The sequence below is a fragment of the Hyaena hyaena genome, unplaced genomic scaffold (genome assembly GCF_003009895.1).
Source record: "Hyaena hyaena isolate Hyena2069 unplaced genomic scaffold, ASM300989v1 scaffold_233, whole genome shotgun sequence".
Taxonomy (NCBI): domain Eukaryota; kingdom Metazoa; phylum Chordata; class Mammalia; order Carnivora; family Hyaenidae; genus Hyaena; species Hyaena hyaena.
The window spans coordinates 1,347,966-1,636,323 of NW_024080866.1; the positions used below are offsets into that span (position 1 = coordinate 1,347,966).

Consider the following 288,358-nt stretch of genomic DNA (forward strand, 5'->3'; position numbering starts at 1 on the left):
CCATCCTACACCTCACTACCACCAGCCGGCATTTCACACTCCTGCTGCTGCTGAGTATCTACAAATAGCAGAAAGCAAATCCTCTTAAAAAAAAAAAAAAAATGCATTCGCTTACAGAATGAACAAGGCAGCTTTTCCTGGCAATCTCAACCATTTTCCCCTGTTGTCAGCCACAGTATCTTCATCCCAAAGCTGCAGCAATTGACTTACTTGAATGAAGAGAACGCAATTTCAAAAATAAAATATATGCAGTATTTTAAATTCCTCTGAAGAGCTTTAACACAAAAAAGTACTCCCCATTGAACATATTTTATCTCAAGCTTGCTGACTCTGTAAGTCTAAGGAGTTTGTTTTCCAGTGTTTTTAAATGTTTACTTTTGAAAGACTGTACACGAAAGCAGGGCAGGGGAAGAGAGAGGTGGGCAGAGAGCGCGGGACAGAGGATCTGAAGTGGGCTCTACACTGACAGCAGAGATCCCAATGCGGGGCTTGGACCCACAAACCATGGTGAGCCGAAGTTGCTTAACCGACTGAGCTACCCAGGTGCCCCAGTAATTTAATTTTCTAATTTAAACCAGTTTTTGGTCTAGTCTGTGTTTCTTCCTACAAAGTAAGATACCTTTGTTTCATTTTATTACTAGAAGAAAGGTGGATTCGATTGCCTCATGAATCCTCTTAGGTCTCCAAATGGTCGGCTCTCCGGTTAAGCTCTTCCCAAAGCCATGTCTGGCCAGTGCCGTAGACAAGGCCTCAGAAGTCCAGGCCGAGATGAACCTCACCACATGCACTGGAGCCCAAACAGCTGAGCACACTTTCTCCCCATGAAAGGCAGCACTAGTCTGGAGTCTCCAAGTTCCTGGGATACTTGGAAAGATTTGCCAAGCAAACCTCTTCAACCCAAAAAAAAAAAAATGCTTATTAAGTGTCCGATCTTTTTTTTTTTTTTTTTTTTGAGACGGTTCTCACCAGAGGTAATCTTTGATTTGTGGGTGGGGGTATTTTGAAGTAAGTAACTTCATTTTTGGACCCGTTGCCCTCAAGTCAAATGATGTAGCAGAACTGTAGCAGAGAAGCTTGCTCAATCTAAATCTTCCTGTCCCCTGCTGGCCTACTGTGTGAGCGCTCCAGTCATGGACACCCCAGCAGTAAAAGCAGTTCCATGAAGAACTCCAGCAGCTGATTCCCCCTTACACCCTTAGGCCTCACAGTCAACCACTAGGAGAGATGGCATGCTACCAGAATGTCCTAGAGAAAGGGCCCCATAAACCATTCCTTTGTTCTGGAACATGTTGGTATGAGCTGGGAGGATATTGGAGGGAAAAGGATGAAAGTCTCAGAAAACAAGAACTTATTAGCCGTCTAATATGATTCAACCTTGTGGCTTTAATAATCATTGCTATCAAATTGAATTACTTTTAAAAAGTACAAAAGAAGTCATTCAGTTTGTACCACTTTCTCTACAAGACCCTCTGATCACTCTCTCTGCCTCAGAAGTACTAAGTTGAGAAGGGCTGGGGAAGCACAATTTGTTTTATGAGCTAGAAAGCCCAGAGCTTTCTTCATGATAATGCTTAGTAATGAACTGACTCACGGGCACCCCATGGATGCCAAGGGAAAGCTTAGGAAAATCGCCTCTACTTTCATTAGAGAATTTCCTGATTTGAGCTCAGGGCTCATCTAGACAAAGTGAGTAAAGCAGAAAAAAATAAGCAAAATAGCCAGCTGGGAGTTGCTCTTTTGGAGAGAGAATTCCTTCAACCCCCCTTACTGCTTTCTGCTCTGCTTCTAAGGAAAGCAGACAGGCTCCCAAGTAGGTAACACTTTGCTAGAATATAGTTCTACCCTGTTCTACTTTGCAGAAATTATGGGTGATGACTGGAACGGAACATCGGGATTAGGTCAGGCATGTCCCAAAGCCAGTCTTGCCAGCAGCCCTTCACAGAGCAGTCTCCGTCCACAGGGCAAGTGCAAGTAGGGGGCCAGTCACCAAAAGGCTCAATCCTCAAAGCACGATCCTCTTTGCAATGTAAAAATAGAGGCTAGGAGTGGAGGAAAAATGGATTCCAAAGAGACGTGGTCCAAGAATAAATCACAGAGGGGCTGTGAGCCTCGATGGAAGATTTGCGAGGTCTGGTTGTGTGAGTGAGGAGGATGATTAAGAAGGAACACAGAAGACTTGAAAAGCAGTGGTGACGGAAGAGGAACGTGGGCCCCAACACTGGGTTATTAGGGAAGGTGGATGCCCACTGCATCCTGAAGAGCATCTGAATGCAACTCCCGCACTCAGGCCCAAGTTTTTAACTTGAGAGTGAATCATCTGTGCAGGCTACCACCTTCCTCCTAGGCTTCACAGAGCAGAGGAGCTACAGAGCGGTTTTTATCTTCAATAGCCAGCTGCGAGGCTTGAAGGAGGCCTCTGGTCTTGCCTAAGAAAAACAGCTTGGACACTTGCCCAGCTGAACTTTGTGTGGGTTGTGACTGAGCGGCCAATGTTGGGCAATTTGAGTGGATGCCCTCAGTGTCCTTCACTAAAATGAATCAACAGGGGACAGACTATAATCTTTGCAAAGGAGAACCTCCCCACCCATTACTCCACAGTACGGAGGCCCTGTTCTGGTATCTCTCTCTTTTAACATAAGACTTTACGGTATGTGTCCAGCAGAGATGCCCTGCTGTGTTGCCATGTCGACAACCAATCCCAGCTTTCTCACCAGGACAGCCATGCTACTGGGCAGGGGACCGAGGTTGGTGTTGCATAGATGAAAGGGGAAAGAGGGAACACACATCCGCTGGAAGGGTGAACAGAAAATCATCATTTATCTAAATAGAATAATAGAAATGAACAAAAACCTTTTAAAACAATCACAAAATTTACAAATAAATTGATACAAAATAAATAGGAGAGATTGTAAATCTACAACATTTGAATTATAAAATGCATTCATTATGACAATCAGCTCATGAAACCTATACATGTCATTTGTGCTTCTTTAGGTTTATGTACACAGCTCGGAATACTGTGCTCGGAAAACTTCATTGCTGAAAAGCATGAAATGTACACTATGACACAGTAAAGGCCGAGGAGGATGAAAATCAGACACTAAGCAGGGTCTTATTTGAGGGCCAAGGCAATGCTGGCATTGGGCCTCAAAACCAAGAAAAGGCATATTAGAAGCCCAAATGGGCAGGCAGCTGCCATTGTCCAGAGAGATGGATTCTGCAATCCAAGGGGGGAAATGGCCAGTTTGCCAACCTGGCTTGGGAGGGTGGGAGTGAGGGAGGCAGCTCTGGTCTCACAGCCATGCTCTACCATTGCATACAGAATAGACCCAGTCACCAGGAGACAACCTCTGAAGTATTTCATGGAGGTACTTGGGAGCCCTGCCTCCATCCTCACCCCCAACACTAGTCCATCAGGAGCAGTGGTGGGCCTGATGAAAGGGGCCAGGGATGCTAGGGTCAGTGTAAGAGCAGCAACCTCTTTATGACAAAAACAAACCAACCCACTGCCTTCTCACCCACTTTAAGGGACAACAGAGCCCTAGGCTCCATGGATGAGGGACTCTAGGAAAGATCTCGTCTTAGTCACAGACAATGTACTAACAGTAGAGGCTTATGTACATAATAAATAATAATATAAAATAAAGCATATACATTTGTAGATTTAAAGGACTCGAGAAACAAGAGAAGTCAATGGACTGATATACTCCACCTTCACAGTAGACTCCAGACATGGAATAATGAATCAGAAGCTAGGATGGGGCTCTCTGGGGAATCAAAGTCCTGAGGCCTTATTCTCTCCCACTCCCTACTGCTCTGGGAGCCCGAGACCGGCAGTGTATACCAAGGGGGCTGGGCCTCCAATAAAAAGGGAAGGCACCCAAGGCCCACCAGGTCCAGGTAATAGTTCTCTCCAGGGTGAATCTGAAGAATTTGGCCCCAAGAGAATCACCTCCCAAGTGACTCCATGTTAGTCAGATGGGGGCAAATGCCAGAAGATACCCTGCCAATTGAGGCAAGTCATTCTTCCAGTTTATGTTTAATACCTCAGCAGGTATTCAAACTCAAAGATGTTTACTCATTCAAGTCTTTCTGATAGTAGGTGCTGGAGCTGTGTACATAAAAACCTTGGTATACAGATTTCTAGAACTTTGCTCTCTTGCTACTAGAACCTTTGTTCCCGTGGTCCTTCAAGTACAGCCTGGTATTTCCCATCAAAAGATATTTACAATGATTCTAGTGAAATTATGTCAGTGGCTCTAGCATACGTGGATAGAAAGCTTACTTAAGCTGAGCCAACCACAAAGGTCTAAGAAGCCAAGAAAGTCCCCAGCCCAAGATGGCATGAGGAAAGCTCCAAGCTCTGCAGTTGCTGTGAATCACCATGGTCTCCTTCTGTCCCTACGGCTGACCAGGGGCCCTGGAGCCTTCAGACAGGGCAGAAGGAAAACCAGCAGGTAAGCATTCACTGCAGGAAGAATGTCTGCAGGTGGTAGAGGAAAAAGGCCCACTGCCACAGCCTTGAGGGACAAGTGACATCAGCAGGCTTGGCATGGGTGCACCACTCACCCTTAAATGAGACAAATGAACCTCATCTTAGAGTTCTCTGCACTCACGTCTCTTATCAGCCCACTTGAATATAAAAGAAATACGAAAAGATCAAGATTTGTAAATGGCCCTGAGATAATAAAAATCCACTGAGTACGCTGCTCCTTGATAAATTTACACTGGAAAGTTTCTCAATCACCCTAACCCACGTTCCTACTGAGTTCCCTAAATCTCTCCTAATTCTGGATTAACCTGTAACTCACCCAGATGTCCTTCCTTGCTGGACAGAAGCACCACTAGCCCAGAGCCTAGAGTAGAACCAAACCTGACCCAGGAACTGTGTCTTCAGAAACGGAGCACTCGTACCCCAGAAGCCTCGGCACCCTGAACTGCCGGCTCAGTCAGCCTCCTGCAAAAAAAATCCGTCTTGGGTCAAAAGTAACGGGGGGAATTGTTCCCACTGCCCATGGCACCAGAGAACTCGGGTCATGCGGGGTGTGCCAAGCCATCTCTCCCTGGCGGCGGCTTGTATGGTGAGCACCCTTCCTTTGCCAGCCCAGGGGAATCTTCTGTTGAGGATCACCCCTGGAAACCATGGGAGGAATCTTGGGCTCCTGGGCCAGGAAAGGGGAAGAGGGCCACAGATCCTCCCTGGCTGTTTTTCAAATGATAGGGTTAGGGTTTGTTCTTATTTCTGACCAGTCAGGACAAAGGCTCAATCAGCCAGGGCCTACATAGGTCTGCTCCACAACCTGAGAGAATTTGAGGCCAGTTCACAGTCCCCGCCAAGCCAAAGTCCTGTTAACTTTCATTGCTACATAAAACGCAACCCTACTTGTATCTACCACTATTTTCCTAGACTTGGAAAAGCTGGTCCTTTAGTCACATGGTACTGGGGATAACACAGGTAAATATATTCACAGTTAATGTTCCACATTAGTGGGAAGTTCTGCATTCAACCTTTGCACAGAAGTTCCTTAAAGTAACATTAGATAATGGCAAGATGCCCTATTTCCTCCCAACTGGAGAAGCCAACCATGTCAGCACCGGCACTGAGCTCTCTTTTGTAAGTGAGGTGAGAAAGGAGGGAAGACCAGAGTTAAGTGGGATGCCCTCTGAAATGTAAATGATGTAAGAACCAAGGCTTAAACTAGTTGGCTAGCATCCCAATATCCACGTACGAATCTTAGCGTTCTGTTTTCCTGAAAATTTAAATATAGAATTTTGGACTTGCCTCATGAATATCGAACAGAGAGAAATGAAGGGAAAGAACCTGTAAGGCAGTAGGCGGGGGGGACCCCCCCCCCACAAACACAACCCTCCCATGTATAAAGCCAAAGCAGACGGTCCGGGGAACATCTGGATACTAGGGATCCAGTTTCAGATGGGACATGTGAGATGCTACAGTGGCTTGGTACAGGAGGAGGTCCTGTCTGGTCCCACAGAGGCAGGGCCCAAAGCAGGGGCCACGGAAAGCACTGTAGAGAGGCCCTGGGCCTGACAATGGGGGCTCCAGCAGCATTTCAGACACCAGGACCGGGGTCTGCTCCACAGCCCAGTCCTGTCCCCACTTACAGAGCCAGCAGCCCTAGGAAAGGATGAGCCGGTGGTGCTAAGGATTGACTACCGTGCGTGGGGATTTCAAGTATTTGATGGTCTTTCTCTGCCAGACTCCTGTTTACTTTATAGACATAATTGCATAGAACTTCTAAGCCCAAATCACTCTGCTGCCCAGAGAAGCAATGAGCCAGCATTTCTCCTTCAACAGCCTCAGGTTAGTTTCCAGAAGGAAAGAGGGGCCTGGAATAGGAATCTGATCACTCAAGACACTGAGTATTACTGGAAGGGTCTTGAGGTTTCCCCAAAGCAGATGGAACCGCAGCCAGGAATTATTTTGGATTCCCTGTTGTTACAGAATAATGTGAATAATGAAAGGTAAAGAGTGGCTCACAGAAAATAAATACAAACTCGGGAGGCTAAAATTTCATCCTCGAGAAGCCTCCGTTGCAAAGCCACCCCTGCCAGCACTGTCCAGAGGACTTTACAAGCAGCCACCACACTGAGCAGGGATGACGGTGGTGACTTCTGTTTCTCAAGTCAAGCAGCGGGCAGCTGGAATCCCCTCCGTGTTCCCCAGACTCTCTCAGAGCCTTAGGGTTCACACAGGAGCAGTGGGGCTCTGAAAAAGATCCAACACATTAACTCAGATTCCAGAAGCTCCTTCCAGTAGCAAGGCACCCTGAGACGGGCCACGTGTGGAAAAGCAGATCAGTTGGCAGAGACTGAGGGGGCAGCGATCCTGAAAGCCAGAAGGGCCACGGCGTGGCAGGCCAGGCTCCACCAACCACTAGGAAGGCAGGTGCTGTCTGGGCTCAGAGGATGGACGGTGTGGTTGCTGGGGGAGGGGTCACCCCCTCCCTCGCAAGACCCAGGTTTTACTGTCTTACGGGAAACTCATTTCTGCACACCCCACAGACAGTCCCAGTTTCCACACCACACCGGGGCTGTGTTCAGCCAGCTGCCTCTTAAGAAATAGAGACCTTTGAACTTGGATGGATCTGTTTATAAAAGGGGACGCAGGCAGTGCAGGGTCCCACTAACATTAAGCTGGGGTGGGGGCTCCATCCCATGGCAGCAGGTTGGGTGCCAGCAGGCCACTCAGCCCCCTTCGGGGGCCACCCCTGTGGCGTTCTGCCAGGTCAGGCCAGTACTTCCGTCACGAGGGGACATGGCACCAGCTGGGGAAGACTCTCCAGGCCTGACATCCCAGAAGAAACACTGCGGTAAATGTACCCAAGACGTCAGAGCCCCCAAACTGCTCACCAGGAGGCAAGCCCAGCAGGGTGCCGGCTGTTGCACAACCACAGCTCCCACCCTCCCCGGAGCCCACCTGGGGGACACGCTCCTACCTTGAGGAGGGAGAAGGAAACTGCCGCTTGGCCCGGGGCTTCCCTTCGTTCAGTGAGAGCCAGCGGACAAAACGCTATCTTCTCGGCTAGTGACTAGAGGCAGCACAGAGAGGCAACCCTCCATGAGCGCTGCGGTCAGTGTGGTTTCAGCTCAGCGTACGAGCGCTGCCACCAAAATGCACACATCCCTCGGGAAACACTTCAAACAGATAAGATAGTTAAGAATTCAGTCACTCCAGAAATACCCGCTGACGTTAATTTCACTACACGCGATGAATTTGGCATTAAAATAAGGCGGAGACACACATGAAATGGCCACAGCACACATTTGGTTTCCGAATCCCTGTTTGGGGCCACACTGACCCTGGCTGTACAGGCAGCCTCTCTGGTGTGGGCCGCATCTGAGGCGGGAGGCACAGAGGTCCTCGGGCAAGGGTCACAGCCACTGCCGGGCCCCAGGGGCCCAGGGACAGAGGGGGAGGAGGGGCGGGGACCGGCAGCCCCCCAGGTTGCCTCCTTTAAACACACGGGTCTAGAAGTGCCCTCTTGACCCGGCGGGAAGGCCCGACTCCTTTTCTGACCATGACACAGGTCCCGGTGGGAAGGGGAGGAGCTTGAACTCCACACCACATGTTTACTCAAAAGCCCTGTGGAAGATTTCCATTTGGCATCTGTGTAGCAGCATCTTGGGTTAACAAGAGCGAGGACGGGGAGGTGGGTGACGGCGCTCTGTGCTCTGTAAGCTGGGGGGCGCTGGGCTGGGGAGGTGGCCTGGCTGGGCCGGAGAATCCAGGCTGTAGGAAAGTCGGGATGAAGTCACCTTGCCTCTTGCCAATGATAAACCATGGGTTTAAAATTCATTAACATTCATTTTGGTGATAAAAATTCCTTAGAGTAGGAGCAAAATCACATTCCAAGCAAATGTTAAACCTTTCTGAGGGAAAGGGACACGGTTAAACATTAACTTAAAACAACACTGAGCTCACAGAGGCGGCTGCAGGCCCCCCCGTGCAGGCTCCACCCCACAGTGGGACAGACGTGGCGGGTTGGCATCGACAGTTTTCTTCATTCATCCTTCAAGTTCCACAGCGACACCCGCTGGGCGCAGGGGAAGCGCGCCCCTCCCCACGAGGGCCGAGGGGCAGGTCCATTCTGTGCGGGTCACATCATGGAGTCACAGCAGAGTTCAGACACAACAACGCAAAACTCTGCAAGAGACACTTTTTAAAAACATGATCTCTTGGGGAAAAAATAATAATAAACCGCCACAATTTTCAACTTCATGCAATCGAGGAAGGAGGAGAGTGAATAAAGATAGAAGGTACAACTGAAAAAATAAACATGGTTCTATCTGGGTGGAAGAGGTGCGTCTCCACCATTTTGAACGCCACGTCCTGGCCGTTGATCTCACACATCTGGTCTCCAGTCCTGCCCTCACCATCCTCCTCTGCTGCTTCCAGGAAGGGGGACAAAGTCTTTGGTCTCAGGATGTTGCAGGACGCAGCACGGCACACAAGCTCACGCTAATGGGATTCACGGTCCACTGGCCTGGGGGCCTCGGGAGTGGGGTGTGAGGGGCGGCGGGGGGCGCCCTAGATGGCACCTTCGCCGTGCAGGCTGTGGTTGGCCTTGTTGTGTGTCACACAGTTCTGTTCGTTGAGCAGGTTGGCTGTCTCGTCTGGCAACCCGTCGTGCAGCTCCGTAAGAGTCAATTCAATTTTAGTGTTTTCACTGTCTGAAGACTGAGGGGTTTTGTCCATCCGGGATGCCATCAAGGCATTTTGGTATTGCTGTCTGGAGATCTGGGGGCCAGAAGATGGTACAGGAAACAAACTGAAAATAAGGCTTACTTTCAGGCGCTCTGGTCTCGACACTGTATGACACGTTTAAATCTCCCGAAAGGCCCCTCATAGTTTTTCTAGGGAAATGTTATCCTTGAGTATAAACTGAGCCACTTTTAAAGCTCAAATTGATGCTGGTGAACAAGTCAGGTTTTTAACTGATAGAAGCTATTTCCAGATTTTTGTCTCAAAGTTTCACAGAGACTGGAGAACGGAGATAGGCTTCCATCAGCTAAAGCTGGCTCGTTCTTCTGAAGACATCTTTATCCCAGACTAAGAAAAGAACCCTGTCTCGGGGCAGAAGAGAAGCTGAAGGTTCTTCCTGCCCCATCCCTGCAAGTCTTCAGAGTCTCGGATTCTCAGCCTTTCTAGGGCCACCCAGAGTCACTGGGGTCAGGAGCTCACAAGGACTCCCTGGAAACGGTGGATTCTGTTTCTCACCATCTCCAGCTCTCACTCCCTGAAAAAGCCACACCTGACTTGGCAGCTCTTGTGACAGAACCAGGGAGGTTCGTGTTTCCCCAGCCTAAGTCCTGGGCACAGTAGCTGGAGGTGTAGGGACCTCAGATGACAAAAAGAGAGCTCAGAGGCAGGGCCTGGGAAGCCTAACAACTCTCTAGGGCAGTTGGCCCCCAGTGGCCCAGGCCCGGCCCAGCCACTCTCCCTTCTCTTACCTTAACAAACTGAAGGTCAGAAAGGGCTCGCACTGAGTAGTCGGGGATGTAGACTTGAAGGAACGAAGAATTGAGCTGGTTATTGCTGCTCCCCAGTGTCGGCGTTATCGCATCAATCCGGTCACTTCGGCTGAGAGAGTCTGAGTGATTCAAGCCACATGGGCGAGGAGGCGACTTGTTTTCACCTGAAAAAGGAGAGGGAAAACCCACAACCTTTTACGTGAGGTAGATATAACCAATGAAGTCAGCTCTAAAAAGGAGCATCTAAAAGACCAGCTCAATCAACTTCTACCAGACGCCAGAGCCATACCGCTCACCACCTGGGGGCTCCTACAACCCGCTTCTCATCTCCCAGCAGCGAGGGGTTGGTGCGGGTCAGCCGCTTGGCCTCACCTGTGGGCACACACAGTCCTTCCCCAGGCTCTGACCGTGAACACCCTGTGGCTACACACCTGTGTCAGGAGCGACCCTGAACGCTGTGACCCGCAAAGGCTGTGTGCCGCCGAGGCCCAAGACACGGAAGCTCTGGCTATAAAACACAGGCCGCGGGAAGGCAGCACTTCGTTAGTTTGCCAGGAGCAAAAAGCAAAGGACTTGTGGGAATGTTTGTAAATCAGTATGTGTTCACAAGGGATCCCACCAGTTCCGTCTGCTCCTCCTCCCCAACCAAACCCGTTGTCCATGTCTCAGACCCCAACAAAGTCCCCATCAGACAGTCCAAGGATGTCTCAGGGACACTAGAAGACACTCAACCCTTAAAAGATTAAAGGCATCGCAGGTGCTGTGGGATTCTTCCAGGACATGGACATTACTCATTCATGAAAACAAAGTGAAAGGAAATTCAGTGAGTCTAAGTGGTGTTGTTCTTAAAGGCAGGCTGACTGCCTTAAAAAATTTGTTTAAAAATTGGCCAGCCACAACAAAACATGGTAAGTACTCAATGAACCTCAAATGGCAAGTTCACTTTCTCCCCAAATTGTCAAGAACAACTTTCCCTACAATTTTCTTGCCAGAACCAATTTTCTGCTGTTAGTCAAAACTAAACTCAGAGTGGCCGCTCCTCCAGTTGCTTCTATTTATCTTCTAAGAGAACAAGGCAAATGAATAATTTTTCAGATGTTTTCTATTTAGCAGAAGGGATGACCCAACACTGCTAAGCCTCAGATTCCCTATCTATGTGTAAAAGGGACATAATAATAGTCCCCACCTCCTAAAGTCTGATGGGGATTCAAAATAAAATCATAGGGGCACCTGGGTGGCTCAGCTGGTTAAGTGTCTTCAGCTTCATGATTGTGAGTTCGCACCCCGCATCAGGCTCTCTGCTGTCAGCACAGAGCCCGCTTTGGAGCCTCTGTCTCCTTCTCTCTCTGTCCCTCCTTGCCCCCCCCCCCCGCTCTATCTCAAAAATAAATAAAAAGCATTTTTAAAAATGAGGGGATATATTAAGTGCTTAGCACAGCATCTGATACCTACAAGCACCCGATCTATACGCCTAGTTAACATTGTTATATTTCCTGTTTGCTTCCCAGGCCTCTCTATTACACACCTACCCTGAGGACCAAGCCTTGTGAGGATGTCACCCAGGCTGACAGATCCAACCTTTCTTTGAAACAAGGGATCCCATGGCATCCTTGGGCTCTAGCCCCACATCACCGTTGCTCTAGATAGTGTTTGATTTTGTGTGTTACAATTTCAAGGTCCAAAAACGAACACATTTAAAGGGCACTTTGCTTATTGATCAGACTGTGCCTCGGCAGGTGGGTGTCGGGGGGCTTGCGCGGTACTTCTGGGTCTCCTTTTCTCCTGAGGAGGATTACAGGGTAATTCTCTGGTTTCCCCAAGGCATCTACAGGTCTAGTCAGTTTCCTCTCAACTCATCGCCCTCTGTTTTTATGAGATGAACCCTCTCCTTTGCAGGAACCCATTGCCCAGTGTCCTGGCCTCGGTCTGGAGAAGGAGACCCTGTTTTCTGGGACCTCTTTTGTGGCAGCTTGGCTGGGACCCAGTGCGATCAGCCTTTCATCAACAGGCAGTGAGAGAGATGAATATTCACACCAAGGAGAATCAAGACTTTTAAGTGGTCACTCCCCAGTTCAGGTTATGTTTTGGTGCTACATTTATGTGCCAAATTTTTATTGTAATTATGATTTAAAAAAACCCTTTTGATCTTAATTCCCTTATGCCTTCTGAGAACTTTTTTTGTTTTTGCTTTTTTATTCATCTTGCCTAGGAATTCTTTTTATGAGTCAGCTAGAAAGATACTATAAAGTTAACAGTCCCAACCCCCTCCTTTGGAACCACAAAGCACCTTTTGGAATAGGCTAGAAATCATTGCTTTAGGTATATTATTGTAATGCCAGCATCCTGAAGGCTTGGGCCCACAAAATGGATTTTTTGTATTACTGGATTAGATGGAGTGGACACCAGTAAGAAATCTCTAAGTTCTAAGGGAAAAGTAAAATACAAATGATATTTCATGAGCTTCATCCAAAAGTCACTTTAGTTCAGCATCTGTGACATCTTAAAGAGGTAGCACATGCCAGCATATGAGATGGGGAGAAAAAACACCAACATCTATACATATACACAAATACATATTTATATGCATATCTAAGCATGTGTACATATATATAATCTGCAGGCTCCTTTGACTCAAATAGTCGTATAAATAAGATCTTACCCCAAACTTTTTCAGAGTGAAGACTTGAAGGAACACTAGCTTCTTTCTAGGACAAATATTGCCTCCCTTACTAAATATCAGCATTTGAGAGTTTTGCTCAAACTGGATTATGGGTCGCAAATTTCATCAGATTTTTAAACATAAGCTTGTGTGGAACAAAAACAAAATAAATACAGAAAAATTGTACTACCAAAAGCTCAGCAATTTTAATTAAAGAAAGATTAAACCTTTGTCTTTCTTTTTAGCTGCTGGACATGTTAGCCAGGCGTGACCAAAGTCTCCTGCAGGGCAGTAACCAGTGGCTGGTGGGGAATGTGCACAGTGCTCATTTCAGAACAGAGAGAGGGCGACAGGCCGCCTGCCGGACTCGGGACCGAGGGGGAGGGGGGGCGCGGGGAGGCACGTGCCCCGTTCACGGATGTCGTAGGAAGGACCAAAGGGACAGAACCAAGAATGCCAGGGCCTCGGCAGACAGGGCACTTGTCCACTGAGAAGAGTTCACGGTCCTTGAGGCTCTGGGCCGAATGTGCTCTGGAGAAGCCTCCTCAGGTTCTGAGGCCCTTGGGGCCAAACTGTGCCTCTGCTGAGGTCAAAGAACCCAAAGCAGCCCCCCTGTACCTCCCTGAAAACCCAAGGTCAGCGGTGTGGGTGGATCAGGCAGGGTGCAGTGAGGACCTGGGTCAGAGTCACTCTTGCTTTCTGCGGGGTCAGCACGGCTCAGGCACACGGATTCCCCGCCAGTGTCCCGAAGCCTTCGCACAACGGCTGTGGGCTTATACTACCCTGCACAGCTTGCTACTGCGTCTAGAAGCATGGACTTTGAGACCACCAAGAAAAACTGCAAATGGCCTGGACCAAATAAAGGGAGCAGATCTAGGCTTCTGTGGGTCAAGGGAGGCAACCGGAAGAAGTATGAAAAGGAAACATGCAGAGTTACCTGGAGAACCTGCTGCTAACAACTCTGTTCTGCTGACAACAAAGGTACGAGACAGGGACAGAGGAACTGAAAAATGGAGAAAAACAGGATGAGACCGTGTCGAAAGGCAAGAAAGGCGATCTCTGCACTCGGGACAGGAGCGGACACCTGCTCTACTAACATCAGCATTCCATTCCCGAAGTGCAAAAGCCTGTAAGATATTATGTAAATTTAAAAAAAAAGGGAGGGGGACACACGCTGCTTTCCAGGAAGGGGAATAGGGAGGCAGAAATCAGAAGAAATCCTATTCAAATGCTTCTTTAGTAACCTAGAAATCTCTTAAGCCACTAACACCCTATTGGGGTTTACAGCTCAAAACGTGCTCTTCTTAAGGGTTTAAGTCACCACTAGCCACACAAAAGGGGGCTCAATTAATCACCTGCCCCAAGAGCAGCACCCAAGCAGCCTGCACCGGCACAGCTGACAGTGGCCCTGTCTGTGGCAAGCAATTAGTTAATCAATTCACTGCCATCCTTTATTAGCCTGGTTGCAATTTTGACCTGATATTTTGAATTGCTCTGGAATACTCTGAAATGTCAAAGTCTTAGAGGAAAGTAAATAAAGATCGTTATACATAGGTGTCCTGGGAATGGTGGACCAAGGGCATTCTCAGCACTACCTACTCAGAGAGCTACAGGTCCAACTGATTGAAAAGGCCGATCAGCAATGCCCTGCCTGGCAGGGTTTTTTGTTTCTGTTTTTGTTTTTAAACTGAAGGACAGCTGACATGCAAATGGACGGGCTGTGGTAACTGACGATGGTAGGACTTTTCTAGGCAATCAACATGAACCAACAGAAATATTATCTTGAGATTACTGCACTAATTGTATCTAACAATGAAACGCACAAAATCCCAAATCCTACTTGTCAAGTCAAATACTGGGCTTTGTAATAAGATGCTATTAATGAGATCCCCTTCCTTCCTGGCATTTCTGGATGAGACAAGCCTGCTACAGCCCCACAGTCTTTCTTTAGGGGAAAGAAATTCCTGGGGCGCCTGGGTGGCTCAGTCAGTTAAGCGGCTGACTTCAGCTCAGGTCATGATCTCACAGTTTGTGGGTTCGAGCCCCATGCCAGGCTGTGTGCTGATGGCTAGCTCAGAGCCTGGAGACTGTTTCAGATTCTGTATCTCCCTCTCTCTCTGACTCTCCCCTGTTTATGCTGTCTCTCTCTCTCAGAAATAAATAAAACCAGAAATAAATAAAACATTAAAAAAAAAAAAGGGGGGGGGAGAAATTCCTTTCCTTCAATTCCTTTTCTGAATGGCATTTGCCCTTAGGTGAATCCACAGTTCAGTATAAATTGGGCTAATATTTAGGTTTCAAGAGCCAGTAATCAGTGAGATTGTACACTCACTCTTCTAATTTTCTTTTCAAGACAAACTTCTAAATCTGACTCTGCTAACCTGGGACTAATTTGAGGTCAGTGGTCAAATAGTCACAAGCCTGACACCCGTCACACCTGACCTTCCGTCTGTGCTTTCAAGCTTAGAGAGCACTCATGTGGATAAGTATCATCACATCCTAGTCTTCTAACAATCACGCGAGTAACCTTATTAAGTCCTTTTAATAAGGAAGCCAGAGCTGTCCCCCAGGGCAGGCAACCATATAAAATAAAACTGCAGCTGTGACCCAGGTCTTCCTGCCCACTTAGGAATCTCCCTGCCTCCCCACTAGCAGTGAGAACAGAAGATCACCTTCAAGTTTACAGCAGACACAATTAAGCGGGATCAGACAGGCCCACATTCACACTGGTGTTAGTCAACAGCTGGCAATGGGGAGACTGGCCAATGTGGCTGGAAACTCCACGGCAGGACAGTGAGAAGATGCATCTGGGGCAGGGGAGGCGGAGAGGTTTGAGAGAATTCCTAAAATTTCCCTGGCTTCCTCACTGTAATGACATCTTTGCCAGGATACTGTGTGGCACGGTAGATAAAGACTAATGTCACCCCAACAGGTCTGTCTGGAGGTATATCCCCTACCTTTTTGAGACTGGTTTTCAGAAATGACCCAGGTTGTTCTAGGATGGGCTAGTTTTAAATTTGAGGTTTTCTGAGTTTCCTAACATAGCCTGTCACTTGGCATTTTGGCCACAAGGTGGCACTCCAGCACCTCTGCTTACCTGGCTGATTCCAGCCAGGGTCAGGCAAGCAAGCACACGTACACTTGCAAAGCAAGCAGTGCAGAGGGACCCATCACATGCTCCGACTAGGATGGGACTTGGCTTGCTGGTAGCTGTGCTCAGAGCACTGAGTCGCACCCTATGGCACACTCAGCTGGCTGACTCAACTGACCAGCTGTCTAGATAAGAGCTGACTGTAGGCAATAAATACACATTAACAACCTCATTCCTCCTCAGGAAAAAGCAAATTTAAAAACCTCCTGCATGGTTAACACCTAACATCTAGTGGTGGGAGTGTGGCAGCCGGGACCCTCCTCGTCCAGGCAGAAGCTTGATCCGCAGCAGCCACCAGGGCAAACTGCGAGGCAGGAGCTACTCAGGCTGAGGCGGCCATGGCCGTGAGCCTGCAGTTCTGCACCTCCACACACAACCCCCCAGAAACACACACGCTCACAGCCACACAATCCACGGTGGCCCCAAACAGGACACCACCCCCTGTGTCTGGCAGTCATGAAAATAGATACACCGCTGTATATTCACACGGTGCAGCAGTGCAGGGCAATGAGAAGAAATATAAGGTAGGAGCACACATGATGCTGAATGTGACACGGATGACACCGTGGAAGAAAGCAGCCAGGCTCAGTATGACATACTACGTAAGTCCATGTACGCAAAGTCCAAAAGCAGGCAAAACTAGGCTGTGCTTAGAAGTCAAGGCAGCGGCCTTGGGAGGGGTGACTAAGAGGGAGTATGTGTGGGGGGGTAGGGCCTGCCCACCCCCTGTTGACACAGGACCAGTCAGTCTATCAAGATTCACGGGGGCATGGATTTAGGATCTGTGCGGGGCCATTTTGGGGTTTACATGCTATACTTCAATAAAAAGATCAAAAAAGTAGATAAACAGGGCTGACGAGTACATGACGGTGAGAGTATAAGGGCATTCTGTCCCTAAAACACAGCCCTGCCCAGAGGCAGAGCAGGAAAACTCACCTGGAGAAGCTGTGAGGGCCATCACACCATAGTAGGAGAAAGCACTGGCTTCGAACTTCATACCTTCTTTCCCAGCTTCTACTTCCACCTTCCCCTGTGAGAAGAAAAGGGGAGTGTTTTCAGTCCAGTTCCATGAATCTAACTGCAAACTTTTTGCAAGATTTGTTCTTCCTCAGATTTCCATATAAATTCTTTTTCCAACCACCCCCCCGGAAGTAAAGCCTTGGATGATCTTTCCCATTCAGGAGAGAGGACTAATCCATTTTAAATAGGAAAACTGGGTTTGGCTGGAGATGCAGAGAAGACAGTAAGAGTGTGATGCTGAATTTCTGTGAGTCCACTTAATATTTCCCCAGCATCCTTAGTTCGTGTCTGGATTCTCCAGGAACCCACTCAGTGATAAAAAGATGGTGCCCTCGCCCCATCCGTGGGACAAACACTGGGAAGACACACTCTTGTAGGGGTAGTATCAGGGTCAAGGGTTAACATGGCTCATGGCCACGGAACAGAGAGAACTAAACCAGCTCCAGGGGCAGAACTCACTCCGGTCTTGCCAGCCCAGCTTCAGCAGGCCAACCCCGCGTTGTCCAGACCCCTGGGAGGTCCTGCAACACCTCGGCACTCCCTCCTCACACTCTTGGAGAAGTTCCTGAGGCAAGTCTCCTTCCATCAGGACACAACCTCTCCCTGAAGTTTTCCTTTGCCTTCTTTCCTCTAACTTGTTAGTTTACAGCTTCATTCACCAGTTCCTCTGGGACTGACTGAGGCTGCCTTGTGCATCCTGGTAGCTTTAGGCTCCACCATGATCCCCTCAATATGCGTCTGCAATACCCCAGTAAGGGAGCAGCACTTGTGGATTTCCAAGCCAAGGCTCACAATGGCTCTTGCTCATGGTGCCTATACCCGCCTCTCCAGTGGGAGGGCACATCCACAGTACATCCTTTATGACAGGTCAATAAAAATTATGGCACCATTTATTGAATGGCAACTGTGCTAACAAGTCAGTGCTTTATTAATTCACTTAATGCTTGTAACTCCAAGAAGCAGACACAATTACCCCCTCTTACAAATCAGGAGAGAGGGGCTCAGAAAGATTCAATAACCGAAGAACAAGCTCTTGACCGATATGCTACATTGTGCCAGCCACTAACACAAATGATTATTTTGATCGCTCCCTATATATTATGTACTAAATTCTCAACTACCAAAGACTTTCCTCAAATCAGTTCTTCAGAAAACTATGGTCTCTCCTTTAGGTTTTGAGTTCATCACTCAAAATAGTAGTTTTATCAAGCCCCAACCAACTCTCTGCCGAAAGAAAGGAACTGAAAACTCCGCCCATAATATACAATCAACCTGCAAACAGGTGCTGGGAGCCCAGACCACGAAGGGTCCTGGAGATGCCCTGAGGCCCTGTGAGAAGACAGGCCTTGCCACCCACGCATTTCCAGTGCAGGAGACAGAGAGGGAGCATATGAAAACCCACGGCGCAAGGCAGTCAACAAAAATTCTCCACGAGAAGAAGACAATAAGAATATAAGGAATTAGAAGAGAAAAAAATTACTTCTTGCTTTCATACAAGACAAATTTTGTGCAGGAAAGAAAATCTAAGGAGAATTTGAGCCAAGAGAAGAGAGGGCAGGTCAGAGGTGGGAGAAAGAAGCCTGCCAGGCTCAGCGGGTTTGCAGGGGGAAGCCGGGGGGGGGGGGGGGGGGGAGAGGGGGCAGAAAAGCAGTCTGGAGGGCAGAGCCCCTTGGACACAACGGACTAAGGAGGCCGGGTTCGCACAGGGGCTCAGCTTCAGCAAGACCAAGTGTAGGCTCGTGCTGGGCTGGGAACCACAGGACCAGACACAAGGATTAGTAGGAGAAGAGCTACAGTCAAAGGAGCATCACAGTTGGGAGAAGTTGCGAGGGAGAAAGAAGTGTAAGGGAGGGAGGGGCATCACTAATCACGACAGAAATTTGCTCTGAGTGAGTGACCGGAAGAATGAGCGCCATGGGTGCAGACAGGAAAGTGGGGAAGGGGCTGCATCAGTGCTGGGGAGCAGGGAGGACAGGACCCTCTCCCTTCCCTAAGGTGGCCTTGGGGGAAGAGTCCATCCAAAAAGCCTGAAGGGGGAGAACAAAAAGAACAAAAGTTAGAAGGAAGGTCAGAACTGGAGACGGAGATCAGGGAGGGGGAGAGAAGGGGAGGGAGGGGAGCTCAGCATAGAGGGAGAAGACGTGATAACTGAGTTGGCAGCCATCTTGAAAGAACAGGTGCAAGGAGGGTGAAGCACTTCAGCGGTAGGGACCCAGTTTTACTGGAAGTGCCTGATCTTATGGGTCCTCTCAGTTACTTACCCCTTTCCCTCCTGGGCTAATGCTGGGTCTTGCATCAGATAGTTAACATATGTATGTGTGTGCTATTTGAAAACATCGGTCTCTAATAGTTGGAAGCTTAACAGTGGTTGCAGGACCATCTTGTAAGACAAATTTCTTTTTTTTTTTTTTTTAATTTTAATTAAAATTGTTTTTAATGTTTTATTCATTTTTGAGACAGAGAGACAAAGCGTGAGCAGGGGAAGGGCAGATAGGGAGGGAGAAACAATCTGAAGCAGGCTCTGTGCTGACAGCTCAGAGGGCTGATGCAGGGCTCAAATTCATGAACGCGACATCATGACCTGAGCAGAAGTCAGATGCCCAACCGACTGAGCCACCCAGGCGCCCTGCGTAAACCCAATTTCTATGCAGAAAATCCAGATGAAGAATCAAATGCAACAGCACCTCCTCATGACTTCATCTTTACGGACCCAGCTGACCTGGACCATCGGTCTCACAAGCTCAAGCCCCTCTGTATACTAAGTCCCTGCAAATGGGTGTCCGCTTACAATTCTTTCTAGTTACTGTCACAACCAGCAGGGTAACAGCCATTCCCCCAAAGATGGTAAACAACTATACTGGGTCTGCCTCTAAGAAGGGAGCCATGCTTGTGGGGGTCTGCCAAGTAAACTCAAAGGCGGTGAATCCCAGCCCTTGCTGTGCACTGGAAACACCTGGGGATTTAAAAAACAAACAAAAAACACGGGGCGCCTGGGTGGCTTAGTCGGTTAAGCGTCCGACTTTCGCTTAGGTCATGATCTCGCGGTTCGTGGGTTCGAGCCCCGCGTCGGGCTCTGTGCTGACTGCCAGCTCAGAGTCTGGAGCCTGTTTCGGTCTGTGACTCCCTCTCTCTCTGACCCTCCACTGCTCACGCTGTCTCTCTCTCTCTCCTAGAAAAAAAAAAAAAAAAAAAAAAAAAACATTTAAAAACAAACAAACAAACAAAAAACCCGATGTCTGGCTCCCACTCCCAGGCATCCTGACTTAACTCGTATGGGTGCAACCTGGGCATTAGGAGTTTAATAAAGCTCTCCAGAGGAGTCTAGCATGATTTCGGGAATCATTTCTACAAGGCTCTGTGCGTGAACAATTGCCCCAGCTCCAGAGCCCCTATGTGCCCTGGCCTCTCAGAAAACTCCCGCATCGTCACGGTGGCTGTTGAGTCCACATATTAAACAAGGGCAACTGCACCCAAGGCTCTAAGCTCTGGATCACGGTTCATCTCTCCTCTGTTCTTGAGGACCAGCCTGCAGGTGAGGGAAGATCAGTCATCTTCCTCCACAGCTCACCCAGCTACACCGACCGGGCTGCCAGGCGGGGACACCTGGTCAGGGGTTCCTGGCGTCTGGATTCCCACCGCTAGTAAAATATTCCTCCAGCCCCAGAGAGAGGGTTGCCACGTTTTCATTTCATACAGAGATTTCAAACAACACAGCCCTCTACTCTAACCATCATTTCACACAAGACCAGCCATTTTAACCCCTAAAATATAGATAATATATAATTGCAGAATAACAGGTCTTAAAACTGAATACATGTAATTTTATGAAGAACTTGGTGCAGCTGTCTTTATTTTTCTCATTTTTGTCTCAAACTGATGAAAACTTTGTCAAGGATCAGTCTTAAGGAACTGAGCCGGGCTAATCTTACTTCATTGATAAAACTGCAATAAAGGATCCCTGGGGTCTTTCGATTCGGACTTTATAAGATTCTACAATTCCTGTTTTAAAAACTGCCCATCCCTGTATTACTCGCTACAAAAGTGCTTTCCTGGTGAGCAAGTTTTAGAAAAATCAAGTAAACATTTTTTATTCATATATGTGTGTCAATGTCTCCCAGAAATGGCCATTTCCAAATAAACCTACCAGTATGCAAAGTGGGGCCACTCCCATGAGGAAATGGCTTGCTACTGTCAGCGCGGAGGCTGCTTCAGACCTTCTGCCTCCCCCTCCCCCTCATTCTCCCCCACTCATGCTCTCTCTCTTGCTCACGCGTGCTCTCTCACTTTCTCAAAAACGAATAAACATTTGTCAACAGGTAAGAGGAGGAAAGGCCTCACTGTCTCAAACAAGGCTGGCTTTAAAGTTTTGTTTAAAACTTTAAAGTAAAGTTACCATCACAGAATCCTCACTCTCTTTGGAAGAAGGTTACTAGGTAACTCTCTTCAATGTTTCTAAGCGTCCAGAAACCACTCAAAGCAGTGGGTGCTACACGTGGCCACGAGGTAGAAGCCTGCGCTATCCTAGCTGGCACAGCCAAGATCAAGGGGTCAGCGGATGCCATGGACTCAGGGAGACCAGACGCTCCCTCAGACACCACATACTGAGCATCTTCTCGGTCTTCTGTTCACCTTTGAGTTCAGTTCTTGTTTTTGTTTTTTAATCACCATCACAAATTATTCAGCAGAGCTTGATATCTGAAAGGAGGTAATTGAATCCCAGGGCTGTGAACACCAATTGGAGTTCACTAGCACCGCCCAGTAAAAGGGGAAGCAGACCCAAAGAGAGAGGTCTGCTCTGGCACGCCTACATTCCCTAGCAATTGTTTTTCCATCTGGAGTCCAGAGATGTAGTGTCAGGACTGCAAGTTCCCTTCATGAATGCTTAATAAACATTAAAAAAAAGTTTTTGATGGTCAAAAATGAATTTACACATATTTTGGACCATCTGGTTGATCACCTCCTAACCAAATGCCACCACCGGTGTCACCGCCCATACCTTAGTGTTATTCACAATCGCGTCATGAAGAGGGTGTTCTCACTACTTGAATCATCATGGCTAAGCCTTGCTACTCAGTCAACTGGGAACTTGCTAGAAAATAGATAGCATTTCAGCCTCCACCCTAGCTACACTGAATCCTCAAAGTGAGCCCGATGCACATGAAAGTGTGAGGAGCACTGAACTGAAGAGAAAGGGACAGAGGAGGAATAACATAAGCAATCAGGTCACACCCAGTGGAGGCCCAATAACAGCACAGCATATGCACAAATATTCAAAGGAGCTGAACAAAGGGCTGAAGGGTCAGTCATGGCTGGCGCACGGAGAGCCAAGGGTGCTAAATGCAGAAGAGCCTGTAGCGGGGCCCCCTGCCTCAGTACTGGGGCCAGTGGCACTTTCCTATCAGCCAGACAACGTTATGGACACATTTAGAATGTTAATTACAAGTTTGTTTTTGGTTTATACCAAAACCAAAGTTTTGAGTTTGAACTCAAAGAGCGCAAAAGGAGCTTATACCTAGTTTTGAATTTAAGCATATCTAAGTATAATTTGTTAAAAATAGGGTCGACTTGGGGCACTCGGGTGTTTCAGTGCATTAAGCAAGCATCCAACTCTTGATCTCAGCTCAGGTCATGATCTCACAGTTTGAGAATTCAAACCCCACATCAGGTTCTGTGCTGACAGCTCAGAGCCTGGAGCCTGCTTCGGCTTCTGTGTCTTCCTCTCTCTCTCTCTCTCTCTCTCTCTCTCTCTCTCTCTCTGCCTGTCCCTCCTCCCCTCGCCCCCTCAAAATAAACTTTTTTTTAAAAAAATGGGTGCTATCTGTACTTGCCTCAAGACTGAAGATCTGTTAATGGGATACACAGACCTTGCAACTCAAAAATCCTCAAGAAAGGTTTGGTATTAGAAATTTAAATTCATCTTCTGATAACAGGTGAAATGGTATAAGGTACTGTCAAGGGTCAAGGGCTATGTAAGATGCTACCTGCCACATCCACAAAAGAATGGATTTCACTCTACAGGGAAAATTCCCTTCTGAATCCATGTCAGAGGCACTAAAAAATGAGTCGATGGGAAGTTGAACAACAAAAAAATCTGAGACCTGAAATCAACCAGAAAAATTCACACCAGAAAAAAAAGTTCCTTTTATCAATTCTGTAATTGGCAAAGAAAAGAGCTATGTTTTCTTATTCTTTATATTTACTAAAATCATAATCTGTTATGTGCTATGCGAAGAATAATTTTTTTTTGCTTAGATATTTTACTCCTTAAAGGACCAACAAATCCTTCACTGTAAAATACCAACTCTCTGAATTAGAAAAATGACTTATAGTACAATTATTGTGTACACATTCTTGAAATATTTTTGTATATGCTTTCCACTTCTTTCATGACTGTATAGTGATCTCATCACATCAGAATGTAATTGGCTGAGACATATGAACTACTGCTACTTTCTAATGAACAGATTTGCTGTAAATATATTTGCATTGATAGCTTTATAAAACAATTTCTTTAGATGCATGTGTATAAGGCATTGTAGGTGTGTATTCCCAAAAGCAGGCTGCCAGTTTAAAGATATTATTGATTTTATAGTACTTTTTCTTTTTTGTTCACTGAATATTCATCACAGATTTTTACGAAGAATTTTTTTTTTGTTTTCTCAAATTAAAAAAGATGTTTGATTTAATCAGGTGCCTTTCTGATACCTATTTTTTTCTTTACCACTTTCTGAATTAATAATGGCATATTTTGGTTTTGTTGTCCTTAAGCTAGTCCCGAATTTAGTCAGGACTCAATAAACCTAATTTAGTCAGCCACCCTGAAGAACACTTTGGGTAGGTTGTCGGTCTCTAACTCTACCTTTTTAGTTAGGAAATGTGAGGGTTGTAGGCTCTTGTCCCATTTGTATTGTACAGAATTGAGTTCCTTAGAGTTTCCTTTTTTTTCCCCCCAAGTGATGTTAATTACATCAATAGAATAAGATCAAAGATTTCGTTTTGTTCATCTTTTAAAAGAACCAATCTTAGGGGGCCTGGGTGGCTCAATCGGTTAAGCATCAGGTCATGATCTCACAGTTCGGTTCTTGTGTTCAAGCCCGACACTGGGCTCTGTGCTGACAGCTCAGAGCCTGGAGCCTGATTTGGATTCTGTGCCTCCCTCTCCCTCTCCCCTGCTCATGCTCTCTCTCTCTCTCTCTCAAAAATAAGTAAATGTTAAAAAAAATTTTTTTTTAAGAACCAAATCTTGATTTTATATATGGGCTGGAAGTCTTTCTCATTAGAATTTGTTTTCCTTCTTATTTAATTTGTTCTTTTCAGTTTGTTGATCTGTCCTTTTTCTAGATAATTATAATTTTTTTCTTAAATACTTAGAATAAAATTTTGTAACACTTTGACATACTGCATATAAGAACATTAAAGATATGAAATAATACCTATGTATTTTATCATAGTCCATATATTTTCTAATTTAGTTGCTACTTAAGGTTTTCAGTTTGCTGATATTTTCAACAATTATTTATTTAGAGTATTTATTTATTTATTTTGAGCGAGAGAAAGAGAAAGAGCTGGGGAGGGGCAGAGAGAGAGAGAGAGAGAGAGAGGGAGGGAGGGAGGGAGGGAGGGAGGGAATCCCAAGCAGGCTCTACATAGTCGGCACAGATCCCGATGTAGGGCTCGAACTCATGAACTGTGGAATCATGACCTGAGCACTAATCAAGAGTTGGACACTTAGCCAACTAACAGCCACCCAGGTGTCCCTTTTCAACAATTATTTAAATAGGTAATACATGCATATAGTAAAAAATTCAAATTCAGGGGCGCCTAACTTTGGCTCAGGTCACGATCTCGTGGTTCATGAGTTCGAGCCCCAAGTCAGGCTCTGAGCTGACAGCGCCTGGAGCCTGCTTCAGATTCTATGTCTCCCTCTCTCTCTCTGCCCTTCCCCCACTCACACTCTGTGTGTGTGTGTCTCTCTCTCTCAAAAATAAACATAAAAAAAAAAAAAGAAATTCAAATTCAATGGAAGTAGTGAGTCTCCCTTCCACCCTATCCTCAGTCCTCCAAGTCTCCCCACTAGAGGCAACCACCTGTTAAGAGACTCTTGAGTAATCTTCCAGAGAGTTCATGTATACACAGACACACACATAAACACATAAGGACACATTACACACTCTGTTCTGAGCTTTATGTAATAAATCTTTGTAAGAGAATGGATCATTATTTTAAAAATGGCTTAGTACTCTTCAATTGTGTATTTTTAAGTCTATTTAATTATGATATATACAGGTGGCTCTAGAAATTTCTACCTGAGTTTAGAACTTACACATGACATAGCAAATGATCAATTTTATGCAAGTCACTTAAAGTTTTTAAAAAGTCTATTTCCCTGGCTTTATATTTAATTTTCTCTAAGTACCTGTTAATCTTATTAGTCAAGTTAAAACATTTTTTTCTTAGTAGGCTTACTCCATGATGGTAGAAAATAATTTTCACCAAAATTATGTTCTTATCCATTTCTACTTCTTTGTATGTAATTTTGTTATTTAAGACCTGTAGAGCCAATAAACTTTTATTTCACTGTTTATTATGCTTTTATCACTGTCTTACTGATCCCCCCAATACATTTTAGTTGAAAACTCTACTTTTTTAGTTAAAACTTGACATTGTGCCTTTTTATATTTATGCAGTGGGAGATATGTGGCTGGTAACCTGCTTTTAACTAAACCTACTTAAATGGTTTACTTTGAAAAAATTAGATGTTATACTTCATTAGAATTTAAACTCAAACTGATGTGTTTCTATGTCTAATTATATTCCAAATATCAATTACTTAGTCAAAGGGTTTTTCCTAGTGCCCACAGAAGAGGGCAGCTCACTGGCTCTGGGGCCAGGAACAGAAGGCAGAGACTGAAGCGTTCTTCTGATTTAAGGTTCTTGAACACGGCAGAGTATGGTTAATCACCTGGCACAAATTTCCAATGCTGGGCTAGCGACATTTTCGAGTGGAATGTACTCTGAAAAGGTGACAGCTATGCTAGATTGATGGAGATTATGGTATTTCCTTTTGTTATACTCTGGGTACCTCAGGTAATTGGCCGGCCTGCAAGACCATAATTTCACTAAACCCCATAGTTTAAACACCTCTGTAAGTCCTCCTAACCCAGAACAAACACTATTTATAAAACCCCATGACATCATCAGTTCAATAATTCAAAAAATTGTCACATTAATATTTAGCATGATCTAGGTATTCAAATACAGGTGCATATACAAAAATGCCTTATTAGAAATATCTTTAAAGATATGCTTATAAATGAACAATGAGTATGAAGTCCCTCTTCCATAAAATCTATATTTAGATCCTTCCTCCAGGAAATGGCTTTCTTATATACCTAAAGAGCATTCCTAATCACAACTTTATAAATGCTAACTACATAAAAATCAACAAGTGGAAATCGCAGATTTCTAATATTATCCTGAAATTCCCCCGTCGGTCTTCAAACAACCGTCTTTAGTGTAATTCAAAGTTTATCTAGGCTTGAGGAATAATCACATCTAGCTTTTATGAGAAACACAAATGCTTTAGTCCCTCGTTGCAGTAAATAAATTCCCTACAGCCCCCTCAGTTTCAAACGTGGATGTCTCCAGAGAAAATTACACAATTCAGGGTTGAAGGAGACTAAGGTTACTAGATAAATCAAGGTACTAAATTAGAAAACCTACACAGTTTCCAAGAAAGAATGTATGAAAGTGGCATGAAACCAGTTAATCCACGATTTTTCTCCAAGTCCTTATTTCTGCATCTAGACATCAGGATAGCAACCAAACATGAGACATGAACACAACACTTTGCAGAGTTTCTGCCATCCAGGTATCTGATAAGAGTTATTTTCGAATCAAAAGAACCTCTTTATTTGTCCCTTAGACAACTGGGACCTTGCTGGACTCAGGTAAATTGTAGGACCTACCAAGTACTCATGATACTCTTACAGTGATACCTCCAACTCATATCTAGGAAATAACCAAAAAACAGGAGACTACCTAAGGGGCTAGGATTCTTGTGCTAACTCAACTCAGATTTCCTGTAAAAGTCATTCTTCCATAAAGAGGTACAAGAAGTCAATAAAACCAGCACTTTCTTCATTGTATTGTTCATCTTGGCTTCCATGCCAAGGAGAGAGTTCTATTAGGTGCAACTGTGATCTAATAAGGGCCTGCTGTCAACCTATGCACTAAGGCCCCTCAGGGAGGTTCCAGAATCGATGGACCTTCTCACCTCCGAGGGTGGGTTATGTTATCAGTGAGAAGGAATTAGGTTTCCATTACCATGAGAGGCTGTGATTACCACATCAGTTCCTCTGTACATAGTCTGATTAGTCAACAAGAATAAGAATAATAATAAATGGATTATTTTGATGTTGTTCAGGGGAGAGAGTAAATTACCTCTAGGAAGCTATGTAAGACCAAGTCCTAATGAAGGGTGGAAAAAAGAAAAGATGATAAAAAGAGGACCCAAGGAACTCAGGACACTTAAATCTCAAATGCCCCACACCAAGACTTGGAGGTATATGGCCCCACACCCATCAAAAAACACAAACCACCGAATTCACCATTCTTCAAATGAATGTCTCAAAGCCTCAGCAATTCTAAGTGCCCTTCAGTATTGGAAACTGAAGTCACTAAGGACATTGCTTCAGACTGAAATTACTTCACAGCTAGGAAAACAGGGGGATGAAAGCCTCCCATGGATAAGGCTACCCCAGAAGTTAAGTATGTAAACCTGACACCCGTTCCCATACAGGAAAGCCTCCTGGGGACTGGAAGGGTAGGTACTCAGCGAGATCAAACAACTAGTGAATAATTCTTCTGACCTGCAAAATGAGAACGAAGTAGTCTACAGGTTTGTTTCGCTGGTAGAGGTAGTATTCTGGGGCTTTCTTGTTCTTCTCATCATACTTCAGTTCCTGGATGACATTGGGGTGCTTTAGCAGCCTTAGAAGGATCTTCTCTGACATCTGGGATGGGCTAAATGCTTCTACTTCTATAGATATAAACACAACTTGATATTACACTTCAAATGGATGGAAAAAAATTATACTAGTGATTAAGGTGTTTAGAATATGTAAGAATACTTGGAATCAAAGCGAAACAATACTGATTAATGACACTTCCGTTTGGTGATCCACTGGGGGCAGATTACCTGGGAGAAATTAGAAAACACTGAATTCGCATATTTGTTCCTTCTGAATTTTTCCTTTTCAATGTCATTGGTTCCGGTTCTTATAAAAATTACCCTAAATTTCTGATACAAATCAAAGTCAACCAGAAGCAGGCTCCTGACTGCCAGGACACCCTTCGGACAGGCCACAATAGTCTGACTGTCCAACAACAGCCAAAGGAAGAAGCAAAGGTCAGGAAGCATCTAGTGTGGGTTAGTACCAGGTGCACAGACGAAGTGCTTCATCTCTCATTCTCCCACTCCACTACCCTGAGAAAGGTCTGGAAACAAAGGAAGGCAAAGATTCAGGAAAAAAGCAAGGCACGTGCACACATCAACATGCACTCCAACTTGCTAACTAAAAAAATAAAGGTAAAAAGTAGTGTTGATCTTTATTTACAGAGTTATCAGTTTTATTTCAGATAACAAAACTCAAAATTACTGACTTAGGCTTGCTCTACTGAACCTGGACATCATGGTATCTCAGAGGCAGAGTAGGAGAACATTTCATTTTAAATCATACTCTTTAAATGATGAACAATATTACCAGGATTAGAAAAAAAAGTGAAAGATACTGCTTCTGTGCTTAAAATTTTTTTCATTACGTGAAACATAAACCCTGTATTAGCTTCTGTGACTTTTGCTCATAACAAAATAAGGTAGTGCATTGTAGAAACTTTGGAAAATACAGAAAAAGGAGGAAAATAAAATGATCTAGGAACCAACCACTCAATCACTCTGAGCAATTGGTGAGTTTTTCCAGTACCTTCCCTAGACCTGTGCCCGTGTGTGTGTGTGTGCGCGCGCGCGCACACGCACATAAAAACACAATGATAACCTTTACAGTTTTGTATTATTTTTTTTTCCTCACTTCACATTAAATTAGGAGCATTTACCCAGGTCATAGACATTATACGGTGAGCATTTCTATGGTATCTGAAAACATGATCTTAAAGGTCACATGACATTCCATCACGTGGCTGTTTGAGCCTTCTGTTCAAAATGTTTTAGGTACGCTGCATGCAGCTGAAAGGCACTGGGTGCCCATCGTGGACACAGACGTCTTCTACAGTCCACTGGGTACTTTCAGATTTTCTCATGTATCCCCTGGCCAACAGAGCTCACCCTTCACCTAGAGAGCCAAGTAGGGATGTGAGAAGGGTTAGCCAGTCTCTTAGGTCCATTCAACCTTGACCTTTCTGGAGCAGTCAAGTGCCGCCTGGACTGGTGGTTTTAATAATCATTCCACTTGCCTCCTGGAATGGGCCCAAGTTAATCGGACTTGATAGAGGCCATCAAGACATCCATGTCAAGGCCCTGAGAATTTCAGATTCCATTAAAATCATAAAACATTAAGATTTAATTCTGGAAATCTGTTTTTTCTTCTTTGCAAATCATAGCACCTGTGTTACCACTGAGGTCCAACTGTTCTTCCAAGTCAAGCTGAAGAGAGAATTACTCAACTGTCCGACACACACAACGAGCCGGTGTCTGGCTCGCACAGCCAGCCTACTCCACCAGCGGGGCTCTCCCCTGGACTTAGCCGGAAGCAGATGACCTGGCCTACCGTTCACATGCAGTGTGGCACTAACATTCATCCTTACCTTTCAGACCAATTTTAAGTTACTGGTCCACCCCTGGTAAATGTCTCAGAGGGTTCATGCCGACACTGAACACAGGAGAGGAGAGAATTTAAAAAGAAAAAAACAAAACAAAACAAACAAAACAAAACAAAAAAACAAAACACAAAAGTGGCATTACTTATCACCCCATTTCCCAGTCTCCACCCCCAACCCACCCCGGTCAGTGGTGGGTGAGAAACACGCTCCAGGGTTTGTAGAGATTTCAAACTGTGATAAGCTGCACTTGCCTGTTGCTAGGAAACGGTGCATGGCCAAGAGAAGCTGTGGTGATATTTTAACCTTCATCTCGCTGTCTGTCTGCTTAAAGGCAGAAAAATCTTGCTTTCTTTCACGATGGGCCACTTTCTTTTTCGTTCTGTTATCAGCTGACAGAAGAACAAGAAAAGATAAAAGGAAACACATTCTATTAGATCGGGGCGCTTTTTGAATGAAAACAGACTGTTTTGCAAAGGCTATTTTATTTATTTATTTAGTTTTGAGAGACAGAAAAGACAGATCATGAGCAGGGGAGGGGCAGAGAGAGAGGGACACACAGAATCAGAAGCAGGCTCCAGACTCTGAGCTGTCAGCACAGAGCCCGATGCGGAGCTCAAACCCACGAACTGTGAGATCATGACCTGAGCCGAAGTTGGACGCTCAACCGACTGAGCCACCCAGGCGCCCCTTGGCTAGGCTATCTCCAGATCGCAGGCACTCTACGTACAAACACCGCACAGCCCGAGGAGAGAGAAGCCTCATCCAATCTGTGTGGCATGGTCAGGACCTGTTCCAACTAAGCAGTAATAGGCAGGCTGACTAGCAGCGACTGCAAACATTCTTCGCAAACACCACTGGGGCCCCTGTAAGCACACTAACGGGCAGTCGTGGACACAACCCCCAGAACCCACGGAACCACACAGTAGCAGTAGGCAGCCCGGAGCGCACACAGTCTCCTGCTACTCCATGTCACCACGCGGCAGGAAAAGAACCATCACTGTGTGACAGATGACACAGTGAAGCGTGGCCCTGCCTTTTGGAGGCTCCCGGCCTCTGCTTAGACAGCGAAAACAAACATAAGAACAAAACCTCTTAAGAAACAAACAAACAAGAACACGTTCACAGAACAGCATGTTCATAATGATAGGTTAGCTTCATTTCTACTCCAGACCAGGAGACCCTCAAGGTCAAGCAAATACGAAGAAGGTCATCCAGCAGCGAGGTCAGCGCCCTTCCCTTGTAAAGGGCTAGCTAGTCAGGAGGTCAGGCTCTGTGGGCCATACAGCGTCTGTTATAACTGCTCAGTCCTGCTGTTGAGCCAAAGCACCTCTATGTAAATGAATTAACATGGCTGTTGTGCCAATAAAACTTTATTATGGACGTGAAATTTGAATTTCACATTATTTTCACAAGTCACAAAGTAATTATACTTTTGATGTTTTTCAACAACGACCAAATGTAAAAAACAAACAAAAAAAATTGTTCTCAGCTTGTGGCGTATAAAAAACCTGGTGGCAAGTACTTGTGGGCTATAGTCTGCAAACCCCTAATCCAGAAGGGGTGTGATACAAAGGCTTTCTGCAAGTATTTTTCTTGACAAAGAAACAATCAAGAAAAAACTAGGTTAAAGACAAGACCTCAATCACTTGCTCTTTTCCCAAGAATCTGGAGCCTGTGCATTACCATTTCATGCCGAGGGCCAAACAGACTAATTACCAGGCTTGTCCTGGGGAAAGGGCAATCCTAAACTCTCATTTTCTTTGGTCTCTGATTCTTTTGAAAATCAGACAGCATAAATCAACACCAAATTTCAAAATATGTTTCTAATGGCAAATGCAGCCATCCTCCCTGATCCCCTGTCTACCTCAGGAATATACCTAAAACCGCGCGCTCAGCAATTCATCTCAGCAAGGCACATCAGGGAACACTTCTGCATGCAATCAATCTAACTGAGGTTTAAAAGAAGTCAGTTAAGAGCCCGACTTCAGCTCAGGTCATAATCTCACAGCTCGTGAGTTCGAGCCCCGCATCGGGCTCTGTGCTGACAGCCAGAGCCTGGAGCCTGCTTCAGATTTTGTGTCTCCCTCTCTCTGCCCCTCCCCCACTCCCATTCTGTCTCTCAAAAATAAACATTAAAAAAATGTTTTTTAAATAAAAGAAGTTAACTGAAATGCAAACGTAAGATCTCCTACATGTCTTAATTATCTTTCTTATGACGAGTACCACCCCTGAGGAAACAAAGTAAGTAGAAAGAGACACACTTTGTATTAAATAGGCACTGTGAGGAAAGATGAAAAAATGTAAACATACAAATAAAAATATTCTTCTTTATTATGTGACCTCTGAGTACTCTCCAAGTGTCAAAAGGATAAAACACATAGGAACTGCTGTTTTTAAAGAATGCACTACATACATACGTATATACGTACATATACATATGTGTACACACTTATGTACATATATGTATACACACACACACACACATGCATATACACACACACATTTGATGAAAAAATAAGTTGTTTTCAGAAGCAAGTCATTACCTAAATATAAAGTTATCCTTCTAAGGCTACATAGAAGGCTCTCGTTTTTAAAGTGAGGGGCATTCCCTTCTAGTATGACTAAATAAAAATCACTGCTTTAAGTAAGGCAAGCCTTGTCCCAGGTGCCCGAGGCCATTTGAAGATTCCATTTCCCCTCTAAGTCATACTATAAAAGCTAAACAGAGCCCAGATACTCATCTCTGCCCCATCTCTGAGAGCCCCCAAACATCTGCAGGCAGTGGGCCATCTTTGGGATTATTAATCTCTTGAAAGAGTCTTGCTTTACTAAGAAGTAAGGCTGAAAAATCCAGTTGTGGACTTTAATGAGACAGCATTCAAGGTTCAATACTCCATCCAGGTTCAAGTTTACTCCTAGACAAACACCAGTGAATTCCCCCCCCACCTGCCCCAAGCCAAGCCACTCTTAACCCCTTCACCCATTTCCACCTGCCCCCAAAAGCCAAAAGAATAGCAGAGAAAGGGAAAAATACATTCTTATTGTGTACCCTACCCTTCCCTGTTGCCTATACCCACACCTTACACCGATGTCACAGCAAACCTGCACTTGCAAACCTCACCTCTACCCTGGCCCCAGAGTTCTGGAACAAGGACATTTAGACAGCTGCTATCCACCAATCTAACAAATCCCCCTCCCAAGCAGCAAAAGAAACTTATCTGAAAACAACTGCCTAGTTGTGGAAAATAAAAATTTAGGAAAGAACTATTCTTTTTCCACATGTAGAATACATATAAGAACCATGAAAGCAGTTTTCTGTTTAGTGCAAGTAATGTCCAGGTCAACAGTTGGAAAGAAGCAGCTGGCTTTTCAAACACAAAAAACACTGCCACTTGATGCCACAGGACCTGCCCATTCTTTACCCCCTCAGATAAAGGGCCTAGAATACCTCGATAGGTTGTCCCCAGCCCACACATACAGCACATAATTAGAAACAGAGGCAGATGACAACAAGAGACGTGAGAGGACTCACAAAGTACCAGACAGAAAAAGCCCAAGTATTGAAAAATTACAGACTACTCACTGTATAAATCTGTTTCATCTAGAATCTCAGATTTGATGATTTCTTCAATCACATCTTCTAATGTGACAATTCCCAGAACTTCATAAAATGGGTCCCCTTCTCCCTCATTGTTTACTCGCTGCACAATAGCCAGGTGAGATTTACCTTTAAAGAAAAGAAAACAAAGTTTAAGAAGGAATTTTCGGAATTTTCTGAATGAAGTCTTATATGTGATTATGTTAACAGCAGCAAACACAGACACCAGATTATCAAAGTCTGCATCCAGGCAAATTTTAAAATGGTACGGAAATACCACACACAGAGAGAAAAGCTTCCTGAAGCCACGGACAGCAAGACCATCCAATCAGAAGGGTCTCACCTTCTATGCACACTGGCCTGCACCACAGTACAGTTTGCTTCCTAATGGAACTGTCAGCTCTCCCTTTGTGACCTTTTAGCAACTGAACTGCTACGTTACTTTAGGAGAACAGTACTCAAAGTGTGGTCCATGGACCCTTAGGGATGCCCAAGACCCTCTCAGGAAGGCGGCGACACCCAATTAAGTGCAGTAGAACGCTAACATGTTCCTGGCCTTTTTTCACTGCGTTGGTATTCGAACCAGTGATGCAAAGGCACCTGAGCACAAGCCAAGGGAGTGGTAGCAGATGGTCTTTCGCCACCACACATGCCCAGGAAAGGGCAAAAAAGTCCATTTCTCCTCAGAATGTCCCTGACGAAGACGTAAAAATTAATTGCATTAAATCTTGACCTTGAGTACTTGTCCTTTAGTATTCTGTGTGGCAAAATGAGATGCATTGTAGAAGACTTGTCGCTTCCTGAAATACAATAGTTGTCTTGAAGAAAAGCACACAACTGTTTGAGATGCAGGTTATGCTAGCAACGTTTTTCAATGGACACCTTTTTTTTTTTTTTTTTTTTGAGAGAGAGAGAGAGAGAGAGAGAGAGAGGGACAGCGCAAGAGCAAGGGAGAGTCAGAGAGAGAGGGAGACACAGAATCCGAAATAGGCTCTGGGGTCTGAGCTAGCTGTCAGCACAGAGCCCAACGCAGGGCTCGAACCCACAGACCATGAGATCATGACCTGTCAGACGTTTAATCGACTGAACTACCCAGGCGCCCCCTCAATGGATATCATTTTTACCTAAAGGAGAGCTACCAGACAAACTGAGAGTATCCAGACTTGGATATTTGGCAAATATTTTCTTGAAAATGAACAAAATGAGCCTGCTATGTTAAGGAAAACAAGAGCAGCATTTGCTAATGATAAACTTTGAGCTTTCAAGGGAAGACTGGAATTTTGGGAAACCTATATCCATCACAGGCTTGAGAACTTCTCAACAAGTCTTTTCTGATAAGAAGTGTAATTTCTATTTTTTTAATGTTTTCGTTTATTTATTTTTAATGTTTTATTTACTTTTGTGAGTGAGAGCATGCAAGCAAAGGAGGGGCAGATGAGAGGGGGACAGAGGATCTGAAGAAGGCCCTGCGAGCCTAATGCAGGGCTCGAGCTCATGAACCATGAGGCAATGAGTGAAGCCGAAGGTAGACGCTTAGCTGACTGAGCCACCCAGGCACCCCTTTAATTTATTTTAAGAGACAGAATGTGAGCAGGGGAGGAGCAGAGACAAAGGGAGTGAGAGACAATCTCAGTTTCTGCACTGTCAGCACAGAGCCCCACACAAGACTCAATCCATGAATCATGAGATCATGACTTGAGCCGAAATCAAGAGTCAGACACTTGACTGAGCCACCCTGGTGTCCCAACAAGAGTGATTTTTAAAATACTGAATACCGATGGGGCACTTGGGTGGCTCAGTCAGTTGAGCGTCTGACTCTTGATTTTGGCTCAGGTCATGTTGCCAGGGTCATGGGATCGAGCCCCACATACAGCTCAATGCTGAGCATGGAGCTTGCTTAGGATTCTCCCTTTCTCTTTCTGCCCCTCCCCCCTGCTCATGCGTGTGCACTCCAAAATTTAAAAATAAAAATAAAATACTGAATGATGAAATTGATCCACATTTCAAAGATCTGTATAACTCAGTGAACCAGTATTTTCCAAATGACTGTGGTAATGAGTTTACCAAATCATACACAGGTCATCTATTCAGAGCACGAGACATACAATAGATTCCAGCCCCACCCCACCGCCCCAACCCATTTAAAAAAATTTTTTTTAAGTTTTCATTTAAAGGACACTGGGGTGGGTGGGTCAGTTAAGCACCCAACTCTTGATTTCAGCTCAGGTCCTAATCTCATGGTTCATGAATTCAAGCCCCACATTGGTCTCTGGGCAGACAGCATGGAGCCCACTTGGGATTCTCTGTCTCCCCTCTCTCTCTGCGCCCCCTCAAAAATAAATATATATTTTTAAAGACACACCTGGATGGCTCAGTTGGTTACGCATCTCACTTTTGGTTTCAGCTCAGACCATGACCTCGAGGTTTGTGGGATCAAGCCTTGTGTGGGGCTCTGCACTGACAGTGAAGAACCTGCTCGAGATTCTCTTTCTCCTTCTGCCCCTCACCTGCTCACGCTCTCTCACTTTCTCAAAATAAACATTTTAAGAAAAAAGTTCCCATTTAAATTCCAGTTAGTTAACACACAGTGTTGTATTAGCTTCAGGTGTAGAGTATAGTGATTCAACACTTCCATACATCACCCAATACTCATCACAAGTGCCCTCCTTAATCCCTGTCACCCATTTAGCCCATTCCCCTGCCCACCTTCCTTCCAGTAACCATCAGTTTGTTTTCTATAGTTAAGGGTCTATTTCTTGGTTATAACAATGGTTTTTATTTTTTTAATAATCTTTTTATTTTGGGATAATTTTAGATTTAAAGAAAGGTTGTAAAGACAGTACAGAATTCCTGTACAGCCTTCACTCAGTTACTCTCATTGTTAACATCATGCATTCCCACGAAATATTTGGAAAATTAAGACACCGACATTGATACAATCCTAGTAAGTAAATTCTAGACTTATCTGGATTTCACCAGCTTTTCTATTAACCTCCTCTTTCTGTTTCCAATCCAGAGTACCACACTGCATTTATTTACCTGTCATGTCTCCTCTGGCATCTGAGAGTTTCTTGGTCTTTTCTTGTTTTTCATGACCTTGACAATCAAGGATTACTTGTCAGGAATCCTGTAGAATGTGCTTTGATTTGGTATGTCTGATGTTTCCTCATGATTAGACTGGGGTTTATGGGTTTTCTAGTTACATCATATCAGGGCTTACATGACAGCCACATGACATTCTTGTTTCTCTAAAGTTACTAATTTTTCTTCTTTCCCTAATTCTAACATTGGAAGCAAGTCACTAAGTCTAGCCCACCCTCAGGGAGGGGTGAGGAGGAGAAATTAAGCTCTACTTCCTGGAGTAGGAGAGCCCCTACGTGTATTATTCAGAATTTTTCTATAAGGAAGATTTCTTTTTTCCTTAAGTAGGGTCCACGCCCAGCATGGAGCCCAACACAGGGCTCAAACTCACAACCCTGAGATTAAGACCCGAGCTGAGATCAAGAGCTAGATGCTTAACCAACTGAGCCACCCACACGCTCTGATATCAGGAAGATATCAGATGAAAGGATTTTAATTTAACAGTCACCCAAAGCCCACTGGTATAGTTTCAGATTCTACATTGCAACTAGTCTTTAAAAAAACTTCCACTTGTGGAATTCTGGTAAGGTATCAAAGAAGAATATTCACAACTGCCCATAAAGGCTGTTAAAATACTCCTTTTTCCAAATACATGATCAGTGTGAAGTCAGATTTTCTTCATATATTTCAACTAACACATGTACTGCACAGACTGAATGCAGAAGAAGTAGGAGAAATCAACTTATGTAATAAAGATATGTGAAAAGGTAAAACAGTGACCCTTATTTTTTGTTTTTGACAAGTTATTTTTAATAAAAATGTTATTTACATAGATCTATTACTGTCCTTTAAAAATAAATTCCTAAGCCCAGATGTTTTACCTGACTCAGTTTTAATTTCAAACACAGTAAATTCAAAAGGTATAACCCACATTAACAAGAGGTCAGGGATCCTCAATAATTTTTAAGAGCTTCAAGGGATCCCAAGGCAAAAAGTTTAAGAACTACTGCCACAGGAGACACCCAGAATGGCAAGGGGAGAACACGTTCTCTGAGGTTCGACAGTCCTGGCTTTGAACACCAGCACTGCCGATTAGCCATTACTAGCTGTGTGATCACCAGCACCTGACAGAACTTTCCTGAGCCTCAGTTTCCCCATCTCTTAAAACAAGGCTCATAATAATTTCTACCCCACAGGATCACTGTAAATATCAGAGATCGTGCTGGGATCCGGCAAAGACAGCGGCTGGGAGTCACTGAGCAACCAATAAATGGCAACTCCTAAGCTTTCTGATCTTCTTCAGTTCTAAGCCATCGTCAACTTATTACTAGCTTATCCAGAGACACGAAAACCCACGATATTAAAAGTATACCATGAAACAAAGAGACATTTCCATTTTGGAAAAAGTCTTTTGAAATAACAACGCATCTCTCAAATACCAATATTGCTTTTCCTAATCCAAGGCATGTGAGGCATGTGAAACATATCTTTGAGTTAAGCCAAGTAAACATGATCTGGAGATTTCATGATCAGTTAACATGTATATTAGTTTTTTTAATGACAGGATAAGGATTCTGGGGGTGTGGGGAGTGAGGGTTCTTTAAATAAAGTTTAGTTAAAACTTCAAATTGAGGGAGTTCACTCAGACGCAACCAGCTAGATAAACTAAAAATATTCTCTGGAGGCCAGGTCTGATCAAGTTCCCAGCACTTACCCAGAAACTGGCTTTGGTTGTGTAGGTTTCTTGGCCCTTTTCTGTTCTGCCTCAGACCCCTTTACGGGCAACAATGTCTGGAAGCCTAGAAGTTTAGATTGTTAGACAATTAGGCATCTGAACAATTTTCATCCTTAGCGTGCTCATGCTCAAAGAATGAAAATATTTTGAGCAAATGAGACTAGGAGGGAAACTTATCAGCAATAGATATAAACACGCATCAGGTCACGTCAGTGCTACTCTAGTCCATTCTGTCCGGTCAGTTTCTCACATCTGCTTTCCCAAGGACCCAAACATAAGCAGTTAAAAATTCTTGGTGAATGCTGTCTGTCGAAAGTTAAATTCTTTTGCTATTCCCAGCTTGTGATCATTTAAAAGGAATTTTCCAAAGCAAGGTCTAATATTAGACTCAAAATGAAGTTTCCATTCCACTGAGGCGCTATTCTCACCAAAGTAACTACCGCATAATCAGATTGTCTTGGAGCAATTCGTTTAAATGCAGATGGACATACTTGAAATACCAGCTCGATGGCACCGACAGATCGGACTGGAAAGGGCCACACTCTATGAAGAAACTATTCATGTGAATTAGGTTTCTTAGATTGAAAATTATTAAGTTTTCTTCCAAGCTCACTATAGACTTTCATCCCCTCTCTCCCCCCACAATGCCACCTCCAATCACTGAAACTCCTACATCTGCCCCAGAGGCACCTTCTTTTAACTTTGCAATTCCTAGTGAGAAGTCCTATTTTCTGAACCTTCTTCCAGGTAAGCAACACACACACATATACACACACACACCTCCCATCCAATCATGCTCCAGGACAACAGCAGTACGGTGCACATAACGCCCCCTCCCCCACACCTGCTTTAACCGTCTGCTGCAGGGAGTTCAGTCTTGAACTCATCCACGAAGCGATCCAAAGGAAAATGTCAACTTGTACATAGAGAAATTTTAAAAATTGAGCTCAAATAACATCTTTTTTAACCTGAGTGTGGGAGGGATTAAGTCAGGATTAAAAGCAGAAAAGCAACTTTGGGGAAACTAATGAAAAGACTAAATCAAAAACTAAAAAAAGATTATCAACTAATGGACACTTAGCTTCTAACGAGATGAAAATGTAGCAGTCAGCAAAATATGTAATTACAGGCATTAAATGAACACTAGAACTTTTTAATACAAATAGATTAAATAAACTTGATAAGCTGTGTGTAGAACAAATAAAGCATGCGTGGCTATCATGATTAGAGCCTGGAGGGAACCCTTCCTGGCGAGCTGTAGGAGGTCTTGTGGTATTCCAGTCACTTCGAACAGTCCTGAAATTTAAACCCCTACCCTCTCTTCCTCCTGGTCTGGTCCTAGAAATGTAGGAAAGAGGAATCACTAAGTAAGGTTTAAGAGAACCTCAGCAGGCCTGTTTTCAGAGGACAGGGTTCTATGAACACATCTCAATTCCAGAATCATAGGCAAGTTGTTATACACTAATAACTTAGACTGTTTATCTTTCACTGCCGTGTTCTCAAGGCAGGGCACTTCCAAAGATGAACTTAAAAGAACAGGTCTCCATTAGGAGATGGGCTAAGAAACTAACAATCAATCTATAGACACAGTGGAACTGCGATCACATTCCTGCCTCTTCCTGCTTCCACCACTCCCCAGTCCATTATTTGCATATTCTCCCGGGATCGGTAAAGCAGCCGAGCAGCACAGTAGCAGGTTGCCGCCTGTGCATCTTTTACCCTTAACCACAGTTCTAGGCTCATATTTTGAATGACCACTTGTATGCTGATGAAAGTAATCAGCAGGACAGTGATTAGGTGGATAAACGGTACCTGATGAACATATGGACTCATCTGCTATCCTACAAGTTCGATGTCAATGAGGTGAAATGGAGCCGTGGACAGACAGACTGAAGTAGCTAAGGAAGAAAGAGTAGATGGAGGAGGATGGAATTAGGAACAACCCAACACAGCTGTGCGAATATAAAGTAACAGCGAGTCACCAAGCAGATCCACTAAAGCAAGCACAAGGCAGAGTCCGTGGGGTCTGAAAATGCCATTCAAACAGCAGGAAGAAAACACACGGGAAATTCAATAAGGAGAAACTGCAGCCGAACACTGTATAATCGTCATCACTGCGATGTGGTACAACTAGAGCCACGGCCAGCAGAGCGTGAGGCCCAGTGGTTCCCCGGAAGCTACACGGTGCCGTAGCCCGCGCTAACCAATGGGAGGGGCTTTTAAAGTCTTCTCAGTTCAGGGTACCTGGGTGGCTCGGGCAGTTAAGTGTCCGATTCTTGGTTTCGCCTCAGGTCATGGTCTCAGGGGTTTGTGAGTTCGAGCCCTGCATCGGGTTCTGACAGGGAGGAACTGGCTTGGGATTCTGTCTCTCTTCCCCCTGTCCCTTAAAATAAACTTAAAAAAAAAAAAAAAAGCTTCTCAGTTTTCAAGCATTAAAGTTTTAACAACTGATGATGAAGCAGGAATCAATTAAGTTCCTAAGAGTGAGTTCTCTGGAACTAGTGACAACAGAAATACATACTCTAGAAGTTGGAATTCGGGTCCCATAAAACCAAAACAAAATGAGGTGGAGGATGTTTGATCGGCCATACAGAAATTCTCCCAAGGAACCCAGTTTCATATCAGCAGTCAAGAAGTCAATCAGTACTACGTAAGTATCAATACGTCAATCAATACTTACTATGTAAGTATCAATGAACTACAGTCAACACAACTTCATTCACTCAAATGTTTACTGCGTATCTACTACATGCCACACTCCTATGTCAGGGAGTAAAACAAAGCACTTGCTCGGAAGGAATGCTCCAGGGTGATGTGGTGGTGGGGGGGGGAGGGTGGAGATGCAAAGAGGAACAGACAGTAAAAAAAAGCATCCAAGGTTGTGCAAAAGGTGCTGTGGAAGGGCAGAATTATATAGTACAGGATGGCCAGGGAAAGGTCGCACAAATAAGATGATGTCTGGGCAAAGCGAAGGGCCTGAAGGAGCTGGATGAAGAGCAGGGTGTGACAGGTAGAAGGAATGATGGAGGCACTAAAGAGGGAGAGGCTTGAGGAAAAAGCCAGGGGGTCAGCCTGACTGGAACACAGTGGGCAAGAGAGAAACGGGTAGAGGTGAGGTGCAGGTCATATAATCATTATGAAGACATCAGCTCTTACTCTGAGGGAGGTCTCTGGAAGGTTCTAAGTGTAAGACTGACATGATCCATACTGTTTTAAAAGCCTCTCCCTGGCTGCTGCGGTGAGAAGAGGCTTGGCAGCTGGCAGGAGGAAGAGGGCAGTAGGGAAGGGCTGAGGCAGGAAAAAGGGAGAGCCAGTTAAGTCATTTCAGGAAGCCAAGTGAGAGGGGATGGTGGCTTGGAGCAGGTGGAAACAGTGGACGTGACGACAAGCACTTAGATTCTGAATATAAATGTTAGACAGAGCTAACAGGTTTGCTGACGGACTGAATGTAGGGCAGAAAAGAGAAGAATCAAGGCCAGCTCTTACGGTTTTTCAGCCTGAGCAACAGGAAGGAGAGAGTTGCCATTGACTGAGGAGGGCTGTGGAAGGCCCACATTTGAAAGGATGACGTCAGTTCCATTTTAGATAGGGTGGGTGAGAGATGCCAGTGGGTGAGCAGAGGATAAAGAGAATGGGGTTTTGGAAGCCAAATTTAAAACATCATTTCGAGAAGCAGAGAGGAGGGGTGCCTCCGTGGCTCAGTCAGTTGAGCATCTCACTCCTTTTGGCTCAGGCCATGATCCCAAGCCCCACGTCAGGCTCTGTGCTGTGTGGAGCGTTGCTTAGGATTCTCTCTCCCTTTCCCCTCCCTCCCTCCCTCCCTCCCTCTCTAAATTTTTTTTTAAAGAAGCAGAGAAGAATCCAAAGTATCAAATGCAGCCAAAAATGTCAAGAAAGCTGATGACAGTGACCAAAGATGCTCAAGAAAGAAAAACCTAAGGACTGTCACGTAAGTATCATGCCCAAGTCCGTGTTCCATTGGACTTCCACTCCAGCCCTTCTTGCTATCAGGGAGACACAAACTGGCCTGCCTTTGCCAGATGGCCCCAGAGAAAGGCCTATGTCACCAAGACAGAACTGGGCTTGTCCTCTCCAAGTACCCACTTCTGGAAAGGATTACCATTAGATCTCCAATCACCCAGGCTTCAAACTCTGAAACTGCCTGTGCCTCTCCCTCATTTCTCCCCAGCCTTTTCCTCTTACTTTTCAGTGAAGAATGAATGTATCAAGTGCCCGAGACCCACAGATCAGTAAGTCTTTACAGGTAAGTACATCTGCAGAACCACCACCCAGGAGGACTCGCAGGGTTGAGGCAGAACAATGGGCCAAGGGGTTGAACGAGGCAGGAGGCGGGGGAGGGGAGCCCTGAGGGAATCAGGAACACAAGGGGACAGAAATGGCCACGAAGGATAAGCAGACTTCAGGTCCCAAGGCAGATGCAGGCCTGCCTGTGGCCTCCCTGGTAGGACCTCCTTTCCCCACTCCCTTTTTCTTTGTTGACAGTGGATCTCCCCAAAATAGAGGTCACCATGATCCAGCAACATGCGACCTCATGACAGTTAAGTGGCACTACCACATCAGAAGGAGGAAGCGATGCTCCTGCTTTCGTCAGCCACACCTGGAACGCTGTAAAATACACACAAGAGGCAAACTGAGGACAGAACTACCAAGGTCCTGTAAGATGTAAGAACTATGCCGCCTGAGGAACAGACACAGAGACCAGAGGCACTCAGCTAGAAGAGAAACGTGAGCAGGGAGGAGACTCGACAAAGCCTTCACGGCCCTGACATGGAGAGCCATCGCCGGTGCCTGTGCCCCTCACCCAACAGCTTGCTACCTGCACTTGTACCCCCATCTACCCCAAAGTTAAATGTCGCCCGATGAGAATTTTTTGTCTTGAGGTCTTCAACTCTTTGACGGGGAGGAGGTTGGTTAGAGAGGGAGAGAGAGACTCTCAAGCAGGCTCCGTGCTGTCAGCACAGAGCCCGATGTGGTGCTCGAACTAACGAACTGTAAGATCACGACCTGAGCCAAGATGTCGAATCCACGTTTAATGGACAGAGCCACCCAGGTGCCCCAAAACCTTGACAGCAGGGGCCTGGCTTTACTCATGTTTGGATTTCCCTCTTCCAGCTGCCACCAAGTCTAGCACACCCTCTAACCCCAGCCTTTTGCTGCTACTGAAAACCTAAGCCTCACTGGGCCTCAACACACCTGTCATCCCGCTCCTGGGTGTTCACGTCCCATCTCCTGCTGAGTGAAGGAGAAACGGTGGTAGAGTAAGGTTCAAAGTCCCTCAGAACCTGGTCTCCTTCAGCCTCTGTCTCCACGCTCCTCCTATGCTCTCACCAGCCAGCAAGACGACTCGATTAAACCGAAACCACCTGGCTTCGCTCCAGCTCTCTCTTCCTCTGCTCGGAGGCTCTCCTCACAATCCCGGATCCTTGCAGTCCCTGTCAACGCTCCCCCAGCTTGAATTCCTCTCCCAACGTCACCTTTCCCAGGAAGCCCTTCCTGGTACCCAAAAGTAGAAACTGTCTTTTCCACTTCTCAACTCCCACAGCATCATCTGCATTTCTCCTAAGGTGCTGTCACTTGCTGCCTCATAGTAAGGGGTGTGATCTTCTGCTAGGCTGAATGCTCCTTGCTTCACACCCAGCTCCACCCAGCAGGTAGGAAAGAGTCTCTCTCAGAAGAAGGGGTCGGCAATCACAGTACCCCAGCCCTTGCACTCCCTGCCGTAACACAACCCTCTGGAGCTACCTTCCCACAACCCCCCCAGAGCCACGCCACAGCCCCCATGTGCTTGTTGTCTCTATACCCACATTACTCTTAACAGTAGATAGGTTCTTTCCCTCCTATCCATTTCCAGCTCAACTCAACAACTCAAAAAAAGATAATAACAAAAAGATCCTGAGTTATAAGCCACGTTAGACAAAGGCATTTTCTCATAATTTTTGTTATTAAAATGTGGGTGAATTCTTATACATGCCTCGTAGATCTTCAATTGACTAACGCAGGAACAGACAGCATAGAACAGAAGAAAAATGTTAGACTTGCTTAAGGAGCAGCAATACAATTTCATTTAAGGAGCTATCACCTAGCTATTTCTGTACTATTTAAAGCTATATTGGGACGCCTGGGTGGCTTAGTCGGTTGAGCGTCCGACTTTCGCTTAGGTCATGATCTCGTGGTTCGGGGGTTCGAGCCCCGCGTCGGGCTCTGTGCTGACTGCCAGCTCAGAGCCTGGAGCCTGCTTCAGAGTCTGTGACTCCCTCTCTCTCTGACCCTCCCCTGCTCATGCTGTCTCTCTCCCTCTCTTAGAATAGAAACATTAAAAAAAATTTTTAAAAAAAAGCTATATTGGAAACAACAAATTCGTGGGTGCGTTTTTTTTTAAGTACTTATTTTACATTACCGTCCCCACCAGAGCTAAATGCATTTTTTCCAATTGAATTTTCCCACCATAAAATACACCAGAAAAATGTGACACAGATCTTAAAATAGTCCTACATAAACAATACATGAGTATATATATAGAAGCACTTGCTGTATATAGAAATCACTGCTTTTAAGTGATGATAACTGTTGCTATTCTGGGAAACAAAAGCCCCTTTTACCAAAAGTTTTACTACTTCCAAAAATTCCTGTGGCCGACCAGTAAGTGGCTGGCCGAAATCTCTCTGGCGGGATAGCTACTCCACTCCAGACATGTGGGGTCATCTCCATCACCAACAACCTCACCCCCAGTTAGCTCACGTCTGCCGGGGGGAGGGAGGGTCTACGGGGGCCAAACCCGGAATCATGGTTTCCTAAAATATCTAATTTGGGGGGCTGAGGGTAGGGTTGCATTGGACAAAGATAACATTTCCTAATAGGACCATTTCCTGGAGAGAGTTCTGAGTTTATCTACTAACTCAGTAGATGACAGAGCTTTCAGGGAATGGCCTATGCCATCAGCCAAACTCAGTAAGGAGATTGCGGCTCACTGAGGTCTTCAGCCTCCAAAGATTTTTTTTTTTTTTTTTTTTTTTTAAGCAGAAGCAAAGCAAATGACTTCCCAGAAGGTGACTGCAGAGTCCCAGGCACTGTGCAGAGAGCCACCAGAAGTCAGAGCACACGGGCCAGACGTACCAGGTTACAGCTCTAATGCTGTGCCTATAGCTAACCTCTCTGAGGTTCACAGTTGTGTGTGTGTGTGTGTGTGTGTGTGTGTGTGTGTGTGTTAGGCTCTACACTCAGCATGGAGCCCAAAGTGGGGCCTGAACTCACAACCCTGAGATAGAGACCTGAGCTGAGACCAAGAGTCAGATGCTTAACCAACTGGGCCACAAGGCACTCCTTCCCCTTCCCATTCTTTTTTTTTTTTTTTTTTTTAATGTTTTATTTATTTCTAGGAGAGAGAGAGCGTGAGCAGGGGAGGGTCAGAGAGAGAGAGGGAGTCACAGACTGAAACAGGCTCCAGGCTCTGAGCTGGCTGTCAACACAGAGCCCGACGCGGGGCTCGAACCCACGAACCGCGAGATCACGACCTAAGCGAAAGTCGGACGCTCAACCGACTAAGCCACCCAGGCGCCCCTTTCCCCTTCCCATTCTTAACTGTAGAGTCTTATTCTATATTCCTAAAGTATCCGTATCTGAAAAACTTAAGTTGAAAATATCTTTTAAGACAGTTTTAAAGGTATTATCTGTGTAGATATTCCTACAGAATTATTACTAAATGTCACTTCTCCACAAAAATCTCTCCTGCAATACGATCAGGAAGACCATACGCTGAGAAAATCCAAGCCACGTGGTTCTCAGGCTTTGACAGTTGTATCAGTGGCGATCTGGGGAAGGTATGGTTGCCGTGAAGGCCATCAACATTTACACGTTATGAAAATCCTGAAATATATTGAAACCAGATACCAGCCTGGTGAAATATAGGCATACAAATATTCACTGAAGGAGTAAATCTACAAATTCATCTAAATCCTTCGAACTTACTTTTTATGTTCAGCCTATATGACTGTGGGCTAAAAAAAAAAATGGTATTTCACTCATTCTGAAACTACCGCTTGCATATTTTAGATGTATCTTCTGGACTCAGATTTTGTCTTTTTTTTTAAGTTTGTTTATTTGAAGACAGAGACAGACCGACAGTGACAGACAGAGAGAAAGATATGGAGATCCCAAGTAGGCTCTGCACCAACAGCGCAGAGTTCAACGCAGGGCTCTAACTCACAAACCATGAGATCCTGACCTGAGCCAAGACCATGAGTAGGATAACTCACCTACTGAGCCATCCAGGCACCCATAGCCGGCATTCAACTTGAAGTTTTAAGCTTATTGTCTCATCTTCACTGTAGAGATTCCTTTTCTTTTTTTTTTTTTTTTTACAATATGCCCAATAATCCTTCGTTTAAGAATTTAACCTTGATTTTTGCCACAATTTTTTTTATAGTTTCTTTCTTTTGAGAGAAAGAGCATGCGTGGGAGGGGTGGAGAGAGGAGAGAGGAGAGAGGAGAGAGGAGAGAGGAGAGAGGAGAGAGAGAGAGAGAGAGAGAGAGAGAGAGAGAGAGAGAGAGAGAGAGAACCCCAAGCAGGGACCACGCTGTCAGTGCAGAGGCTGACATGGGGCTTGATCTCACAAACCAGATCATCAGGACCTGAGCCAAAAATCAACAAAATCAAGAGTTGGACGCTCAACTGACTGAGCCACCCAAGTGCCCCAAAAAACTTTTATATTCAACACTACACTCAAATGTCACCTACCATTTTCCCATAAGGCATATGTTGCTCTGCTCATTGAATCTATGTTGAGTATATGCTTTATTCCCGGAACAGAACTAAGTACTTTGAAGTGTTTACCTTCTTAAGGAAACTTTTTTTTTTAATTAGAAAATGATCCTTATGTATTTGCTTTATAAAATGGATCATTCTTGGGGTGCCTGGGTGGCTCAGTCAGTTAAGCGTCTGACTTCGGCTCAGGTCATGATCTCACAGTTCGTCGGTTCAAGCCCTGCGTCAGGCTCCATGCTGACAGGTAGCTCAGAGCCTGGGAGCCTCTTTCAGATTCTGTATCTCCCTCTCTCTGACTCTCCCCTGCTCATGCTGTGTGTGTGTGTGTGTCTCTCTCTCTCTCTCTCACAGAAATAATAAAACACTTTAAATTTTTTTATTTAAAAAAATAAAATGGATCAGTTATATTAGAATTTTATCATGAGATCATCATACATTCATGTGCAGTTATGACAAAGAACAGAAAGATTCCGTGTATTTTCACCCAGTTTCCTCTAATGGTAACATCCTGCAAAACTAGAACCCAAGATCACAACCAGGATATTGACACTGATCCAGTCACGGTACAGAACATTTCCGTCCCCACAAGGATCTCTCGCATTGCCCCTTTCTGACCACACAGACTTTCCCTCGCACTCCCCAAAAGAGCATTTTTGATAGTTTCTCTGGTGGAATGAGTGCTTAGTTTTCTATTGGCAGTGACACTTGAGCTTTAATTTTTAAGTTTACACAAATATCAAAGAGCTCAAAAAGTGGTAATTAACAGGAAAACATTTATCAGTCAATAAAAGCTTGTTTTACACACAACTTTTGGAAATTTAAGAGCTGGACGGGAGGGGGTCCTAATCCCGACAAGACTAGGCAGGCACAAAAGGGGGCAGTTATGGTACTATGAATGCTCAGACAGGACTGTTTTTCAAGAGCAGCTGAGACACCAGTCTGGATTTAATAGAGGTCTGTAGGGCCACCTCTACAGCAGTATCATTTTCCAGGCAGCTACTCGTTGGTTTCTCTCAATGTGATAGATTTTTGAGGTGTCAACTTGGAGACATAACAGTTCCCAGTAATTCAATGAAACACTGACCTAGGTGCTACCGAGAAGGGATTGTGCAGCTGTAACTAAAGTCCCCAGTGGGTTAACTTTGAGAGTGATCATCCTGGGTGGGCCTGACTTGATTAGCTGGAAGGACTTAGAAGGGGGTGAAGACTGTGAGGGCGAGAAGAAGTGCTACCTGATGAAAACAGCTGCAAATCATACCTGGGTGTGATCTTCCCTACTGACTTTGGACTTTCTTAGACAGCCTTCATAGGTACAGAAGCTTGTTCCTTGTAACACCCCTTAATGAATATTGTGAGTGCATATCTGTCCTCTACTTGTTGGACTCAGGATCCATACCACAAAGGGATTTAGAAAGTAGTTACCAAAACAAAATTAGGATTAGATCAAGTTTTTCTTTTCCCAAACCTGGGACAATAGATGATTGTCTACGAAGACCAACTAATACGTGTGGTGTGCCAGAGGGGCATGCTCGGTGGACTTCCTGACAGAAACAGCAAGTCAAGTAAAGTAACCTTCTGGAACAGTAACAAAAAATTAACCTAGACTAAACTGTAGTTGTTATATCAACAAGAAGCCAAATTATGTCTTTCAATCCATCCAAATGGACTCTCCTATTAAAGACGGCCATCTGGTCCTCCCACCTAAGTTAGGATTCCAGACCGAGAACAATGGATGGGCTTGTATTCCCATACCACCTCCCACTTGGTTCCCGCTCTTTTGCTGGTCTTCAGTTTTGTTGCCAGATGCTTTGCCAGAAACCCAAAGGCAGGCCATTAATAGAAGATTCCAGCCATTCTGTGACTTGCTTAATGGCCCATCCAAATGATTTGTGAGAAACTCTCGTGAACCAACAGAATAGAAACTGAAGAGTTTTTTCCATTATTCCTCTCTCCCAGAGTATTTAAAGACTTAGATTTTCCCATCTTTTGAGGAAATATTTTCTTATAAATAGTGAGGCATGCCGGGCATCTCCACTTCATCTTTTTTGGTGGTAACACTCACTGTACACTCACTGGAATGTTTTCCTAGTAAATGATCAGCAATGGAAAACATGGCTAAGACAAAAGATGGCTTTCGGGCAGAGATGATGGGAACCTTCTCATCTTTCCCAAGAGACAGGTAGTTCTTCTATAGAACCGTGGTGTTTATTTTAGAACTAATGAGCCTATTTCTGACTTGTGGCCTTTGGATGATGAGGACTGACTATACTAATAGGATAATAGTCCAACAGATTCATAATAGTCCATCAAATTCAACAGATCTCAAAAGAGAAAGATATTTCTGCTGCTAAGGCCAAATGTCAGTGTTTTAATTTTATGATTTTCTCTTCTGATCCTTCCTTGTGTCTTACCCTTTTTGGACCAACAATTACTTAGAACTTTGTTTTATAGTCCAAACCTCTTGATTTCAATTCAACTAGATTTCCTGGATGATTTCTACACACAAGTAGACAAGATTGATAATGATACCAAGCCATACATAAAAACATGATCCTCTTGTGACAGTCACAGAATACAAAAATTAAGTCTAGACAAAGTGCCCAAACCACTGCAGATCAAACCACACTATGCATTTGCTTTAGGAGCAGGCATTTTTTTTTCTTTAAAAAAAATTTTTTTGGGGCGCCTGGGTGGCTTAGTCGGTTAAGCGTCCGACTTTCGCTTAGGTCATGATCTTGCGGTTCGTGGGTTCGAGCCCCGCATCGGGCTCTGTGCTGACTGCCAGCTCAGAGCCTGGAGCCTGTTTCAGTCTGTGACTCCCTCTCTCTCTGACCCTCCCCCTGCTCACGCTGTCTCTCTCTCTCTCTCCTAGAAATAAAAAATTTTAAAAATAAATAAATTTTTTTAATGTTAACTTTTGAGAGAAAAAGAGAGAGAGAGAATGAGGGAGGGACTGAGAAAGACAAAGAGAGACAGAATCCAAAGCAGGCTCCAAGCTCCGAGCTGCCAACACAGAACCTGATGCGAGGCTCAAACTCACCAACCGTGAGATCATGACCTAAGCAGAAGTTGGACGCTTAACCGAATGAGCCACTCAGGTGGTCCTAGGAGCAAGCATTTTATGGAAAGAGATCAAGTAGGCATCCGCTTGTTTGTTTTTTCTTTTAAGCCTGCTTAAAGGGCAAGCTAAGAGTTGATTTTGTTAGAGAGAGACCTATCCCCTTTCTTACTCAAGTCTCTTTTTCACAAAGTTCTTCCTGAGGACCTCAAGTTGGAATGAGGAGGGTAAAACTGCTATTATATTGTATAGTTAATAATTACATATTATATAGTTAATAACCATTTGATAGGAAGGAAAAGACTAAGATTATCAAAAGTCACTGAATCCTAAAGTTAAGGGAAAAGGACAGCACGTGGTTCAATTTCTTATCGAATGTATTAATCCTGCATGCAAATTTTGCACAAATAAACTTGAACAAAATTAAGCAGGCAAAAATATCTTGAAGTTTTCCTTATTGTCCTGACATAAAAGAAGTCCTGGTATTTTAGTCTTCATTTCCTGTTCCTGGAAAACTCCAGCACTTCATTGTCATTGTAGAGAAGAAAAAAGATGTGATCAGTTGACTTTAAAAAGAGATATTTTCTATTATAAATTCTTTCACAATTGCCTTTCACCATCCCCATTATCTATCTCTCCCCCAGTGTCTCTGTAAACTATATGGAGATAAAAAGATTTTTTTTCAATGAGGAAAAAAAAATCACCACCTAGAAATTCACCAATAGAAGCCTGGTCAAAGAAATTCTAGGGGCGCCTGGGTGGCTCAGTCAGTTAAGCATCCGACTTCGGATTAGGTCATTATCTCATGACTTGTGGGTTCAAGCCCCACGTTGGGACTGTGCTGACAGCTAGCTCAGAGCCTGGAGCCTGTTTCAGATTCTGTATCTCCCTCTCTCTCTGAACCTCCCTGCTCACGCTGTCTCTCTCGCTCTCTCAGAAATAAGTAAAACATTTAAAAAAAAATTCCAGTACATCCGTACAATGGAACACTGTGAAGCTATTAAAAAAAAAAAAAAACCAAAGTAGATCTACATAAATTTTGTAAAGTTATCCAAAATATGTTAAGGGAAAAAAACCTTGAATGTTGTCCACTGTATAAACCATTTGCATAAACTATGTGTGTGTGTGTGTGTGTGTGTGTGTGTGTATTCTAGCAAGAAATAGGTAACGTAGCATGTTCACTGGAATATGCAGTAACATTGTAAGTTTGTGTCCTACTAATAGTAATTCTGTCAAAATCTCCTAAAAGGAAAAAAGATTTATGCCTGCATCTAGTACATTATTGTATGTAATCCTAATGAGAGGATGTGTGACTAGGAACGAACGAGAACAGAATCCTCTGTCAACATTCAACACCTCTTAAACGGCACTTAGCCATCCTCTGGGTCCCACTGCTTACTCCCTCCTTGACACCCAGCGCCACACAGACATGGACTGGGTTTCTGCTCATACCATCAGCGCAGGCAGATACCACGTTGTGACAGAACTCATGGCGCTGCTCGCTTATGCCTGGGACTTGGGAAATCTCTGCAGTCAGGCGCAGGCAATCCGGAGCAGCGAGGAATCGAGGCCCCTGGGAGCCAACTTCCCCCTTTTGTACTCGAGCACAGTTCTACGAGCATTTCATACGGCTCCTCAAAATGTCCTAGGTAGAACACCTGTCACCTGTAGCCACAGCCAAGACACTATCACATCCTTGAAGGTCTCTCCCTCCTTCCCATCTCACTTTTTTTGTCCTGAAACACCTGTTCCCTGGGATCCCATTCCAAATAAACATCCCTGTACTCACGCCCTTCTCTCAGGCCAAAGCTCTGGCTAAAACATCATCAGATGAGTGGGAATGTTTTTCTAGCAACCAGTTTCTGGCCTCCTACATTTCATCATCTTCCATTTCCACAAGTCTGGTGCCAGGGGTGTTGGGACAACTTTGTGTCCTGACATGCTGAACGCTGGGCCTGCACGTCTGGGTCACAACAGGCAGGAGTACTTCTCCCTGTCTTTCTTACACTGGGTGGGCTAGCGGTAACTTACACAGCAAAGTGACTGCAAACCCAAACTAGATGTATGCCTAGCTCAACTTCCCCACAGCTGGACTCGAAAAAAATGCCTGAGACCACTCTGCTATCAACAGACATGAGAGTGAGAGAGGGTAAATCAAAGAGGCAAGAGAACAATCCTGACCAATTGTAGTGAAAACATCTGGACTTTGCAAATTTTACTAAAACATATGATCATGTAACCACATTTCCTAGAGCCCTTCCCGGCACCTATGCTGGTGAAAAGCACTTAACCCTAAGCTTCATTAGCGCTATGGTAAGTCTGCTTTCCACTACGTAGTCATCAGGTCACGGTAACAAAAGGAGACAACACGCAGACTGAAAACTCTCAAATCTATATACCACTACCCGACCCCACCCCACCCCCCCAGAGTCCAGTCTTCTCTCCTTAACTTCAGATATAAAAATATCTCAACTGGGGGGGCCTGGGTGGCTCGGTCCGTTAAGTGTCTGACTCCTGGTTTTGGCTTAGGTCATGGTAACACAGATTGTGAGTTTGAGCCCCATGTTGGGCTCCAAGGCTGGCAGCACGGAGCCTGCTTGGGATTCTCTCTCTCCTCTCTCTGTCCCTCCCACTTGTGCTCTCTGTCTCTCTCAAAAATAAAAATTTTTTTAAAAATTCCAACTGCCTACTTGATTCTCTTCACTTGTCTTACGAGCATCTCAAGTTCAACACATTCAAAACATCCAATCTGTTCCCCTCCTTCCCTTCCTCTTGCTGACTAATGGCACCAGTATCTATCAAATCGAACACGGAACAGACTATCGGAGATTCCCTCCTTTTCCTCTAGCTCCACCCTGCTAGGACAGACCGGTTGCCAAACACTGTGCTAAACTCTAAATTTAAGACTTCCTCCTAAATATCGATTGAATCTCTCTAATAATCTCCAACCCCATTACCAGCTCCCTCATTACAAATCCTCGTTATTTCTCACCTGAACTGCAACAACCTTCCAACATCTCATGGTAAAAAGCAAATCTAAACAGGTTATTTTCCTGCTTGAAATTCTTTAATGGCTGCCCATTACATTTAGGACATGCTTCAGAATGGCCTACACCACCCTTCATGACAGGATACCCGGCCCCTTCTAGAGCCTCATCTCCTCAATCTTCTGTCATTCCACACCACAGCACAGCGTCTGCCACTCTCCGCACCAGAAGTGTAGTTTCACAGTTTCCTTTGCCAAGAATACCTTCTTCTCCCCTTGGCTCCTTGCCTACTACTCTTCCTCTGAGACACAATTCAAGTATCCTCTCATCTTGGAAGTCTTCCTAGCCTCACCTATGCCAGCTGGGTTTGCTTGTCCCATGTCTGTTTCCATAGAACCTTCGCTAGCTCCATCAATGCCCTGATTATCTTGGATCGTAATTCTCTTCTGCTGTACCGTGAGATTCTTGAAGGCAAGAGTTCTCTTTTATATCAAAAGCCTCAGAAGCTAGCTAAGTACAGTGCCTGGTATATAATACTTTCCATGAATGCTTAAAAAAAAAAAAAAACCTCAAATCAATCTTAATAAAATGGGAAAGGAGATGAAGATTAGGAAAAAATGGTATTGCCTTTGCAGACTCTTGTCATAGATGGTTTTTCTTCCTAGGGCACGATGGAGTAAATGAGGCCAGTGACTGCTCATTGACTGTCATTTTAGCAACCATTTCCCAGAAGAGTGACCAACCGTTGTTAACTAATCTAAGGCCTTGTACATAAAAGACTCTCATTTCCTATTTAATTGAACTGATTTTATTATTTTAAATCCTTTTGGCACCAAGTCCTAGAAAAGTTACAATACGGTTTGTCCCTAGATAAAGCCAGCATGAAAAACAAGTAAAAATCAAACCCTATTCTCCTTCCTGTGGAGTCTGAGAATATCTTCAAAGAATTTTCATGGTCTTCTTAAACACAGAATATGTATTCAGCCTGGAAAACCCAGACTCATATTCAAATAGGATGGCTCATCAGGTTAAAAAAAAATATGCATTTAACTTACTGAATGAATGAATGTTCAAAAAAACTCAACATTCACTTGTTCATGTAAAGATCTTTAAAAACAGACCATCCTTCTAAGGGATCTGATCATCGGTAAAAATGACAACAAACATGCCTTAAGCTTTCTGGGAGAAGATGCTACAACCGCTCGTAAGAACATCACTTTGGTTTCTGACCTAACATTCTGAGTATCTAGGTCATCCTTAGTCACCGATCCTCAAAATAAGAGTCACAGATTTTATAGTTCAAATATGTATGAGGAGACCCCAGAGAATATGGTCAGTGCTTAAGGGGCTTAAAATTACAATTAGATCTAGGTTTGGATCCTTTGGTTCTAGTATAACTAATCACCTGTAAGACTGAGATAAACCCTAAATTTACTATGAAAATTGAATGGTAAAAATTTAGAATGTAACACCATGTCTGGCCCATAGTAAGTACTCAGTGATAATGACTATGTTACTGATGAACTTCCTCCTGGTTCTCAAAGTTAAAATTATCTTCAATATACATGTTTAATATCTTTTAATAAATGTAGAAATAGGACCTGGGGATTGTTGGGATTATTCGGCTACAAGTAGCTTTTAAAATACAGGTGATAGGTTTCTATCAAAGACTGTAACTTACATTACTGGAGCATTCAATTCTATGCAGGTTTATTTTGTCTTAAAGTTCTTCAACGTACCCAGTCTACAAATTGTTCACTCTGTTTCTCGAAACCAAGATTTTGCAGCTAGGTGGATCACATGGGTTACGGAGATTGTCCTCCCTCCCCTCTCACCTCTAGAAGTAGTTGCTCCCGCTTACTGGATGAGGCAGTGGGGAGGGCGGCCCATGAAGGAAGCTTGTACAGCCACTGCCTGTGTCATATTTCCTCTGTGAAGAAACAGAAGACTTCAGTTCCTGGGATTGGTTAAACTCTAGATTAGAGAACTAAGGAACTACTTTGTATTTTACTCGGAGTATCCTCTCGCTTTGTGCATAGCGCCACTGCAGCAAAACTGTCACACACTTTTTGCATCTTTGTCAGGAAACTAGAATGATAATAAACACAGGTGGCTTGCAATACACAATAAAGTCAAGGAAGCTGGCACAGAGCAGAGAAAGACTCAGAGACTGAGGGAACAAGAAGTGGAAACACCAACGAAAGACCAAGTTATATGCAATGACAGCACCAACCCTGACATTTGCAAAGATACTGCCACGATTATGATGTTTAAGATCAGAATTCACTTGTGGCCCCCTCTGGTGTGCGTCACGGATTCATTCATCAAATATTTTTACTCACTGTATGCTAGGGACTGTACTGAGCACTAGGGATTAAAACAAAAAAACACATGAAACTAAGATGAGTCTTTACTGTCAAGGAACTGGAAGTCCAGTGGGGAAGACACGGTAAGTAAAATTACAATGTGTAGACTCTCTCTTAAGCTCACCTCTGTGTAATTACTTGCGAATAAACAGACACACTCCATTCTCCCTGTAAAACACACGGACCGAGGCCCCAGTGCACCAAATGCTTTTGGCTAGCAGAGGTTACTTTCTAATACTCTACCTCCTCTACCCCCATAGATTAAGAAGGCTACTAAGAGTCGGTTATTCTTGTTCCCAAACCTATTTATGACATCTGTACTTGATGCTACAACTATGTAATTTAAAAATTATAGCAACTGATGACAATAAAGAGTTGCTATTTCTATGGCAACTATGATCAACTATGAACAGGAGAAAAAATTTAGGAACTCTGCACTAGGATGGATTCAAAACTGCTTTTTATTGTTTGTCCACTTGAAAAAAAGAAAACTGAAGTTTAGAGAAGATTTAAAGAAGTCAGAGAAGATAAATTATAGATGTGATTCATACATTATTACAGGAAACACCAATCAGTGAACCCACACTCCTAAGAAAATGCCCTGAATCTGTATCAGAAAACAGCAATACGATTTTCCACTGCCCGCTGCAGTAAATTGACTCAGGCAAAGAACATTAATGGCCACTCAAACCATTAAGGGAAAGGTTGATGGAGAACAGAATATTCATGTGGTGCCAAAGCACTGCTCCGAGGATTACTGCTAATCCCAAAGGGTGAAACCTATATTTACAATGGAGACAATGGCAGTGATCAAATTTAACATCGTTAATACTGGGAAACCAGACTTCATGTAACACCTGATGTGATGCACTCTGAGGTACAGTTCATCCTCTATGAAGTACTCCTGCCAAAAGTATTTAATCAAAAGTTTGAATCTAATTTCCAGTGTCTAGGAAGTACAGGATAGAGAAATGCAATGCTCTCATGAACAACTGTAGAAACCCAAAATGTAGGACACTGCCAAAGAACTAGACTGGTTTCTTTAAAAAGTCAATGCCATTGTTAATTTTGTTTGGTGTTATTAAACAACTTGGTTACGTAGGAAATGTATCTTTTAGAGTTACCAGGGTGTGAAAACAACAGGGTGTCTTGAATTTGTTTTTAAAATACTATAGCAAAGAAAAAAGACGAATGAAGCATGTGTGGCAAAATTTTGACAGTTACCAAATTGGTGTTGGGTATGTTGTGGTTCACTGCCTATTATCTCTACTTTTGGGTATGTTTGGAACTTATACAAAATTGAAAACAGTCAATATTTTGGAAAAACTGGTCAGAGGAAGAGGGTTTTTCTAGCTTAAAAGAGAAAAAAGACCAACCAAATCCAATACACAAATCTTGATTGAATCCCTGTCAGAAAAAAACTATAAACTGTCAGTTTTTTGGAAACTGACAGTTGGAAAAATATGAATATGGACTAGGTAGAAAGATGATTTTAGAGAACTACACATTTCTTAGTGATGATGGAATTAGGATTATGCGGGAGAAGTACGCTGACCAGTTCAGAGTGCTGTGATGTCTGCAATTTACCTTGAAATGGTTCAGGGGAAAAAAAAGCATTAAGAACTATCAAATCTAGGAGATAGGTATATGAATATTCATTATACTAGCCTTTCAACTTTTTTGCATTTTTGAACGTTTTCATAATCGCAAATTTTCAACAGTTTGTCAAATATAATCACAAGCTTTTTTGAAATCATGTATTTAAGGTGTATCAATGTGGATTTTAAAAATTCCATCCTTCAGTTACCTTTAGTTGGTTCATTAAACAAAAAGTTAAAAGGGGGAGGGGATCTGGTGGAGTGCTGATAAATGTTTAACAACTAGCTCTCTGGAAAAAACAGCTTTGATTTGTAACATTTGCCAGTTCCCATGGTGTAAATATTCCTACTAGGACTGAGTCCAAGTTACTACCAGGATGTCACTGAACACAGAGTTGGAAAGAGAACACAGTCTTTCAAGCTGAGAGGAGCCAGTTCTAACACCCCACTGGATCCAGATGGTAACAGAGGGACGTTTCAGCACTAACAGGAGAGAAAAAGATGGTCTGCAAAAAACAAAGAAGCAAAGTTTAAATCAGCTGACAAGAACGGAGCAGAAAGAGGTTTGAGCATAGAAGACAAAATATGACAGCATCTTCCTCAAAGGATTGGGATCATTATACAAATTCTATATAAAATATTCAGCACATTGCTTGGCATACAATAGTGACTTACTAAGAACCTCCTGTTATTATTTCCTAACCTGATCCATCATCTAAAAGGTCATCTCGTCTTTTACGAAGTGATATCATGAGGGCGCCTGGGTGGCTCAGTGGGTTAAGTGTCCAATTCTTGGTTTCAGCTCAGGTCATGATCTCATGGTTCCTGAGTTTGAGCCTCACATCAGGCTTTGCACTGACAGTGCAGAGCCTGCTTGGGATTCTCTGTGTCCCTCATTGCCTCTCTTTCTCTCTCAAAATAATAAATAAACTTTAAAAAAATAAAAGAGAAGTCATACCATATTGCCTCTAGGAAGGGAGAACTGAATGGCTAGGCAACTTGCAGACAGGGTTGGAAGGGAACTACTTCAGTTTTGAACCTTTTTTCGAGACTGTTAACATATTACTTATTCAAAATATAAATAAAACAGGGGCGCCTGGGTGGCTTAGTCGGTTGAGCGTCCGACTTTCGCTTAGGTCATGATCTCACAGTTCGTGGGTTAGAGCCCCGCGTCGGGCTCTGTGCTGACTGCCAGCTCAGAGCCTGGAGCCTGTTTCAGAGTCTGTCATTCCCTCTCTCTCTGACCCTCCCCTGCTCATGCTGTCTCTCTCTCTCTCTCTCTCCTAGAAATAAATTTAAAAAAAAAATTAAAAAATATATATATATAAATAAAACATCTCAATTTTAGGACAAGAGTCTCTGGAAAGCACTCTGCTTTTCTTACCTTAAGCCACTACCTGGACATGTACACAGTCACGCATTCTCCCCTATTGCTCCTAACAGGACAATTTCCAATCCACCTCCACAGACTCAGTAAGAAAAGTTCCAACTCGGCACACCGGCCCAGCTGACAGGGCAGAGACTCGGTCTCACAAGCTTGGCGGCCTCAGTACCCACAACAAAACTCACATGAAGGCTTCCATCACCCAGAATGCCACATTTCACTTGAAAAACATTTACTCAACAGATCTTTACTGAGCACCTTCTATGTAATGTAGGCCAAGGAACACAGATGAACAGATCATTCCAATCTCAATGAGTTCTAATTGGGCCTCGGAATGTCTTCTTTACTAAGAATTTACCCTAGGCAACGATCTTTAGGCTGAAATCACTAAAATATGTATGTATTATATACATAGGCACACACACATAAGCACACTAACACATATGCACGTAGAAACAGTGGAAGCCATTTTTTTTTTAATTTTTTAATGTTTTATTTATTTTTGAGAGAGAGCATGAGCAGGGAGGTTCAGAGAGAAAGGGAGATACAGAATATGAAACAGGCTCCAGGCTCTGAGCTAGCCATCAGCACAAAGCCCGACACGGGGCTCAAACCCACAAACCGGATCATGACCTGAGCCAAAGTCGGACACTCAAACAACTGAGCCACCCAGGCACCCCAGTGGAAGCAATTCTTAAAGGAACCAACATTTTCTGTAAGTTTGCTGGAAAACACATTCTGTTAAATGAATCCTGTTTTGAAGCCATAAATTACAGGTATATTCTTCTGGGGGGGGGCGGGGGGGAAGTACATAGGAAAAGAAGAACATTAACAGGATTCTTGGAGGATCAACAGTGTGAGGTCCAATCCCCCCACAGGACTCCATGCTTCCCTCAGGAATCGAGGGGAAATTGTAACTCTTTCAGTAGGACAGTCCCCCTGCAGATCTCCTCCATCATCAAGGTGAAGTAGGAACTCCCGAACTCTTAGTGTTTTTGGCAAGAGGCTCCCTCTCTCTGCCCCCGACACAATACTAACAGCTTCTCCACTACTGTCCTCCTGGAAACCAGGAGCACTAATTCCATAAAACTCTTTATGTCAGTCACCCCAAGAAACCCAGGACTCCAAGATCATCCCTCATTTTTCATCAGCCTTGGTCAGCTTCCTCACACAAGCACACTGAAGACTACTGAAGACTCGGGCAAAACACGGGCATATCTCTGAAGCTCTCTCTCTTCCCCAATATTCTGTGAATTCCTGTCTCTTTGATCTCCCTGAACTCTCAACTCAGTCTACAACTCAAGGAGACTGCCAGGCCCTGTTTAGGTTGCCCCTGCTTGTACTAGGACCTCCAGGCAGTTAGCCAGGGCAATCACAGGGCTCACCTTCCTTCATCGCCCATTGTCCACTGTCTGAAAATGGTCATTTCAATATACCTGGTACAGATTTCTGCTTGTTTAGGAATGTAGGGTCTATCTCGTCCCCATTACTCAATCACAGGCACAAATAGAAGTCCCTCCTCCAACATTCTTATTTTCCACTGTTCTAATAGTCACTTTCTTCCATGGCTACTTCCTTGAACTCATCATTCACAATTACCACAACCCTGCCATTAACTCAGTTCCAAACACCTATTCTCCAACCACCATCTCCTATCTTTTTTAGATCATTCCTGTTAGCATTCCCACTTCTAACCCCTTTGCCTCACTTCTAATCCACAGTGCCTACCACCCTCATGCCCACTTTTCCCATCCAATCTAGCTTTAGTTTATTCTATTGTCAATCATGTTTATTAGACCCTAAACTCCCAGGTCCCTCTCACTTCCCCTTATTTACTTGGCTAACCCACAACCCATGTTAAATTCAACTAAGAAATACTTCTTATTTTATCTTGTTTATGGTCTTCTATAAGCTCAATAAGGTAGGGATCCTCATCCACTTTGTTTACTGCTGTATTCTCAAAGCTGAAAAACAGTCCCCAACACATATAAGATACATACCAATAAGCATTTCTTGATTGGTTTAAATAAAACCCAATGCTCAAAATAAGTATTCAGGGGCACCTGGGTGGCTCAATTGGCTAAGTGTCTGACTTCGGCTCAGGTCATGCTCTCATAGTTCATGAGAAGCCTGCTGTCAGCACGAAGCCCACTTCAGATCCTCTGGACCCCTCTTCTCTCTGCCCCTTCTCTGCTCTGTCTCTCTCAAACATTAAAAAAATTTGTAACAAAAAATAAGTATTCAAATGAGAATACTGAAAGTGAAATGTCTTATCTAGAAAAACCAAACTAGGGGAGCCTGGGTGGCTCAGTCGTTTAAGCCCGATTTTGGCTCAGGTCATGATCTCACCCTTCGTGGGCTCAAGCCCCACATCAGGCTCCATGCTGACAGCTAGCTCAGAGCCTGGAGGCTGCTTCATATTCTGAGTCTCCCTCTCTCTCTGACCCTCTCCTGCTCACACTATCTCTCTCTCTCTCTCAAAAATAAAACATTTTTTAAAAATTAAAAAAAAAAAAAGAAAAACCAAACTTGTTGTTGTTGTGGAAAAGGTGATAATTAAAACAGATCTGGAGGGGCACCTAGGTGGCTCAGTCAGTTAAGCGTCTGACTTTGGCTTAGGTCATGATCTCATAGTTGGTGGGTCTGAGCCCCGCATCAGGCTCTGTGCTGGGCGTGGAGCCTCCTTGAGAGTCTCTCTCCCCACTTCCCCTCTCACGTGCTCACTCTCTTGTTCTCTCCCTCTTTCTCTCCCCCCCTCCCAAATAAACAAAAAAAAAAAAAAAAAAAAGAGACCTGGAATATGTATATACTTCCATCCTTATCTTTCTTAACCTCCCTTAAATGATTTTTTTTTCTTTTTAAGTGTTACACAGTTTCCACAAGATGGCAAACCAGGATGGGCTTCCGATGCGATTGTGGAGATTCCAGAGATGGGTTATCGAAACATTAAAGTGGTAAGAAAAACATTAGGCAACAGAAGGCTGCCAGACTTCAGCTGGGAGAAGGAGAGGCCCTTGCTCACCCAGAGGAGGTACCACAGAGAAGCCTGAGTAGGGGAGCAGTTTCTTTAGGGGTGTTGCTTTCTCTAGATTGCCCCCACTGCTCACAGCACTCTGGCAGCAGTAGTCCGTGGTACGCTCAAGTGGGCTGGGCTGGCAAGCAGTTAAATATACGTACAAACATCTGCAAAGCCCCAAGTGTACCTTCTACTCCCTACTCATCTTCACAGCCCAAGTGAGGTGATGGCTATTGTCAGAGAAACTTCTCAGAGGCAACAAGCCATCCTAACCAACAATCCAAGGTTACGGTTAGGATGCATCAACAGAGCAGTTGGCTAATGCCCCAGAAAAAAAAAAAAAAAAAAAAGAACTCATAGACAAATGGATGAACTTCTTCCAGGGGCGCAACTGCTACAGAGAAAAACAACAAAATCAAACCATCCTTATCAGCCAAAACTCAAATTGATGGATCAGTATGGACAAGAATAGATTAGTGAAGAGCTTCAAAGATGGACCCTGTACCTGGAAACCTGTAGCAAGAACATGAGGACCAAGTACAGTTAATAGCATGTGAATCCTAAGAGCTGAGATAAAGAACCCAACAGCTGGGCTCCACAGCAGAAGACTGGGATAAGAAACTCTCTTCGAAAATACCAGAACAGGACAAAAAGATGGAGCACTGAAGCAATATTAACCGGTAGAAGACTGCCGTGAAACATCACCATCTCTGTGTAATCAGAGGCCCGGGCATGGGGGACAGGAAGAGAGAATATCTAATGACCTACTAACTGAGAACTCTCAGATTTAGAAAGAGATGTGGGGCTTTGGACTGAAAGGATTCATAAAGTAAACAGAAAAGAGGGGGTGGTAAGTGGGTTTTACAACTAGTTACAGTGTAATGAAATGAAAAGTACCAAAAAAGAAAGAAAAACTCCCAGAGTTTATAGAAAAAGTCAATCATTCGTAAAGAGAACCAAGAATTGGACGGACTCTGGATTGCTCAAAAGCAACACCAGTTCTAAGAAATTGATGGGTATTTTCAGAGGTGGAAGGGTGGGGGTGGGTGGGGGAAGAACTTCAAAACTTCAAATTTATACTTAAATTACCATTTAAATACAAGGGTAGAATTAATATATTTCAAGCATACAAGGCCTCAGAAGATTTATCACAGTTTCTTAGAAGTCTTCTAGAAAGAAGAAATACCTATTCTGTAATACAAATTTACCATTGTCTAAATGAGGTACAAAACAAAACAAAAGTAAATCCACGTCAATTCCGGAACTAAAATTATTCAGAAATCAAAGCAGTTTTACTGGTTGATGGGGCATAGTGGGGAGGGGGGTGTAGAGAGGAAGGGGGGAACATCGAAGATAGCTGTTCTTTTGAAGTATGTTGGGGGCAATACATACATTTAATGGTTTAAAATAGGAAAAACAAACAAGTATGTGTATTATCAAATTAGGAGTTAAAGAATAAAGATAAGAATGAAAAGAATAAAAAGAATAAAATAATTCCAAAAGAATAAAAATAGAATGTGTAACTTTCAAACCAGAGAAATATTGGATTTATCCAATAGATGGTGTAAAGGGAAAAAGAAGAGGGAAAGAGGGAAAAGGAAAAGAAGCAAAAATCAACAGAAAGTTTGAAATAAAATGGATTAAAAAGCCAAAATATAGAAATACTTTAGGGGCATCTGGGTGGCTCATTCATTTAAAACATCTGATTCTTGACTTTGGCTCAGGTCGTGATCTCACAGTTCAAGAGTTCAAGCCCCACATCAGGCTCTACACTAACATTGCGGAGCCTGCTTGGGTTCTCAGTCTCCTCTCTGAGAGAGAGAAACTTAAAAAAAAGTTTTTTCTAAATAAAAGTTTAAAGAAGTATTTTATGACTGATATAAATGGGTTGAGCTCACTGATATACTCAGAATGACTTTGAAACAAGATAGAAAGTAATATGTGCTCATGAGGAAGTAATTTGGAAAACAGTCTAGGGTGCCTTCCTCTCAGGTCATGCATGATCTCACAGTTCAGGAGTTTGAACTCCATGTCAGGCTCTACACTGACAGCTCAGAGCCTGGAACCTGCTTCAGATTTGGTGCCTCCCTCTCTCTGCTCCTCCCCAACTTACACTCTTTCTCCTCTCAAAAATAAACATTTTTAAAAAATTGTAAAACAATTAGTCTAATGAAGGAATTAAAAATTGCTCATAATCGGGGTGCCTAAGTGATTCAATCGTTAAGCATCTGACTTCAGCTCAGGTCATGATCTCGAAGTTAGTGAGTTCGAGCCCCGCATCAGGCTCTGAGCTTGAAGCCTGCTTCACTTTCTGTGTCTCCCTCTCTCTACCTCTCCCCTGCTCGTGCGCGCTCTCTCTCTCTAAAAGAATAAACATTTAAAAGTAAATAAAAATCACCGATAATCTTACCTTTCAGACACTGAGGGTTTTTTTTTTTTAAGTTTATTTTGAGAGAGACAGAGACTGAGAGAGACAGAACAAGTGCACACAAGCAGGAGAGAGAGGGAGGGGGCACAGAGGATCTGAAGCAGGCTCTACCCTGACAGCAGCAAGCCCAACGTAGGGCGAACCTCAAGATTATGACTGGAGCCAAAGTCAGATGTTCAATCGGCTGAGCCACCCAGGCACCCCCACTTTTTTTTTTTTTTTATCAAAGTGTATATATTACATTTTTCCGCAAAATACTTTTGCACATTAGGTATTAAAAATCTCTCCATATTATGTATTTACCCAAAATATACAAAACATTAATTTAAAGGGATATACCCTCCTCTGTGTTTATAGCAGCATTTTCTACAATATCCAAATTATGGAAAGAGCCCAAACGTCCACTGATAGATGCATGGATAAAAAAAAGATGTGGTGTGTGTACTACTCAGACATAAATATTACTCAACCACAAAAAAGAATGAAATCTTGCTATTTGTAACAACATGGATGGAGCTAGAGAGTACAATGCTAACCAAAATAAGTCAATCAGAAAAAGATAAATACCATATGATTTCACTCACATGTGGACTTTAACAAAACAAAGTGGGGAAAAAGAGACAAACTAAGGAACAGACCTTTTTTTTGAGAGAGAGTACACACACATGAGTCGGGGAAGGTCAGAGAAAGAGAGAAGGAGAGAGAATCCCAAGCAGGCTCACCGCTCAGCACGGAGCTAATGCGAGCTCAATTCTCACAATCACGAGATCATGACCTAAGCCCAAATCAAGAGTCAGACACTTAACTGAGTGAGCCACTCAGGCATCCCATAGGCTCAACTATACAGAACAAATTGATGGTTACCAGAGGGGAGGTAGATGAGTGGATGGGGAAACAGGTGATGGGAGACTGAGGAGGGCACTTGCTGTGATAAGCACTGGGTGATATATGGCAGAGCTGAATCACCTGACTGTACACCTGAAATTACATTGTGTGTTAACTATACTGGAATTAAATAATATCTCCATACTTACATATACTTATAATGATTTTCAGTGGCTAAACAGTAGTTCTATGTTGTACAGCCCTAATTGTTAGGTACCTATTCATTACACATAATTATTATATATCTGTTAGATATTTCATGTTCTTCCCAATGTTTCATCTTTCATAGAATATTTGACAATTCCTTCTGGTAAAACTACCCTTCCCTGACTGCCACCTCCACACAGTTTAGAGGCCCACAAAGGTGATGCTGCAGTAAGGCCCTCTGTCACTGGGCTCTCCTCTCTCCTCTACTGGAAAACTCCCATTACCACATTAAAAGCCTGAAATACTTCCCACCTTTAAAACCAAAAAACTTCTCCAGATCCCCTCTCTCTTTTGCTATCACTCCATTTCTTTACTTCTCTTCATAGCAAAACCCCTGAAAGAATGGTTTCCATCCATAGTCTCCATTTCTTCCTCAACATGCTCCAAACCAGTCTTGTCCAACGAAACCACTTATGAAGAACCCCCATGACCTCTCATTTGGCTAAACCCAATGATCAATTCTTAGCCCTCATCTTATCTATGATAACTTCCTTCTTGAAGCAATCTCTTCACTTGGCTTCCGCCCCCCAGTTCACTAACTGGCCTTCCTGCCTTATACTTGCTTTCCAGGATCAATTCCTTGCAGACTGACCCAAGTCATCTTTCAGAAATGTCATTGAGATTCTGTCACTTCTATGCTTGGAACTCTCCAAAAACTCCCCTATCATACCTAGAATTAAAAACAAACCCCTTACCGCAATCTGCAAGGCCTTACAGATCCCTGCTCATCTTTGGGACTTAAACCTCTTTAACCCTCCCTAGCCTGGCTTCCTTTTCTCTAGATAGGTTTTGCTGGTCCTTAAGTATGCAAATATTTTACTGCCTAAGGATCTCTGCTCCCCCTGTTTCCACTTGTGAACCATTCTACCCTAGATCTTCAGATTACTTACTCCCCTATTTCTTTTAGGTCTCTGATCAACTGTTACCTTCTCATGAGGCCTTCCCTGCCCTATCCTATCTAAAATAGCTCCTCCCTACCATAGTCCATATGCCCTTCTTCTATGCTGTATGGAGCACTTATCAGTATATGATATTGTATTTCATGCTTGTTTGCTTAGTCTGTTCTCCACCTATATACGAAATGCACAAAGGCCAGGACATTATCTTAGTGACACAATAGCCTCCATGCCTAGACCACTGTCTGGCACACAGTGGGGGCCTAATCTTCTTTGAGTAACACTGACTGAACATCCACATAAACAAGAACGATGTAAAAAAAAAAATTACAAAATATTTCAGGCCTAACAACCTAAAAAAACCCCAAAACATCCATCCACATACCTACCAGGCATCTTAAGGAACCAAACATTATAGATATAGCTGAGCTACATGAATACCCAACTCCATCAAGGCAACTTAGCATCAGGTTCAACAGAAACCCTTAAGGCCAGGGAAGTGTTTTTATGGTTCACCCATTATTTTTTACTGGTCTTTACGAACCAGAAAAGAAAACTATTTGACAAAGTACTCTACTGAACCAAAAGTCCATGGTGCAGTCAGGTTTGGGTTTGGGGATGGAGAAAACAAAACAAAAGGAAGAAGCCCGAACTAGGGCCATGGGCAGAAAGGACACAGCTGGTTGGTGGGTACTGCAGGAGGACTACAGGCCTGGCTGAGGCAGCAGGTTCTAAGAAGGGACGCATCCAGGGACATCACAGGAAGTTTCGACAGCCCCAACGTAACCACCAAGTTGGGCCTGCCTGCATATATTGAAGGAAATGTATGTATATGACAGAGAGGCGACAAGTGGGAGATACAAAGAAAGACAAATGGGAGACGGATGGAAAATCTTTTCAATCACAGGAATAGTTAAAAGATTTAATAAAGTCAGAGTTAAACTGGAAACACCATGACCCAAGAGAAACAGATCTTTGAGAGCTTGGTCCTGAAGGGCAGAATCAGTCATGCAACAGAACAATTTCTCGTGCCGTCAAATCTCTACCGTATCCACAGTATCAAATACTACTCTGCCACTGAATCTACTGGCTTCGGAGAGAATATCTGACTCTAGTCTGGAGGGGGTGAGGGAGGGTGAAAATCAAGATGGGACTGGAATGGCTTGTTTTTGCCACAAAGTCTAGAAAGGAGCCAATTTAAAGGGCCAAATGGCAACCTGACCATTAACTCCATGAAAATGCATGCCTTAATGGTATTTAAAAGGGAGAAATCTTCCGAACTGTATGGTACGTGTAGTGAAGAGGGCACAAGGAGGTTAAAAACCAGTCAGGCTTACCTAGCTGACATGGGGCCGAAAGGTCATGATGTCATCTGCCTAGAGAAGCATCTTTCTCTTAATTCACATAAAAGATACTATTTGTGCTAGAGATGACCTGTGGTAAAAGATTACTGTGCACATATGATTTCCAACAATATTAGTTAAAAATGTTACAGGAAGGGGTTGCCTGGGGGCTCAGGTGGTTAAGCATCGGACTCTTGAGTTCAGCTCAGATCATGATCACACATTCATGAGATGGGGCCCTGTGATAAGCTTTGGGCTGAGTGTGGAGACTGCCTGGGATTCCTTCTCCCTCTCTCTCTTCCCCTCCCCTCTCCCAATATTTATTTAAAGTTTTATCAATCAACCCAAATTACAACACATGACTAAAGGACAAAGTTCCACCTGTGCAAATCAAACAGGCAAGATGCCCAGGCAAGGTCCGGGTAAGGTCTGCAGAATCGTAGGTAAGCCACTGCGGTAAAAAATTGGGTAAGTACAGCATACAAAAAGAGGTGCAAGCTTGAACAGTCCCATTACTATTAAAGGGGTTTATGCCAATAGAACAAGCCTGGAATTATGACTGCCTGGGTGGCTCAGTCAGTTAAGTGTCTAACTCCGGCTCAGGTCAGGATCTTGCGGCTCAGGAGTTTGAGCCCAGTGTCGGGCTCTGTGCTGACAGCAGAGCTTGGAGCCTGCTTCCAATTCTGTCTCTCCCTCTCTCGGCCTCTTCCCTGCTCACCCGGTCTCGCTTGCCTTTAAAAATAAACATTAAAAAATTTATTTTAAAAAAGCCTGGAATTATTTTTTTTTGAAATATTTTTATTTATTTCTAGGAGAGAGAGAGAGAGAGAGAGACAGCATGAGCAGGGGAGGGTCAGAGAGAGAGGGAGATACAGACTCTGAAATAGGCTCCAGGCTCTGAGCTGGCAGTCAGCACAGAGCCCGACACGGGGCTCGAACCCACGAACAGAGAGATCATGACCTAAGCGAAAGTTGGACGCTTAACCAACTAAACCACCCAGGCGCCCCTAAAAAAGCCTGGAATTATTGATCCAGACTTGTATTTCCAACCTATCACCCTACAATAGGTTTGAAATGTCTATTTTGGTTGGGTAAATAAATCTGTAACCCTTGAATGAAGAGAGAGCTGACATTTTTAAGTTGTATTTATACAAGTAACAACTTTTATAACGATTGTGCTCATTAGTGTATGCTCTTAAACTGTTCAAAATTCTTGACACTGTGTCCTATTAAAATTACACCCCCAAAAATCTATTAGAAGTTTAAAGTACTCGAAGAAATCAGATACATTAAATTCCTAAATAATGGTTTGAAATGTTTAAGAAACCCTCATCAAATTCATAAACTGTCTTAACAGGATTAATTTAAAAGCTAGCAAATGTTTTTAATATTAACAAAATATAGATCCACAGAGTATTTCCAAGTTTTTGTGTGTTTGTTTGTTTTGAGAAACACATACAGGGGAGGGGCAGAGATAGAAGGAGAGAGAGAATCCCAAGCAGGATCCACGCCTGGTTCAGAACCCATCAGACTCCATCTTACAACCATGAGACCATCATGACTTGAGCCAAAATCAAGAGTTGTACATTTGGGGCGCCTGGGTGGCTCAGTCAGTTAAGTGTCTGACTTCAGCTCAGGTCATGATCTCAAGGTTCATGGGTTCAAGCCCTGCATCGGGCTCTGTGCTAACAGCTAGCCCAGAGCCTGGAGCCTATCTTCAGATTCTGGGTCTCCCTTTCTCTCTGATCCTCCCCTGCTCACACTGTCTGTCTGTCTGTCTCTTTCTCAAAACTAAAGAAACATTAAAAAAAAAAAAAAGAGTTGTACATTTAACCTACTAGAGCCACCCAGGCACCCCACAGGGTAGTCTTAAAGGCTTAAAGAATAATAAGCTTTTGAAGTCATGATTGTAATAAGCTAAACTCTAACCAAAACAGAAGTAACTCACAGGGCTGCCTGGCAAAACAGGACCAGAGAGACCCTACAATGAAATTCCTGCCCTGCTAGCTCACTTTGGGCAATAGCTCACTTTGGGCAACTTACTTGAAGCTTTATGCCTCAGGGTCTTTATTTGTAAAACAAAGTAACAGTACTTACATCCAAGCCCTTGGGAGGACTGAATTAACACACATAAAGCATTTCAACAGTTATGCAGATTTTAAGTTGCTCTATAAACATTAGCTATGCTGCCTATCATCATTATTGGCTGATTATCACCTGACAAGACTATGAATGCCTTGAGGACAAGAACTTGTCCTATTTGTCTCTATATTCCTAGCATTTAGCACACTGCCAGGTACCCAACAGGTACTCATATATTGCCTTAATTTAACCGACTAAGATTCTAGCTGTTGGGCTGTGGGTCGCAAGCTGTAATACATAAAGAGTAGCCAACATGATAAATGGCAGGAACAAAGATAAAAGGGCCAATAAAAACAAAACCCCAAAATTTTACCCAGTCAAAAAATTCCATTTCTTGGAATTTTTAAAAACTTATTCTAGGAGTTTCTCAAGGTCAAAATTTTATTAAGAGAAGTCCAGTTGGGATTGGCTGGTGATAGATGATCCAAACGTGGACCCTAGATCTAGAGACTGAATACAAAATCTGAGATCCCAGGGTGCCTGGATGGTTCAGTTGTTTGAAAGTCCAACTTAGACCCAAGTCATGCTCTCACCGTTCCGGGAGTTTGAGCCCCACATCGGGCTCTCTCCTGTCAGTGCGGAGCCCACTTCAGAGCCTCTGTCCCCTTCTCTGTCTGCACCTCCCTCCCTCTTTCTCTCTCTCTCTCTCTCTCAAAAATAAACAAAAAAAAAAAAAGAATTTGTGATTTCTCCCCAATAAATTTAATCTAGCACAATTTACCGTGTAGAATTAATTACTTCAAGTTTTTCCAACCACCAAAGTTTGTTTCTGAATTAAAGTACAATACCGTCTTAACCCATTCAATACAGGTACCCTTTGATTTTCCATTGCTCTTACATTTTCCAGTTTAGTCTCATTTGGGGGTAATTACTAGTAGTCTAGATGGAAAAATTTCCCAGCAGTTGTTCCATTCACAGCCATTTAGAAAGCCCTGCTTGCGTCAGTCCCTGTTTTCTGCTCGGATAAGGGGCTGTTACTTCAGACCCCTATTTTGCTTGGTGTCCCATAGTCACACTTCATTGCATACACCCTGTGCTGGCTTCTACTAATAGCCTTTCAAAGCAAAAGGCTTTATCTACCCACCAGGTTAGCAGATTCATCTTTCCTTCGAGTACTAAGGCCAAAGAGCCTGTAATTCCATCAACAGACATCACATGACTGCAGTAATATTAACAGTAATTCACAATTATGGAGTGCCTGTGCCATGCTAGGCACTATGCGGATCAGATTTCATTATCCAAGAACCCCATGAAGAAGAGATTAGCTCCATTTTCTAAGTCACAAAACAGACTCTCAAAGGCTAATGAACATTCCCTTCCAAAGACTCTAGTCTACCCAAAATAGTTTCTCCTTATGAATAGGGCCTTCTGAACCACCATCCCTCTTTTCTAAGAAATTAAAGGTCAAAGATTATATATAGCAGTATATATAAGAGTGTGTGTGTGTATGTGTAGGCAGTATATACGTAAGAAGTATGTAGTATGTTATATATATATAGGTAGTATATATATAAGAAGAGTATAGAGACCGATCTGAACTCTAGCTCTGATTCCAAAATTCCTATTGTTGATTATTTTGCTATGTTATCTATATAATTTAGTGAAGTCTTTCATAGATTTCCCTTCCATTCCAAGCTAAGGATAAAAAAGTCTGCCTGAAAAGACTGTTTTGTATCGTACTTCTCATGTTTGAACAAAGAGAAAGAAAAAGAAGAAAAGAAAGGCTATGGAAACTCTTCCCTCCCAAGGGTCCTAAAGTCTTACTTACAACAGCAGATGACACCACACTGAAAGGTTATTAAATACTGAGGCCTTTCTAGAACATTCTCCAATGTTTTCAGAACTTCAGTAAACTGCTTAACTTGTAGGTAATACAACTTTTTGCAATTCAATTTAAGATTTATTTTAAAAAAGAGGTTTCAAGCCATCTGTCTTTTTCTCCTAAAACCCAATGATAAGTTATTCTATAACCTGTATCACACAATGGTCTACTCAGCTCAGTTTGGATTAATGAACTTGCACTCACTTATTTTCAGACGGTCTCATTCTAGAATTCTTACTGGTAGAAAATACTTTCAAGATTCAATCTAGTATCCAATGCTCAATTTAACTCACTTTGAATAAATTCATTTATACCAGATTAGTTAATAATGGTATCTCTAACACAAAATTTTATTGTTTAGCTTTTTTTTTTTTAAATGAGCCTAGAATTTAAAATGGGAACTTCAAGGATGATTCTATGGTATTTGGATATTACCAAAGTTTCTGAGTTCAAAAATTTAACATCTCCAACAACTAGAAAATTTGTTAAAATATCCTTGGATCTGAAACCTACAACTATACATTGCAATCTAAGCTTACACAGAAAAGTGCAAGTTTCCTCAAATTTACATCTTAAAAATGTGTATAAAATTGATCCCCAATGAGATCTTTAAATTTTTTAAAAATTTTTAATATTTATTCTTGAGAGAGAGAGAGTATAAGCAGGGGAAGGGAAGAAAGGGGGAGACAGAATCTGAAGCAGGCTCCAGGCTCTGAGCTGTCAGCAGAGAACCCAATGTGGGGTTTGAAGTCACAAACCTCAATATGGTGACCCGAGCTAAAGTCAAGTGCTGACCCACCCAGGCGCTCTTTAAATTTTTTAAATGTTTTTATTTTTATTTTTGAGAAGGGAGGTGAGAGAAAGGGGAGAGGAAGAGAGAGGAGAGAGAGAGAGGGAGGGAGGGAAGGAATGAGTGGGGGAGGGGCAGAAAGAGAGGGAGACACACAGAACTCAAAGCAGGCTGTCTGCACAGAGCTGGCTCAAACTCATCAACTGTGAGACCATGACCTGAAGCTTACACAACTGAGCCAGCCAGGCGCTTCCCTGCCCCCAATAATGTCTTTTTCATACAAATTAACATCTCCTTACCTCAGGAAAGCATTCAGATGAAATTTACTTTAATAAAGCAAGTAATTCTGATATTATGTATTAACAGTATAAATAAATCTACAAATCTATTAGAGAACATTTAAAATAGAAAAAAGAGGATACATAGCGTTTAATACACATTGCACCAACTGCTTTTAAGAATACAAGATTTTTCTATAACCAGAACATTGCATTTTGTCAATTTTTAAATTTTATTTAATGAAATGGATTAAGTAGGTCTCATTTTGATTACCAGGTTAGATTTAACAGTTTTAGGTTTAGTGACTTTTGTCAATAGGTTTATTTCTCCTGTTCATCTCCTCTATTTTTCTACTGGTGTGCTTGTTTTACTTGAGAGAGCAAAAGCACACGGGAAACAGGGCAGGAGTTGGGGCTGAAGCTACGGAGAATCTCTTATGGGGTTCAATCACACAACCCTGGGATCATGACCTGACCCGAAATCAAGAGTCTGACGCTCAATGGACTGACCCACCCAGGTGCCCTGCGCTTTTTTTTTTTTTTAATTAAACATAAAAAAATGCCTTTAAATATTTATCTTTGAGAGGAAAGAGAGCATGGGAATGAGGGAGGGGCGGGGAGAGAGAAAAGAGAGAATCCCAAACAGTCTCTAAGCTGTCAGCACAGAACCTGATGCAGGGCTGGATCTCACAAACCTGTGAGATCATGACTTGAGCCGAAATCAGGAGTCCCAAATGCTTAACTGACTGAGCCAGCAAGGTGCCCCTAAAAGCTCTTTTAAGTATTTTATGTAATATTTGCTTTGTAAATAAATATTTATTCCAATAAGGTTGCCTTTTATGGTTGTAGACAAATGTGTCCATTTCATGAATTCTAGATTTTATAGAATCTTTAAAAAGCCTTCTCCAATCAAGAATATGAAAAGAGGGGTGCCTGGGGTGCTCAGCTGGTTGGGCGGCTGACTTTGGCTTAGGTCATGATCTTGCGGTCTGTGGGTTCGAGCCCCATGTCAGGCTCTGTGCTGACAGCTTGGAGCCTGGAGTCTGTTTCAGATTCTGCGTCTGTCTCTCTCTCTCTCTCTCTACCCCTTCCCAGCTGATGCTCTGTCTCTCTCGGTCTCAAAAATAAATTAACGTTAAAAAAAATTTTTTTAATGAGAATCAAACAATTAAAATATATATATATATATATGTATATGAAAAGAGAGGGCCACCTGGGTGGCTCAGTCAGTGGCACATGTGAAGCTTGACTTTGGGAGTTGTGAGTTTGAGCCCCATGCTGGATATAGAGATTAATTTAAAAAATTTTTTAATCTTAAAAATTTTTTTTTTTTTTTTGAAAAAAGTATATCTTTCCATAGTTGATCCATCTGGAATTTGTTTCAACACAAGAAGTGGCATTGGCTTCTTTTGAATGTTGTTTTGGTTTTTTTATTTTTTAAATGTTTTATTTATTTCTGAGAGAGAGACAGAGACAGACAGCGTGAGCAGGTCAGAGAGAGAGGGAGATACAGAATCTGAAACAGACTCCAGGCTCTGAGCTGGCTGTCAGCACAGCGCCCAACGCAGGCCTTGAACCCACGAAATGCAAGATCATGACCTGGGCCAGTCGGCTGCTTAACCGACTGAGGCACCCAGGCGCCCCTTTATATGGTCCTAAATTCTAAATTTGAGACAGGATGATCAAAAATTCATATTTTTAGTTTATCAAAGTTAGTTAAATGACAATTAATGAGGGTGGAATGTATTGTTTTTCTAAACAGGAATACTTTTATTTTAGCCCAAGTCATTCTTGTATCTATTCTAGCTATCTTTCACCAACTCAGTCATGTTTTTCCTAGATTATTGCATCCAAAATGGAAACTTCGTATTTAACGATGTAAGATTTTAATATCTCCCCCTGCTATGTTTCACATTCCCTCCTGACCATGTCAAGTACTTTAGCCCAACTATACTCAAGTATTGTCTCTAGCATATGGCTTATAATAAATCTCACCTCTTATTCCTGATTAAAAGCACATACTTTATCCTTGTCCACATGAAGGTCACTTGTCAAGGTTGATCACTTATGTAGACATACACAAGCATTCTTCAAGTTGTCAATGTTATCTAGGAAATTACAACATAAAATTGCTCATCTATTGCTAAAAGGTTAACTATTATAACTTCATTGGAGGACAATTTGGCCAAATCTACCCAAACTGCAAATGGTATGCCCTGATTCAAGAATTCTAGGAGTTTATCCTACAGGTCAACTTGTACAAATGTAAAATGGTGTCAACAAGGGAATTTTTTGTATCATTAATATTCAAATGTCTGAAAACTTAAATATCCATCAATAGAAAGTTAAGTCAACAGGATACATCCATATAATACTGTGCAATGATTTAAAAAATTGGCACAAAAACAGACACTCTGATCAATAGTGTCTGTTTGACAGAATAGAGAACCCAAAAATGGCTCCACAAACGTATGGCCAACTAATCTTTGACAAAGCAGGAAAGAATATACAATGGAATAAAGACAGTCTCTTCAAGTAGTGCTGGGAAACATGGACAGCAGCATGCAAAAAATGAGCCTGGACCACTTTTTTACACCATACACAAAAATAAACCCGAAACAGATGCAAGACCTAAACATAAGACCAGAGCCATCAAAATCCTCGAGGATAAAGCAAGCCAAAACCTCTGTGACCTTGGCCACAACAACTTCCTATTCAACATGTCTCTGGAGGCAAGGGAAGCAAAAGCAAAAATCAACTATTGGGACCTCATCAAAATAAAAAGCTTCTGCACAGCGAAGGAAACTAAAAGGCAACTGACAGAATGGAAGAAGGCATTTGCAAAGAGATAAAGAGTAAGTATCCAAAGTCTATAAAGAACTTCTCAAACTCAACACCCCAAAACCAAATAATCCAGTGAAGAAATGGGCAAAAAACATGAATAGACACTTCCCCAAAGAAGACATCCAGATGGCCAAGTGACACATAAAACACTGCTCAATATCACTCATCAGGGAACTACAAATCAGAACCACAAGATACCATCTTACACCCGTCAGAATGGCGCTAACGTTAACAACTTAGGCAACAACAGATGTTGGTGAAGATGCGGAGAAAGAGGATGTTTTTTGCACTGCTGGTGGGAATGCAAACTGGTGCAGCCACTCTGAAAAATAGTATGGAGGTTCCTCAAAAAAATTAAAAATGGAACTACCCTACGACCCAGCAATTGCACTACTAGGTATTTATCCAAGAGATACAGGTATGCTATTTTGAAGGGGCACCCCAAAGTGTATAGCAGCACTATCAACAATAGCCAATATATGGAAAAGAGCCCAAATGTCCATCGATGGGTGAATGGATAAAGAAGTACACACACACACACACACACACACACACACACACACACACACAATGGAGTATTACTCAGCCATCAAAAAAGAATGAAATCTTACCATTTCCAACTACGTGGTTGAACTAGAGGGTATTATACTAAGTAAAATTAGTCAGAAAAGACAAATATCTTATGACTTCACTCATTGAGGACTTTAAGATACAAAACAGATGAACATAAGGGAAGGAAAGCAAAAATAATATAAAAACAGGGAGGGGAACAAAACCTAAGAGACTCCTAAATATGGAAAACAGAGGGTTACTGGAGGGGTTGTGGTAGAGGGGATGGACTAAATGGGTAAGGGGCATTAAGGAATCTACTCCTCAAATCATTATTGCACTATATGCTAGCTTGGATGTAAATTAATTAAAAAAAAGAAGAATGAGGATGTTCTTTTAGGTACCCATTCGTAACACACATTGTGAGGGGAAAAAAGACACAGCAATGTGCAAACAATATGATGTCATATGTAATAAAAAGGGGCAACACACACATTTGCGTATTTATAGAAGAATTTATACAAGAATTCCTAGCATTGGGACACCTGGGTGGTTCAGTTGGTTAAGCGTCCTACTTGCTCAGGTCATCTCATGGTTCGTGGGTTTGAGTCCTCCGTTGGGCTCTGTGCTGATAGCTCAGAGCCTGGACCCTGCTTCTGATTGTATGTTTCCCTATCTCTCTACCCCTTCCCTGCTCATGCTCAGTCAGTCTTTCTCGTTCAAAAAAATGTTAAAAAAAAAAAATGCTCCTGGAGGAGCATTGGCTACCTCCAGGGAGAGAGTATTGGCAACAGGAGGAAGGAATTTCACCACAAACATTAAAAATTTTCTATACTGCGACCGTATTGCCTACGCAAAAGAATAAAATTAACAATAACAAAACCTTTACCAGCTGCTTTTTGAATATGGTTTTTAAACTTATTTTTACTTGACAATCCCACTTTGTAGGCTTTTCATTTAATTCTTTTTTTGTACCATCTCCTTGGCTTCAAGTAGCTTATTTTACTTTGCCAATGGCCAAGGAATGCTACTGTTAAGCACAGAGCAGATACTTATTGACCCATTTCCTAAGCAGGTACAAAAATTAACTAGGTATCTTCCATATGCCAAGCATTGTACTGGATGTTAAGACATAAAAATATAACATATGATATCTGCTTAAAGTCATGTCACTATTATAGCTTAAATGAAAAATAAGTTTAAAAAATGTTATTTCATCAATTACAAAAAAGTAATAGAAGTTCACAGCTTTAAAAAAAGACAATGGAAACCTTAGGATGAAAACCATGCTCAATCCCACCATCAATAGATGATAATTAACATTCCATGTTTATCTTCTAAGTTTTTTGTTTTGTTTTGTTTCAGCTCACATACATCTTTTAAAAAGCCAAAGAGAGAGGGGCGCCTGGGTGGCTCAGTCGGTTGAGCTCCGACTTCGGCTCAGGTCATGATCTCACAGTTTGTGGGTTCGAGCCCCACATCGGGCTCTGTGCTGTCAGCAAAGAGCCCAGAGCCTGTTTCGGATTCTATATCTCCCTTTCTCTCTGACCCTCCCCTGCACACATTGCCTGCCTCTCTCTCTCTCTCTCTCCCTCTCTCAGAAATAAATACAGCTCCACGCTGGGCTTTGCGCTGACAGCTCAGAGCCTGCTTGGGATTCTCTCTCTCCCTCCCTCTCTCTGCTCTTCCCCCACTCATACTTTTGTGCTCTCTCTCAAGATAAATAAACTTAAAAAAAAAAAAAGTCAAGATATTATATCATTTGGCAATATAGGTTTTCTCCTTGAATATATATTAACATCTTACTATTTCAACAGTATTAAAGTTTTTCCTATTTCAATACACTATTCAAATTTTAAATTTTGTTTTAAGAGTTTTTTAAGGTTTATTCATTTTTCAGAGACAGAAACAGAGCATGGTGGGGAGGGGGACAGATAGAGAGGGAGACACAGAATCCGAAGCAGACCCCAGGCTCTGAGCTGTCAGCACAGAGCCTGACACAGGGCTCAAACTCACAGACCGTGAGATCATGACCTGAGCTGAAGTCAGACACTTACCTGACGGAGCCATACAGGTGCCCCTAAATTTTGTTTTAAATCCAAGAATTACAGATGATTATACATCCTCCTCCTGAGCTCTTCCAAAATGTTCTAACACATTATTTTAGTAGTTTCTTTTATAATTATTTCTATCTCTAACGGTTCCACCACTTATTTCTTTTGGAAATTTGTGAGATTTTAAAATAACCTTTATCAGGGGAGCCTGGGTGGCTCAGTTGGTTAAGTGTCCGACTTCGGCTCAGGTCATGATCTCACAGTTCATGGGTTTGAGCCCCGTGTCAGGCTCTGTGCTGACAGCCAGCTCAGAGCCTGGAGCCTGCTTCAGATTCTTTATCTCCCTCTTTCTCTGACCCTCCCCTTCTCTCTCTCTCTCTCTCTCTCTCTCTCTCTCACAAATAAATGAAAACATTAAAAAATTTTTCTTAATTAAAAAAATAATCAGTGAAGTTCAAAAAGATCCTTACATTTCATGTGTCTCTAGTTGTTAAAAACAAAACAAACTCAAATCTCTTCTGTTTGCATGTGACTTCAAAACTTGACCCAGGTGTTCTGTATGCAGGACATGACAAATACCTTGAGATGAATGGCCATAAACTGTGTAAGCTTCCAAAAAGGTGAACAGCTCTGGTCAGAATTTCTTGAAGTGGCCCTTTAGACACAGTCTATGGACTTCAACTCACTCTGAACCATTTTCATCACCTCCTACCTCTAATTCTCCGTTCTCCTAATATACTTTGTTTTTTTATTTCTCCCAATATACTTTATTGGTACTTATACATTCTTTATGTGTTACCTTCATAACCTTGAGCAATGTCATTATACTTTCATTTTCTTTTAATTACAGACAGTCTCCTTTAGCTTACCACTTTCAAGGTAGGATCCTGCCAGTCCTTTTCCATTTAGCTCCCTTCCCCTCCTTTCCTCTCTCAACTTCTATAATCTAAATCCACTCTTTTGCACAGGAGTCTCAACAACATTCTAATGGTTGTTGTATCCATCTGTTTTATGGATACATTGTAATTGACTTGATTAAACCTCTATGGAATGGATCCCAATAATGCACTCTTAAAAGCAACGCTGCAATAAACATTTTTATAACCTTTTAAACTTGTCCCATTTCTCAAGATAAATTCTTAGAACTTTCTGGGTCAAAGTACCTTATTAAGGCCACCTATCTTGCAGAAAGATTTACTTTTAAAGACTAGTTTTAAAAACTGATCAGAAAAATAATCATCCACGAACTTTCACACTATTTCCCCAAAATTAAGTTTTATTAAAAGGGCTAGTTCTCATTAAGTGTCACAAAGCAGTTATTCATTTATAGATCTGTGTACTTGAAGCATTATTCTAGAAACAAAAAAAAAAATGCCAGAAATTTAAATATTTGGATAGGTCTGCATACTCATAAAATGGTGCTACTTATTGACAGTTTATATAGAAAAACCATTAAACTCTGCTTTTTAACATGAATCACAATTGTATTTCTGATCTAAGGTGTAACATGATTATTAATGCCTAAAATCAGTCTCTAGAGAAAATTTAATGAATCATACATTTCTCTGAATTTCAAAGTTGGGAAATTAAGTACAACACACATTAACACACTCCCCTAATGAGAGAATGCACCCTTGAGCTTAATATATAGCTTTCCCGTAAGAAAATTTTTTCTTTAAATATCGTCCTTAAAATTTAGTTACTGAGTAATGCTCTTTCCTGGTTCAATCTCAAATTTTAAAAGTCTACTCAAATGTCATAAACCAACAGGAAATTGGCCTTAAGATTTTTGTAAGTTGGTCAGATTTTTAAGAACATTCAAAAATGATTCCATAGTTGAATGTATCAGGTTGTCTAAATGGACTGGCATTTTAGCTAGTATCATAAACTGTACTGTAAGTGGAATTTTGAAAAACCTGATTTTTCAAATGCTTGGAAATATGGATTTCAGAGCCTACACTTAAGAGTACAATGTGGGCACTTGAAAAATCCTTTTAAGAGGCACCTGGATGGGTCAGTCAGTTGAGCATCCGACTCTTGATTTGAGCTCAGGTCATTTTCCCAGGCCTGTGGAATTGAGCCCCATGTCAGGCTCCTTGCTGAGCATAGAAACTGCTTAAGATATATTCTTGGTATCTCTCTCTCTCTGCCTCTCCCCCTCCAGCTCATGCTCTAACAATAAATTTAGAAGTTCTTAGAAGATTAAAAAATTTAAAAAGAATTTCTAATTTAGTATTTCTAATTTAAAGCTAATGTATACACGGTGGTGACTGGCAGAGCTGGCCTCATGAGTATGTAACCTATGCAGCCACGTGGCACCCCCATGCTCCATTTAATGCTATTCTTTTGCTGCCTTGAAATTGTTCATTTTTAAATTTTAGTATTTTTGAGAAAGAGACAGCACGAGGGGTAGCGAGGGGTAGAGAGAGGATCTGAAGCAGGCTCTGTGCTGACAACAGACAGCCCAAAGTGAGGCTCTAACTCATGAACCATAAGATCATGACCTGAGCCAAAGCTGGATGCTTAACTAAGCCACCCAGGTGCTCCGAAATTTTTCATTAAAAAAAAAAAAAAAAAAAAAATTTATTTTCAGAGGTGGGGAGGGGCAGAGGTAAGGACGGGGAGAGAGAGAGAGAGAATGAATGAATGAATGAATGAATGAATGAATGAATCCCAAGCAGACCCCATGCTATCTGCATGTCTGCAGAGCTCCACAGGGCCCAATTTCATGATAGGAAGATCAGAACCAAAAAAAAAAAAAAAAAAAAAAAAATCAAGAGTCCAACACTTAACTGCCTGAACCACCAGGCACCCCTCAAAATCTAAATTCTTATTATAACTGAATAAAAGCATTTTTATTCTCAAAGCTAATTTACGGCACCTACATACTGGGCAAATTAAGACAAACTTTATTCTGTGAATTACCATCACGTTTTCTAGGTTTCAATGAGTTCCTCTAGAAGATAGGAGCCCACCTAGTCTAGAGAAAATGCAAACAAACTTGCAGTGCCTCAGTTGAGCTCTGTAGCATTTACGGGAAAAATTTACCCAAAAATACATGTTACTTTTATGTTGTTAAGCTATAGATATCTTATCATGTTAGTATTTTTGACGACCTTACCCTCTCCTTTTTAGCTGCTCAAATGTAATTCACATACATGTTACCCATTTAAAGTATAAAATTCAATGGCTTTTAGGATGTTCAGGGTTGTCCAGCCATCATTATCTAATTCCAGAACTTCATCACCCCAGAAAGAAACCCATACCCATCAGCAGTCTCCCACGTCTCACCTTTACCCCCACCATTGGCCAAGCAGTAATCTATTTTCTGTCTCTACAGATTTGCCTGTTCTGGACATTCAATAATTTTTTATAGTTTACAAAGTAAATTTTGCAATTCTTTTGTTAAATTCATTCCTAAATATATTGTTGTACTGCAACTGAAATATTTTTCTAAATTTACTGTCCGATTGTTCATTGCACATGTACGAAAACCTAAGTGGCTTCAGCATATTGCTCTTGTTCCCTTGCTGCCATACTGCTGACTCATTTATTAGTTTTAATAGTTTCATAGTGGATTCTTCAGTATTTTCAACAGACAAGATGATGACATCTTGCAAATGAAGTCTTTCTTCCTTTCCAATCTCAGTGCCTACCTTATCCCTTTTTAAGGGCCATAAAGTATTCATTCTGTTATAATCACATTCATGTGATTAAAGACCATTTTGCCTAGAGGCAAACAAGTGTGTTTTTCAAGCTCCTCAAATTTGTTCGCTTTGAGTTAGCAAAAAAACATGAGGGATAAAGGTCATTTTCTGTGTAACAGCACATACATGCTTTAAAACAAGAGCCAGAGAACAATACATTATAGCAGAATACTTACGTGGAGTTACATTTGATAGCCAAAGAAAAGAGTGGAAAGTACTTTTCTTTCCAAGTATTGAGTAGCTTGTCAATTATGCATATTGATGTGGTCAGCCAGAGCATTCTAATTTCCTTTGCCACCGCACTAAATAAAGCCCTAAGGGGCTTCCTAGCTCTAGATCCAGGTAAAACCACCCTCTAAACAGCAGTATGCATTTACTGAGCACCCACCACATTGCTTTAAGTCACATTTGCATTATGACAAAAGCCATGAAGTAGGACAAAAGCCAGAAGTATGGCTTCTGGTGTAAATAAGGGATTAGCCCAGCCTTTATAAAGCAGGATATAAGTGCCCATGAAAAGATTTGTGTAAGAGCCACTTAGGTGGGTACAATTTAATATGACATCAACCTACATAGTATAGGGCACAGGGACTATAGTTAATATGGCTATTTGAAACTTAAGAGTTGCTGAGTAGATCTTAAATAACACACTGTCAAAAAAACGGAGTTAAATATATGAAGTGATGGATGTTGTTAATACCACTTCATAGTAAGTAGGTATATCACATCATCGTGTTGTATAATTTCCATATGTACAAGTATATTTGTCAATTTTTCCCCTCAACAAGTTACGAAAGTTATAAAAATACAATAGATTTTAAGAACTCTCAATTAGATATCCAGAAATGAAGTTGGGTGGGGTGGGGGAGGGAGACTTGAAAGCAGACATAGGACTATAAATGTGACATGTGTCCTATCTAGCACAAGCCATGTTAAATGTTTTTTATTCTCAAGAAAGTATTGGTTCTAAACCTTCAAGATGTCTAGAGGTAATACTTTCACACTAGAGGTTATTCTTTCTGTGTCTTATCCTTTAGGTTACTACACATTAGGATATACTATTCAGTCATTCTTAAAGGGGGAAGAAATAACTATAAAACCATGATTAGAGATCTAATCGTGCTGCCAAGAGGGAAAAAAAAAAGTATCCTTACTGCTTAATACTGTAGCTTTATCTCAGGATAAAATATATTACATTGACTTAACCTTGTTTCTAAGTGCAGAGAAACTTCTTACAGGACCACACAGTGGTACTCTTCCATTTGAGTTCCTCTCCCCAACTGCTTTTTCATATAAATTCTATTTTACAAGGATTTTACAAACTTAAATATAGCTCATCTATAGTATATAAAAATTTATGTTTCGGATAAATCCTGAATGTTAAACCCAAAACCTAGATTTCACATCTGTATTCCCATTATAAATTTTTCACTGGAATTAGAAATAAACTTTTATACACACTCAGTATCTAAGTTATAAGCAGGATGTAGCACCAAAAAAGGTTTCTAAACCAGAATTTCCCACAGGAATAAAGTTCTAAGATTTCACAAAAAGCTACTTATTAGAGTTGCTAAAATATGTTATTTAAAATGTAGTACTGACTCAGCAGAAATATGGAGTCAATATACTCCTGTGGGCGATCCTAGTAACCTAAAAATTTGTGTTAACAAAAACATTTTTAATATTTACTGTGGAGGAAAAGCAAAGGAAGTTGAAACTTGAGGAACACAACTTTTCTTATCCTTTTGGCTATGGCTATGACCAGGGCAAGAAATTACTAAAGCTAAAGAATGCCCTAAGCACATTATGGCAATGTTCACAGAAGATGTTTAGAAGACATGGTGAGGGTTTTAATTCTTCACTGTGCTTTTTTCAGGTGTCAGAGTGCCCATATTGTAGTTTTTCAAATATTTCAAATTCAGATCTAAAAGAATTTTTATCTTCTTTCTCAGGATGTACACTGAATTAACTGTATACAGTCAGATAAACTAAATATGGTCACTATCATGAATACATTCATACTCCCTACTTTGAAGACAATTATTTGCCTAATAATCTACACTTCCAAATGCTCAGTGAGGTTTTCATTCAAGTAACAAGACTTTCACTCATCTTTGTTCTTGAAGAAACATTCAGCTTCAAAGAAAGTCAAACCTAGTCAACAGAACCTGAAATCCATAGCACAACCAACACTGGCATTAAGGAACTTAGATTTGTCTTGGTAATAAAACACTACTCAGGGAGCATGGTGCATGTTCCTTAAATGAAAGAGCCCATCTCCAGGCCGGAGGCAGAGGGTTCCTTACATGGCTTGTTGGCACGCTGTGTGCCCTCTGACCTATGAAGGGACCCATTGCGACTACAGCCCTCCAACTCACTTCTCTGACAACCTCTAACTAGATGCTTAAACTCACTTTTACCTTCTCACTCTTCTCCATAGGTAACCCTCCAACTCTTTTACTGCTGGTCCTAAATGGACACTTGAAGATTCTAAGTTTGTTTATACTTAACTACCAGTTGTTTTCCTAAGTGGGCTCTAGAACTAGAAAATACTCTTCGGACACAAGGACTCACCTAGAGGTACCACCAAAATTTCAATGTTTCAATACTACAACAAGTGTTACTTTTTACATGGTTATAAGGAAAATTCAGCACTGTGTTATCTCTTTTTTTTTTTTTTTTTAATGGAAAGATATGGAGTCTAACTCCTTTCCCTTTGGGTCTGGGCTGAACCTACTAATTACACTAGTAACCAAGAGAATGGAGATGTGATATAATTTTTAAAATTTTTATTTTTGAGAGGGAGTGAGAGAAAAAGAGAGAGAGAGAGAGAGAGAGAGAGACCAACCGTGGAGTGGAAGAAAGACAGGGAGACACAGAATCCAAAGCAGGCTCCAGGCTCTGAGCTGTCAGCACAGAGCCCAGAGCCGGATGTGGGGCTCGAATTCACAAAGCATGAGATTATGACCTGAGCCAAAGTCAGGTACTTAACCAACTGAGCTACGCAGGCACCCCAGAAGTGATATAATTTTTGAGACTACGTCAGAAAAATGCTAGCTCTTTCACCCTGCTCTCATGGGATGCTCTAAACTCTGGCCACTCTATCTCCAAAGGCTCCGTTGTCCAGATTCCCCCCCTCAGAATGCAGCCACTATGTTGTGATGATTTAAATTACAGAGAAAGGCCACGTGCAGGTGCTCTGGTCAAGTCTCAGCTGAGGCCAGCCTTCAAATCATCCCAGCCCTACCACCCAACATATAAAGAAGTTTCCAGATGACTCCAGTCCCCAGCTGTTTGAGTCATCACCAGCCTTTCAAGTGTTCTGAGCAGAGTTCTTAGATTTGAGGGTACTGAACATGCCATCCATGCCATGTTTGCCCTGTTTGAAGTCCATGGGATCTGTGGGCATGGTATTATTGAGGTTTTTAAACCACTAACTTTTGGTGTAGTTTATCACACAGCCATCAATAGAGTGTGAACAGAGTTCCCATAGTTGGTTTTGAGTTCCAGAAAAATAAAAATAGAGAAAACAGAAAGGAGAATACTACACCAAAGCATATTTGAAAAAACAAAACAACAACAAAAAAACCCTGGGTCTTCAAAACTAAAATGGCCTACCAATGAACAATACAATGAATTTTAACAGCTCTTGTCAAGATCTATCCCTACAAGCCATCTTCCAAAATATGAACACCAACAAAAAAAAGTCAGTCCCCTACAATGGATCAAGAATTAAAATATGACTGGCCCTCCTCATTAGAAGGGCTGGATGCTAGCAGACAATAAAACAATCCATAAAAATTCTCAGGGAAAATTCTTTTCATCCTAGCATTCCATGACCAATCCAACTAGCCATCACATATGCAAGCTTAATAAAAGGACCAGAAAGTGTATTTTCTTCACATCCTTCCATAGCATAGCCCTTAAGTATAGGTTCCATCAAAATCTAGGAACATGGCAAGAAAGGAGTGGACGTGGGATTTAGGAAATAATCTAATATAGGAAAGCAATCATGGGACCTCACAGGATGATAGCTATGAAAAAGGCCTAGAGAATAGTTAGTCCAGTTTGGAGCAAAAATGGGCTCCAGAGGGATTTCAGGGAGGGAAGGAAAATAATAGTCAATAGATTATATAATGAGGCATCTGAAAATAATTGAGAATATAGTAAAAGGCAAAGACCTCAAAGAATAAATTTAGGAAAAATAAAGTGCTATCCAAGAAAGGAAATGTAAACCAAGGTTTAGTACTAAGATGTGAAAAATATTATAGCCTTAATGTGATTTAACTTTTTTTAAGGTTTTATTTTTTAAGTGATCTCTACACCCAACAGGGGGCTTGAACTTAAGACCCCAAGATTAAGAGTCATATGCTCTACCAACTGAGCCAGCTAGGCACCTCCTATTCAACTTTCAGAGCCAATCTATATACAAATTAAAGTATTACGGTTACATTACAGAATGAAATCTCACCACTTTGATATTATAAAAATCCTTTACTTTTTACAGTAAAAAGAAAAAATGTCAGAACTCTGGAGTACAAGAAGGGAGATGAAATAAGAATGTATTACTGTTGTCACTAATGAAAACAGGAAAAAAAAATTAGTGAAACCAAACTGTGGCTCTTTGGAAAGGTCAATACAATTGATCAATCTCTAGCAAGACTGACAAAAAAAGACAACACAAATTACACTATCAGAAATGAAGAGGAACTTCATTACAGAACCTGGAAAGGATAAGACATAAAAAGGTAAGAGAAGAGTATAAACAATTCCACAAATTCAACAACTTAGGTGGACCAGTTCATTAAAAACTCCAAGCTAAGGGGACACCTGGATGGCTCAGACTGTTGAGCATCCAACTTCAGCTCAGGTCATGATCTCAGTTTGTGAGTTCAAGCCTCATACCAGGATCTCTGCTGTAGCAGGGAGTCTGCTTGGGATCTTCTGTCCCCCTTTCTCTCTGCCTCTACACCACTCACACGCATTTATTTCATTCATATGTTCTCTCTCTCTCTCTCAAAAAAAGCAAACTAGAAAACCTCCAAGCTATCAAAACTCATCCAAGATAAAATACATAACCTTAACAGTTCTATAACTAATAACAAAATTTAATTGTAGTTAAAAACCTTCTGGGGAGAAAAATCTCTGGGTCTAGATGGTTTCACTAGTGAATTCTACCAACTGTTTAAAAAACAATCAATTATATACAATCTCTACAGAAAAAAAAAAACAACAAAGTTATACTTCTCAATTCATATTATGAAACCAGTATTAACCTGATACCATAGCCAAAGAAAACACTGTAAGCAAACTATAGACCAGTAAAACCTATATGCTAAGTTCTTCAAAATATTAGCAAAACAAAATCAGCAATTGATAGTAATATACCATAACCAAGTTGAGTTTATGCCAAGAATTCAAGATTTGTTCAATATTTGGGGGGGAAAAGGATGCTACTATAGTCACAATCAAAAGAAAAACCACATGCTCCTAGCAGATGCAGAAAAAGTATTTGACAAAATCCAATAAACATTCTTGATTAAAAACACTCAGCGAACTGAAAGTAGTTGAGAACTTAACTTCATGAAGGGCAGCTACAAAACACTCAAAATTAACAACATACTTAATGATGACTGAATGCTTTCCAAGATGAGGAACAAGGTAAGAATGACAATTCTATTTGACACCAAATTGAAAGCCCTACTGAATGCAATAAGGCAAGAAAAACAAAGCGTACAGATTGGGGGGAGTGGGGGAATTGTCCCTATTTATAACATGGTTGTCTAGGTAGAAAACCGCCATTAAAAAAAAAACAAACAAACAAACAACAAAAACAAACTAGAACAGACCATTAGTTGCTAGGGGTTAGGATAGACGTAGGGTAGGACTGTAAGGGATCACACAAGGTAGTTTTTCCAGGGTGATGGAGCCGTCCTGTATCTTAATCATAGCAGTTAATCACATCTATACATTCACAGTACACCCAATAAGGTCAATTTTACATAGTTCTTTTATTTTTTTTTAATTTTTTTTTTTAAATGTTTTATTTCTGAGAGAGAGACAGCATGAGTAGGGAGAGTCAGAGAGAGAGAGGGAGATACAGAATCTGAAACAGGCTCCAGGCTCCGAGATGGCTGTCGGCACCAAACCTGACGCGGGGCTCAACAAACCATGAGATCATGACCTGAGCCAAAGTCGGACGCTCAACCGACTGAGCCACCCAGGCGCCCCAACATATGCTCTTTTAGATAACAGTTCTGTTCTGGGGCACCTAGGTGGCTGTCAGTTAACCATCCAACTTCAGCTCAGGTCATGATCTCACAGCTCATGGGTCCAAGCCCCACCTCAGGCTCTGTGCTGACAGCTTGGAGCCTGTAACCTGCTTCAGATTCTGTGTTTCCCCTCTGTCTCTGTCCCTACCCCACTCTTGCTCTCTCAAAAATAAACGTTAAAAAACTTTTTTTTTTTTTTTTTTTTAAGGAAAACAATTCTATTCCTTCTTCAATGTTACTATTCAACCATGCTGTCCTAAACAGTGAACTGTGTTCCAAAAACTAAGGAAAAAAAAAAAGGTAATGCCTACCATTTCTCCCCCAACCTCATCCCCATCAGATGTAACCCATTTCTAATCAATTATTTAAGAAAACTGCAGTAAATTAGTCACTGACAGCTAGGCACATCTAACTCAGAATATACAGTATACACAACCTGCAGATTTGCTTAAAATTTTCTGCATATGACAAACATTTTAAAGGCATAACCGACTTAGCAAGGAGAAAAGGGGCCAGAAAAGCAGAGGGAACTAAACACCAGCGGCATGTGTGCTGCCCCTCTCCTCAGCTGATTTTATGGGTATGGGATATGGTTGTAAAAAACCAAGTGGCAACAAGAAAAGTATGCTGGATGTGGTGGACTGGCAGTCAATACCCACTTTACTTCCCATACAGGGGGTCTACTCTGCACTACAGAGACTGGAAAATGAAAAACTTACATTGCCCTAGCAGCTAGTGGTTCCTGATACGTAGGTTCCACTGACCACACTCACTGATACAGAATTGAAAAGTGAAACAGAAGTTAAAGCCAGATTCTGCTGCCTCTGCTACTTTGGCCAATGGACACAATCAAGGCATTTGATTTGTCTGCAGCATCATTTTATAGTGTCTAGTAAATAGCTTCAGGAGTATCAAGAGGCAAGGCATGGACCTTGATGTGAATCAAAGCAAGGAGATTAATTCTGGAGCCGATAGCATTAGTCGAGGCTTCCTGTTAGTGGTGGTTTCTCCACCGTGGCAATGTGGTGGTGTTCTCTGCGGTCTTTACCTCCTCAACTGAGCAGCACTTTTGTTGGCCCTGTATTGTGGTGTGGCTTTGGGAATTGTTCCTCAAGACTCAACCCTGCTAGAATGTGAGCTCCAGAAGGGCGACTTTTTTTTTTTTTTATGTTTTTCATTTATTTCTGAGAGAGAGAGACAGCATGAGCAGGGGAGGGTCAGAGAGAGAGGGAGATACAGAATCTGAAATGGGCTCCAGGCTCTGAGCTGGCAATCAGCACAGAGCCCGATGGGGGGCTCGAACCCATGAACCGTGAGATCATGACCTGAGCCAAAGTCGGACGCTTAACCCAATGAGCCACCCAGATGCCCCCAGAAGAGGAACTTCTGTCTGTTTTGTTCATTAATGATCCCAGAACAGTGCCAGCACATAGCAGCTGCTAAGTATTTGCTGATTGAATGGCTACAGCTAGAATCTATTTCTTCAACTCTTCCAACAATTGTGCAGGCATTTACTGCTTTACAGTAAATCCTCTCCTGTTTAAAGTGCTTAAATTCTGTGTCTGCAACTTCATAACTCACATAGAAAGGAGAAGCAGCTGATATCTAGATGAAGCCAAAACCTTGAAAGAGGTATACCTTTAGGAAGAGTCAAATGCAAAAAATCTGCCCACCAAGCAAAGTGAGATGTTAAAGACAAGTGTCTGCCTCTAGGCTCTACATAGGAGGGAGAAGGTCTACCCTGAACATTTTTAAGTAAGGGAACTGCACCTCATATAGGTTTGAAATTTAAGTTTTTATTGCCTAAGTGGTCCTGGAACCTCTAAATCATGCAATTAACAACAAAAGATACACCCTCAACCAAAGCTACCCAGGATTTCCATAAAGCTCTCCTGCAAATAACAATAAAATCTTAGAAAACCATGATAACAATCTACTTATAATCAAGAGGCAATAAACAAAACAAAAGAATTGCAAAATTCAAATAGAATTCCTTTCAAAAAAGAAACAAAGGGCACCTGGGTGGCTCTGACTGAGCCAGTTAAGCATCGGACTTCAGCTCAGGTCTGGATCTCCCAGTCGAGGAGTTTGAGCCCGCATTGAGCTCTGTGCTGACAGCTCAGAGCCTGGAGCCTGCTTCAGATTCTGTGTCTTCCTCTCTCTCAGGGCTCCCCCACTCACTTGCTTTCTCTCTCACTCTCAAAAATAAACATTAACTTAAAAAAAAAAAAAAAAACACAAAAGCTGCAGCAGTCCACACTTTTGACCAATTAGAGGGTAAAATAAGATAAACTAGCACCTGCTGGTGTATAAAAACCTGATCTCTGCCTAGGTAACTACAAAAGCCTTAACCTTCTTCATGGGGGGGAAGAAAAATAATAAAGGTCGGCCTTAGGAAGTCAAATAGCAATCCAGAGAAAGTTCGAGAACACATAGACACATCTGGCCAAACCAAATCAATAATCCATGTGGCCAATGGAAATGGGTAAGACATGTCACCCTCCCAGCAAACCTTAAACCACAGGGGTTTCTCAACACATGTAAGAAGGTAACGTAATGATGAGAAATTCAAATGGTATAGCAGGTTCAAAGGGGGTATGCATCATCCATTCAGTGATCATTTCCTGAGTTCTAGAAATTAGTTACAAAACTGAACACAAGGACCACATCCTAGAAGAATCTGTCATCCAGTGAGAAGATACAGTTATGTCTAATACGCTTTGTCAAAAAGGCCTTTTTCATCAAGGCTGATCATCATCTGTTTTGCACAAACTGATCTACCCACCTGTAGAGCAGGAACCACCAGTCTTCCTGCTATCAAACATCCTTCCTGGAACACATAAACCTGGTGAGGCTGTAATTATGATCCCCATTTTGTAGATCAAGAAACTGAAGCTTAGCGAAGTTAACTTGATTTGCTCTGGATCCCACAGCTCGATAATGACAGCATGGACATTCAAACCCAGGACTGACACCAAACCCTCTGGTGGTACCCACACCTTAGGCCTGAGAATTAAGAAATCGGCAATGAATCACACTCCTGCTCCCAAGTTCATTAGCAGTATACCATCTAACCCTCCAGGCCACGCCACAGATATTCTCCCTCCCATTCATTAGTGTTCTGAAAATAAAGGAAATGGAGCTTGGTCCTCATAGGTGAGTACTTGAGCCAAATTTTTGACAAGTAGGTTTACTTTGGGATCAAGAATACCAAGGTATGTGATTCTTGCCCTCAGAAACTTAAGTCCAGTTTATAGCCAAAGACGACTTGCTCAAATTGTCCCCAAATATGTGGCAAGTTCGGGGATTATAATACATATGCACCCACCTATCGATCTGTGTATAGTAGATAACCATGTAAACGGACATATACAGAGAGGCAGCTGTAGAATTTCTCAAAAAGATAAAAAGTCCTAGTAGTTCCACTCTGTTTATTTATAACGTAATAGTTCATATAGCTGAGCTCAATGTACCTTTACCTGATTATGAGGGAAAAAAAAATAAAAGGTTTACTAAATACGAGTACACTACCTGTATAACCAAGACTTCAAGGGTCACTGGTTAAGCTATTAAGAACTTGTAGCCTCAAGCATTTACAAATATCCATTTACACATAAAACCAAGGCTCAGGTAATTGCAAATTGTGGTTCGTGTGTGTGTGTGTGTGTGTGTGTGTGTACACACATACATACACACAAACAGCAAATAGTATATATCTTGAAAAAATACTCTTCCATATTTTAAGCTAGTTTATACTGGGCTTCCCTGTACTCCCTCAAATATTCCAAATTAATATGGCTTTATTATACATAACAGAATTTAAGAAATAATCAGAATTCTAAAAGTTCAAGCCAAATATAAAAGAAATAGGAGGGGTGCCTGGGAGGCTCAGTCAAGAGTCTGACTCTTGATTTTGGCTCAGGTCATGATCTCCATTTCATGGGTTCGCACCCCACATCGGGCTCCATGCTGACAGTATGGAGCCTTCTTAGGATTCTCCCCCTCTCTCTACCCCTGCCCCCTGCTTGCACAGTTGAAATATTGACATCGGATACCATCATTTATTTTTGTTTTTAATGTTATTTTTTTTTATTTCTTTCTGAGAGAGAGAGACAGAATGAACAGGGGAGGGTCAGAGAGAGGGAGATACAGAATCTGAAGCAGGCTCCAGGCTCTGAGCTAGCTGTCAGTACACAGCCTGAGGCAGGGCTTGAACCCACGAACCGTGAGATCATGACCTGAGCCGAAGTCAGACACTTAACCGAGCCACCCAGGTGACCCCAGATACCATCATTTAAAAAGTGAGGAAGTAATCCAAAAGAAATATTAATCAATATCCATTTTAATCAAAACCTTATTTTCTTCCATTATTTCTTTGCATCCTGTTTTAGTTAGAAGTATTTCATGACTGGGAACAAAGGAAGAAAAGGGAACAGACTTATAAAATTTCCTAGAACCAAAATGGAAAATATAAAAATTGGGTCTCAATCCTGGACAGATCTCTTCATACTCCTCAACTCTGATGAAGGTTCTTAAGCTCTCCATGTAGACTGGAGGACAAGTACAAGAAACAATAAAGTGGATTTACACAAAGATCTTTAAGGTTCCACACCTTCAAGCAATCAGGGCATCTGAATATTAAGGACAAAAATGTTCTCTTCACATCTCACAAATCAAAAAGAGGAAACAATAGAAAGAATAGAATACAGAAAGATCTTGATATAGAAAGAATATCAAGATCACACTAACGACAGCCTTACCCAATTACAGGGTCAGTGAAGAGTGTTCTAGATGAGGAAGTAGACTCATTCCAGCCTCACTTCTTTCACCGGCCTTGTGTGCTGTCTACTTGAAAGCTTAATGGACATGAGATACAAGAGGCAGCGATGACTGTGATTCTTACAGGACACTGTTCATACAGTCACTAATTACCTTTCATGAACCAGGGGCCCTGGAGTTTAATAAATGAGTGAAGAGGACATTAATAAGCCCCAAAGGATCTCTAAGTGTTTCATTTTCTTAGTGTAGTGAGTCAGGACTCACTTCAATTTTAACAACCCACATAAAGCCAGTACTTTTTTTCTTCCCTCGCATACCAGGTAAGCCTAAATAGGAGGGAATGAAAAGAAGGAAGGTCACAGCTAAGTTTTTAGAAGAGATCAAAGTTACTCACGGAGTGAGTACTTTTCATCAGGAACTGTCCGGAATGGCTGAGAAGATAATGGGAGGTTCCCCTGCTTATCCTGACACCTTGCCAGGGCTTTAGCAAAAGTAGTTTGCTGACCTAAACAGTCAGAAGTGAAGGGGGACTGTTAAACTTACTCCCGTTTACCTAATAGAACTCAATTCTCCTAATTAAAATTGGACCCATCTAGTGTATTAAAAAAGGCAAGAGAATATGAAAAAAGTTGCCCTATACAAATGAACAGTACCTTTGCACAAAAAAACCAATGTCATTTGACAACTACGGTTACTACAGGGTATTTCTTATTCTAACTCCTATACCCAAGGACCTTAAGCTGTTTAAGTTTTTAGGAGTCAAAACCATCCCCTTTGTTTTTTTTTTGGGGGGGGGGTTAATTTTTTTTTTTTTTACATTTATTTATTTTTGAGACACAGAGACAGACAGAACCCAAGCAGGGGAGGGTCAGAGAGAGAGGGAGACACAGAATCCAAAGCAGGCTCCAAGCCATCAGCACAGAGCCCGAAACGGGGCTCAAACTCACAAACTGTGAGATCATGACCTGAGCCAAAGTCAGACGCTCAACTGACTGAGCCACCCAGGCACCCCTAAAACCATCCCCTTTGAAGGGATCCATTCTCAGGTGACTCCTGAAGCAATGGAGGAAGAAGAGTACATCAGTCACACAAGTCATAAAAGCCTTGCTTCCTAGAGTGCCATCTCATGGATCAAAATTCCATGATGGTTTTGATGCTGGATTCAAGAATCTTGTCCCTAATTATGGATGGAACAATTGCTTTCCTCAATGCTATTTTTAGTTGTAGTTAACAATTGCTGGGGGGACAAACAGGGAGACTTTTACATGGAAGAGAATTTCAACTCAGGCTACCTTGGTGAAATTAGCAACTAATGCCCTGAATTCACTGGATGCTCTAGGGAGGCTGACACTCCCTACGCCTGTGTGCACGCACAGGAGCATTCTCCTGGAGAGAGGGTCCATACTTTAAAGATCCTCAGAAGAATATAGGAGCTTGGAAACCCTACGTCAAGTCAGTAAGCCCAGGCTACACAGCTGGAAAGAAAGGGCCGGAGGATGAGTGACCACATGGCAAGAGAGGACACATGGAGAGGAACCATGGTACACAAGCTTCCAGCCAGCACATGGCCCTCAGATCTAGTCCTGTCCAGCCACCGGGTAAACGCAACCACATGAACAATTAAAGCTACATGGAGCAGGGGCACCTGGGTGGCTTAGTCGGTTAAGGGTCCGACTTTTGCTTAGGTCATGATCTCACGGTTTGTGGGTTCGAGCCCCGCATCGGGCTCTGTGCTGACTGCCAGCTCAGAGCCTGGAGCCTGCTTCAGATTCTGTGTCTCCCTCTCTCTCTGACCCTCCCCTGCTCACGCTGTCGTTGTCTCTCTCTCTCTCTCTCTCTCTCTCCTAGAAATAAGTAAAACATTAAAAAAAAAAATTTAAAAAAAAAAGCTACATGGAGCAGAGGGGCATCTGGGTGGCTCAGTCGGTTGAGCAACCGACTCATGAGTTCACCTCAGGTCATGCTCCCACAGTCATGAGATGGAGCCCTGCATCAGTCTCCATGCTGAGCATGGAGTCTGCTTTAGATTCTCGCCCTCGCCCTCGCTCTCTCTGCCCCTTCCCTGCTTGTACATGCTCTCTCTCTCTTGCTTCCCCCCACCACCACAAAATAAAAGTTTAATAAAACCATGTGGAGCAGAGGTAAGTCATCTCTGATAAATTCCTTAACTACCATATGATGACCAATAAAATGGTTATTTCAAGTTTCTAAATTCTGAGGTGGTTTGTTAGGCAGGAATAATGAAAACACTGCTTTAATAAGACTATGCTCTTAACCACAGTTAACACTAGCTCCTACATTTTTATGACCTTTCATTACATCTATTATGGTTAGACAAAAGTCAACATCAAATATTCTAGGAGTATTTGTGCAAATAGCAAAGAATCTAGGAAGATCCAAAGGAGGTCGCAGTAAGAATCTAGGGCACCTGGGTGGCTCAATCACTTAAAGTGCCCAACTCTTGGTTTTGGCGCCGGTCATAATCTCACAATTCATGAGTTCAAGTTCCACATAGGCCCCTGAGCTGATGGCAGAGCCTGCTTGGGATCCCCCCTTTCGTCTCAAAATCAATTAGGGGAAAAAAAAAAAAAAAAACACACGAGACTCTCTCTCCCCCCACCTCCTCTGCTCCCCTCCAATTTGTGCACATGCACACACACACACTCTCAAAAAAAAAAAAAAAAAAAAAAAAAAAAAAGAAAAAAAAAAAAAAAAAGTGGGGGACACCTGGGTGGATCAGTTGGTTAAGCGGCAAACTCTTGATTTCAATTCAGGTCATGATCCTAGGCTTGTGGGATTGAGCCCTGCAAACGGCTCTGTGCTCAGCGCTTAAGCTTCTTTTACTCTCTCCCTCTGCCCCTCTGCTCCTTCCCCCCACTCACATGCTCTTTCTCTCTCTCAAATAAAAACTAAAAATAAATTAAAAAATAAATATCGCAAACACCCTAGCTTTACTTGGTGTTTAAAAATATAAAGTGTATATAGGGGCGCCTGGGTGGCTTAGTCGGTTAAGGGTCCGACTTTCGCTTAGGTCATGATCTCGCGGTTCGTGGGTTCGAGCCCAGCGTCGGGCTCTGTGCTGACTGCCAGCTCCAGAGCCTGGAGCCTGTATCAGTCTGTGACTCCCTCTCTCTCTGACCATCCCCTGCTCACGCTCTCTCTCTCTCTCCTAGAAATAAATAAAAACATTAAAATATATATATATATAAAGTGTATATAAAATAAGTGTGTAAAAAATAAGGTGCTATGAACCATTATATGTCAACAAATGGAATAGCCTAGATGAAATGGACAAATTGCTAGAATCATAAAACCTGCCTAGACTCAATCACAAAGAAAGAGGTTATCTGAATAGGCTTATAATTACTACACAGATAGACTCAGTAGTCAACAATCTTCTGAAACAGAAAAGTTCTAGATATGATGGCTTCACTAATGAATATCAAACACTTAATGTTTTATTTATTTTTGAGAGAGAAATGGAACACGAGCATGGGAAGGGGCAGAAACAGAGGGAGACACAGAATCCAAAACAGGCTCCAGGCCTGAAGCTGTTAGCACAGAGCCTGATGCAGGGCTCAAACTAGGAACAGTGAGATCATAACCTGAGCCAAAGTCAGATGCCTAACCAACTGAGCTACCGAGGCACCCCAATTTTATCAAACATTTTAAGAATGGACACAATCCTTAAACTTCTCCAAAACTTTGAAGAGGAGGGAATACTTCCAAATTCAATCTACAAGGCCAGCATTACCTTGATACCAAAGCCAAAGACTCTCTTGGGTACACTCGTGTTTGGAAATCTCATCTTGTTCACTGGCTACCATCAGTAGAAATCTTTCCAGCTTGTTCTTTCTCTGTGCATCAGTTTATAACTACTGGACGTGTATGTACAAATTAAATCTCACCATCAGTCTATCAGCTAGCCCACCCAACCCATTCTTCAATGCTTCCACAAAATCTCTATAATTGCTTATCCAGCTTCTGTGGTACAGGTCTTAGTAATATAACTCTACACATCTGAGGGTTAAACAGAACATTTTCCAACAGCTCTCCATAATCCACTTTTATTAAACTATAATGACTTCTCTTCAACTTCCATATTGGTTCTAGTTTTGGCTCCTGAGGTCTCACCAAATGGCACACCACCACTCAAAATGCATACGGAGATTTTCTCCAACTAAAATAAGCCAAGTAAAATAGTTCTGATCTTATAAACCAAGGCAGGCATTGAACACTGTAAGTAAATTAAGGCAGGCATACAACAATGTCCAAGATTTAAGGCATAGGAGATAAAGAGATACTACCACGGATATACCTAATTGGGGGTCTCCAAGTTGATGGAAAACATACCAAAGTCTGCCAACCATCACCATTTCGGAGTTTTCTCTCCACTGGCAGGGCATGTTCACACTCTGTTTAGAGAGGCAGGAAAGTCCTCCATGCTCCCAGTCCTGCTTTTAGTACTGTCCCTTGATGAACTGTTGTTAACTGATTATTCCATCAGTTTGGCCTGGTAATTTATAAACCAACACAAACTCTATTGTAGAATAAGCCACAATTGCTTACGTAACCACTAGGAACTTGAAGGGACTCCCCAAATTCTCGATCGTGATGTTGGAGGAGTTGATGACTAGAAGGGATAGATCTAAGCAGCCAGTAAGAAACCAAGGGAAAAAATCCCAATTAGCACAGGTTGGCAATGTCAGCCAAGAATATACCCAGAAAATTCCAAAGATAACACAAAGGAGACTGGTCTTCTGGTCTGTTGAGGGCCATTTGCTGTGGAAACAAGAGACCACAAAGACTTCCTGGATCTACCACTAATGAGGAACTTGGTAGGTTAAAGAAGCTTTAAGAGTTCTCAATGGTGTTTTAAGAAGAATTTTGGGGGGCGCCTGGGTGGCTTAGTCGGTTAAGCGTCCGACTTTCGCTTGGGTCATGATCTCGCGGTTCGTGGGTTCGAGCCCCGCGTCGGGCTCTGTGCTGATTGCCAGCTCGGAGCCTGGAGCCTGTTTCAGAGTCTGTGATTCCCTCTCTCTCTGACCCTCTCCTGCTCACGCTGTCTCTCTCTCTCCTAGAAATAAATAAAACGTTAAAAAATTTAAAAAAAAAAAAAAGAAGAATTTTGGCTTTATCAGACAAAATGAAAAGATATAAAGGAAGAGTACTTAGTAAGTTAAACATGCAGGTGAGAAGGGAAAAAGTATGCTAAAAAAGAGGAAAAAAATTATTCTAATTCTTTGGCAGGAAAAAAAAAGACAAAACAATCTAAAGCAATTTAGAATTCAAGGTCTACCAACATATCCTACACATAGCAGGAATTCTATCCAATTACTGAAGAAAGAGAAGATTCCCTTTCATGATAGAAAATGTTAGCAAAATTCGGTCTTTTTGTGTTAGCAGGGACTATAATTCAAGAGAATAGGTTTAAGATTATCACACAATTATACTTAAGTTATATTCTGGGCTTGGACTGTCAAACATCTCATTCTAGAAATTTCCTAAGCCTGGTAATGCAGGCTAATCACTAATAACATCAAAAAAAAATTTTTTTCCTGGGGCACCTGGGTGGCTAGGTTAAACAGCCAACTTCAGCTCAGGTCACAATCTCATAGTTCGTGGGTTCAAGCCCAGCACTGGGCTCTGCACTGACAGCTCAGAGCCTGGAGCCTGATTTGCAGTCTGTGTCTCCCTCTCTCTCTGCTCCTCCCCAGCTTGTGCTGTGTGTCCCTCTCTCTCTCAAAAATGAATATACATTAAAATTATTTTTCTTGCAAAACCTGTACACAGAGCCTGAGAGCCATTGCTATAGCCCAAAAGATTATAATTCCCCTACTCAATGGCTACTGGGAACTATAATAAAAGTTACATCCCTGTTTCTCAGATTCTGATTCTATTAATGTATAAGCAGTCTCTAAAGTCATCTTACTCCAGCTTTCTTAAACTGGTCTATTTAGCCTTGGCTATCATATGAACACAGAAGTTTTTAAACTGCCTTCACTCCTTATCTATAAAGTTTATTCATTTTATTCTTTCATTCAACAGGTATCTACTAAGCAACTAATTCCCGTCAACAGCAGTCTCAAAATTTTAAGTTAAGCGTTGTATAAAATGACAAGATTAAACAAAGGTGTTGTCCCTTTAAGGTCTACAATTACATAATTGTATAATATAGAATGTACATTTACTACTTAGCTGCAACATCAAAGAAAGCTGAGAACCAGTTTGCCATTAATAAGAAATATAAGGGGTGCCTGACTGGCTCTGTTGGTACAGCAGGAGACTCTTGATCTCGGGGTTTTGAGTTCAAGCCCCATGTTGGACATAGAGCTTAAAAAATGTACTTATATAGAAGTATAAATCTATCCACCTGAGCAAGATAGGTCTCAAGGCCAGGACCAAATTTCCTGCTGTATCACAAGTTCCTAATCTAATGATCAAAGTCAGTATCTGTGTTGAACAAAGGGACACAGAAACAATCTCTTTACAGATTATCAAAAGACTGAAATAAATAAATAAATAGAACTAAACATCACAGATCACACAGTTATTTAAACCTAAGTAGGCTCGTGGTTGGGGAACAATTCTTTTTATATTCAGTTGAATGTACCTGTAGAAGGCTTTCTTGAACTTAGGTTTAGTTAACGTTAGTTTTCCATACATTTAGAAGTTTATATTGTAGTGTACATTTACTGAATGCAATACCAGCCACAAAACTGTATTGTAACTCAGTCACTGATGAGCTTAAAAACCTCCTCCAAGAACTTGTCTGAAGCAACAATTGAAGTGCTGTCATCTAATTGAGAGCTCAAAAACAAACATTCAGATATACCAGTAGGAACACTCTTGTTTCCAGCTACTTACAATTCCAGAGTCATAATTAATACACTGATGAAAACAATTACTTATATCTGAAAGCCCTAAAGCCACAAAGAACTAACTACTAATCAAAGCTTTACAGTCTTGATTACACAGGGGAATGCAGTTAGGCCTAGCAAATAACCCAAAGGGGAGCCAGTTAATCTCCCCTGCAAATTGGTCATGTTTTTCCTCTCTTCTCTGCCAAATCCTTGAAAGAACACACTTCACATACAAAGATTCAATAAAATAACCCTGAAAATATTTCATATTCCTGAGATTTAACCATTTTCATTTATCTAACATTCACCTTGCAAGGCCCTAGGCTAGCCCTTTAGTAGACTGGTCCTGGTCTTCAATGAAAGTGAAGGTAGAATGGGCTAGAGCAATATAAAATAACTGGGGTGAGAAATACTGTGAAAGAAAATAACAGAGTGATAAGACTCAGAGGAGAATTTAATCTGAGAAGGCAAGGAAGACATTCCTGAGAAAGGGGCATCAAAACAGACCTCTGAAGGATGTTAAACACGTTTGATTTTTTTCTGCACACTTGCAGAGATAAATTTTTTTTGGTACCAAATTAGTTCAGCCATAGTTTCAATATGGGAAGTTGTAAAATATGCAGCTGCCATATTTAAAATATAAGAGAACCATTTATGCATGTTTGCCCTCTGCCATCATCATGTGAACAATACTTACTGGCTAGATCGCTAGTCCCTGAAAGAGAAATCATGTGACACAGAGTTTAGGTAACCTTAGACATCCCAACCAAGACCATCCTAGACCAGCCAATAGCCAGCTCCCAACCAAGGTTGGCAAAGCCCCAGCCAACCACCCAACTACCACATGTGACCAAAAACATAGACGGTATGCAAATGATGCTTCTCAGTTGTCCATTACCCAACAATATTATGGCAAAAGAGAACAGATACACAAGATGGTTTGGTTTGGTTTTCAGCTATTCCTGCATCTTTTCTCTGGAGACTGTTGAAGGATCTGTTCTCCCAAGATAAGTGAATAAATCAAAAACGACTTGGATATGGGACCCAGAAGGGAAGGCTTTAACACAGGAAAAAAGATGAAGAAAATTATTTTGGTTCATTTGTAAAGATTCCAGGGCAATATGCCAGAACTGTTCTAGGAGCAATGTCTCCAAAATCACCTAAAGAATGGATATATAGGGGCGCCTGGGTGGCTTAGTCGGTTAAGCGTCCGACTTTCGCTTAGGTCATGATCTCGCAGTTCGTGGGTTCGAGCCCCGCGTCGGGCTCTGTGCTGACTGCCAGCTCAGAGCCTGGAGCCTGTTTCAGTCTGTGACTCCCTCTCTCTCTGACCCTCCCCTGCTCACGCTCTCTCTCTCTCTCTCTCTCCTAGAAATAAATAAAACATTAAAAAAAAAATTAAAAAATTAAAAAAAATTAAAAAAAAAAAAGAATGGATATATAACCTGATGTGTTTTTGTTTGTTTGTTTGTTTTTTAAGTTTATTTGAGAGAGGGAGAGAAGCCACAAGTGGAGCAGGGGCAGAGAGAGAGAGGGAGAGACAGAATCCCAAGCAAACTCCACACTGTCAGTGCAGAGCCTGATGCAGGACTTTAACTCAGGAACCATGATGTCATGACCTGATCCAAGATCAAGAGTTGGATGCTTAATCGCCTGAGCCACCCAGGCACCCCTAACCTGATGTATTTTAGAATTCCAGTGAAGACTATGGGCATAATAAGCTAGTGAAGAAGAGTTAGCAAATGGACAAAAAGATCTATGGAAAATTCCAGGAAAAAAAAAGTTTTATTATGATCACTGGTCTTTTCTTACATTATTTGGTGCACATTATTTCTCATAATGGCGCACACATTATTTATCTTTCCATTATTTACAGTAACATAAATGCTCAATGCGTTAGTTTGATATGAGAAGTTAGGGACCACTTCTGACAAAGTGACATCTGAAAGCAGGTTCTCGAATTATGGTAATTACACTGGGTAGATGAGGGAGGCATATGGGGGGGCGGGATGAGTAGAGGGAGGAAGAGTAGGAAAGGAGGATCCTACGTCCCAATGTAAGAGGCCATTAAATAAGATTTGAAACTAAAATAAATCACAGCTTAACACCAAATTTTAGAAATACCACTTTCATATATGGCATAAGGAACAGCTAAGAGAGTTGAAAGTAGTTAACTTTGGAGAGGGGAAACTAGGAAGACACAGAGGGTTGCTATTTTTAATCATTAAGTACTGTATCATTTTAAGCTGTATTAATTTGGATAAAAACTAAAATTTTTTATTTTAACCTCATTAACTTCATTTCCATTCTCCCCAGATTTCTATTTTTAACCCTTCTGTCCATTACAACTACTCATTTTATCCATTCATTTGTTCATTCAACTATTATTGGGCAACTACTAATGTCTACTGTTTTTGATGATAAAGATACAGCAAGTAACAAAAACCAAAGTCCCTGGTGCAGTACAGGAAACTAATTACTAAATATATCATACAAATTACATCTACTATTTTAGGTGTACTGAACATCTAGATATGTCCAGTAAGTGTTAAGAGGAAAAAATGCAAGGGGCACCTGCGTGGCTCAGTCGGTTAAGCATCTGACTTTCGCTTAGGTCATGATCTCACGGTTTGTGGGTTCAAGCCCCGTGTCAGGCTCTGTGCTGACTGCCAGCTCAGAGCCTGGAGCCTATTTCAGAGTCTGTATCTCCCTCTCTCTCTGATCCTCCCCTGCTCACACGGTCTCTCTCTTCTAGAAATAAAATAAAAATATTTAAAAAAAAAAGAAAAAATGCAAAATAAAGGGAAAGAGAGATAGGAAAACCTATTGTACTTACATTGGTGACATTTAAGCAGACACTGCAATTTAGTAAGGGAGCAGGCCATGCAGATATGTGGCAGAGCAAATGAGGTGGAGAGAGCATTCACCACAATGGCCACAATGGCCTAAGTCATGGGTGTGCTTGGTATCGCCAAAGTAGGGAGACCAGGCCATGTGAATCTTTCTATTCCACTATTAAGAACTTCAGCTATTATTTAGTTGATAAACTACTGACAGGTTTTCAAACAGAGTAGTAAGAGCTAACTTACCTATTTAGAACGTTCACTTGGTGGGGTACAACCACTTTGGAAAACTGTTTACTGACATATACGGAGGCAGAAGTTCCATGCAAGTCTGACTTGCAGATAGAGAACATAAATGCATACATGTATTTGCCGAAAGACGTGTACCAGTACCTTCACAGCGGGACTCATAACAGCTAAAAGTCAGGCACTATCTGAATGCCCATTAACAAAATGAACATATCAATTGTTGTGTATTAACACAATGGAATTCACAATTTCAAGGAACATCAGGGATGATTCTCACATGCATAAGGTTGCATGAGAGCCAAACTCAAATTACGTATTCTATGATTCCATTTATATACAGTGCAACCTCAGACCAACCTAACCTATGCTCTTAAAAGTCACTTATCCCTTGGAGACCGTGACTGGAAGGGAGCCTGGGTTGCTAGTGATGTTCTATTTCTTGTTCTGGGTGCCGGTTATATAGGTGTGATCAGCTTGAAAATTCACCACAAATTCCTAACGTGCACTTTCCTGTGTTTTCATTAAAAAAAAAAAAAAAAGTTGCTGACATTTAAGATGAATCTGACTGTTGTGTGGAAAATGGTCCTAAGAGGGGCACAAACAGCAGGGAGACTGTTTAGCAAGCTAACGTAATCATCCAGTTTAAGATAAAGGTGAATTAGGGGCACCTAGATGGCTCAGTTAGTTAAGAGTCTGACTTCAGCTCAGGTCATGATCTCAAGGTTTGGGGGTTTGATCCTTGCATCAGGCTCTCTGCTGTCAGCACAGAGCTCACTTGGGATCCTCTGTCTCCCTCGTTCTCTGCCCTTCCCCCTCCAAAAATAAACATTTTCAAAAAGAAAATAGGAAAATGACTTAGGTGGTAGACGCAGAGGTGGTGTGGAGCAACCATCCTCTGGATAGATTCTGTACCTGGAGTAAGACTTGACAGATTATACATTAAGGGTGAAGGAAACAAAGGAACAAAGAACAGATTTTTACCCTGAGAACTGGAAAAATAAGAGTCCCCTAATGGAAATGGGCAAGACTGCATCAAGTATAGATTTGGAGGACATGGAGAACCCCACAATCTAGGTTTTTAAAAAAAAAATTTTTTTTACATTTATTTATTTTTGAGAGACAGAGGGAGACAGAGGATGAGTGGGGGAAGGGCAGAGAAAGGAGACACAGAATCCAAAGCAGGCTCCAGACTCTAAGCAAGTGTTCAGCACAGAGCCTGACGCAGGGCTTAAACCCACAAACTGTGAGATCATGACCTGAGCCCATGTCGGATATTTAGCTGACTGAGCCGCCCAGACGCCCCTCCACAGTCTAGTTCTGAACACCTTCCATTTAAGATGGCTCCAAGTAGAGCCACTGAACACAGAACTGCATGTATGAATCTGGAGTTTAAGAAAGTTGGAGCTACAAAATCAATGTGGGAGGCATCGGCAAAACTACATTGTGTGTGAGTGTGTGTCCTATTGAAGGTTGTTTTTAGTAATTCATTTTTATGGGATTTTATGAAACTATCTGTAACTAGTTGGAAATTAACAAGAGAAGGTTCCCTTACCACAAGTGGCTTGAAAAGCACTGGTTATGGATGGAACTAGGTTTTAAGCCAGACTAAAAACATGTTTTTGGGGTGCCTGGGTGGCTCAGTCAGTCGGGCAGCCAACTTCGGCTCAGGTCATGATCTCACGGTTCCTGGGTTCAAGCCCCACGTCGGGCTCTGTGCTGACAGCTAGCTCAGAGCCTGGAGCCTGTTTCGGATTCTGTGTCTCCCTCTCTTTGACCCTCCCTTGCTCACACGGTCGGTCAGTCTCTCTCTCTCTCTCTCTCTGAAATAAATAAAATGTTAAAAAAAAAAAAAAGTAAAAATAAAAACATGTTTTTCCCCTTTAACCCAGTGAATAGGGACTTGTAAAGGAAGATCATATTAGTTTTGGGGGAAAAAAGAAGGAAGCAATATTGCAATGTCTCCTGCATGTCTGAACTATAACAATAATGCATATTTTCCCATTTTTACCCCCACAGTATCTCCCACGCTTTTTGTTTGGCCCCAGGACATCTGGTTTAGGGGAGCACATCTGCAGTGTAGCTCAGAGGAGGGCTCGGGCACTCCTTGTACACTGATGGCTTTAAAACCAAGGCCCACCTCAGCCCAGTGATCAAGGTTAACAACAGTGATTAAGTCACACTGACAGTATGTGCCCTTGTGATGCAAGGAGGGGAATGGTATTTCACTTTCTGGTCTTCCTCCCAAAACCCTTAACTCCTGACAAATCACTCTACAAAATACCTGACCAGCACTCCTTAATATTGTTAAGATCATCAAAAACAAGGGTGCTTGGGTGGCTCAGTTGATTAAGCATCCATGGTCGTAGGATCAAGCCCCTGCTTAGGATTCTGTCTCTCTCTGTCCCTCCCCCTATCTCTCAAATAAACAAACTTTAAAAACAAAAAGAGTCAGAATTTGTCATAGCCAATAGAAACATAAGAAGTCTACCACATAGGATGCAGTATCCTAACTAGACCCTGGAACAGAAGGCGACATTATATAAAAAACTAATGAAATCTGAATAAAATACGGACTTCAGTTAATGACAGTTGCAGCACTGGCTCATCAGTGTGGCAAGTGGACCATATGAAAAGAAGATGTTAACAAGGGGAAACCATGTCAGGTGGTGCCAGGATATGAGAATTCTGCATTATCTTGGCCATTTTTTGGTAGACCTCAAACTCTTAATAGTTTATTGCAAAAGCAAAATGGGCCTCGAGGAAATCGCCTAGGGAGTGAGTGTAGGCAAAGAAGAGGTCAGGAGGAACCCAAGTCCAAGGAGTGTTCTGGAGACTATTAGTATCATTCCTCCAATTCACGTTATTTCTCTCACCATTGTACTGCCTTTCAATGGACAGAGACCTTATTTCTACTGTTGCTCCTTCTAGAGCAACGCTGTCCAAGAGGACTTTATGGGACAGTGGAAGGAAATGGTCTCTACCTGGGCTGTCTAAACACAGTAGCCGCTAGACACAAGTGCCTACTAAGCACTTACCAAGTATCTACTGTGACTGAGGAACTAAATTTTTAATTTTACGCAACTTTAAATTTAAATAGCCACCTACTGGTTACTATTAGGACAAAAGAACTCTAGAATTCAGAATCTCTTATTTGGTCCTTCCCACTGCTCCCCCCTACCCCCCCTTTTTACAAGCCATATTTCTGACTCTCCACACTTGATTATCTTGGCTCTAGAACATCTTCAAACAACATCTAAAGCCAGACTTCACTCAGTCTATTGTTCCACATCTACACAGAGGGCTGTAAAAGGATATAAGCTGCCCAGTCCAAATGACTATCCTCACTAATCTGCCTGTAATGGAGGCCTTAAAGGTCAGACTCCTGTGAATATAAGGAAAATGTTTCTCAAATGTGATTTTTTTAAGTATTTTTTTTAATATTTTTATTTATTTCTAGGAGGGAGAGAGAGAGAGAGAGAGAGCGTGAGCAGGGGAGGGTCAGAGAGAGAGGGAAATACAGACTCTGAAGTAGGCTCCAGGCTCTGAGCTGGCAGTCAGCACAGAGCCCGACGCGGGGCTTGAACCCACGAACCGCGAGATCATGACCTAAGCGAAAGTCGGACGCTTAACTGACTAAGCCACCCAGGTGCCCCTTAAGTATTTATTTTTGAGAGCATACACATAGGCACGCGAGTGAAGGAGAACGGGGGGCGGGGGGGGGGGGGGGGAAGTGGGGGGGGGGGGGGGGGGGGGGGGGGGTTGGGCTGACGGCACAGAGACTGATGCGGGGCCCAAACTCACGAACTGTGAGATCATGACCTGAGCTGAAGCCGGACGCTCTACTGACTGAGCCACCCAAGTGACCCTCAAGTGCGAATTTTTTTTTAAACAAAGGGTGGGGGGAAAAAAAACTCCCAATGTTAATTATAGAGACAAGTATTAAAAGTTTATAAATCAAGGGCACCTAGGTGGCTCAGTCGGTTAAGCGTCCAACTTCAGCTCAGGTCATGATCTCATGGTTCATGGGTTCAAGCCCCATGTCGGGCTCTGTGCTGACAGCTAGCTCAGAGCCTGGAGCCTGTCTTCGAATTCTGTGTCTCCTTCCCTCTCTGACCCTCCCCTGCTCATGATGTCTCTATCTCTCTCTCAAAAATGAATAAAACATTAAAAAAAATTTTTTTAATAAATCAAATACAAAACTATGAAAATATTCAAATTAAGGATTGAATTAGTGAGACAGATCAAGTCATTCTTCTTAAACCACTACCTATGATATGAATGTAGTAGTAACTAACTCAAAGTACACAGTCCTACTGCTTTCCTCAGTTCAAACACTTACAAAATCTATCTGTACAGTGTCTGTACAGCCAGTAGGCATGAAGATGGCATTCAGTGAAGTTTTTTCATTAGCACCCAACAATCGATCATGATAGGATCATCTGCTAGTCCCATCAAAATTAAGTGGCAGGGCTTTAACGTGATCGTCTAAAAGATCCACAATATACTTACATTAATTTTCAAAGATGACTGAAATAAACAATTTAAATTCACAGGGAACTCAAGAATCCAGAGATTAAGTCCCCAAACCATCAGGAACTCCACTTCGAGAAACAAGATGCTCCAGTTCAACTACAAACCTCCATCAGAGAGTAACTAGTAAGAGCTTCTCATACCAGAGGCTTTCCACCCTGTGTTCAGTCACAGGAGAACAGGTCTTCTTCACTAGATTACTTTCTCACAGAGTTTAAGGTCTTTAAAATCTTTCTATGAGAGAGACAATTCTATAATGAGCCTCCCTGCACCTAATACCGGCCTTAACCTCTCCATGCTGCTAACTGGTCAAGTTTTAATAGGCAAGACAAGTTGCATAATGAGGTTAACAGCAACAGCTCAGAGAAGTCCCAAAACAAGGAAGTAGTACAATGAAAGAGAAGTTAAAGGGACTTTTATTCAGCCAACTTTTTTTTCCCATGTTTATTTGAGAGGAGGGAGGGGCAGAGAAAGGAGGAGAAAGAGAATCCCAAGCAGGCTCTGCACTGTCATCTCAGAGCCCAACTTGAGGCTCAATCCCATGAGCCCGGAGATCATGACCTGAGCTGAAATCCAGATACCCAGCAGAAACTGACTGAGCCACCCAGGTGCCCCTCAGCCAACCAACATTTATTAAACTCTTACCATACAGCCAAACCTGGGAGCCCAAGACACGGTCCTCTCTTCTAGAAGCTTTGTCCAGAGGGGTTGAAAACAACTAATTACAATACAGTGTAACTTGCTATATAACAGGCAAGTTCAAGTACCAAGGTAAGCACCTAATCCAAACTTGAAGGCAGGGGCAAGGCTGAAACATGAAGGATGAGTAGCAAGTTGCCAAGGGTGAAAATTCTGCATTACTCTTTCCTCAACTCCTCTGTCACTAATCCCAAAATTCATCCATCTACTATCCCTCCAAAAACTTTGCAAATTTCAAAGAAAATTAGTACAACCATGAATTTTTAGTTTATTTTGGGCTCAAAATGCTTCAAGATTTTTCTGTTCATTTCTAAACCCTTCAGTCTGCTCATTGACCTTATACTTAAATATTTTCATTAATCGTGCTCTTCCAAATTTCTCTCCTCTCAACAATATTGAGGTTTCTCAACTGAGAGACTCTAGTGAGGTTCTTTCAAAAGAAAGGAGAAGTTCACTTCAAACAAGAAGGGGCCCAAGGAGCCACCAGAAGGGTTTAGCACAGGGAGACACTCTTCTCCCCCATGGTGAGAATGTATTTCTAACTGCTAACCTCATTGTAATTACAATCCCCAAAACTGTGGCCAAATTCCAGAGGGGCCACTTATAAGCCACCTAAATTATCTCACCACTCGAATTGGCTATGATTCCATTACTTTGTAACCCTAAACTACCACCTAACATTTATTACCAGATCATATACCAAAGAATTTTACAACCAGAAGAGAACCTGAGAAATCAGGTTTAGTGCAGTGGTTTGCAGAGTGTTCCAGAGAAGTACTTCACGGGCCCTGCCAACATAGACACTCAAATGTTAACGTACTCCAAAATTCAGTAATTTGGTTTTATGAAGACCTTAGCATATAAAGCTCCCTCCTTCCCTTTCAGTGCACGTATATTCACAGGTTCTTATAGTTCTGTCAATAATGAGAGAAGGCTGTAAGTGATGGAGGACTTTTTAAATTCCAACCTACACAATTCACTCAAGTTAACCTACTCAAGTTAGGGAACTCTCCAGTTCCCTGTCCCCACTCTGCTTAATTCAGTATCAAGGGAGGCTGAAGAGCATCTGCTGGCTCGTGCTCTCAAAGCATTGTCAGTTGTAAAATAATAAATGAACTTAATAACATTTGATGTTATGTTAAAATTTGAATGCCAAATCAAACTTTGATGATGTAGTGCCTTTTCAAAGTGGAAGGAGGAAAACCGAGCAGTGAGGAATGATTCAACTTAAATCCCCTACAACATGGCTGCCAGACAACTGGTCAACTAATTCCCACACTCCTTTAGCAACAGGACATTTGCTATCACCCCATCATTAGACAGTTTTCACAGTAAATTATTCCTTAAGTTGAGCTAGTCTTTTCTGACTAGGGCCTTAGTTCTAGTCCTAGAATCAGAAGGTACAAATCCTTTTCCTTTACGAGTATTTGATTGTGGCCTCCCCCATACCCCAAATTCCATCATTTCCAAACCAAATATTCTTTCAATTATTCTTCCACATGTCGTTTCCAGCCCCTTCAACATCCTGTATACTATGACCTCAAAACTTACTTCAGAATCTGCATTCCAGAACTGATCTACATTATATTTGTAGTCAGTACCGAATAGGATCTTCATCTCCCCCAATTCTAGATATGGTTTGAAAGTAATTCATGCGATGGGACACCTGGGTGGTTCAGTCAGTTAAGCATCCTACTCTCGATTTTGGCTCAGGTGATGATCTCATGGTTGAGTTCACGCCCCGTGTTGGGCTCTGCACGGACAGCATGGAGCCTGCTGGGGATTCCCCCTGCCCCTTCCCACCCATGCGGTCTCCTGAAAATAAATGAGCCCTAAAATAATGCACCTGAGATATGACTTTTTATTACCACATCTGACTCAAATTCAGCTATCAATGTCCCATAGCACTACTCCACACCACATGTCCATCATCATCATCCTGTGCCTCCTTATACAATTGGTTTTACTGAAGGATTACTGAAAAGGATTACTGAACAAAGGATTGTTCAGTGACAAAAGGATTACTGAAGTCCAATATGGACACATACACATCCTCTTAATCTTAGATGGATTTGATTTTTGTGTGTGTGCACGAGTGCTTTTCTCTCCCCCTCTCCACTCAAAGTAAAAGGTTGCCTGGCTTCAGGCTCACACATGTGAACCCCCACATCCCTTCCAACCCTTCCATCTCAAGCCAAAAAAAAAAATCATTTCAAACAAATCTTCACCTGTAATTCAGCTGGCCTCCAAAACCACAGTCAGCAATATGAAAAGGCCAGGAAACATTACCTGGTCTTTCTTAAAACACCAGAGTTGCTGCAAAACTTCCCTGTTCTTTTTCAAAAATTATCTTTTACCCCCCATGCCATCAGCAGAAATGGCATCAAGGACATGGATGACGGCAAAGTTGAACTATGAAAGATGATAGGATTTCAACAGGCAGAGACGTGGGGAGATGGAGAGGAGCAATTCCAGGTAAAGATTCAATAAGCAAATATACAGAGGATGACAAAACCGTATCTATGAAAGCCTATTGTTAGCTTAGTGACTAAATACTGGAATATGTGCATAAATGAGGGTTAGAGACGTAAACTAGTATTACATTCAAAAGGTCTGAAATGCCATGCTAAAATGTTTGAACTTTGTTACAGCTGTTCACGATCATGTCTATTGCATAAAGTAGTGATTTAATCAGAATCCTAACTTGAAACAATTCATCTGACGAGTCAGATTAATTAGACTAATTAGAGAAGAAACACTAGAGGAGAAGGGACCCCTCAGGGAATGAAGACTAACCCAGAAAACACTGTACTGGTGTGCTGGAGAGAGCAGGGACAACGGATCCTTACCTAGATTCCACGGAATCTAAGAGGATTTTAAGAAGCACCATTATTTTTTGTTTCTTAAACATGAAGTGCTTCCCAATCAACTAGTGCGTACTATCATCCCAATTCCATCGATGTTAAAATGTGACAAATGTGGGTTTTCTAATCAATGAAATACAGCCAATAGTTTTTTATTCAACACAATTGGCTCAAGAACAAAACATCTGGTGATTTTCAGGGTACTATATACAGCAGTTTTTCTCCTTATCAGGTGCATGAAACCTCTTCTTAGTGATTCTCCAGACCGGTCAGAGGAATTCAATGAATGCAGGTGAAAGGAGCCAACCAGCCCTCCTCCCTTCATTCACTTAAATAAAAGATTAAAAAATTAAAAACAAGTCTGTTTTACCAACTTTGATTTTTAACCAAGCTTTCATCAGGAGTCGCTGCTTTCCTCAAAGCCCAACACAGAATTAGACCCCACCCCTGATCTACCAAGTAAAAATAGCTTAGTCGGAAATCATAGCATAAGTACCTTAAAAATATTCCCTACATTATTCTGATGCACCCCTGAGTAGGAATCATTTAAACATAGTTACACTTGAAGTATTAAAGCACTGAAACTTTTTCTCAGGGGAACTCCAAACCAAAAAGCCAGAAATGCCTGGCAGATTTGACAAGATGAAAATATAAAACTTCCCTAAGAAAAAACTCCACCATAAATGTAAGAAATGGTAGTTGTGGGGCTCCTAGGTGGCTTAGACGGTTAAGCGTCTAACTTGAGCTCTGGTCATGATCTCGCAGTTCATGCGTCAGGGCTCAGGGCTCTGTGCTGACAGCTCAGAGCCTGGAACCTGTTTCAGATTCTGTGGCTCCCTCTCTGATCCTCCCCCATTCATGCTCAGTTTCTCTTGGTCTCTCAAATGTTAAAAATAAATTAAAAAAAATAAATGATAAAGTGTGAGAGGTGCCTGGTTGGCTCAGTCAGTAGAGGATGTGACTCTATCTCAGGGTCATGAGTTCAAGCCCCACAGTGGGTATACAGAGTTCTTAAAATGACAATTTTTTTTTAAAAAAGTCATTCAATTGTGAGAAAATACTTGCAGATGAGTTCACATCTGTAATACATAAAGACTTTTATTAGAAGGTACAAACCCAGAAGAAAACTCTAAGCAAAACAAGAAGCTACTCATAAACGCACACATCGCTTTAAAAAAAAAGTTGTTTCACTAGAGTACAAATTTTAACAATGAGCTATTTTTCACTTATCAAATAGGTAAAAATACTAAAAGATGAACAGCCAGTGTTGATAAGGCTAACTGAAGGAGTATTATTTATACAAGACCTAAAAACGCACCAGTAGTAAATTACAGTAGAATCAAACCACAAATGCTATATGCAGCTGCTAAAATAAGACAAATTTAGATGTATCTAATGTGGAAAAATGTCCTCCATATACTGCACCCAAATTAAATTTTTTTTTTTTATTTTTAGAAAATGCGTACTGACTATTTTTGTAAAAACCAAAACCCAAAACCCAACTGGGTACATTTAGATCTATACAGAAAAGGGTCTAAAAGTAAATAGACCAGATGCTTACTAGTGATGGCCAGTAAGAGCATGGTAAGGGGCGGGTGATAAGTTTTATATATACCTCTCCACTGTTTTAACTTTTACAATGAGCAAATTCTTTCAAATTTCTCAATAAATTTACTTGAAGGTACCACTTGCACACCGTCGCTTTCCGAACTCAGTACCAACGGTTAACAGGACGCCTTCATCTCCAGAAGGTCCATTCCCTTCCCTCTTTGTTTCCTGGGAGAGCCTTTCCTAGAAGGTCCCAAAGACCAACTGAACCCTCTAGAGCCTCCAGCCAGAAGGGAGCGGTTCTGTAGTTCAGCCTCCGCCCTTCCCAGGAAACAGTCTGGAGATGGACTTGGCTTTTTCAGTAACAAACTGGAGAACAAATGCAGGAACTGTAGTTAACATCTCTTCTGAGAATAGGCAACGTTTGGAATAGGGGAGTGTGAAATTCGAGGAGTCAGCACTTTGCTTATAAAGGACCAGATAGTAACTATTTCAGGCTTTGCTGGCCATACAGTCCGTCTCACTAGGCAATTCTCACCAAATCAGCCATAGATCTATGTACATGACTAAGCGTGGCTATGTTCCAGTCAAAATTTATTTACGACACTGAAGTTTGAATTTCAGTTATTTTTCACAAGTCACAGAATAGTGTTCTTTGGATTTTTTTTTAAATGGAAAAAAAACAAAAACAAAAAATCCTTTAGTCCACAGGCATACCGAAGCAGGGGGGTAGGCTACAGGCAACATTTTCTTTAGTAATTTTACAAATCTCAGAGTAGAAAACAAAACACAGAAGCATTCATTAAAATACCTGGATTTTTTAAAATATTTGAGAGAGAGGACGCACAAGAGCAGGGGAGGAGCAGAGAGGGGATCTGAAGCTGACAGCATGAAGCTCTAGGAGGTGTTCGATCCCATGAACCAGGAGATCGTGACCTGAGCCGAAATCAAGAGTCTGACACTTGACCGACAACTGAGCAACCCAGAAACCCCAATGATGGCTGGATTCTTAACCTACCAAAAAATCTTTCATGAGCTTTAAAAATGTATTTTAGTGAACCACAAATGGTCACTATTAGAAGAGCAGCTTTCTCTTAAATAACTGATAAAATTTACAATATTAAAAGGGATCCCTCATCAGAGAAATGCCAATTAAAACCACAAGAGAGGGGCGCCTGGGTGGCTCAGTCGGTTGAGAGTCCCACTTCAGCTCAGGTCATGATCTCACAGTTCATGGGTTCGAGCCCCGAGTCGGTTCTGTGCTGACAGCTAGCTCAGAACCTGGAGCCTGTTTTGGATTCTGTGTCTCCCGCTCTCTCTCTGACCCTCCCCTGTTGACAGTGTTTCTCGCTCTCAGAAATAAATAAAACATTAAAAAAATTTTTTTTAAACCACAAGAAGATGTCCCTTCGCTCCCACTAGAATGGTTGGTATACCAAAGTTGGCAATACCCAGTGCCGCGTGGAAAACCCAGAACCGTCAAAAACTACTGGTGTGAAAGCTAGTATGGCCACTTTGAAGAAGAGCTTGACAGGGTCTTAAAAAGTTAAATATCAGGGCACCTGGGTGGCTTAGTCGATTAAGTGTCCGACTTCAGCTCAGGTCATGATCTCACGGTTTGTGGGTTCGAGACCCGCGTCGGGCTCTGTGCTGACAGCTCGGAGCCTGGAGCCTCCTTCGGATTCTGGGTCTCCCTCTCTCTCTGCTCCTCCCTGCCTCATGCTCTGTCTCTCTCTCTCGAGAAAAAAATTAATTTAATTTAAAAAGTTAAATATCAACAAACAAAAAACAGACTCTTAAATAGAGAACAAACTGGTGGTTGCCAGAAGGGAGGTGGACAAGGGCGAGGGATGAGTGAAATAGATTTTTTTTTAAATTGTTTTTAATATATCCTACTGTATGACCCAGCAATTTCACTGCCAGGTATCTACCCAAAAGAAATGAAAACCTATGTCCAAATGAGGACATTTGTGCAAAATGTTCATTAAAGTATTATTCACATAGCCCCAAAGCTGGAAGCAACACCAACGTCCATCAACTAGCAAACAAATAAGCAACGCATTGTATCCATATAATAAAAAACAATTAAACAAAGGAACAGAGCACCTGGCTGGCTCACTCATTAAAGCAGGTGACTCTTGATCTCAGGGTTTTAAGTTCGAGCCCCATGGTGGGCGTAGAGACACTTAATGAAATATTTAAAGCAAAACACACAAACAAAAATGAACAAATTACTGATACATGCAACATGGCTGACCCTCAGAAACATTGTGCTAAGGAAGCCAGACATAAAAGACTATCATGTAATATACTACACTCAACTCTAATGTGGGGGTCCCCTGTCTCCCTAACCAATTCTCAAACACCAGCTGGGTGTCTTACAATTCAACTCCATTCTGCCATTATCTATCAGGAGAGAGCATAAGATTTCTCAGGTTAAGAGCTCAGTCCCACAAGACTGCCCCCCATTTCCAGGTTGTTACCTGTGCTTCTGACCAAGTGGCTATAAATTAGAGATTCCTACCACCCCACCTCCTTGGGTTTGATTACTTTGCTAAAGCGGCTCACAGAACTCAGGAAAGCAGTGTACTCCCTAGATTACTGGTTTATTACCAAGGATACTAAAGGATACAATCAACAGCCAGATGAAAAGGCACGGAGGGTGAGGTCCCACACACAGGAGCTTCTGTCCCCAGGGAACTTGAGACCGAGAACAGCAGCACGCAGACGCACTCAGGGTCACCAAACTGGAAACTCTCCGAAACCCCTCCTTTGGGGTTTTTATGGAGACTTCATTACACAGGCACAACTGATTAAATCATTGGCAGCCAGAGAGTAAACTCAATCTCCAACCCCTCGCCCTTTCCCAGAGGAAGGTCGAGGGGTGGGACTGAAATTCCAACTCTCCAATCACAAGCTTGGTCTCCCTAGCAACGAAACCCCATCCTTAAGTGATTTCCAGAAGTCGCCTCATTAATATAAACTCAAGTGTTGGTTGAAAGCTGTTTGTTATGAATCTCAAAACACCTTTGTTGCGCTCATCACTTAGGAAATTCCAAGGATTTTAAAAGCTCCATGCCAGAAACAGACAAAGACCAAATATATATTTCTTTTTTTAATTTTTTTTTAGTGTTTTTATTTACTTTTGTGAGACAAAGAGAGAGAGAGAGAAAGAGAAGGAACGGGGAAGAGGCAGAGAGAGAGAAACACAGAATCTGAAGCAGGCTCCAGGCTCTGAGCTGTCAGCGCAGGGACCGACTCACAAACCACGAGATCATGACTTGAGCTGAAGTCGGACACTTAACCAACTGAGCCACGCAGGCGCCCCAAATGTATATCTCTTATTATATATCACCGTATCTCATTATGGGATTCCACTTGCATGAAAAGCCAAATCACAGAGAAAGAAAGCAGATCAGTGGTTGCCTGGGGCTGGAGGCAAAAGCAGGGACTGACTGGAAATCAGCAGGAGGGGGAAGAGAGCAAATATTCTAAAACTAGATTGGGGTGGTGGGTGCACAACTCTATGAACTGTAAAAATCACTGACATGTACACTTACAATAGACAGGCTTTATGGTATGTAAACTATACCATAAACTATTTTCTAAGTTTGTTTGTCTATTTATTTTGAGAGAGACAGAGGGAGAGAGAGAGAATGAACAGTGGAGGGGCAACAAGAGAGAGAGAGAGAGAGAGAGAGAGAGAGGAGAGAATCCCGATGCAGGGCTTGAACTCATGAACCGAGAGATCATGACCTGAGTCGAAACCAAGTGTCGGGTGCTTAACTGACCGAGTCACCCAGGTGCCCACCATAAACTATTTTAAAGCAGGGGTAAGGAGATCCCCCAGACAGCTCACTGGACCTATCACTCTGCTCATAACTCCACCTGCCCAGGTGCCTCTCAGTTCTGTGCCTTTGCTTCAGGTACTCCTCCTGGAAACTTCTCCATCCCAGTCTCACTCCCAGGGAGAGTGCTCGTTCATTTGAATCTCTCTAGCACTTTCTGCTCAGCACTTTTTATCCTGGTCTTCTTCAGTCCTGACTTCCTAATTCTGTGATAATTCCTTCAGGAAAGAAGTATTCTTTATTCTGCCCTCCATATGGCAGGCACTATTTGCCATGAGGAGTTACAGAGTCTGCAGGGTTAGGTACCGTCTAAGCAAAACCCTCTTGCACACTGGCAGGCAGAGTGACAAAATCCTTAACCGACTGAGCCACCCAGGCGCCCCTAGAGTGACAAAATCCTAAGTCTGTAAAACTGATAACACCCCATCTCCCACCCCCTGCCCCCACAACCGTGATCCAAAAACCCTTCCAGTTTTTCAGAAAACATTTCTAGTTTATTCATTCTGGATTCTTCCAATTTAATCAAGCAAATGCAGACGTCACAAACTACGTTTTCAGTGCTGGGCACAAGCAAACTTTTGACAACTGAGTATGAAATCTGCAAGTCAGAAACACAGTGGGACTTAATGAGGCAGAAAACATGGCTCCGTATCTGTCCACCAAAGCCAAATTTTAACCAGCATGAAGTTCCCAAATCGGAGGGAATACTATCTCTAAAAGCCCCTCTGGTAAAATCCTGGTTGAGATGAAGATTCTCAGCTGTGAGAAAGGCTACCTTTTAAGATGTGTTCGCACTGGTCACAGATAACACGGAGAACCTTGATGCTTACACAGTTCGGGCAACTCCAAAACTTCTCAAATGCTCGACTGGGGGACTCAGGGGTTGTTTGTTTTTATTTCTTAAACAAGAGACGTCTGAAAATTATTCACTCTTATTTTCAAAGAAGGTATAACAATGCAATTTCTTTTTGAAATCACAATTTGCGTCAGCTGGAATTTAACTCTCCCCAAAATGATTCACAGAGATAGAGTACATAAAGGCCAAACGCTGATAAGGATAAAAAAAAGCTGACTCAAGACTTTAGAAAAACAAGCTTTAAAACACTGAAGCAGACGCTATGGGGGATTAAAAGCCATCTACCTACCGGTAATCTTCAATGAAGAAATCACTGAGATTTTAATAAATTCAATTGTGAGTGAAACACCAAGTATTAACTATGAAAACTCCCTGAACTGAGAACACACCCTTGAGACAGAGGCGTCTGCAGCTAGGGAAGAACATATTTGCCACTTGTCTTTTGATTCAGACCTGTAAATAATAAGACACTTATATTAAACATCTCTGATTTTATTAAGTATAAACCCTCTGGTATTCAACACGTAGGGTTTATTAAAGAAATATAAACCATCCCAATCTGAAAGTAAGAGGGTCCCCTTCAAGTGGAAAAAAGAAAACTGAGAGCATCTGTTTCACCCTTTAATGGCTGATCCTGCTCCAAATAAGCCCAACCGTAGGGGAGGCGGGGAGAGGGGGCACCTCATTTGTCCAGAGCTGCCTATGTGTCAGGTGCTTTACATACAAGATCTCATTTACTTCTTGCCAGAATCCTCTGAGGTGTTTTAAAAATGAGAAGATCAAGGAACAGAAAAGCAAAGTACAACTTCAAGGCTCAGAGCTACCAGGCAGCAGAGCCCAAGTTCACCTGGATCAGACCACTTCCCTAGGCTGAGTGGTCTGTCTAGTTACCTAGCTCTAACTGCCAGCTAATTAATTACAGGCTATCTGACCCCAACACTACTCTCTCCACTTCTCCATTAAGAACATTTCAATGGCCCAATTAAGTGAGCATTTTTTCCAAGTAACTTTTAACATGACTTTATTTTATGCATAAATTACATTTCATTACACTTGGCAAACTGCAAACTCCTTGAGGGCAGGCTCAATAAATATTTGTAGAATCCTCTTTAAAAACCATGAAGCCGCTCACTCTGAAAGTTCACTACTTACTATCCAAACATTTGCCTCTTTCCTCCTTTTACCCTAAAGTAAAATAAGGTATATAAACATGATCCCATGACCAGAAAGTTGCTTCCTTTGAGTGTCCACAAACTTTGCGTCCATCTCTTTGAGGATTTATATGTGTGTTAAAATTATTTCTGTGCCTGCTTTATCTTCTCCAAGAGACTAAACAACTTTAATATGCCCACAGCATCTAGCACAGCAGATGCTGAATAAATGTTTAAATGAAGAAAATTTGTATTTTTTTCTATATGTCTGTCACACAGATGCACAGAATCAACCTGGTTAATAAAAGAAAAGATTTCTACAATAATAATGAATTCTCAGGGAACAATCAGCCTTGAATCAAAGTTGATTTCTGTCATCAGGTTCTAATTAAGAACGGCAGATAAAGCAGATGGAGAACAGCTTTAATCTTCATGCTAAGTTGATCCTACTCTGGTGAAAACACAGAAAAATTGTTTGGACAAGCCAACTGAACAAACATGATATTGGATGTCTAGAGGAAAGTCATTCTTAAAGAGTCTTCTTTCCACTAGATGGCTATCTGAATTTTTTTACCAAGAGAGTTAGTCAAAGGGAAGGGATCACTTAACGTTACTGTGCATTCCTGCAGGGCCACGGAAAGAGGGTGGTGGTAATGGGGGCAGGGGGGAATCAAAGAGAGGGTTTTGGGGGGTTGTTTTTTCCATTTTAAAAAGGTTTCCCCTTTTGGAACTACTTACTTAGTCCTCTTCCCATTTTACTTACTTATATCATTTACCAAACAATGTGGAAGTATTTCCATAGAGATTATGGAACTGTGCCAAAGTTCTCATCAAAGAAGTTTAGAGTTCACTTAAACTGATTTGCCATTTAATTTCTGGTGCGAACTCTTAGGACTTCGTTTTGCCCATCTAAATGTGGAAATTTACCTGCTTGATATATTTTGGGGGTTTTTTTATGAATGGCTTCAACATAAAGATAAACATTAATTATTAAATGCTCCCAGATAATCTCCCCTTTAAGTATAATGTGTTATGATGCATACAGTAAAACTCTATCTGAAATGAACTACTTAAGGCCATTTGTTCAAAATCATTATTTTATACTAAAGTTTATTCACTTCTTTCCTTTCCAATTACAGAATAAAAAGTGCATTAAGAAATGTAGGGAAAATCTGAAAACACTTGTTTTGTTTTCTCCAGTCTTTAAAAACAGTTTTTCTAGAGGGGTCTGGGTGGCTCAGTCGGTTAAGTGTCAGACTCTGACTTCAGCTCAGGTCACGATCTCACAGTCATGGGATCAAGCCCCTCATCAGGCTCCAAACAAAGTGTGGAGTCCGTTTGGGATTCTCTCTCTCCTTCTCTCTCTGCCCCTCTCCCCTTCTCACAGCCTCTCTCTCTCTCAAAATAAATATATAAACAAATTTTAAAAAGAAAAGAATGCTTTTCTATGTAAATATATTATTTCAAAACTGGTATAACACTATAAAATACAATGTACATCATGTTGTGGGAATTCACCCCTGTTGCTAATTATGCTTTGGAAGATCATTTTAATAGCTATTCAATATTTCATCACTTGGATATATCTTGTGGGACATGTGAATTTCCAATATTTTTTTGGTATGAATACTTTGATAAATGTCTCTAGGTTTACTTCTATGTCTGAGTTAGACCATGTCCTCAGGAAAGCTGACTAGAAGAATAATCATAAGAATCCCAAATAAAAATGTTCATCAGAAAGAGTATATCACTTCCCCTTAGCAGTGAGAGGACCCACCTCATACCCAGCTCAACTGAATTTTACCATTATAATTTTTTTTCCTGGAGCACCTGGGTGGCTAAGTTGGTTAAGTGCCCAACTCTTGATGTGGGCTTAGGTCATGATCTCAAGGTCATGGGATCAAGCCCCAAGTCAGGCTCTGCATTGGATGTGGAGTCTGCTTGAGATCCTCTCTCCCTCTTTCTCCACCACACGTGCTCTCTCTGTCTTTCTCTCAAAATAAGTAAACATTAAAAAAGAAAAGATTCTCTCTCTCTCCCTCTGCCCCTCTCCCCCATTTACATGCTCTCTCTCTCTCTAAAATAAATTAAAAAGAAAAAATTTTTCTCCTAATTAGTAGGAAAAGACTGGTATCTTGCTGTTTTAATTTGCATTTCATTTATTACCAACATGGTATTTTTCTTCACTCTTTTTTTTTTTTAATTCCAATGATATTTAATGTTAAATAGTTTCTTTTTTTTTTTTTTACAAATAGTTTAATGTCAAATTAGTTTCTCTTCACTCTTTAAAACTTAACTGGCTTGGGCACCTAGCTGGTTCAGGCAGTAGAGTGTGCGACTCTTGATGTGAAGATTGTTAAGTTCGAGCCCCATGTTGGGTGTAGAGATTACTTAAAAATAAAATCACTAAAACATAAGTAGCTTACTTCAAGTCAGAAGTCTTGTTTTTCTTTTTTTTTTAAATTTTTTATAGTTTATTTATTTTTGAGACAGAGATGACAGAACATAAGTGGAGGAGGGTCAGAAAGAAAGGGAGACACAGCATCTGAAACAGCCTCCAGGCTCTGAGCTAGCTGTCAGCACAGAGCCCGACGCAGGGCTCAAACTCCAAACTGCAAGATCATGACCTGAGCTGAAGTCTGACGCTTAACCGACAGAGACACCAAGGCGCCCCAGAAGTCTTGTTTTTCATTACTATAATTAGACAGCCTTCTTTTAAACCCTGTAAAATTTTCAACTGGCTCTCAAAGACTTTATTCTATTCCACAACAAATTTGGCTACTCTTAGAGAAATTAACATTGCAAATAAATAGTAGTATCTTTAAAACAGAAGTTTCATGGGGCGCCTGGATGGCTCAGTCGGTTAAGTGTCCAACTCTTGACTTCAGCTCAGGTCATAATCCCAGGGTTCGTGGGATCGAGCTCCACACTGGGCTCTTCTGCACTGACAGCATGGAGCCTGCTTGGGATTCTCTCTCTTCCTCACTCTCTGTCCCCCTCCCTCGCTCGTGCCCTCTCTGGCTTATGTGCTTGCTCACTCTCTCTCTCTCAAAAATAAACATTAAAAAAACCTGGCAGTTTCATATAATCCAAGTTAATTTAATTTCTAAATTTTACCATTCAATTTTACACTTAAAATGCTAGTTTGTTACACTGCATTAAATCCAGGAGCTAAAGACAATGTAAAATTCCCCATTTTACATAAAGAAAAACATTTCATTAATGTTTCCTTTGTAAAATCATAAATATTTTTTATAAGACATGCTCAGAGTGAGTTGCTAGGTAAATAGCTTCAGTATTACGAAAAATAGTTAATCCTTGAAGTTAATCCTTGAATATAAGCAAATGTTCTTTTTTCAGTTATTATATTACCAGCTTCCTATATTACAAATGAGAGGGGTTATCTGGCTTATCACAAACATATAAATATCAGCTAAAACAGCAGAATCAAATTATTCAACATTATATTACCAGAGCACAGTGTTGCCCATTTTGGGTTACATTATTTGATGGAGAGAGGACAAGAAGAAGGTGAGATCTGGTCTGATTTATTTGCTGGGATGTTTCCATATAACTACTTAAAATTATGTTGAGTTTAAGACACAACATTAAAAGGGGAGAAAAAGAGGGGCGCCTGGGTGGCTCAGTCGGTTAAGCGTCGACTTAGGCTCAGGTCGTGATCTCACAGTTGGTGGGTTCGAGCCCCGCATCGGGCTCTGTGCTGACAGCTCAGAGCCTGGAGCCTGCTTCAGATTCTGTGTCTCCCTCTCTCTCTGACCCTCCCCAGTTCACGCTGTCTCTCTTTCTCAGAAATAAGAACACTAAAAAAAATTTTTTTAAAAAGGGGAGAAAAAGATACAACACTATCATCTTATATGCTAAAACTAAGTAATAAATATACACCACAGAATAAGATATGTCAAAAGGCTAAAGCAATTTTACTCGGTGAAAACACAGATGAAGAAAACTGACATTGCTTTGAATACTTACATATTGGCGGTTTTATTGCAATAACGTTTTGCATTAATGTAACAACAACGAAAGATTTCAAAATAGTTTAGTTTCTTCCCCTCCATACTATTCAGTCATGGTCAGCACAGTGCGCACCAGTCCCAACAGTATTCACATTAAGACTAGAAAGTGCTGGGGTGCCTGGGTGGCTCAGTTGGTTAAGCGTCCGACTTTGGCTCAGGTTCTCATGGTGGTTCGTGGGTTTGAGCCCTCCATCAGGCTCTGTGCTGACTGCCAGCTCAGAGCCTGGAGTCTGTTTCAGATTCTGTGTCTCCCTCTCTCTCTGACCCTCCCCTACTCATGCTGTCTGTCCCTCTCAGAAATAAATAAAAACATTTTTAAAAATTCTAAAAAAGACTAGAAAGTGCTACTGAATCTCTCCATATGCAAAGCATCCACCCAAGTTTTAAATAAAATGCAAGTAAAATGAAATGCACAATTTGCTGGAATTCAGAACAAGTCGATTCAGACTTGATAGTCTATATAGGAAAAGGGAATAGTTTTAGGATGAGACCATGCCAAAAACCATCCAACTTCACATTATATGTACTTTAATTCCCTTCGCTTTCCATCCAATATTGCTTTTTGAAACTAAGCGAATAGAAGAATCCCAAATTCAGTGTAGAAAGAAAAGATATCCTATCTGGATACCTTCGGGACATACTTGCAACTTTCTCTCCCAGAGCAACTGCTATTTAGTATTGTATTCTAGAACCTGGTAGGCTGGGGGATTTATTACAGAGAAGCAAAAAGTGATGCAGTCAACCAGTCTAAGGTAGTTCAAAGTGCCAGACATCTTAAATTGTATCAAAACTAAACAGAGGAATCAGTCGATGCCTTAAAAAGATGCTTTTCTTCCGTTAGTGCTTAATTCCAAGGACAAGTCAAGACCTTAGACCTGTAAGAAATCCTGATCCAAATAAAGGTTATCAAAAGAGCCATCTTTAGTGAGAAGAAAAGCCATACGGCCCTAAAAATAAGTTTTCTGATTTCCTAAAAACAGTGACTGAGCATAACTGATGATAAATGTTAATGAAAAGACAATCACCTAGTGCATACCGTTCGTATCACTCATCCTAGCTCTCAAAATCGTCTGCTGCTAAACCACTTTACCTTTCCAGCCCCATCCCCCACACTCTCCCTGGCCTTTTTCACACTCCTCTCTCAAGAGGAAATGGCCTCTCCCACCCCTATCTCTACCAGCGGATATCCTACTCATCTTTCAAGGTCCTCCTCAAAACGCCAAATTCTCCTTGAAGTCTCCCCCTCCCCCAAGTGGTTTATAACAACATTCTTTTATCTATCTCAAAACACCAGCTTATCCAATAACGACTGGTAATGTCTTTCTCGCTGGCTAAGAAACTGCGGCAAATCTCTGAACCGAACAGGGGGCCAAGATACCCGCATCTCTGCACTGTCCACATAAGCCTGGCAGCTGTGTGCCCTGCACACGGGCAGCTCCATAAATACTTTTCAATGACTGTAATAGGAGACACTAAAGATTGAGTTCTACCAGGTCCCTGACTGTCTCGTAAATATTCAATGATTTATAAACTCACAAAACCCAAATTGTTAAAAAACAAACAAACAATTTTACACACAAAACAGCAGAGGGGTTAATTGTCTTTGAGCAGTTGGAGATTCAATTCCCACGCCCACTTACAGAGTAATCTTTTTTTTTAATTTATTTAATTTGAGAGAGAGAGAGAGAGAAGAGAGAGAGAACGTGCCTGAGACCCTGTGCACGTGTGTGCATACAGAGTGGGAGGGGGGTGAGGGGCAGAGAAAGAGGAAGACACAGAGAATCCCAAGCAGGATCCACGCTGTCACCACAGAGCCCAATGCAGGACTCGGTTCATGAACCATGAGATCATCACCTGAGCCGAAACCAAGGGCTGAATGCTTAACTGACTGAGCCACCCAGGCGCCCCTTACAGAGTAATCTTGAGCAGTTACTTGGCCTTTCTAAACTTCAGTTTCCTTTTTTTTTTTTAATGTTTTATTTACTTCTGAGAGAGAAAGAGACAGCATGAGCAGGGGAGGGCCAGAGAGAGAGAGGGAAGCACAGAATCCAAAACAGGCTCCAGCTCCGAGCCAGCTGCCAGCACAGAGCCCAACACGGGGCTCGAAACCACGAACCGCAAGATCACGACCTGAGCTGAAGTCGTACGCCCAACGAACTGAGCCACCCAGGCACTCCAAAACTTCAGATTCCTGACTTGTGAATTAGGAATCATAAAATCTATTTCAATGGGCTGCTAACATTAAATAGCACAGTACCTGGCATAGAGTAAATACTCAAGAAATGGAGCTATGGTTACTGTTACATGAAAACTCTTCCTTTGCTGGACAAGTTTTAAGTCACAATCTAAATAAATCTGAAGCCATTATTCTTTAGTTTTAGAACTTTTATTTCCCATTAAGTCTTCCCTGAGAAATTGTTAAGTCATTGTCCATAAAGTTCTAGAATATAACTGGTAGGATACTGACATTTTAAAGCTCAGTAAACTGATTCAAGAGAATAGTTAGTTAATTAAATACATACCAAAGTCCTATTTTCTTCGTCTTCACATTCCTCAATAGGAAATAATTCCACGTTTCCATGTAATATGCCAGTGGACTTTACAATGGCGTCTCAACATATGGAGCCATTTCTGGCCCTGCCAGCATACCCTATGTGTTTCTGGCACAGAAACAGAAACATCAAGGCTTTTTGTTCAAGTATAGAAGCAGAAGTACTTTCTAGTGACAGCACTGATATATACATATATATTTTGTTTTTTTCAAGTAAACTCTACCCCCAGCATGGGGCTCCAACTCATGACCCTGAGATCAAGAGTCACATGCTCTACTGACTGAGCCAGCACTAATGTATTTGAAAGAGTTATAAAACATGTCCCACAGGGCTCCTACCAGAGGGCACAGAACACTACGCTGCCCTGACACTGAGGCTCCTCAGGAAACAAGACCCGTGTTCCCCAGTGCCCCACTAATAAATCCCAACAAGCTTATCTAAAACAATAGCTATTTAACATTTTCTGAAAAGAGTTATCAGTGGGGTGCCTGGGTAGTTCAGTCAGTTAAGCATCCAGCTTTGGCCCAGGTCATGATCTTGTGGTTTGAATTCCAGCCCCGCATTGGGCTCTGTGCTGATGGCTCAGAGTCTGGAACCTGCTTCAGATTCTGTGTCTCCATCTCTCTCTCTCTCTGTCCCTCCTCTGCTCATGTTCTGTCTCTTTCTCTCAAAAATAAAGGAACATTAAAAAAAAAATTTTTAAGAGTATTAGTATTAGCATCTAAAAACTTTAGACAAATAATCACAAAACACACAGCAAAACAGAGGCAGATTCAGTTTGGCAAGGAATTAAAAGCAAGTAGGCATGCTCCACACCCACAAAATGATGTGGGCTTAAAAGAAATAACTTCCCACGGCACCTAGGTGGCTCAGTTGGTTAAGCATTCTACTCTTGAGTTTGGCTCAGGTCATGATCTCATGGTTCATGGGATTGAGCGCTGCAACGGGCTTTGCACTGACAGTGCAGAGCCTGCTTGGGATTCTCTCTCTCTGCCCCTCCAGTGCTTATGCTCTCTCAAAATAAACAAACATTAAAAAGAAAGAAAGAATTTCCTATTGTTCCCAGGAGTAGCTAATATCACAGATGGTGAAGAAAGGTACCAGTGTATCTTGCTTAAAGAAAAAGATGTGTTCTGGGGCACCTGGGTGGCTCAGTCAATTAAGCATCTGACTTCGGCTTAGGTCATGATCTCACAGTTCATGGGTTCAAGCCGATAGCTCAGAGCCTGGAGCCTGCTTCAGATTCTGTTTCCCTCTCTCTCTACCCCTTCCCCTCCTCAAAAATAAATAAACATTTAAAAATTTAGAAAAAAAGACCTGTTCTAATAAAATTCTATGAAACAAATTACTAAGTGATTTTTAGAACTCTTGCGTTATAATCATTTGGCTGAATAAAAGAAAAGTGACCCCTTAAAATTAGTTTTCCCAAATCAGTTTCAAAGGAAAATAATAATTTCCCGACAAAATATTAATACCATACAAAATAATTATATGTTGTTAACCTTTAAATGTGCTTTAAGTATTAACTTAATTACTGTATGCACAGTAAAAATAATATGGTAAAACTCTGGTTTTCGTATTATTTCCACAAGGTAATGCTTAAGGCAATCTAGCTAAGTTCTTTACCTAACTGAAACTTGAAACTTTATGACCTAAAAACTTTTCATTGTTACCTTAACTGTGTTTCCCCTACCAAATTAATCAACTGACTACTTTCTCGGCACCTTTGCCTGACTCTAGAGTCTCTCCTGGGTCAGGAAATAGGACCATATAATGAATGAAATAACAGTACTGACCTCAGACTGACTCCTGGCCCAAAGTCCCTCCTCTGGGCTCCCACAGAAACTGCATACATGTCCACGATGGAAGTTAACACACCGGAATCGCATATTTGAGTCCTTTCTCCCCTACCACAGAATTCTACAGTGGGCATGAAGTACGCATCTTTCTACAACTAAAACTAAATTGGTATGGGTTCAGTAAATAAATATTATCAAGCACAGTGGCAAACTGAACCTATATTGATAGGCCCTTTCTCCACCAAAGAGCTAGCAGGGGGTGTGTCCCCACATCAGAAGGTAGAAGTGATGAAAGTGATACCTAGCAATTGCGGACAAAGCACCTCTCACTATCAGGTGGGACAAAGCTCCCTATCAGATGGGAGTTTGTTGCCTAAAGTTAGATTTGATGCATAAGAGCTGAACATTTTAGTAGGTGTGGTGTCAGGCAGAAGATAACCAAACAGAAGCTTCTGCTCCTAGAGAGGCGGAATACCAGAAAGCAAGAGCAGCGGGCTTTTGCTCCAACACCCACCCCTCAGGTCCTGGGCATGCTTCTACTCATCCACCACATGGCCTTTGACTCTTTTGGCCTCAGTTTCAGAGATAATAAATACCCACACTTTACCTGTCTGTCAGTATCAGTTAAAAGGGGTTTGCTAAAGTCCTGTCTTCTTCAGCATCTCCAGAATCAGTCTTCCTCTCTCCATCCCCGCCACCACCTCCTTAGACCCAGAGCACCAGCTCTCACCAGACTTCTGCAGCAGCTCCCAAATGCCAGCCCCTCTGTGTCCTCTCTCACTGCTCTGCAACAGCCGTTCCACATAGAAGGCGGTGATTTTGTGTATCCTCAATGTTTCAACAGCAAATGATTGCTCTTGGGAAAAAAATGCTAGAACCCTTAGTATGGCATCCAATGGCTTGACTGGCACCGTGTCTCCCTGCTTCTCTGGCTGCATTTTGTGCGACACCCTACCCACCAACACACACAAATTCCATCCACACCAGTCTTCTTTCAGTTCCTTGAATGTACAGTATTACCTCCTACATTATCACATCTCCCTGTAATATTCTCTTTTCCACCCCCAAATTTCCCCTGCGAACTCCCACTTAGCTGTCAGGTCTCCAGTCACTTCCTTCCCTCCCCTCCCACCTGTCGATGTTCTCTCATGACACCAAGCACTTTTGCTGCAGCACACATCCCATGCTGGCGAGTTTATCTGTGTGACTGACTATTTGAGTCATGTCTATCACCTCCAAGAAACCATAAGCTCCAGGATTGTGACAATCTTACTTGCCAATAAGAAATACAGCGTATGTTTCAAAATAGAAGTGATCTTTAAAAACCTGATAATAGAAAACTATGAGGCCAGTGTTTCTAACTGTGTATTTTCAGTATTTTCCAACATTTCTTCTTTATAAGTATCTCCAAACATTTTTAAAATCCTAGCCAGAATGTAAAATCATGATGTAAAACGCTGGAAAACGAATACATTTTTCTAAAACGTAGAAACAAAGGCATTCCACATCAAAAGCTTTTTCCTGCCTGAACTTAGTCACAGCTTTAGAACACTGTGAAGCATGGCTATCAAATATAAAACTGAACCTTTTATAGGTTTATTTGAAAACCCAGGAAACTATAAAAAGGATTACAGTACCTATGAAACAGTAAGAAAACGATTAAAATGTATGCCAGAGAAGGGATCACAGAACATATGCCTGGGGAATTTATGTCAATGAGGTTAGTAACTACAAACCTGTTCAGAGTAAGCCAGTATTTATAAGAAGAAAAAATCAGTTCTTTAATGGTTCACATTTCCGGTCTTAACAACACTTACTGTGAGCAAACAGTTCTGGCATTTGATTAAAGGTTATTCAAAACGCAAGCAGGAGCAGATTTTAAAGAAAAAATGGACACTAATAACATTAAAAATGCATGTGTTTAAAAACAGAAACAGGCTCATAGAGAACAATCTGGTGGTTGTTAGAGGGGAGCTGGGTGGGGGCTGGGAGCAGCAACAGGGAAGGGAAATAAAAGGTACACATTTCCAGTTATAAGACCTGGGAATACAATGCACAGCATGGGGAATATAGTTAATAACAGGTAACAGCTTTGAAAGATGACAGCTAGATTTATCAAGGTGATCCCTTTGTTGTTGTTTTTTAATTTTTTTGTAAAAGTTTATTTATTTTTGAGAGGGGTGAGAGAGAGAGAGAGAGAGAGAGAGAGTGGGGGGGGGGGCAGAGAGACAGAGGGAGACACTAAATCCGAAGCAGGCTCCAGGCTCTGTCAAGCACAGACCCCGAGCCCAAGCCCCAAACTCACAAACCAGGAGATCATGACCTGAGCCAAAGTCAGACACTTAACTTACAGAGCCGCCCAGGCATCCCGATCACTTTGTAACGTATACAAATGCTGAATCACTATGTCGTACTCTCAAAACTCATATAATATTGAAGGTCAAATACACCTCAATTAAAAAATAAAGGAAAAAATGCATGCGTTTAGCTCTTTCCCAGAACACAGTTTTATTGTCCCCTTATATTAGTCTGTTGCAGGGTTTTCTCCTTACCTGAAAAATAAATGGCTGGAAAATAAACCACACGTTGAGGCGCTTGGCCCTTTCTCTGTGGCATTTACAGTCTTCTCCCAGATGTAGTTAAGTCACACTCTTAAGACACAGAAAACACTGAAAAGTCAAAATTTAAGCAGTAATGCCTCAAAGGTTTTCAATTATTAATGTACTTCCCCGGAGGCTTAGCCTATCTAATCTAGGAGTGAAGAATTTGGGCTCGCAGGAATTGCACAAGCAGTGGAGAACAGACCTTTAAAAACAGTACTTGTTCCAACAACAGCTCGTTTAAAAAGTCCCTGTCAGAAACTGCCCCGGCAAGAGACTTTTCTGGCAACACGTATGTTCAATTAGTATCAATAAATGTACCCTAGGTGTCCCTAAAAGCAAAAAGGAAAACACTAAGGAGAACAATCAATATGTTCAAAGAACAATCTATATGTATACTATACATAGGGCAAAAATCCTAAAAGCCAGGCCAATCAACAGCTCAAATTCTCCCCAACCCAATTTTCTGATTCTCTGCCTTTCTCAATATTGTTCCCTCCAACTGAACTGCTCTGACCCCTACCTCAGCCTTTAGCCCCTTTCAACCCTACCCTAAGAACACCTCCATTCTCTCTCTGCTAAAGCACTTGATAATATTCCCTATAGCCCCAATGACCTCATTCTGTCTTTTTTATAACTACAGTCACAATTGTCCCCACCTATGTTTCATAAGGACTTACCTAACATATAAAGTAGCTTTCCACTTTCTACAATGCCCTGCACATGAAATATCAAATATTTATAGAAGCTGTTAGAACTGCAGGGACAGGCAATGTCCTGAGTCTCAACCACATCTTTATGGTAAGGCAATCGATGACCACAGAGTTGAAATGGCTTCATTAAGCAAACATTGATTGAGCACTCTAAATGGCAAGCCCAGAAATGAACTAAATAAAACTCCTAACCTCAATGAGCTCACAATCCAGCAGAAGAAAATATAATCGTAAACAACAATTACCAAAAGGAAAAAGAGATCGACATGGTGATATATGAGGTATGAACAGGATCTTACAAAAACAAGGGGGTGGGGGGCGCCTGGGTGGCTCAGTCAGTTAAGTGTCCGACTCTTGGTTTCGGCTCAGGCCATGATCTTGCAGTTATTGAGCCCATATCGGGCTCTGTGCTGACAGTGCTCACTCTCTCTGTATCTCTCAAAATAAATAAATAAAATCATTAAAAAAAATTTTTTTTAACAAAAGAGGGCACCTAACTCAGCCTGAAGGTGGGTAGTTAAAGGCTTCCTCTGCAGAACTCAACTCAGCTCACGTAATAGTCAAAAAGAGAAGGTAAGTAGGGGAAAGGCTCCTTGATTTTGGTCTTGGCAATAATTTTTTAGATTTGACAACAAAAGCACAGGCAACAAAAGCAACAATAAACAAGCAGGACTACATCGACCTAAAAGGTTTCTACATAGCAAACAATCAACAAAATAAAAAGGCAGCCTACATATGGAAAAAAAAATTTGCAAACTATGCATATGATGAAGGGTTAATATGCAAAATACATAAGGAAATCCTACATCTCAAGAGCAAAAAACCATATAATTCAATGTTTAAAATGGGCAATGGAGGTGAATAGACATTTCTCCAAAGAAGACACAGAAATGGCCAACAGGCATGTGAAAAGATGCTCAATATCACCAAGCAGGGAAATGCAGATCAAAACCACAATGAGCTTTCACCTTATACCTGTTAGAATGGCTAGTATCAAAAAGTCAAAGAATAACAAAAATTGGAGAGAATGTGGGGAAAAGAGAACTCGTGTGCACTGTGGGTGGGAATGCAAATTGGTACAGCCTTTGGAAAACAGTATGGAGGCTCCTCAAAAAACTAAAAATAGAGCTACCATATGATCCAGCCATCTCACTTTTGGGTTATATCCAAAGGAAATAAAATCACTATGTCAAAGAGTTATCTGCAATCCCAAATTCACTGCGGCTTTTTTCACAGTCGCCAAGATACAGAAACAACTTGTGTCCATCAAACAGTGAATAAAGAAAATGTTAGACACACACACACACACACACACACACACAGAATATTCAGCCTATTAAAAAAAGAAATCTTGGGGCGCGTGGGTGGCTTAGTTGGTTAAGCGTCCGACTTTCGCTTAGGTCATGATCTCGCAGTTCGTGGGTTCGAGCCCCGCGTCAGGCTCTGTGCTGACTGCCAGCTCAGAGCCTGGAGCCTGTTTCAGTCTGTGACTCCCTCTCTCTCTGACCCTCCCCTGCTCACGTTGTCTCTCTCTCTCTCCTAGAAATAAATAAAACATTAAAAAAATTTTTAAAAAATAAATAAAAATAAATAAAAATAAAAAAAGAAATCTTGCAATTTGCAACAACATGGATAAACCCAAGAGACATTATGCTACGTAAAGAAAGCCTGATAAATGAAGACAAATCTTACATGATTTTACTTATATGTGGAATCTAAAAACAATAACAAAGTGGAACTCATAGTAACAAAATAAAATGGTAGTTAGCAAAGACTGCAGGTGGTGAGAGGAAAGGGAAGATGTTAATCAAAGGATACAAACTTTTCAGTTATAAGATAAATAAGCTCTGGAGACCTAATGTATAGCATGATGACTATAGAATAATATAATATATTGAAATTTGCTAAGAAAATAAATCTCAAGTGTTCTCACCACACATATACAAAAATGTTAACTATGGGAGGTGATAGATAAGTTAATTAATCTGATTATGGTAATCATTTCACAATGCATACAAATATCAAAACATCATACTATACACCTAAAACATGCAATGTGCGGTGCCTGTGTGGCTCAGTGGGTTAAGCGTCCAACTCTTGGTTTGGGGTCAGGTCACGATCTCATGGTTCAGGAGATCGAGCTCTGAGCTGTGAGCATGAAGCCTGCTTGGGATTCTCTCTGCCTCTCTCTGCCTCTCTCCACCCTCAAAATAAACACGTAAACTTTGGGGGGAAAAAAGGAGACAGAATATTTTAAAATATAAAAAAAACTGCAATGTGTATCTGTCAAAAATAAAATGTGTCAATAAATAAAAAATAAAATACATAAAAAAGAGAAAGTAAGGAAGACTGTTACCATCCAAAGGCACAGCACACAGGGAGACAGACCCAAGTCAACAGAGCTCTACTTTAGTCTGGCTGGAATCTGAAAGATATGAGAGGGGCAGCCTGCAAAAAGAGACTGATTTGCCTCTTTTGAATAAATGAATAAAAGAATGCATGCAAAAGAAAAATCAACGTATGCTTTCTACTTGCAGAAAACTTCCACTTTATTTGAGGCAGTACATATTTGTTTTATGTTCTGTATTATTGGTAAGGATCAATAAGAGGCATGTAGGAATTGCACTGGATTAAGAACCAGGAAACCCAGGTTTGAGTCCTAACTTTGTTCCTTCAACAATTACTCTTGGGCAAAACTCTTTTTTTTTTAATGTTTTTTTTTTTTCTAGGAGAGAGAGAGACAGCGTGAGCAGGGGAGGGTCAGAGAGAGAGGGAGTCACAGACTGAAACAGGCTCCAGGCTCTCAGCTGGCAGTCAGCACAGAGCCCGACGCGGGGCTTGAACCCACGAACCGCGAGATCATGACCTAAGCGAAAGTCGGACGCTTAACCGACTAAGCCACCCAGGCGCCCCTCTTGGGCAAAACTCTTAATGTTCATCTAGAAAATAAGATGTTTGAACTAGATTCACTACAATCTCTTCCTACCTCAAACATCTATTTTCATGCTATAATAAAAGAAGGACCAAACTACTGTAGACAAAGATGCACAAGGGAGACTCTGTAGAATGATACTCTTTAAAAAGGGGTGAGATGCCAAAACCAATGGCTGAAAGTTTGTGGGGTCCAAGATATGTATACAATCTCAAAATATCAACCCACAGATAACTCATTAATTATTAAAGAAGGAATTTTGTACCATCGTATTCTTTGGGGGGGGGGAGGAGATTTAACCTTGATTCTTACCCTGAGGAGGGAAAAAAAAATCAGACAAGTCCAGATCGTGGAACATTCTATGAAACAACTAATCTGCACTCCAAAAATGTTGATTTCATGAAAGAAAAAAAGGAGAGGCTGCTATTCTAGATAAAGAACACCAAAAAGATGTCACAATGAAATGACTATAGACTGAATATTAAACAACACATCTGTATTGATAATAAATTTCTTGAGTGTGATAATGGTGGTGTCCTTTAGGAGACTATCCTTATACTGAAGAAACACATGTCTAAGTTTTTAGGAGTGAAGTAGCATGGTTATCTACAAACTACCTTCAAATGACTAGTGGTTCAGGAAAAAAAGATATATATATCCATACGTATATATATGTCCATATATGTATGGATATATATGGACATATATATGTATATATGGATATATATATGTATGGATATATATGTATGTGTATATATATATATATCTGTATTTATAGATGTAGACATACACATTCACATATATGCACCTGTTTACATATGTATACATGGAAAAAGAAACACATAGGGCAAAATATTAACATCTAGTGAAACTAGGTGAAGGATAAACATGAACTCATGTACTATTAAACTTTTTCTGTGTTAGAATTCTGTTCAAAAGGAAGAGTAACATGGGTAAAAGAGGACTGACAGTTACACAGGCTGAGAAAAGCAAGGTGAATCTTCCACACAGGCAGGATGAGAGATACAGAGGTAGCAATTTAGAGACTGAAAAGTTTCAAGAAATAGGAGGTATTAATTATAGCACACAATGATAAGTGGGCTAAGAGTTCGGAGATCAGCAGAGCTTTCAGGAAAAACTGAAATTGTAACTAGATTTTACAGGCAGAGCAGAGTTTTAGATGGGCAGAGAACAAAGTGTCCTTTAGGACAAGAACATGCAGAAGCAGTGGCCACAGCATGTGTACACATAAACGCTTACACATATGTCAATATGGACACATGCATGTACATACATTTACATGTTACATATATGCAGTTATGAGATTAGCCCTTTTTGACGGAAAGTGCACATATGGGCTAGAGCCAGAGTACCAAGAGCTGGCCCAATTCTGGAAGGCCTGGGTCCTACACAGTAGGTAATGGGGACTCTTGGAGGTTTTCCGTATTTTCCCGATACCTGGGTGAATTTAAAAATACAAAAACAGTAAAAGATAAATACAAGAATGTTTAAAAGATAAATATAAAAATCAGCCCCATCTTTATCATTAACATTTCAGTGTTATTTCCTCCCATTTTTTTCTGTAGCTTTCAAAATGTAGTTGAGATCCTGTTGCTTTTTTCACTTAAAATGCCATCTCCTCATGTTATTATAAAAACTTTATAAATGTTACCCTAAGGGCGCATGACTGGCTCAGTTAGAAGAGGATGTAACTCCTGATCATGAGTTCAAGCCCTACAATGGATGTAGAGATGACTGGGAAAAAAAAAAAACATCTAAAAAACACATGTTACTCTAAATGGTTACATCCTATGCACATACCCAGATTTGCTTAACCATTCCTCAATACTGGATTACTAGACTGTTTATCATTTTTATCATTTTTTAAATCATTGCTATTTAAAAAGTATTCGGTTCCTCAAAAAATTAAAACCAGAATAACCATATCATTCACCCATTGCACTTCTGGATATTTGCCCAAAAGAACGGACAGCACAAATCTGAACAGATATTTGCACACCTACGTGCTTAGCTGCCTTATTCACAACAGTCAAAAGGTGGAAGGAACCCAAGTGTCTGCTGATGGATGAATAGATTTTAAAAGATAGTACAGGGGCGCTTGGGTAACTCCATCAGTTAAGCGTTCGACTTCAGCTCAGGTCACAATCTTGTGGTTCATGAGTTCAAGCCCCAAGTCAGGCTCTGTGCTGACAGCTCGGAGCCTGGAGCCAGCTTCAGTTTCTATAGCTCTCTCTCTCTCTGCCCCTCCCCTACTTGCTCACTGTCTCGTTCTCTCTCAAAAATAAATATTAAAAAAAAATTTTAATTAATGAAAATTTTAAAAATTAAATACATTTACACAAGCACCACTTTGTTTTAAGTTTTGCATGCACTTCTGATTAGTTCCTGCGATCAGATTACTGAAAGGGGAGCTAAAAGAGGAAAGAACACATGAGAAGCAGGGACACACTGCCAGGGAAGATTACAGCAATTAACACTACCATCAAAATTATAGAAGAGTCCTGCCTCACACCACACCCTCAAGAGTATTCATTCCATGGGGGAGGAGAAGGGGGAAACAAAAGTTACAGAGAGGGAGGGAGGCAAACCATAAGAGACTCTTAAATACCAAGAACAAAGGAGAGGGTTGATGGGGGATGAGGGAGAGGGGAAAGTGGGTGATGAGCATTGAGGAGGGCACTTGGGATGAGCACTGGGTGTTGCATGGAAACCAATCTGACAATAAATTACATTTTTAAAAAGAACATTCATTTCAATCACTTAACAGTATTTATTCAGCACCTATGTGCAAGGCCCTACTGTGGGGAATAAGGCAGAAGTCCCTGCCTTCATGGAGCGTATGTTCTGGTAGGAGAGGCAGGCCAAAAAAACACATTTTTTTATTCTAAGAAGGAAGCAAAAGATACAGTATAGGGTGAGGGAAGAAAAAAATAAAGGGAAAGCAGAGAAGTATTGCAGGGGATGGACTGACATTTTAGATAGGAAGACCACAGAGAGCCTCCCTGACATGGAGTAAAGATCCTAAGGAAGGAAGGAAGGCAGGGAGAGAACCGTAAAGCTGTCTGGGAAAGGGCATTCCAGGAAGAGGCAACTGCAACAACGAAGGACCTAAAGGCCAGAGCATCCCCAGGGCGCCTGTAGCGTTCACGAAACAGCGAGAAGGCCAGCAGGGTTGAAGCAAAGAGTCAGGGAAAAGCAGTAGGAGATGCAATCAGAAGAGTCCATATCTCATGGGTTGTGATAACTGTACATGATCATTTTTTCTTTCTTTTTAAATTTCCTTGTTTTATCATAAGAGCATTTAACAGGAACACTTAACAAATTTTTAAGTGTACAATACAGTACAAAGTCAGCAGACATCTAGGACTTACCCCTCTTACTTTTATCTTTTTTTTTTTTATCCTGGCTATTTTGATAGGTAAAAAGACAATATATTAGTCAGGCTGCTATAATAAAATACCACAGATGGATAGTGTAAACAACAGAGGCTGTGAAGTCCAAGATCAAGGTGCTGGCTGATTCAGTGGACGGCCAGAACCCTCTTCCTGGCTTGAAGATAGCTGCTTTCTCATTGTGTCCTCACACGGCAGAGATGGTGATCTCTCTTCCTCTTCTGATAAACCCCACTAATCCTATCCTGAGGGCTCCCCATCACCACATCATCCAACCCTAATTACTGCCTGAAGGCCCCATCTCCAAATACCATCACATGTGAGGTTAGGGCTTCAATATATGAATGGGGGTGGGGAGGTTCAGTCTATGGCAGATAGTATTTTATTATTTTAATTTTAGGACTTTTTGATAAACTGGTAAGAAAGAAGTCACATTTAAGGAAGATCAACTTGGCAGAGGTATACTTGATAAAATAAAATAAGGAAACCCATCTTGGAAGTTTTACAACAATCAAGATGGACAGACTGATTTGATTTATTCATTCAAAATTCAAGGGTACCTGGCTGGCTCAGTTGGTGGAGCACGCGACTCTTGATCTTAGGTTCATGAGTTTGAGCCCCAAGGTGGATGTGGAGCCTACTTTTAAAAACTAAGTGAAATATTTTTAAAATGCACTTACGTAACATCTAAAACATCACAGGCACTCTAGAAGGCATAATTAAAAGGAACTAAGGGCAGGAGTCATAGCAGTAGAAACGGAGAGAAAAAAGTACAAGTGGAATTTTCAAAATGTGTCAATTAAGTTTGGTAACAAGATACAGGGGGGTAAAGAGAATAAACTGATATGTATTGTGAGTTGAGAGCAGGAAATATATCTAATTCATCATCACATTCTACATAGTCATTTACAATGTTGCTCAAAAAATCCTTATGGATTAGAGTAGTCAAGTTTTCTAAAGATGGAAAAAGACCACAGAAGGCAGAGATAAAGACAATATTTTGGGGAATGCTCAATTAGAAATGGAAGGAAGATTGGAGCACCTGGGGGGTTCTGTCAGTTAAATGTCTGACTTCGGCTCAGGTCATGATCTCACAGTTCGTGGGTTCAAGCCCCGCATCGGGCTCTGTGCTGACAGCCCAGAGCCTGGAGTCTGCTTCAGATTCTGTGTCTCCCTCTCTCTGCCCCTCCTCTGCTCGCACACACACACACTCTCTCTCTCAAAAATAAATAAACATTAAAAAAAAAGAGAGAGAGAAGAAGAAATGGAAGTTAGAAATCAGGAACCTTAAGTGAAAAAGGAAGACGTCAGAGAAAGACAGGAAGAGAATCGAGACTGTGCTTTACCACGCCAGCAGAGCCAAGCTGGAAAGAAAAAACGTCATCACCTTAGTGCCAAAAACAGCAGAGGAGACAAGGAAGCTGGGAAGGATGACAAACCAAGATGTGGACCTAGCAATAAAGGAAGTCACTAGTTGTGACAGTGTGAAGCCAGATCGTCAAGGATTAATGACGAAGCCAGCAGGGGGCAAGGAAAAGGATGTAACTTCTTCTGCCTTAAGAGATCCTGCAGTAAAAGGAGAAAAGAAAAATGGACAGGTAAACACAAAACTGCCAGAACTGCCTACATTAGCCTCTGACTGTGTGCTGAGTCTAAGCAAGCCTTATGGAAGTGCTCATAAACGTGCAACCTCATTGGGAGCCACTAACAACCAGGTAGGCTGAATAAATACAGGAAGATTCTACCTACACTGTGTACAAAGGGGGCTGCAAATCTTCACATTTGCTACTAATTGCGGTTTGGTAAGTGGCCTTAAGAGGTCACAGAGAAAGTAATACCCATAGTAATAACTGCCGGTTTGTTGGATATATTCGCTAATGTGAGCTAAACCAGCTTAAGTCAATTAAGGTTCTTTTTTCTGCTTGTTTAGTCTCTCTAGGAAACTACTGGAGGCTCTCCTCAAACATCCAGAGATGTCTGGCTTTCTATTCATATTTAAGAAACTTGTGCTTAAATGCTGGCTGGAAGTTCTCTGTCAAGTGATGAGCTTCACGGCAGAGTAACTCTGCCACAACTTTTATATATTTTTAAATATCAAGGAACCAAGTAAATAATAAATTGTCTAATATGCATGGTACTATTTAAGAGCAATACTGTTTGCAAGTAAAGCAAACACCCATTTCTCTTCCTAAAATACTTCGTTTTCTTGGGCAGTTAGGGAAAAGGAGTAGGGACAAAATCCATCATCAATATTTTATGTCAGACTTTAGGGTGTGCCTGGCTGGCTCAGTCAGAACAGTATGTGACCCTTGATCTCAGTCAGGGCTGGGAGTTCAAGCTCCATGTTGGGTGTAGAGATTACTTAAAAAAAAGTCTTCAAGGGGTGTCTGAGTTGGTCAGTCGGTGAAGCGTCTGACTCTTGATCGAGGTTTGTGGGTTAAAGCCTCATGTTGGGCTCTGTGCTGACAGCATGAAGCCTGCTTGGGATTTTCTTGCTCTCTCCCTCTCTCTCTGTCTCTACCCCTTATCCTCTCTCTCTCTCTCTCTCTCTCTCTCTCTCCCCCTCTCCCCCTCCCCCATATAAAAATAAACACAAAAAAATTAAAGTAAATTAAAACAGGCTTTAGGAAAGACACCTAAATGACAACTAACTTATTCTATAAAGTTTCTGTATACATTCAGAAAAACAAAGAAAATCACAATCTTTTTATCTGTCTGAGATAAATGATGTATAATAGGTGTTCAATTTTATAGTATAATCAAACAAGCAAGCAAACAAACAAAAACCTGATTCTCATCAAAGTTAAAATGTCTTTTTATTTTTGATTTTAGCAAAATGTGTCAGACTGGAAATGACTGAGCTTCAAGCATGAGTGATTCCAAAACATTCCTTTTATTCTTTTGTCTTCTTTTAACCATCACTGCTGGATCCACAGTGATGATTTCTACAGATAAAAGGAAGCATCAGTTTCCAGAATCAATCTCCAGATGAGAAGTGTTTTGAGATTACAGATTTATGCTAAAAGCACAAATCTAGCTGAAATTCAACTACTTCACCCATCTCTGATTTCATAAGAGAACGAAGGAAGTATCCTTCCGGGAAGTCCACATACAAATCTAGGCAAAATGTATCTCCTCACCTAATAACATGCTTTGAAAACAAATGTGACTCAAAAACCTAAATGGTTTTTTCACACACAAAGTTAGTTTTACTAAGCTGTTGTGCATGCAATTATGTGCAAGCGCACACACACACACACCCCCCTTATGAGCTTTAAGATGCTATTCATCTTTCACCCCAAATGCTAAGGATTCTGATGAGGTGGGGGTGAACCGGAAAAAATGACAGCAGGATTGCATTATGACAAAGCACTCCACATTTCCGGGGCACCCAGGTGGCCCAGTCGGTAGAGCATCTGACACTTGATTTTGGCTCAGGTCATGATCTCACAGTTCATGAGTTTGAGCTCTGCACCAAGCTCTCTGCTCTCAGGGCAGAACCTGCTTCAGATCCCCTGTCCCCCTTTCTCTCTACCCCTCCTCCACTTGCACACACTCCTGTGAGTGCCCTCTCTATCAAAAATAAACATTAGGGGAAAAAAGGATGAATTTCACCCAAATATTCTGAGTATCACTTAATAGCTACATCAGTTTGGGGCACGTGGGGGGCTCACTCAGTTAAGCATCCAAATCTTGGTTTCAGCTCAAGTCCTGATCTCACAGTTCATCGGGTGGAGCCCTATGTCAGGCTCTGCACTGATAGTGTGGAGCCTGCTTGGGACTCTCTCTGTTCCTCCTCCATTCTCTCTCTCTCTCTCTCTCTCTCTCCCTCTCTCTCTCTCTCTCAAAATAAATAAACTTTAAAAATGTTTAAAAAATAACTACATTGGTGGTTCAAGTTACAAAATTTACATTTAATACCATTTTAATGGATTTTATTTCCCCCCAAGACATTACAACATACATGCTTAAAAAAAAACAGGATGCAACACAGAAAAATGTACCTCCTCCCCTAAAACTCACAATCAAGAGGCAGTCATTGTTAGTTAACATTTTGACAAATGTTCTTCTACTCTTTGCAGGTAAATGTATATATACAGGAGCAAGGAATAAAAAGTTTAAAGGAAAAAACCTAAGCAGATGGCCTACACACTATGATTATAAAAAAAATTTTATTAAACTGACTTGTTCCCAGCAGAAACTCACTCCCACACTGCAACCAATTCCGTGCCCCTTAAGTTTAATAATTACTGGAGCAAGAAAAATCTCTCTGCTCAGAAATCAACTCTGCAGAGACCAAATTATTCCTGCCACAACATAAATCGAAGAGTTATACTAGTGGCAAAAGGAAGCAAATCCTGAAGGAGATGAGTGAGCATATGCTGCTATCTTGTTCTAGCTGTTTTTAATATTACCTCTTCAAATCTGCTCAAATATTTCCATCTCCTGCATGATTATCAGGGCCGCCTAAGCCCCAAATGCCATTCTGCAGAGGCTCCAAGTTGAGTCAGCACATTGTTTTTATGACTGCAGATGGGCAAACGAAAAAACTGAGGCTTTGTGCACTCCCATAAAGATCAGATGATGCCCTCGGTCTGTCTTTGCTAGCACAGGAAAACATGCTAGCCCTCTCAGATTACCAGCCCCTCACCCCACCCCCAGCACCTTAAAAAAAAGAGAGTTTCATTTTGTTTTTTCCAGTTACCTGGTACCCAAAAACCTCATCATTATGCTAATGATGGCAGTATGAAATGCAGAGTGTCTGTACGCCAGCGTTTTCCCTAGTCTCTAAAAATGACCCAAAGGAAACCCTTGGTAAAATGGCCTGGAAAAGAAAGTCACTACAAAGCCCCTTAGATATTAAGCAAACACAGTCTTTTCTGTGCCCATCTCCTAGCCCAAATCCTAATCTGATACAAAGCTACTCTAAATATCAGGCAATTAACTTTTAAACTCCCAAACTCCCGCCAGCTATATTTTTGGTCTCTTTGACACATTTCATACAGCCTTTTGATTTCCTATATCTAATCTGAAATAGAAAATTTACTCTTCTTTATCAAATTTTCCAGGGAATGACATTGTCAATAACCAATAGTGTGCTCTTCACTCTATACATATGAAAGTGGCAAATAAAAATGCCTAAAAATCTTAAGGAAAACACAGAATTCACTACAATCAAGTGAAACAAACATAAAATAACCCCAAACACCCATGTTTTTAAAAAGCACTTTTATATATCTTATGAGCAATTTGTCACCTCATAAATGAGTTCGGCAAAGTTGCAGGACACAAGAACAAAAATGAATTATATTTCTTTTTTTTTTTAAATATTTTTATTTATTTCTAGGAGAGAGAGAGAGAGACAGCATGAGCAGGGGAGGGTCAGAGAGAGAGGGAGACACAGACTCTGAAACAGGCTCCAGGCTCTGAGCTGGCAGTCAGCACAGAGCCCGACGCGGGGCTCGAACCCACGAACCGCGAGATCATGACCCAAGCGAAAGTCAGACGCTTAACCGACTAAGCCACCCAGGCGCCCCTCCAGAGGTTTGTTTTTTAAAGTCTAAGTATTTAAAGAACAAATAAAATCATAAATATTATGTTGACTCAGTCTATTTTGTGGGTGTTCCTAGTTAATGATATTTTAGATTGTGTTTAGATTTGCTAATAATTAATATTAACTGGTCCCTCCCAGTAGTTTGGAATGTTTCAAAATGTAAATAATTCTGGGCCCTTTGTGAGGAGAGGCACGTAGTGTGTAATCCCCACAAAAACCAAGAGAAAAAGCAGAATGAGGCCTTTCCATGTTTAGTCCAAATCTTACTAAGTGAGAGCTAGTATTCACTTATGGTGTCTCCTGGCCTAAAAAGCTATACTCAAAGTTCTATGGTCCTATTATCACAAATAACCTTCCTAAATCAGGCATGATTCTAAGAACTTATATTATTTAAAAAAAAAAAAAGGACAAAGAAAAAAGAAAAGGAAGAAAGGAAGGAAGGGGACACACAGGACAGATACATGCATAAATGCAACACATACCTCAAGTGCTTTCATGAATATTTCAATGAGAAAGTTACAGACTTATACTGTGAACAAAAATTAAAAGAGCCAAAGAAGTTTCACCCTAAAGTCCCAAACCCAATCTTCATTAGTCTCATAGAAGAAACAATCAAAAAGAAAACACATCATTCACGGATATCCAAAATGAGTTAACTCAAAAGAAACACCTTATATTTAACTACTGCGACTTCAAACAGTCTCGATACCCATTTCTTTTTTTAATTTAAGTTTTTCTTTATTTTAAGAGCAGGAAAGAGTGCATGTGCAAGCAGGGTAGAGGCAGAGAGAGAGAGAGAGAGCACGAATCCCAAGCAGGCTCTATGCCATCAGCATAGAGCCCAGTGCAGGCCTTGATCCCACCAACTGTGAGATCACAACCTGAGCATAAATCAAGAGTCAGACAGACACTCAACTGAATGAGCCACCCAGGCGCCCCATTACCCATTTCTTAAAATACTCTCCTAGTCTGACCTCAGCAGTTAAAAATTCAATCAGAGCACAGCACCTGGGTGGCTCAGTTGATTGACAGTCTGACTTTGGCTCAGGTCATGATCTCATGGTTCGAGGGTTCGAGTCTCTCATCAGCTCAGAGCCTGGAGACTGCCTCAGGTTCTATGTCTCTCTCTCTTCATCTGCCCCTCCCCACTTGCACTCTGTCTCTCTCTCTCAAAAAATAAACATTTAAAAAACTCAATCAAAGCAATAAGCTAACATAAAATGAGCTCACACGTTCAGATTTATCTTCTGTGGAACAAAATGCCTGTCAAAGATGGCTTGAACCCAGGATGTCAAAAAATATTGACATCAAGGGTGGCCTGGGTGGCTCAGCTGGTTAAGTGTCCAACTTCGGCTCAGGTCATGATCTCACAGTTTGTGGGCTCGAGACCTGCGTCAGGCTCTGCACTGAATGCTTGCTCAGAGCCTGGAGCCTGCTTCGGAGTCTTTGTCTCCTACTCTCTCTGCCCCTCCCCCGCTCACACTCTGTCTCACTCTGTTTCTCAAAAATAAATAAATGTAAAAAAAATTTTTTTTAAATACTGACATCAATATCACAGGGCAGAAACCAATGGCAAACCTGAATGTTTGTTTTTTTCAATGATGAAGCTACCGTTAACTCTGACCAGAATACCTTTAACTTGAGACCAGAAGGCCTACTCAATGGAGTGGGAAGCACTCCAGTCTAGAAAAAGGGGCATGGATTCTAGTTGTACTGATGCTACTGGCTAGGTGAGTAGCCCTAAGCAAGTCACTTAACTTTCTTTCCTTCTCAAGGTTTAATTTCCTTATTCACAAGGTTAACTAGACCAATGTTTTCAAAATTCACCTAACAATAGGGTAACTGTTAACAATATGCATTCCAAGCCTCCTTCCTTAGATTCTGGTTCAGGACATCTCTCAGTGAGGCCTAGGACCTTATTCTTAATATGTGATCCAGGGGTGCCTAAGTGGCTCAGTCAGTAAAGCGTCTAACTCTTGGCTGTGGCTCAGGTCATGATCTAACAGTTCAGGAGTTCGAGTCCCGTGTCATGCTCCATGCTGTCAGTGTGGAACCTGCCTGGGATTCTCTCTCTCCCTCTCTCTCTGACCCTCCCCTGCTCATGTTCTCTCTCTCACTCTCTCTTTCTCAAAATAAATAAATAAACTTAAAAAAAATAAGTGACTCAAGTAGTTCTTATCATTTGGCAAGTTTCACAAACACAGGAGATGATCCTTGATCCTCAAGCTGCCCACCTTCCACTTCTGATTCTACGCTATCTGGATGTTTCATACTGATGATCTAAAAACACACAAAATTATAGTTTAACATTGTTACTGGGCAAAATTAATAAACATAGGAGATCACAGAAGCAAATATCCACCCACCCATCCCTGACATCATTCATACCTCTAAACAAGAATGAAAACATCCTCCTCAATTCCGGCCAAGGAGACACTCTTCCGTGAAGAAATGGTTTTCAACATTAAACTCTCAGCACACTCACATGGAAAGACTTGTGTTAGAGGAAGAGAGAACTGCTTAACCTAAAGTTTTAAGTGAAAAGTACACATTGTATCCTTCCCTGCAAAGAGCATTAGCTGGTGATGCTACCTGTTCCCAGCTAAGAGAAAGCTAGACCGGAAGCCTGAGTAAGTCCCCAGCAGCTGTAAACCTGCATTCTCTCTGCAGTACTGGAGTGCAATGGTTACAAAGCAAAAGGAAAAAAACAAAACAAACAACAATAACTGGTTACTAATTCTTCAAATTCAACCCCTATACAGTCAACTGGGTGGTCAAGAGTCCACAATGTCTTGTAAGGAAGGTTTTGTCAGGTCCTGTGGAGAACCCCACCCCGCGTTCCTTCTGCATACAAAGGTAGCAACCTTCACCTTAGCTTTTCTTCTCTCTGAACCCTTTTGCTTCAGACAGTTTTTCTGGAATTCTCAGAATCTCCTCCTGAGGTTTACTTTTATTCTCTTATTTAGGCTTATCAGTAACTACAAAAGTAACAAAAGAAAGAGAAAGACTGCTCATTAGCAACTGTTACATAGGTGGCATTTACAAAAATGCAAATAAACTCATGACTAAAATGGAGTTTGAGTCATCCTTGCAACAGAAGCAGATAAGAAACAAGAATGAAACACGACTACATACTTCAGCCGTTAGAAAAACAGCTGTAGAGTATTCCATTAATTCCATTATAATGTATAACCAGCATACCATGTCAGTATAAAACTCGCTGCTTGGCATGGAAATAGAATTCTTTAGAATTAGGGTTACACAGGCCAAAAAACTGCTTCAATGGCAAAAGTGGGGAAACCAGCTGTTATGTAAAACATCACAGAAGCACAAGGTTTAAAGTCACGTATATGTTTAAGTACATTTCTGTGTCTGCTGCCCAACAGGCTCTGAAGCGAATGTTTTGACAAAAGACCGAACTTCAAACTCAAAACAGAAATGTAAGATCAGAATCAAGGCGACCAGCATAATGGTTAAGGACAGGGCGGTTAAGAGCTCAAGTCTGGCTGCTGCACAGACCTGAGCTAAAACCCAAATCAACAAATTGCTGTGTGACCTTGAACAAATCTTGTAACCTAAGCCTCAATTTCCTCCTTTGTAAAATGGAGAAAATGCTCTGCTCAGCCATTAGGAGATTTAAACAAGGTAATTCAGGTAAAACATTCAGCCCTGTACCTGGCACAGTAAATAAATAATAAGCTAACTCTCAAATTTGTGTAATTACTGACTTCCAACCTCAAGGAAAGCTAAGAGTTTCCAGGTGGCCAGGCAAAAAGTTCTAATCAGTAGAAAGCCAACATCCACATACACTTCTGTAAAGGTAGCTTTTCATTTCCTTTCACACTGAGAACCTTACTCCTCCTCAGTAAAGCATAACTCTCACCAATGACGTACAGCTCTATTCAGAAAAGACTTCAGGCCAGACATTCTTAGTTGGGAAGGGCAATTTTCAATGAGATCTGGATTAATGATCTAACAGTTTGGGAGTTATAGTTGGTATTGTTAGGAGAAAGACGGAAAGAGAGGAAGAAAAAGGCTTCAGGCCATCCCCCATACCATTATTCAATGCAGAAAAAACAATAAAGGTTAACCGCTCACTTTATTTCAAATTGAATTAGAAAATAAAGAAAACAGTATCTGGTGAAATATTTTAACTCATGGGGAAGAACTAACACAGCTGTTGGTAAGGTGAAAGTGGCCAAACTCGTCAAAAAAAAAAAAAAATCAAGAAGGGGAAAGTGAAAAGTAAATTGTTCCTACAGTGTAAGTAGCAAACACCCACTCTATCCTTTTAAGACTATGGCCGAAATTTCCAATTTGCAACCAAGAGTCTTTGCCTGGTCTTCCAAATATGCCACTGACTTGGGCATACCTTTAACCTGTACTCTCTTCTTAACTAAATACATCACTCTGGTTAAGGACAAAAATAAGGTCCTGTGCACTATTTTTCAAAAATGCATGGGAAAATATTAGGAATTCAGTTATCTAAAGGTACTGTGGGAGATACTGTTGGGGAGAAAAAAGTTCCTCCTGAAAAAAATTGACCACAGGGAATAAATAGGAATATTGCTCCAACCAAAAACAGGTTTCAAAATAATGCAAATTTTGAAATTGGGGTAGGAGCAAGACCAATGAGTTGTAAGGTAAAGAGCTAAATTCTCCGGGGGGAGGGGGGAGGGGAAGATAAGGAGTGAAGAAAGGCTTCAGCAGGGAGGACACACCGGTGTTCCAATCCATCAGCAGATGTGCAAAAATTTGGAATAAAAAAAACATAGAATAAATTATCTGTCTCAATGTTGCAAAATTTAGCCATAGGTAGAAAATAAAGTATTTCAGGCACATTTTTAAGCACTGCAAGGTATCTTTCCGTACTAGAGGCATTATTGCAAAATGAAACAAGAGATTGGTCAGATGCTCTAATTAACAACTCCGCAGTGAAGGGATAATGACACCCCCAAAAAGCAGCTCTGTCACCTAAAGATAATGGACATTTTCTTTTTACTGTTTAAGAATCCAGAAGAATCTCCTTCTGCTTTTAAATGCAAATTACCCATCTCTGAGGCACATTCTGCTCTATTCCTTTATCTGAAAATTACTGCAGTGTGATCCCGTTCCAGAGAGGACACCATTCAGCCCGGAAAATGGAATTAGGGCAACCACACGCGCTCTGGGGATGTTCAGATCACCACGTCCAGTGAGCTGTCACCACCTACACGCGGCCTTTTTCAGTGGAGAGACACACCATTACAAGGACTCAAAATTCTATGTGAAGAAGGAAAACTTAGTTTTGAGGACTATCAGGTCATTAAAGGTTACATAGACATTTTAATACCTGCACTAGCACCATGGCAACAAAACAGCTCCGCGGCCCTTGGTCTTCAAATAACAATGCTATTTACTGGAAACTTTCTTGAAAGACAGAATTTCAGTAATAACAGTATGAGTTGCTATTTGTCAGTTCATTACATGGTAAAACAAACCAAAAAATACCATCATGCAAGAAAGGTGAGCACATCAGACTGTGCACTTCTCTTACATGTTTAAACTCCCTAGTAAACACTGACTTGAAGAAACACTTCAACTTAATATATCAAGTGATCAAGGTTAAAAAGAACACTTTTAAACCAGAAAAAATCGAGAAATAAATAAACCACAATAGAGGGAGTCATCCCATTGTTAAATGTTCAAGATTTCCGCCCAAACCACATGTGGTTTGGGAAATTTTGTCAGATACATATAAACAGTGAAGAAAGCCTGGCAAGATAGCCTCAAAAAAGGTTAACTTACACCTCTAGTCTTTCCAAGTTATTTATTAGTAACTAACTTAACGTTAAAAAAAAAAAAAAAAAAAAAAAAAAACCTCTTTTCTAGCCAAGGTAAGTCACATCCAAATGACTGAATCTTTTTGGTGATACCTGGCTGACCCCATTCCCTATCCTCAAAGGCAGACCTCAATCTGCCCCGCCGCTGGCCTGACAACCAGGAACAGAGCTACCGAAAATGCACTTCCAATCTCTAAAACATCAGTGAATGGTTGAGGAGGAGGAAAAGGATTGTATTTAGAAAAACTATTCAAATGTTTTCCAAATGCCCGAGATTAGTACATGTCAACCAGATGGCACAGCATGGCATTAGCTGGCCCCTACTTGCACCTACCCATTCAGAACCCCGACAATGAATGCAGCAAACCGCCCAAGACCACAGGACCGGCAGTATCATGCACAGAAAACAGAAAGCCTGCATTTTGAAATGAGAACAAGCGAATGACGGTAGCCGTGCTTTGAAAAAAAACCTAGAAGCGCTTCCTAGTTCAATCCATCCCCAAATCCACGCCGCCCTTTCAACTTTGCAATTAAGAGAGAGGAGAAATTCCGGTCAACTCGCCTTGGGGGGTTGGTCTGAGAGTAGAGGGCTCAAGTAGGGAGGAGGATGGAGAGAGAAAGAGCAAGCCAATGAAAGATACCAAAATTTCCCACCTTTCTTAAATTCTTCCAGCATAGCGTCCAACTTGGTGTCATTGAAAACAAAGTGCAAGGGGTGGTTATAAAATTTAGTGATGGTTTTCAAGGGAGTACAGTCATCTGGATCCACGAAGGCCAAGTCTTTGACAAAGAGGAGGTCCACGATGTTGGAGCGCTCCCCCTCAAATACTGGAATACGAGTGTAGCCGCTCTCCATGATCTCCGACATGGTGTTAAAGTCCAGAATGGCTTCGCCGGTGATCATGAAGCAGTCCCGGAGCGGAGTCATCACGTCCTCCACTGTCTTGGTGCGGAGCTCCAGCGCCCCTTGGATGATGTTCAGCTCCTCCTTAACGAGGTCGTTGTAGGGGTCGGTGACCCGGAGCATCTCCAGCAGTTTTTCCCGGTTATAGACAGTGCCTATCTCCTGGCCCAGGACGCAGTCCAGCAGCTTGCTAACCGGGTAAGAAGCGGGGAAGGTCATCATCATGAAAAACTTGGTGAGGAAGATGGTGTTGGCCCCTACAGCCAGGCCGTGTCGGGAGCAGATGGCCTGGGGCACTATCTCCCCGAAGATGACGATGCCGATGGTGGAGACCACCACCGCCACGAGGCCGGAGCCGGCGATGTCGTCGAGCAGGATGGTGAGCGTGGTGTTGACCAGCACGTTGCCCAGCAGCAGCGAGCACAGCAGGTAGTTGCCCTGCCTGCGCACGGGCTCGATGCGCTTGGCGTAATTCTTCTCCTTCTCGGTGCCGCAGTTCTGCACGATGCGCAGCTCCATCGGGTCCAGGGCCATCAGCCCCAGGTTGAGGCCGCTGAACATGCCCGACAAGCACAGAAGCAGCGAAATGAAGATCACCTGCAGCCAGAAGGGCAGCAGAAACTTCTTCTCCTCGCCCACGATCATCTTGGTGTCCTCGCCGTCGTGATAAATCCAGGTGGTCTCGGCCCACGGGGGCGGCGGGAGCCCCGCCACCCCCGAGCCGCCCTTGCCCCCGACGGCGCCACTCGCGGACCCCGGGCCGCCGGTGCCCAGGGCTGGCGTGGAGAGCGATGTGCACAGGTAATAGGACTTGCTCTTCTCCATCTTGCGCAGCGGTTTGATCTCGATCTCAATGATGCCCGATGTACGGCGGTTGAGAATGATGTGGGGCAAGATGATGATATCTGAGGTGCGGATGCCGCAGCGCTGGGGGCCGCTGTCCGGCTCCGGCGGCGCGGGGCCCCCGAGCCCGCGCTCGCCCGGGCTGTGGCGCCGCCGCTCGTGCTCGGTGAAGGCGATGCGGGACCACGTCTCGTTGTTGATGTTCTGCCCGTACACCCGCAGCTTGACCCGGGTCCGCTCGCTCACTCGCAGCGCCCCCCCTTCCATGAACGACACGTCGTTCGTGTCCTCCAGCCGCAAGCCGATGATCACTGTCTCCTCGTTCTCGCCCGCTGCTGCGCAGCCGCCCGCGCCGCAGCAGCAGCTCAGCAGTAGCAGCGGCAGCAGCCGCCCGGCCGCCGCCTGCAGGACCCCCCGGCCGCGGGCGCTGAGGCTGCGGCGCGCCGCCATCTTCCAAGTGGGCAGTGCGGCGGCTGCCTGCCCGCCCGCCATCTTTACTTCGGGTTCACAAGCGCCACAGCCAATCATAGGGTGGCTGCTCCAGCTGCGGCTTCATCCTTCCTACCCGGCGGCGCGAGCGCAGGCACCGGCCCCTGGGCGAGACTGCAGCGGAGCGTCCGCACAAACCGTTCGGCAGTCCGGCTCCCTGACTGACACTGACTCGGCCTGGGCTAGCTGAGGAACCTGGACACTCGAGGGAGGGGGAAAGGGGAGGGGGAGCGCCAGCGGCTCCAGCGAGAGGCAGGCGGGGCAGCCAATCACGAGCGGGTGCTCGCCCTCCCAGCCAGGGGGCAGGAATGGGGGCGTGGCCGTGAGGGGAGCCGCGGACCAATAACAAGGTAAGTGGGTGGGGCAGTGAAGGCCACCGTCCCCCTCAGCACGCCAAGTTTCCAACTGAAAGGCGCGTGACTCTTGTGTATGTGCGAGGGGAGGAGGTGTGGCCAGCTGGGGCCCGAGAGCCAGTCACAGATGAGAGCTGTACGAAAGGGGGCGGGGCCCCCAGTCTGGCTGCCAATGAAAAGGGGCCGTCTGTGGGTCTGGTGCTCCCTGAGGGGCCTCGGTAGTAGATGCCCGCACCTGGGTAGGCAGTGTTGGGCTAATGCCCTGGAGCTCTAGGTGGTCAGTTTTCACTGCTCTGCATTGCGCTCCCGCAGTGCCCAAAGCTCGTGCGGAGAGGGCTGCCCCAGGAGTTCGAGAAACCGGCTAGGAAGGGCTTAAGGTGCACATTTGCCTGAAAAGCCGGGACACCGGCCACGACACCCTCTTCTACTCGCGCGCACCGCTCTGACGGAGATAAGCGGTGGCTCGGTGGCCCGAGCCCAGCTTTTTCTGGAGCCTCACTTCTCCCTACGGGATGCTCTCACTCTGCCGCTTGTGGTAAGGTGGTGCCACCTGCCGGCCACACGGGCACCCTGCAAGGCTTCCAGGTCTGCAAACCCCAAAAGCTGTGTTAGCGGTGCGGAGGTTATAGGGAAGCAGTTTCCCCACCTTTCCGAGACCTAAGAATCCCCTCCCTACGCCACAGAGTTATAGTAATCAAAACAATATGGCAATCGCATGAAAAAGGTACAGAGATCAAAGGAATGGAATAGAGAGCCCAGAAATAAACCCACCCATATAGGGTTAGTTAATTTAGGACAAAGAAACCAAGACTATACAATGTGGAAAGGACAGTCTCTTCAACGAATAGTGTTGGGAAGCCTGGACAGTTACATACAAATGAATGAAACTAAGCCACCCATTTTACACCATATGGAAAAATTAACTCAAAATGGATTAAAGACTTGAATGAAATTCCAAGAAGAAAAGGTGGCAAGCTCTTTGACATTGATTTTAGTGATTTGTTTTTAATTTTGGATCCGACTCCAAAGGCAAGGTAAACAAGAGTCAACATAAACAAATGGGACTACAACAAACCAAAAAGCTTCAGCACTGTGAAGGAAATCAACAAAACAAAAAGGCAACCTACTCAATGGAAGAGGATATTTGCAAATCACATCTCTTTTCGTTTTTCTGTTTCTTTTTTTTTTTTTAAGTAGGCTCCACTCCCAGCATGGAGCCCAAGGCAGGGCTTGAACTCATGACCCTGAGATCAAGACCCCAGCTGAGATTGAGTACGACACTTAACCTACTGAGCCACCTAGAGCCCCTGCAAATCCCTTATCTGATTAGGCTTTAATATCCAAATATCCAATAAAATATATAAAGAACTCACACAACTCAATAGCAACAACAAAATTTTAAAATGGGCAGTGAATAGACATTTTTCCAAAGAAGACCTACAGAGGGCCAACAGGCACATGAAAAGAATGTTCAACATCACCAGTTTTCAGAGGAATGCAAATCAAAATCACAATGAAGGGTTAAGGGGCTGGGCAAAATGGGTGAAAGATCTCAATTGTATGGTGCTGAATGGTAATTAGGTTTACGGCAGTGATCACTTTGATATACAAATATCAAATATAACATTGTACACCTGAAACATATGTTATATACCAATTTTACCTCAATAATCAAAAAAGATTTCTCTCAGGCGCGCCTGGGTGGCTCAGTTGGTTAAATGTCCGACCTTGGCTCAGATCATGATCTCACAGTTCATGAGTTCAAGACCCGCTTTGGGCTCTGTGCTGACAGCTCAGAGCCTGGAGCCTGATTCAGATCCTGCGTCTCCCTCTCTCTCTGCCCCTTCGCCACTCACACTCTGTCTCTCTCTCCTGCAAAAATAAATAAACATTAAGAATTTAAAATATATATATTTCTCTCATTCTTGCTGAAAGTATATATATTCCCGGGCCCCATTCCATACTTACTGAAGGGGTAGGACCTAGGAATCTGTATTTCTAACAGGCACCCAGGAAAGTTTGCGAAATGGGAAGGGGCAGACATACAAAGAAACACATAAAGGCCGCTTATTAATCACACTGACCAAACCCTGCTAGGTTCATGGGTCACTCAGGAGAAAAAATTCCTGAAGATCTAGTTCCCCAGGACTCCCAAACCACCGTCTGGAGGAGGCACTGTAGCAAAGTAACTGCCAAACTGGTCTTGTTCTTGCAACTTGAACATCCAAAATATAATTACTATTTCTTTTTTTTTTTTTTTTTTTTGTACTCTGCAAGCACATTTTTTTCCCTTTTGTAAACCAGTCAGACGTTTCTGATTAATTTCTGGTAGGGTAATAGCAATGGCCTCCTAACTGCTCTTTCCTCTTCCACATCTGCCCCTTTCCCTTCTCAGCTCAGCAGCCAGAGGTGGTCTTGTTAAGTCAGATCCTCTTGCTCCTTTGTTTGAAATCCCCATCTGACTTCCCATCCCAACACAGTAAAAGCCACAATACCTACAATAGCTCACAAGGCTGGAAAGGGTGTGCCACCTCCCCTAGTTTCTCTGACCCCATCACCTGCTGCTCCAGCAGGCTTCTCTCTTTTTTTTTTTAATGTTTTATTTATTTCTAGGAGAGAGACAGAGAGAGAGACAGCGTGAGCAGGGGAGGGTTAGAGAGAGTGGGAGTCACAGACTGAAACAGGCTCCAGGCTCCAAGCTGGCTGTCAGCACAGAACCGGACGCGGGGCTCGAACCCACGAACCGTGAGATCATGACCTAAGCGAAAGTCGGACGCTTAACCAACTAAGCCACCCAGGGGCCCCTCCAGGAGGCTTCTCCTAGCTGTTTTTCATTCACTTCGGGATGCTCCTCTGTGAGCTTGTGCACTTGCTGTTTGTTTCCCGTGCCTGGGACTCTCTCTCCAGATCACAGCATAGCCCATCAGTCCCCCTCCAAGACTGCTCAAAAGCCACCTTTTTTTTTTTTTTAAGTTTAGTTATTTATTCTGAGAGAGAGAGAGAGGGAGAAAGAACATGAACAAGGGAGAGACAGAGAGAGAAAATCCCAAGCAGGCTCCACACTTCCAGTACAGAGCCTGATCTGGGGCTTGAACTCATGAACCATGAGATCATGACCTGAGCCAAAATCAAGAGTCAGAGGCTCAACTGGCTGAGCCACCCAGGTACCCTTCAAGGGCCACCTTTTTATAAACTCACAAGTGAACACTCCCTATACTCCATCTCTGCTTTTTTCCCTTAATTTTGTTTATTATCTGTCTCCTTCCACCAGAGTTTAAGCTTCCCCAGGGCAAAAAACCTTTGTTTTGTTCACTACTGTATCACCAGGGCCTAGAATAACAGTAGACATTGAAAACCACATTTGTAGAATGTTAAAGAAATGAAAGAATTTTTATTCTGATCATTCCAAATAATGTCCCTGACTCTATTTTCTAGCCCTTTAGCTTCTGGCAATCCTTCCCCCATGCCCAATTCTCTCACTGCTATATTTGAAAAATAAGTTCAGATGAAAAGAATCTGAGTCACACATGTAGCATGCATTTATAAAAACAGCATTATCAAAGTTTTGGGGAAAAGGTTGAGATTTTCAGGGCTATGTGACAAAGGTTAAAGAGATATGGTCCTTCTAAATCAGCTGATTGAAAATTAAACTCTTCACTTCTTAAAAAGCATGAGTTCAAGTGTGTTTAAGGGAACTAAGAGGGAAAACCATTAACAGCTCGCAAATGCTGATTGTACACTTTTGAAATAAGTGTGGAGAAGGGGGCGGGGGAGAGTTGCCAAACCTACAGATATTTCCGGTGCATTGCAGAGAAAGCTACAACAGTCAGGAAAGTGTGGCATTCAGCAATTTAGAAACAAGAAATTCAGGACTTGGTTGCAAATATGTAAGAAAGGACCCGCCAGGACATCTTAAAATGTAAAATAAATCAAGCTCAAATTCACACGGGGATCACTGAGCGATGCTTATCTTGAGTGGTGCCAGGGGCAAGGAGGTCATCTTCTTGATGTACACCCAAGACACAGAGCAATCTAGATACCTAAGCTAACTAAATTTTCCTCAGAAAGAAGGATCTTCCTTCAAGTTTGGAGGCTTTTTTAGCTCAAGGGAGCCACTCTGTCTTTACTGAGGGGTTGCTGGTGCAGGCGTACCATGACTTCCAGGGGCTTTCCCAGCCTGTGCATCTGTATGGATGGAGGGCAAGTGCAACACTTACTCCTAGGGATCTCTTTTTAAATCTGAAGGGGAAAAAAATACAGTACAACCCTGATAATATCTCACCTCCAAAAAGGGCTTCACAAGGCCCGATATTGCTAAGTGGGTGCCACAGGTGTCTGATCCCAAACAGGTTCTGACTTTGACCTTTAGCAAGTCATTCAGGTAAAGCCAGAACTTGGTAGCAGATACCTTCCCTTACTAACCCTCTCTTGCCAGAATCCATCCTTGGCTCCTAACAGGGAAGAGCGACTATTCAATTCTTTCATCTGCAAAGGATAAATTCCCATGTATGAGGACTCCGGGACTTGAGAAATTACTCCGTCCAGACCTAAAAGTCTTTTCAAGTTTGACTTTCTTATAGATCGCAAGTGAAACACCAAAGGGTGTTTTGTTTTTCAACATAAATCTCAAATTTTACAGAGAAGCCTTATCTTTGCCCCCAGAAAATCGACTGTGGTTTTAGAAAAGTATTCAAAATTAGAGCTTCAACGGTAATGTCTTAATCACACCAAAGCGCCAGGTCTTCTGAGGAAAATTAGGAACTGGGCAAATACCGGAGTTACCCAGACTTTCCCTAGAATGAAATCTGCTCCCGAAGCAACGTTGTTCACTTGTTTAAATACGTGGTACTCTTGTAGCTCCAATGAGAACTCTTCACATCAGTGGGCCGAAAACAAAGATACAAACAAACAAGCCAGAATGAAGAATCAAATCAAATCGGCAATGCCACTGACCTTTTTTAGAAGACCTTTCAGACTTTCTGTTTCAGGCCTTCCTATTTCCTCTCTTTTTCTAGATATTTTCTGGATATAGTCAGTGGGGTACGAAGAGGAAGAACAAAGCAGCTTTTTGATGGAGTTTTGAGAAAGGCTTCCTCCCTTGATATGGGCCCAAGCTCCTTGGGTGCAGCCTTCCTGGGAATCCTGAGTCTCTAGTCAGGCATTCCGGTAGGTGCAAGGGAGCCCCCTCCTGCCCTTCTCACCCCTCCCCCCAGGGCTCTGGGGCCTTAGGCGCTGGACGGCACCCTACACCACCACCACCCTTTTCCAGGGAGCCTGCCTCTCCTGACCCTTCCACGGGGCCGCCCCAGGAGGTCTCCTGTGTTCTGCATGGTCACCTGCTTCCTTCCTCCACTGTCCTCTTGACCTGGGCTACTCAGAGAAAGATGTTTCTGCTAGAAGCCCACTGTTTGCTCTGCTCCCGGACCCCCATCCTCCTGACTGCCAGGCTCCCAACTGCAGGACTTTCTAAAACCTTTTAGGATGTTCTTTCTCACTGCTGTTGCATCCTGGTTACAGCCTCCAGCTCAGACTTGGACAAAGGTGTAAGATAGGTTCTGAGCTCGACCATCCTCATCATCATGGCTAAAACATTCAACCCAGGTCATGATTTGGGGGAAACTTTTCACTTCTGTAATTTTTAAACGTTGAGCCATACGCATATCACCTATTCAAAGATCTAAATTTTAAATCCACATAGGAGCCAGGGGAGGGAGACAGGGGAGCACCTGGGTGGCTCAGTTGGTTGAGCCTCCAACTTCAGCTCAGGTCATGAGGTCACGGTTCATAAGTTCACAGCTGTCAGCACAGAGCCCGCTTCAGACCCTCTGGACCCCTCTCTCTGCCCCCTCCCCCACTCGTGCTCTCTCAAAAGTAAACATTAAAATAAAAAATTTAAAAAAACACATTTGGGGAGTCAGAAGAGGCCGTTGATAAGGAAGACTGACCCAAGGCTGGTAAGTAGGAATGGGAGCCCAGGGAGGAGAATGGATCCCGAATATCCAGTTCTGAGCCCTCCCATGAGATTCAGACCAGCATGAGTCTGATTCTAGAACTGGAATTTATGACTATGACTCCAGACATAAAATGCCAGTTTTCCCATACCAGCTGAGCTCATTCCCATGGTCTTTTTTCCCACATCCTCTGAAACTGGAACAAGAAATCTATTCCAATAAGTCAGACCCCCTGTGTATAGACAAATAATATGTCAGACCTCAGTGGGAAAAAAAATTCTATTTTTAGTTCCTCTGAGATACCTATTTGTTTTTATTTTAAATATCACCAAAGACTTAACTTATTTCTCCCCATTTATTAATACCACATCTCAATTCTGTTTCCTCTTTAAATTTTAAATAAAATTGTGTGTCTTCTTATCGCAATTCTTTTTTTCTCTTTTACTCACTCATTCATCTGATATATATTGTATCTCTAATAAGTTCCAGGCATTGTGTTAGGTGTTATAGAGCTCTAATATTGAGTCAGAGGTTACCTCAAAATTCTTATCAGTAAAGATGTTAGGAAACGTGTGCTAAAAAAGGACATATGCAGAATAGAACATCAAATATCTTTAAAGTACAAATAAAGTGGAGGAATTGAGACTTCATAGTCTTGGAATTGGTCCTTAAAGAATAGATAGGTTTTGGATATGAGAACTAATATGAGAACTAATCCAAAAAGGTGTCCCAATGACTCAGCCTGCCCTAACAAAATATCATAGACTGGGTAGCTTAAACAGAGAAAAAACTGGGTATTTTCTCACAGTTCTGGGAATTAGAAGCCCCAGATCAAGGTTCTGTAGGGTTGGTTTCTGGTGAGAGCTCTCTTCTTGGCTTCCAGATAGCCTCCCTGTCTTCATGTGGCTTTGTCTCTGAATTTGAATGCGGAGAGAGAGAATGAGCTCCCTAGTGCCTCTTATTATAAGGACACTAATCTTATTGGATCAGGGCCCCATCTTTATGAACTTATTTAACCTTAATTACTTTTTTAGAGGCCTGATCTCCAAATAGAGCCACATATGAGGCTTGGGGCATCAACATATGAATTGGGGTTGTGGGGTGGGAGGGAGACACAATTATTCTGTCCATAACAAAGGGACTTGAGAGAGAAGAAACAGGGAAAAGGCATCCGAATGGAGAGAAAAGCATGCAGTGAGACTGCTTATTGGAACACCACGTGGTTGATTTGGGTTCTACAGCCCAGAAAGAGGCACAGCAAGAACGATGTTAGAAGCTTGATTGGTCCAGTTTGTGGTGGATTGAATGCCAAGTTTTGAAATTTGAATTTCATACTGTAGGCACTCAGGAACTATAAAAAGTGACACGTAAAAGCGCTGTGTTATAGGGAGATTAACTGACGGCGCCACTGTCATGATGCTGGGGCCCTGCCAACTTAGGAATTTAGGAAACTCCTGCCACTCAAAGTAGAAAAAAACCTTCATGATTTACAAAGCACTTTCCCCTGTGTTATCTTGACTGACCTCCACAATTAGAACTAAAGGGCACACCATTTCTCCACCCACATGTAGGACAAAGAAACAAATATAGCTATCTCGTGCCACAGGAGTCCCCAGAAAAATGGGACACCACACCCTCTGTCCACGCCTGACTCACAGCTACTGCCTTGGTGGTTTGGGCAGTAGCTGCGAGTCTTAGAGCAAACATTAAGTTTTCCCAGGTTGGTCAACATTCTTGATCACAGCTGAGCCTTCCTGCTACATTTATCAAACTTCTAAAAAAGTTCCGACATGTAATAAACATACATAAAAGTGCCTAAGACATAAATGTAAAATAGCTGACCATATCCTTTATCATCCAAAACAGAACCCATCTGAGAGTAAAAAAACGGGTACTATTAATAATCAACCTAGTTTAAGGCTTAAACTGGGACAGTCCCAGGCAAAGATTATGTTCACCTTGTAAGAATTTATAATGGTAAAGCAACCATCCCCTAACTGTTGAGAAAGACCCTGTATATTCCTTCTAGATCACGCCCCTCTCCTCTACCCTATCCTTACTTTTATAGCAATCATTTCCCTTTTTAATTGCTTTTTTTTTTTAATTTGGGAATTCCCCAAAGGAGACCAAGGACAAACCCTATAATACGACAGTATGAGACCAGACCTACTTCTAGCGCTGGTCGCAGTGCTTTTTAGGCTGAACTCCTATCATGCAAGTCATTTAAATATCCTCAGCCTCGGTTTTCCCTTGTGTAAAATTAGAAAAATCAGCATTGTGAAGGAGGTAAAAGGGAGTCATTTTCAGTAAAGAAACAACTTGGGGCATTTGGCACAGTTTATATCCACAACGAATCTTCCTCACTATCTTGAAAAAAAAAATCACCATTTTTAAAGGCTTGTGTCAGCTTTATGGGCTCCTGTTACTTTTTTTTTTTTTTTTGCGGTTTTTTTTAATTAATTCATTTACTTATTGTTTAATTTACATCCAAGTAAGTTTGCATATAGTGCAACAGTGGTTTCAGGAGTAGATTCCATAATGCCCCTCCCCCATGTAGCCTATCCCCCCTCCCACAACCCCTCCAGCAACACTGTTTGTTCTCTGTTTTTAAGAGTCTCTTATGTTTTGGGACGCCTGGGTGGCTTAGTTGGTTAAGCGTCCGACTTTCGCTTAGGTCATGATCTCGCGGTTCGTGGGTTCAAGCCCCGCGTCAGGCTCTGTGCTGACTGCCAGCTCAGAGCCTGGAGCCTGTTTCAGTCTGTGACTCCCTCTCTCTCTCTGACCCTCCCCTGCTCACGCTGTCTCTCTCTCTCCTAGAAATAAATAAAACATTTAAAAAAAAAAAAGAGTCTCTTATGTTTTGTCCCACTCCCTGTTTTTATATTATTTTTTGTTTCCCTTCCCTTATGTTCATCCTGTTACATTATTTAGAAGCAAAAATAAATATGCCTCCATCACAACATTTCCCTGGTTAGATCCAGTTGAGAAAAATAATAAGGTTAATGAGAAAAAGAAAATAAGGACAGTTAATAAAAGATTAACGACTAAGCCTAGAAGCCCCACAAATCCTTCTGCACTTGCTGTGCAAACCTTTCCTCCCTAGCAACTTGACATTTTTGAGACTTTGCTTTCCAGAGGATGTTTATTTAATATTCACAAAGCAAGTTATGTGATGGAAGCTTGTTAACTCTGGGAACAGAGAATAAACCGTCCAGGCCACCTCACCTGACACAATTAGGCTCTGAGTTATATGTCAAATTACCATAAGTGGCTCCAATGCTCTGATCCCCTCCTGCGACCACCTCTGCAAAGCTGCACGTGCCCTTCTTGGCTTCCGCTTGTAATGAATTAAATATATAAGTCAGGGTCCCAGATTAGGCCATAGATCTGCCATCGCTCGAACTATCATGGGGGAAAGCCCCTCACTTGTAACTTTGTTGTAACTGTGCTTTTTCTAGTCCAACAGCCCACAAACTCAAAAGCCTATGGGGCCAGGAAAGTTGACTGGATAGGGCTGAAGGCAAACAGTGGAACGGGACACACTCCATGTGAAGGAGAAGCCATTACTCACTCCGGCCATGGCGACTGTGCACAATTGCATGAGTCATGATGCCAACACTTCAGATTTTTCAAGAGAAGACAGAAATTCATATTTTATGTAAAATCTTCTGGTTCATTAGTGAGGGCCACTAATTCAAAACACTTTAAAAGCACTGTGACCCCTCCGGAATCTAGGTCAATGCATCCGTCTCCAAGCGTGAGGGGAACGTGGAGTGTACCATGTTCAACACCCTTGGTTTACAGATGGGGAAAGTGACCCCCAGAGTGGACATGTGATTTTCCTACGGGCAAGTGCAGAGCCAGATCGAGAAAGAATGCCTGCTGCCTGCCTCCTGCATCACTTTTCCTTCCACAAATGAGAAGAAAGTTAATGGCCGAAGCCTGGGTAAAAGTTAGTAGACCCAAGTCTGGCTTACAGCGTGCCCAGAACAGAATCGATTTACCATTCTACTATTTTACTCTCTCTGGCTTCTGGACAGAGTGTGTGAGGCAGTGTGCCATTACACGAAGCATTAATAGAGTAGCATTAGGGCAGAACATTTGTGTCCCGAATTGATTTTCCCCTCACCTGGAGCATACCACCGCTACATGGCTCTGCTCCATGAAAGGAGGGGCCAGCATGTTCCCATTGGGGGAGGGGACTGGTGCGGTCATCAGTCCAAGACAAGCAAGGCTCGCTCAGCAGGAGAAGATTAAGTACAGAACTTACATTCACATAACACTCCCATTAACCTCTGTGGGAGCTGCGCTTGCAGGAATGACACGGTCAGCAGTTGAAGAGAGACTGGAATGAGGCAGTAAAGCTCAAGTCATAGGTTATGATTAAGGTTGTGTAATTCTAGCTCCATATTTGCAAAATAGCTCGTTTTTATTATCTAGTGAGATCTCCCTCTCCTGACCCTTTGGGCAGGGTCTTCAAAAGAACCCTTGTTCAGACCCAAACCGTGCCATGTGTGCAGTTGAAGAAACTTGGCAAATCACAGAAGTTAGGACAGGTGCTAGCAAAGTTTAGAAAATATACTTGGCTGAATTTGTCCTGCTGGCCCATGGGGTTCATCATATTTGATTGGTAGCCATCTGTGCCTAGGATAGTACCTGGTATACAGTAGGTACTTAAGTACAGGGAGTAAATGGAAGACTGGATGGATAGGTCCACATTCCTTTCCAGACTCATTTAGCAGACCTCCCAATCTAGTAAGGAAAAATTAGTCACTGCTTTGCTGCTTCCTAGGAGCCATCCAAGGAAAGGCCAAGAATCAATGAGAGAAGCAGGTTCTGCTTGCTGTCTTGGCACAGAGCCATGCCCTTTTCAGTGATGTATGGCTGCAGGCAAGGGCTGGGGGTGGGGATCCTGTTTCAACTACTGCTGGGATTTCTCCCATAGGTAAGCTGAAAAGCCTCTGGAGGCTTAAATATGAATCCTCTCCCTGTGATAATGAAGGACTGAAAATACTGTATTTGATACAATAATCAATTAAGTGAAGATCTGCTCCTTAAACCCTTTAATTCCACTATTTTTTTTTTTTTAATCTAAGCTCTATACGCAATGTGAGGCTTGAACTCACAACCCCAAGATCAAGAGTTGCATGCTCTACCAACTGAGCCAGCCAGGTGCCCCATTAGTCCCATATCTTTTTATTTTAAGTTTTTATTTATTTATATTGTGAGAGAAAGAGAGAGAGAAAGAGAGAAAGCACACGCACAGCAGGGAGAGAAAATCCCAAGCAGGCTCTGCACTGTCAGTGCAGATCCCAATGTAGGGCTTGAACTCACGAACTAGGAGATCCTGACCTAAGCCAAAATGAAGAGTTGGATGCTTCAGTGACTGATCCATCCAGGTGCTTCAGTCCAATATTTTTTGACAAGCATTTATAACTACAGAATAATTAGACACCTGTTTCTATGGCTCTGCTGTTAGCAAGTATAATGTTAAAATGTATGAAATGATTGACAAAGGTTAACAAGTAACCTGGGTGATTACCACCTAGGTGGTAGGTAGTCACTACAATTATTTAAATATTTTGTTATATTTGAAAACAGTCATAATACAGTGTTGGGGGGAAAGTTGCCTGCTGTCAAAAGAGCTACAGGCAGCTTCCTAAACCATTCTCTGACAGTAAAAGAAGGGCTAGTCTTCTGCTGGTCCTGACATCACATGTTGCTAGCAACCATATAGCTCTAAACCAATAATAATTTCGGGGTACCTGGCTGCCCAGTCAGCAGAGCATGTGACTTTTTTTTTTTTTTTAAGTAAAGTCTGCACCCAACGTGGGGCTCGAACTCACCATCCAGAGATCAAGAGTCACACATTCCTCTGACAAAGCCAGCCAGGTGTCCCAGAGCATGTGACTCTTGATCTCAGGGTCATGAGTTCAAGCCCCACAGTGGGCATGGAGCCTACTTAAAATAAATAAATAAAATAAACAAATCAACTATAATAATCTAAACTATGTGCCACCCAATCTTCCAAAGAACTTCATGCAGATGAAGAAACAAAGGCACAGAGACGTTAAAAAACTTTCCCAAGGCCAAAATGCCAAGTGGCAGAGTTGAGGGGAAAAAAAACTATCAATTTTGGCATCAGGCTTTTTTTTTTTAATTGAGGGATTCTTTATTTTTTTTATTTTTTAGAGAGGGAGAGAGAGTATATATGCGCGGGGAAGGGGGTTAGAGGGAGAAAGAGAGAGAGAATCTTAAGCAGGCTCCATAATAACACGGAGCCTGACACAGGGCTCAATCCCACAACCCTGGGAACATGACCTGAGTCGAGATCAAGAGTCAGATGCCCAACCAACTGAGCCACCCAGGCGCCCTGGCATCAGGCTTTTGCTCCTAATCATCATTCCACACTGCCTCTCACTCCTAAATGAGAGGTATCCTCTATGATGAGGGCTGTACATTCCTAGTTGTCTATTTCACCTATCTGGAATATTTAAACAACTGTGTCTGGCGTTTTTCTGAACAAAACATGTTTAATTTGATATTAAGTAAGAAATTTTTTTCTAGATTCTAGGTCAAGTACAAGTCTTACAATGTATATTTTTGTTAGAAAGTAATATATGAAATATGTTACTCTTAGGAAAAGCACAACGCGAATTTCCACATTCCAGTTCAAACTCATCCCTCAACATCTTTCGGGGGAACTGAGAATTCAGAATGACCAATGATAGACTAAAACCTCCTCCCTCTAAATTTGGAAAAGCCTAATAAACCAAATAACCAGAACACCCTTTCTTTTCATCCTTTTCCCCTCTAGTAGGACCATCTCGTGCTCACAGATGGTGAAGTATGCTTAACCCCAGCTGTGCCATTCTAACTCAGGTGGTCACTAGAGTAGGTGGGATGATGACTGGGTAGGTATTGAACTCTAGAACCATGAAAGCACTGTTTAGAATCAAAGTCACAGAGATGAATAGCTTAAAAGATACCATCCAGCCCTCTCCTTAGTCTATAGTAGTATGAACCCATTCAGAAATCTGAGAATTTCTCCATTTTTAATAGCTTTATTAAAATAGAGCTCTGGACTAAAGAATCCATTCCAGTGTTTTACAAGGCCTAAATATTCTCATACCCTTAATAAAAAAAAACCTCTTGGGTCATGCCAACTCCCCTCCACACCTTGGGGGTTTTTTTGTTGTTGTTTGTTTGTTTGTTTGCACTGAGTTCAGAGCAACTAGTTGAGATTTTCTCATTAAAAGTCTTCATTGCTTGAAGGCTGGTATTTTTTTTTTAATGTTTTATTTATTTCTAGGAGAGAGAGAGAGAGAGACAGCGTGAGCAGGGGAGGGTCAGAGAGAGAGGGAGTCACAGACTGAAACAGGCTCCAGGCTCCGAGCTGGCAGTCAGCACAGAGCCCGACGCGGGGCTCGAACCCACGAACCGCAAGATCATGACCTAAGCGAAAGTCGGACGCTTAACCGACTAAGCCACCCAGGCGCCCCTGAAGGCTGGTATTAAAAAACTGTTCGGCTCCTGATGACAAGGACCATGGCTTATATGTGACTTACATCTTTGTGTCCCTTGACAAAGTCTTCAAGTGCAACTCAACTTCAATTAAATAATGTTCTTCAGTTCTAATGATAAAATCATCCTGAAATACTCCTCAATCTCATTCTTTAACTATGGAAACTACACCTAATTCTGATACTTTCCTAAAAATTTAACCAGGGCGCATGATAAAGGAAAAGAAAAGCCACCATTTTTACATCTCCTACGTCTCTTTTTAAAAATTCTCACTCTTGGGGTGGCTTAGTCGAGTCAGTTGAGCATCTGTCTGATTTCAGCTCAGCTCATGATCTCATGGTTCGTGGGTTCGAGCCCCGAGTCGGGCTCTGTGCTGACAGCTCAGAGCCTGGAGCCTGCTTCAGATTCTGTATCTCCCTCTTCTCTCTTTGCCACTCCCCTGCTTGTGCTCTCTCCCTCTCTCTCAAAATTCAATAAAAAAAACATTTTTAAAAAAAATTATCACTCCCTGTTCTGGTTAGGATTTACTATAGTCACCACTATCTTGTATTCTTTAGGATGCACTGAAGTCAAAGAGACTTACTATTCATTTATTTTCTTCATTCCATTACCAAAAAAAAAAGTGTTTGATTTAAAAGACCAGTTATCTCAAGAGCACTCCTACCAACTTTGAATTGGCAATTTTTTGGTGTGATTAGCATGATATCAGTAGGAGCTTTGTTTTATAAGCAAACATGGTAAAAGTCCAAAAGGTGCTATGCAGGTCAGAAGGAAGATGTTTTTCCTGAAACTCTCTACCAACTGTTATTTCTGAAGCCTTTCTCACTCACTGGCCCCGCTTGCAGACTGCCCCTCAGTTCCACATCTGACCACTAAGTGGCGCCAGAACTTCGAATTAGCTAAGACAGAAAAACTCCTTAACCAAGCCTGTAGGCCATTTGCTACCAACTTTCAATTAACACCTTCTAAAAATAATCCATTTTTTATCAACAATCTAGAATATAGTGGCTTTTTGCAATTTATTTTTTCTGTGGTCTGTGTTTTGGGAAAGAGTAGATTAAAAGACATATGTAACTCATTCCTTAGCCTCCTGCCCCTGTCTTCTGGTCAGCTATAAATTGTGTCACAGCAGCCACCAGCAACATCAGGGGGACATCTGGACTTCGGACGGCCAGACTCTGCAAGCTTGAATGGATCTGTGATTATATCCTGTCAAAAGGCAAACCAAAATGAAAGGACCAGTTAAAGGTGTTTTGATGTACCCAAACACTAATATTTCAGTTTGACTTATGCTGATTTAGCTAGAAGATAGATGAAATTTTATACTTCTATGGGATCCTTGGAGTAGCTTCAGTTATCCAGCTATAAAGGTGCCTGTCTTGTCCTGAAGTTTCTAATCACGTTATTAGTCCTTTCAAGGTAAGCTTCATTTAAAGCTTCTTAAAGGTGGTCCTTATGGGACCAGGACAGTCGATTTTGCTTAATTTTGTTTTATGGGAGTCCCATTTGAATGTGCCTTTCACCCTTCTGGAACTAAATCCTGAAACGTCTTCCCTTCCCTTCCTGTAATTTCCAGAAACATGTGTACAAGACAAGAAGGCAAATCCTGGGCACCAGGGCCATCGTTAGCAAGTGCAGATGCTCAGATGTTGAGGTTGCCCAGCAACGGCCAGTGAGATCTCAGGGCCGAGCGAGTGGAATGATCAGAAGACAAGATGGAAGTCTTTATTTTTCCTGTTTACTCCAAATAAGATCCCTCCAACAGCAGCACCAGTGCGGCCAGAGAAAACCCAGCACAAACGTAGGAATTCCAGAGCATGAACAAGCCACCTCACCTCATTTAATGAATTCATTAAATGTAAATGTACATTCTTACCATTGATCGGTGGTCACTGTGAATAGGAGACTGGACAAGACAGGGACAGACCCTACATCCATGAAGGACAGACTTAAGGGCCACTCCCTTCTACTGTAGTAACTTGCTGGGGGTCTCGGCTTCCCTGGCCCTCGGTTTCCCCCTTTCTAGAATGAAGAGGCCTGCCTGGATCTGGCTCTCTAACAGGCAAACAAGCATCCAGTAAGGGATCTCCACGCCTGGAAGAAGAGAGGCTATGTTCGCTGCTGCTGCCAGGCCCTCGTGTCCACTGTATTTCCTCCTCTTGCTGCACTGGGATTCTTGGTCAGAAGAGTTAGCTCTCCTCCTTTTCACCCAGGAAAATGAGTTTCCACTCTTCTTCTTCCCACCCCATATCCTGTCTACTAATAGGAGATAGTGATATCAGTATCACTTTCTACTACATGATCCTAGCCCTGAAAGATCTCAAGACTTAAAGGAAATAAAAGGTGAGACACCTTGATAAGCAGTCCTTTCCAGCACGAGCATCCTGTGATTCTATGAAAAGTCTAAATAGGGAGAGGGAGTACAGCATATTGGGTAAGAATGTCAGCTCTAGGATCAGACGTGGGTTCAACCTCACCGCTTTCTAGCTGTGAGACCCTGGGTTAGTATATTAGCCTTTCTGAGTCTGTTTCTTCGTCTGTAAAATGAGGATGACAAGAGTTGTTGTGGGGACAACACGACGCGATGCCCTGAACACACTACCTGCTCAACAGAGACTAGCTCGCCTGTGTTATTTCTACACAGGCCACGCTGTTACCACCACTGCTATTAAACCGCGGTAAGATAGTCCGGAGCACAGATCCTCCATGCATCATTTCAGTTGCTGCTGTGTTTGCTGAATGTAATTCTTTTCATAGCAAAACACACTTCCCTTGCCAGCACTGAAAAAGAAGGAAGAGAAGGAGGAGGAGAGGGAGGGGGAGGAAGAAGGGCAGGAAGAAAGAGAAGAGGAGGAAGAGGCCAAAGGAAAAAGAAGAAGGGCTTTCAGAAACAGTCATCGCTGTCAATCCTCGGTAGGGAGCAGCGCCTCCCCTCACCCTACACAGCTGGTGGGAGCACGCGCACACCAGCAGCCCCCACGCGCTGCCTGCCTGTGCTGTGCTCCAGGTTTAATCAGAAAGGTCTTCCATAAAAATGATATGAATGTCCTCCTCCAAGCGCACAAGGTTATATTTCTAGGACGCACAGCTGTTTCATTCTTTAAATCTTCCTTCACTATCAGTTATTGCCATTTCAAAACCTTGGAAGTGATCTAAAGACTTTGGCACATCAGCAGGCTGAGAGAAATAAGGCAGATGAGAGAGGAGGCAGCTGAGCATAAACCAGTTCGAGTACGTGGCGTGTTACGGTTGGTATCTGAGGTCAGGAGGCCTCCGGTATGCCCAGTGTGCACATGAAGAGGGAGGTCAAGGAGGGCCGGGTTGGAAGAAAGGGGTGTCTGCGGAAGCCAGCTTGCATAACTATGTGGTGGTTTTTTTGTGGGTTTTGTGGTGGTTGTTGCTGTTTTACAGCCAGAGTACACTGGAAATGTTGTGGTTGCAAGAAACACTCCCTTTACTTATAACTGTAATCTTCTAACAGCTTTTGTAGCTAGGACTCAGGAAACCGAGGTCCAGGAGAATTAGAATGATGAAAACATTTCAAAATACACATTGATTCTCACCAGCCAGGTTTTGTTATTGGTGAACTCCCAAGCGTTTCAAAATACCACATTTGTGAAAGGTTTCGTGGACTGAAAAGTCCAAAGTCAAATTTCTCTACTTTCCAAAAAGGCATCTTCTTAGAAAAACAGAAGGGTAACAATAGCAGAGTGCTCAAGGATTTAATAAAGCAAATGCTCTGAATCACTCTTCAGCCCTAGAGGTGGCTTCTCTACTTAGCCGGGGCTTGATTCATGCTGCTAATAGTGGCCAAATAAGAACGTATGAGGATTTTTGGCTCCAGGAATCTGGCCTCTTGTGGTCAGTTAAACTTTCCCAACTACAAATTTACCATTTGGGAGAGTGATCTCTAAACAAGGTTTGCTCTTAAAGATCGCCCATCACAAAGACTGTTCTAAACAATAATAATTGTGATAGCATGAATAGGGGGAAAGGATTAAATATATAAAAGAGAAAGGCAAAGAGGGATGCTATAATCCATCATAATACCTCTGCCTTCTTCATAGGGTAGTTGTGGAGATGACATGAGATAAATTGTGATAAAATGCTTTAGAAAATGCTGTACCAGGATCACCTGGGTGGCTTAGTCAGTTGAGGGTCCGACTTCGGCTCAGGTCATGATCTCACCATTCTTGAGTTTGAGCCTGGCATGAAGCTCACTGCTATCAGTGCAGAGCCTGCTTCAGATCCTCTGTCCCTCCCTCTCTCTGTCCCACCCCTACTCACTGTCTCTCTCTCTCATAATAAATAAAAACATTAAAACAAAACAAAATGCTATACCAGTATTTATCTACTAGAATAATTCCAAAAATAAATTTAAAGTATTTTAGAAAACAGTGGTATATTGGCTCAAATATACATTCAAGAAATTAAGAGATGATAAAAATTAGCTTTTCAAAACAGTGGAGAATTGATTTAATAAATAGAGATTGGAAATTTTTAACTAGTTAATATTTGGGAAAATAGTCACCCTGTTCCTCAACATTTAGGCTGAAATACTTTCCCAATGGTTTAAAATTTTTAATGTGAAAAGCAAAGCCGCGGAAGTACTAGAAGACTCTTTATGACCTTGGATTAAGCAATGGAATCCTCTTGGGGCTGACACTCAAAGCACAAGCAATCAAGAAAGAAAAAAAGAAAAGGAAAAAGAAACATTGGACTTCACCAAAATTAAAAAATGTGTGCATCAAAGGGCACTACCAAGAGAGTGAAAAGATACACACAGAATGTGAGAAAGTTTTGCAAACATATATCTGATGAGTCTAGTATCCAGAATAATGAACTCCTACAACTCTACAATAAAAAGACGACCCAATTTAAAAATGGGCAAAGGGTTTGCAACAATGCGGATGCAACTAGAGTGTATTATATTGAGCGAAATAAGTCACTCAGAGAAGGACAAATATATGATTTCACTCATATGTGGAATTCAAGAAACAAAACAGATGAACATAGGGGAAGGGAAGCAAAAGTAAGTAAAAACTGAGAGGGAGGCAAACCATAAGAGATTCTTAAATACAGAGAACAAAATAAGCGTTGCTGGTGGGGTGTTGTGTGGCAGGGCATGGGCTAAATGGGTGATGGGCATTACAGAAGGTATTGGTTGGGATGAGCACTGGGTGTTATATGTAAGTGATAAGTCACTAAATTCTACTCCTGAAATCATTATTACACTATATGTTAACTAACTTGGAGTTAAATTTAAAAAGCTTTTTTTTAGGGGCGCCTGGGTGGCTTAGTCGGTTAAGCGTCCGACTTTCACTCAGGTCATGATCTCGCGATTCGTGGGTTCGAGCCCCGCGTCGGGCTCTGTGCTGACTGCCAGCTCAGAGCCTGGAGCCTGTTTCAGTCTGTGACTCCCTCTCTCTCTGACCCTCCCCTGCTCACGCTGTCTCTCTCTCTCTCTCTCCTAGAAATAAAAAAAATAAAAAATAAAAAAAAAATAAAAATAAAAAGCTTTTTTTAATAATAAAATAATTTGACATTTGAATAGACATTTCCCCAAAGAAAATATACAAATAGTCAACAAACACATGAGAAGATGCTTAACCTCACTAGTCACTAGGGAGATGAACATCCAAACCACAATGAAGTACCACTTCACATTGACTAGGACGACTACCGTCAAAACTAAACAAGGGCACCTGGATGGCTCAGCCAGTTAGGTGTCTGACTCTTGATCTCAGCTCGGGTCTTGATCTTAAGGTTGTAGAGTTCAAGCCCCACTCTGGGCTCCATACTGGGTGTGCAGCCTACTTAAAAAAAAAAAAAAAAAAACTAAACAGAAAATAATAAAGTTTTGGCAAAGATGTAGAGAAATTGGAACCCTGTAACATTGCTGGTGGGAATTTAAAATAGTGCAGCCACTGTGGAAAACAGATGGATGGGTCTTGAAAAGGTTAAATGCAGAACTACCATATAACCCAACAATCCCACTACTAGGTATAGACCCAAAAGAATTAAAAGCAAGTACTTAAATAAGTACACACAAAGTACATGTCTATGCATGTTCACAGCAACACTACTCACAACAGCCAAGAGTAGAAACAACCTCATCTATCAACTGATGAATAGATGAATAAAATATTTCATATCCATGCAATGAAACACTATTCAGACATAAAAAGGAATGAAGTACTGAAACACGGACAAACCTTGGAAGTATGAAACCTTGAAATTATGTTATAAAAAAGAATCCAGACACAAACGGCCACACAGAATATGATCCCACAAATATAAGATGTCCACAATAGGCAAATCCAGAGAGAGAGAGAAGACCAGCTACTGCAGAAGGATGGGAAGAGGGGAGACTGTAGAATAACTGCCTAATGGGTATAAGATTTCTTTTTGGGGTAATGAAAGTTTTCCAGAACTAGATAGTAGTGATGGTTGCACAACCTCGTAAGCATACTTGTTAGAATGGTTAAAATAGTAAATTTTATGTTAAATGAACTTTACCTCAAAATTTCTAAAGTGTTAAAAGAAAATATAGATGGGGTTCCCGGCTGTCTTAGTTGATAGAGCATGAGACTCTTGATCTTGGGGTTGTAAAGAGGGCAGGGAAAAGGTATTCTCATACATTGGAGGTAGGCAGGTAGACTGGTACAGGCCTTCTGTAGGGCATTTTGACTACGTCAGTTAAGACTTACAAATACTTAAATATTTGAATAATATTTTTCTAAGGTAGCTCTTAACCTTTTTTTTGGATCTGGACTCCTTTAAGAATCTGATGAAAGTAATAGACTGTTTCTTGAGAAAACACACATCCATGCATATAATTTTAAGGGGTTCATGGATGCCCTTAAGTCCATTTGTGGGTGCACCAAGTTAAGAGTCTCTGACTTAGCCTGGATTGAAAAAATACAGTTATGAAATTAATTCAAATCATTTTGGAGATACAAATATGCTAGAAATTATTTACAGTGGCCAACTAGAAGAATAATGATTTGTTTCTTGTTTTAGTAGCCTGTGGCAAGTGTAATCCTTTTCTAAATCGTTCTGCTTGAAGGTAAGGATTGAAAGCCAAACAAACCTTTGTTTCTAATGCAGAACACCTGCTACATGTTGGCAACTTCTCTCCAATTGGTCTGATCAGAAAGTCTTGGGCAAATCGTGAATTCTTCAGGATAGCTGCTGTTTCTTCATCCACTTCGACAATTTCACCCTCCTGAAGGATACCAGGAAGAAAACACAAATTAAGAAATGCGACTTTGAACTCAATAAAAGAGGGGCACCTGGGTGGCTCAGTTAGTTAAGCATCCGACTTCGGCTCAGGTCATGATCTCATAATTCGTGGGTTCAAGCTCCGCATCGGGCTCTGTGCTGACAGCTCAGAGCCTGGAGCCTACTTTGGAATCTGTGTGTGTCAATCTCTCTCTCTCTCTCTCTCTCTCTCTGACCCTCCCCTGCTCACGCTGTCTCTCTCCCTCTCTCATTCTTTGTCTCAAAAATAAATAAAACATTAAAAAAATAAACTCAATAAAAGAAAAACATGCAAAGGTTTTACTAAGGAGTGGCATTTCAAGATGAAATAAATACCTTTTAATATGATTTTCTCTTGTGTTCAGACCCTGCTGCTAGTTTCATGCTTATTTCAAAATGGAATTGACCAGTGTCATAATCAGTTTTTCTTTGGTGGCAAAGCAAAAAAAAAAAAAAAAAAAAAAAACTCATTGCTCCAGTAGCCAGTCTCTCCTCAGAGACAGATGTAAAAAACTACGGTTATCTGAGCTTCACCTTATTCATCATTAAAACAAAGTCTTAAATTAAAATAATAGCTTATAATGTGTATTTCTGTGAGTCCTGGGGTGCCTGGGAGGTGTATAAAGGGTTCATGCCTTGGGAAGATTCTGGGCTATCTAACCCTTCCCTTCAGATAAACTCTGCTTTTATCCCTTCATGTACTGGAGTGATGTAAAGCAATGTGTGACAAGTGGTTAAGTGTTGATTTTTAAAATAAAATAAGATTTAGCTTTAAAAAATAATTCTGCTATTAAAACTTGTTTTGTTTTTTTTTTTTGAGAGGCACTGTATCAGAATGATGAGTTCAAAGGACCTTCCCTCTTTTTTTTTAAATTTTTTAATGTTTTATTTATTTCTGAGGGAGAGAGAGAGAGACAGCGTGAGCAGGGGAGGGTCAGAGAGAGAGGGAGACACAGAATCTGAAACAGGCTCCAGGCTCTGAGCTAGCTGTCAGCACAGAGCCCAATGCGGGGCTCGAACCCACGAACTGTGAGATCATGACCTGAGCCAAAGTCGGACGCTTAACCGACTGAGCCACCCAAGCGCCCCCTGCCCCTTTTTAAATGTTTTTGAAAAAACTTTTCTTAGGTGTGATAGTGATACTGTGGTTATATAGGAGAATATTTTATTCTTAGGAGATGAAGGCTGAAATATTTAAGGGTAAAATATCATGATGTCTGCAACTTATTTTTTTTTAATGTTTATTTATTTTGAGAGAGGGGAAGAGAGGGAGAATCCCAAGCAGGCTTTGGCTGTCAGGAGCTTGATTCCACGACAGTGACACCATGACCCAAGCTGTAATCATGAGTCAGATGCTTAACTGATGAAGCCACCCAGATGCCTCAGCAACTTACTTTTTGAGATGCAATGAAATGTTAAGAAAAAGTACTTGGAGCAAGGGTAAGAGTAGAAAGAATACCCAAAGTCGTGGAAATTTTTATTTACCTTAAATGTGAAATTTGCATCAAATATTAGTTCTTTTTCGTGTCCTGTGATTCCTCCATTGTACATAACTTGGCATCTTTTGGCTGATCCTGTCTTAGGGAGTTTGAAGAGGCGAAATGTTGCAGAAACAAAACGACAGTCACCTGAAACAGAATTTACCCATGATTCAGCTCCAGCACCCAAATGGCCATTGGTTTACTTAGCAGATGAAGAGCATGTATATTATAAAGGTGATTTTCTTCTTTGCATGCCATCAGTTCTCTTTCTGTCCAGTTCACTTTATTTACTGAACAACCTCGAAGTGCTTTATACCAAACTTTGGAGGCTTCCCGATGACCCGAAGTCTGTCTCAATGAGGCTCACTCAGTACACACTTCCTAATCACCACATTTGAACCATTCGGGGAACAGCTTTAACGTTCCCCCTGCTCGCTCTTTCTTTCTTTTTTTTTTTTAAATTTTTTTTAATGTTTTATTTATTACTAGGAGAGAGAGAGAGACAGCGTGAGCAGGGGAGAGTCAGAGAGAGAGGGAGTCACAGACCGAAACAGGCTCCAGGCTCTGAGCTGGCAGTCAGCACAGAGCCCGACGCGGGGCTCGAACCCACGAACCGAACCCACGAACCGCGAGATCATGACCTAAGCGAAAGTCGGACACTTAACCGACTAAGGCACCCAGGCGCCCCTCCCCCAGCTCTTTCTTACCCAGCACTCTTTCGAGTTCCTTGTTTTGAATTGTAATGAGGTTGGCAGTGACTAAACGTGGACGGCAGAAACCAATTTTTTGGGCGAGGGTGGCAAGGTCCTTCCAGTACAAAGCACCACCCAGGCACTCGCCTAAAAAACAAAAAGAAAAATCACAGACCAACCAAAACAACTAGGTGTTCAGAAAATTACTCTTCTATAAAACCAATTTGGATATGGTGTTCTTTAAAACATAGGGCCTAGAAATAGAAGAGGGTCTTGAGTATCCCAAGATCTAGAAAGTCACAGTTAAAATGGAATATACTAGCTAATGGCCTCTGGGAACCATTCTTCAAGACAGTCACGAATGTACTAGGTCCACCCAGCTGCAATCATATTTTGGGATTGAGTAGGTCACAATCTGAAAAGCACTATCTCTGTGAGTAAAAGAAATATAAAGGATATTTACAAAATTGCCTTTCAGCTCCAGATTATCATAAAGATCTGCTACTAGAACAGTAACTACTACTAATATTCATACTTATTTTTTAATTTATTGCTTCAACAAATTAGAAACAATCCAAGTGATTATCCACAGAGAGATGGTCAAATAAAGTACAGTACAGCTGTATGCTATAGTTATATAATACAAGTATTTAAAATACATTTTTTAGAATCTTAGGCTTAGGAAACATGCTAAATAAAATTAGAATGCTAAATTCTATATACAGCATGTTCCCAGTTTTATTTTATTACAGACACACACACACACACTCCCTAAAAGGATGTATACTAAAATGTTGAAGATGTCATTACTAAGCTATATGATAAGTTGTAATTTCTTTCCTTTTTCTTTTTGTGTTTTCCAATGCTTTAACAATATTCATCTATTATTGTATGACAAGAAAAAAGTTAACATAATTTATTTTTTTAAGTTTATTTATTTTGAAAGAGAGTAGGGGAGGGGCAGAGAGAAAGAAGGGGGTAGAGGATCCAAAGTTGGCTCTGTGCTGACAGCAGAGAGCCCGATGTGAGGCTTGAACTCACAACCCCCGAGATGAAGACTCACAGGCTCTACCCACTGAGCCGGCCAGGTCCCCCTAAAATGAAGAACGTTTTATTTCATAGCCAGATTGACCACATGCATGCATTCATCACAACTTCCAGAGACTTCGTTAAAATCACAGTAAGGAAATTAACACAAAAATGGTGCAGGCAGAAGGGGATGAAGGGAGCTTCAGTTCCAGAACGGTTGCCCTCATTTCCATGCTACAGTTTTGAAAGTATTTTTCATATTCACTATCTCATTTAATCTTTATAACAGCCCAAAAAGGCATATTATATTGTTATCTAAATTTTACAATTTGGAAAACAATGACTCCAAGAGACTAATTAAGTTGTCCAAGGTCATACCACTCTTGAAGAGGCAGAAGGGAACAGAAGCCTCCTCACCTAATCCCACGTGTTCCCATATCACAAAGCCTCGTCCAGCATATTAGCAGACCAGAGCTCTGTACCTGAGCAAGTATCTGCCGTAAAACAAAACAAAGCAACACCTACCCCATAAAACTCTGTGTGTCCTGATTTCCTCTGGCAGTTCAAGGCTAGCATAGACATCACTGAAATACAGCTCCCCTCCATGCTGAAACAGCAGTATTAATCCAAACAAGGTTAAAGATGACATTGGTCCCAGATAGCAAAGAAAGGAATGAGGAGATAAAATCAATTTTAAAAACCAACAGAACTAAGAAATCACAGCTGCCTTTCCAGTTACAACCAGTAACCACATGCCACGATTTTTTTTCCAGGGCCCTACTCAACAGGTAATAAAATGACTTTTCAAGAGTGTTTCTCTCCGAAATAAAGATACTCAGGTTACTTCAGATTTTTGCCAGTCTGAACCAAATGCAGTCTCAGATAGGTATATAACTAATGGAAAGAAATGATATTCCTAAATTTTTCTCCCTTAAAAATTATATTAACTTTTGTGATGTAATAATACACTATATTAAAAAATATTTTTGTTAATTTTTAAAATTTTTAAATGTTTGTTTATGTTTGAGAGAGAGAGAGAGACAGAGCATGAGTGAGGAAGGAACAGAGAGAGAGGGAGACACAGAATCTGAAGCAGGCTCCAGGCTCCAAGCTGTCAGCACAGAGCCTGATGTAGGGCTGGAACACATGAACCACGAGATCATGACCTGAGCTGAAGTCAAATGCTTAACTGACTGAGCCACCCAGGCACCCCAATAATACGCTATATTTTTAAAACATTGTCCTTAAAATCTCTAACATATGAGTGATCAGGAATTTTAAAATTGTATTTAGCTGAGTTCAAGGGCTTAGAGTCTAGATTGTACAGTAACGTCTCTACCTCTTAGAAGTACACCTTGGTGAAGATAATAAGCTGGTCCATAAGATGGTATATCAATTAAGACATTATTAAATCATTTTTACACAGATATTCTTGTTTGATCTTTCCGAGAGCCCTGTAACCCCCGATTCTCAGAATCTTGTATCTTCTATCACGAAGATACACATCTCATGATCTATATGGACGGTATGGAGCTCCTGAAAGTTTTCCTTTTAGAAAGTAGTTAATTTAAAGTTCCATCTACCTTAACTTCCTGAAGATCTAGAATCCTGACAGAGACCAAATGAGCAGCCCTCAGAAACACAATACAAGCTAGAAGAATGTAGTCCTAGCAGCCTGCAGTAGACAGTCCAAAAGTTCCAGCAGTTTCTACAGATGCTATTCCAGAATTGTGTACAGCAGAGAACAGGAGGAGAGAAAGCAATAAGACAAATATTTTAACATGTTCAATGACAATCATGACTCTCAGATTTATTACCTTTTACAAAGTGAGAGGAAAAAGAATCCACGTCTAGGGTATTCTTGTCATGCCCCTTGGGCCATCCCTTTCTGTAAATTTTTTTTTAATATTTATTTTTGAGAGAGAGAGAAAGAGACAGAGAGTGTGAGCGGGGGAGGGGCAGAGAGAGAGGGAGACACGGAATCTGAAGCAGGCTTCAGGCTCTGAGCTGTCAAGCACAGAGCTGACATGGGGCTTGAATTCACAAACGGTGAGATTATGACCTGAGGTGAAGTGGGAGGCTTAACCGACGGACCCACCCCAGGCACCCTCCCCCCCTTTTTAAAAAAATATTTTATTTATTTTTGAGAGAGAGATAGAGACAGCATGAGCAGGGGAGGGTCAGAGAGAGAGGGAGACACAGAATCCGAAGCAGGCTCCAGGCTCTGAGCTGTCAGCACAGAGCCCGATGCGGGGCTCGAACCCACGAACCGTGAGATCATGACCTAAGCGAAAGTCGGACGTTTAACCGACTAAGCCACCCAGGCCCCCCCCCCACCATTTTTGATTTAGGGAATAAATTACAAGAGTTTGAGCTCTGAGCTCAAGGGGGCAAGAATAAGACAGATCCCGGGGCGTCTGGGTGGCTCAGTCGGTTAAGCATCCGATTTCGGCTCAGGTCATTATCTCACGGTTCGTCGATTCGAGTCCCGCATCGGGCTCTGTGCTGACAGCTAGCTGAGAGCCTGGAGCCTGCTTCAGATTCTGTGTGTCCCTCTCTCTCTGCCCCTCCCCTGCTCACGCTGTCTCTCTCTCTCAGAAATAAACATTTTAAAAAAATTAAAAAAAAAAAAAAAGAATATGACAGATCCCATTGCTCTTACTGACACATAAAAACCACTTGTCTCGGGGCGCCTGGGTGGCTTAGTCGGTTAAGCGTTCGACTTTCGCTTAGGTCATGATCTCGCGGTTCGTGGGTTCGGGCCCCACGTCGGGCTCTGTGCTGACTGCCAGCTCAGAGCCTGGAGCCTGTTTCAGTCTGTGACTCCCTCTCTCTCTGACCCTCCCCTGCTCATGCTGTCTCTCTCTTAGAAATAAATAAAACATTAAAAAAAAATACAAAAAAAAAAAACCACTTGTCTCCCTCTTCCCTCACCTTCAGCACTCGGTGTACCTCCTGCAGCACTTGCTGCTTATCAGGCACAAGGTTAATGACACAATTTGATCTAAAACAGAACAGATGGAATATCAGGCAAATTCGCACACATCACAGAGCTCTTCAAATCCTTTAGTTCCTAAGGATGTCTTCCATTGTTTTCTCAAAGCGACATCATTCTTCCTGCCTCCCTCCCCTCTTCCCCACACTCAACTTATCCCCAAGAAAAAGATGGATGGAGTGTTTAAAATCGCAGTAAACTGTTAGCAAATCTGAGCATGCAGGAAATAAAGCCCGGCACGCTGACTTGCTTCTGCCCTGATGGTCACCATGCAACAGCATGAAACCTGGGACCAGATGCCTGTTGCACAATGTGTTCCTTATGCCACATGGAAATAGGCTAAATTCCTCAAAGACAGCTTTATTAAGCCTGTCGGGTGGACATGATGTGACAAAAACTCAAAGGAAAAGGGGAAACACAGATTCCTACACTTTGGTGTGACAATAACACTAAAGACAACAGGTCAGTGTGTATTACTGTATGAGCAGATTCAGTGGTCCTGCTGGTCTTTTGGGCTCATTTGTTTATGGTTAAGTTCAAAATCAGTTCTCTCCTGGGCTAGTGTGTTCTGAGGCCAGTGGACTACAGGCCCCCAAGAGCAGCTCCCTCCCTTTGTGAAGTAAGGCTACGTGTAGCCTAAATGAGGGAAGTTCAGCAAAGGGTGGTAACATTTGTGTTCAACAGGAAATGGGCTATAGTTGCACAAGTAAGGATATAGACCCACATAACAATATCATAACTCTCATTCTTGATTCCAGTCTCCTCCAGTTTCTCTACGTAGCCATGATGAAAAGTCACATTAGGGGTCTGGAAGCCATATTTTTCCATGTGATATTCAATATACTTTTTAGCCACGTCTACCTAAAAAAACAAAAACAAAAACAAACCCCCACCAAAATGTATATACGGATTTGATGACCATTTTTTGAAATATACTACTTTTTTACTATAAGTTTCCTATTACTAATGGAATATACTTACCCAAATTCTTTAATTCATTAGACTCCACACCCAACGTGGGGCTTGAACTCATGACCCTGAGATCAAGAGTCACATGCCCCACCAACTGAGACAGCCAGGCACTGAATAAACTCTTCACTCAATAACAAAATCTTTCAAGATAGATGGTACAAGGAAGGGAAAAATCAGACTCCATTGCGTCATCATGAAATTCATATATCAGGTCAAACCCCTGACTCTGTTCCCCCAGAAGAGCCCCTAATTGTCAAAGTTCTCAGCTTTCAGAGCAGGAGGCACTAGCGGCACAAATGAGTGTCGCATTTAGTAGCCTTCTTAGATTATCCTTGAAGAGCCACAAAGGAAACAACTTTATCTCTAAAAGAATGCCTTTGAGAAGTTTTTTCTCCTTGTCTTCCAAATCCCTGCCTCACCTGACTTTCTGTCATGTCTATTCCAGTGACATGTCCCGTCTCACCAACCAGCTGACTAAGTGCATAGCAATCTCGGCCACTTCCACTGCCCAGGTCCAAAATCCAGCAGTTTTCCAGACGCTCAGGGATGACCAGACCACAGCCATAATACCTGGGAAATAGAAAATGTATACATATTTCCCCCCTCCTAAAGACTAGAATATGTGGAACCACTATATCTTACAGACCCTTCTTTCCTACCTCCGTCCTTCCTTTCTGTCCCTCCTTCCTTCCATCATTCACCGGATTTCTATTTAAGTGATTCGTTTCCCCCATTAAACTAGAAGCTCTGTGAAAACTGGGACTCGATCTGCTTTATTTACCATTGTATTGTTGGGCACTGTACCAGGTACTAAGACAAATAAACCATTTACAATATTTGCTGACTAAAAACATTTAGTTAGGCATTAGCTGAACATCTACTACAGGTCCAGAACTGGGCTAGTTACAGAGAAGAAATGGAACACAAGATTTCTGTCCCCTAGGGGTATTTGACTGGGGAGGTAAAACATGAGCACAGAAAACATTTCCCATGATTTATTGACAAACGGAGTAATGCACAGGCAGTAAGTGCTCTAGTGGTTTAGGGAAGAGGGTGCTCACGGACTGGAGAAGGCTTCACAAAGCAGGAAGGACACAGGGAAGTGTTAGAAGCACAGGATTTGGAAAGGAGAAGGAAGGCATTCCAGATCAACAATGGCATGAGGGGCAGGACGAAGGGAAAGGTCTGACTAGAGTAGTGCAGGGCATACTCTGTGCATCAGAGGGAGCTGGGATTGGTTAGGAAGGGAGGGCCAAACCTCACAGACAGCCTTGAATGTCAGGTCCAAGGTATATAAATGTATCCTGAGTAAAGGTGGGTGGGGGTGAAGCGTGCGGTCATTGGAATTTCTTAAACAGAGCAGTAAGATGATCAGGGCTGTACTTTACCAGTTTTATGATAGACAAGGCAAACTGGATGGACTGGAGGAAATGGATAAAGTCCCTAGGGACCGCATCAACTACCTCTTGAAAAAGCTGCTAAGTTTTTATGGGGGGCTGGAGGCACTCTACCTCAGGGCTACTTCTTCATGTACATTCTTCAAGGCTTCCCGGATGTGCTTGGGGACCAGCCTGGCTGAGGTGACACAGGCATTGGTCTGGAGGTCCACTGATTTCCTCAGCACCTGCCCGTAGTAGGTCTGACCAGGGGCCAAGGGCGGGTGGGGGTGGGGAGAGAGAAAAGAGGTAGCTGGTGTCCGTGCGGCGACAGATCCCGTGCCCACCACCACCCCCATCTCCACACATCCAGGCCTGGCCAGGCTTCCTCCCTGCAAAGCTCTAAGCCCAGACTCTGCCCTGCAACACCCCACCCCCACCCCCTCCTTGACCCTGGGGGCCACGGGCACAGGCCGGGCCAGGCTTCCGAAGGCCTGGTGCTCCCACTCAGCCGAGGCTCCTTCTTGGCCATTACGGGTCCTCCTTGCTGGCACCTGCACGTCCTTCCGGATCTCAGCGTCTCGAGAGGCGGCCACTGACAGAAACAGGAGGGGGGCGGGGAGGGAAGGAAGCTGAAAGGTGAAGGTGCTGAGCACGTGCAAGGGGAAAGGGGCACGCTGCGGTGGTGATTGGTGGGGGGTAGTGATTCAGGGGCAGTGGGCTCGGGGACACGGGGACACGGGGAGGCGAGGGGCAGCACACTCACTGTCTCCTCGGCCTCTGGACTGCGGGACTTGTGTTCCGGGCAACTAGCTCCCCAGGCCGAAGGCTCCTGAGGCCCCGCCCCGGCGCAGGCAGGCCTGATCTGCGGGTCGGGCTGCCGGAGCCTGCGCCAGGTGCTCCCAGCCCACCTGCCGCCAGAGGCAGGAACCCGCCGCCGCTTCCAGCTGCTTCCAGCACGGTCTTAACCATCGACCTCACCTCTAGTTCCGGCCCTTCTGGGCCCAGTGTCCTCTCGTCTGCCTTTAGACTTTCCAACCGGAAAGAGAAGCTACTATTAATTAGTATCTTCCTTTATTGCTCTGCTGGGATTTTCGTTTTATAAACCTCCTATGCGGACTTAAATGAACACCCGTATGTTTGCCTCTGTGGGCAATGGAAATCACCTTTTCTCAATCTATTTTTTGTAATTAGTGGACTACTATGTTACATAAATTTCAGGCGTACAACTTAGTGATTCCACAATTCCACACGTTACACAATGCTCACCACCACAAGCTGGCTAACATGTCACCAGTTACTAAAATACTATTGACTGCCCTATCCTGTACTTTTCATCCTCATGGCTTACTATTCTACAACTATAAAATGTTTGTACCTCTTAATCCCCCTCACCTATCTTGCCCATTTTGTTTTTTAGATCCCACATATAAAAAGGGTTATATGGTATTTGTTTCTCTGCCTTATTTCACTTGGCATAATACCCCCTGGGTCCATCATGTTGTTGCAAATAGATCTCATTCTGTTTTATGGCTGCATATTTCGATATATATATATATAAATAAACACACACACATATACATATGTGTATATCATCTCTTCTTTATCCATTCATTTATTGATGGACCTTAGATTGCTTCCATATTTTGGCTATTATAAATAATGCTTCAGTAAACATAGAGGTACATGTATCTTCTTAAGTTAATTTTCATTTTCTTTGGGTAAATAGCCAGCAGTGGAATTACTGGATCACACGATATTTCTATTTTTAATTTTTTGAGGAACTCCCATACTATTTTCCACACTGGCTGCACCAATTTACATTCCCACCAACAGTGCATGAGGGTTTCCTTTTCTCCACATCCTTGCCAACACTTGTTATTTTTTGTCTTTTGATATTTGTCATTTTGACTGGTGTGAGGTCTCAGTTGACTGGTGTGTGGTTTAGATCTGCATTTCCATAATGATGTGTGAGGATAAGCACCTTTTCATGTGTCTGTCAGCCATCTGTACGTTTTCTCTGGAGAAATTTCTGTTCAGGTCCTCTGCCCAGTTTTTAAACAGATTACTTACTCTCAATCTATTTTTAAATAAAGTCAGGTTTATTGAGATACAATTTACATTCAGTAAAACTCAACTTTCTCTAGCATACAGTTATGTGAATACTGACAAACATACACATGATAATCAATACTCCCTCAGCCAAAGACTTTTTTAAAAAAATATGTATTTATTTTGAGAGAGAGAGTGCATGAATGCACAAGTGGGGGAGGGACAAAGAGAGAGAGAGAGAAGATCCCAAGCAGGCTCCATGCTTTCAGCACAGAGCCTGATGCAGGGCTCGATCTCATGAACTATGAGATCATGACCTGAACTGAAAACAAGAGTCAGATGCTTAACCAACTGAGACACCCAGGCACCCCTCACCCAAAAAAATATCTTTGTGCCAGTTTATGCCCTCCCCACTAGCTTCTAAACAACCACAATTGTTTTCTCCCTCTTTTTCCAGAATGCCATGGAATTATCATGTATGTAGCAGTTCTCAGTCTGTTTTGTATCATATTTAGGAAAGCAACTTGGCTAAGTTCATTTTTAATCTCTAGTCATTTTTAGTCAGTGCACTTGTGTTTCCCAAGTACTGTCATTTCATTGTGAAGAAAGTTTTTTCTTCTACCCCTATATTGAACAACAAAGAGTTTGAACTGTGTGGTCCACCTCTATGTCAGTTTTTTGGTAAGTACAGTATGAAAACATATTTTCTCTCTTGTAATTTTCTTTCTTTTTTTAAATGTTTATTTTTGAGAGGGGGGAAGGGACAGAGAGAGACGAGGACTGAGGATCCGAAGTGGGCTCTGTGCCAACAGCAGAGAGCCTGATGCAGGGCTCGAACTCACAAACCATGAGATCATGACCTGAGCCAAAGTCAGACACTTAACTGATTAAGCCACCCAAGTGCCCCTCTCTTGTAATTTTCTTAATAACATTTTTTCCCTCTAGCTCACTTCATTGTAAATATAGCATATAATATACAAAATATGTGGTAATTGACAGTTTATGTTATTGATAAGGCTTCTAGTCAATAGTAGGCTATTACTAGTTAAGTTTCGGGGGAGTCAAAAATTATATGTGGATTGTCAACTCTGTAGGTCTTGGCACCCCAACCCCCACGTTGTACAAGGATTCACTATATTTGTCTATCTTACTTCCTTTTGTGGTTGTAACAAGCATTTCTATTCATTAGGATAGTAAGGAGCTATGGAGATCTAAACTGAACATTTACATTATGCTCATTTTTCAATCTCATCTGCTAATAACAGTCTTCCCTGATGTCAATTAGTTTTGTTAAATATTAATAGGAAGGTGCTGTATTTTAAAATTTTTAACAAACTAAGTCCATGGAAACAATCCTTGTTGGAATATTTTTATAGCTTAGAATATTTCCAACTATGAAGTGTGTAAAATGAGTGTTTCTACAGGTATCAGTTTCTTGGCAATTGTGTAACGGTAAAAACACTCTTAAATACTAGTTTTCAAAATGCTGTCTCCATAAAACTGGTCCTTTTAGGAAAGCAGTCACTTTCTCACTCATTGTGGAAATGCCATCTTTATCTTGAAGGAACAGGTTAATGGGAGTTAAGGAGAGAGCTTTACCATTTCCACTTGTTCACTGTACTTTATTATCTTCAACTTATGGTTATTCACAAGAATCATTTGATAAACCTTAAATCCACTTCACCACAACAGATAGATCACAGGAAAGCAAACTGCCATCAACTTAAATTGGGTTAGTCCCAGTTTTTCCTCAGCTGGTATCTGGTGTGCAGCACCGGGTTTGGGACCAGAGTGCTTGTAGCCATCATTCGTTCTGATTGGTCAGTGCATCGGCCAATTGTTTTTGTTTTTAGTATCACCCTTGCTAAATGACAGGCCTGCTGTGTAGATCAGTATGCTATGTAGACCAAATCAGATCTCTCATATCATGTTATTTTAAATATTAGCAAAAGCTAAGTTCCTTAACTTAAAAAATAAAGATACATAGACATTTTTGTATTTTTTTCCCTTGCCTCCAAGGATGGCCTTGCACATACCTCCACATATCCCACCTTGGAAGCTCCTGGCCTGACAATTACAGAATGGTCCAGAAAGGCAGGTTTTGGTTCAGTGCACAGACCATCTTTCAAAAGGTAGAGCTTTCCAAAATGGCCAGCATCCCTCAGTAAAAGGTTCCCCCAAATTGGAAGCATTCAAGCAGAAGCCAGATGACCAGCTGGACGTTTACTTGCTAGAAATGCAACAGCAGGGGTAAATGGTAAATTACTCCCAAGATCCTTTCTTTGTATTATGGTAAATACTAGAAATGACAAGTAGCACCCTTGTTTCTTTCTTTTTTTTTAATTTTATTTATTTTTTTGAATTTTTTTTTAATGTTTTATTTATTTCTAGGAGAGAGACAGAGAGACAGTGTGAGCAGGGGAGGGTCAGAGAGAGAGGGAGTGACAGACTCCGAAACAGGCTCCAGGCTCCGAGCTGGCAGTCAGCACAGAGCCTGACACGGGGCTTGAACCCACGAACCGCGAGATCATGACCTAAGCGAAAGTCGGACGCTTAACCGACTAAGCCACCCAGGCGCCCCATAGCACCCTTGTTTCTATTTATAAGGAAAATAGCAGAGAGAGAGAACTAGGCTAGTACTCAAAAGACCTATCATCAAACTCAGTGACTTTGGGTAAGTCATTTCCTGTCCCTAGTCACATTTTGCATTTGTAAAACCTGGGGCTGGAATTCAATCGCTTTTGAGGCCCTACCCGGCTCCAAGATTCTGGAGTTCTAGGAGTCTTCTTCACCAAATATTACATGTTGGTTCTTTAGAAAGAACTGCTTGGAAAGAAAAAAAATTACATAGTTTTAATTAGAAATAGAAGTTAATTTTTTCAACTGCCTTTTTGGTGTGTATTACAGTGATATATGATTTAATGTTTCTTATGAATGTAATGTGTTTAGCAGCTATTATATCAACTTTGTAATTGTGAAATTATCTTAGCAATTCTTCAAAAATATTTCTGTATCCAATTTTCCTGAGATGTTATTAAGATTTTTGAATCTGTGTTCATAAATAAGAAACTCCTAGGTTTTGTGATATTTTTTTGCTTTAATTTTTTTTTTTTTTTTGCTTTAATTTTTAAAAATGAAAGTCACAGTGGCACCTGGCTGCCTCACTCTTGGCAGAGGCATGTGATTCTTGATCTCAGGGTTGTAAGTTGGAACCCGAAAATGGGTGTAGAGATTACTTAAAAATAAAATCTTTAAAAATAAATAAACATAAACATGAAAGTCACATTTACTTCAGCAAGTGAACTGAGTATCTTACTATCATTTTCTATACTTTGGCAGCATATAGAAATTCTCTGATAGTTTGGACAAGTCTCCGAAAGCCATCACAAGCAAACTACTTTAAAAAATTTTTTAAGTAAGCTCTAGTCCCAATGTGGGGCTCAACTTCATAACCCCAAGATCAAGAGTCACATGCTCGCCCCTGGGCATATTCTCTTTTAAATGTCAGTTTTGTAATATTATAGCTTTAGAAGGAGCCAGACATTTTGATACTAGTAATCAAATTTTAGCATCAAGCAGATAGATCATGCTTTTAAAATCTAATTGATGTACTTTATGTAACCCCATCCAATAATAAATTTACTAATTTGTACTTTCATGATTGAGCTGATACTTTACCAATTTAATTTTTCTTAAGATTTTATTTTCAAGTGATCTTCACACCCAATGTAGGGCTCAAACTGACAACCCCAAGCTCAAGAGTTACGTGCTCCAGTGACTGAGCCAGTCAGGTGCCCCGATACTTTACCAATTTAATCTATAAGCACCAATTAATGATATCATATTTTTTTAAATTTTTATCATTCATGCTTGGTTTTCTTATTCTGATTTCCTAAGTTCTAACCACAAACCCCCTTAAAAAATTTTCCACCCTTATCTCTAAAAGACATTTAATGCATGATTTTCTTTCTTTATAGCACTGCTTAGGTATATCACATAAATTTTCTTGCAGAGAATTTGACTTTTCACTACTTTAAAAATATTATCCTCCAACATATTCTCTATACCCCAGATTTTATTTTTTTTAATTTTTTAATGTTTTATTTATATTTGAGACAGAGAGAGACAGAGCATGAGAGGGGAAGGAGCAGAGAAACAGGGAGATACAGAATCCAAAGCAGGCTCCAGGCTGTGAGCTGTCAACACAGAGCCCGATGCAGGGATCAAACCCACGAATGTGAGATCATGACCTGAGCTGAAGTCGGAGGCTTAACCTACTGAGCCACCCGGGTGCTCCTATACCCCAGATTTTAAAGAAGGATTTTAGTTTCCATGTTTGATCACCACTTAATTCTACATAACCCATTTATTTCACCAAGAGACATACTATCAAATTATATATACATTTCTGACTGTACATTTCTGGCTATTTCTCTTTCATGTATCTTGGCGTTATGTTATTTAAAATGAGTAAATCAGGGGGTGCCTGGGTGGCTCAGTCAGTTAAGTGTCCAACTTCAGATCAGATCATGATCTTATGGTTCGTGAGTTTAAGCCCTGCACTGTGCTATGCGCTAACAGCGTGGAGCCTAGAGCCTGCTTCAGATTCTGTCTCTCTCTCTCTGTCTTTCCACTGTTTATACTCTCTTTCTCAAAAGAAAAAAAAAAAAAAAGACTAAATTCAGTACTACTAGTTTTTAATATTTACCATTTGTATTACCAATATTTATATTTACCATTAAAATTTTGATTGTGAAATTTGTTTTATCAGGTATAACGTAAGCAATCACTGCTTCTTTAATATTTGTTCCAGCATGATGAGGAAAACTTAGGCCACATCTTTATTTATTTTAATTTTTAATTTAAAAAAATTTTCATGTTAAGTATTTCTTTGCATCTTGTATAACAGGATTGATGATCCTTTAAAAAAAAAAAATCAGTCCTGGGATTTTCTAAGCAGATAATCCTACCATATGATAATAATTTTATCTCTTTATTGCTAATAGCTATACTTATTTCTAATTTCTGCACTAGATATGGCCTCCAGCAAAATGTTGAGTAGAAACAGTGTTGGTAACATCCTCTGATTATGCTTCAAAGGTTTTACTCTTTTTTTCAAAATGTTTATTTATTTTTGAGAAAGAGAGAGAGAAAAGGGGTGGGACAGAGAGAGAGGGAGACAGATAATTCTGAGCAGGCTCCACATGTTGGCTCCATACCATGAATCATGAGATGATGACCTGAGCCAAAATCAAGAGTTAGATGCTCAACCAACTGAGCTACCCAGGTGCCCCTCAAATGTTTTATTCTTAACATGACATTTGCTATAATTTGTGACCCTTCTTTTTGAAGGTGAACTAAGCCCATTTACATTTAATAACTGTAATGAGTGTTTACAGAATGAATAGCATAACTGAATTCCTTCATACCTAGTTTGTTTGTTTTTTTTTACCTTAAGTTAATGTGTATAGGTATGAGGGATAAATACAATCTAATGTGATTAGTTGACTCAATGATATACAGTATGAATTAAATTGGACTCTTAATTGCTTTTTTTCCTTTGAGTGAAGATACCATTTTCCTAAGTCAGCTTTCTCCCAATTCCTTAGTGAAGAACTAACTAGAACATGATAGCATCCCATTTAAAATTCAAACAAAGCAAAAACAGTTAAAGGCAATGCCTTTTAGTAAGGTGAATTAAATAAACATGGGTAAGTATCTGAAAACATAAGGTTTTCACCATGGCACAACCCTACCCTGAAATCATTCCCAGTAATTCAACTGTCTTTGCATTTGGCAGTAATGTTTACAAGTGAATTTGCTGATGGCTAGCACAATTTAAAAATGAACCCAAGGCCGATTAATCAAAAATAACAACAAAGAAACTAGGAATGAAGGTCAAAGAAGAGACTACAGCTGGCCAGATATGATATCACTTGCCTCATTTTCATTCAGGAATTTGCTACAATGAATAAAATAAGTATCTCCTCTGAGGGGGAAGGGAAGGGAGGTGAAGGGGAAGGGGAAGGGAAGGGGAGGGAAAGAACAGGTTATTACCTATTACCATTCTGTGATACATATACTTTCTGAATGTTATGATTAAAATAAAAAGTCTTTTAAAAAGAATATTAATCAGTCCTATGGTTTCACAATTGAAGCCCTAATTCTGAATTTAAAACATTACTCAGTATTTGCTGAAGGATCATATTTAGATGATACGGCTTTTGACATATAAAAATTCTATGGGAAAAACTAAGACCTCTTTTAATTCTGCTTTAACATAAAACTAAACAGGGCAATTAAAAAATTCAATAAGAGTATGAGTTACTCTGCTTTAAGAAGTACTTCCAAATTTCAACCACCTAGCTTCTTTTCGGAGAAACTGTACACCATCACAAAACTGTTCTAACTTAACTTTTGGAGAAGAAAATGGAAAACCAAACCCATAGCACAGTGGTTAAGTAAAAGATTTCCTTCTTAGTGTCAGGCAAAGAAGTGCTTTTGCCCCCTTACAAGCTGCACTATTTCAGCAGATGATTCAGCTGGTCCTGCAGATCAGAAGACTGCTCAACACTAGAAATCAGAAAAGAGAAAAAGGTTTATCTGGAATGAGCAATAAAGACCTCTCTTTGTACAGTCTGTACTTTAATGTAGAAGTACTGCTAAAGCTAAATCAAAATTTATATTGGTCCTCTAGGGTCCCAGAATTTTAAACTATCAAAAAAAGGTCTGTAAAGCAAATTAGAGTAACCAATATTGTAAGGGACAGATTTAATCCACTCAAAAAAACAAGACTGTTCAATGGCTTCAGCACATTTAATTTACTTAATGAATATTAACAATGCAGAAGGTTTTCTATTCTTTTTCTTTTAATGTTTTATTTATTTCTGAGAGAGAGAGAGACAGCATGAGCAGGGGAGGGTCAGAGAGAGAGGGAGATACAGAATCTGAAGCAGGCTCCAGGTTCTGAGCTGGCTGTCAGCACAGAGCCTGACGTGGGGCTCAAACCCACGAACCATGAGATCATGACCTGAGCCGAAGTCAGACGCTTAACCAATTGAGCCACCCAGGTGCCCCAGGTTTTCTATTCCTTAAGCATGGCTTCTACATATTGTAATTTTTAAAAAGACTTTACTAGCAGTGAACTGACTTACTGCACACCCTTGAAATGTACAGTTGACCCTTGAACAACATAGGGGGTGTATAGGTGCTGATACCCTGCACAGTCAAAATCTGTGTATAACCTGACTCCCCCCAAATTTAACTACTAATAGCCTATTATTAACCAGAAGCCTTATTGGTAACAGAAACAGTCAATTAACACATATTCTGTATATGTATTATATACTATACTTTCATAATAAAGTAAGCTAGAGAAAAAAAATGTTAAGACAATCATAAGGGGACGTGTAGGTGGCTAAGTTGGTTGAGCATCTGACTCTTGATTTTGGCTCAGGTCATGATCTCATGTTTTGTGAGTTCAAGTCCCGTGTCAGGCTCTGAGCTGATGGTGTGGAGCCTGCTTGGGATTCTCTCTTTCTTCTCTCTCTCTGCCCGTCCCTCTCTCTCTCTCTCTCTCTCTCTCTCAAGAATAAGGGAAGGAAGGAAGGAAGGAAAGAAGGGAGGGAGGGAGGAAAAAGAAAAGAAAGACAGGGTGCCTGGGTGGTTCAGTTGGTTAAGAGTCTGACTCTTAGTTTCAGCTCAGATCATGATCTCATAGTCATGAGATCAAGCCCTGAGTCAGGCTCTGTGCTCATGTGGAGCCTGCTTAAGATTTTCTCCCTCCCTCTCCCTCTGCCCCTCCCCCTGCTTGCATACTTGCTCTCTGTCTCTCACACAAAATAATAATATTTTAAAAAAGAGAAAATCATAAGGAAGAGAAAATACATTTACAATACTGTATGGTATTTATCAAAAAATCTGTGTGTAAGTGGAACTGTGTATGTAGTTCAAACCTATATCATTCAAGGATCAACTGTACTGTCTTCTTTATATCCTGAATGAGCTACCCCAGAGCATATGTCAATTTAAGGGCATATGTCAACCAGAGTTTGACACTGATCCTCAGCCCAGAAGTAGAATTCCCTGCAGCCTGCTTCAGTTGCCACCACCCCCCCAACTCCCCTACCTTTGGGGTTACTTACTTCTTCTGAATAGCTTCTTGCCTAAATCAGAAAAGGAAAAAAGAAAATAAATATTAAAAATCTCAGAAGACTAGTGCAACTTATGGCTAGATATATGTAGGCAGAAAAAATCTCTGGCTTCTGTCACACTCTGTATTTCTGTCCCTTCTAGCCTAAGACTGTTCTTGAAGCTCTGTTCACTATCTGAGCGCAGAATTGCTAAAACGAAGGATTCTAAGCCTAAAGAGGTGATGCCACACTATCAGATCGAGGGAGGTGGTGCAAAAACTATACATACGCGTGGCTCACATTCAGTCCGGGTATGGGCAGTCTAGTGGTCACACACATCATATGCACACACCCAAAGAATGAACACTTAGCTGTTTAAATATCAAGAGTTAAACTCTTAATCATACAGTAGGCACATAAGTATAATATCAACTATATAAAATATAAAGCAAAATGAAATACAATGAAAAGCTAACTATAATTTTATCCAAACTTGTAACAGAGAAGGGGTTCTCTATATTTCAAAATCTCCTGTATCATTCATATGCAGCTAGGGCTGGGCTGTACGTGAGACTTTGGGATACAGGTCTGAGTTACACTTGACTCCCTAGTGAAAGAGCAGACTCCCCAGGAGAGACCTTGGGCATAGGTGGTCAACAAATACTGATTAAGCGTCTACTGGGTGCCAGGCACTGTGCTCACGTGGTCCTGGTACAGGCCCTGCCCTCATGGGGTTTACAGTCTCTCCCTCTGAGGAGCCCTCAAATTGACACTGAGAGGCTCACAAAAGGTAGTTCTGGCTCTTGATCTCACCCCACACCCCAACTTCTTCTGCAGTCTCAACCATCTTTTCCAAAAGGAGCTCATGTTTGACTAACCCTACTTTTACTCGCAACTCCTGCCTTCACAGGAAAATGTGTTGAAGAACAAAGGCCACAACAGGGGGCAGCCTGAGGATAATGATTTTGTAGCAAGTAGTCATTGGAAAGGGCATACTCACTGGTACTGGAGATGTGTGGTTATTATTGCCATTTTCCTTAAACTCTGCATTAAGAAACAACACACACAGAAAGAGAAATCGATACATTCCACTTCCCTGTAGCCACACAAATTATGTATAGAAACCCCAAATCATAAAAGGAAGTGTTTCTTACATCTTCTGAGTGCAAGATGGCGTCTTCCTGTAGTACCATGTTGCGAGCTGCCTGACCTAGCAGCTGGAAGACAAAAATAAAGTGGTAATCAAAACCTCCAGACTTCTGTCACCTTCTCTCTGCAGCTGTTAAACCGCCACCCTCTCTTCTCCCCTTCCCTCACCCAGTTACAAAAACTCCCACATGTAACGGAGGATAATTTTCCATTTGTTTATGTTGAAAGTCCAAAGTCACTGTCACTACGGCAGTTCTGGCATGGGTTCCACCTCCAATCCACCTCTGAGAGATCAAGGGCTCCATAACTGCAGAGCTCCTTGAGTGACTTCTTCGCCCAAGAGCTGAAAGAAGCCTGCAAAGAAAACTTTGGCTCCACAGGCCCAGTGAGAATTTAACCTTTTGGTTTCTTTCTTTTTTTTTTTTTTTTAAATGTTTTATTTATTTCTAGGAGATAGAGAGAGAGACAGTGTGAGCAGGGGAGGGTCAGAGAGAGAGGGAGTCACAGACTGAAACAGGCTCCAGGCTCTGAGCTGGCAGTCAGCACACAGCCCGATGCGGGGCTCGAACCCACGAACCGCGAGATCAAGACCTAAGCGAAAGTCGGACGCTCAACCGACTAAGCCACCCAGGCGCCCCTAACCTTTTGGTTTCTTAAAGACAGATCTGAGGCTTGGAGTAGAGTGAGGGGGCAGGAACTAGCATAGGGCTAAAAAGGCTAGTAGGAATATAGCCGTTTAGAAATGGAGTGAGAGGGGCGCCTGGGTGGCTTAGTCGGTTAAGCGTCTGACTTTCGCTTAGGTCATGATCTCGCAGTTTGTGGGTTCAAGCTCCGCGTCAGGCTCTGTGCTGACTGCCAGCTCAGAGCCTGGAGCCTGTTTCAGAGTCTGTGTCTCCCTCTCTCTCTGACCCTCCCCTGCTCACGCTGTCTCTCTCTCTCTCTCCTAGAAATAAATAAAAAATATTTAAAAAAAAAAAAAAAGAAAGAAATGGAGTGAGAGACACAAGCAAAAAAGGCCTGCAAGCAGCTCGGGGTTGAAACAGGAAAGCATCACATGAAGGACGGCTGATGGGGGGGCAAGGGGGGGGGGCAGAGACCAGGAACTATTCTTACAGTGCGCACAGCTTCAAGTATAGTTGCAAACAGTTGCAGAGCATTGTGCTGTAAACTTGAAACTAATGTAACATTGTATGTCAACTATATTTCAATTAAAAGAAAGAGAGAGAGAAAGAAAAAGAAAGGAAAGAAAGGAAGGGAAGAAAGGAAGGAAGGAAGAAGAAATGCAGATGCAGATTTTGAGGAGTCCCTGTAGCTGACAGCTGAGTCCTGACAGCACAAAAGCTGAGCTCCGATTTGGGTGGGCGGCCTGTGGCCACTGAGAGGGGACTCAGTGGGTACTGAGAGCCAAGCGGAGGTGGACAGTGGTTTCTGGTCTACTGTCCCACCCTGCTCCTGGCAGACATTAACTCCAATCAGGTAAGAAGAGCTACTACCATGTGTCCTACCCACTGTCACTGCTCCCTTGGGTCAGTGAGAGTCTGGTGAAAAGGGGATCAATAGCCTCAAAATGACCAGGAACAACAGCACTGTTACAGCCCCCAGATAACTTCCCCCATGGCAACTGTTACTTGTTTTTTTATTTTTAAGTTTTAAAATTAATAAACCTTTATGTGCCTCTAAAGTCAAAACAGTAAAATAAGACCTTCCATCCCTGTCCCTTCCCCTCTCCATTTTCTCTCCCCTACGCGTAAATTTTTTTTTTTAGGGACACCTGGCTGGCTCAGTTGGTAGAGCATGTGACTCTTGATCTCAGGGTCGTGAGTTCAAGTCCCATGTTGGGCATGGAGCCTCCTCAATTTTTAAAAGATGTATACACGTGTGTGTGTGTGTGTGTGTGTGTGTGTGCGCGCGCGCGCGCGCGCATGTGTGTGTATTTTAGTTTTGGGTTTATCTTTCCATGATTTCTTTGTAAAAGTGGACATATGTATATAATCTCCCCTCCTTACTTAGAATGTAACCAACTACATGCACTCTTCTACGCCCTGCTATTTTCACTTGAAAATACAGGCTGAGATACACATGCAGCAAAATATATACCGAACCTGCACACTGCTCTTTTATGGCTACAGAGCACTCCACTCTACAGATGTCCCTGTAAGTGGGGCGCCTGGTTGGCTCAGTCAGTTGAGCATCTAACTTTTGATTTCAGCTCAGGTCATGATCTCAGCGGCATGGAGTCAAGTCCAGTGTCAGACTCTACACTGAGCATGAAGCCTACTTGAGATTCTCTCTTTCCCCGTGCCCCTCTCCACCGCTCATGTGCTCTCTCTCTAAAATGTCAGTGAGTGAGTGAGTGAGTGAGTGAATGAGTGAGTGAGTGAATAAATAAATAAATAAATAAATGTCACCACAGGATTATTCAACCAGCTATCTGGGGTGGACTTTGGGACTATTTCCAGTCTTTGCTATTATAAGCAGTGTTACAAAAAACACCTTAGATATCTTTGTGTCTTTTTGCTAGAGTATCTTTGGGATAGACTCATAGAATCATGGCTGTGATTGCTGGATTGGAGGGTTTTAGTTTTGCTACATACTGCCAAATCCCCCTCCATTAGGGTTATATCATTTTGCATCCCCATCCACAGCGTATCAGAGTGCCTGTTCCGTCCATGACCACTTTTAAGTGGCAAACTCCCAGAGTCCTACAGATGGGAGATGGTGACTGACAAAGTGATGGCAGAAAGACAAGGTTCTAACACAATCTTCCTCATTCATTTACTCAGTCAGTGCATGTTTACTAAGTGCTCAGCTACGTCAGGAAGAGACAGAGCCCCTGTCCTCACAGAGCTCACAATCTGGTGTTACAAAGAGGACACAGGCACTACAATGCCTTGTGGTAACTGCGGATAGGGAAACACCAGATAACCTGGGAGCATGTGGGGGGGTCCTGACCCATTACAGGCCAGAAGTTCAGGGAGAGCTTCCTAAAGGAAGTGACTTCTAAGCTGAGACCTAAAGGTCCAGCATGATCAGATTTACTCTTTTTGAACTGCTGCAAGCAGAATGGACTGAAGTGAAGACTGAAGGCAGAGAGACTGGCTAGACACAGTCTAGGCAAGCAAGGAAAGTGGTCTGAGCCACGGAAGTGGCAGTTAAAGGGGGAGGAGGGTGATCATTTAGGAGATCGGCTCAAGGAGACTCGGGATTTCTGGAATGTGGGAGCTGTTGCAATGCAGGGCCAAGGCCCCTTCTTTGATCACAGATGCATTCATTGGCATTCTGCATCCTTTTCTTGCATAAACCGACCACGCACTTAACCCATCATAAAACATCATCTAAGATGTCCGGTTTGGGCTTTTTTTTTTTTTTTTTTTTTATTTTTTTAATATTTTTTTTTTTTTTTTTTTTTTTTTTTTTTTTTTTATGTTTTTTCAATGTTTTTTTTTTTCTTTTGTTTTGTTTTCTGAGAGAGAGAGACAGCATGAGCAGGGTAGGGTCAGAGAGAGAGGGAGACACAGAATCCAAAGCAGGCTCCAGGCTCTGAGCTAGCTGTCAGCACAGAGCCCAACGCAGGGCTCAAACCCACAAACCGTGAAATCATGACCTGAGCCTAAGTCAGACGCTTAACAGACTGGGCCACCGAGGCGCCCCCGGTTTGGGTGTCTTTAAAATGGAACAATGTCTTCAGTATTTCCCCCTGGGCTTTTACCATTGCTTTGCTCATAAGTAACTCAACAGCAATCTCAGCTATTCGTCTTCAACAAGTATGATTACTAAGTTGTTATTTGTTAGCTCCTCATCTTCAACAAGATTTTTCAGCTTAGTTTTCATAGTAATACCATCCCTCTTTTTCTTTTCATTCTAGTTAATTATTTTCCATATTACTGCATTAAATAATGTAGTTCCAACAGTAAGCATAAATGCCTTACACGGCTTTAGGATAAAATACAATGGACCCTTTACTCAGCACACAACTCGACTGAAGGAGACGTGCAGGCGCACACAGGAGGAGCGTAGGAGTCACATGCTGAGGGCACAGGCTGCCACGTTCTTCCCCACTTGGTGCTCCAGCCACGCTGGAATCCTTGCACACCCTGCACACATTCCCATCTCAAGGCCTTTGCATTTGCCACTTACTCTGCTTGGAACACTCTGCCTCCAGCCGTCCACATGGCTTGCTCCCTCGCTTCATTGAAGTGTCTGCTCAAATGTCCCCTCCTTCAAGAGCCCTTCTCTGATCACCCTATTTAAGGAAAACCCTTTCATCACTCTCTACTCCCAGCTTAGTTTTTCTTCATAATATTTACTGCCACCTGATTTTTTGGTTCACTTGTTTATCTGTCTCTTCACTAAAATGTAAGCTTCATAAGTATGAGGTCTGTTAGTTTTTGTGTACCATTCTCTCCCTTATGCCTAGAAGAGTTCTTGGCACATAGCAGACAATAAATATTTATTACATGAATGCTGCAGAAGGAGAGCTTTACACATGGAAATTGTCAGCAAATCAAACAAAACAGGTACATGGAGACTGTTGAAAAGAGAAGCAGTGCCCTATGGGCTAAGAAGGATTGAAACTGAAAATCAGGCTCCATGTCCATAATGAGACTAAGAGCTTCATTTCCCTCAGGACTGACCCCAAGGAGATGCCCTGTGGCTTTGAGATAATTTGGGCTACATCAATATCAAATCAAAATGCTGGAGAAGAAAGTCTAAGGAACAGAAAGAAGGAATACCCTCCTGAAGAAGACAATTGCCACTAGACCCCAAAAAATCAGAAGCAGAAGGTGCTGTGTGAAAATAAACTGTAAACATTTAAGGCAATGTTTCTCTAGGAGATTCAGTTCACTGAGCTCAGGACATTATCAAGAAAATGAGAAGAAAACTCACAGAATGTGAGAAAACATATGCAAATAATATCTGATAAAGCATTAACATTCAGAATACATGAGAACTCCTAAAACTCAACAACAAAAAATCCAATCTGGAAATGGACAATGGACCTTCATAGACATTTCTTCAAAGAAGATATACAAATGGCCAATAAGAACAAGAACCACGCTCAACATCACTAGTCTTTGGGGAAATGCAAATCAAAACCACAGGGGAATACCACTGTGTTAGCCTATCAGGATGGCTATGATAAAAAATGGGGGGCACCTGGATGGCTCAGTCAGTTGAGAGTCTGACTTTGTCTCAGGTCATGATCCCACAGTTCATGAGTTCGAGCCGTGCATAGGGCTCTCTGCTATCAGCACAGAGCCTGCTTCAGATCCTCTGTCCCTCTCTTTCAGCATCCTCCTCACTCATGCTCTCTCTCTCTCAAAAATAAATAAACATTTTTAAAAAAGGAAAATGACAAATGTCCATGAGGTGAAGTATTTGGAAGGCTGGTGCATTGGTGGCAACATAAAATGGTGCACTCACAGGGCACCTGGGTGGTTCAGTCAGATGAACCTCTTAACTCTTGATTCCAGGGTCATGGTATGGAGCCCTGTGTCAACCTCCACACTGAGCATGGAGTCTGCTTAAGATTCTCATTCATTCTCATTCTCTCTCTCTCCCCCTCCCACCAGCTTCTCTCTCCTGCTCATGCTATCTCTCTTTCTCTAAAAATAGAGATAGATAGATAAATAGATAAATAGATAGATAGATAGATGATAGAAAGAAAGAAAGAAAGAAAGAAAGAAAGAAAGAAAGAAAGAAAGGAAGGAAGGAAGGAAGGAAGGAAGGAAGGAAGGAAGGAAGGAAGAAGCGGTACACTGTGCTAAACAGTATGGTGGCTCCTCAAAAAGTTAAACATAGAATTACCATAGGACTATGATCCAGCAATTGGAGTTCCAGGGTCTCAAATAGGTATTACACGCAAATGTTTACTGCAGCACATTCACAAAGCCAGAAGGTGGAAATAACACAAATATCCATCACCAAATGAATGGATAAACAAAACGTGGTATATACATACAATGCAATATTATTTAGTCTTAAAAAGGAATAAAGTTTGGTACTGATAAATACTACAAAAAAAAAAAAAGACAAAAAAAAATCAGTAAGACACTCCAAATAGTCTACAGTCTAGTAAAGGAAATGACAAAAATACATATGTAACTAGATGAAAAGTCAATATGGTATGTGATAAGTACCATGTAAGAGATCCAATAAAAAGGCAAAAGTCAGAGAATTGAGAGATGATGAGTCAACCCTCACAGAAAGCGGGACTGATTTCAGTTTAACTTAATCCGCACCACTTACTGAGCACCCACTCTAAATCTACTATGGAAGAATCTCATGTGAAAACTACACAAGAAGGAACAGAAAGGAGCAAGTGACATTAGGGCAGTTAATGGTGACACCGTGGCTTTTTGGCCACTTAACCAGCTCTTACCAAATGAGAAGTGGAGCCCAAGATTACGGGCCTAGAGCCAGTCTGCCTAGGTTTGAATCCTACTTCCACCCCTTCCTAGCTACTCTGTAACCTTGGTCAAATTAAATTCCTCTTCGTATCCTCTATGTAAGAAAAGTACCTCCGCTATTATTTATTTTATAAATATTATTAAATATTTAATGAATTAAGCTACATAAAACACAGCAATGTCCAGCACATGCTTAAGTTTATTATGATAAATATGGATGTTCAATACACACTGGTGCTGGCAAGGCAAGAGAAAAGTAACATAAATTAAGTCTCCTTTCAGCCTGCAGCCCACTGATAGACACCTGAAACATGCAGAGCATGACCTTGCTCAAAGAACTCATGGCTGTCTTACTTGCTTAATGTTTTTGTTTTATTAAAGACTAAAAGAAACCTTATCTTAACAGCAGCTAGCCCCTCAAGGTCCTGAAAGCCTTGCTTTCAAATTCCTTAGAGACTTATGCTCTCCCTAACCCTCACTAACTTAAAAGTATATAAAATGCGTCATCTCCTCACAACCCCAGTGCAGCTCCTTCTGCCCACGTGTCCTATCTCTGCTTTAACCCCATGCTCTAATAAAATAACTTTTTTTTTCACCAAAGACATCTCAAAAATTCTTTCTTGGCCATTTGCTCAAGCCATCAAATACATACTGGTGGCTAACTATGAACACTATCGGGTGCCTGGTGACTCAGTCAGTTAAGCGTCCGACTTCACCTCAGGTCATGATCTCACCGTTCGTGGGTTCGAGCCCTGCGTCAGGCTCTGTGCTGACTGCTCAAGCCTGGAGCCTGCTTCACATTTTGACTCCCTCTTTCTGCCCCTCCCCGACTCACACTTTGTCTTCTCTGTCTCTCTCTGTCTGTCTGTCTCTCTCTCTCTCAAAAATAAATAAACATTTAAAAAAAAAAAACCTATGAACCCTATTTTTTGATTTATATATGTATACCTTGCCTATCCTCCAAGAAGATTCAAGGCAATTTATACCTAATTATGTGTCTGTATGTGTATACACCCCCCCACACACACACACTTTTTTTAAAAAACAGAATGTAAAAGTCATTAAAAGGAGAAGGAAGTAAGCGTGTCTACCACTAAAACTGATGTAAGAACTTCCGTGCAACCAAGGCAAAAGTGAAACACCTCAAGCATAATTCTTATTTGATAAAAGGCAACATAACAATTTCTCAAAAAGAGACAGACTGCTCTGATACTGAATCCTAAAATGTGTATATCATGTGTAACCTCACACAAAACATACTCAGGATCACCAAATCAGTGACTTCAACAATAGTGTTATAGTAAATGCTTCTTCATATAGATGTTTCTTGTAGTCACTATCAATAAAAGCTAAGGACATAAAATAAAAGGTAATTCTGTGAAGACAATTCTATTGGACCCTAAACTAATATGAACAAAGCTGCTATGAATATTCATATAGAAGTCCAAAAATTTCTGGTCACATTATGCGTGTTACTACAATTACATAACTTAATAAAACAATATGGAAATTGATGAAATATGAGTTAAAAGACTCAGAGTTACTATTACTATGAAAACTAAGTTGAAAATAAGCAATACTTGCTGAAGGTGAGCAGCTAAGCCACCGCTATTGAATTAATTCTGAGCAAGATAGTGGTAACGATCTATAGAAGAAATTCACAAAAATCTAAAAAAGACTTTGTACTCAGATAGTTTCACAGGTGTATTCAAGATGTTCCAGTTTAAAGAAATGAAAACAGGAACTTAGATAATATGTTATGTGTATAACAAAATGAGAAACATGTAATCATTTCTCTTGGATAAAACCTAGGAGTAGAACAGCTGAGCCAACAGAAACATTTTGTTTGTCCATTCACTTAGCAGTGGACATTGGGTTGTTTCCAGTTTGGAGCTATGATGGATAATGATACTATGCACATGTACAAGTTTTTGTGTGGATATATATTTTCACTTCTCCTAGGTGATTATTTAAAAGAGTACAATAAATAGGTCTTTTTTTGGACACAAAGTGAGCATACATAAAACTTTCTGGTGTGAAAATCATCATATGACTCCATTCACAGAAGCAGCTATAAGGGGAAATCGGGGCGAACAAGAAAGCTAATCTAAGAGACAGAAAACCAAGAATGTGGCCAGAAAGACAAATCAGAAAAGAACAAACCCATAAACGATGCGCAAAAGTGTGGGAAGAATCTGAGACGTTTAGGGCAAAACCATGCTGAATTTGGGAGCTAGAAAGGGAAAGGTCTTCCCTAGAGGCAACCCCATGAAACGAATTAGCAACTGGCTCGGACCGCTGTCTTATCCGCCGTCCAGCAGCAATCTCCGCTAGAGGGGATTCCCACCAACCCGTTTCTTTCCCTCCCCACAACTGTAATCCTCTCAGCCTACACACCCCAGAATGCAACACGCGCCCTCCGCGAACTGAACTCTCCTCCTCGGCTAGCAGGTCACAGCCTACAATTCCCAGGAGGAAACGCGATCTCCTTCCCACAGCTATGGAAGACTCGGGCCCCCGGAATATCGGGCCAGAAAGTCCACTCCCAGCTCACCTCGGAGCTCCGGGAGCCCTTCAGCACTTGCTTAGTGAGCGCGATGACGTCCGTACCACACGTATTCACCTTCTCTGTAAGGAGACCCTTCACAGACTGACCAAATCGCGCTTGCGAATCTGGCGTCCCAGTCGCCATCACCTCATCTAGTGAACGCCTCCTCCCGGACAACGGCGAGTCGCTGGGGCCAAAAGAGCCACAAAGCGGAAGGAAGCGAGGCGGTGTTTCTTACACCGTGGGAAAAGGAAGGCACGCATGCGCTTAGCGGGGTTGACCTTAAATTCATTTAAAATACTCAGTTGATATCCTGAGGAAGATGAGGCCCAGGTGCACCTCTCTGGAGGGGATGGAGGACCTTTCATTAAATCCATAGATTAGACTGTAATCCTCAATTACAGTCCTACTCCTGCCATTTAGTTTGCGTCTTGTTTTTATCAGTAAGGAAAAAGTAATAATGTTCCGGTCTCCAAAAGTTATGAGAATGAATTAAGATCATTTAGTTCAACTTTAGTAAAATTGCATTAACTAAATATCAAACTATGCTAGCCTGAGGGCAGAGAAAAAGAAAGAGAACAGTCTTTGTCCCTGAGGAGCCGCCAAGCTGTGTGAGGAGCCATGTAAGCAGCTAATAAATGAAGGAAGTGCTCAAAATCACTAGTAATTTTTGATGATAAATGATCTGTTTGTTCTATTAAAAGCAAACTTATCATCACCTTGGAAATGAATTAATAACTGAAATGTTTTTGCGTACCTCTGTTTCTTTGTTAGCTAATGCAGGAAAGATGAGAATAGTGTTATACTGCAAATTTTGTTCAAAATAACCTGTACTCAGATCAACATTACTTTCTCCTCCAAGTGCCTAGATTCATGTCTCTGTTGATTCTTTCATTTAATTCTTGTTCTTAACCAATTTTACTGAGGTATAATTCATGTGCAATAACTATGTTTTTTAAAATGTACAATTTGCAATCCCTATCAAAATAACACCAGCATTCTTCACAGAGCTAGAACAAACAATCCAAAATTGCGTGGATCCACAAAAGACCCCAAATAGCCAAAGCAGTCCTGAAAATGAAAACCAAACCTGGAGGCGTCACAATTCTGGACTTCAAGCTGTATTACAAAGCTGTAATCATTAAGACAGCATGGTATTGGCACAAGAACAGACATACAGAATAGAGAATCCAGAAATGGACTCACAAACATTTGGTCAACTAATCTTTGACAAAACAGGGAAGGATATCCAATGGAAAAAGAGACAGTCTCTTCAGCAAATGGTGTTGGGAAAACTAGATAGCGACATGCAGAAGAATGAACCTGGACCACTTTCTTATACCAGACACAAAAATAAAGTAAAAATGGATGACAGACCTAAAGTAAGACAGAAAGCCATCAAAATCCTAGCGAAGAAAACAGGCAACAACTTCTTTGACCTCAGCCATAGCAATTTGTTACTTGATATGTCTCCAGAGGCAAGGGAAACAAAAGCAAAAATGAACTGTTGGGACCTCATCAAGATAAAAACAGTGAAGGAAACAATCAGCAAAACTAAAAGGCAAACAACACAATGGGAGAAAATATTTGCACATGACACATCAGATAAAAACTATAAAGAACTTATCAAACTCAACACCCAAAAAAATCTCGTGAAGAAATGGGCAAAAGACATGAATAGACGATTTCCAGAGAAGATATCCAGATGGCTAACAGACACATGAAATGATGCTCCATGTCACTCATCGTCAGGTTTTGATACAAATCAAAACCACAGTGAGATACCACCTCACAGGTACCTGTCAGGATGGCTAAAATTAACAGTCAGGTAATAACAGATGTTGGCAAGGACGGGGAGAGAGGAACCCTTTTGTACTCTCGGTGGGAATGCAAACTGGTGCAGCCACTCTGTAAAAGAGCATGGAAGTTCCTCAAAAAATTAAAAATAGAGCTACCCTATGACACAGCAATTGCTCTACTAGGTATTTATCCAAAGGATACAGGAGTGCTTTTTCGAAAGGGCACATGCAACCAATGTTTATAGAAGCACTATTGACAATAGCCAAAGTATGAAAGAGCCTAAATATCCATCGACTGATGAATGAAGATGTGGTATGCGCGCGCGCGCGCGCACACACACACACACACACACACACACACACACACACAATGGAATATTATTCAGCAATCAAAAAGAATGGAATCTTGCCATTTGCAACAACATGGATGGAACTAGAGTGTATTATGCTAAGTGAAATAAGTCAGAGAAAGACAAATATCATGTTATACATGAAATCATATATTACAATTTCACTCATATGTGAAATTTAAGAAACAAAACAGATGAACATTAGGGAATGGAAGCAAAAATAATATAAAAACAGAAAGGGAGACAAACCATAAGAGGCTGTTAAATACAGAACAAACAGAGGGTTGCTGGCAGGGTATCGGGTGGGAGGTGGGCTAAATAGGCCATGGGCATTAAGGAGGGCACTTGGGATGAGCCCGGGGTGCTATATGTAAGTGATGAATCACTAAATTCTATTCCTAAAAGCGTTATTACACTATATGTTAACTAACTTGGATTTAAAATTTTGTTTTAATAATTAAAATTTTAAAAAATAATAATAATTAAAAATAAAATGGAAAAAAAATTCTGACTTGGTAATGAAAAGTTCTCAAGGAAAATATGGTAATAAAATCCTTTCTGTGGCTGAAAAGAAAATAAAGTGTACAGTTTGTGGGTGCCTGGGTGGCCCAGTCAGCTCAGGTGTACTGTCAGCACAGAGCCTGCTTCAGATCCTCTGTCTCCTTCTCTCTCTGCCCCTCCCTGCTTACACACACTCTCTCTCTCAAAAATAAACATTTAAAACAATAAAAAATAAATTGTACAATGTGATTAGTGTGACAGATGTACACACCTATGAACCACCACCACTATCAAGGTACAGAGCATTTTTATCACCCACAAAAGTTTCCAAGTCCGTCTTTGCAGTCGATCTATCCCTCACTCTAGGCAACAATTGATCTGCTTTCTATCACTGTAAACTAATTTGCATTTCTAGAATGTCATATAATTGGAATAATACAGAAAGTATTCTTTTTGTCTGGCTTTTTTCAGCATAATGATTTTGAGAGTCATCCACATTGTGATGCATATCACTAGTCTGTTCCTTTTTATTTCTGAGAAATATTTCATCGTTTGAATATATCTCATTTTGTTTATCCATTCACCTGCTGATGGACATTTCGGTTGTTTCCATTTGGGGGTTATTATAAATAAATGTGCTATGGCATTCATATACAAGTCCTTATGTGTGTTGTTTTCATTTATCTTGGAAAATATCAAGGAATAGAATGGCTGGGTCATATGCAAAGTGTTTAGCTTTTCAAGATCTGCCAAACCACTTCCCGAAGTTTTTTTGTGTTTTTGTTTGTTTGTTTGTTTTACCACTTTACATTCCCAGTAGCAGCGTAGGAGACTCCAATTGCTCCACACCCACAAATTTAGAAAAAGACTGTTATGTGGCCATGGTAACAAGAAGTCACCTGTGGTAGACAGACTGGCCACTGACAGGTAGCTTTCATGATCCCCACCACCTGGTGTTCACCTCCTGATGATCCCCTTCACTTACATGTGGGCAGGATCTGTGGCTTGCTTCTGATCCAACAGAATATGCACAGGTGATGAGACATACCTGATTGTGCATACATGATTATGTGATTACAAAGACTGTAAGGCCCATCTTGCTGAAGTCTCTTGATGGCTGTGAAGAAGGAAATGGCCATGTTGGAGAACTCCACATGGCAAGAAACTGCAAGCATTATCTAGTCACTGAAAAATGAGCCTCCAGCTGAAAACCAGGGGGAAAAAAGCACTCAATCAAACAACCTAAAGGAACTGAATGGTACTAACAATCAGGCAAATTGGGAAATAGAACCTTACCCATTTGAGCCTCCAGATGAGAGCCTAGCCCTGGCTCACACCTTGATTGCAGCCTTGTGAGACCCTAAGTAGATGGCCCAGAAAAGTTGTACTTGGATTCCTGACCCACAGGAACTATAAGATAATAAATGTACATTGTTTTAAGCCACTGTTTTTGGTAATATTTTTATACGGAAATAGAAAACTATTATGCCACCAAAACTTGTTTGAAATCTGTTCAATCAGTTCATGACAACTCACCTCAGTGAATCCCTTTTGCGAATCAAGCAATCAGGGTCACTTCTGAAAGTCAGTCATCCAGGAATCCAATAATCACCCCCTTAGAGTGCCAATCAATCAACAGTAGTCTCACCCGAGTTACTTCCATAAAAGATAATATCAACCTTCTGATGTGTGATGATAAAATCACTGCCACTATCTATTTCACAGACTTTTTCATTGTCCCAAGCAGAAAACTCTGTACCCATTAAATATTTGCTATTAATTACTTCCACCCCCTGGTAACCTCTAATTTATGCCACTATGAATTTACATATTCTAGATACCTCTGGCAAATGCAATCGTACAATATCTGTCCTTTTGTGTCTAGTTTATTTCACTTAGCAAAAGGCTTTCAAAGTGAATTCAAGTCATAGCATGTATTAGAACTTCATTCTTTTTATAGCAGAGTAATATTCCACTGTATGTATATAACGCATTTTGTTCATCCATTCATTTGTTCATGGACACTTGGGTTGATTCCACCTTTTGATTATTATGAATAATACTGCTGTGAACATTGGTGTACAAGTACCTTTTTGAGTCCCTCTCGTCAATTCTTCTGGACACCTACCTAGTTATAGAATTGCTAGTCAGATGGTAATTCTATGGTTAACATTTTGAGGAACAAATGTAAGTTTCCACAGAAGCTACGCCATTTTAAATAACCACCACAATGCATGAGGTTTCCAATCTCCATACTGTCACCAACATTTGTTATTATTTATATATATATAAAATACCCATCCTAGTGGGTATAAAATGGTAAGAATTTTTACTTTTGAAAGAAACTGCCAAACTGTCTTCCAAAGTGGTTGCATTCTCAGGGTGCCTGAGTGGCTCGGTTGGTTGAGCATATGATTTTTGATTTTGGCTTAGATCATGGTCCCATGGTTCATGAATTTGAGCCCTGCATCAGGCTCTGCGCTGATGGTGTGGAGCCTGCTTGGGATGCTCTCCCTCCCTCTCTCTCTGCCCCTCGCCCCCTCAAAATAAACATTTTTAAAAAGTGGTTGCATTCCCACCAGTGACAAATAAGAGTTCCTGTTGCTCCACATTGGTGAGCATCTAATTTTGTCAGTTTTTTTGGATTTTAGCCATTCTAATAGGTATGTAGTGGGTATCTCATTGTTTTAATTTGCAATTCCCTAATGACATATGAGATTGTCTTTTCATATGCTTATTTGCCATCTATATATATCATCTATGGTGAGATGTCTGTTCAGATCTGTTGCCCATTTTTAAACTGGGTTATTTTCTTAGTGTTGGGTTTAAAAGTTCTTTGTATATTTTGGATATTAATCTTTTACCAAATATGAGTTTTGCAAATATTGTCTTCTAGCTGGTGGCTTGTTTATTCATTTTCTTCCTTTTTAAATTTATTTTTTAATGTTTATTTTATTTTTGAAAGAGAGAGAGGGGAGAGAGAGAGACAGAATGTGAGCATGGAAGGGGCAGAGAGAGAGGGAGACACAGAATTCAAAGCAGGCTCCAGGCTTTGAGCTGTCAGCACAGAGCCCTATGCATGACTCAAACTCATGGCTCACAAGATCATGACCTGAACCAAACTCAGATGCTTTACCAACTGAGCCGCCCAGGCACCCCTGTGTCTTCATTTTCTTAACAGTGACTTTCACAGTGCATTAAATTTTAATGGAGTCCAACTTATCCATGTATTTCTTTCATGGATTATACTTATGGTATGTATCTAAAAAGTTATCACCTTGAGGTGCCTGAGTGGCTCAGTCAGTTAAGCATCCAACTTCAGCTCAGGTCATGATCACATGGTTCGTAGGTTCAAGCCCCGCGGAGGGCTCTGTACTGAGAGCTAGCAAAGAGCCTAGCCTGCTTCCGATTCTGTATCTCCTTCTCTCTCTGACCCTCCCCTGCTCACTCTCTCTCTCTCTCAGAAATAAATAAAACATTAAAAATTTTTAATAAAAAAGTAAATAAAATGTTATCACCAAACTGAAGGTCCTTGAATTTTCTCTTATGTTATCTTCTAGGAGATTTACAGTTCTGTGTTTTTCATTTAGGTCTCTGATCCATTTTTGATAATAGCTTTTGTGGAAGATATAAGGTCTATTGTCTAATTCTTTTTTTCTCTTTATTTCCTTTTTTTTTTTAATGTAAGAATGTCATTGTTCCAGCATCATATATTGAGAAAACCAGCCTTCCTCCATTCAATTGCCTTTGCCTCTTTGTCAAAGATCAGTTAACTATTTTTATTTTTGTCTATTAATGGGCTCTCTATTCTGTTCCATTTATCTATTTGTCTGTTCTTTCACCAATAACACAATCTTGATTACTGTAGCTTTACAATAAGTCTTGAATCAGGTAGTATCAGTCCTCCTTCTGTGTTGTGTTGGCAATATTGGGTCTTCTGCCTTTCCATATAAACTTGATAAGTAGTTTTTCAGTATCCAAAAATAACTGGCTGGGATTTTTATTAGGATTGCACTGAATCTATAAATCAAATTAGAAAGAACTGACATCTTACAAACTGGATGTTCCTATACACAAACATGGCATATCTTTCTGTTTATTTCAATATTTTTAAATTCCTTTCATCAGAGTTTTGTAGCTTTTCTCAATAAAATATAATACCTTATTATATGTGTATACCATATTTTATTCCTAAATTCTTCATTTTTTGTTAATGTAATTGCATTGTGTTTTACATTTCAAATTCCAATTCTTCATTGCTGATATACAGGAAAGCAACTGACTTTTTGTATATTAATCTTGTATCCTGCAACCTTGTTAATTTCCGGGGAGGTTTTGTTGTTGTTGCTGTTGATTCTTTGGGATTTTCTACATAATGTCATCTGCTGACAAAGACAGTTTTATTTCTTCCTTCCTAATCTGTGTCCCTTTTATTTTCTTTGTTTTATTGCATAGCTAGGACTTTCAGTACTATGTTGAATAGGAGTGGTAAGAACGGACATTCTTGACTTTTTCCCAACCTCAAAGGGAAATCAATCTTCTCATCATTAAATATGATATTAACTACAGGGCTTCTGTAGTTGTTGCTTATCAATTTGGGGAACTTACCCACTATTCCTAGTTTGCTGAGAGTTTTTATCATGAATAGATGTTGGCTTTTGTGAAATGCTTTTCTACACGATATGATTTTTCTTTTTTAGCCTGTTGATGTGAGAGGTCATATTAGCAAATTTTCTAATATTGAACTAGCCTGAATATCTGAGATAAATCCCACTTGGTCTTAATGAATGATTCTTTTTATATATTGTCAGATTTTTATATATTGTCAGTTACTAATATTTTGTTGAGGATTTTTGCATATATGTTCATGAAAGATAATGGTCTGTGACCTTCCTTTCTTGTATTGTCTTTATCTGGTTTTGGTATTAGGGAAAATATGGAAATTCTAGGGAATTAGTTAAGAAGTATTCCCTCTGCTTCTCTATTTTGTAAGAGATTGTTGAGAATTGGTATAATTTTTTTTTTCCTTACAAGTTTGGTAGAATTCAACAATGAAGCTGTCTGGCCTGATGCTTTGTGTTTTCAAGCATTATTAATTATTGATTCAAGTACTTTAATAGATATAGACTGATTCAGAGTATCTTGTGTGAGTTTTGGCAGATTATGTTTTTAAGGAATTGGTCCATTTCATCTAGCTTATCAAATTTGTGGACATAGAGTTGTCTAAAGTATTTCTTACTCTTCTTTTAATGTCAATAGGATCAGTAGTGGTGGCCCCTCTTTCATGTGTGATTTTGGCTATTCATGTCTTCTCTCTTAGAAAAAAAGGTTTGCCTGGCTTGAGGTTTATCAGTTTTATTGATTTTTTAAAGACCAGCTTTGGGTTTTGTTAATTTCCTCTATTGTTTTCCTGTTTTAAATTTCATTGATTCCTGCTTTAATTTTTATTATTTATCTTCTTCTGTTTGCTTTAGGTTTATGCTGCTTTTCTTTCTCTAGTCCTAAGGGGGAAACTTATATTATTGGTTTTACATTCTAGTATATACTTCCAGAGATATTTTATGCATATAAGGCAAAACAGTATATATATTCGTCTTCCGTTTTTTACACAAATGGAAGCGTTCAATACATGGTATTCTTATCTCTGCTCTTTTTACCTAACAATATATTTTGGAAATCTTTCCATGATAATCACATAAAGTGTTCCCTCCTTTCTCTGACTGCATTGTATTCTCATCTCCTATTGATGGGGGGTATATTACTGGAAATTATAAACACTGCTAAAATGATTCATTTTGTGCACTGAACTGTGTGACAGTTTAACTGTGTAACAACTTTAGACTGCTTCAATCCCAGCTTTTCCATTGACGGGTTGGATGGCCTTGGGCAAGTCCTTGTGTCTGTTTCCTTATCTGTAAATTAGGGATGGTGATGATTATAGCACGCTATACAGCTGTTTTAAGTATTAAGTTAAATATTACATGTAATACATGGCAAATGCTCAGTAAAGTTATTATTTTCCCAAATTGTTGGAAGCCTTGATTAGAAACAGTAGTGATTCTTTACCTCTAACAATAAAGTAAAAATTAAGGGAGATTGAACTTAATGGTCCCAAACTTTTTTTTTTAAGTTTTTGTTTTGTTTTGTTTTGTTTTTTAATTTATTTCTAGGAGAGAGAGAGAGAGACAGCGCGAGCAGGGGAGGGTCAGAGAGAGAGGGAGTCACAGACTGAAACAGGCTCCAGGCTCTGAGCTGGCAGTCAGCACAGAGCCCGACGCAGGGCTCAAACCCACGAACCGCGAGATCATGACCTAAGCGAAAGTCGGACGCTTAACCGACTAAGCCATCCAGGTGCCCCTTTTTTTAAGTTTTTTAAAAGTAATGTCTATACCCAACATTGGGCTCAAATTTACAACCGCAAGATCAAGTGTCACATGCTTTGAGAACTGAGCCAGCCAGGTGTCCCTACGGTCTCAGATTTCTTAAGTAAAAGTTAAGGTCGTCTGCTAAGCATGAAAAGGATGGGGATGAGGATGGAGCTTGAAGTCTGGAGGAGTAACTGAGGTGGAAGTAAAGGTGACTGTCTTTGGATTTGAGGAGATAAAGGAATTATGAAGGTTAGATGTTGGCTGATGATCTCCCATGGACTTTAAAGTCATGCAGGATGATGACAGCATTGGAGAGAAAGGATATAAGCCCGGTGCCCATATCTTAAAATAAATCTTAAATGAAAATTAGCAACATGAGGTCTGAGTCATGGCAATAACAAAGGTTTGAAACTGCAGAGGAGTAAGAATTTGTACCCAAAGGTAGAGAGAAATGGTGGTCTGGAGGTTGTGAGGAGTGAAGACAATGTCAATTCCATTGCCTTACCCGGACATTAGTGTCTTCATTCAAAAGAGCAACAGGGGAAGGGCTGTCCTCAGAGAAGGGTGCAGCTTAGGTAAGGCAGGGGGGAGAGAAAATATTCTACAGCTAGATAAAGGAAACAAAGTAGTATGTTTATTTTAGAAAGGGACAATACCACAGAGCCCAGGGAAGCGCTTTTGGAGAGATGGCAGGATGTGATTGGAGGAGGGTAAAGTAGAAGAATCATAAAGCAAGATGGGGGTGAGCATGAGGACAGGGGGAACCTTGAGCCAATGGTGAACTCACTATAAAGAGAAGCTGGTGAAAGCTATGGATCCTTTCTCCAGAAAAATATATACTTATGCATATATGCAATATTTGCATGCAATCTCAGTAAGGTCCCAAATTCCAAAGACACCCAATTTTTTTAAAGTAAACTTTTTATTTAAGTATAACATGCATGCACATAATTGGTGTCCAGCTCAAAGTGAATATACCTGTATTACCAGCCACCAGATCAAGAAAGCAGAATATTACCTGCTCCCCAGAAGTCCCACCCTGAGTCCTCTTTGAGTCACTAACCCCCTGTCAGGGTAATCATTACCTGACTTCCAGAACCATAGGTTAGTTTTATCTGTTTCTGAAATCTATATAAATAAAATAATAGACTGTATTCTTGAGTATAAAATAAAATACTAGACTGTGTTCTATGAGCCTGGGTTCTTCACTCAAGATTATGTTTGTGAGTTTCATCAGTGTTGGCACGTGTAGCTGCAGTTCGTTCATTCTCATCTCCGTATAGTATTCCACTGTATCATGCATGATTATCTATTCAATAACCGATAAATACTTGGGTTTTTCCTAGTTTGGAATAATTATTACAAATGGTGCTGCTATGAGCCTAAGTGTCCATCAACGGACAGATGGATCAAGAAGATGTGGTTTATCTATACGATGGAATACTACATGGCAATGAGAAAGAATGAAATCTGGCCATGTGTAGCAACATGGATGGACCTTGAGGGTGTTCTGCTGAGCGAAATAAGTCNTGGAATACTACATGGCAATGAGAAAGAATGAAATCTGGCCATGTGTAGCAACATGGATGGACCTTGAGGGTGTTCTGCTGAGCGAAATAAGTCAGTCAGAGAAGGACAAATACCATATGTTTGCACGTACAGGATTAGGAGGACCTTAACAGAGGACCATGGGGGAGAAGAAGGGGGGAAATAGTGGGTAGAGGGAGAGAGGCAAACCATGAGAGACTCTTGAATGCTGAGAACAAACTGAGGACTCATGGGTGTGGGGGGGGGAGGGGGGAGATGGGCATGGAGGAGGGCACTTGTGGGGATGAGCACTGGGTGTTATATGGAAACCAACTTGACAATAAACTATTGGTAAAAAAAAATTAAAAACAAACAAACAAAAAAAAATGGTACTGCTATGAACACTTTTTGAGTGTACCTTTGGTGAATATATGTACAAGTGTTGTTGGTTAAATACCTAAGAATGGAGTTCCCAGGCCGTAAGTTCAGCTGTAGTAGATAATGGGGCTTATGTTTTAGAAGAGGAACAAAGAAAACGGATTCAAAGGAAGTGGAAGCCACATGAACTTTCGGTCTGAATTCTGGTATAAAGTTACAAAGGATGCATTGATCATTTCTCAACACTGACACCAAATTAAAATAACAACCATCAAAGACTTGATGAATAAATCCAAAGGGAGATTCTTTGAAAAGATTAATAAAACTTCTGGCAAGTTAAGAAAAAACAGAAAGTGCACATTGTAAGAACTATTAATTGCCAAAATTGGCTCAAGAAGACTCAAGAGTTGAGGAGACCAACAACTATGGAAGAAATTGGAAAATTATGTTAAAGAGTTATCGCTCCAAAAAAAGCACTAAGACCTAACATTTTTCATATTACCTTCCTTTAGAAGTTCAAAGAATAGATCATTCTCATGCCATTTAATCTGCTTAAGGATATAGCAAAAGATGAAAAGTTTCTCCAATAACTTTATAAAACTAGTAAAATCATAATATCAAAACTTGACAATGCATTAAGAAAACCACAACCCAATTTTTCATATGAGTAGAGATGCAAAAGAAATAAAATCCTAAGTAATACAAAGAGATTTCAATTCTATATGAAAAGAAGATGCTCTTAGTAAGTTATTACTAACTAGGAATAGTTGGATACCAAGAAATCTACTTATATAATGCATCTGATAAGTTAGTTAGTATTTGTCACAAGTCTTTAAAATATGCATGCATGGCCCTTGAGCAATAATTCTATTCTTAGTATTCTACTGTAAGAAAATATTTTTATGCACAAAGGTTTCACTATAAGGCTATTACGTAGTGTTGTTTATATGAAAAACAAAGACGAAAATGGAAACAACCTACATGTCCTATAGTACAGGATCAATTAAATAAGCTATGCTGTATGTATGATACACACACAATGGAATGATATGCAGTCATTAAAAATAATGTTGTAGTGCGAGCACCTGGGTGGCTTAGTTAGTTAAGCGTCCAACTTAGGCTCAGATCATGATCTCATGGTTTGTGTGTTCAAACCCCCATGTCAGGCTCTGAGCTGACAATGTGGAGCCTGCTTAGGATTCTCTCCCTCCCCTCCCTCTCCCCTTCCCCCACTTGAGCTGTCTCTCTCTCTCTCTCAAAATAAATAAACTTAAGAAAATAATGTTATAGAAAAGTCCTTAATAATAGAAAAATATCCATGCCAAGAAATGCAGTATGGATGGCCTCATTTAGGTTAAAAACACATTTCAGGAGCACCTGGGTGACTCAGTCGGGTAAGCGTCCCTCTTGATTTCAGCTCAGGTCATGATCTCATGGTTGGTGGGTTTGAGCTCTGCATCAGGCTCTATGCTGACAGCATGGAGCCTGCTTGGGATTCTCTCCTCATCCCCTCCCCTTCCCCCCACCCCCCAGCCCCTACTCTACCCTGCTTGTGTTCTCTCTTTCTTAAAATAAATAAATAACAAACTTTAAAATTTTCAAAAATTTTTCAAAATTTTAATTTACTTTTAGTTACCTGCATTATCCAGATTTTCTGCAATTATCACGTGTAACTCTTATAACATGGTGATGAGGTCAGGAAGCAACACTTTGTTTTTTTGTTTATGGGAGAAGGGGAAAGAGGCAGAGAGAGAAAGAGACAGAATCCCAAACAGGCTCCATGTTCAGTGCAAAGCCCAACGTGGGGCTCAGTCCCACAATTCTGGAATATGGTCTGAGTATCCAAGAGCTCAACTGACTGAGCCACCCAGGTGCCATTGAAGCAACGTTTTTGAAAAATTGCCATTTCTTGGGGCGCCTGGGTGGCTTAGTCAGTTAAGCGTCCGACTTTCGCTTAGGTCATGATCTCGCGGTTCGTGGGTTCGAGCCCCGCGTCGGGCTCTGTACTGACTGCCAGCTCAGAGCCTGGAGCCTGTTTCAGTCTGTGACTCCCTCTCTCTCTGACCCTCCCCTGCTCACGCTGTCTCTCTCTCTCTCCTAGAAATAAATAAAAAATATTAAAAAAAAAATTGCCATTTCTTGTTTGTGATTGGCGTGAAATAGAGAATCACCTTGGGATTCATTTTAGGAATAGAAAGTACCCATTCATGTTTCTTTACAGGTGGGTTGACCCTACTTGGCCCCCACCTGGATCACAGGCTCTTCTTGCCTGGCTGTCAAACTTTACACAAGAGCTCTTCATCCAGCCTACCCTGATGCAGATACCAGATTCAACCTTCAAAAATGCCAGTGTCCCCTGTCAGTCCTCTGCTGCAGAACTTTCAGTCTCTCCTCCATCCTCCCTAGCCTTCTGTTTCAGGGCTGATTTGATGTGCCCACCAGTACCTCTCCTTTGTGCCTGCAGGCAGGATCATCACCATCCTATGCATTCTACCCCTCTGGCCTCTGCTGCTCTCCCTTTCAGCAGTATCCTTCCTTCCCCACTCCTCACGCCTCTACCAGTAGTCCTCACTCTCCTTAAAGGCCTAGCTCAAATCCCTTTTCTTTCATGAAACCTTCTCTGACCACCCTGGCTCATACCTCTAACCACAAATGGTCCTAAAAGTCGGAACCACATTTGAAAATTTGGAGTAATGGGGGGCGTCTGGGTGGCTTAGTCGGTTAAGCGTCCGACTTTCGCTTAGGTCGTGATCTCGCGGTTCGTGGGTTCGAGCCCCGCGTCGGGCTCTGTGCTGACTGCCAGCTCAGAGCCTGGAGCCTGTTTCAGTCTGTGACTCCCTCTCTCTCTCTGACCCTCCCCTGCTCACGCTGTTTCTCTCTCTCTCTCTCCTAGAAATAAATAAAACATTTAAAAAAAAAAAAAAAAGAAAAAGAAAATTTGGAGTAATGGGCAACCAGGCCGTCTGGCTTTCAAGGCCCTGCCGGTTTACCTTCTTTATGAGGTCCCCTATCTGCTGCCTTCCTGCTTCATTCCAGCAGCCCACACACCAGTCTGTACTCCTCACAGTAGAGACGCTGGTAAACCATCCCCAGAGATGGGCAGAAATTCCATTCCCCACCTTTGTGAATCTCACTCAGTGGATCCTGGTTGCTTGTCTGAGGATCCACTTCTTCTATGATGATTGACACCAGGAGTGTTCACCTCCTTGGGGCTGTGGCTTCATCTGTGAATGTCAAATCACTGATAAATACTGATTGAGCCGCTGAAGTTTCCAGCAAAGGATAAGAAGCTTGTCTGTGAGGAAGATCTACTAATAAGAGCTCAGAGAAACTAGGAAGCCCATTGTGGTAAAATGATAAAAAGAATAAATATTGAATAAATACTTATCTCATACCAGGCAGCACTTTTACGTGCATAATCTCCTTGAATCACAACTAACCTGATCAGTAGATGCCATTATTATTTCAATTTTACAGAGGTGGAAACTGAACCATAATCAATTAACATATACTTCACATAAAATTATCATATGACCTAGTAATTCCATTCCTAGATATATTACCCCAAAGAATTGAAAACAGGGATTTACACAGATACTTGTACAGACATGTTCATAGCAGCATTATTTACAATAACCAAAAGGTAAACACAACTTAAATATCCCCCAATTGATGAATGAATAAACAAAATGAGGTACACCCATACCTTGGGATATTATTCGGTCATAAAAAACGATGGGGTTCTGATACAATGTGGATGAACCTCAGAAACGTTATGCCAGGTCAAATAAGCCAGACACACAAAACACAATATTGCAAGGTGCCACTCATGTGAAATAGACATATTCATAGAGACAAAGTAGATTAGAGGTTGCAAGGCGTAGGACGGAGGGTGTCTGATGGGGAGTTATTTCTTAATGGGTCATTTCTGTTTTGGATGATGACAAAGTTTTGGGAGTAGATAGTGATGATGGCCATAGAACACTGTGTGTATATTTAATGCCACTGAATTGTACATGTTGAAATGGTTTAAATGGTAAATTTTATATTGCATATATTTTGATATAATAAAAATAACTTTCTAAAAAATGTCATATTAGAAGGTGGCCCAGCTAGAATTTGAACCCATACCTATCTGACTCTAAAGCCCATCCTCTCAACCCGAGAGCGTCACTGCCTCTGGAAAGAGCAGCAAACCAGGAGTTAGGACATCTGGGTTCTTGCCATCATTATCTTGTGTGACATTCTACAAACCTGACCTTTCAAGGCATCACATTCCTGGGTTGTTAAATAAGACTGAACAAAATATCTTTGACAGTCCCTGCTGGTTGTGAGCCTCCTGACATCATCTGCCCACCGATTTTGATTTTACAATGTGGAAAGCCCCATGCCTTGATTCCTGACCAAGATACCATTTGTGGGGCACCTGGGTGGCTCAGTCGGTTAAGCATCTGACTTTAGCTCAGGTTCGTGGGTTTGAGCCCCACGTCGGGCTCTGTGCTGACAGCTCAGAGCCTGGACCCTGCTTCAGATTCTGTGTCTCTCTTGCTCTCTGCCCCTCCCCATTCATGCTCTTTCTCTCTCAAAAAAAATTTTTTTTTTAATTTAAAAATTAAAAAAAAAGATACCATTTGATTCGGGTGTACTCTGTAGACATTGATGAATGGGGAGCCCCAGGGGAGGGAGGCCCAGCTGGCTTCCCCTTACCTAGCTCCTCCCCTAGGGGTTGCCCTGGAGTTGAGCCAGCCCTTGAGGAGTCCTCCGCAACTCCTTCCTTTGTCTTTTCTGGAAAAGGGCTCCAGCCTGGCTGTGCTCCAGGATAAATTTCCACAAGGCAAGAGATAACACAAAGCCAAGGTGAAGAACAGGGCAGCCTTTAAAAAGACCTCCTCGCACCCTAGAGTTAGAAGCAGCTCTTCCACTCCGTAGCTGTCTGTCTTGCTGGCCAGCACCCGGCCACCATGTGGGAGCTCTTGGTTTTCTTGCTGTTCACCCTAGCCTATTTCTTGTGGCCCAAGGCAAAGTACCCTGGTGCCAAGTATCCCAAGAGCCTCCCAACCCTGCCCTTTGTGGGCAGCCTGCTATTCCTCCCCAGAAGTGGCCATCCACACGTGAACTTCTTCAAGCTGCAGAAAAAATATGGCCCCATCTATTCCTTTCGTCTGGGGACCAAGACTACAGTGATGGTTGGTGACCACCAGCTGGCCAAGGAGGTGCTTATCAAGAAGGGCAAGGAATTCTCTGGACGGCCCCAAGTGGTAAGCAGTGCCCACCAACCCTCCTCTCTCACCAGCCCCTGGTTCTTCAGTTCTTCGGCCAAGACCATGTCTGGAATGACCCTTCCGACTTCTGTAATTCTTCTAACCTGTAATTCTTCCCAAAACAGATTAGCTGGGCTGTGGGTGGGAATCAACCCCTCAGACCCCACCCGGCCTCTAAACCAGGCATGAAGAATCAAAGGAATACCTCCTTTTCTGGGCTTCTAGGAGGTGGGCTGGGGTGCGAGCCTCACTCTTGTCATCTCACCTGGAACTGGATGATGTTCTCTCTGACTCTCCATTTCCCTAATTGACTGACATAGTTTATGCAAAGCACTTAGCCCAGTGCCCAGAGCAATAAGTCCTCAATAAATAGCCTTTAGGAATGCTATTCTTCATGTGGAAAAAGGGGTTTAAATGATTACTGTGTCCTATGGGAAGGTGTGAGGGAGAAGCAGCTTTGCTTTTGCAGGGCTGGGACTGCCGTTTCTTTGGGGCTGTCCCCAGCTGCTCTGGGTTACATAAGGCTGACACCTGGTAACATTTCAAGGATGCTGATCATCTATCCTACTGAACCTTCTGTAATGCTCCTGGGGGAGGAGAGAAGCTAACCAACTGGGAGTACTTCCAATGCCCCTTCCTCACACCTGCTGCTGAGTACCCTCCCGAAGAGTCCAGGCAGCCCCCTGCTGCTCCCCCCAACCCCCTGCAGCCACTTATCTCTGATCAGGCCAAGGGTTGACTCATTTTTCTTTGGATCAGTCGCCCAGATCTGCTGGCCAGTGGCCTCACTCCCAATTCTCCTGAGCAAAGAGGAAGGAGGAAGCTAACCAGATGGGGCTTGTGGGTCATAGGATATAAGAGGGGAGGCTTTGAAGCCTGATGCTTTTTGAGGTCCCTCTGGGAAGAGGTGGTTTGGCCCAAGTCCAGAATGCATTCTCCAGATGGGGCCTTAGGGTGGGCACACATCCTTGCAATGGAAGGGCAGAGAGAGTAGATGAGCTGCTGCTGCATCTTCAGCACCCCCCAGAGGGCCAGGGAAAGGCAGAGATCTGGGCAGTCCAAGCCACCTCTTCCCAGAGGGACCTCAAAAAGCATCAGGCTTGTCTGATTCCTATAGTCTTTCCTGCTCTCCAAAGGTGACTCTGGATATCCTGTCTGACAACCAAAAGGGCATTGCCTTCGCCGACCATGGTGCAAGCTGGCAGTTGCACAGGAAGCTGGTGCTGGCCACCTTTGCTCTGTTCAAGGATGGCGACCAAAGGCTAGAGAAGATCAGTGAGTGCTGGCTGGCCCCTCAGACCACTGGTGGGGGAGAAAGAGCTGGGGGTGGGAGGGTGCAAGGGAAAGCTCAATCCAGTGCTTTCTTGGCTCCTGCTGCCATCTAGTGGCCTTCTGGTCTATGTCCCTGGCCAAGATGGAATTGGGAGGGAGAGGGCGCTGCTTAATTCCCCACCGTCATGCCCCCTCTCCTCTCAGTTTGTCAGGAAATCAGTTTATTGTGTGATAACCTGGCCGCCCAGGATGGAGAGTCCATAGATTTGTCCTTGCCTCTCTTCCTGGCGGTGACCAACATAATCGGCTTGATCTGCTTCAACTCCTCCTACAAGAATGAAGATCCTGCTCTGAAGATCATATATAATTACAATGAAGGCATCTTGAATACTTTGGGAAAGGACAATTTGGTAGACATATTCCCCGTGCTGAAGGTAAGGATAAGGCCAGGCCACACCCTCAGATCCCAACAATCCCTGATTGCAGTCTGCATTTCTTACTGCCTATCTCCAGACCCACTTTTTTCCAGACTACCTCAGCTACAGTGACCTCTATCTCTTCTGACTCTTTTTAAAACCTTTCCACCTCTCTACAGAAATAGGTTTAGCTTTTAACTCTGCATTTTAATACTCATGATAATGGCTCTCATTTATTTACCAATTGCTCAGTCTTAAGCACTCCACATGCATTAATCAAGTAATTCCCCCTTGAAGGTCAGTTTCCATACAGATGAAAATAGAGGCCTTACAAAGTTAAGGAATTTGCCCCAGGCTTCAGATTCAAGTCTATCTTACTCCTAAGGGCTGGGCACACAGTGAAGTCTACTTAGTAGACCCTCAATCAGTGTCTGATGTCTGATTGAAAGGGCAGGGAGAAATGGAGATGCTCCCTTTTTCCTTATTTGGAGTTGTCCTAGTTGCCATTAATAATCCCATTCTTGGGGAGCCTGGGTAGCTCAGTTGGTTAAGCGTCCGATTTCAGCTCAGGTCATGATCGTGGGTTTGAGCCCCGTGTTGGGCTTTGTGCTGACAGCCAGCTCAGAGCCTGTTTTGGATTCTGTGTCTTCCTCTCTCTCTGACCCTTCCCTGCTCACGCTGTCTCTCTCTCTTAGAAATAAATAAAACATTAAAAAAAAATTTTTTTAATCCCATTCTGGAAAAAAAAAAAAGTGGCGGGGTGCCTGGGTGGCTTAGTTGGTTTAATGTCCAACTCTTGATTTTGGCTCAGGTCATGATCCCAGAGTCATGGAATCGAACCCTGCATCCACACTCAGCGTAGAGTCCACTTACGATTCTTTCTCTCTTTCTCCCTTCTCCCCTCCTCTCCAGAGACAGAAAGCTAAGATACCAGATTCTCCAGGAGGGATTCTGGTAGCTGGAGAAGCAAAATAGAAGAGGGATGGATTTGACATTTATTTCCACTTTTCAGATTTTCCCCAACCAAACCTTGGAAAAAATGAAGGGTTATGTTAAAAAGCGAGATGAATTGCTGACTGAAATCCTTGAAAAATATAAGGTAGGAAATGGAGCAGAAGAGACATGAGTTAGGTTGAAATATCATGAAAACGGGGCTGGGGTCCACTTTGGACATTGTAGGATCTCTAGCACCTAGCAGAGAGCCTGGAACATAGTGGGTCCTCAATAAAAATGACTTAACTAATGAATAGGGGTGAGGAAGTAATTGCAGAGGATCCTAGAAGGGACCCATTCACTCCCAAAATTTAAAGAGAACCCAATGCTGCCTCCTACCCTCACAAACTCATAGGTCCTGCCTCACCTCACCCCCCTCCCTCACTTCCAAGTGGAAGGAGCCTTTGCATCTCTGGTCTGGTATGGATGTATAGCAGGGTATTGCAGATGGGGCTCCTTCTTTATCACTGTCTCCCAACTTCACCCAACCAGGAGAACTTCAGCAGTGACTCTATCACCAACATGCTGGATGTACTGATCCAAGCCAAGATGAACTCAGACAATAACAATGCTGCCTCGGACCAGGATTCAAAGCTGCTTTCAGATAAACACATTCTTTCCACCATAGGAGACATCTTTGGGGCTGGTGTGGAGACCACCACATCTGTGGTGAGGTGGACTGTGGCCTTCCTGTTACACCATCCACAGGTGGGCTTCTCCTTACTCTGGTTTTCCCAGCCACTCTTCACCCCAGCCAGATCCACCTATGGCCCCAAAAGGAGGGAGAAGCAATACCCTCTGCCCTTCCATGCAAGATGACTGGGCTGCTCCACTCCTTACCCAAGCAGTAGTTGGCTTTGGCCCTAGGTGGAGCTGCCCCATCTTCTGGAAGCAAAGCCCGGCTGCAAAGCCATCGCTGGGAAGAGTCTGAGCCAGATCTTCTGGATGTGACAATAGGATTCCTCTAAGCCCATGCTTCCCCTGGGCTTAAGCATGTTGGTCACATCTACCCTGCTCTGGCCCTCAGTTATATAAGAAGATCCAGGAGGAGATTGACCAGAATATAGGTTTCAGCCGCACACCAACTATGAGTGACCGGAACCAACTCATCTTGCTGGAGGCCACCCTCCGAGAGGTGCTTCGAATCCGGCCTGTGGCCCCTACGCTCATCCCCCACAAAGCTATCGTGGATTCCAGGTATGCCTTCCCTCCCAATAACACAGTACGCTTGCCAGCCCACTTGGTCCCTCCTCTACCACCCCTCAACTTGCTGGTCAACCTATACTCAACCACTGAACATCAATCATCTTACCCCTCACCCTACTGATCAATATATCCACCACCTGCTAATATCCACTGACTAATCCACAGATCTAACCAACCTCCCTCAGAAGCTGCCAGCTGCCCTGGAGCATGTGGTCTGCGATAAAAGACCAGGTGCTCTCTCTTCCTACCCAGTCCAGTAGACATAACACATGCACACACATGCACCAGCTCAAAATGCACACCCACATGCCCTGGCAGACACAAATGTCCACACACACAAGTATTTAAGACATAAGAGCCAGTCAGGAAGAGGGCTGAAGAAGGGCTAGATTCATACTGGGTCTGGAAGAAGCTGAGGAAAAGATGAGGAAGTGGAGACAAGGACAAGTTGGGCTTTGTCCTCCAGGGTAGGGGACTGTAGAGGCTTGGGGCTGGGCAGTTTGGGAAGGACAATATTTTAGACTTCTCTTTCTCTCCCTCTTTGGGGCAGCATCGGGGAGTTTGCCATTGACAAGGGCACAAATGTTATCGTCAATTTGTGGGCACTACATCACAATGAGAAGGAGTGGTACCGGCCCGACCAGTTCATGCCCGGTGAGTCCCTGTTCTGTCTTGCCCCCAGGCCACACAGCCAACCTAGCCTCCGTGCTCCATCATTCCAGCATGCCATTCCCTCTGCTACTAGAAAACTCCTGGCTCCAGCTACATGAACGTGTTGACAGTCCCATTCTACCCTAGACTGACTTACCCAAAGTCTTCACGGTTGCCTCATTTTCTCCTTCTACCAACTGCAAAGGTCCTCTGGGAAGCTCTCTAGGTATATGGCTCCCATATACCTAGAGTCAGCCCCTCTCCCCTTGGATGGTGGCATTTTCACTTGTTAATACTGCCTCCTTTCCACCCTTCCTGAATATTGCATTTCATTTGTGCATTTCTCAGGGCTACCTGGGAGCTGGAGCTGGGCTGTGTCTCTCCTCAGGTTGGGGTTCCCCCATGCCAGGCTATCCACCTCCTCAGACTGGGGCTCCCTGGGCAAGGCTGTGTCTCCCCCTCAGTCAGGGCAGAGCCATTACTGCGCTGACGCTGGCTGACACCTCCCCATTCCACAGAGCGCTTCTTGGACCCCACGAGGAGTCAGCTCATCTCGCCATCATTAAGTTACCTGCCCTTTGGAGCAGGACCCCGTTCCTGCTTAGGTGAGAGCCTGGCTCGCCAGGAGATCTTCCTCTTCATGGCCTGGCTGCTGCAGAGGTTCGAGCTGGAGGTCCCTGATGACGGGCAGCTGCCCTCCCTGAAAGGCACCCCCACAGTGGTCTTTTTGATTGAGCCTTTCAAAGTGAAGATTAAGGTACGCCAGGCCTGGAGGGAAGCCCAGGCTGAGGGGGGTAGCACCTAGAGGCTGACCTAGCATCCCCTGATTCCACCCTGTGCAGCTTCACTGCACAGAATTAGACGTGCAACTCCACCTTCCCCCCGCTTTCCTCCCTCCCCGGGGCCCACACTGCCTTCTGTTCCAGTCTGCAATCCTTGGAAGTGGTATGCATAAACAAAACAGTTTTTCTTCCTGGTCCCTGAGCAGTTCATTTATTTGTTCATTTGTTCACTCATTCTTTCGACAAATGTTTATTGAGCACCTACTTTGTGCCACTCACTATCCCCTACTTTGTGCCACTCACTATCCCTGGACACTCAAGCTCCCTGGTTTTGTGAGGCTTACACTCCAGTGAAGGCTGACAAATAAGCATGACAGAGACTCCTAAGTACTTTGAAGTCAATTATACTGGATGTTGGTGATGTGAGAAGAGAATGACAGAGTGGAGGGTGGCCACTGCAAGCCAGTAGTTGGGAAGGTATAAAGATCTTGGGGAAAGCATCCCATGCTGAGGGAGCAGCAGGTGGAAAGTTCTCTAGGTGGGAGAGGTCAGCATGGCAAGAGCAGAGCAAATGAAAGGGGAGAACGGTTCCCGATAGGGTCAGATTAGAGGCAGAGGCTAGGTCTCATGGACCCTTTGTAAGTAGCAGGAAGGAGTTTAGGTGTTTACCCCAAATATGATAGAAAGTCACTGCTGGGCAGGGGAGTAGGGAGATATACATGTAAGTGGGAAGGTCTGGTTTGTATTTTTTTTTTTTTGTAAGTTTATTTATTTTGAGAGGAGAAAGAGTGTGCATGAGTGGGGAGGAGCAGACAGAGAGGATCCCAAGCAGGCTTCATGCAGAGCCCAACATGGGGCTCGAACCCATGAACCATGAGATCATGACTGAGCTGAAACCAAGAATCGGATGCTCAACCTAGCCGCCCAGACTCCCCTGGTTTGTATTTTTAAGAACACCCTAGGTGCTGAGTGGAGATTGGTCTGAGAGGGGTGGGGAGGAGGGGATGGTTGTACTCGTCCACAGAACAAGACAATGGTGGCTTAGTCTCTGGCCACAACAGTGGAGATGGTGAGAGTTGGTGGGATTGCTTATATTTTGGAAGTAGAGCAGATCTTGTTTGATCCAGACAGGAATTATTGTGTGTACCTCAAAGGTTTGGCTTTGCGGGGGAGTGTGTGTAATCCCCAAACTCAAGCCACCACTACCCATCCCTCTTGTCATGGTCCCCAAAGACCAGCAGGTGTCGTTTCCCTCATCCTGGCCTGGGGTAAACACTGCCAGGAAAGCGTTCTACAGCGGACTTCTGCTCAAGCACCGGGCCCTGCTCCGCTCCCCAGGCCACAACCCCAGGAAATCTGTAAAGGCCTCACTAGAAAATGGCTCCTAGACTTCTTCAAATCTTGAAACCAGCAACTAAACCTTGGCCACTGGCCAGTTTACAAGTGAAAGATGTCCTGAGACGCACTGGGAGACACTGACCCTTACCTGTTAGCCTAGAAGAGAGGCTCCTGGCTCCACCAGCTGGGCCAGGGTCAGATCATCAACCCACTCCTTCTCTCCCGCCTGGTGGAGGGTTCTGGAAGGGACAATGGGGCAAGGCTGAGACCCTGTCTGGCCATGTTTTCAGAAGAAGAAATCAATGGAGCCCCTGCAAGGAAGGAGGGACAAAGTTTTCCATTACAGCAGCAACTTCCTTCAAAGACTTTTGTTAATCCAGTGGTAAGAGACCATTCCTTACTGTCCCCCCAACTCAGACCTGGCCTCTACTGGCCAGTAACCTAAGGGTCTTGGTAAAGAGTGCACAGAAGAGTTTGTGGGCAGCTGTGGCTAACCAGCTCCCATCATAAGCAGCCTGGAAAAAATGCTGACACCACAATGGGCAGCTGGGAAAGGGTTTAACTGGTGGTAGCCCCCTCCCTCTCCCACGGTCCTCTGCCCCCCTCCGCTTGTGGCTGGTCTAGAGCCAAGCTACCCTCGGCTTAAAGCAAAGGGGAGTAAATGGGCTGGAGGTGAGTTAAGTATTCAATACTCTCCAACTATTGAATCAGATCACTGAGTGGCAGGGAAATGAGAGACTAACCCTTCATTTTGAAGAGGACAAAACAGGGGCGCCTGGGAGGCTCAGTCGGTTTAGCATCTGACTTCAGCTCAGGTCATGATCTCACAGTTCGTGGGTTCAAGCCCCGCACCAGGTTCTGTGCTGACAGCTCAGAGCCTGGAGCCTGCTTCGGATTCTGTATCTCCCTCTCTCTCTGAACCTCCCTTGCTCATGCTGTCTCTCTCTCTCTCTCTCTCTCTCTCTCAGAAATAAGTAAAACATTAAAAAAAATAAAGAGGACAAAACTGAGGGCCGGTGGGGGCAAGAGCAGGGGAAGTGACCTGCCCTAAGTCACACGGCTCCTTAGGATGAGTCCTGGGACTAGAACCCAAGATTTCAGTGATGCAGGAAGAAGAGCCAAACACGCTTTCCTTCTCACCTGTCGGGTGTCCATGCAGAAGACTCAGGGTATCTGGCCAGGGAGAGTACAAAGCTGAATGTCCCTTCACAAAATGGCCTCATGAACTCTGACTCCTGCCCACACTGTTCTTCCGCTGCCAAGAAGGCTTTTTCCTACTGACCTAACTCCTCGCATCCTGAGTCTCAGAGGGCAAGCCTTATTCCAGGACATATCTCATGACTCCCAGCCCCTGCACTTGTCCCCTTTTCAGCTTCTGTTCCTTCTACTGAATCCCACGCACACCTAAGCTTCCAATTGGGTTCAAAATGGATGTAGTGTCCCCCAGGGGCACTATCTGCCCCTGTATCTCCGGAGTTCAAGACCGGAGACTGAATCTTCTCACATTCCTTACCCTGCACATCAGCACCTGGCAAGTAGGCTAGACACACAACAGACTGAAGCCAATGCTCTTAATCTCTGGGCCAATTGGTCCAGTGATACATAGACTATCTCCTCATGCAGAAGGAGGCCCAGATCTTTACACAGCTGGAAGGCCTTTGCTAGGACCCCACAGTCACATTTCAAGCCTCAGAATGCCCCTTACCCAGTGGTATCATGATAAATAAACAACTAAACAATCAGTTCCCTGGTGCTAGTGGTAGGGAATAGCCCTGACTTGCAGTGTTTGCCAATTGCCATGATGTAAACACTCCCCACTATGAGTAATAATTTCAAGCCACCAATGTGAGGCCGCTGAAAAACAGAGCTGCAGAGGGATACATGGTGGCATTATATGCTATTTACCTTGATATTATGTAGTAAATACCATTATATAGTATTCCCACCACAGAGGTAGATGTAAATAACCTCAAGGGCATAGATAATAGTAACATGTAGTAAAATAATTAGCAAATGATTAGTTTTGAGTATTTATTACCTTTGGTTTGATTACAGTGCATTCCCTGGTAGGTTTAAATAGTTTAATTTTTTAATGGTTATTTAATAAACAGCTCATAAAATTTCTGGAAATTTAATACTCAGCTTTTGTGAGCCAAAACACCGGGCTGTCCCAGGAGAAATGGGCCATCCTTGTCTTTCAGAAGGGCAGCTCCCCAGAGTCTCCATTCTGAGGGGATGGGACCCCTTCTTTGGCACCCTTGGTGTGGAGTGGGGGTAGGTGAGAGTGTGTGATTGTTCTAGGGTCTCTGGTGGCCATAAAACCTGAAACGAATGAAAAGCCCTTTCTCCAGTCACCCGCCTAGGTGTAGACACCCACCTCTGGAGGAAAGGAATCCAACCACAGAGGTGAGGGGTCGGGGAGGACTGGATGAGGAGGACCCATGGGCTAGTCTCCAGACTTCGCAGGTGCCTTGCCCTGGATCTTAGGTCCATTGCTCGGTTCTCGAGCCCATTTCCTCATTTAGGGAGTGGGGACCTTATCACCTGTGCTGCTCACTGTCTGAGGCCCTGGGGAGGGTGAAAAGCAGAAAGGGCCAGGGAAGCAGGGAAGCTATAGAAAATTAAGAGGTCAGGCTGCGCAGGCAAGTTCTCCCAGGCTCGTCATTTACAGACTCAGTGACCATGGGCACCTGACTCGGCCTTCTTAAACGGCAGTTTTCTCAGCTCTAATATGGATGTCTGAGGTGTGCATAGAAACAGTACCACCCACCTCAGAATGTTGCCAAAGGTCAAATACGGACCTACAAAATGTGTTCAGTCCCTCGATAAATACTGGCTTTACTGCCACTGCCTATGGCCAGATCCACAAAATAAGCCCTCCTCTAAGGATGAAGAAGCAGGTGTTGTCCGGACAGGTCCCTCTTCAGGACAGGACCTCCAGGAACCCTCCCTTGCAGGCTTTGATGATGCTGTCTGCCCCTGCCTTCTCTCCCCAGCCAGGGGGCATGCTGGCAGCTGGAAAGTAGGTGGAGAACCCAGAGACCAACTTCTCATGGTTCCAACACAGAGGCCGCTTTGTAACATTTTCTAGTGGGATTGGGTTTCTAAACACTTCTTGGTAAGAAGACAGGCAATGAAAGGGTAGACTGGTGGGGAGCAGGCTGAGAGTGAGGAGAAACTTTGGATCAAATAAATCCTCTTCTCCCCTCCAAGACACCCAAAAGCTCTAACTCCTGAGATTTTTACAGTGTTTCCTGGGGGACTCACCCTCCCCGGGGAAGTCAGTATTGATCTTCACCTATCTCAGGTGTGAGGCCATTTCAGCACAGAGGGGCTCTGGCAGGGATGCCTGGCTCGGGGTGGGGCCCTCTGGAGGCTTCTGACGAGGGCGGGGGGAGAAGCCAGGGGGATAAGTAGCTCCTGAGGAAACAGTGTCTGGACAACTTGCCTGCTCATCACCTTTCTCTGATTCTCTCTCACCTTTGAAAAGAAACAAAAGTTCTTCATGTGCCTTGTGAGCACCAAGTCTTCAGTGTTCTTCAGTGTTCAAATCCCGGCTCTACTGCTTCCTAGCTGTGTGGTCTTGGACAAGTCAGTCAACTTCTCTGAATGCTACAACACTGTTAAGAAAGCAGTCCATACCTCGCATGGCTGCTTTGAGGCTAAAATGGACAATAAAATGTAGGTAAGATGTTTACACAAGACCCAATAATGTGCAGTCAGTAAACAGAACAATAAAGACAGATTACTTTATTACCAGTTTACCTCTCCAGATGCATCTCTTGACACTTCCCAGAATGCACTTATCTACAAAGATTAAATTGCTAGCAGCTTTAGACATTTCGGCCTCCCATGCTTTGGTGTGCTTTTCAGCACCTGGCACTTAGTATGCATTCAATAATCTGCAAAACATTTACCTAGAATTCCCTTTACACCGTTCTTTACCTGGTGAGCTCAGTTTAGAGGTCCCTCTTCCAGGTAGGCTACCCTATACCCCCAGGTGGGTGACATTCTCTTCCAAAGCATCCTGTGCACACATGCTTTATGGTACTGACCATGTGCTACTAATACCGTGTACATGCCATTTTTCCCCCTCGGGGCCCTTAGCTCTTCTGAAGAGGAGCCCAGTCTAAGGCGTCTGTGCATTCCCGATGCTTAGCACATGGTAGGTGCTCGATAAATGCTCATCTTGTTAAAGCCGGTCACCTGCTGCCAGGCTGGGAACCCCATCCCCAACATCTCCTAGGACCCAGGGCCCTTACCACTAGGTTCAGGTAGAAGCAGGTTTCCAGGAAGTTTGGCTAACAGCCAGCCAAACCCACTCCCTACTCCTCCTGGGTCAAATCCTCTTTTTCCTCCCTGGATGAAAACAGAGGAAATGGAGAACAGGGAGTTTCTTGAGATTCTTGTTCATCAAAGTTCCTGTTTTGTGCTTCAGAGAATTGGTATTGTCTCCAGCTGAACTTGGTCCCCTGGGCAGTAGAGATAGACAATGCTACACCTCATTAGAGAAATGAGGAACTTAGTGAGCCAGGAACCCGGGGTGTAGAGAGGGCGCCTCCACAGACCCAGGCATCAAGGGTTAATGCACAGCCTCTAGCATGTAGCCTGCGAGGGTGGTACTCCTTTTTTTGCCACTCAGACATTAGTTTAACGAAGGCAGGAATGATGTACTCCCCAGTCCTTTCCCATGGTTTTAGAACAGAACTGTCTCCAGATGCAAACATGGCTCCCCTGGGCTTAGTTGGAGGAGTTCAACAGTTTAAAAGTAACTAGGCAGCAACCATCCCACTGGAATTACTGAGGGGCCAGAATAGTGACCTCTGGCCCAGGGTCAAAGACGGAGGTGGGGGCCTGTCTGGCTTACACTGGACTCTAGACAATAGTGCCGACTGCAGGGTAAACCCAGAGGCTAGGGAAGACAAATGCTGTCAGCATCCTCTGCCGGCCCATTAGTGAGCGTTCCACTCGGGGAGGCAGGAACCCCCCCTAGGAGGGCTCCAAGATGCACATCATATCACTTTGCCCACCTCCAGGCCATGCAAGGAGAAGATCTGCTAGGTGGCAGTGTTCCCCTTCCTGGGCAGAGACAAAGGCTGGTCCTTCCCTAGAGCAGGGACTTCTTTACATCTGACTCCAAGTTCTAGGAGGATAGTCTTAAGGATGAGGTGAAATGACAAGGAATCTTAGGAAAGAATCACTGGCCCAGGATGGCAGGTGCTGGCACACCAGTGGCTCTCCCAGGGCCTAGAAATCAGTTCTCAAGTCTCTGCCTGGTAGGCAAGACCTCAAGCAAGCCCTCACAATTCCTCAAGATTCCTTAAATCTGTACCATTCACTTCATCTCAATCTACCTCCTGTTGTTAACTATTTTACACGGGTGTTTTGTCTTCCTGACTAGAACTTGACTTCTAGAGGGCAGAGGTTTTGTCTTCTAAATTTCTTTTGCATTCTCCTCCACATCCAGCACAGTGATGGGCACAAATTGGGAGACTCAGTAATACATGCTTTGTGTATCAAATTCCAGGGCCTATCGTATCATTTTTTTCCCTAAAGATTTAAAAAGAAACTTTTTAATGGTTTATTTATTTTTGAGAGAGAGAGAGAGACCATGAGTGGGAGTGGGGCTGAGAGAGGAAGACCCAGAATCTGAAGCAGGCTCCAGACTCCGAGCTGTCAGCACAGAGCTCAAATGTGGCTCAAACCCACGAACCACGAGGTCATAATCTGAGCCGAAGTTGGATGTTCAACTGACTGAGCCACCGAGGTGCCCCCAAGATTTTTCTTATTTTTTAAGTAATCTCTACATCCAACATGGGGCTCGAACTCACAAGCCTGAGACCAAGAGTCACACTCTCCACCAGAGGAGCCAGCCAGGCACCCCTCTATCACATCATTAAGAGATCTCACGGAGTGCTTGCTTTCTTTCAAATGGCATTTCAGTTTCTGGGTATCCAACAAAACTGGTTTCTGCTTTTTGGTTGTCTGATTTTAACCTGCTTGTGGGACTTTACCAAATATTCCAAACATCAGAAATATACCTGTGGCAGAGAGAGGGTTTGGGGAAAACTCCTCAGGACAAAGTGTGGCCTCAGCGGAAGTATTACCCAGCCTGCCCTTGGCCCTGTGGTTTCTGCTCGGGCCAGGGGCCTGTCCTCAACTGCTCCACAACTTCTCTCGGTCTCTGTGTAGATGAGGGAAAAATGCAGCTAGGAATCTTGGGAGTTTGACCCCTGAAGTATGAGGAAGGGGAATGATAACAATAATAACAAAAAACAAAGTGTTGCAAGAAAAAAGAACAGTCGCATTTTGGGGATCGATTTTATTTGGGCTTCTCACAGTGGTTAGAGCCACTCTGTCTTCAGAACAATCACAGCACAGGAAATGCGTCACCGAGACTGCCCAGAAAAGTCTGACCAGCTGAATCTTATTGCTTAAAATACACATATTCACAAGAACTGACAAATGGTGATGTGCCTCACACAGGAATGTGTTAGCATTTGCAAATCTTCCGACTGTAGCACCAAACCCTCCACCAGATCAACCCCTTCCTTCTCGTTCACCTGGAAAACCAGATTCAGTCAAGTCTCCCTGCCCACACCCCCACTAGTCCTTCAGCTCCCTATTTCCATCTCTCTCCTGGCAGGGGAGCCCCCCTTGGCAGGGGCCGGGCTGTGAGCGCTGAAATCAAGCCTGGCTCCGTGGCTGCATTCGGATCTTTCTCATGCCCCTAGGGCAGGACGCTGCAGTGACCCCAACAGTTAACACGCAGACCAGTTCCCCACTCCCCGCTGGGGAAGGAAACTTGAGAGGGCCAGAATTCAACCATTTGATCAGTTAACTGAAGAAGGATTCATTTTGGTGCATCCTTCAGTGAGTTTGGGATTGTATTAAAAACAAAACAAAACAAAGCAAAACAAACAAAACAAAACAAAACAGTGGAAGGAAAAGCATCCGAGGGCTGCTGACGCACTCCCGCCCACTCTTGCCACACAGGGGCTTGCTTGCACGACACTGGACCTCGGCAGAGAGAGGTAAGCCCTATGGCACTGTGGTGTCTGCCAAACTCTCCTGGCAATTCCGGGGCAGGGCCGACTCTGGGCCACAGCTAGTCCAAGCTTGTCACTGAAGATCCAATCAAGCTTCCATCTGAAGTTCCTCCTTCACCTTTCTGTGCCGAGTGGTTTTGAACATCCCCGGGGGCTGATCCCTAGGGCCAGGAGGAGCAGAGGGAGGCAGGCAGGTTCAGAGCACATTTCCATTTACAGGGAACAGAACACAGGCCTCCAAGTGTCCACGGAGCAATGTGCAAATTGCAGTGATGGGTAGAGGAAAGCCTCTACTTCGAGCACGGTTATCTCTGGCAGACACATTGGGGGGCTGGGGGGGGCGCCTGCCATCGACAATGCTGCTGGATACACCCGAGTACACAGTCAGACGTTTGTTCAGTAAACAGTAAATGTGTAAAATAAATTACCTTGAGAGGGCCATATCTGCTCTGAACGTGTGGCTGACGCGAGCATAATGGCGGCCATTCAAAGTATATTCACAGGAAAACAGGGCTGGGGGCTCACACACAATGGACACACAGGTGATCCAAAAAGTCATTGTACACAGACTTCACTTTGTTCAACATGGATTTTGGTTTTGTGGACTCCAAACGCAGACACTCGTTCACCTCACAGCCTTGGATTTGTCTATTTTTGTACATATATATATTTTTTAATTTTTCCTTTCTTACTGTAACATCAATGCCTAACGCGAATATCATCGTTCAAGAGAGCGGGGAAGAACCGAACTCTTCATATGAACAGCGCTGGACAGGGAATGTTAGTTTTAGCTGTTTGCTTTCTCCATTCAGGTTATTCCTATCAAAGCTCAACTGGGTATCTGAAGCCAAACTACAGTAATAAGGATCCTGCGGGACTTCTGGACCACTGCCTTCGCCCTCCTACCTGGGCCACTTAGGCTCTTTACATAGGCTACAAAAATAGTTACCCCGCTCAAAAAGGGGGCTGGGGAAGGGCTGGGAAAGGGTATGAAAACCACAGATAACCAAGGCATATTTTTTTCCAAGTGGTCAGTTTAAAAACAAAAAACAACAACAAAAAACACACACAAAAAAACAGAAGAACTTATTCAGAATCAAGAGAAAATACTGTGTAAAAGCCAGGCTATGGGGCCACTGTTTCTGAGGACCCACAGCCTCCTCATTTGTTCATAGAGAACATCGAGACATGAAGGCCTGCAGACTGTGTGTTTGGGTGAGGGGTGGGGGGACCCTGATCACCTACAGGCACAGAGCAAAGGACAGAGATGCAGAAAGTTGCACTTAAGTCCACTGCCACGGCTTAGGGCCTCCTGCGCTCCCACAGAAGTTCGAGATAGCCCCCACTCAAGCCTGCACATGAAACATCTCCTTCTGGCTCAAAAAGTGGCCAGGTTCTTTAAAGGTCAACTTGGGATAGAGCCACAGACTTCCCTTTTCCAGAACAGGCTTCTTGCCTGCCCCCATTGATAAAGTTGTTTTCAGCTCTATTGGTGTTTAAAGAAAAACCGAAAAGGTGATATGATGTTCCACACTGAACCAGTCTGTGGCCAGCCAAAACCTGCTGGGCAGGGCCCCTCAAAGATGCACAGTGGTACATCTACCTCACCCCCACCAACCTACCACAAAACTGTCTATGAGCTCTCCTCCTCCCCCAGGATGAGCCCAGTTCTGGCTCTGCAGACACTGGCAGTGAGGGGTCACAATCTCTGGACCTCTACGGCCTTCCTTCTTCACCCAGGGCTGAGACACAGCAAAGTTCTCTTAAACGAACACCAGAGCATAAAGCCACTCCATCACCAAGAGTCACCTCAGCGCACAGTCTCAGCCCCTCCTTGGGACTTCTGAAACACACATCTCTCTGACCCAAGCAGGCAGAGAGATAGGACTTGAAAAGAGAGAAGGGGGAACAGGGTGGGGTATGAGGAATGAGTCACAGAACGAACCAACCTCTCAGCCCTCCACAACACTGCTCCTGGGGGCGGAGAGGCATCCACACCTCCCCTGTGGCGGGAGATGTAGGAAAATGCAGGAGCGGGGGGGCGGGGGGGGCGAAGAACGGAAGTGGCTGTACCACTCTTCTGGAAAGTCACTTAATGCTTCTGTCATGGCGCTCCCCTACCCTGGTTGCTATGCCAAGTTGTCAGGCCGCAGGCAGGGCCTGCTCTAGCTGGGGGAGCTGCTGCTCTGCGAGTTTGGGGAGTCCTGCTCGTTGATGGTGTTCAGCAGCAGGCACGCGGGTGGCCGTGGCAGGTGGGGGTGCCCAGGCTCGCGGGCCTGCTCCTCGGAGGGCTGGCAGAGCCCTTCCTCCTCGTCGCCGGGGGGCCGCACGTGGCAGCTGTCACAGAAGTCCAGGGGCCCATCCAGAGCGTCGTCAATGAACGTGTTGAACTCCTTGAGGTCGTCGTCATGGTGCCCCCGGTTGCACACACACACCTCGATGCCCGAGTCCCCAGTGAAGCGGCGATGTCGGCCAGGAGTCTTGTCTTTGCTATCGGGGAGGGCGCTGCCTGGTTCGGAGCTGTAATCTCTCAGCAGCTCCTCCTTACAGTCGGAATCTTTGTCCAGGAAGGCCCCGGGGCCCAGCTCCCCCAGGGCGGCCACAGAGCCGCTGGGCTCCATTCCAGCGGCTTTGGTGGCTGCTGTGCTGGCTGGCACGTCGGAGGGCTCAGGGTCTGCGATGCTCGGGGGTCTCGTGCTGCTTCTGCTGGGCCCCGACAGGGGGCTGCTCTGTGCTCCCTGGGGGCCCCTGGTGGGATCGGCACCTGGGGGGCTGCCGCCCGCGGGGCCACAAGGCGCAGGCAGCTGCTGCTGCTGCTGCTGCTGCTGCTGCTGCTGCTGTTGCTGCTGCTGCTGTAGCTGGAAGGCACTGTATGGTGGGGGAGGAGTCGGAGGTCGGTTCACCACTTCCTCATAAGGAGGTAGTAAATAGTTTGGCAAAAACCCTAAAATGGAGAGGCAGGGAGGAGAAATTACTGCACTGGCATATGCTGTAGGACGGACCACAAAGCTTGCACTACACATATGCCCCTTCCCACCCCCAGCACACCTGCCAAGTGACAGCTACAGCTCCTGCTTGTGGGTGGGGCAGGGGGGATGGGGCAACTGTGCGAGGAGGAGGGACAGACTGGGAGTGACCTAATCTAGCTTCTTGAAACCTGAGAGCCTCTAAAGCTGCTTCATAGGCAAGACTTCTGCCTGTCCGGAGTTAAGGCAGAGAGGTAGGCAAAGTGGATGGCCAGGAACGGATCTGTTTCCACACGCCCCCAAGTCTCATGTTTCTTGCTCAGACTGAGTCCTCCATCTATGTCCCATAAGGCCTCAGGGTCAGGGACCCTAATTTAAGACTTCCTGACAATGTTTTTCTCCCCTCCCCACCCCTGCCACCCTTCCAGATGCATACCATGTAAAGGGCCCCTTTTTTCTGGGATATTAGAAACCTGTGTTGTCCCTCACTCTAGTGTGGCTCGAGGTGGTCTAAAAAGACAAACCAGGGGCGCCTGGGTGGCTTAGTCGGTTAAGCGTCCGACTTTCGCTTGGGTCATGATCTCGCGGTTCGTGGGTTCGAGCCCCGCGTCGGGCTCTGTGCTGACTGCCAGCTCAGAGCCTGGAGCCTGTTTCAGTCTGTGACTCCCTCTCTCTCTGACCCTCCCCTGCTCACGCTGTCTCTCTCTCTCTCCTAGAAATAAATAAAACATTAAAAAAAATAAATAAAAAAAAATAAAAATAAAAAGACAAACCAAACCTCATCCTGACTCAGATCAGGAGCAGGTAGGTTACCAGCAAAGGGTGAGGGGCCTGCCAACAAAGGCTCATTATCTTTCAAATGTGCTGAATGTCTCAAGGTACACTGGTCTAGTTATAACAGTAGCTGCTAGCATTTTTTGAGCACTCACTATATGCCAGGCACTTTGCTAAGCACTTAATGCTTCCGGATGTGGAATTCCAAACCTGTGACCACTTTTTTTTTTTTTTAATGTTTATTTTTGAGAGAGACAGTGTAAGCAAGGGAAGGGCAGAGACAGAGAGGGAGACACAGAATCGAAAGCAGGCTCCAGGCTCTGAGCTATCAGCACAGAGCCCAACATAGGGCTCAAACTCACAAGCTGTGAGATTACGACCTGAGCCAAAGTCAGACGTTTAACTGACTGAGCCACCTAGGCACCCCAGTAGAACACACTGTAGAATGGTTCCGGACAAGCTGGGCCTCCACAAACCCTTTGACAGGTCATGTGTAAAGAAACCCCAGGGAAGTCACGTGAGTATCCTTCAGTGAATCACCAAGTTTCTTGGTTCTCAGGAAGTCCCAATGTCACCCCCCTCTCCACATCTGCCTCTTTCATGTCAGGCTTTGCTCAGGCCTATCACAGGGCAGTAAGCAAAATGGGAGGATTTCAGGCCACAGAAAGCTAAATCTTGATTTTCTCACATCATACATCCTCTGACTAGCTGTCTAAAAAAAATAGTTAAAGGATCAGAAACCTGGTCAGAACCTAGCCCATGTGGGTTTGGACTGGCCTGGTGGCTAAAGGTACTATATCCCCAGCCCCTGCTCCTCTGTGCTAATGGGGAGTGCCCCTCATTCTTGCACCTGCAGACTGCACTATGCTGGGGAAGGGGCCCACAGGGACCCAGTTTGTGTGTCCTCCTAAAGGTGGGGTTTGGTGGCTTTGGTGTACGTACTGAAATAAAATGGCAGCGCTGAGTAATTGTGGGCTTCTCGGTAGGCGATCAGGTTGATTTCATGCTGCCGCTGCTGAGCCTGAAGGCGATGCTTGGCTCGGCGGTGGTGGCACACACAGCAGCAGCTCAAGATGATGATGATGGTCCACACCAGCCAGAACCCTGGGGCCGGGGAGGCAAGACAGAGAGGCACGCATGCACGGTGAACACCAGCCAGAGGGGCAGCTCTCCGAGCAAGGGGGGCCCCAGACAGTGCCCACCTGATCGAGGCTGGCACTGTCAGGCCTCACCTAGTGAACTCATATTTGGAACCTGTATTCGATTTTCACACGTGTTTGTGCCAGTGTGAGAGATGGGATGGGAGAGGGCAGGAGGCACGTCTCTAGCACCACTGAGCCAAAGTTTTAGGTTTGGTGGGCATTCAATATGCTCACCTTTTAGGACAGCGTACTTCTCCTCTCTTACGGGGTCTCGGAGACAAATGCTTTGGGCTTTCTTGTTATTCGCCTCCTACCCCACCTCCAAGCCCTGCTCAGTACCTGGCGGCCAGTTCACAGCGCACTTCCAGCTGCTACAGGAGACTGCTCACCAAAAGCAAAGAGCCCCTCAAAATCCCAGTGGATTAGCAAGTGCAAGGGCCCTCAGAGGGGCTGCCTGATAAAATAATTCTTAGGATTCTTTTGATATCACCAAAAAGATCCCGGGCTTTTTCTCTACCACATACACTGGTGTAATACTAAAGAGTCACTGAAGTTATACTTGGAAAAATTCTAATTGCCTCAGGTCCATCTCTTCCCTAGAGAGTGTAAATGACTTCCTCTGCTCTTGATATAATCCGGTACAATTCCATCTCCTACAGCTGCAAATAACAGCCCCACCTCCCTTTGGCCTGTAATTACATTAGACTTAGGGTCATTAGCAGCCTCCTCTTCTCCAGGCAGATTATTTCTTCTCGTTTCCCACTGTGCCCTCTTGGGTCAGACTCAGAGAATCTTTGCAAACCCCAAAATAAGACCCGTCCCCAATCTTCAAATGTATGCAGAAAATCCTTGAGCAATTTTGTTTAAAACACACACACACACACACACACACACACACACACACACACACACGGAGGAGAAGAGACTGGAAGGAAAGACAAAAATAGTGACTTATTTTTAAGTAGCAGGATTAGAAGAAATTTCAATTTTTTCCTTCAAATTATAAAACTGGAAAAAAGTTTATTAAACTTAAAAATATCTGTGAACAATTTTATATTTTTGGTGTCTTTTATTTAATAGGGGAGGGTGACTGGCTGGTTCAGTCAGTGGAGCATAGACCTCTTCTGCGTTATAAGCCTCAAGTTCAGAGGAGAAATTACTTAAAATAATAATAATAAATTTCTAGATAGGTTTTTAAGTTCCTCTGGGAATGCATTCACAAAATGAAATGACTTCAAATCATTAAAAAATATTCATAGAATACTACTTTTGACATATAAAGATGTTTCTAAAATTAAATGAAAAAAGCAGGGAGGCTGGGTGGTTCAGTCGGTTGTGCGCCTGACTCAATTTCAGCTCAGGTCATGATCTCACAGTTTGTGGGTTTCAGCCCTGCAGCAGGCTCCATGCTGGCAGTGCCCCAAAAAACCCCATTACCAACCAGAGAACATACACATAAGGTGAAGTCAGAAGTCTCCCTAGGGGTCTGGGGCGTCTGGGAGGCTCAGTCAGTTAAGCATCCGACTTCGGCTCAGGTCATGATCTCGTGGTTTGTGGGATCGAGCCCTGTGTCAAGCTTTATGTTGATGGCTCAGAGCATGGAGCCTGTTTCAGATTCTGTGTCTCCTTCTGTCTCTGCCCTTCCCCCGCTTGGCTCTGTGTGTCTCTCTCTCAAATAAACAAGCATTACCAACAAAAAAAATAAATAAATAAAAAGTTTCCCTTGGGGTGACTTCCCAGATTCACTACTGACATTTGCTTAATTTCACTTATATTTTTCTCTCCTGCTGCGGGCTGACTGAGGACTGGATAAACACCATTACAGGAGCCCTCGGAAGTGGTGCTGAGGCCAGAGAAGAGCTGTGGAAGAGAAGTGGTTCCCTGATGCTGTCCTGTAACATCCTCAGCCTCCTGTGATCTGGATCTGGGACCCTCTTCGGGGTTGGGGGTTAAAGGCACAAATAAGTACAGTGTGTTCTGTTGAAGAGCTCGGTTCTAAATGCGTTTTAGACTCCAGTCTGAGTTGCTGGGCTAACCACTCTTCCATATTACCTACATTTCTCTCACCTGCCCAGCACAGTCTCACAATCTTTTATACTTCTTGGTACTTTTTAACATACATTCTCCCAGTAGATAATGAGCATCTAACTCAACTAGTTTTTACCTCCCAAGTCATTTTTTCAGTAGTTTCTTACCTAAAGGTAAACCAACTTTTAACCTTAATGCTGCAATATAAAGGACCCAGGGACAATATTTCTCATTTTATAGAATATATATAAAACATGATTTTATTTTTTGATGTTTTGAGTATTTTTCTTTTTAAAAAATATTTATTTATATTTTGAGAGAGAGAGCACGAGAGGGAGAGGGTGAGGGAGAGAGAGAATCCCAAGCAGGCCCCATGCTGACAGCACAGAGCCCAATTTCGGGCTCGATCTCATGAACCACCAAGATTATGATGGTTCCAAAATCAAGAGTCCGACGCTTAGACAACTGAGCCACCCAAGCACTCCTTTTTGTTTTTAAGTAAACTCTACCCCCAATGTGGGGCTCAAACTCACAACCCTGAGATCAAGAATTGCATTGCTCTACCAACTGAGCCAGCCAGGAATGATTTTTTTTTTAATTTGAGAGAGAGCGAGCAAGTGAGCTAAGAGGGGGAGAGGGGCAGAAGGAGAGGGAGAGAGCACTCTCCTCCACTTGCTCTTTCTCACTCTCTCTCTCTCTCAAAATAACTAAACTTAAAAAAAAAGAAAAATCTTGGGAACTGGTTTTCATGTTGGCAACATATTTCTGGTTTTCCCCTTCTGGGCAAATGGGTAGGCTTGAACTCCATGTCCCCCTTATGACTGGGCAAGGCTTTGGGACTGGTTCTTAACTAATGAATAGGGGCTGGAAGTGACTTATGTCACTTGGAGGCCAGAACATTTCTTGCTTATGTAAGACTTTCTTTCCTTTAGTCCTCCTTCTGCCATGACAGTTGGCAACATTCCAGATAGTGACTTCAGGGTCAATCTGGCCTCAGAGGATGATGAAGTGGGAACCAAGCTCCCATCGAATCTGCAATGAACATATAGTATGAGAAGTAAATATGTTGTTTTGGGTCATTATGATTTGGATTTTTTTGTTACTAAGCATGACCTATAGCTTATGCTGACTGACGCAGTGTCTTTATAGGCTTTTCTGGGGAAAGGGACTTAAGGTGCTCATCAGATTGTTTGTTTTTAAGTTTATGTATTTATTTTGAGAGAGACAGAGACAGTGCAAGTGGGGAAGGAGCAGGAAGAGAGGAGAATCCCAAGTAGGCTCTGTGCTCTGTCAGTACAGAGCTTGACGCAGGCCTTGAACTCACAAAACTGTAAGATCATGACCTGAGCCAAACACAAGAGCCGGACGCTTAACCAACTGAGCCACCTAGGCGCCCCAGTGTTCATCGGATTCTTAAGGGAATCCTTCATCCAGAAAAAAGACTGAGATCCACTGAACATAACAGAAAAACAGATTTTTTTTTTTTAAGGGAAAAATTAGGCAGGGCAGGAGACTGGAGGAAGAAATGAGACAACTAGAACACACACCCTTATCAAAGCTGCCTTAGTCACATCTAAGAGAGCACCAGACAACTCATGTGTCCACTGAAATTCCACCACCCTACTTCTTTTCATGTAGTATCGCGGGTATAAAAACTCTCCTTACCACATACCAGTTGTATAATGTTATATTTATGTTATAAGTCTCACACTGAGTTCTAATTTCTTCTTCTTTTTAAGTTTTTATTTATTTAGGTAATCTCTACACCCAACATGGGGTTTGAACTCACCACCCTAAGATTAAGAGTTGCATGCTCTTCCGACTGAGCCAGCCAGGCACCCTTCTTCATTTCTACTACAGTATGACAAAAGATTATTTGTGTGGATCAAAACTGAGGGAAATCTGACTTGGAAGCAGAATGCATTTAGTGGCAAGATGGTGTGTTAGCACGGGTCCCAAAAAGATCCTTAATGAGCTGGTCCCACTGGGTGGGGTTAATGTGGGAAGGCAGAAGGGATTCTGTCTGGCCCTCACAAAATGGACTCGCTTGGGAGTCACTGGAGTCAAAATAATGTCCCACCAAGTTTAAAAGGGAGAATACCCAGACTGGTCCCTCTGGAGCTGTATAAACTTTTGATCTTTTTGCTAGATTTCACAAACAAGGAAGAAAGTTTACATACACAGAGAAAGACAGAAGCACACCCTCCTTTCCAAACACACATCTACCCAGAGACCACATTCCCCAATGACAACTTTGAAAGCTGTGATCTCATGGTGGGGAGCATTTGTCATGCTAAGCAAAACAGAAAACAAGTTCTAAAAAACAATCACAGTCCAATGTAGGAACTGAGTCATGTGCCCCAGAGTTCACTATAAACTTGGGAAAACACCACTCCCCAACTGGGCAGGAAATTCCTCATTAGGAGGCCAAAGCAGACTGTAAATTAGCTCTCCTTCTACCCCAAAGAATGATGGGTGACCTCCCTGGCCCCTTAAAGCTCTCAGCAGGAGCTCCTGCCACTGCCACTGTGAAAAAGACCTGAATTAGGGAAAAGAAGACCTCAGAAGGCTTACAAATTCATCTGAAAGACTGGACAAGCTTCCTATAAGCATGAGTGCAGCTACGGAAGAGAAGAGGCAGTGACCTGGGTTCAAATCACAGCTCACAAAACCACTTCCTAGCTTTGTGACCTTGGTAATTTTGTTTTCACTTCCCTCATCTGTAAAATGGGAGAATAACGGTTTCTACCTTACTGGTCACTGTGAGGAATAAACAAGTTGATATATGGAGAGTCCTCAGAACCATGCTTGACATACAGTAAGTTCTCCAGATTGTTACTACTATTCTTGTTACAGGTACAACCACCAATGGGAAGGGTGTCCTTTCTATTTCTCTTTTAATTCCCCCCAAAAAATACTCCATAAAAAAGCAAGGGTGAGGAACAAGTCCAAAGTCTACTTCTAGGTTCTGTTCTTGGCTAAATTCATTGGAAAGCCAGCCCAAGTGCTACTGATGAACCTACTTTTGTCCAGAAGCCTGGACCTCTAGGAGCAGGGGTCCAGTCAGGGGGAGTGGGGGTCCAATCAGGGGAAGCAGGGCTCCAGTTGGGGCTTGGAAGAAGGCCCCAGCTTCCCGCACTCCACTCTGCTAAGGGTGGCAAATGCTATGGGCCTTCCTTACAAGCAGCCCAACAATGGACATCTTAAGATAAACTAAGAAAGGAAAATCTAGCAGGTGAAAAACAAGCTGGGCGGTCTTAAACGGAGTTTCATGTCACCTCAGGGGAATTCCACTGCCCAGAAACACTCCCCTCTTCCCTCTCCCCTACTAAGGCCCAAACAAGGGAAAACTGATGCCTGGGTAAAGGTCGCTCAAATTATTTCAGGAGCAGAAATTCCCAGCTCCGACTTCTCCCTAGACAATGTAGCTTGGTGAATGGAAAGAGCCCTGGGATAAGAATCAGGAGATCCAAGCTCAGGATCTTTGGCCTTGAGCATGTTGGTAGCCTCTCTCAGTTTTGGTTTTCCTCTTTGCTCTACTTGTTCCATGAAGGGCATCCTCAGGTGGAAATTAAACACCCAAATTCCAAACCTTCCACAACCTGGGCCCATCACCCTTCCAGTGGCTCACAGAGTTCTGCAAGGGAGTGGCTTCCTACCCTACTACCATTCAGCTGCATCCAACTGAACATTACTTAATGCCCCTGGGTCGGGACACATGGGGTTGATATGCGTACCTAAGCAGGGTTGCTCTTGGGGTGAAAGGAAATGATGTGATTAAAGCCCTTACTCAGTGTCTCGCATATAGCAGAGTTCTGTGCACATCAGCTCACCTCCCACTCCTTCCCAGACAAGCCTCAGGGCCCCAGGGGAAGGGTGGGTGAACAACATCATGCACACTCTGTTCTTTTTGCGTGGGGCCCTGGCCTATGGCATCCCTCTGCCTGAGAAGCCATTGTACCCTTCTTCATGTTCTTCATGAATTAAAAAAAAATTTCTTAATGTTTATTTTATTTTATTTTTTTTAAATATTTTTTAATGTTTTATTTATTTCTAGGAGAGAGAGAGAGAGACAGCGTGAGCAGGGGAGGGTCAGAGAGAGAGGGAGTCACAGACTGAAACAGGCTCCAGGCTCTGAGCTGGCAGTCAGCACAGAGCCCGACGCGGGGCTCGAACCCACGAACCGCGAGATCATGACCTAAGCGAAAGTCGGACGCTTAACCGACTAAGCCACCCAGGCGCCCCGTGTTTATTTTAGTTTTGAGAGAGAGATAAGTGTGAGCAGGAGAGCGACAGAGAGATGAAGACACAGAATCTGAAGCAGGCTCCAGGCTCTCACCTGTCAGCACAGAGCCCGATGCAGGGCTCAAACCCATGAACTGTGAGATCATGACTTGAGCTGAAGTCAGATGCTTAACCAACTAAGCCATCCAGGTGCCCCTTTGCTCTTCATGTGTTTAAATCCTATGCACCCTAAAGGGTGCATGGGAAATCCACCTCTTCCATGAGGCCTGCCTGAACCTTGCCTAGCCAAAGCAAACTCTCCTGAACATTTGCAGTGATCCTGCCACATACATTCCACTCTCTGTCTTACTAGCAGGGAGTTGTGTCTTATCTCCTCTCTCTGCTAGGAGATTCCCTGTTGACGGCAAGGATTATGACTCCCCACAGTTTCTAACACAGAAGAGGTCAGAGCATCAAGTAGGAGTTTGTTAGAATCACAAATTCTCAAGTCCACCTCAGACCTACTGAATAAAAAACTGGGAGTAGGGCCCAGAGCTCTGTTTTTTAATAAGCCCTCCAGGAAATTCGGATGCTTGCCAAATTTTGAGAAACACTGGAATAAGGGTTTACTGAATGAATAAAAGACTGAATAATGAATTAAAGTACAAGGGCCATAAAAATGCATGGGATGATAATGATGATGACGACTAGCTGTTACAGCTTTAGTGCTAAAACTGGACCTTCGCTTCCCATCTGATGCAGGCCCAGGAATAAGTACTGGCTTAGGTTACGACTAAAAAGAAATGGAGGAAGGGTGCTAGCCAAAGCCTGAGTGTGTGTGTGTGTGTGTGTGTGTGTGTGTGTGTGTGTGTGTGTATGTGAGAGAGAGAGAGAGAGAGAGAGAGAGAGAAACTCCTCAGCACACAGGAAAACTCAGCTCAGGAGAGGTGAAAGGGTTGGTGGAAATGGCATTTTTTCCCTTTTTTCCCCGAGGCCTTCCCTGTAGGCAACTGTGGTTAAAGAGGTACTCTGACAGAAATTCTGCCAAGGATTTCCTGGCTGAGACTTTTTTTCCTTCCAAAGGAAAGAGACAAAAAGAATAACCCAAAGCCCATCCTTTTCGCATTTCAGACAAAGTTTAGAGGCAGTTAGAAGGAATGGGGTTCAAAATGACAAAAATGTAGGGTTGGGGTTTTTTTTTTTTTTTTTTTTTTGTTTTTTTTTTTTGGTTTTTTTTTTTAGAGAGAGCACGAGCAATGAGAGGGCGGAGGGAGAAGGAAAAGGAAAGAATCTTAAGCAGGCTCCACACTCAACACAGAGCCCAACTTGAGGCTTGATCCCATAACCCTGGGATCACGACCTGCGCTGAACCCAACAGTCGGGCACTCAACCAACTGAGCCTCCCAGGTGCCCCAAAAATGCAGTTTTGGTATGAACTGAAGGGGCTCATTCCAATACTCAACTTCCCTCTATACACACATCAGGCAGAGGCCAGGACCCGGTAAGGAAGAACACCAAAGAATTCTGAGGGAGGCGGAACACTCACTGGGAATGTCCTGACTAAGAAGCCACTTTTGGGCACCGATGAGGACAGTTTTGCTTTTACAACCTCCATCCCTCCAGAATTTGGAAAGCACAGACCAACTCACATAGTGGCGAGCCTTCTCTCCCTGTCTGGACTCTGGTCCGTGGCCTCCTCCTCTCCCCTGCTGACCATACTGGGGAGATAATCAGCCACTCAGCAGCTCCTCCTCTGACTTTTGTTAAACCCTTGGGGTGAAGTGCCTGGTTACCAGGCTGCCTCCCTGCCACCTGGGTCTCCCTGTCCCCGCCACCCCACCCCCCACCCTGGCAATAGTGACCCAATTCTGGTGGCTATGGAGCCTGCTCTGCCGGAGGCCCAGGAGGCCGTCAGTCTGAGACAAGGCCATCGGCAAGCCCATGCCTCTCCACAGCCGATGCTGCCTGGGCCGGGCCGTGGAAAAACAAACTGCGCCTCTGTGGCTTTTTGGCAGCCCAGCTTCGACTTTTGTTTTAACAAGGGGTGGAAGGGAGAATAGAACCCTGTGGTTATCTACATTTTAAAACATTTAAACAGCCTGTTCACCTGCTTGGCACTTGGTGTCCTCGGAGTCCCTTGACCCCACCCCTTCTAAAATAGCAACAGTTCTGGGCCCTCCTTTGCTGTTGCTTGTATCCAAGGAGGAATGGCGGGCCGGGGTGGGGGTGGGGGGCATCCTGAGCCCTGTCCTTTCCTTGGGAAGGGAGTAAGCATTTGACCTCCGCTGGGATTCCTCAGAAAGGCAGACAAGCCAGTCTTGTGTCCCTGAAAGGGAAGTATAAGGGTGAGGAGGGGTCCTGTTTAGAGGAACCACTCCCACTGGCTACAAAATATGTTTACATTTAGAAGGAGAGACGGACCGGCTGAGAGTCTAATTTCCTTTCCATACCACACAATAGCCCTTGTAGCTGCTTTCCGACCACATCACTGATGGGGGGGGGGGGGGGGGGGGGAGATCAGAGAAAAGGGGAGAAAGGAAAGGGTGACGCTGGCAGTAAAGGCTCAGTTTGACAAACCAGCCCAGTTTGCTTCCAAGCAAAAGGAGTGATGGGAGCTTAGAACTACCTGGGCAAACAGTCTACTGCTTCTCCTCCCTATAGACAGTTGTGAGAACCAGTACAGTGCCAGTCACCTGGGGACCCCGCCCTAAGGACTATCCTGTCCTCCCTATTCGTTATGCAGCATCCTGTGAGGTCTCATCCAAGCTTTGAGAAGACAAACACAAAGTGTGTCAGTGAACTCCTCGAACCGGGCTCACTCCCTGAGGATCACGGCGATGTCACCACCCTTGGGCAAGTCTGAAAGGTGCAAGTTCATGACCCCAACCAAACCAGTGGCAAGAAGAGGACTGTTTGCACATGGCAATTAGCTGAGAGTTAACAGGGGAGGTACACTGGAGAAGCGGGCCTCCACACAGGTCAGCTTGAGAACAGGGAGAGAAACAAAGGGGCTACATCTCTAGATTCCCTCACCCTGAGAGGGGTCCATGGGCAGAGACCTAGGGGAAGGTAATTCCTTTGATAGGGACCCTCAGAAACAGAGGCAGCTCCTTGATGCTCTCTGGGGAATCCTGGAAGCCCTTAAGGTTGTTACAAGAAAACGGCACTACAGCTATCCACAAAGCCTCGCCTGGCATCACAGGTTGGCTACTGCAACCTTTTTTTGCAAAGACGGCAAAGCTGGGTGTCTGCGCTGGCTCATGGCACCATGTGCTGTTACCGCTCCTCAGGACACACTGGAGGCGGTATCACAGAGAACTCAGGGTGGAGTTTCTGCAGCAGACCTCATAACCGTGGCCTCTTCAGAAGGCTCTGATCATATTTTCTAGTCTTTAGCCCATGGTGTCCAAAGGGCACCAGAGCACTCCTCTACAGAGGAATCGCTTCTAGAACCCAGCAAGAGACTCGACTTGCCAATACTTCCCCCAAAAGAATAAGAAAAGCTGCCAAGGCCACCGCCTCCCAATGAGCAGAGACAGTGATCAGGAGCACCCTGGGGTGCCGCAGACCCCTCGAGGGCAAGGACTTACACCAGAGTTCATAGTAGTAGTTGCAGCACTGAGACTGTCCACAGCAGTGTCCTGTGTCACAGATGTAGCTTTGATTGTTGGTACCCACACAGGTTTCCTTATCCTAAAAAAACAAAATAAAAATAAAAAATTTGGGGGCATATTAAACTATAGCTTTTAAATGTCACTTTTCTTCTCATCCCCCTCTTCCTGACTGTCTGCCCACCCTCCATCAAGATGGTCTATACCAATGTTCATTCCACAAAGGAAAAAAAAAATTAGGACGAACCACACAACAACAGTGGACTGAAGAAAAACAACAAAGGTTTGTTAAAGAGGGAAGCACACAGAGCCGACTGGTAAAGAGCAAAGTCTCCCTCAGACAGGAAACGGATGCCTCGCTTTCTTTATGTCCAAACAGAAACACTCCATGTTCTGGTGTTAAACTCTGTCAGTAAAAAGATGATGGTTCTCGTGTAATGAGCAGTGTGTCTGAAGTAAGAACAGCTTTTCTGTGAAAGTTCTGGGAGCAATTAATGCAGGACACATTCTAGGATTAGCATCTTGTCAGTCATGCCGTCCTTCAACACACACACTGTTCAAGGTTAATTGCAGTGTGATTCCAAAGAGGGCCAAAGTAACTTGCCACTCACATTCTTCGCTCTTAAAAGGGGGAACCTGCTCAGATGGCCTCATCCGATTTCAATTTGCTAGATAATTTTTTGCTTATCAAATGATCTCTTAATAATCTTAACCGGACCTAGGATTCACGCTGTGTCAGGGACAGCTCCAGAAAGGGCACTGCTGAGTAGCCACCTTGCGGTGTGCCAAGTTCTATTCACAGCCCTGGTGGAAGGGGACGGAGGTGAAAATGGTTTCTCGACATTTCACATTTAAGGTACGAGATACCCTACCAGCCAACCTGAACTTCAGCCCCAAATGTACTGTGCACCCCAACACATATGGGGAGACACGGGAGCACACAAGTCATGTAGTCCAACTGGCTTTCAACATTTCTTTATTTTAAAGAAGTAATACGTCTGTTTACTGAACGCTGTCTTTGTGCCAAGCAACACGTCGGGTATGTGGGATACAAAGATAAGACACTGTCCCCATCCTCGAGGAGCTCGGGGTTAAGAAGGGAAAAAGCCCTGCTCAGCAAAGAAACTAAAACCACAGTACTGTATTTGCTGCTACTCAGCTGACCCTGCCCACAGCGCACATCCGGGCGGACGCCAGCTGGTGGAAACTTAAGTCACACGGTCAGTTCCTCCTCTTGGGGCCTTGCTTTACACTACACCGTCTTCTTGGCCAGGGGTATAGACAAGGCATTCCAGCAACCGTCTACAGGGCTAAGGCGGGGCAGAGACCGTGCGGGCGCCGGATGTCACAGGGAGAGGACGAGGGAGACGGCACAGCTGAAAACCAGATCCCAGGCTCAGGGCAGGTCTCTCACATATGCTCAGGCATTTCCTGGTCTCTAAGAGCCTCACACCCTTGTGTAAAGGGGTGGAGGAAGAAGGAAAGGCGTTTGTAAGCTCCGGCAGGGAGGGTTTCACAGCACTGTCAACAGACCCCCGGCTCCCCATGTCCACCATAAGCAAAATGGAACCCGTGGAGGGGGGCTGTCCGGTCAGAGGTCCCCTCTGAGGCCTGGTGCGTGTGGAGAGAGCAGATCCGTGCTCGCTCGCTGCTTGTGCTAGAACAACCCTCCTTGACTTCAGAGGAAAACACTGCTTTCATAAGGACATCAGAAAGTTCCTCCCAAGTTTACCAGGCCCTGAAATGCCGTTCTTCTGGCACTGGCTCACACAGTTCAAAGTGTCCACGTAGTTTCTAAAAGAGGCCGTGCTGCCTACACTCCAACACTTGAAAGAATCCAGTGACACTTCTGCCTCAGGAAAATTCACCAGACGAGGTCCAGGCTCTGAAGACTGGACGGTCAACTGGTCCTAAGAGAGGCGTGGAGTGGAACGCGTCTGAAATCTAAACAAGTGGTAATCCTCACTGTTGTGAGGTGTCAGCTTTTCTCTTGGCTCTTCCATCCCCCCGCACAGGAAGCCCGGGATAAACAGGACCCCGCTCTTTTTCCCTGCTCTGCTTCCACTTTTCTAGGGCGAGCAGAACTAGAGCAGCAGCATCTGAAAGGGTTCCTCAAACGCCTTTTACCCAGTAAATCTCAATCGCTGTTCTCCTTCCCCTGCCCCGCAACAGAGCTCCGAGGAGGCCTGAGGTGGCCCTGGTGATGGAAACTGTCACTTTCTGCTACAGGACAAAGGAAAGCAGGTGGACAGTTAAGGAAGACAAGAGGTGGACTCCCGGACCTTTAGCAAGGAAGAAACGGAGGAATTGGAGGGAAAGTTGACGTGTGAGTCCCAAAGGTAAGCTCCTCCAGAAACCTGCTGGTGCGAAAGCAAAGCCCTGGCTCTGGGTTTGGCCCTGGCTCCTTTGGGTTTGGTCCTCACGACAGAGGACCAGGACTGGGACCTGGACAAGTTACTCAGTGGCCCTAGGAGGAGTTAAAGATGCTCTCTCGTGTCTCCTTCTACCCTAAGTCTTTACTGGCCTGCCTACTTCCCATCCCTTCACACAAGAGCTTCAAGTCAACCCAAGAGCTCTTGAAATCTGTCTCTTCTCATTGAAAGAAACAGCAAAGAACAGAGGTGCACAGATTCTGCCTGGTGCTCTTCCAGCCTTCCCTGTATGAGGAGCCTAATCGTGCATTACCTGGAGGGCTCTCAAAGACCTCCAGGTGGCTCAAGATCCACTGTGAGGTAGAAGTGGTTCAGAGGCTAATCCGGGTCTGAAGCCCAGCTCTTTTTTTTTTTAATTTCTTTTTTAATGTTTTATTTATTTCTAGGAGAGAGAGAGAGAGAGAGACAGTGTGAGCAGGGGAGGGTCAGAGAGAGAGGGAGTGACAGACTCTGAAACAGGCTCCAGGCTCTGAGCTGGCAGTCAGCACAGAGCCCGACGTGGGGCTCGAACCCACGAGCCGCGAGATCATGACCTAAGTGAAAGTCGGACGCTTAACCGACTAAGCCACCCAGGCGCCCCTGAAGCCCAGCTCTTATACTGTGCTATTAACTATGTGACCTTGGGTAAGTGACTTAACTTTTCTGACCTCTTAATATCAATGTTAGTCTGTGAACCATTATTGCTGGGCAGAAAAGACGATCTAAATAGCACTTTGCATTTACTCAAAATGATTTCAGAAGAGTGAAGTTCACTGGCAGTGTGGATTGCCCAAGACACAGGAAGAACAGAAAAAGAAACTAGAGAGAATGCAGTGGATAAGGTTCAAACATGAAAAGTTCTCAGCACCTTTTATGATTCCTCTTTGCCTTGCTTCTAAGCATCTTCAAGCACTTTATTTATACATTATGTTGTTCAGGCCAAGTCTTGAAAAGTGGGCAGTAAATATCCTTCCAACCCCCTTTCTCCAGAGAGTGAATCAAAGAATGAACTGTCCTCTCCTTATGGGCAGGAGCTCTGTCTCCTCATTCCCCTCCCCCATTCCCAGTATGAACACTGTGCTCGGTACATAATGGTTTGCTTAGTGAAACAACGGCTATGCAACCTGGGGCGAATAATAGAGCTAATGTGTACTGGGCACTTGCTATGTGCCAGGCACTGTTCTAAGTGCCTTACACGTACTCCTTCATCTCAACTTGAAAGCAACCTATGAGCAAGTAGTTATCAGGGAACTGAAGCCACGAGGGGTTGAGCAACTTGCCTATGGTCATACGATTAGGAAGTGGTCCAACCTCTCTGTTCCAGCCCCAGAGCCTGAGCTCTAACTATTAACCTTTAGTTTCCTTGGTTGAGGTGATACTTCTCCAGTTGCTTCTTACACTTCAGTTGCTTTAAGAAATCCACTGAAAGCCCCAAACCAAATAAAATCAACATTTTGTCTTTGGAGGAAAAGAACAGGATCCTGCCTTTGTGGAGCTCTTTGAGTTTGGGAACAGGATCCTGCATCTTCTACGTGGCAGTGAGGAGGGGCAACCTGCTTAGGGCTCTTCCCTTTCTTGCTTGAAAGGTTGTACTTTCGCACACTGACTTTCTGAAAAGCAGAATGGTATTTCGTCCCAGCATGGAAAGCGGGACCTTCATTCCTTCCTTTGACATTTACTGGATACCTGCCCTGCACCAGCACTGAACCAGGCTAGAGAACCCAATGGGCAAATGGCCAAAACAGTCATGATCTCTGTCCTCAGGAGGCTTGCAGTCTAGTCAAAGATGATAAAGTAATCACACAGATCAAACTGCAACCAGAAAGAGAAAAATATATGACTTGGTGAGAGCTTATAAGAGATAAGACCTAGGAGCTAGTGGTGAAGGTCCAGACAGCTTCTGTGAGGAAGGTAAGCTTGAACTGAGATCACCAAAGATGGTTAGAAAGTAACCAAACGAAGTGGGATGGGGAGAACATTCTTGGCAAAGGAGATTGTACAAGCAAAGCCCTTTAACCAGAAGGAGATGGTGAAAGAAGTAGGTAGGGAAGTTAGGTAAGTGGGGATCAGATTGTGCAAAGAAGTGACAAGATCAGATTCACATTTTAAAGATAGCTCCTTTCCAGCAATGTTTTCATTTGCACAAAACTGCTCGGCCAAAAAAAAAAAAAAAAAAATGCTAGAAATGTAGAATTTGTCATAAAGAAACTGAGTAACGTGTGCTCTTATGCTGGGGGTCTCTCATCTCAGGAATGACTGTGGAGACGACCATTAACATCCCTGTCTGTTGCTGGTATGTGTCTTCAGCCCAGATATCACAGTGACTGGCTTAGATACAGGGCACACAGGGTCACCGCAAACAAAAGGCACAGGTGCCAAGAAGAAGCAAGCAAGAACAACACTGAACTGGAAAGAACATTTTTACAACGGGAAAGGATGAACAGTATACCTTTTGCACATATGCAAAAAATCATCTCCTCCCTTTGTGAGACTAACAACACTTTCCTCAACAGTTTCCATCTCTTATAGTTGCTATTTTCAGCTAAGCCACTATAAAGGTCAATTTAATCAGCATAAGAACTTTCTAAGTGCCAGCATAAAGAGACACTGGGCAGTGATGGTTCCCCAGGGATGGTTTTAATTCACCAATTTATGGGGTTGGAAAACTCTGCTCGTAACTGGCAACAGCATCGTTGTGTCCTTAGGAAAGCACCGAAGTTTTCAAGTTTAAAAGTAAAAAAAAAAAAAACAACAACAACCAGGAAAACTGAAATTGTTCACAGGTGTTAAAGCACAGAACACTATCGTGGCTGCTAGAGATGAATGGATTTGGAGCACCACTTCTGGCTTTCCCTACAGGGAGAAGGAACGGTTTCTAACTGAAACATCCAATTCTACAAGTCAAGCAACAAGTCTGTATTGATACCCTCCCCCAACGTGCCAGGTGCTGTGCTGGATACTAGGGCTCCAGCCATGAGCAAGATATCCTGGGGGCAGAGATCCTGTTGTCATGGCGACACGGCTGAGGAAGTAACTTTAAGGCCAAAACTCCTAGAAGTACTGGCTATATAACAATATCCTTTTAATCACATGGCTGAGCTTGCAAGAAAGCAAGGAAGATGCTCAAGGGCCAAAAATGTTGGGGGGAACTAGAAAGTACAATGGCAAATGAGGTCAGGCCTTTTCAGTTGCCCTGGAAAAGGGGGGTTGTTTACTGCTCCTGGGCCCATCTGAAAACAGGAAATTGAAACTGAGCCCCCATATAAAGTGAGGACCCTCAAAAAGAGCAGACTAGGAAAAAATTAGCCTGTTGGCACAGGGTAACAATAAGAAAGCTATGAATTTAGAGGAAAAAAGAATCTCTCTAATAATCTGTAACCATAAGTCTTTCCATAAGCAAATTTTAGATTTAAATTGTACTACTACAAGGTCTGAAAATCACCATGGCAAAACTTTAACACAAAAAGTGGTCAGACTTATAATAACCATGTGACCACTTGGCAGAAAATGTCAAAATGTACAAATCTCTGAAGAGACGTACACTCAATCAGAGTATAATTCCCATAAATAAAGCTCTGTTGAAGATGAGCTCACAACAGAAAATATAAAAGTTTATGCAGAAATAAACCATCACAAACAAGACCTGGAAAATCCAACAAATAACAGAATAAGACTCTCTGAAAAACCTTAAACAGAATTATCAGATAAGCTATAATATATAGGCATATTTCCAATTATTAAAGCCAAAAGGAAACAATGAAAAACATGAGAAAAGAACATAATGAAAAAAACAGTGACCAAGGAGATTTGGAGGGTGGGGGTGAAGCACAGAAAAATCATTACTAAAATTTAAAAACTCAACAAATAGATTGCACAGAGATCAGACCAAGTTGAAGACAGAATTAGTTAGCTGGAAAACAAATCTGAGAAAATTATCCAGCAAAGGGCTCATACCAATTAAAAGATACCATGGAAAATGAAAATGAGAATAAGAAATTTGAGAAGGAAGTTGAGAAAATGGACGAGATATTTTATTTTTTAATGTTTATTCATTAATTTGAGAGAGAGTATGTGCACACAAGCGCATGTGATTAGGGAAGGGGTCGGGGTGGGGAGTGGGGAGAGAGAATCCCAAGCAGGTTTTGTACTACCAGTGCAGAGACCATCACAAGAGTCAATCCCCCAAACCATGAGATCATGACCTGAGCCAAAATCAAAAGTCAGACACTCAACCAACTGAGTCACCCAGGTGCCCTGGAGATGTAATATTTAAAGAGAGAACCGGGGTGCCTGAGTGGGTCAGTAGGTTGAGGGTCCGACTTCGGCTCACGTCATGATCTCACAAGCTGAGAGTTTGAGTCCCATGTCAGGCTCTGTGCTAACAACTTGAAGCGTGGAGTCTGCTTTGGATTCTGTGTTTCCCTCTCTCTCTCTGCTCCTTCCTCACTTGTGCTTTGTCACCCTCTGTCTCAAAAATAAAATAAATATTAAAAAGAAAGAAAGAAAGAAAGAAAGAAGAAAGAAAGAAAGAACTGAAAAATTCCCAGAGCTAATTAAAGATAATGGAATTTTTTTTTTAAATTTTTTTTTTTTAATGCTTTATTTATTTCTAGGAGAGAGAGAGACAGCGTGAGCAGGGGAGGGTCAGAGAGAGAGAGGGAGTGACAGACTGAAACAGGCTCCAGGCTCTGAGCTGGCAGTCAGCACAGAGCCCGACGCGGGGCTCGAACCCACAAACCGCGAGATCATGACCTAAGCGAAAGTCGGACGCTTAACCGACTAAGCCACCCAGGCGCCCCAAAGATAATGGAATTTTTAACAATCAGCAAAACTAAAAGGCAATCAAAGCAATGGGAGAATATATTTACAAATGACATATCAGATAAGGGGTTAGTATCCAAAGTCTATAAAGAACTCATCAAAATCAACACCAAAAAGCAAGTAATCAAGTGAAGAAATGGGCAAAAGACATGAATAAACACTTTTCCAAAGAAGACATCCAGATGGCTAGCAGACATGAAAAAATGCTCAACATCACTCATCATCAGGGAAATACAAATCAAAACCACAATGAGATACTACCTCACACCTGTCAGAGTGGCTAAAATTAACAACTAAGGTAGCAACAGATGTTGGCAAGGATGCAGAGAAAGAGAAACCCTTTTGCACTGCTGGTGGGAATGCAAACTGGTGTAGCCACTCTGGAAAACAGTATGGAGGTTCCTCAAAAAATTAAAAATATAACTACCCTATGGCTCAGCAATTGTACTACTAAGTATTTATCCAAAGGATACAGGTGCACCTCTGTATACTTGTATCAACACTATCGACAAGAGTCGAAGTATGGAAAGAGCCCAAATGTCCATCAACGGATGAATGGATAAAAAAGATGTCATTTTTATATACATATATAAATATATATATTTTTATATATATATAAAATAATAAATATAAATTTATATATATATAAAATACACACACACACACACACACACACAAAATGGAGTTTACTCAGCGATTAAAAAGAATGAAATCTTGCCATTTGTAACAATGTGGATAGAACAAGAGTATATTATGCTAAGTGAAGTAAGTCAGTCAGAGAAAAACAACTATTACATGTTTCAATCATATGTGGAATTTAAGACACAAAACAAATTAATGTAAGGAAAGGGGAGCAAAAATAATATAAAAACAGAGAGGAAGACAAACCATATTGGACTCTTAAATACAGAGAACAAATTGAGGATTGCTAGAGGGGTTGGGGGGGGGTGGCCTAAATGGGGCAAGGGGAATTAAGGAGGATACTTCCTGGGATGAGCACTAGATGTTACATGTAACTGATGAATGTATCAATAAATTCTATTCCAGAAATCATTATTACACTATATGTTAACTAACTTGGATTTAAAGTTAAAAAAACTTTTTTTAAAGATAATGGAGGGGTCCCTGGGTTGCTCAGTTGGTTGAGTGTCCAACTCTTGGTTTCAGCTCAGATCATGATCCCAGGGTCATGGGATCGAGCCCCGCATTGGGCTCTGAACTGATCATGCAGCCTGCTTAGGATTCTCTCTCTCTCTCTCTCTCTCTCTCTCTGCCCCTTTCCTCCTACTTTTTCTCTCTCTCTCAAATCAATAAAATGAAAAAAAAAAGTTAAAGATAATGGAATTTTCAGGCCATAATAAACTCATACCTGGGTACACTGTGTGAAACTACAGAACAACAAAGATAAAAAGATCTAAATATGTTCAAGTGGTGAAGAATGAAAATTAACAAGTGAAATCAGAATTTAAAAGAGTAATAATCTCCAGGAGAATATAAAACAGAATAGGACAAAAGGGTTTCTTATGTTGTTGATGTTTTGTCAACGTTTTATTTATTTATTTTCAGAGAGACAGAGAAAGCATGAGTAGGATGGGGCACGGGGCGGTAGAGAATCCCAAGCAGGCTCCGCTCTGTTAGCACAAAGCCTGACACGGGACTTGATCTCATGAAACTGTGAGATCATGACCTAAGCTGAAATCAAGAGTTGGACACTTAACAAACTGAGCCACCCAGGCACCCCTAGGACAAAAGGTTTTTGATGGGACAGTCAGGAAGGGCCTCCCTGGGAAGGTAACATAGGAGTTGAATGAGCCCTGAATGATGAGAAGGGTCCACATTAAGGAGACCTGTGGGAACAATGTTCCAGGCAGAGGCAATGTCAAGTGCAGGCAAAGACACCAATGGAGGAATGAGTTTGGTGCACTGAAGGAAAAGGAAGAAGGCTAGTGTGGCTGAGTACAGTGAATCTCAGGCAGTCGTGTGAAAAGAAGAGTCAAGAGTTCAGGAAGAGGCCATGCCTCATATGATTTGCACAACAGTTAAAATAACAGCCAAAATACCATAGTTTGTAAATTCGTTGTTGGCTATAATATTGCTGCATATTTGAATAATATCAAACTATTTTTCAACTCTTTTAAGTTTATTTTGAGAGAGAGAGAGCAAGAGAGAGAGAGAGAGTGTGCATGCAGACAAGCAAGGGTGGGACAGAGAGGAGAGACGGAATTCCAACCAGGCTCAGAGCCATCAAAGCAGCGCCGGATGTGAGGCTTCAACTCACAAACGGTGAGATCATGACCTGAGCCCAGACTAAGAGTCGAATGCTTAACCAACTGTACCACATACGCACCCCTATTTTTGCAACTCTTTTTAAAATTTTAAAAAAATATTTATTTTTGAGAGACAGAACATAAGAGGGAGGGAGACAGAGAGAGAGGGAGACAGAATCAGAAACAGGCTCTGGGTTCTGAGCTATCAGGACAGAGCCCGAATTGGGCTTGAACCCAAGAACTGTAAGATCATGACCTGACTTAAAGTTGGGTGCTCAACTGACTGTGCCACCCAGGGCACTCCTATTTTTCCAACTCCTACAATTACTTTTCAACTGGGGACCCCCTGCCCCATTTTTTTGTCTCCCTGCCTTGTGGCTGCTACTACATAGTTACTAACAATATCAACTTTCCTTCCAGTCTTGAACCAGTAATAATTTTCCAGAGAAGAGACCATATTCGAGCACTATACATCTACTAGACTGAAGTTCTATCTGACTTTGGTAATACTTTGTAACCTAAAGACAACAAAGTCTTCATAAACAAGACAGATTCGAAACGGCTAAATGAGAAAAGACAGTAAGCAACTTTAACATAGAGCCAGTTATTTTTATCCTATCTTAAATAGAATTTTCAAATTCTGAAAATGCAGCATTTTTAGGCCCAGGTCCTTAAAAAAAAAAGACTTGTAAGTGATTATAAAAAATGTTTTGTAGGGGCGGTTGGATGGCTCAGAAGGTTGGGCAGCCAACTTCGGCTTAGGTCAAGATCTCACGGTCCATGGGTTCGAGCTCCGCGTCGGGCTCTGTGCTGACAGCTCAGAGCCCGGAGCCTGTTTCAGATTCTGTACCTCCCTCTCTCTCTGCCCCTCCCCTGCTCAAGCTCTGTCTCTCTCTGTCTCAAAAATAAAATAAACGTTAAAAATTAAAAAAATGTTTTCTAGATTTATACCTTTATTTTGACAGTAAGAAAGTTAATATCAGTTTTTCTCTAATACTAATTTTTAAAAAATTTTTGAGAGAGAAACAGAGTAAGAGTGGGGGAGGGTCAGAGAGAGAGGGAGACACAGAATCTGAAGCAGGCTCCAGGCTCTGAGCTGTCAGCACAGAGCCCAGTGTGGGGCTCAAACTTGTGAACTGTGAGATCATGACCTGAGCTGAAGCTGGACGCGTAACCGACTGAGCCACCCAGGCGCCCCATCTAACACTAATGGTTTTAAGGCCGTTTGAAGAGCTGGGAAAGATAGAATCATCCAAAGGTACACTTTTGAATTGGAGGTAAGGAGGCTGGAGAAGAGGTGGGGATGAAGGAAAGTACACTCAGGGAGAGGAATGATCTGGTAGGAGTCCTGACCCACTGTTTCCCACATTAGTCTAACCTCCCTTTGTTTGACAATGGGGATTGTCACGTACTATTTTTTAATGTTTGTTTTTCTTTTGAGAGAGAGAAAAAGAGAGAGACACAGAGTATAAACAGGGGAAAGGCAGAGAGAGAGGAAGACACAGAATCCAAAGCAGACTCCAGGCTCTGAGCTGTCAGCACAGAGCCTGACATGGGGCTCAAACTTGTGAACCACGAGATGATAACCTGAGCCGAAGTCGGACGCTTAACCGAATGAGCCACCCAGGCGTCCATCACGTACTACTTCTGTATCCTTCACAATATAAACTATACATGATAATTGTTCCTTTAACTACCTAAAAGAACTCAGTCTCATCCTTTCTGATAAAGGGCAAGCCACTGCCAAGACTCTGCTTTGTACGCACCGGGATATGAGGAATGAATTGTTAGGCGGTTTGGTCAAGTTCAGTAACTTTCCAAAAGGACGAATAGCCTGGGCAGGTTCCCCTAAACAAGCCAATAAATTTAATCTGGTAAGATTCAGCCTCATCTCTCACATTTGATAATATGCTTGACACCTAAGGCCTCTAGCCTTCAGTTCACTGGGCACCCAGTCTCCCCACTCTCTAGCTACAAAGTACTCTGAAGGGTAAAGACTCCAGCCAAAAGACTGGAGCTAGAAAAACTTAAGAAAAGCCTAGTACCAATGTGGGCAGCTGCTGCTTCAAGATACGGCTGCAGCATACACTGTTGAAGGGGAATTCTGGGGACCCCTTGCTGTCGCAGGGACAAGGATCAATTTACTTCAACCTGTGAGGGCGTCCTGGAACAATTTTGTCTGGGGACTCCTCAAGAATCTGAGGAGGAGCGGGGTGCCTGGGTGGCTCAGTCGGTTGAGCGTCCGACTTCGGCTCAGGTCATGATCTCACGGTTCATGGGTTCAAGCCCCGCGTCAGGCTCTGTGCTGACAGCTAGCTCTGAGCCTGGAGCCTGTCTTCGGATTCTGTGACTCCCTCTCTCTCTGACTCTCCCTGCTCACGCTCTCTCTCTCTCTCTCTCTCAAAAATAAATAAAAACATTAAAAAAATTAAAAANTCCCTCTCTCTCTGACTCTCCCTGCTCACGCTCTCTCTCTCTCTCTCTCTCAAAAATAAATAAAAACATTAAAAAAATTAAAAAAAAAAAAAAGAATCTGAGGAGGAGCAACACAGTGAATCAGAACATATCATGGCATCTCACAAGTAGCAAATTTGTCTTAAGGTAGCAGGAAGACACATAGATAAAAGCATGCAACAAGAGAGAGACATGTTTCCTAAAGTGTGGTCTGCAGGCCCAAAAATTGCCTGGGTATTTAAGAAAATAGATTAAGAACTTCTAGGGGCTCACCTCATATATATTCAAGTTTGAGAACCATTGCTCTAGATTTATAAAAACATACAATATACATATAACTATCACTCGATTTATAAAAATGTACAATATAGAGTTCTTGCCCTCTAAAAGTGGAATGGTCTAATATTCTTTTCCTACAATCCCAAACACATCCCAAAGGTTACCCCCAAGAGTGGCCACTTAGAATCAAGACATATAAAATTATTCATATGCTTTATGCCTCACTCCATAAAATACACACACACACACACACACACACACACACACACGATCATAAATTTTTAAAAAAATTTTATGTTTTTATTTTATTTTTGAGGGAGAGAGAGACATTGTGTGAGTGGGAGAGGGGCAGAGAGAGAGAGAGAGACATAAAATCTGAAGCAGGCTCCAGGCTCTAGGCTGTCAGCACAGAGCCTGACGCGGGGCTCGAACCCAGGAACTGTGAGATCATGATCTGAGCTGAAGTCAGACGCTTAACACACTGAGCCACCTGGGTGCCCCTAGATCATAAATTTTTTTAAAGAGTCACATGTTAGATACACTCATATCCATACCAGTCCTCCTGCATTGCAAACTGGATCCTCATTAAATAGCCCCCAAACAGAGCAGCCAACAAAGAAATTAAAACCCATTTCCTGTGTTGCTATTAGGAACCTGAATAACAAACTCAGAAAAAGCCACTTGACCCTGGTAGGAAAATCCCAGAGCACAGATCGGAAGTTGCAACATATTCCATGGTTGTATTAAAGGCTCCTTGCCGATGTCCTAGCACAGGCAAGCCTGTGGGAGTCTGCTGGCTGCAGCAGCTCAGGACATTGGGTTACTGTGCAATTCTTCCACCCCTGGACACCTAGCATGAAAAGCAGTCTTGCCTGGAGGCATCCCCAGCAATCTCTCCTCACTGGCCTCTTCAGCCACAGAATAAATGCACTGACAAGTATGGCATCCTCAGCAAGGGCGGATGCGGAGAGCTTAAGGGGCGAGGGGCAGGTAGCACTCAACAGAGCAGGTGGCACTTGGCCAGAGCAGGAGGACAATGCAGTCACCTATCATGAATGTGTCCCTAGTCAGTCCCATGAGGGCAGATTCTTTCCCTCCCACGTTCTGTGGCTGCCTCCTGCTTGAAAGCAAGGATTGCCGACTGGTGGCCCTCAGACCACAATGGCCCCACTAAGGAGCTCTACGCCCACATGGTAACTTTGTTTTTTCAACTTTTAAAAAAATGGAATTAACGGACGATTTTTTTTAAAACCAGCAGAAACAGGTTTGCTCAAGGATAGCAAAGAAGTACAACTGGAGACAAGCAAGCTATGGCAGAAACCACAGGCAAGTCCCTAACTGTCAACATTTTCAAATGAAAAGGAGTCATACAGAAAATAGATTTCCAGCTTCTCTTGCAAATTCCGGGCCCACATTCCCTTAGCAGCATATTAGGTTGGCTCACGGGCGCACATGGGCTCTGGCTCCACCTCAGCCTCCCCCACAACCCCTGCTGTCCACGAAGCCCATCCGCTTAACTCAAGCTGCCCTTGCCTGGCCCCTGTGGGCATCTGATTAGCTCCCCCTGCTCTCAAGTTCAGTAACAGATGTTCATCTCCTCTCCTTGAGGTTAAGGCAAGATGCATAGACCCTAACGTAAACAGCAGATATAGTAATTTTCCACACTGAGGCTCAAGCAACACCTTACACACAACAGGTAAAACAGGGACCTAGACAAAGAGGAGGGCCTCCCTTCACTGTACGAGGGGAGAGTCTCTGGAAAATCAGGAAAACCTCCTGATACTCAACAGGTTGGAGAAAACCAAATTCCTTGCAGCGACTGTGTTGTTTATCAAGTATTCAGCTGGGCATTTTTACCAATGCTATGTTTTCCATATAGGAACCAAGAAAAGTAAGGTTCAGAGTGGTCACACAGTTAGAACAAGTTTTCTGGACCTAAAGCCCAAATTTTAGTGGAAAGATTTGATCCTTAGGGGTTATCCCAAACTTTCAGGCTAGATGCTGACAAGCACAAAATGACAGATAAGGTATGGACTTTGCTTCTGAGGAACTTTGTAATAACCAAACTGTTAGGTTAAAAAAAATAAAAAGTTGAGGGCCGCCTGGGTGTCTCAGTTAAGCATCCGACTTAAGCTCAGGTCATGATCTCACAGTTCATGAGTTTAATTCCTGCATCAGGCTCTGTGCTGACAGCTCGGAGCCTGGAGCCTGCTTCAGATTCAGTGGTTGTGTCTCTCTCTCTGCCCCTCCCCTACTCGCATGCATGCATGCGTGTGTGTGCATGCGTGCGCACTCTCTCAAAAATAAACATTAAAAAAAATTTTTTTAAATTAAAAGTTGATATTCCAGCTCTTATTGCTGAAAGCCTTCCTGAAATATTCAGGTTTATTGTGTACCTTAATTAAGTACAACCTAATCAATAGAATTCATTTTTTTAAAATGATTTATAAGGTGGCAAAGCCTCTGGGTCATAATTTGGAGCAAGGATGACATATACACAACACACACATATAAAAATATAATACAAAATACACATTTATATAGGACTTTAAAGGTTTTCAACCTTCTTTAACAGCCAGTCCCTCATTTGAGACTGCCAGCCAGCCAGGACCCTACAAGAGGTCAGAAGTGCCATTACCCTATCTTAGAGATAAGGAACTGCCACTTAGCCTAATAAGGCTACAGATGATAGAATCGGGCTGTGGAAACCCTGGTCTTCTTACTTTTGGGTCAGTATTCTTTCTATGACTAGGTTCTAGCTCATCAAAGTCTTTCCTAAATCTTGAAAATGGCTCTTGATCAAATAAAATACTCACTTCTTGGCCCAGAAACAGGTATGGTTTTCAAGGGTATCTGAAATATTGAAGGTACGAGTTGACTTATCACTGATGTGCTTTAAAAGGGACTCATCACAGTTTCATTTGACAGAGAAGAGCACATGTGCGGTCTCAGAGGTATTCCTTACTTCAAGCAGAAGTCTAAATTTAATCCCATTTTTTCTCCGCAGTTCCATCACAAAAGTAGGCTTTCGTTGGGAGCAAAAGAAATAATAATGGGACTTGTCGGCTGTCTGTCTAGAGACCAGTCCCAGAGATTTACTGCCAGTAAAAAAAGTTTGATATTGTTCAAGGCAACTATTTACTTCTACCTGGGACAAAGTGTCACATTAAAAATGGTCTCTGTGGAAGCAGATACAAGATTTAAAACAACAACAACAATCTTTAGGAGCCAGAGGCTATGTCTCCAAAGGACTCTGAATAACTTTAAAGAACTTACTAAACTCTAAGACCTTACACTTAAAGATTAAATGAGACACCAGATGACTTAGAAAAGGGGGAATTTACTGCATTAGAAGAGGCAGATTACAATAAGCCCAAGGCATAGCAAGAGGTAACTGATTTCACATATGGTCTGTTATTGAAATAACTGTAGCCTAACTGTTGTTTAAACTGTATACAGTTGTATTTGGGCACTACTAAGATCCCATGCTTCTGAAAGTAATTAGATTATTTGAGTAAGAGATAAAATGCCAGCGCCAGAAGGACTCGATCTTAGCTACTCACCATAAAAAATTAACTCTATTCCTGTCTTTGAAAATAATAGTATCTGCTAACAAGGGGTAACCAAGATGTCAAGACTCTAAATCTCTGTGCAGGTAGTTAGTACAGACTGCTTGGAATGCAGTGGGGAGAAGTACACTTATTTCCCTGTATTAAGACATCTCAGTCCACTTTCTGTAAGGCCTGTGACTTCCATGGCCGCTCGCTCCCTAAGCAGGAAGGATGCACTACGTGTCAGTAATGTCTGTCCTAGAGTTTCTCTGCCTTGGCAGTACTGACACTTCGAGACAATTCTTCGTGCACCATCCCCCACATTGTAGGATGTTTAACAGCATCCCTGGCCTCTACTCACTAGATGCTAGTGGCAACACCCTACCCCCAAGTTGTGACAACCAGAAACACCCAGATGTTGCCAAATGTCCCCCAGGTGGAGGTAGAAAATTGCCCCTGGTTTAGAACCACTGCTCCAGCCAAACTGCACTACACCATTTAGTGCAGAATCGTGTTCTATCTGGTCTTGTGGCCTGATTGCCTCATGCGCTCCCCAACCACCCTGTAAATTCCCCAGGAGCAAGAGTGATGTCAATCTCACAAGTGCACCTGCCTTAGCAAAGGATCAGACATGCAAAAATCTTCACAAAGTGCTGATCCTACTGACAGTCAAGGAACCCCAGGGGCTAGTCCTCCCCCATGTTCCCTGTTCCTCTTAGCTACAACAATACAAGCAGTGGCATGAAGGCATTCTCCAAGGGTAAGACCAAGGCTGTGGTGATATGATTCTGCCCGACTGCTGAGAGACCTACCCATTGGCTTTCTGGCTATGACAGGCTTACAGTAACCCAGCACAATCTGAGCTTGGCCCACAAATCCAGAACCTCACCCGGAGACAGGGAAGTGATAACACTTTCTATTTTTGTTGGCAGCCTGCCCTGGCCTGTCCCGGCCTATCCCAGGCCTCCCCACCACACTCCAGAACCACACCCGGAGGAGTGGGAGGTCACAGGTATTCACACCACTGCCTGGTACACAATCAGGAATTTCCAAACCCTTGATGAAAACCACATGATCAGACGGGCAGTATCTGAAACAAAGAATGAGACCATGTGTCACAGTTCAGTGGAAGACCTTGAGAACATGTATGTTAACCAAGAGAACCAAACCATAAAAATGTTCTGGCCTCCCTGATCCAAGGGAACCAATGCCTCGTGTGCAACATAGTCCCAGCAAACCCTAAGCCACTTTTAGGCAAAGAAGTCACTGTGTCATACTCCAGTCATTCTCAATGCATGGCTCCCCCTCTCCTGAAAAGCATACACCTTTCCCCTACTGCCCTTCCTCTATCAGTTAAAAGGACAAGATAGGTCAAACAAGTCACCTCCCAGGATTAAATCACCATTTCCAGCAACCAGCATCCGATGCCCCTTATGAGGTCCAGGATTCAAGTCCAGTTGAGTCCCTGCCCAGAGAAGCAATGGCTACAAAGGAGCACAGAAATGGCTAAAGCAAGTCAACCTGAAGAGCTGTTTCAACTCACTGCCACTATAAATTAGCAGCAAACAGAGTCAAGAAGGGCCAGGGAAGGAGAGTTAAGAAACCTGGTATCTGGCTGCTAGGGAATTGGGGCAGGAAAAGGAATTTTCTAGCAGTTTTTAAAGTAGTCCCAAATTATTGTTCTCCTGAACTAAAATTTACCTCTTCAAGAAAAAGGGGTGGGAGGGGGTGGATCCAACTCATGGGATATCACTGGAGGAAGTGAATGTTTTCTTTGGCTCCATCCCGGACAAAAGTTTCAAAATCAGCAGATACAGTCTTCTTTTCTACTAAGTTACTGTCCAGTCCACCGGTTTCTCTTTGCTTTGATAATAGGAGTGTGATGAAAAACAAGCCACGCTGCTCTACAAAAGCAACTTCTGGCAACAGCTGGTTGGGGGGTTAAAAATCCATCTGAAAGGGCCGAGATGAGACTCACCCTTTCTTACTTTTAGGCAGCAATGGGGAACTAAGGGCTTTATGGAGCTGTCACAAGATTTTTACACATCAGTGTCAATAAGGATTTTGGCTTCAACCTCTGGTAGTACAAACAACAAGTGTCACCTTGGTGTCTCTTGAATTATATACAGACAGTTCTTTTCCAAGCAGGGTCTTGCTTAATTTGTCCTGAACCTGGTAGAGAGAGGCTAAAGCACACACAGGAGGGTGACGGTGACCAGGACTCAATATTCAGTCCTCTGCAGGGCACAGGGCATACAGGGAGAAGGTCCGGCAGACACTGGTGCGGGTACCATACAGAGCAATACACAGACAAGGACAGCACTGTTCTCTCAGACCCGGCCGCTGGAGCCACCATGGCCACGCATTAGCTGTGTGATACTAAATAGATAAAACCTGTTGAGTTTCAGTTTCCTCACAACAGAAAAGAGCTAAGACCTCCCACCTCACGGAGGCTGTCATGATGAAGTAACAAAGGTGTGACGTAAGGTTGGCTAATATTCAGCAGTTTGGGGGTTAAATGAGAAGTTGGCCAATTCCCTCCTCCCTCTCCCGAGTCCTGGCTCCCAGCCTACAGCTTTAGGCTGGTGTACACCATGGCATTTTCAGTGCTGTCCTGGTGAGACCCTAAGATCTCTTATTATGCCCACGGAGTAACTGGGCTTCGACATTCAGGTTGCCCTGTTACATTCAGCATCAGACCAATCGAGGGCCTCTGGTACCAGCTCCCCGTTTCCAGAATACAAACAGCCCCTTGGGCCAGGAGCCTCTTGGCCATGACATGTTCTGACATCTGACAAGAGCACTCCAGTGTGGTTGCAGACTACTCATTTCCAGTATCAGGGATCAACTCACTTTGGTGAGGACAATTTGGAGGACAGTGGGCCCCTCCCACAAAGAAAGCAACATTCTGTGGTACAAGATACAAATTATTGTCTTACAACCACTGAGACTACTTACTGGATTGGGCTGCCTGCAGAAAGTCACCCCCACGCCTGTGAACCTGTGGCACCCCATCCCTCTCTAACGGCACTCACCATCACCCACTGAATGTTCCAATTACCTGTGCACCCACTTCCCCTACCTGACTGTAGGCCTCTTGAGGGCAGGGATAGAGCATGTGTCTCTCTGTATCTACAACATGCTTTGAATGGAATACATGCACAATCCTTTTCAAATAGAGGATGTCGGTCATAAGAATCCTCCCACATTATGAAATCAATGCCTTCTGAATAAAACATGAACTAGAATTCATTCAAATCAGCAGACTAAGAATGTTCTGTTACAATCTTATTCTCTGAAAATCAGGAATCCTATCTGTTAGGTTTACATGATGGATTCTCTTAACCAGAAAACTCATTTGCTGATCTCACCAGTTAATAAAGGGATAACATGCTCAATTGTGTGGTACATCGTCAAAACCCAGAAAGTTCAACAGGTAACTCTCTTCTGAACCTGAGCTCCTCTAAGCACAAAAAGACTGCTCTTTAGTCAACACTACCTTCCAGTAAGCTGTCTTAACTGTCCCTTGCATAGAAGAACTAATACAGCCTACAGCTTACCTGCCCTTTACAGACACTGAATTCGTGCCACACTCATTATTAGACTGAAGGGCCCTAATGCTTTCCTCCTTCTCTGTGTCACAAAGGACACCAACAGTTGGTGAGCCAAAGTCCTTGTCTTGCCTCAGGGATACTTAATACTAAGACTCATAAGATGACAGTTTCTCTTCTCATCTGCAGGAGAAAACAAAAATGACACTCCTAACCTGATCTGTCTGGAATGTTCTTTCCTCAGATCACATGTCTGGTAGACTCCTACTCATCCTTCAAGACTCAGATCAGATATCACCTTCTCAGGAAAGCCTTTCATGCACAGCCCTCTCCCCCAGCCATTTGAATAAGATGCTTTCCCACCCCTCTGCTATGCTAGGTCCTGGGCACCTGGGCATTCCTGTTATAGTCTGAGCACATTATAGGATTCTTTCCATACTACTAAACCTACAGCGGCGGTGGTGGGGGGTGGGGGGAGGAGGTGAGGTCCCTCTCAAATTGCCAGAAACTAGCAGGGTCAAAACCACCTGGGGAACTTCACAGGAATGCATATTTCTGGATGCTGGCCCCAGACCTACAAAATCTAATTATAAGCGCCACTTCCAGGCAATTTTTATGCATTTTGAGAACCACTGCATTAGACTGTGAGCTCCTAGGAAGTAAGGGTTATGCTTTATTTATCTTTGCATCCTTTGTGTCAGGTCCACATTCATTAAATGTTCAAATCTACTTGCAGCGGCATTACTCAGTAAATGCTACATGCAGAAAAGGATTCCATAGAGAAAGATGCAAACAGGCACGAGCAATGTCTTATCTGGTAACTGGGCCTCCTAGAAACAACCTTCAGAAAACATGCCTCAACTAAAACAACGTAATAATCCTACTCTACTCACACAGGCATTGGGCGAAGCAGTCTAGGCAGTGGGAAAAATTCTAGGCTTTGGAATCAGAAGATCAGACTTTAAGAAAAAAAAACAAAACTTCAATTACCATTTCCCTAGCTAGCTGAGCAACTCTGGGCAAATGGCTTACCTTCTGTAAGCCCCAGTGTGCACTTCTGTACAAACAGAATCACACTACCACAGAAGACAGCATTGTTATATGGATTGAGGGGGAAAAAAAAATGTATGAAAGTACATATATATTATATATAATGAAGACCAACAGCACATGCATTATTGCATCATTTAAAAAAGGTTTTTTATGTTTATTTTATTTTTGGGGGGGGGGGAGAGACAGAGAGCGAGGGAGACACAGAATCCAGAGAAGGTTCCCGGCTGTCAGCACAAAGCCTGACACAGGGCTCGAACCCACAAACCATGAGCTCATGACCTGAGCCAAAGTTGGATGCCTAACCGACTGAGCCACCCAGGTACCCCCTGTGTCATTTCTTAAGAACAGAATTATCACCAAGTAATCTTTAGAAAGCTAGCTTTTCCACAGCTCCAATAAAGAATGTAATTACACTGACAGACACAGAAATGCTAGAAATATACAAAATTATGTAATCAAAAACAGTCAAAGTTTTTACAGGGAAGTTTGAATCACAGAAGGACAGAAAGGGTCTTTAAGAGGTCTTGTAGTTCAGCCTTCCTACCAGAGATCTGTTCAGAAACAAGAGCTGAAGATTCACCTGCTGTTGATCCTCTGAGATGCTCCCCAGGACCACCACCCCAGCCCTTCACTTGACCTACCACTGCACCCTCTCACGCAGCTGAGTGCAGGTGATGGGACACGGGCCCGCCTCTTCTGGTCTCCTCAATATCCAAGGTTAACAGCAGATGCGTATAGTAAGCGACGGCCTCCCACCCCTTGGTCCGCGCATGCTGGCGGGCCTGCCCACTACACCCTCCATCTCTGGTCCTCCGGCTTCTAGTTTCCTGTACTCCTGCGCTCCCACTCTCACATTCCTCAGGATGCGTACGTAAAAATAATGGTTACATTCTTCCTGAATGCCTACTCTCTGCCGGCCCAGGTGCTCATGTTTTAAATATATCCTTTTATGAAACTCTCTCAATAATTCTTCCAGTAGGTTTTATAATTACAATTTCAAAGACGAGGTTCAGAGCAGCTAAGCGGCTTGCTTAAGACCCTGGGAGACCAGGATACGGACACAGGCCCTTCTGGCTCCCCAGTCCTGCTCCTTCTACCCTATCATGAAGCTTCCCCCTTCTGCCCCTGACATCTGACATGTATGCATGGGATGCTTCATCCATCCTATTTCCAATGCTGCTCAAAATCCTCACCATGGTCCATAGGTTAAAAGGACAGCCTTTCTTGGGGGGGCAGAGGGGGTGGTCAAATGCCCCGTCTCCATCAGCTGCACCAAAGGGACACTGAACAGAGAAGTGATAATATGTGCAGAGTGAGCTTTTCGGAGACACTTACTTTTTAAAGAATTTTGGACAACCCAAGGGAGATTTGCTCACCCAGCACATTTCTGACAGTGAGACTAACCCAGCAGTCCCTAGCAGCGACTCACTAAGGCTTCTAGTTTGATCTCATCTGTGGCTTTTCCTCACCCAGGAACAGGCAGTAGAGGGTGTGTGTCTGTCCCCACCCCCTCTTACAGCCGCCAATGGTTACAGTTACACATTCCGATACAGACATGCCTCTCAGACCAAAGGTGGGGGGGGGGGGTGGCCAACCCTCAGAAGCCCTGGAACAAATAGTTGGCAACAGCTGTGTTCTCAGCAGACAGCAGTTGGTCGCTTGCTACTGTTTTCTCATTCCACACTAGGTTACGGGCTATAATTTAGTGCCCCTACTTCAAACAGCAGTTCGCAAAGCAATCAAGACTCAGCCACAGGGGTCTGTTGACTTTGAAAAGTCTGTCAAGAGGGCCAAAATGTGGCCAATGCCACCCCAGCCCTCGGAAATATCCAGGATGTCCCTCAGCCACACAGCCCTGACCGCATGCCTATAAGGAGAAAGCCTCTGGGAGCCCTTCCCTTTAGAAGATTCCCCTGCCCTCACTCCGAATCCCTTTAGAACGAGAAAACTGTGAAGAAATCTCTGCTAACGAGCCAAATCAAAATGGAGAAGGAATAAAAGCAGTTTGGATCAAGAATCCACTCTGCCTCACCTCCTCCCCAGCCTCTCCCCTCAGCTGTTTCCTCTATAAGGCTTTGGAAACAGCTTTCCAGTATATAACGGATAATCAGAATGGATGGCCCCAGAGAGACCTCAGGGATGTAGGGGGTTAAGAATACAGTGGCTTGGGAAGTAAGGAGCAACTAGCACACAAGAAGGGAGGACTGGAAATTTCTGCAGGGGAGCTGGCCTGCTCTAGCTGCGAGACATTTTCTCAAAGGTTCCCTCCGCCCAAAGCAGCAGTCCGACAAACCAGCTCCCACCCTTCTTCCCTGCCCAAACCCGATCCACGGATAACCAGTTCAGTTACCTGTCTAAGACCCAAAAGGAAAGGCATCCTGCAAGAGCATCGTCCACACTAACGTTTGGAACAAAGGGCTTTTAAAAGTTAAGGTCTTGGACTGTGCATTTCCCCTGGTGGGCCTGCGTGCTCCGCGGTCCCAGTGAACCGGCCTTCCTTAGCAAAGAAGAGAAAGTAAACAGAGTCCTGGGACCAGGCAGGCGCTCTCCCTCCTGCTGTCCTCGCTACTCCCCCTGCCTGGCTCCGACCCACCCCCACCTTCTCGTGACATATCTCAGACGCAGCAAAACCCAAGCTGTCTGCCAAGGGGGAAATGACATCAGTTCAGGCACAGCAGAAAAAACTCCAGACAGCTGCTGTGGAATACTGAGAAGGATGTGCTGCAAACCCACGATGGCCAACCCTGGACCCACCTAGCGCTGGAGCCTGGGGCCAGAGGAGGGCTGCTCCCATCAGTTCCTCTCGGCTAAGGTGCATATAAGTCCGTCTCAAGCTGAAAAGAGCTACATTTCTCTGAATAAGAACTGGACTCCTGAGCTATTGTTTCTTCTCCTTGGGAAAGAAAATCAAGCCCAGTAATTGTCAGTTTCACAGAAAGGTTTCTGCCACCGCTCCTGCCAGAGTCAGGGCTCAATAAATAACAATGCATTAGGTCTGGCTGTCCCGACTCTCTCTAGAGATTGAGGCAAGTGACAGGGAAGGCTTGGCGAGGCACCTTTCCCCCTGGCTAAGGTAGGACATGCTACCTCAGACGCTGACCTCTTGAGCCCTCACTTCTACAGGAGAGTTTATGTTTCATAAACAAACTGCGCGTGTACAGGTGCCAACTTCTTTCCTCACTTGTCTTACAAATGGTACAGCAAGTCCCACGGCAGCCTCCAAGTTGCCAGTAAAGCAGATCATCTATATTTAAACCAACTCTTGCTTCTGAAAAGTTCACCACCCTAGGTTTCTCATGCTTTCTTCTCTAAGCTCAGTTTATGGGGAAAATGGCTAACAGCAAGCTCTACGCAAGGAGCAAAGGCCCTGGGGTTGGAGTCCTGATCTGACTCTTCCTAGTCGGTGGTGTAGGCCAGCTCTCATCTGGCCACCCTCCCCTGAACAGCAGGTCACCGCCGCTCTCTCCGGCCCCGGATCCTCTAGCAAAGACAACACGTACAAAGAACAAAAGGTGCATGTTTGGATGTGGACTTGCAGAAATGACTCCTTTTGGGGGACCTTATAAATCCAAAGTTACTTTCTAACAACTTCTTAGGCTGCAAATTAATTATATTTCCCATCACTCAAACCATGTGTATCTCATCTTTCTTTTTCTTTTCTGCAACAGTCTTCCTCCAGGGCTATTCACCACAGGCCCCCACGGGAGTGGCACTGCGCTGGGCACGACCCAGGTACATCAGAAACGACTCTTTCTTTGCAAATTAGCAGCTCACCCCCACCTAGGACAATAAATTAGCAGTACACAACACTTACAGCACGACATGTTGCCAAAAGTACTTTTCAATCATTAGTGAGTCCAGCCAGACACACGATGTGCCTGCTGCAGGTCTCCCACTGATGGTCAAGGTCACAACAACTTTCCTGACAAGGAAATGAATGAGCCAAGCAAGCTGAGCCATTTCCTCGAGACTCAGGAAAAAAGACTGAATCGTAACCTCATTGCTCCAGACAAGAGAAGAGGGGTCATGTGTGGAGAGAAGTGGCTTCTACTGCTGCAGGGGTTTCGGGACTAGGGAGCCATTCTTCAGCAAATACGTATTATCAAGAGACACGGCCACAGAGACTATGACATATGCCCTGCTACCACCCTCACAAATCAGCAGACAGAACAAGAGACAGGCAGGCCTGGGTATCAAGGCACAGCTTTCAACACCCTCCTTTCATTTCTTCAGTTCCCTGGCAACCACCGACCACCACAAAACGCATGCAGCATTATGATCTTTGTTAGCCAAACTGGAGGAGAGGGCAGCCGCAGCCCCTCGTGGGTAACGCTGGTCTGCACTTACCTAATAAGATAGTGTGGGACCTCAATTCTCTGGAAAGAGTACCATGGCATAAATGTACTTATTCATTCATTCCACACCTAGTGAACACCCACAGCTTTGCCAGGCACTGTTCTAGGTGCTGGGGATACCGCCGGGAGTGAAATACTTAAGGGCCCTTGCCCTGATGGGCTATGGAAACATTCCACATTTCTAAATAATATTCATCAGCAGTGATCTGTGATGAATTGCAGCAAAATTACTAGAAATCCAAAAATAATTTTGTAAAAGTTCAATCTAAATTATCAAAATTGCATCATAAGCTTCCCGATTTTCCCCTAATGAATCACCATCCTTTTATGGATGTAACTCAAAACAGTGTTTCTCATCAGGACCTGTCTACTTTTATCTTCTTATAAGATTAAAAACACCCTGTGTACAAGGCAGTATTAAACTCAACTTATTACACCTAGCACAGGATCACATACTCCAACCAACTGATTGCTGATCATGGCTTCTTTCTCACTAATCTTCTTCTCCCTGCCTCCTGCCCTTTGCTGACTAACCCTCATTGAGCACTGAGATTTGGGGGAGCTGAGGAGCAAAGAGACTGAACTGCCAAATGTGGGCCTCCCCAGGAAGGCAAGTTCACTTTCTGCCAAGTTACCACAACTCAGTGACAAAGTCGTCAGCTTTGGGATTTCAGAGACCAGATGATTTTCATCAGTTTCTACTAGTCTGGAAAAAGAAGGGTTCTTTTATGTAAGTGACCCAGACTCATACATTACAGACTAAAGGTAAATCAAATCCTTCTATAATTTTAGTCATCTGCCTAAGAATGTAGAATCTAATTCAATGCTGAATTCATCAAAAAAAAAAAAAAAAAAAGTCACACTAACCAGAATTAAGCAGGATTATGTTGTCAAAATGTTGCAATTTAACAACTGTTGATGGCTCCAAGCAATGTCTGAGCCACCACCATCCTTCTACTGACCAATATAGTCTCCTCAATTTAGAAAACCCCCAAAGTGGGGCGCCTGGGTGGCTCAGTTGGTAAAGTGTCATGATCTCATGGTTTGTGAGTTCAAGCCCCACGTCAGGCTCTGGAGCCTGCTTCAGATTCTGTTTCTCCCTCACTCTCTGCCCCTCCCCCATTCGCTCTCTCTCTCTCGCACGCGCGCACTCTCTTTCTCTCTCTCTCAAAAATAAACACTTTTATGGGGCGCCTGGGTGGCTTAGTCGGTTAGGCGTCCGACTTTCGCTTAGGTCATGATCTCGCGGTTCGTGGGTTCGGGCCCCGCGTCGGGCTCTGTGCTGACTGCCAGCTCAGAGCCTGGAGCCTGTTTCAGTCTGTGACTCCCCCTCTCTCTGACCCTCCCCTGCTCACGCTGTCTCTCTCTCTCCTAGAAATAAATAAAACATTAAAAAAAAATAAATAAATAAACACTTTTAAAAAATTAAAAAAGAAAAGAAAACCCCCAAAGATAGTAAAGCTGAAACCCGTTGGATTCTGATTAGTTTATTATTTAAGAAGACATACTACAACAGTGGATATATTCATGGCTAATAGAATTCATCCTTCCACTGCAGTTGATTAAGCAATCTTTTGGCAATGTTTTTCTAGGCAGCATATACATTTATAATATTTAAATTTTGGGATGGAGGTGGAGAGAGTTATTTTTTCAGTACTGACAATGAGCCAGGCTCTACTAAGAACTCCATTTAGCCCACATCTCACTTAACAACCACAACAAACTCATGATGTAGGTATTACTGCTGTTCAGTTGCAGAAGCTGCGACATATGGACACCTTGCCCCAGGTCACACAGCTGGCCAAGGAAGAGTAAGGAATTTGAATTAAGTCTCTGGCTCCAAAGGCTCTTTCCTTGACAGTAATAAAGGAGTCATGATATTTGACCAAAAGTTACCAATGGGGCAAACACCAGAACTGAGGGTCAGCTGAACATTGGGCAAGACATGCACATCCCTGGTCAGTGCCCCAGAACCTTGTTTCATTTTATTTTATTTTATTTTATTTTAAATTGCTTAAAATGTTTATTTGTTTTTTGAAAGAGAAAGAGTGAGAGAGAGAAAGCAAGAGAGTGTGAGCAGGGAAGAGGCAGAGACAGAAGGAGTCACAGAATCCAAAGCAGGTTCCAGGCTCTGAGCTGTCAGCACAGAGCCTGATGCAGGGCTCAAACTCACAAACCGCGAGATCATGACCTGAGCCAAAGTTGGTTGCCAAAGTCAAGCCACCCAAAAGCCCCCACCCGCCGAGACCCTTGCTTTAGAAGACTGCCACACCAGCTTGGGCAGTGGTATTCTGGAGCACGGACAATGGGCCCTTAGGCCCCAGGACACCCATTCTGGCCAACTTTGGAGCCAGAGTTCTAGGAGGTGAATGACTGGGAAAGCCCTAAAGTTCTCATCCATTCCCAGCAAACAAGTGGGCCCCATGCAAGAAGCAAGCTGGGACAGAAGACCATCCATACCTTGGATCTCAGGTAACCTAGGGAACTGTTCCCATACAGTGTCATGGCCAGATGAGGCTGAAGGAGACGAGGGCTGAGAGCGCGAGGTTTCTAATTTCACAATCAAGGAATGTGAAGAAAGGGTTTTGTCAGAACAAGACAGCAACTGCCAGGTTTCTAGGATAGGAGATAATCTCCAGACATAAGGCCGTTTTTACTTCCAGGAGCTTTGGGGCAGAGGCTGCTAGGCAGACAAAGAAGATCTAAGATGAGAGATCATTCTTATCTTTCTCAGGTTGGGCACAGGCACGTTTAAATGCCTTCCAGTTTGGACTCAAAACCAACTACCACCACAACAAAACCAACAAAACAAAACAAAACAAAACGAAGCACAAAACCAACAAAAACAACAAAACCCCCAGAAGCACATACAAACTCCAAGCTCAAACCAATGTGAGTGCCACAAGAAAAGTCCAACCAAGGCATGTCATGGATGTGAGGCTGGGCATCAGTAAAAGGATCCTGAAGCAATTATTTTGGGGAATGCCATGGGAAGCATTCCAAACCCAAGCAAAGATTTGCAGAACTCTGCCAAGCAGAAACGCTAAGGACTGCTTAGCTGCCAGACACCACAAACGTTGGCTTATCTGTGTCCCGGGGCTGGACAAAGGCAGACGTGTAGCAGGCCTGCTGAGACAAGAAAACACACCTTTCCTGGTTTCTGAGTAGGACAAGGAGTTCTACAAGTCACAGGGCTCGTAGGGTGTCTTTACAAGGCTCGTAGGGCCTTGTAGGGTGTCTTTAGATGTAGGGGTAGCTGGCTGGTTCAGTCGGGAGAGCATGCGACTCCTGATCTCTAGGTCTTGAAGTTGAGCCCCACACTGGGCGTAGAGATTACTTAAAAAAAAAAAAATTAAAAACAAAACAAAACCTATGGCTGCTTTCTCACTACTGAGTCTTCCAAGGAGGATGGCTGGGCAAACAGCTCTTCACTACAGTATGTAATCACTTGCTAAACATCACACAATATATTTCAGAGAGGGAGTGCTCTAATATACGTTGCTATCTCGTTCCTTACAGGTGAAAACCAGGAGCTTCCATGAAGTTACATAACTCATTCAAGGACACATAGCTAGTAGGCAACGGAGCCAGCACTTCAACCAGGCCTGAGTTACTCTAAGATGGCTTGAACATGCATGGTGACAGTATTTGGATATTGTAACAACCATCACTCGCACCTCATTTGTGACCCAGAAAGTCACAGTTACATCCAGCCACCTTGGATGTAGCACAGGGGATGAGAAGCATGCACTCTTGGCTGAACTAGTCTGGCCCTGGAGGATTTATTTATTTAACTGCCCAGTTAGGGAGAAAAGACAGCAGGTACCGAAACAAACACAGGCACTCTATAATAAATGTAGGGCTGGAACAATGATAGTAAGTGCACGAAGAGCTCGAAGAAGGGAGGCTGGTCAGGGATAGAGTGGCCAAAGAGAGCTGCATCAAGAGTTGGCTACTGGGGCGCCTGGGTGGCGCAGTTGGTTGAACGTCCTCCCTATTCTGGCTCCAGTCATGATCTCATGATCTCGCAGTTCATGAGTTCAAGCCCCACCTCAGGCTTGCTGCTATTAGCACAGAGCCTGCTTCAGATCCTCTGTCTCCCTCTCTCCCCGCCACTTCCCAGCTCATGCTCTTTTTATCTCAAAAATAAACATTTAAAAAAGAGAGAGAGAGAATCAGTTACTAAAATAACATGTACGGTAGTGGTAGGAAGAGGAGCACAGTAGGGAGACCAAGTATAGCCCGGAGCATGGAAACAAGGACACACAGAGCATCTGAGGAAGGCACAAGATGGGGCAGAGAGCGGCTGGAGGGAGAAGGCAGAAGCCCCACACACATGGCATCTTCGCGGAGTACCTCTGGCCAGCACATCTGGTCTTTCTGATGGCTGCCATGTAGCACCATGAATAGCAAGGGCAGGCAGGAACTTCTGGTTTATGTAGTATCTTAGGCTTTCTTTTTGCTTGTTTACATCTTGGAGTTGCTCTTATTGCCTCTGGGGGGTGGGGGAGGTAGAGGGAAGATACCTATTTCAAAGGTCTATTAAATAGAGAGAAATAAAAGAAGTAGAAGAGGGATGATGGAATCTCAAGAAAATTCCTCTAGGTAGTTAAGTTCTGACCCAGCTATCTTGCCTGAGGGAAAAAAAAAAGNAGAAAATTCCTCTAGGTAGTTAAGTTCTGACCCAGCTATCTTGCCTGAGGGAAAAAAAAAAAGAAAGAAAAGAAAGAAAAGAAAGAAAAGAAAAGAAAAGAAAAGAAAAGAAAAGAAAAGAAAAGAAAAGAAAAGAAAAGAAAAAAAGAAAGAAAGAAAGAAAGAAAAGTAGAAGTTGAAGCCAGTTTAACAACAGCGTCCTAAGGTTTCTGGCTTTCCTGCCCCCGACAAGAAAATCCTACTGTGCTGACAATCAATCACTCCACAAATATTTACTGCCTTCCTAGATGGACATTTACTACCTTCTCCGGAGAGTGCAGGGGTCTCTGAAACTCACCGCTGTCGCTGAGCTAATGGACGGCCACTGGATCTGCAACCCCAGCTTTATCGAGTACAACAGCAGCCTTGTTTGTTTTTGTACCGAAATGCCAGATTCATTTTTCCTGCCCTGAAAACAGTTCAACCCCAACCGAACCAGCAAGGAGCCAAGAATTACATGAAAATCAGCACGCTCCAGCTCGCTGCTGTCTCCCCGCCCCTGCCCCCTCCCCATATGTTTCGTGTCTCTTCCCAAACCGCTCTCTAAACTGAAGACTGGAGGGAGAACAAAACGAGGAACATAGGTCAGATGTAACTCCATTAGGAAAATTAGTCTTCAAGGTCTCCAATAATTCCGATTTCATCTTTCCGTTTTATTTCAACTTTGAGCAAGACAAAGAGAGATACATACGGTCCACGTCAGGTGGGAACATGGCTCCAAAGGTGGCAGGTCCAAAGTAAGGACTAACAGCAAAGTCCTCTTATTAAAAGGCACCTCAACTCTGAGTCCCTGGAAACAGCTCCGGGCCTTCTGGGTGCAAGGCGGTAAGAGTGATTATTCGCACTGTCCAGACAGAGATCATCTTGGTGGTAGAAAATTCACCCTCTCTTTTACGTGCTCATAAGCTCAACAAAATGATTTATTCTCAGGCCTAACTCCTCTTCTAAAGTAGCAGCCACTTAAAGGCAAGAGGTCTTTCATTTCTGTGTCCCTCAAAATACCAAGCAGTGCCTTACACTACCATAGGCCCTCAAAAAAAGACTGGTACATAGATAACGAGACATATGACTCAAGGGAAGACTGTAAAAGCAAAGCTAATACAGCTGAATCCCCAGACAGTAGTGAGTGCAGGTGACATTTTCCTGGTCATGAAACCCGATAAACAGCTAAGAGATGGGGAGAGCACGTAAACTCATGAGGTTCTACACAGGGATTGGGAAACCCTTTGTCTCATTATCTGTACATCTATCATTTCTCTGCCGAGGAATTCAAAGCATTTAAGCCATCTCAAAAGCAAAATTCCCTTATTCAAGATAGAACCAGGGCGTGATCTAAGCCCATTAGTGTTTTGATTAGGGGGACTGGGCTGGAGTGGCTCCTGGTTCTGTCACCGGTTCACCAGATTAACTCCATTAAGCAAAACCTAAAAGATGCCCTTGTTTTGCCTTTAGAATCCTTTAGGATTGTGAAACTTAATAAAGTCTAGCTGGAGGGGTGCCTGGATGGCTTAGTCGGTTAAGCGTCCGACTTTCGCTTAGGTCATGATATTGCGGTTCGTGGGTTCGAGCCCCGTGTCGGGCTCTGTGCTGACTGCCAGCTCAGAGCCTGGAGACTGTTTCAGTCTGTGACTCCCTCTCTCTCTGACCCTCCCCTGCTCACGCTGTCTCTCTCTCTCTCCTAGAAATAAATAAAAATATTTAAAAAATAAATAAATAAATAAATAAAGTCTAGCTGGAAACACAGCTCCTGGCACCATGTCTTCCTTCATTTCCTGGATCTTATGTAAATTACATATCACCTCCTTTCTCCTTAGGCTATTCGATAACCAATCTACTCCAGGTCTAAGAGTTCATGGTCAAAAGCACCAGAAGAAAACATGGAGACAATTTATCCCTCCCATAAGTTGCAGGAGGTGGAAAAGCTTCTGGAACGCACATATCCATGCCCCAAGTAAAATGATGACTAAGGGTGGTGAAACTGGAGAGGCTATCACAGCAGAATAAATCCTCTGGCACGTTTGTCATATAATGACCGACCACAGGACACACCTGAACACGGTACTCCCAGGCCACAGAGAATAAGGCATCATGGGTGACAGCAGTAAGTAACCCTACTCCAAAACCAACTTGACCCAAGGGTGCAAACCATGAAGCGCTAGAGCAAAGCAGAAGAAGCAGGCAGAGAGATGCTCCGATACAGGCCTAAAGCTTAGAAAGAGAAAAGCTGGAAGTGCCTTTGAGAAAGTATCCCCCATCCCCCATCATGGCAAGAAGGAAAGTCAGGGCCAGCCACGGGCCCTTCCTGAAAAAAATCAGCAGGCACTCATATCTTTGTACTTATATGTACTTATATCCATCGCTCCAAAGTCTTTCTCTTTATTCAAGATGGACATTCTGGCCAAGGTGTTCTCAATACTGAGGAAAAGGTGGCGCTAAGCACTGAGAGACACAATAAATCATCATCCTTGTAGAACTCAAGGTTTATAAACTACTTTCACATCCATTTTAGTTGCTCCTTATATCAGTTGGTAAAAGGGCCACACAGTTTTTACTATCCCCCCTTGCCAGACAGTATAGGGAATGTCTGAAAATGTGCATTGACCTAGGACCAGACTTCAGGTTTCTTTCTTTCATTTTTTTAATGTTTACTTATTTTTGAGAGAGAGAGAAAGAGAGAGACAGAGTGCAATCAAGGGAGGGGCAAAGAGAGAGGGAGACACAGAATTCAAAGCAGGCTCCAGGCTCTGAGCTCTCAGCACAGAGCCCAACATGGGGCTCGAACCCACAAACTATGAGATCGTGACCTGAGCTGAAGTCAGATGCTTAACCGACTGAGCCACCCAGGCGCTTCTCTCTTTTTTTTTTTTTTTAATTTAAACAAGCTCCACACCCAGTACAGAGCCCAACACGGGGCTTGAACTCACGACCCTGAGGTCATGACCTGAGCTGAGATCGAGTCAGACTCTTAACCGACTGAGCCACCCAGGCGCTTCTCTCTTTTTTTTTTTTTTTAATTTAAACAAGCTCCACACCCAGTACAGAGCCCAACACGGGGCTTGAACTCACGACCCTGAGGTCATGACCTGAGCTGAGATCGAGTCAGACTCTTAACCGACTGAGCCACCCAGGCGCCCCCAGACTTAGGGTTTCTGACTGAAGGGACAGTGGTCTTCCCATGGAACCTCAGTGAGTGACACTACCCAAGGGGAGATTTTCCTTTAAACTAGATAAACTAGGGGTGCCTGAGTGGCTCGGTCAGTTAAGCATCCAACTTCGACTCAGGTCATGATCTCACAGTTCATGGGTTCGAGCCCCGCATCAGGCTCTGTGCTAAACATTTGCTCAGAGCCTGGAGCCTGCTTCGGATTCTATATCTCCTTCTCTCTCTGCTCTGCCTCCCCTCACACTCTGTCTCACTCTCTCAAAAAATAAATAAATGTAAAAAAAGAAAATTAAAAATAAATAAATAAACGAGATAAACTAGACTCTGTTGGGGCTCTGGCATTCTCCTATGCTACTACCTATTCTCCAGACCCTGGACCAATTGTTTAACTTCTGTGAGTGCGCTGCTTACGTCGATCAGCATTGTCCAGAGACTGTTCCAAGGCAGCCATTTCTGCAATAAGAGGCCCATGTGGTCAAAGAAGTCTACCATCTCTCTCAGAGACTCACATTGCATGGGCTTTACAGTTAAGCCTCTAAGGAGTCTCAGTTAAGAAGACTGTTCAACCTGAAATTTTCCTACATTTCAAACAGCATAGTCTTTCTTTCTTACTGAACATCTGTTCATGCATCATTATCTCTATGGTATCTGTCAGCCTCCAAATCCTCTGCTCCATTTCTCCCTCAGCAACTCTGCTCATCTGCTGTGAACCCCCCAGTACTGTACCTTGAGGGCAAGCATAGTCAGCCAGGCACAGGATGGGGACACACGACTTATGCCCCTGGAGAGGTGAAAATGCGCTGACAGGTCTCCTCATTTTCCCAAGTTTCTCTGAAAGATTGCACAAATGTGCAATCTTAGATAAGAGTAAGATTTCCCCCCCAATTCTCCCTAAACTAGAAATTTGAGGGCAAAAGTCCCAAGTTAATCTTTCACTTTACACACTGGGGAGAGGGTGGAAATGGATATCCATTGTGACGAGATGACAAAGAAAGTTTTGAAGGGGGGAATAAGGGTTTGCCATGACCAAAACTCCTCCACAAGACCCGGTCAAGTGAAAGAGAGAAAGCTGTAGCTGTAGCTGTAGCTGTAGCTGTAGCTGTAGCTGTAGCTGTAAGAACACATCTGACACTCCCAGGACTGAAGGGTGTTCTCAGGGAGCAACTCTCTCTCTCTCTTTTTTTAATATTTTATTTATTTCTGAGACAGAGAGAGAGAGGGAGCAGGGGAGGGTCAGAGAGAGAGGGAGACACAGAATCTGAAGCAGGCTCCAGGCTCTGAGCTGTCAGCACAGAGCCCAACGTGGGGCTCGAACCCACGAACCGTGAGATCATGACCTGAGCCAAAGTCGGATGCTTAACTGACTGACCCACCCAGGCGCCCCAGCAACTCTCTTTTTAAGTAGTGGAACACTTTGTGAGGATTGGTTACTTATGAAAACTGAAGAACTGTCGTATGTTAGCTGAACTTTCTAATGGCATTTTTACCTCTGGGCCTAATTTAAAATCTCACATGCAAGAGCCTATCCTCTAACATTAAGCAATTAATGTCCATTTTTTAGGGTGCAAAATAGTATGGTTGTTATGCTGAGCAACAAAATCCTTTTATCTTTTAGAGACTCAAATGGAACTCTTCGTGGCTGAAATGATGGCTGAAATGATACGATGTCTGCAGTCTTCTTAAAAATAACTTCCCTGGGCATGAAAGGAAGTGAAAGGAGATACAGACAAAACAAGACAATGATAAGAAATAGCTGAAGTTGGGTGATGGGAACATGGGGGTTCATTAACACCATTCTCTTTATTTCTGCACACGTTTAAAACTTTCCATAATAAAGATAGCTAAAGGATTCGATTCTAAATAGTGTCTGCTCTTGACTCAAAGTAATATTAAGCTTTACAGAGCCCTTGAAAGAACTAAGGAACACCAAAAGCTCAAGTGACAAAAGAAAAAAAAAATAGATAAACTCGACTTCCCCCAAATGAAAACCGACTGTGCTTCAAAGGGCACCATTAAGAAAGTGAAAAACAGAACAAAACCTTCTAAATGGGGAAAATATTTGCTAATCATTTATCTGATAAGGGACTCATATAGATTCTTAACTGTGAGACTCCTCAAAGGTTTAACTGTCAAAGCACACGCCTTGTGAATCTCCAAGCAAGAAGGCAGACTTCTTTGGCCACATGGGCCCCTTATCACACAAATGGCTGCCTCAAAGCCGTCTCTGGGCAATGCTGATAGCAGTAAGCAGCCAACTCAGAGGAGTAAAGCAGCTGGTCCAGGGTCAAGAGAATAGAATGCCAGAGCCCCAATAGAGTCTAGTTTAAAGGAAAATCCCCTCAACAGTCACTTGCTGGGATTCCATGAGAAGACTTATTTCCCTTTAGTCTGAAAAGGAACTCTAAAATGGGCAAAGAATTGAACAGACATTTCTCCAAAGAAAACTGGCACAAATGGCCAATAAGAACAGAAAAGGTGTTCAACATCACGAGTCATTAGGGAAATGCAAATCAAAACCAAAATAAGATACTACTTCACACTCATTAGGATGGTTATGATAAAAGAAGACAGACAAAAACAAGTGTTGGAGACAATGTAGAAATATCAGACCCTCATAATTGCTAGCGGGGAATATAACATGGTATAGCCACTTTGGAAAACAGTCTGGAACTTCCTGAAAAAAATTGACATAGGGTTCTCACATGGCCAGCAATTCCACTCCTAGGTATATCCTAAGAAAAATGAAAACCTATGTCCACACAAAAATTTGTATACCAACGTTCATAGCAATTTATTCATAAAAGCCCAAAAGTGGAAAAAGCCCAAATGTCTATGCGTTGACCGATGGATGAATAAAATGTGGTGCACCCATACAATAGAATATTAATGGAAAGGAAGAAAGTACTGACCCATGCTACAACATGGATGAAGCCTGAAAACATTATGCTAAGTGAAAGAAGCCATTCACAAAACACTACCTGGTGTTAAGATTCTGTTTGGAAGAAATGTCCAAGATGGGAAAATCCACAGTGGCAGAAAGTAGATTAGTGGGTAGTAGACTGGGGTTCAGGGGGTTAGGAAGGGAATGACTACTAACTGCTACAGGGTTTCTTTTTGGGATGATGAAAATGTTCTGTGGGTTTTTTGTTTGTTTTGTGTTTTTGAAAAGAGAGAGTACACATGCACACGAACAGAGAAGGGGCAGAAGGAGTGAGAAAGATTCTTAAGAAGGCTCCTGTCTCAGCACGGAGCCCAACACAGAACTCAATTCCATGACTCTGGGATCATGAGACCTGAGCCGAAATCAAGAGTCAGACACTCAACGGACTGGGCCACCCAGAAGCCCCAAAAATGTTCTGAAATAGTGGTGATGGCGGCCCAATCTTGTGTACATGCTAAAAACCACTGAATTATACACTTTAAGAGGGTGAAATTTACAGTATGTGAATTATATCTCAATAAAGCTGTTACTATTTTTTTTTACAAAGCCTCAGAAACCATCCTCACCTCAGAACAGGAAGTACAGTACATCGCAGCACAGGACGCTGTGTGCAGACGGCGTACAGCACTGCGTGTGGTCTAGCACTGTGGTCAGAGCCGGTGTCCAAATGCAACTCCCACACCCAAGGCAAGCACACTTCTCTGCTGGTGGTGACCCCACGCTTCCTCATTCGGGAGGGCACAGTGATGTACAAATCAAGATAATAGGGTATATTCCAACTTACCTGCTCTAAGAATAAACAACTTCATGCTTTATTATTAGAAAACAATTGGTGGAAAAACACCTCATCAGACTGCCAGGGCTGGTGATGTGGAAGTCACATGTCTTTTGGACTAGAGGCTCACTAAAATATACTCTTAAATTCCTCCACTGGAAACAGATCTTGGGTCAGTCAGGGGATAAGAAGGCTTAAGGCTTCCCCAAAGCTTTAAAGAAAAAAAAAAGAAAAAAGATAGTTGTATAGGCTAATATTTACCAAGTAATTACTATGAAGCAGGCGCCATTCTAAGTGCTTTATAAGTACTAACTCAATTTATAAGTACAATAACTCCATTAACCTGCACAATAACCCTGTAAACTAGGTGCTATTATCCCATTTTACAGATGAGGAAACTGAGTCAATTACCTAGCGTAAGGTTATACGGAGGCAATGTGGCTCCAGAGTCTACACTCTCATGAAGATACTTCCAAGTATCCCTTCTCCTGGGATAACCACCACGAAAAGGTCATTGGTTAGACTCATGTGCCACACAGCAACTGGCCAACGGCTCTGGGCCTGCCTGACATCTTCCAGGGGACTATAAACCACTTCCTTAGGCACCTGAGTAGGCACAGCTATGCCTCTCCAGCTCCAGGTACACTGCTCTAGAGTGCATCCTGTTCCACAGCACACGGAGGAGACGGGAAGCTAAGCAAATCAGAGACCTCTATAAGGCTTTCGAGAAAGAAAACTGAAATGTTCCCCACGTGACTGTGTTGAGTGAGAAGGCACATCTTCTAGGATACAGAGAGGCACAGATGAAGGAATGCTGCTTACACATGTGCAGGGAAATAAGCCCTTGAATACCCTACTGATGGGGATGTAAACTTATACAACCACCCTGGAGAGCCATGTGGCACTATCTACCCCAAATTCCAAAGGTACAACTCTACAATCCCCAATTCCACTTCTAGGAATCTAGCACAACTGCAGAAAGAGGTACATATAACAATGTTCACTATAACACTGTGTGAAGTCGTAAAAACTTGGATACAACGTATGTTCATCTATGAAGGAGTAGTTAACTAAAATCATGGTCTAAGGCAATAACATACAGGTATTTTTTAAAAAGTCAGAGGTATATATGCAATATAGAAAGAAGTCTATAAAGGATGAAAAACATGCATGTTGTAAAGTAGCACATAGAAATTATCCCCTTTTTGTTTTAAAAATGAATGAAGGGGCACCTGGGTGGCTCAGACGGTTCAACATCCGACTTTGGCTCAGATCACGATCTCAGAGTTCATGGGTTTGAGCCCTACATCGGGCTCTTTGCTAAGCCGGCTTTAGATACTATGCCCCCCCTCTCTCTGCCTATCCCTCACTCTCATGCCTACATGTGCATGCTCGCTCTCTCTCTCTCAAAAGTAAACATTAAAAAAAAAGTTAAAAAAATAAAAACAGATGAAAAATAAAAAACACTATCCATTAACAACAATTTTATATAGAAGTTGCTTACATATATATGAACTATTACTATATCTATAAACATTCAGCATAAGCAGAAAACCCACCCAAAACACAGCCAACCATAAACTTTCACTTTTTACTCTAAGCACTTTTGTCTGTAGGTATACCATTGTTACGAGTATGTGTTATTTTTGTGTAATTAAAAACTGAAAGGCACCTTAAAGGCACCTTAAAGCCCAGAGAAAAGCAGCAATCAGGTCTAAGGAAGGAAAACAGAAAGAAAGCCATAGTGGAACTCAGGCCAAATCAGACTGGTACAGGTTTTCTGCTTTCCCCCAAACCCCTGCAAACACAGCAAGGAGATTTGCATATTTAAAGAAAAAGGGCTGAAGTAAAAAGAAAGAAGTACACAGGATGAATTTCTCACACTATTCAACTCTATATTCAAATCCCAGAGAGCTAGAACGCTCCACCACCTCAGGGTAGAAAGCCAAATATTAACCTTTTCTCCCAAATAAACCACCAAGAGGGAAAAATAATTTAGATCTGACCAGTAAACTAAGTTGTGGTTTTTCTCTTGTTTCTTCTGTGTTTGGTTGGATTTTAATATAACTGGAGTGAATCACCAGGTGGAATTTTAGATGAGGAAGATAATTTTGGGAATGGCAAACAAAAAAGCAGCACATAGGATTTTGAAAAACATGAATATTTTCCCCATGAACACATGCCTCTGATCTACAAGAATGTGTAATAACACAGTGTTACAACATAAGATCTGTCTTGCTTGATATTTAAAAATCAAAACAGACATATTTTTATAGCTTTACTCTAGGATCCACCCTTCCAAGCCACAAATATCCTTGCAACGTCTTACATTCACTTTTACCTCTTCCAAAACTTAAATTCTTTTAGGCACCTAAGATCATGAATCAAAAGTTAGCCAAAGCACTCTGAGGGCGAAGATGGCACCAGGAACAGAGATAACGCATAGCTCATCTATTTTCCAACAGAAGAAAGTATGGAAAGAAGAAAACCAAAGTAAATAAATCCAAACTATGGGAATGTAGCTGAGTAAGCGAGAGTATCCCAAAAACCCAGTCCACGCAAGACTGGCAACCTACAAGTCTGAGACCATGACCTACTTTAATTCCCACACTGGGAAAGTCCAGAATTGTATCAACAAGCCACACAATTCTATAGGATGTGGTTTGTTTCCCCTTTCCTTACCTCCCAGGTTGCAATGCTCTGGGTTTATTGATATTTCTTTGTTTGTGGTTTCCACATTGCATGCAGTTTTTTGGCCAGACTTTGCTCCATCTAGTGGAAATACAAAGAAAGGATGGTCCAAAAGGGAGGTGCCCATAAGCCAGACCTCAACCTGTCTGTTTTTTGCCACCAAGCAGACAGGTCACAAAGACCAACTGTCACTGCTCCCTGTCACTCAGTGGCTGCTCTTGGTGTCTGTGCAGTTATGGTGGGATGGGTGCCCACAACTGGGGTTATAGGACAAAGAATGAACCCACATCACAGCATCACCTGGATCCTGATGGTCCCTCAAGCGTTAATCCAACAACCTAAGGCAGAAAGCAAGAGATACTCTCAGGAGAATGGATGGCCAGGCATTCTAAAGGCATTCGGAATTGCTAATCCAAAGCTATCTGAGATACCCACAGTATGCATCAAGTGTTGCCAACTAGTGTCCCAAGCCCACAGACAAGCTGTGTCTTGGGGGCTTGAAAGAGAAGGCTTCTCCTGAGGTCATACAGTCACCCTGAGGTCCCGTACAGTCAGCATGTAGAGACCCTGACAACACCTAATGGCTTCTGCAGACTGAGTGTGTAACAACAAACCAGTGTTCATGGGGCCAGAAATGAGAGCAGAACCAATACTTGGAACGGGGGAAAGAAAAAGTTCTAACAACACGACTCCGTTCAGACTGGTTATAGAACCATGGTGGACACTGAGAATAGAAAGTAAGTGGCCATCAGACTATCACTGGGGTGAAAACAAACATGTTCTTAAAATGAAACCACAAGGGTAAACCAAAGCAAGAGGAAAGAGAGTTTAAGGCTGGGTGAATACGGGAGGCTCACCTGCTTACTGAACCACAAACTAAAAAGAACATTTTTCCCCCAAACTGTATGATGTTCTGACTGGTGACATGTTAGCAAATCTGATAGTCAAGATTCAGGATATTAAAGCTTTCAACTGCCCCACCTAAAATTTGTTGCCAAGGTTATTTCATACACTTCACAAAGCTATGTTCTCTCTTCATAGGAACGCTGACCTCAAACCTGTGATCATGAGCACGAGCTGATACGGGGATGGCAGGTACCACAACACCAGCGCTGACATTTTGGACCAGACTCTGTTGCGGGGGGCGATCCTTTGTTATGGGAGGTTTAGCAGGATCCCTGGCTTTCACTCACTAGATGCCAGCAGCACTCCCAAGCTGTGACACCAAAAAGGTTTCCAGACACTGACAAATGTCCTCCGGAAGGGGCAGAATTATCCCTTATTGAGAACTACTACTCTAAACATACGGGTTCACCATGAACATTCCCTATAGGGGCAAAACTAAACTCAGATACAGAACAGAATCAAAGAAGTCACTTTCAAACTCCCCAAATCTCAGCTTCTGAACTAAACTTGAGAGCTGATACTAATTTACCAACAACCAAATGCACCCTGAGGACCAAAAATAATAATAGCAGTGAAAATCATTATTGATACTGATATATTATGTCCACTTCACAGCAAACATAAGGTATGTACTATTACTGGTCCCATTTTATAGGTGAACACACTGAGGCACAGAGAAGTTAAAGAACTAGCTCAAGGACAGTAAGAGGAAGAGTCAGGTTTGGATCTCAGGTGGTTTGCTCCCAGGGCCTAGGGCCTCACCACTGTGTTAAACTATATACCTCATTATTCCCACACCGGAAAGCCATTAGATCTGCACTATTAAGCAGTCAGTAGCCACATGTAGCTATTTAATTTAAATTACTTAAAATTAAACATCATACCAGACTTGGAAAACAGTCTGGCAGTTCCTCAAAAGGTTACACATATAGTTACAATATGACCCAGCAATTCCAGTGTTAGGTATAAGCCCCAGAGAAATGAAAACTTAGGTCTAGAATCTTCTGATCCGTAGTCAGACGCGTTATCCATTGTGCCACTGGCCCCCTCTGAAAACTTAGGTCTATACACACACACACACACACACACACACACACACACACACACACACACACGTACATTCAAAACAGCTTTATTCAAAGCAGCCCACAAGTGGAAACAGCCCAACTGTCCATCAGTTGATGAATGGATAAATTAAATGTGGCTCATTCGTACAGCTTAATATTAATTGGCTATAAAAAGGAATGAAATACTGATACATGCAATGACATATTGACATATCAACACGGGCGAATCTTGAAAACACGATGCTAAGTGAAAGAAGCCAATCACAAAGGACCACATGGTGTGTGATTCCATTTATAAGGAATGTCCAGAAAAGGCAAATCCATAGAGACAGAAAATAGATTAGTGGTTGCCAGGGGCTGTGGGAGGTAGGGATGGAATGGAGAGGGACTGCTAATGGCTTATGGGGCTTCTTTTTGGGGTAATGAAAATGTTCTAAAATTAGATAGTACACGGTCACACAATTCTGTGACTTACTAAGAAGCCTTTAAAAGGGCAAATCTAGGGGCATGCTAAGTATGTCTCAACACAGTTGTTATAAAAAACTAAACGTCATTAAAAATTCAGTTGCTCATTATCCTAGTCACATTCCAAGTACTCAACAGTCACATGTGGCTAAGTGGCTACCAAAATGGGCAGTGCAGCTATAGATCATTTCTACCATCACACAGAGTTCTTCTACTGGACTGCACTGCTTGGATGAATGGATAAAAGGCCTCCTTACCACACAACCACAGTCTACCTTTCAAGTGTCACCCTCCTCTACACACCCACACAGGAAGCTTCCACCACAGACAACGTGCCACCTCCAAACACACTGTCCATTTTCACCTTTCCACGCTGGAATAGACTTTTTTTTCCCCTTCCTGGTCTATGCAGATCCCATTTATCTTTATCAACCGTTATGGCCTGGTCCAAATGCCTCTTCTGTGAAGATTTTCCTAAATCCCATCTTCCCCTGTCAGGAGCGGAACCAACTGCTCCCCCAGTCCTTTGTTTGCACATCCTTTAGGGCACTGATGGCTCCGGGTTACAAATCATTGTGTGCCGTGATGTCTTTCCCAAAAGATCACCAGCTTCTTGAGGAATGCTATTCAGTTACTCCTCCGAGGCTTATGGGGGAGGGGGAAGGGGGGGGAGAGGCGGGCTACTTGCCTAACAGCCTGCTCCAGAGAAGACATTTCAATAAATGTTTGCTGAATTCTACTGAAAGAACTTACAGAAATTCAAGGTGTTGATCTGAGACAAATGGTCACTTTGGTATATAAAACAGACCAAGAGAATGAGGGAAAGAGAAATAGGGTCCGGACGTTCCATCTCCCACTATTCTCCAAGAAGAAATGATGGTGATCACACTGAAATGCTGTTTTTAAGAAAGAAAGTGAACTAAGCCTTCTGAACTGAAAACTGGGGCCAAGTTGGTAAGTAAGGGGAAAGGGCACAGGGTATACTACGGAGAGGTGAGATAAGAAAACAAAATCAGGAATTAGGACCCCCATCCAACTTAAAGTTTTAAACATGACAGAGGAAAGGTAAGGACTGTGTCTCGAGAAATTTGTGCCCAGACCATTAGCTGGGTGGCTTTACAGAAAAAGACAGTTCTACTAAAACTTTATTTTAAATAATAGTCAGATTGTTCTAGCTGAACCTAACCAACAACAGAAGGAAAGGAACTCTATGTATCTCAATCATTTTTTAACTAGAAGAGACAAAGGCCAAGGCTTTACTGACCACTGCTTTTTTACTCGGTATGGGTTTAAGGAATGACATCTGAGTCACAGTAACCTATAGGAGAGTTAAGTTCAAGTTCCCAATCTCAGAAGCGAGCTAGGCTGTTAACTTTCGTGGGCCCGGATGGCAAAAAAATGACAATTCCAGTGGCGAGCTGGTAACAGGGAAAGTAAGCTGCCTTAATGCCGTATATTTCTGATATTAGGTACATAAAAAAAAAAAAAGATTGTATTTGATAGTGGCATTTCAAGAGGAAAATAATGCAATAAGATATGCACACCATGTTCAATACAGAATGAGTACAGCGAGTCCTCCTTGATTCAGAGTTAGCTGGAAGCCACTTGCTGAAATAAGGACAGTGAGTACCTGTATGTCCTATCCCAAAATGGTCTCTGATTTTTTTTAACTGATTTTTACAAGCCAAAAATCAACAAAAACCTCAAAACAAAAACCAAATTGACTAAACGGTGCTGGATTCAGAGTTAATAATTATATAGCAACTTCCATTCCAAAGGTTAAAATTCAAAACACAAATCTCACTATAGATATCTAGAACTCATGGACAGAAAGAGAGAAGGGTTCGAGGTGGGGATGGGAGTACTGGGTGCGGGGAGGGTCAGGAAGAGGGAGCCTCCTCATTACAAAAAAACTCTTTTCTCCGCAGAAACTGTGTCAGTGCTAGATCCACCCAAATGGAACAAAGTACAAAAGGCACCCTGTCCCCAAAATAAGTACTGGAAGTGGCAGAGAAATGATAAGAAAGTGGCCTGTGATCGATAAACTGCAATTCAGGGGTGCTATTGAAGTTCTCCTCCCCCATCTTCTCCCCAACGCCCAGGCTTCTGTGACCTGATGGGAACCTCCACTTTCCATCCTCTGCCAATGAAGTGGATCCGGTTCCTCCCGTCAACTCAGAGGCCCACCACTGCTCTTCCATCCGGATGAAGCATCCACAGGCCTAGGGCACCCACCTACTAAGGCTCCAAAGTTCTTAAACAAACCCTCTAGCAATGTTATTTACTGGAGATTGAAGAATGACCTTTCTTTACTTACAGAAATAGACGCAAAGGCAAAGCAACGGTTTGTTGTATATTTTGTCAACTTCTATACTTCTTAACTTTACCAGTCCTAAGGGTTCTAATGTTTCCAATAAACAAAGAAAATCTCTCTCCTGCCAGTTTATGATTTCAACTAGGACAAGGAAGAACCCCAACAAACCCTAAAATGGAAGGGTCCCAGTGCTAGAAAAGGGAATATACTGGGCCAGAAAAGGAGCTCTATTCCTTTCACATGTTATTTCAAATATATATAAATAGATTCTAGGGGGCAAACAGAGGACACTTCAACAGGTAACTGAATAACAAATTGTGGTACGGCCATACAGTGGAATATCATTCAGCTACAAAAAGGATTAAAGTACTGGTACATGTTACAATGTGTAACATGTAATCATATAACATGACGGAACCTTGAAAACATGTTAAAGGAAAGCAGACACAAAATATCACAAATTATAGGATTCCATTTATATGCAATACCCTGAATGGGTAAATCCACAGAGACAGCACTGGAGGTTGCCAGGAGCTGAGGGAAAAGGGAAACCAGGAGGAACTGCTTAATGGGTAGGTGGTTTTCTTTTCAAGTGTTGAAAATGTTTTGGAACTAGATGAAGTAGTTGCACAACATTGTGAATGCACTAAACACCACTGAATTGTTCACTTT

At 42.9% G+C, this 288,358-nt stretch overlaps 5 protein-coding genes, 1 long non-coding RNA gene and 2 other non-coding genes across 18 annotated transcripts in view; 4 read left to right on the forward strand and 4 right to left on the reverse strand.

Annotated features, from left to right (window-relative positions):
• Positions 1-2,798: 2,798 nt before the first annotated feature.
• CNNM2 (cyclin and CBS domain divalent metal cation transport mediator 2) lies at positions 2,799-149,505 on the reverse strand. Of its 3 annotated transcripts, none has more exons than XM_039243945.1 (8): positions 147,786-149,505; positions 33,244-33,387; positions 29,912-30,049; positions 27,695-27,864; positions 16,740-16,833; positions 13,590-13,655; positions 9,973-10,157; positions 2,799-9,259 (listed from the first exon to the last, which is right to left on the reverse strand). In XM_039243945.1, the coding sequence occupies exons 1-8, from the start codon at positions 149,404-149,406 to the stop codon at positions 9,050-9,052; spliced, it is 2,628 nt and encodes an 875-aa protein (XP_039099876.1). In that variant the 5' UTR covers positions 149,407-149,505; the 3' UTR covers positions 2,799-9,049. The 3 variants fall into 3 exon arrangements, with proteins under 3 accessions (XP_039099876.1, XP_039099877.1, XP_039099878.1); XM_039243947.1 differs by having other exon boundaries at positions 9,095-9,290; XM_039243946.1 differs by lacking the exon at positions 13,590-13,655.
• Positions 81,697-87,773, forward strand: LOC120239587. Its single transcript, XR_005530472.1, has 4 exons — positions 81,697-81,751; positions 83,651-83,790; positions 85,718-85,958; positions 87,691-87,773. It is a non-coding gene; the product is annotated as an uncharacterized LOC120239587 (long non-coding RNA).
• Positions 149,506-163,656: 14,151 nt separating the features above from the next.
• Positions 163,657-179,929, reverse strand: AS3MT (arsenite methyltransferase). Of its 3 annotated transcripts, XM_039243912.1 has the most exons (11): positions 179,770-179,922; positions 179,558-179,598; positions 179,139-179,266; positions 178,047-178,197; positions 177,380-177,516; positions 176,595-176,664; positions 174,186-174,267; positions 172,647-172,778; positions 171,944-172,086; positions 170,289-170,423; positions 163,657-164,404 (listed from the first exon to the last, which is right to left on the reverse strand). In XM_039243912.1, coding segments are annotated over exons 1-11 (1,122 nt in total). In that variant the 5' UTR covers positions 179,771-179,922; the 3' UTR covers positions 163,657-164,302. The 3 variants fall into 3 exon arrangements, with proteins under 3 accessions (XP_039099843.1, XP_039099842.1, XP_039099844.1); XM_039243911.1 differs by having other exon boundaries at positions 179,139-179,598; positions 179,770-179,924; XM_039243913.1 differs by lacking the exons at positions 163,657-164,404; positions 170,289-170,423; positions 171,944-172,086; positions 172,647-172,778 and adding an exon at positions 173,694-173,725 and having other exon boundaries at positions 179,139-179,598; positions 179,770-179,929.
• Positions 179,930-186,980: 7,051 nt separating this feature from the next.
• Positions 186,981-222,565, reverse strand: BORCS7 (BLOC-1 related complex subunit 7). Of its 3 annotated transcripts, none has more exons than XM_039244007.1 (6): positions 222,285-222,565; positions 202,930-203,061; positions 190,342-190,404; positions 190,188-190,231; positions 189,200-189,220; positions 186,981-187,628 (listed from the first exon to the last, which is right to left on the reverse strand). In XM_039244007.1, exons 2-6 carry the CDS (start codon positions 203,002-203,004, stop codon positions 187,577-187,579), a joined length of 255 nt encoding a protein of 84 aa, XP_039099938.1. In that variant the 5' UTR covers positions 203,005-203,061; positions 222,285-222,565; the 3' UTR covers positions 186,981-187,576. The 3 variants fall into 3 exon arrangements, with proteins under 3 accessions (XP_039099938.1, XP_039099939.1, XP_039099936.1); XM_039244008.1 differs by lacking the exon at positions 222,285-222,565 and adding an exon at positions 220,588-220,611; XM_039244005.1 differs by lacking the exons at positions 202,930-203,061; positions 222,285-222,565 and adding an exon at positions 199,301-199,478.
• Positions 192,106-192,178, forward strand: TRNAK-CUU. The gene has a single exon. It is a non-coding gene; the product is annotated as a tRNA-Lys (tRNA).
• On the forward strand, positions 215,146-220,993 carry LOC120239617 (steroid 17-alpha-hydroxylase/17,20 lyase). The gene is made up of 8 exons (XM_039244004.1): positions 215,146-215,475; positions 216,615-216,753; positions 216,955-217,184; positions 218,179-218,265; positions 218,652-218,867; positions 219,187-219,356; positions 219,916-220,019; positions 220,535-220,993. The coding sequence occupies exons 1-8, from the start codon at positions 215,179-215,181 to the stop codon at positions 220,819-220,821; spliced, it is 1,530 nt and encodes a 509-aa protein (XP_039099935.1). The 5' UTR covers positions 215,146-215,178; the 3' UTR covers positions 220,822-220,993.
• A 5,873-nt stretch (positions 222,566-228,438) lies between the features above and the next one.
• WBP1L (WW domain binding protein 1 like) overlaps positions 228,439-288,358 on the reverse strand; it is a 61,458-nt gene continuing 1,538 nt past the window's right edge. Inside the window, exons 1-4 of one of the 5 annotated variants that reach the window (XM_039243970.1) lie at positions 280,035-280,073; positions 243,910-244,012; positions 233,868-234,029; positions 228,439-232,129 (exon numbers count right to left, since the gene is read on the reverse strand). In XM_039243970.1, the coding sequence (XP_039099901.1) occupies positions 231,351-232,129; positions 233,868-234,029; positions 243,910-244,012; positions 280,035-280,058 (1,068 nt within the window). In that variant the 5' untranslated portion in view covers positions 280,059-280,073 and the 3' untranslated portion in view covers positions 228,439-231,350. Of the gene's footprint in view, positions 232,130-233,867; positions 234,030-243,909; positions 244,013-266,667; positions 266,841-271,132; positions 271,231-273,028; positions 273,057-280,034; positions 280,074-288,358 lie in introns of those variants that run through there. The other 4 variants (XM_039243971.1, XM_039243968.1, XM_039243969.1 and 1 more) reach the window with 4 other exon arrangements.
• On the forward strand, positions 273,220-273,297 carry LOC120239628. Its single transcript, XR_005530478.1, has one exon. It is a non-coding gene; the product is annotated as a small nucleolar RNA SNORD20 (small nucleolar RNA).

What these genes read in the sequence shown, in the direction of transcription:
- CNNM2 (XM_039243945.1), bottom strand. Translation starts at nt 149,406, where the DNA reads ATGATTGGCTGTGGCGCTTGTGAACCCGAAGTAAAGATGGCGGGCGGG. An exon ending in AGATGAAACAGATTTATACA is followed by an intron (nt 30,050 to 33,243) that starts GTGAGTAGTCTG and finishes TTCTTCTGTCAG; the next exon opens with CTGATAACAGAACGAAAAAG. An exon ending in GTTAGCAGCAGGTTCTCCAG is followed by an intron (nt 10,158 to 13,589) that starts GTAACTCTGCAT and finishes CTCCTTTTTCAG; the next exon opens with GTGAAAACAAGTCGCCTCCT.
- AS3MT (XM_039243911.1), bottom strand. An exon ending in GACACACAGAGTTTTATGGG is followed by an intron (nt 172,779 to 174,185) that starts GTAGGTGTTGCT and finishes TTTGTTTTTTAG; the next exon opens with GCGAGTGCCTGGGTGGTGCT. An exon ending in GTTCTGCATTAGAAACAAAG is followed by an intron (nt 164,405 to 170,288) that starts GTTTGTTTGGCT and finishes GCCTTTTGACAG; the next exon opens with GATATAATCACAGATCCATT.
- BORCS7 (XM_039244005.1), bottom strand. Translation starts at nt 199,438, where the DNA reads ATGGCGACTGGGACGCCAGATTCGCAAGCGCGATTTGGTCAGTCTGTG. An exon ending in CCATCTTGCACTCAGAAGAT is followed by an intron (nt 190,232 to 190,341) that starts GTAAGAAACACT and finishes TTCTTAATGCAG; the next exon opens with AGTTTAAGGAAAATGGCAAT. An exon ending in ACCACACATCTCCAGTACCA is followed by an intron (nt 189,221 to 190,187) that starts GTGAGTATGCCC and finishes TTTCTGATTTAG; the next exon opens with GCAAGAAGCTATTCAGAAGA.
- LOC120239617 (XM_039244004.1), top strand. Translation starts at nt 215,179, where the DNA reads ATGTGGGAGCTCTTGGTTTTCTTGCTGTTCACCCTAGCCTATTTCTTG. An exon ending in TCTCTGGACGGCCCCAAGTG is followed by an intron (nt 215,476 to 216,614) that starts GTAAGCAGTGCC and finishes TGCTCTCCAAAG; the next exon opens with GTGACTCTGGATATCCTGTC. An exon ending in GCCCGACCAGTTCATGCCCG is followed by an intron (nt 220,020 to 220,534) that starts GTGAGTCCCTGT and finishes CCCATTCCACAG; the next exon opens with AGCGCTTCTTGGACCCCACG.